Source organism: Leucoraja erinacea, chromosome 10 (assembly GCF_028641065.1).
Source record: "Leucoraja erinacea ecotype New England chromosome 10, Leri_hhj_1, whole genome shotgun sequence".
Classification (NCBI taxonomy): domain Eukaryota; kingdom Metazoa; phylum Chordata; class Chondrichthyes; order Rajiformes; family Rajidae; genus Leucoraja; species Leucoraja erinaceus.
Window position 1 is genome coordinate 42,520,112 of NC_073386.1, and position 251,639 is coordinate 42,771,750.

At 44.1% G+C, this 251,639-nt stretch overlaps 4 protein-coding genes across 5 annotated transcripts; 3 read left to right on the top strand and 1 right to left on the bottom strand.

Annotated features, from left to right (window-relative positions):
- Positions 1 to 44,100: 44,100 nt before the first annotated feature.
- Positions 44,101 to 56,988, bottom strand: LOC129701084 (uncharacterized protein KIAA0040). 2 transcript variants are annotated; one of them, XM_055642047.1, is made up of 2 exons: positions 56,313 to 56,988; positions 44,101 to 45,775 (listed from the first exon to the last, which is right to left on the bottom strand). In XM_055642047.1, the coding sequence occupies exon 2, from the start codon at positions 45,436 to 45,438 to the stop codon at positions 45,148 to 45,150; it is 291 nt and encodes a 96-aa protein (XP_055498022.1). In that variant the 5' UTR covers positions 45,439 to 45,775; positions 56,313 to 56,988; the 3' UTR covers positions 44,101 to 45,147. The 2 variants fall into 2 exon arrangements, with proteins under 2 accessions (XP_055498022.1, XP_055498023.1); XM_055642048.1 differs by lacking the exon at positions 56,313 to 56,988 and adding an exon at positions 55,810 to 56,004.
- A 22,727-nt stretch (positions 56,989 to 79,715) lies between these two features.
- Positions 79,716 to 91,657, top strand: LOC129701085 (vesicle-trafficking protein SEC22b). Its single transcript, XM_055642049.1, has 5 exons — positions 79,716 to 80,013; positions 84,992 to 85,101; positions 86,836 to 86,996; positions 89,021 to 89,167; positions 91,012 to 91,657. Exons 1-5 carry the CDS (start codon positions 79,939 to 79,941, stop codon positions 91,164 to 91,166), a joined length of 648 nt encoding a protein of 215 aa, XP_055498024.1. The 5' UTR covers positions 79,716 to 79,938; the 3' UTR covers positions 91,167 to 91,657.
- Positions 91,658 to 106,070: 14,413 nt separating this feature from the next.
- Positions 106,071 to 160,088, top strand: cop1 (COP1 E3 ubiquitin ligase). Its single transcript, XM_055642050.1, has 20 exons — positions 106,071 to 106,304; positions 110,411 to 110,470; positions 119,194 to 119,291; positions 121,149 to 121,213; positions 121,900 to 122,019; positions 124,182 to 124,250; positions 125,322 to 125,381; positions 127,147 to 127,259; positions 129,218 to 129,275; positions 131,693 to 131,804; positions 134,978 to 135,113; positions 135,431 to 135,574; positions 137,429 to 137,537; positions 142,111 to 142,192; positions 147,234 to 147,350; positions 149,168 to 149,285; positions 152,915 to 153,039; positions 154,580 to 154,740; positions 157,716 to 157,760; positions 158,831 to 160,088. The coding sequence occupies exons 1-20, from the start codon at positions 106,111 to 106,113 to the stop codon at positions 158,846 to 158,848; spliced, it is 2,004 nt and encodes a 667-aa protein (XP_055498025.1). The 5' UTR covers positions 106,071 to 106,110; the 3' UTR covers positions 158,849 to 160,088.
- Positions 160,089 to 171,730: 11,642 nt separating this feature from the next.
- On the top strand, positions 171,731 to 233,609 carry tnr (tenascin R (restrictin, janusin)). The gene is made up of 20 exons (XM_055642051.1): positions 171,731 to 172,577; positions 180,456 to 180,988; positions 185,320 to 185,796; positions 187,312 to 187,575; positions 191,380 to 191,495; positions 191,858 to 192,008; positions 196,555 to 196,824; positions 198,097 to 198,282; positions 201,448 to 201,537; positions 202,786 to 202,914; positions 203,617 to 203,760; positions 204,779 to 204,898; positions 206,927 to 207,070; positions 212,517 to 212,647; positions 213,346 to 213,478; positions 216,551 to 216,702; positions 219,402 to 219,498; positions 224,253 to 224,414; positions 230,671 to 230,834; positions 231,095 to 233,609. The coding sequence occupies exons 2-20, from the start codon at positions 180,523 to 180,525 to the stop codon at positions 231,182 to 231,184; spliced, it is 3,486 nt and encodes a 1,161-aa protein (XP_055498026.1). The 5' UTR covers positions 171,731 to 172,577; positions 180,456 to 180,522; the 3' UTR covers positions 231,185 to 233,609.
- The last annotated feature ends 18,030 nt before the right edge of the window (positions 233,610 to 251,639 follow it).

Sequence of the window (251,639 nt, forward strand, 5' to 3'; positions counted from 1 at the left end):
CGTTTTTTGGTGATTGATATTTGGAATGTGCTACCAAAGGATGTGGTGGAATCCGATATAATTACTGCAGTTAAGAAGTAAGGCACAGAGGATGTGGTCCTAATGCGGATAAATGGGGTAAGCGTAGATGGGCTAAAAGGTTGGCATAGACGTGATGGGCTGAAGGGCCTGTTTCTGTGTTGTATGGATCTATGACTGTCTCCAATGTGAGCAGATCCAGCAGAAAATAAGGAATCTAAAGTGTAGCCACTGCACACTGTGGTATCATTAATGCCTTGAAGAGTTGTGCAAGGACCCAGCATTTTTCTATCCATTCCTTTTGCATTAAAGGCCAATATTCCATTCACCAGCCTCATTACCTCCTATGCCAGCATTCACAATCAGTGTGCCGTCCCACCCCAGTCATTCCTTCCGGCAGAAGGTACAGAAGTTTGAAAACATGCATCACCAGACTCGGGAACATTTTCTTCCCTTTCTGTCATCAGGCTTCTGAACAGTTCTTCCTTAAGAAAGGGTACTGTCTGATTCACCTCTACCCCCATTGTGGACATTGGACTTTGTGTATGGAACTGATCTACTGAAATTGATTTGATTCAATTTTATTGTCATTGTCATCAAGCAAGAGACAACGAAATGCTATTTCCCATACAGACATACGAATAAAAAAAACAAAAGCACAGAACACGGTAGTTCACAACAAAAACATCCCCACAACGGCACCAAAGTTCCCCACTGTGAGGGAAGGCACCAAAGTCCCGTAAACTTCCTCGCTGATGTTCTCCGATGTTCACCGTGGTCGTGGCCTCCCGAGCCCCCGCAGTCGCCGCCACGAGCGGCCCGATGTTCAGGCCCTCTCACCGGGAACAATGGAACCCCGACGTCGAACGGAAGAACATCCTCAGCGGCCTGGACCTCTGAATCGGCCACCTCCCACCGGAGTCTGCGGCTCCTGAAGTCCACAGGCCGAGCTAGGTGGAGATTCAATGCTGGCAGCCCCCGGCAAAGGGTCCCAGGACTCCGCGATGTTGGTCAGCGTCGCCCGCGTTGAGAGCTCCGTGAACCACAGCTCCGTGATGTCGGTGCAGCAGGTCCAACATTCCGGAGCCTCAATCGGCGATCCCAGGTGAGACATCACCTGCTCCAGGATGCTTCCAGCGCTGTGCCGCCGCTGCTGAAGCTCTGGTCCGGTCCCGGCAAGAAAGGCCGCGCCAATCCAGTTGGTAGGCCGCGAGGAGGGGGGCGAGGGCGCGACTCGGATTATAATGGCATCCTCGCCAGGAAGTGACTGAAGGATTACCCTAGTCCCTTACCCTACCCCCCTCCCCTACATAGAAATACTAAAAAAAAAAAAACATACTTAAAACATACTAAAGATAAAAAAGATAAAAAGACAAACAGACTGCAGGTGGAGGCAGCCATCAACAACACCACTGGTTGTCCCTTTGGGGACATACCTTGCCCTTTACTCTATCTATTATACTTGTGTTTGACGATTGTATTTACGTATAGTTTATTTGATCTGTTTGGATAGCATGCGAAACAAAGCGTTTCACTCTTCCTCGGTACAGGCGACAATAAGAAGCCTAAACCTAAAAATGCTTCCTCAGTTGGGAGCGTTGCTCAGAGGTAAGAGGTCCAGCAAAACAACATGGAACGCTGTCACATTAGGGAAGTGAACGGTTAACAATTATAATTGTTAACTCTGTTAACTGTAATTTGCGCTGATTTCAGTTGTCACGCATTTATGTTCATTAAATATTTTATCATTGCAGACGGCTGGCATTTGGTTTCACTGGCACTGGCTCGGGAGAGTGGAACAGCATTTCTACAACTGCGTGTATCATCTTCAGCCTATATTCAATGTATACATACCACCTTGGTGGTAACATAGATGCGGGCTTGCTGTGATTATTTGTCAGTCAACATAATGCTTGACATCATTCACCTGGCAGGCTCCTCTGTGTGGAAGGAAAATATTCTTAACTTGCTGCTTCACCTAGGTGCAGGCACGCAGGTTTAACATCCAAAGGAATCACATTGTGGCGGCATTAGCATCACTGGGAGTGCAGCCACAGTTTACCTTGCACAGAGGTAGTCGCTTATTCTGTATGTGTTGCAGTGCGTTCTGCAGTATGGCAGCACTTAGTTCCACATTGGAGAAGGGATTGGTTCTGATCTGCTCATCAATATTCTTGAAAGCATTTATGTGACATAATTAGCAGCATTCTGTAGTTGATGGACGCAAGGCAGCGCAATCCATTAGCGCAGGTCAAACGTGTAGCAGATCTTCTCAGAATGACATTCACAATTGCCAGCTCCCAGGGAAACAACCTATTCAATCCCGTTCCCCACCCATTATTTCCTTTGTAGCTCTGCAACTTGTTCGCTCTCATTCCTATCAACTCTCCCTGGTTTATTTTTGCCGTTTATCTTCACCTGGGGTAATTTAAAACGGCCAACTACCCTGGAAGCAAAACAAAGATAAACTGCGAGAGGAGCTCAAGTTCAAGCAGCGTCTGTGGGGCCAGGACTTATCACCACATAAATTCAAACCACAATATTCACATCCGAGCCCTCCAACACTGCTGGAAATCAACTAAAGAAAATGCTGATAAACCTCAGCAGGTCAGGCAGCATCTTCAGAGAGCAAAACTGAGGTAATGTTCAGATCCGAGCCCTACACAGTGCTGGGTAGAAACATAGACATAGAAACATAGAAAATAGGTGCAGGAGTAGGCCATTCGGCACTTCGAGCCTGCACTGCCATTCGATATGATCATGGCTGATCATCCAACTCAGTATCCCATCCCTGCCTTCTCTCCATACCCCCTGATCCCTTTAGCCACAAGGGCCACATCTAACTCCCTCTTAAATATAGCCAATGAACTGGCTTCAACTACCTTCTATGGCAGAGAATTCCACAGATTCACCACTCTTTGTAAAAAATGATTTTCTCATCTCAGTCCTAAAGGAATTCCCTCTTATCCTTAAACTGTGACCCCTAGTTCTGGACTTCCCCAACATCGGGAATAATCTTCCTGCATCTAGCCTGTCCAACCCCTTAAGAATTTTGTAAGTTTCTATAAGATCCCCCCTCAATCTTCTGAATTCTAGCGTGTACAAGCCGAGTCTATCCAGTCTTTCTTCATATGAAAGTCCTGCCATCCCATCAGTCTGGTGAACCTTCTCTGCACTCCCTCTATGGCAATAATGTCTTTCCTCAGATTGGGAGACCAAAACTGTACGCAATACTCCAGGTATGGTCTCACCAAGACCCTGTACAACTGCAGTAGAACCTCCCTGCTCTTATACTCAAATCCCTTTGCTATGAATGCTAACATACCATTTGCTTTCTTCACTGCCTGCTGCACCTGCATTCCTACTTTCAATGACTGGTGTACCATGACACCCAGGTCTCGTTGCATCTCCCCTTTTCCTAATCGGCCACCATTCAGATAATAGTCTACTTTCCTGTTTTTGCCACCAAAGTGGATAACCTCACATTTATCCACATTATACTGCATCTGCTATGCATTTGCCCACTCACCCAACCTATCCAAGTCACCTTGAGGCCTCCTAGCATCCTCCTCACAGCTAACACTGCCCCCCCAGCTTCATGTCATCCGCAAACTTGGATGAGCAAACTCTACATGGACAGCAGTTGGGGTCACAACAGTTTAGTTTAGTTTATTGCATGTGTACAGAGGTATAGTGAAAAGCTTTTGTTGAGTGTTAAACAGCAGAAAGACTGTACATGATTACAATCGAGCCATCCACAGCACCCTAGTTGCTGATGGGATGGTTTAGTTGCCTCATTAATGCTGGGAAGAAACTGTCCCTGAATCTAGACGTGTGTGTTTACATACATCTGTACGCTTTGCCTTATGGGAGAGAGGAGAAGAGGCAGTGACCAGGTTGAGACTCATCCTTAATTATGCTGGTGGCCTTGCCGAGGGTACGCGAGGTGTAGATGGAGTCAGTGGAAGGGAGGTTGGTTCCTGTGATGGTCTGAGCTGCGTCTACAACCTCCGCAACAGATCTCAGATATCTGGAGATGCGAGGCAGCCGGCATCTTATTCACCAAGACATTTGCTGTAGTAACAAAGGCACGTTCTTGAGGAGCGGTGACTCACTGCAGATCAACAATGGTTCTGCTGCTTCCCTTTGGTACATTCCCATGAATGTTATGCTTGACCAATAGCTCATCCAGATTGCTGCATGCGATAAATACTGGAGAAGTACCTCATAGCTCCAGTAACCTCTGACCAATCCTGACCTTGGTTTCTGTCTGTCTGGAGTTTGCATGCACTGTCTTCGACTGTGTGGGTTTCCTCTGGCTGCTTTGGTTGCCTCTTGAGTGCAGAAGTTGGGAGGTCATGTTGCAGCTGTATAAGATGTTGGTGAGACCGCATATTGTGTTCAGTTCAGGGCATCATGTTATAGGAAAGCTATTGGCAAGCTTGAAAGGGTTCAGAGAAGATTTACGAGGATGTTGCCAGGGCTAGAGGGTGTGAGCTATAGGGAGAGGTTGAGTAGGCTGGGTCTCTAATCCTTGTAGCGCAGGAGGATGAGGGGATCTTATAGAGGTGTATAAAATCATGAGAGGAATAGATCGGGTAGATGCACAGAGTCTTTTGCCCAGAGTAGGGAATCGAGGACCAGAGGACATAGGTTCAAGGTGAAGGGGAAAAAATTTAATAGGAATCTAAGGGGTAACATTTTCACACAAAGGGCGGTGGGTGTATGGAACAAGCTGCCAGAGGAGGTAGTTGAGGCTGGGACTATCCCAACGTTTAAAAAACAGTAAGACAGGTACATGGATAGTGCAATTTTGGAGGGATATGGACCAAGCGCAGGCAGGGTGGGACTAGTGTCGCTGGGACATGGAGTTTGAAGGAGAATTGCAAAGCAAGTTTTTTTACATTGGAAATGGAAGCTGCCCGGAACACATGACTACGGCTTCACATTTATGTCACATGCACTATTAAGGTCAGTGCAATTGCCATGCGGCCATCATTGACCAAGAACACGATCTTCTGGTGAAATCAACATTCTTCACTGACAATCTTCCTCCTTGTTCACCCGTGGTCGGGGCCATGAACCCACCGTAGTCGCCGTTATGGACGGCCCAATGTACAAGCCCACTCGTCGGGAATGCTCGAAACTCCGACGTCGGGATGGACGGAACACACAGAGTTCCCGAATCGGCCACTTACTTACTGCGGCTTCACGATGTTATTGGTCGCAGGCCGGCGGTCGGACCACTTCTTCTGGCGATCCCCGGCAAGGGATCGCCCCACTCCACGATACTGCTGAAGCTCTGGGCCGGTCTCCGAGAAAGGCCGCACCAAACCAGTTGTTAGGCCGCGAGGGGGGTGAAGATGCGACAAAGAGGTATGACCGAAAACGGTTTACCTTATTCCCCCACACCATCACCCCCCCCCCCACACACTGAAACATACATTTGGACATACTAAAAAACAAAAAAAGTCGAAAGGACGAACACCCGATGTCGAGGGGGCTAACATTGCATGGTTATTGCTCCCTGCCTTGGTGTGATTCCTGGGGTGCTCAAGGGATGCTATAGGCCCTGGGATCGCAATCAGGGTGGGCTCCACCATCACCTCCTGCCACTCCGTAGATGCTCCATGTCATCTGTGCCTCTGCTGCCTCTGGAGGTCTCGGGCCAGGGATCAAACCCTTCTAATGTCCAGGTCCTGCACCGGAAAACAGGCGTGTGATTGCTCAGTGTGCTGTTCGACGAAGTGCAGCTTGAGACGGACTTAAAGTTTATTGGGAATAAACCAGAGTGAATTATTTAAAGTTTTTGAAAATCTGCAAGATCGAGGACCTAGTACAGTATTTAGTTTTCACTAGACAACCATCTGACTGAATATTCAAGCTGCAATCTCACCATGACCCTATATAATTGGAGCGAGGCAGCTCTATTCTTGCACTCAAATCCTCTGGCTTTATTGATTTGTGAACATGGTAAATGCATCCACTGCACTGCTTTCATCAATCCTCTCGAGACCTGCATCATTTGAAAGGACGGTCAGGTTGGTCAAACATGTTAACCGACCCTCCTTTAACTTAAACCTGCAGATATTTTCATTGCTTGTCTCTGTTTTTGAAGGTTTCTCCATTGTCGATCTTGAACTGACAAGCCTGTGGTTTCCTGTCTCTTTCACCATTTTCCAAACCTCCTGAATCTGTTGTGTCTCTAGGGAGGATTGGAAGATTATGAAGATCTCCCACAACTTCCACTCTAGATCTCTCACTCAACCTGCGATGTATCAAATCTCAGCCAGGTGACTTGTTCACATTTCTGTATCTCCTCTGTTGTAATTCTGACACTAAATGCAAACATGGATCAGATACTAATAGAATAAAAATAACAATATGATATAGTATTATAATAATCATCACATCATACAGAAGGTGGGATAACGTAGAACTAGTGTGAATGGGTGATCGATGGTTGTTGTGAGTTCAGCGGACCAAAGGCCTATTTCTATGCCTCATCATTCACTCAATCAAAAACCTTCCACTGAACTCTTAGGGTTGTTTTTTAAATGTTAAATGCCATCCTAAGATCTTCTCTATCCCATTCCACGTTCCATCGCTGTTTTTCAAAATTAGCCACATTTTCACGTGAGTTATTCAACAAACCTCATCACATATCGGGCCCCGCAGCGATGCAGCTGGTAGAGCTGGTAGAGAAGGTGCCAGAGACCTGGGTTTGATCCTGACCTCAGGTGCTGTCTTTGTGACGTTTGCACCTTCTCCCTGCGACCGTGTGTGTGTGGGTTTCCTGTAGGTGTTGTAGGTTAATTAGCCTCTGTAAACACATATCCTTTAGACTTTAGTCCTCAGAGATACAGCATGGAAAAAGGCCCTTCGGCCCACTGTCTCCGTGTTGACCAGCAATCAACCTGTACATTAGCTCTATCCTACACACTCGGGATAATTTACAGGGGGACAATTAACCTACAAACCCGCGCGTCTTTGGAGTGTGGGAGGAAACCAGAGCACCCGGGGAAAACCCACGCAGTCACAGGGAGAATATGCAAACTCCGTACAGATAGCACAAGGATCTCTTTCGCTGTGAGGCAGCAGCTCTACCACTGTGCCACTGTATCTAAAAAAAATCTCCGTGAAGGTCACCCAATTTTCTTCACATTTTTTATTCTGTCACCTCCCAATGTTTGGTTCTGTTTGAATCTGATTGCTTGCCAAAGCAATTGAAGTGAGCCTTCATCCAGTTTCCAAAAGTTTTATCTCATACTGGCCTGTACCTCTGTAACGATCACTGCTCCCCAAGTGTACTCACACATACAAGCCCAGCTCATGTCCCAGCACCAGATATAGTCCTGTCTTCTACAACAGGCTACCACATTGTGATCAAGGAAGGTCTCATGGACAACCTTTAGGGGAGCATCTCATTCTTTACTCTTTGCTCAAAAATAATCTCAATCAATACTGAGTGAACTGAAATCTCTCAACATCACCAGGCTGCAGTTTATCCACAATTCCCACTTCCCATTTGCTTTCCCAGTTCCCACTCAGTATTTGATTATCTCCAGTGATGTGCTAGATCCTTTCCAGTTTCCCAACTTTAGAATATTAGAATTGAGAGATTCCATGTGGAAACCGGCCCTTTGGACCACCGAGTCCGCGCCGACACAAACGATCACCGCGTACACTAGCACTAGCACTAGCACCATCCCACGCACTAGGGACAATTTAGCCAAAGCCAATCAACCTACAAACCTGCACGTCTTTGGAGTGTGTGAGGAAAGCGGATAAAACCCGGAGAAAACCCATGTGGTCACAGGGAGAACGTACAAACGCTGTATAAACAGCAACGGTAGTCAAGGTCGAACCCGGGTCTCTGGCGCTGTGACATGCAATTGGATGTTACACTTGACCTCTCAAGAATACAATCACTCACCAGCTCTGTAACACTGTCCTAAATGAATTACTTGACTCCTTATTCCCACCCCGACCTTGTTTCAATCCTTTGCATCTGAAATATTAAGTGCCCGGTTGCTATCCATTTCTGAGCCATGTAACCGTTATTACAACTACATTACATAAACCCTTTTGAATGTTTGTGCATCCTGCCCACCAGCCTTACTCACCACACTTTGTACGGTACATTTGACAATTGCCTTTGTACTTCTTCATTTGCGTCTATTAAATACTGTTTCTTTCTTCAGCTTTAACACTCTCACTGATTTATATCCATTATTCCTCCTTCAGTAGCAGGTTCAGGGAGGATTTAAAACCCTCAGCCACATGAATGAATCTTCCCAGAACCACATCGGCCAGTTCTCCAGGTGTAATGAGTTTGTTCTCCACCAGAAATAGCCAAGTTCCCAGGAATCTAGCACCTCCGCTTTAGTCATGCATCTCAGCTTCCTTGTCCCGCTCTCAATAATGCACAGTGCTGAGGATGATGCAAAGAGTGCTTGTGAACCTTTCCTGCATCCTTACTTTAATAACATCATCAGTCATTACTCTGAACTGAAGAAGATAATGATCCATTTCTGCTAATCATCCATCCCTTGTAAGACATCCCTGCCATCCAGGAATCAGTCTGATGAACACTGAAAATTCCCCTTTTTAAATGCTCCTTATCCTGTAGCTGTGTTTCCTCATTTGTAATCCCCCTGTCCCACTTAGGAAACCTGGATGGAAACCTCTGGAGACTTTGCGCCCCACCCAAGGTTTCCGTGCGGTTTCCGTGCGGTTCCCGGAGGTTTTTGTCAGTCTCCCTAATGGTCGAAAGTGGTTTCCGCTTCTTCTATGTTCCAGCGATTATTTCAAAAAATTCAAAACCGGCTGCGACTAAAAATAGGTTGCCGTTTTAAAAATCGGTAATTTTTTAGTTGAAGCCGGTTGCGATGCTAGTTGAAGGTGGTTGCCGGAGGTTGCAGGTGGTGGAAGGTCTCCACTACCTGCAACCTCTGGCAACCACCTGCAACCGCACAGAAACCTTGGGTGGGGCGCAAAGTCTCCAGAGGTTTCCGTTCAAGTTTCCTAAGTGGGACAGGGGCATTACTCTCCCACTTGTGAAAACATCTTGACGTCTACCCTGTCAAGTCCCCTCGGGATTTTATATCTCTCAATAAGATCATCCCCAATTCTTCTAAACTCCAAAAACTGCAGGTCCAAGCTGTCTGCCCTCAATCTGCTTTGGATTTCCTCCACTGCTACCCCAGCCTGTATTAGGTAATGTGACCAAAACTGTGTGCAATATTGCAGGTGTGGCCTCACCAACACTCTGTACAATTGTGACAAAACATCTACATTTTCAAACTCCACACCTTTTGTAATCAAGGCAAAAATGCCCTTGGTCTTCACTACCTGTTGGACCTGCGTGCTAACTTATTAGTGATTCATGCACAAGAACACTTGTATCCCCGTTGAACTGCGTTTGTGTTGATTTGAATCAATTGTTCAGTCGATCTGTATGCCTTGCAGGGTCACAATAACTTATCATGACATGCCCTTCCACCTATTTCTGTGTTAGCCTGGTTGATTGAAAATGTAGCTCTATAGTGGCACATTTTGAGACTGAAAATGAAGAACCAACTGAGAGAGTCGGTGTTCGGGGAAAAGGTCTGAAAGCAAAGTGTGGCTGAGGCAGTGGATGTGTGAGGCAGCCAAGAGTGGAGGTGGAGTGGCCTGGCGATGTTGGCCTGGATGTCATAGAGTGTGGGGAAGAAGGGAGTGGTGTCATGGGAAGGGATTGGAGGCTAGAGGCTGATAGGACCAATCCATGGCAGGATTTATGGACTAGGATAGGATTATAAATGTGATCATCTGAATCAGAGATTGACCGATTCATGATTAGTACGGGTATCACGGGTAATGGGGTTGAGAGGGAAAGATAGATCAGCCATGATTGAATGGCAGAGTAGACTTGGTGGGCCGAATGGCCTAATTCTGTTCCTGTAATTTATGAATTTATTAGAATAGTGATTTCAGTGCTCACAGGAGCTGAGGCAGGGAAAGGCTGGCCTGTTGGAGGTTTGTTGTGAAATGCCTGGTGTTGCTGCAGAAACATAAAATACTCACAGTTATTTTGAACTGAGGTTAATACAGTGTTTCAAATGAGTAATTAATTTCTGCATAATTCTGTACTTTTCTGTGTGTAACTCCTGCTGCCTTGGTGATGAAGTCTGATACGTCTGATCTACTCTGCAGAAAGGGATGTCTCAAGCTTTGCTTAGTGAGATTCTCGAACCTTGTCATCTGACAGGCGTTTTTTTTTTCACACTGTGTACAGTCTGCAAGGTGTGAGCATCTCTCAGTCACGTTGCAAAAAGATGCCACAGATTCATCCAGATCGCTCATGCCTTTCTTTGAATTCCCCTAAATCCTGGGAGCAACTTGGATAGTGGATTTCTGTTTTGCTTTGATGCTGTAAGGTTGCTTTCACCCAGTTGACCTCGCAGTGGGCCAGCAAATGAAACATGGCTCAATAGCCCTTTAAATAGCGCAGTTGCAATAAATAAAGTGATGGGAAATGCGGCTTCTATTTGCATGGTCCACAATGTTTCTTTATCAAGACATGTTTCATATGGGTGCCGGCAGCAAATTGACTGACAGCACATGCCCAGAACACATGGCACAAAGAGGCACACACCACACACTATGTAGAACATAGAACAGTACAGCACGGGAACAGGCCCTTCAGCCCACAATGTTTGTGCCGAACATGTTGGCAAGTTACACAGATCTCAGCTGCCTGTACATGATCCATATCCCTCCATTCCCTGCACTTCCATGCGCCTATCTAAAATCTTCTAAAATGCCACTATCATATCTGCGTCCACCACCACCCCTGGCAATATGGTGTTGGATATTTACATCCCGGGAAAAGGGTTCTGACTGCCTACCTATCTATGCTTCTCATAATTTCATACTCTTCAAGTCTACCCAACCTCTGTAGCTGAACCCATCTAATCCATGCAGCATTCTGGTAAACCTCTTCTTCAGCCTCTTCAAAGTCTCTACATCTTTCTTGTAATGGGGCAACCAGAACTGCATGCAACACTCCAAATGCAGCTTAACCAGTCCTATAGAGCGGCAGCATGAGTGCCTGGCACATTTTGGTGCTGCAGGTTTCCTGCATGTAACATGGGTTGCCCAGACAGCCATTGGTTTGTCCATGGTTCCACCGCAGCTCAAAGAGCAAATGCAGTACAACAGGTTGGAAGAAGTGCGTGCAAATTACTGTCTCATCCAGAAGGACAGTTCAGGTTTCTAGGCAGTGAGATGGGAGAAAATTAACGCCGATGTGTTGTATCTACTGGAGGTGTGAGGGGAGTGGATGGTGGAAATGGAAGAGTCACGCAGTCAAAGAGTCATACAGCATGGAAACATGCCCTTCGGCCCAATTTGTCCATGCCAACCAACATGCCCTTGGCAACCAACATGCCCATCCCAGGAAGCATGGACACGGGAGTTGCTAAGGGGCTGTTCCATTCAAGAATCTGAAAGGGAAGAGGAGGGGAGGGTATATATAGTGGTGGAATTTCTCTGTAGATGGTAAAGATTATAGAGAGGATCTGTTGAATGTGGAAGCTGGTGGGTGTGAGGTGAGGACAAGGGGAACTCTACCTTTCTCTAGCTGGCAGGGGATAGTTAGAGAGAAATGGGACAGGTACAGTTGTGATTATTAGCAACTATGATAGAGAGATAACCACGGTCAAGAAAAAAAACATTAGTGTAGACATTTTCTTCACCAGAACAGGTGCAATGGAGATGGAAAACCAGAGAGAGTGGAGTATCGTGCCTCCAGGATGTAGGGTAAAAGGACATGTAGTCAAGAGAGTGGTGGGAGTTGGTGGGCTTGCATTGGATGTTGAGGACTATCTTACCCTCTGAGAAAGAAAGAAGATATCAAGAGAGGGAGAAGAAGACAAAATGTGCAGGAAGAAACTGCAGATGATGGTTTAAACCAAAGATAGACACAAAAAGCTGGAGTAACTCAATAGGTGACTTTTCGGGTTGCAACCCTTCTTCAGAGTGAAGGATCTGAAAAAGGGCCTTGACCCGAAATGTCACCTATTCCCTTTCTCCACAGATGCTGCCTGACCCGCTGAGTTACTCCAGCTTTTTGCGTCCATCGAGGGGAAAGGAGAGTCAGATATGGATCTTGTGAAAATGAGAACCAGTGGAAATTGGCAGCAAAAGTGATGAAATCTTTGAGTCTGTACACAAGCAGGAAGAAGGGCCAATGGCGTCATGAGTGTAATGGATACATGGATGTGCTGAACGGCTGTGGAACTTGTATCTCAAGGAATGAGTCCTCCACCATTGTTACAAAACCCAATGTCAGCTCAAGGAACAGCATCTCATCTTCTGATAGGATTGTCACAGCCCTCAGGACAATGATAACTTTAGCAATTTAAGATAACCAGCCTTTCCAGTTTGTACCAAACTTGCCAGATCTGCTGTAAGGTCATTTCACTTGTAATATTAACTCAGGGTTATTCTCTTCAAAGTTACTCTCCTCTATTTAAGATATCCATGAAGGGCGGTTCCAACAACATTTTATATTCCTGTCTCCTCGAACCTTGTGTATCTCCCTCAACACCAAGCAGCTGTGATAAACAAGGCTTCACCTCAGCTGTCACCAATACAATTTATATCAGTCTCTGGTCTCTTCCCTACCACGGACATTCCCTTTGTTCTCCCACTCCTCTCCCTCTGAAACTTAAAACGGGTTTGATTTCTAGCTTTTCTCAGAGCTGAAACATTGATCCTCCCTCCGCAGATGCTGCCTGTCCTGCTGAGTATATATATGATGCTGTGTTTTTATCGTTATGAGGGGTAATGTGTATGGGTCCTGAGTTCCAGTGAAGTCTGGGTGTATGTGTTTGAGTTTATGTTTGAGTTTAGTTTATTGTTAAGTGTACCAAGGTACAGTGAAAAGGTTTTGTTGCGTGCTAACCAGGAGAGGAAAGACAATACATGATTACAATCGAGCGATCCACAGTCTACAGATACATGATGAAGGGAATAACATGAATAACGTTTAGTGCAAGACAAAGTCCAGTAAAGTTTGATCAAAGATAGTCCGAGGATCTCCAATAATGTAGATAGTTCGATACGATACAATACGATACGATAGATCTTTATTTATGCCAGGAGGGAAATTGATCTGCCAACAGTCATAAAACACAAAATACATTAAACATGAAATTAAAGTGATGAGTGGAGAGGATTGGGCAAGTGCAAAGATGGGAGGGGAATCACTCAGTCTACCCCACGACAGAAGGGGGAGGAGTTGTACAGTTTGATAGCCACAGGGAAGAAGGATCTCCTGTGGTGTTCTGTGCTGCATCTTGTGCAACCAGTTTGTTGCTGAAGGTACTCCTCAGGTTGACCAGTGTGTCATGGAGGGGGTGAGCTGTATTGCCCAGGATGCTCCGCAGTTTGATGAGCATCCTCCCCTCCAAGATCACCTCCCATGAATCCAACTCCACCCCCAGGACAGAGTCAGCCTTCCTGATGAGTTTGTTGATCCTATTGGTGTCCGCAGCCTTCACCCTGTTGCCCCAACACATGACAGTGAAGAAGATGGCACTGGCTATCACCGATTGGTTGAACATCTGCAGCATCTCACTGCAGATGTTGAAGGAGCGGAGCCATCTCAAAAAGTACAGGCGGCTCTGTCCCTTCTTGTACATGGCCTCAGCGTTCCTGGACCAGTCCAGTTTACTGTCCAGGTACACTCCAAGGTATTTGTACTCCTTGGTAAACTGCACATCCACACCCTTGATGGAGACAGGGGACAGAGGTGCGCATTTTCACACCTCTGTACCTTTTGCCCGATGGGAGAGAGGAGAATAGGGAGTGGCCGAGGTATGATCCATCCGTAATTATGCTGCTGGACTTGCCGAGGCAGCGTGAAGTGTAAATGGAGTCTGTGAGTATGAGTCCTGAGCCCCAGTGAGGCCCAGTGTCGCTGCAACAGGAGCACACTGAGTCCCCTCGTGAAGTTGGAACCCTTGCGCACTGAGAGAGGGTGTACACCAGTAACCCACGGGTCACTAGTGTTGGTGACATTTGTGCTCTTGCGAATATCTTCATATAAGTTATAGGAGCAGAATTAGGCCATTCGGACTCACCAAGTCTACTTTGCCATTTAATCATGGCTGATCTATCTTTCCCTCTTAACCCATTCTCCTGCCTTCACCCGTAACCCTCGACACCCTTATTAATCTAGAATCTGTCAATATCTGCCTTAAAATACCCAATAACTTTGCATCCTCAGCCGTCAATGAATTCCACAGATTCACCATCCTCTTACACCAGAAATTCCTCCATCTCCTTTCTAAAGGTACGTCCTTTTATTCTGAGGCTGTGCCCTCTGGTCCTAGACTCTCCCACTAGTGGAAACATCCTCTCCACTTTCTGTGCATCTGAGTAAATGTACCCCAGTGAGGGTCAGTCAGTGTTGAACTGGAACCCAGTGAGATTCCATGCCTGTGGAACTACCAGTGTGAGAATCGGTGTCCAGAAACCTATCCCAGTGCACAGATCTGCCTAGGACGGTATCCCAGCGAGAATTGGTGTGCACGGCATCAAGAAGTAGCTCCAGATCCCAGAGAGAGAGAGACAGAGAGTGGTCACTGTCTCTCTGGCTGCTGCCCAAGCTGCCACTAATACCTTTGCTTTGTTTCAGCAGGGCTGAAATTTTGGCAACAGCTACTCATCCCAAAGTTGGATGCGTACCCTGAGCTTTGCCTGTTGTGTGCATACACCCAGATCTTTGTCACTTGCTCTCTCACACATCTGCTGGTTAATTTGCTCTGAGCAGATTCAATGCAAGACCCACTCAGAAGGCAATTTATTCATTGGAGTATAATTCAGTCAGACACGAGCCAAAACATGCCTTCAAAGGCTTCCAGCCTGTTGAATGTTCGGAAAGAAATGACTGAATCAGTGAAGCGTCCTTTTCAGTTGAACATGCTCACTGAATGTTTGTCAGCAGCAAACAGACAACGGCAGGAGCAGGCAGCAGGCTTCATAGCCTTAAAGATCGCCTTTGTGCGAAGGCTTCTGCCGATGTGTGTGAGAAAACCAGCTGGCAAAGTGAATCCTGGCTACTCACTTACACAGTCCCAAGCTATAAAATGCAACAGGCACTTACCTGAGCTGTGTGTGCTTCATGTGTCAGCTTCGAGAGCTCGGAAAAGTAAGCTTCCTTGAAGAGGTAGAGAGAGAGAGTGACAGAGAATGTAAGAATGAGTGAGGGACTTGCTCACAGTCACTAGCAGAACAGTGCCAGAGGGGGCAGTGAACAATAGCTCCAGCATCTCCACACATCAAGTTCACTGCATCGATCCCCACTCCCTTGCCTCTTCTGTCCCTCACTCACATGTGCACACATATGCACACGGAAGATCACATATGTACAAACACAGTGGGACACAGATATGTGCTTCCACACTTATGTCTGCACGCACACTCAATCACTAACGCATGCTTGTAACACACTAAACCTCACATAGACACGCAGACAACACAGCACCATTCATATAGCATCTTAACATATCAAAATTTGCCATGCTGTTTTGCAAGGGAGTCAGCAAGCAGAGCTGGAAGCAGAGATATTTGAGTTAGACAGGTGAGCAAAAGTTGCTGAGGTTTGGAGAAACGGTATAGTTTGGAGGGGGTGAAGGGTGGGAGTGATAAGCTGAAATAGAGGTTGAGACTGGAAACATCAGGCTGCTGAGGCCAAGGGCAAATGTGGAGTGTTGAGGGGCTGTGAGGGTAGGAGAGGTTACAGGCTGAGAGCCAAAGGCGATTTGGAAATTTGAAGAACAGACATTGATGGACGGGGGTCTGGTGTCTGCCAGGAAGCACAGTTCAGTTTAGTTTAGTTTATTGTCTCGTGTACTGCGGTACAGTGAAAAGCAGTAGTTGCGTGCTAACCAGCCAGCAGAAAGACAATACATGATTACAATCGAGCCATTCGCAGTGTACAGAAAAATGTGGAGCGATTGTAATATGTGATTGTGGATCCACTTCTGTGGCCCGCACGCAAATAGTTGCCTGGGTTGGGCGCCATCTTGGAAGCAAGGAAAAACAGTGGTATTGGGGGAACGGACACGGAGCAGGGAGTGCAGTTGGCAGGAAAGTGTGGATAAGTCCTGCTTATGAAAGGAGGGGGTTGGAGGTGGCCAGGCATGTGTGTTATGTCCCAATGTAACATAGGCAGGATCGTTGCACCAAGAGAGCTGAGACAGGACTAGAGTCAGGCCATAGCTGGAATGTTTTGATGACTCATCGTCTAAAGGTCATCTCAGTATCTAACATACACCAAGGCTATGACATTCTGGTACAGTTCCAATGAGCTGAGAGGAGTTTGGTTGGAAATTGAGGTGAGCTTTGATGGAGGAAGTGGCACAGCTGGTGGAGTTGCTGCCTCACGAAACCAGGGAGCCTGGGTTTGATCCTGACCTCAGGTGATGGCTGTGTGGAGTTTGCATGTTTTAACTGTGACCAGCTGGGTTGCCTTCGGGTGCTCCGGATTCCTCCCACATCGCAAAGACATGCGGGGTTGGTAGGTTTATTGCCCTCTGTAAAATTGCCCCGAGTGTGTGGGGAGTGGGTGGTAAGGTGAGGTCTATAGAACCTCTGTGCATGGGTGATCAATGGTCAGCATAGATTCAGTGGGCCGAAGGGCATGTTTCCAATCCGTAGTTTTAAACTTTTAAACTAAAAGATATCAGAGAAACTGTCGGCCAAATCCAAATGCTGCATGTGGTTATTTGTAAATATGTGCCATGTTTTTGAACATCACCACCGAGGGACAGCATGCTGAGGAGGAACCAGAGTGGCCCAAGCATAGGCCCTAGAGAGGTGGCATGAGCAATGTGTGCCCCTTGAGGAGCAAGTGATACATTGGCCATCACCAAAGAGATGTAGAGTCTGTGGTCCCAGGGCTGAATCCAGGAGCTCCAGGAAAGAGGACAAGGGGTCAAGGAGGCAGCTGCATGGCATAAGCATGGCCATAGCTTGTTCCACCCTCACCTCTCTTTTCCAGCATTCTCTCCCCCCCCCATCTCCCCACCCCCAATCAGTCTGAAGAAGAACCCTGATCCAAAATGTACCCTGTCAATTCCCTCCGCAGAAGTTGCCTGACCCGCTGAGTACCTCCAGTACTTTGTGTTTTACTCAAAATGTCAACATCGGCAGTTCCTTGTGTCTCCCAGTAAGAGCAAGTGTGGGCCATCCAGGCCCCTTCAGCCTTCTGCAAATAATTGCATTTCCGGTCGATGACCTTTCATTAAAAATGAGAGGTTTGAAATGAATCATGTTCCAGGTTACAGAAAACAGGGAGAGAAACTGTGGAACTTGAGCAACACCACCTTACAACCCTCACGTCTTACTCCAATGCTTTCAGAAAACCACCCTTTCAAGTTAAAACACAATGCTAAAACATCACTTCTACTTATTTTCCTACAGATACTGCCTGACCCGCTGAGTGTATCCAGCATTTTCCGTGTTTCATTCTGATTTCTGGAAACTGGGTCCATGGGTCATTGACCTTTGTTTACTTATTTGTCCGATCCCTTATTTTGTGATTCTTTTTGCCTTCAACAACCTGATCAATCTCACAACGTGCTGGAGGAACTCAATTGGGTCGGGCAGCATCTGAATAAGGAATGGACGGGTGACGTTTTGGGATGGGGTACTTTTTGAATCAGGAGAAGGGTCCCTACCCAAAAAGTAAATTTCCCATGTCCTTCAGACACTGCTTGATCCGCTGCATTACTCCAGCACTTGCCGTTCTACATAAGATTCCAGCATCTGCATTTCCTTGTGTCTCCCGACCCACAATGTCGTTTGTCCATTCCCTCCCCAGATGCTACCTGACACGTGGCGCTCCTCAAGCAACATTCCGCAACGTTTAAGAAACATCTAGGTACATGGATATGGTAGGTTTAGAGGGATATGGGCCTAAGGATGTAAGCAGGCAAATTGAGTTGAAGGGCATGTTTCTACGCTGTATAACTTAATGACACAGTTACTTTGCTCAAAATGCCAGCATCTACAGATTCATGTGTCTTCTGATTAAGCTCAACCTTGAATGCATTTGATGACTGAATCTCCTCAACCCCTGTGGGTGAATGTTCCAGAACCCAGAAGCATTTTGAGGCTATTTCTCAATTTTGTAGCAAAATGCTGATTCCTATTCCAGGGATTATGGTCCTGACTCACCTCTACAATTAGAGGGAGTAACCCCTTCACATCTAGCTTGCCACTCCTGCAGCCAAATCTTCCGTGTTCCTGTTAGATCACCTCGTATTCCTCGAATTTCCTGAATAACGAACCTTCCTCCACATCTTTCTTCATCAAACAGTTCCTCATGCCAGGAATCAGTTAAGTAAACATGTGTTCCACAGGTACCTGTGTATCCTGCCTTTGCATGGAGGTCACTATCTTTCTGGTACAGAGGTTTCTACAGAACCCAACTTCATTTCAGCAAGGTATCTATTTCCCTTCATGTCACTCCCTGTATTTGAGGTATCCAACAATTCACTCCCACCGCACACCACCATTTACAAGTTTCTCTCCATTTAAAAAAAAGTATTTGTCTCTAATGACTAATCTCACTTCCCCGCGCTGGGCTGCATGCTTAATTAACCTGCTGCATTCCTTTTCAGGCTCTGCATCCTCCTCACAACCCACTGCCCTGCCCTGCTTTGTATCATCATCAAACAGGAATAAATTGCATTCTCTTCTTCCATCCGTAAATACAATATACATTGTAATCAGCCAAGAGCCAGCACAAGTAACCGATACATAACTGAAAATGACCCGTTTATTCCCACTCTCTTTACTGCCTTTTAACCACTATTTTCTCCCCAATCCCAGGTATGCTACTGTCTGCAGGGCAGTATTTTGCCACACATTATTAGGTGTATTTTCATTTGGTGGATTTAGATTTGCCATATTCCTTCACCTCATCCCTCTTTCCCAAGCATATTAGATTTTTCATAGCACAGTGTTAACTCCGTCTAGTTAAGTGATGACATTTTGCCACTTCTGCTTCCACGCCCTCATTAGATTGCATTATTTTCACAAGTGATGATGTTTGGCCGCAGTTCCCTATTTTACAGCACGGTTTGGGAACAGCGCCGCAAGAAACAGCAGAGAATAGCGAACACAGCCCAGACCATCACACAAACCAATCTCCCTTCCATTGATGTGTTCAAGAAGGAACTGCAGATGCTGGAAAATTGAAGGTACACAAAAATGCTGGAGAAACTCAGCGGGTGCAGCAGCATCTATGGAGCGAAGGAAATAGGTAACGTTTCGGACCGAAACCCTTCTTCAGACTGCTGCCTTTCCTTTCCATTGACCTCTTTCATAGCTCATGCTGCCTCGGCTAGTTTCAGTCAAAAATCACTGAGTCAAAGCACTTGCGCATCTAGACTTTATTTTGACAAAACACAATTACAGTTCCACCACTTTACCTAACCGCCGCGGGTTTGATCCTCGTATCTGCCTGATCAAGCCCTCTTGGCCTCGCTCAAACAGAGACACTCCAGAAGGTCACGCAGTCCTAAGCGTTCTCCCAGAAGATCGACACAGGACCTCATGTGAGCGGCCTTTTATAGGTCCCCGAACCTTGAGGGACCAAACCACATAGGGGTGGTCTCTTTACAGTCCAATAACAGATATCGATTAACACAGTACATGATACACACTTCCCTAACCCAATAATACAGTGACTAATACAATGTATTATACTGTATTTATACTCTCTAGAATTTAGGAGATTGAGAGGGGATCTTATAGAAACTTACAAAATTCTTAAGGGGTTGGACAGGCTAGATGCAGAAAGATTGTTCCCGATGTTGGGGAAGTCCAGGACAAGGGGTCACAGCTTAAGGATAAGGGGGAAATCCTTTAAAACCGAGATGAGGAGAACTTTTTTCACACAGAGAGTGGTGAATCTCTGGAACTCTCTGCCACAGAGGGTAGTTGAGGCCAGTTCATTGGCTATATTTAAGAGGGAGTTAGATGTGGCCCTTGTGGCCAAGGGGATCAGAGGGTATGGAGAGAAGGCAGGTACGGGATACTGAGTTGGATGATCAGCCATGATCATATTAAATGGCGGTGCAGGCTCGAAGGGCCGAATGGCCTACTCCTGCACATAATTTCTATGTTTCTATGTTTCTATGTATTCAAACGGTGCTCCTGAAAGGAAGCAAACATCGCAACATGTGCCTTGATATTCAAGAAAACCATACAAAGCTCAATACTTAATCCAATCAACATCTTATAAATTGTAAAGCTTTGCAACATTATATACAATGTGTATGTCTGGTTTCCATTCATCCAATCCATTCCATGCAATTTGCCCCTAATTGCCAGGATCTGCAGATGTTTCATTCTCTTCCTGCAGCTCTTATCTCGGTTCTAGTCAAACTGGCACCATTTTACAGCTTGTCTTATTTCTGCAGAAGGCACATTTAAATTGACCAAATGGCTTAGCAGTCTTTACTCAATTTTAGTGTCCTGGCCTCTCGAATTTGGCCAGAATTAACAATGGAACGGTGTCAGATGCACCACAGATCTCTGTCCTCCAGTTCCTGTGGACTTCCACCGCTGGAAGTATAGGATTTTGGTGTGTGTGCTTTATCATCATTCCTTACAATGCTATGTACGACAGTAATCGCAACTTCTACTGAAGTGTGGATGGCCGTTGGCTCGCTAGCAGCTCATCCGCCCTTTGACAGGTCTTGTTTTTGGTCCTGCTGGGGGTCCACAGCCCCCTCCTCACCTGGCAAACCAGATGGTGGGAGATGGTTTAGTTGCCGACTATCTGGCCATGGAGCAGGTAGCACGGGATTACATGGTACCCTTGGCGGGGGAACTCCCCCTGACCTGACCTCATGCTGATTTTTAAGGGCACCTATACTTTCCCTCACCACCCTTTTACCTTTAATGTATCTGTTGATCTTTAAAAAAAAAATCTTGTTTATAACACTCCTTTTACATAGACACATAGAAACATAAAAAATAGGTGCAGGAGTAGGCCATTCGGCCCTTCGAGCCAGCACCGCCATTCAACATGATCATGGCTGATCATCCAGAATCAGTACCCCCTTCCTGCTTTCTCCCCATATCCTTTGATTCTGTGAGCCCTAAGAGCTATATCTAACCCTCTCTTAAATACATTCAGTGAATTGGCCTCCACTGCCTTCGGTGGCAGAGAATTCCACAGATTCACAACTCTCTGGCTGAAAAAGTCTTTCCTCATCTCAGTCCTAAATGGCCTACCCCTTATTCTTAAACTGTACCTCCTGGTTCTGGATTCCCCAGACATCGGGAACATTTTTTCCCGCATCTAGCCTGTCCAATCCCTTAAGATCCTCTCATCCTTCTAAATTCCAGCAAATATAACGTATCACCTCACAGCTATCAGGATTGGATTCTATCGACCACTGCCCTGCCCATCCCAGCAATATCATTCTTAAGCCTCAGTTTATGCTGCCCACTGTCAACACTAGTAATTTTTGTTTTGTAATGGTCTGACTGACAAATTTCTATCTCTTCCCACCCGTGTTGCTGGTAAAGAGCAACATGTGGATAAATGTGAGGTTATCCATTTTGGTGGCAAAAACAGGAAAGTAGACTATTATCTAAATGGTGGCCGATTGGGAAAGGGGGAGATGTAGCGAGACCTGGGTGTCATGGTACACCAGTCATTGAAGGTAGGCATGCAGGTGCAGCAGGCAGTAAAGAAAGCGAATGGTATGTTAGCTTTCATTGCTAAAGGATTTGAGTATAGGAGCAGAGAGGTTCTACTGCAGTTGTACAGGGTCTTGGTGAGACCACACCTGGAGTATTGCGTACAGTTTTGGTCTCCAAATCTGAGGAAGGACATTATTGCCATAGAGGGAGTGCAGAGACGGTTCACCAGACTGATTCCTGGGATGTCAGGACTGTCTTATGAAGAAAGACTGGATAGACTTGGTTTATACTCTCTAGAATTTAGAAGATTGAGAGGGGATCTTATAGAAACTTACAAAATTCTTAAGGGGTTGGACAGGCTAGATGCAGGAAGATTGTTCCCGATGTTAGGGAAGTCCAGGACAAGGGGTCACAGCTTAAGGATAAAGGGGAAATCCTTTAAAAACCGAGATGAGAAGAACGTTTTTCACGCAGAGAGTGGTGAATCTCTGGAACTCTCTGCCACAGAGGGTAGTTGAGGCCAGTTCATTGGCTATATTTAAGAGGGAGTTAGATGTGGCCCTTGTGGCTAAGGGGATCAGGGGGTATGGAGAGAAGGCAAGTACGGGATACTGAGTTGGATGATCAGCCATGGTCATATTGAATGGCGGTGCAGGCTCGAAGGGCCGAATGGCCTACCCCTGCCCCTGCACCTAATTTCTATGTTTCTATGTTTCTAACATGGTCAGGGTTAAGATGGAGATTTGTCAATCAGACCATTACAAATCAAAAATTGCTAGTGTTGAGAGTGTGGAATAATCTGAGGCTATAGATTGCATGGCATGTGCCAAACACGATGTATCACATAGGTGATCACAGTGTAGGCATGCACATGCAGTAGAAGCAAGGATCTGCTGATGCTGGTTTATACCAAAGATAGACACAAAGTGCTGGAGTAACTCAGCCGGTCAGGCAGCATCTGTGGAGAAAATAAATCGGTGGGTGATGTTTCGGGACAGAACCCTTCTGTATACTGGCTGGCTCACCTGCATACCTGTATACTGTGTACCATATACGATCACCATCACCATGTACCATCACAGTGCGATCAAGTGTTCAGGCATGTATTTTAAATGGTTACTTAATGGTAGCAAGGTTTGGGGGAGAAATGAGGGAAAGGAAAAATGTTGACCATTGAGTTCTTTAGTTTAGCTTAGAGGGACCGCGCAGAAACAGGCCCTTCTGCCCGTCGCGCCCGCGATGACCAGCGATCCTTGCACATTAACACTCTCCTACACACACTAGGGCCAATTTTTGCTTTTACCAAGCCAATTTCCCTACATACCTGTGTGACTTTGGAGTGTGGGAGGAAACCGAAGATCTGGGATAAAACCCAGGCAGGTCACAGAGAGAACGCACAAATTCCGTACAGACAGCACCTTAGGTCGGGAGCTAACTCGGGTCTCCGGCGATACAAGCGCTGTTAGGCAGCAGCTCTACCGCTGCGTCACCGTGCCGCCCCAATCGTCTCTATTCTCTTGTCGTATAAACATTTAATTAATTAATTATTTCAAGTGAACCACACCTGACCCTACATTGTGTTCATTTAGTCAGACCCACTCGATTTTAAAAAACAAATAACGAATCAGCTCTTAGTAATCTATTAGTCTTGCTTGTTGCTAATTGAACTTGTTGAGAACTATATTCTGCTCTCTGCTATCTTCCTCTTCCCTCTACCTTTTGTGCTTGTGTTTGGCTCTATTGTGTTCATGTACAGTACTATCTGATCGGATCGGATCGGATAGCATGCAAACAAAAGCTTTTCTCTGTGCCTCGGTACACATGACAATAATAAACCCGCATCTAAAGGTAATTTTAATTACATGCTTCTTGCTGCGCATTGCAACTTAACCCACAGCCTGACCTCAGCGGAGAGGAAACAGCCAGAAGCACTCCAGCCGTCCTGTGTTGTCATCCTGTGATTTGACTTTCAGTAACTGCCCCCACACTCCTTCCTTTCCTGATTACTCACAGATCCACCCCCACTGCCAGCTCCAGGTAGCTCCAATCTGCAGTTAGCTCTCAGGTTCCTCTGTATTCTGTTCAAGCAGGTCTCCATCTGAGCTGTACAGTCCAACTGCTCACACACAAAACACATAGATTTATGTGGATTGGAGGGAGGGGAGCAGAGTGGTGCAGTGGGACAGTGCCTCATAACCCCAGTGACCCCCCGGTTCAATCCTGACCTTGGGTGCTGGCTCCATAGAGTTTGAACGTTCTCCTGGTGAACGTGCATGTTTCCCGTGGGACCTCAAAGTGCCAGAGACCCGGGTTCGATCCTGACTACGGGTGCCATCTGTGCAGAGTTTGCGCTTTCTCCCTGTAACCGCGTGGGTTTCCTACAGGTGCTCTGGTTTCCTCCCACTTCCCAAAGACATGCAGGTTAGTAGGTTGATTGACTTCTGCACATTGTCCCTAGTTTGTAGCATGATTAGCTTCTGTATATTGTCCCTAGAAAATGGGATAACATAGAACTAGTGTACAGGTGATCGGTGATCAGCGTGGGTTCAGTGAGCCAAAGAGCCTGTTTCCATGCTGTATCTAAAACTAAACTAAACTAAACTGATCAGAGGCTTCCAATCTCTAAAACACCCCTCCACCATCACCTTCTGCGTGCAATCAGGAAGCCAATTTTGGATCCCAATTTTATGGATTCATTCTTGAATCTTAAAACAATTATGCAGGCATGAGGATTAAGTTGACTAAGGTGGACTTATAAAAAAATAAATGAAGTAATGTGTAATGATAAATATTTAAATAGATAATTCATAACTCAGAATGAATTCCCTTCTGGAATAAAAAAGAGACGGTTCCATCCGTAACTCCCTGGTCAATTCGTCCCTTCCCACCCAAACCACCCCATCACCTGGTACTTTCCCTTTGAACCGCAGGAAATGCTACACTTGTCGCTTTACCTCCCCCCTCGACTCCATCCAAGGACCTAAGCAGCCTTTCCAGGTGTCAACTGCTCTACATCAGTGAGACCAAGCGCAGGCTTGGCGATTGCTTCGCCCAACACCTCCGCTCAGTTTGCAATAACCAACTTGATCTCTCGGTGGCTCAGCACTTCAACTCCCCATCCATTCCGAATCCAACCTTTCTGTCCTGGGACTCCTCCATGGCCAGAGTGAGTCCCACCGCAAATTGGAAGAGCAGCACCTCATATTTCACTTGGGTAGTTTACACCCCAGCGGTATGAACATTGACTTCTCCAATTTCAGGTAGTCCTTGCTTTCTCCCTCCTTCCCCTCCCCTTTGCAGCTCTCCTACAGCCTACTGTCCCCACCTCTTCCTTTCTTCCCCCCCACATCAGTCTGAAGAAGGGTCTTGACCTGAAACATCGCCTATTCCTTTGCTCCATAGATGCTGCCTCACCCGCTGAGTCTCTCCAGTATTTTTGTTTACCTTCAAATTTTCCAGCATCTGCAGTTCTTTCTTAAACATGGTCTCTTTTGAAAAAACTTCTAAGATACTCTGCCGGTTTGATTAATGTAGAAATGCCATCTCCTCTTTATGTTCTCGGTCCCTAATGAGCCTGGAGGTTGTGGATTCTATGTCCTGGAGGGTTACGTTGACAACCCTGCCCTTCTTTGAACCATGTTAACAACAATATCATATTCCCAAGCGCTAATCAGCATGGTAAGTTCATCTGTTTTACTAATCAGACCTCTTGTGTTAAAATAGATGCAATTTAGCCTAGCGTTCCTCCCATGTACCTTATTAAGTCTATGTCCTGCCCACTGGACTTAGCTTTCCTTTCTGCATGTGGGTGTTAGAGAGTCATAGGGTCATACAGCGTGGAAACAGGCTCTTCGGCCCAACTTGCCCACTCTGACCAACATGTCCCATCTACACTAGTCCCATCTGCCTGCATTTGGCCCATATCCCTCTAAACCTGTCCTATCCATGTGCCTGTCTAAATGTTTCTTAAGCATGGCGATAGTGTGCAAAAAACGTACCCTTCAGGTTCCTATTAAACCTTTCCCCCTCACCTTAAACCTATGTCCTCTGGTTCTCGATGTTCTCATATTCAGTGTCATATGCTCACAAATTAGTAAAAAAATATCCCTTCACCTCAAGCAAGCATCACCGCAAGGATATTTGTCTCCTTTCAGTTCAGCTGCAACCCATCCTGCTTGTACCCACTGATCCACTATGTGAAATTATACCATCTCTTCAGCCGTATGTCTGATCCTCCTATTCCTAAATTCAAGGGAAAGCAGCAAGGAGGTGATTCAGAGATGACAATCTTAGAGGTTCTGCTCTATCATCTATGACCAAGCTTCCTAAATTCATGGAGGAACTAAGAACTGTGGATGCTGGTTTACAAAAAAAGACACAAAGTGCTGGAGTAACTCAGCGGGTCAGGCAGCATCTCTGGAGAACATGGATAGGTGATGTTTTGGGGTTGGGACCTCCCATCCCTCCCCTCAATGAAGCCCACACTCTGAATGCCACATGCTTCAACAATGGTCTGCCTCCCTTGTTAAACACCCAAACTCCACTCAGCTGACTACACCTGAGTTCAGTTGGAAGGATTTCTTTCACAGGAGGCTCCCCATTACAACAGGGCTCATTTCACGTAGCTTGTTCCCCTGAGTATTTGGGTCCCGACCTGAAATATAATTTTTCCGTGTTCTCCAGAAATGCTGACTGACCCGCTGAGTTACTCCAGCACTTTGCATCTTCCTAAATTCATGTTGCAAAAACTCATATTTTTTACCCATAATATTAGAACCAAGGTGAGCTGCAACCTCCGTCTGTTCACCCTCCCTCATTAAAGTGCCCTGCAACCATTGTGAGACATCCATGACCTTGCCAGCAGGAAGAGTCGTTTTGCAGTGCGATGTACACTGTTTTCCTGCCTAGCTACCCATACCCTGCCCAGTCACTCATTGCCTCTCTGATTGTATTTCCTCAAGATTTCAGGGTGATCTCATCTTAAAAACGTGTTTGTCACCCAAGCTTAGTATAGTTTAATTTATTATTGTCACATGTACCGAAATACAGTGAAAACTTTTTTGTTGCGTGCTATCCAGTCAGCAAAGAAACTATATGTGATTACAATCAGTGTACAGATACAGGATAAAGGGAATAAAGGTGTGGATTTTCACATTTTTGTACCTCTTGCCCGATGGGAGAGGGGAGAAGAGGGAGTGACCAGAGTGAGACTGGTCCTTGATTTATGCTGGTGAACTTGCAGTGGGACAGCCCCAGTCACAAGGGGTCACAGTTTAAGGATAAGGGGGAAATCTTTTAGGACCGAGATGAGAAAAACATTTTTCACACAGAGAGTGGTGAATCTCTGGAATTCACTGCCACAGAAGGTAGTTGAGGCCAGTTCATTGGCTATGTTTAAGAGGGAGTTAGATGTGGTCCTTGTGGCTAAAGGGATCAGGGGGTATGGAGAGAAGGCAGGTACAGGATACTGAGTTGGATGATCAGCCATGATCATATTGAATGGCGGTGCAGGCTCGAAGGGCCGAATGGCCTACTCCTGCACCTATTTTCTATATTTCTATGTTTCTATGTCACATCTCGACAGGGGTGGAAAACCCGGGGGGGCCAGAGGGGTTTTGAGAGGTGGGGGACATCCCCCCAAGTTTTTGTGATCCCGATTTTTAAATCTCCGCTTTCCGCAAGGTAGTGGGGATGGGACTGAAGATAGTGCGCGGTGATTGGAGGAGTGAGATGTGGCACAGACTTGCGCCTCATCCACAGCCAGGATCGATCCCGGCCGGGTCTCCGGCACTGTCCCGTCCCCTCCCGAGTGCCCCTCCCCCCACAGGTGGCCAAAGACGTCGGCAGTCAGACGCGAGCTGTACCCCCAGGCCCACAGCCTGTGCAGAGAAACAGCCCTAAACCCAGCTCAACTCTGCCTGTCCCGCCAGGTTAACCTCCATGGGCTTGCGGGAAATATGGCCAGCGCGGAGAAGCAGCGCTGGTGTCCCGTCAGTCCAGACAGGGCTGTAGTTAACCCGGTGAGACAGGCAGAGTTGAGATTGAGCCTCCAAAGCCTCGCGCGTGTGTGTCTGTGTGCGCATGCGCGCGCGGCCGGCAAAAAATTGTGTCCCGTCCCCTCCATGTTTTGATAGCGAGTTCCGCTCTTGCATCTCGAGGTCTGAAACCTGCTGGTCGGTGCGGGCTCAGTGTGTCGAAAGGCTTCTTTCTGTGCTGTGTCTCTCTTAAGTCACTCTAAATCACTAGGCCCTATCTCCAGCGATACCAGTGGTTCACCATCAGTCCTGGTTTACCATCCCCCCGGCTTATGTCTCTTTATAAAAAGAGATCCTGGGTGATTTTTACCCTGCATTCCGTGCCAGCTACGTAAATATTGCAATAACTTCCTCAGTTGCATAGTGCTTTCAGACACCTTGAGCGTTCCTGCGACACTGCGATGCTGCCTGACCTGCTGAGTTACGCCAGCACCTTGTGCTTTATTTTCTCCCTCAGGAATGTTCCTGTGATAAGGAGCACTCCCCTCAACATTGCATTGGTGAGAAAGAAGAGCCTCCTCAGTTTTGAACTGGGGTGACTGAAGCTGGATAATATAAATAGCAAGGCGACAAGACAGCATGGGGAGCTGTGTGTGTCTGCACTCTCCCTCTTTCAATTCCCACCGTATCCATGGGAAACACCTTGGGCCAACGTTGGACTGCGGCAGTGTGTTCTCTGGCCTCGCGACTCCCTCATTGTTTTGCCTCCTTTATTGTGCAGCACAAAGACACAAGGTGACAGAGTTCACGTTCGCACTGCAAGGCTTTCTGCCATTCGCTGCCTTCTCTCGTGCTCTGTGGCAACACTTGGCTGCCATGGCAATGGAATGCCACTTCCCGACATGTGCCGAGCTTACGTGAGCCCCCGCTGGGTTTGCATCAGTCGCCGCAGACACTGCAGCCTTGACAGTGCAGCCCCTCCATGAAGGTAATGCTGGAAATCATCAGAAAATCTGGGCACGTTTATAATATGGAAGAGCTTTACAGACTGGGAAAGCGTGCTGGGAAATGAGGCCAAACATAACCAACATATCTTAAAGGTCATATCAGAAGAGGCGCCAATTGGATTGGATCATCATTAAAGAATATTATGACAATAGTGACAGAGAAATGCCTCCTTCACTGAGTTAAAGGCTTAGACATAGAAATTAGGTGCAGGAGTAGGCCATTCGGCCCTTCAAGCCTGCGCCGCCATTCAATATGATCATGGCTGATCATCCAACTCAGTATCCCGTACCTGCCTTCTCTCCATACCATCTGATCCCCTTAGCCACAAGGGCCACATCTAACTCCCTCTTAAATATAACCAATGAACTGGCCTCGACTACCCTCTGTGGCAGAGAGTTCCAGAGATTCACCACTCTCTGTGTGAAAAAAGTTCTTCTCACCTCATTTTAAAGGATTTTCCCCTTATCCTTAAGCTGTGACCCCTTGTCCTGGACTTCCCCAACATCGGGAGCAATCTTGGTGGTAGGGTGGAAAGGGTGTGATTGTACTCAAGGCCATGGTGAAGAACAGACAAGAAAAGGACAAATTGCAGCAGAATAAGGAATGCGAGAACCCATGTGAGAGCACAATGGCAGCATGTGTCACCTAGAGTCCTGCCAGTGGACAGAGATGACATTGACAGGGAAGTTCAGAGGGGGAATTATAATGGGAATTATGTGCTACAGAGAATGATCCCAGGAATGAGTGGGTTAACATATGACGAGCATTTGATGGCACTGGGCCTGTACTAGCCGGAGTTTAGACGAATGAGGGGGTACCTCATTGAAATGAAATAGTGAATAGTGAAAGGCCTGTATTGAGTGGAGGTGGAGAGGATGTTTCCTCTAGTGGGAGAGTCTAGGACCAGAGGTCATAGCCGCAGGATTAATGAAAATTCCTGTAGGAAGTAGAGGAGGAATCTCTCTAAAAGCTGCAGAGGCACTGGCGATTACAAATATCTGCCTGCCTTAAAGAGTAATGATGGCAATCAGGCGCTTTGGGATTAGATAGCAGGGTTAAAAGAAGCTCACAGACTAACCAATGATGACCTTCACTCGAAAGTGCCATCTGCGGAATAGACATCTCCACCATCCCGTTACCAAGATGGAACATGGGTCATGCGAAAGGGCCTACTAATGACCAAAAGTTGAATCATTTTAAGAGAGTTCTAAAAATATAAACTCGATGGAGAAAAGGAGGTCACTTTCGGCTGGCTTGAGGAAAAGTCAAATCCCTTAACCTTTGTGGAGAAAGTATATTCGATGTGTTCCAGGTAGAAATCAGAAGAGAGCCTCAGAGGTCCAGTGGCATCTCCAACAAAGTGGTAGCAAGGACTGGAGGAAGATCCAGAACCTCACCTGAAAGGACTGTGCATGTACTGTATTACAGTGCAACTTATGGACAGAGCAGCAGGGACAGCTGAATGGGGATAGTCCTAGGAATTGGTTGAGAACTGCCATCACTCACGCTAATTCCACTATTCAGATGGTTGAAATAGTGTATGATTCAGAGGACAATAACCATGGGGAGGCAAGTGTGGTGAGGAGAATAATAAGAGTCTGCGGGAAAGAGACATAGGTGTAGGTGTCAGCAGAGGTGTAGCAAAATGAGGGAACTGTGCAGCAATAGGAACTATATGAACTATTCCTAGGGGGTATGTGTTTTAATTGTGGGATTATTTGCCAGGGAAAGTAAATCATCTGACACCAATCAAGGAAAGGACTACAATGTCTCACCAATATTAACTGCTGGTGGGAATTGGAAGTTGCCAGAGTTTTGATTGATGATGTGGAGATGTTAAATATGTTTCAGCTTTCACATTTGTCTTCCAGCATTCCTGCCAATCAAAAGCCTTAAGGGTTTGAATAATTTCCTTGAGATGTGTGTGGTTGTGTTTTACTCTCCGTTTGGATTTTTGAGTGAAGACTTTGTGTTTGAAATGTGTGAATGGTTCGTAAGTTTTAAAATGTTGCAATTTATGATTTCCACTTGAGTGAATGAATGTGAAAAACTATTATTTGTTTGTTAAATCAGTGTTGGAAGATATTTTAATATTTACCCCGCGCTCAACAAGAATAAGATGTGACTAAATGTACGATTTTACTGCTTTATATGAAACAGATTTACAGGACCTCGTGTCTTAGGAGGCAGTATCACTTCAAGAAGTTGTGTGTGTTGTCCGTTGTGTGTGAGGAATCACCCATTCTTTTTTTCTTCTTTGGATTATGTGTTAGAAGTTTTCACTGTGGAAATCTGTTTATTCTTAGTTTAATCAGTTATTTTTGTATTTCCTATAGAATTCATTTTATAGGTTCAACATTGGTAAGTGGAATCCAAGTGGAATCCAATAACATAGAACATTGAGCAGTACAGCACAGGAAGAGGTCCTTTGGCTCACAATATCTGTTTCGAATATGATGCTACATTAGGCTAATCTTTAGGCATTATTATTATTATTATTATTATTATTATTATTATTATTATTAGACATAAGCATATGTGAAAATTGAGATTGCAACATTTCAGAAAGAAATTGGCGTTTGGGGAAATTGTTGCTCCATGTATATTGGGAAACATTTACATATTTATATTGGGAATTTGAAATTGGTATTTTTGGAGATATAAATTGGAACAATTGGGGAGTAAACTTAAAGTTTTTTTTCTTAATAAAACTATATTTCCAAATGATTAAAAGATGTGCAAGAATGACTAATTTTATGTTTTTGAGTTATTTAGGGAAAGCTTGCTTTGATTGATCAGTGTGTGTATTGGTGTAGGGAGGTAGATTGCCCTTCATGGGCGACTATTGCATACTTTGGCCAGGTATGAAAGCAAATAATTTCACTGTGACTTGCCACATGTGACAATAAAGTAATTAAGTTAAAAAAAACTAACGGTATTAACATGCAATACCCAAATTTTAATATAACACCCAACCATTGTATTTCTCTCTTCCTCCCTCCCAACTCCCCTCTCTTTCCTGTGACTACTCCCCCCTCATCCCATAAGCACCCATTCTCACTTCCTCCCACCCTCTCCCCCTCCCCCATGCTCTCCCATCTACATCGCTCCCTCTACTTTTGCATTTTATTCCTCTTCTCTCCATATCTGACACTCTTTGGTCTCTTATTACTCCTTTTCGCCTCCTTTTGTCCCCCCTTGACACCCTTTTGTCTCCCTTTCATCTCAGTCCACCCATCTGCCAATCCACCTATCACTCAAAAATGCGTAGCTGTCCAAATGTACCTGTCCATATGATTTTGAAACATTGTGATAGTACCTGCCTCAACTACCGCCTCTAGCAGCTTGTTCCATTTACCCACCACCTTTTGTGTAAAAAAGTTACCCTTGTTAAATCTTTTAAAATCTCGGTAAATCCCCACCCCCCCTCACAAATATCTGTCCTCTGGTTTTTCATTCCCCTACTTTGGGTAAAAGATTGTTTTTCCAATCCAATCCCTGGATGGTTGGCTAAGATTCTGGATTTTCCACAATTTTAAAGACGTCTGATCACTTCTCAGGCTTTTATCCTCTAGAAAAGAATAAGCCCAGACCTTTAAATCTGGACATCGCCTCTTTCCCGCACTCTCCGATGGGTCTACTGTGAGGAGTGGCTGCCAGGTTGAGGTGCAGTTCAACAGTTGCATGTCCAGGTGCAGCTCGACAACTGCAGTTGCAGCAGAAGCGCTGCATGTCCAGCTGCAGCAGGACAGCCACAGGTTCAGGCGCAGCTCAACAACTGCAGGTGCAGCTGCAGCCCACAGCTGCATTACCCACAAGGGTGAGAGGTGTCAGCAGCAGCCATGTTGCAATTTTCCCCACAGCTGGCAGAGAAGCGTGAACAATACCCGGAAGATGATGTGTTCGTGCATGTATTTCCAGCTGGGGAATTTGCTCCGTCAATGTGACTTGCCAACATCCCGATACCACACACACAGCAACGGTTCAAGCCTTAGACTGCACAGAGCACGTTCAGCGTGGGCCATGAACTCTGGTCCTGCCAGTTACTCCCACACACACAGGGCCACATAGGGGGATTTGAGAGAGAAAAGCAAATCATAATGTTACACCAGCCAGCCTGCGGGGAGAGGAACAGAACTCCAGGTCCATGAATGTTTATCAGAATGAATTGCAACATGCCAGGTCAAAGAGGATAAAGACCCCAGTGGGAGGGGCTGCACTGAGTGAGGGCCGCACTGTGGGAGGGGCTGTAGAGGGATTCCATTTCTATATGTTTTTTTAACAGAGGTCCTCAGAGTGCTGGTGATGGTGAGTGAGGGGTTACTCAACACATGCCTTTGGTGGATGGTGTATCAGTCAGTCAGATTGGTAGTTGACCATGTGATGTAGGAGTAGAGTTAGGCCATTCAGCTCATCAAGTCTACTTCACCATTCGATCATGGCTGACCTTTTTTCTACATCAATCCCATTCTCCTGCTTTCTCCCTGAAACCTTCAAAGCCATTACTAACCAAGACTCAGCTTTAAAAATACCCAATGACTTAGCCTCGTCTGCTATCTGTAGCAATTAATTCTACAGATTCACCACCCCTTAGTAAAGCAATCCTTCCTCACCTCCACTTTAAAGGTATGTCCTTTTATTCAGAAGCTGTGCCTACAACTGAAACATCCTTTCCACATCTACTCTATCTCGACCTTTCATTATTAGGTAGGTTTCAATGCAATCCCCCTCATCCTTCTAAACCCCAGCCAGTACAGCCCCAGAGACTTCAAATACTTCTCATACATTAATCCAATCATCCCCGGGATCATTTTCGTAAATCTCCTCTGGACCATCTCCAAAGCCAGCACATCCTCCCCAGATATGGGGCCCAAAACTGCTCACAATACTCGAAACGTGGCCTCACAAGCGCCTGTTAAAGCCTCAGCTTTACATCCTTTAAGTTGGTAAGTATTTCCGATCTTCACAATCCTGGAACAGAGATTAGGTTTTATTTTGAAGGCTTTCCTAAATGGAAAATATGGCTTTAGTGTGTGAGACAGTTTGCAGTACATGGGACACCACCGGGCTTGCACTATGTGGGTGACCAGCCGGCAGGGAATGGGAAGCAGGCAGGCAGTTCCACACACCTCACTGCTGGTTGGGTCCCACCTGGATTGGAGCTGGTCCAACATCCTGGCTGGGGTGTTCGCTGTGGGAGTGAGATTCAGAGTAGAACTACAGGGGAGTGAGATTCAGAGTAGATGTACAGTCGGGGAAAGGTGGGGAGAAGGGGTTTCAGTCAAATATAGTAGGGATACTAGTCAAGTGGTGAGAACAGCCATGGATAGAAAGCACACAGGGAGAATGTAGGGTTAACCTGCATTTATTTTAATACAAGGAGACTGACTGGTAAGGCAGATGAACTGAGAGCATTGATCAGCAGGTGGGATTATGATATTGTTGCTGTCAGAAAGTCATGGTTGAAAGAACTGCAGGACTGGCATCTGAACATTTCCCAGGTGTGAAGTCTCCAGCTGAGAGAGGAGGGGGTTATGAAAGAGGAAGAGGTATTGCTGTATGGATTTAGGAGTCCTTTACTGCAACACTGAGGGAGGATATTTTTAGAAAGCTCCTCAAATGAGGGTGAAGCTTGCGAACATAAAGGAGGGGCAGAGCTAACTTTTTTGGCAATATATTGCAGTCCCCCTTATAGTCAGTAGGAGGTATAGGAGCAGATATGTGGACAAATTATAGTGAGGTGTAAGAACAGCAAGATTTTGGCCGTAGGGGGTTTCAACTTCCCCAATATTCACTGGAGTCTGCTTAAGGTGAAAAGAAAAGAGGACATTGATTTTGTTCAATTAATTAGGAAAAGGTTTGTGTGTCAGTATAAAGATAGCCTGTCTGGATAAGGGGCAGCTTTGGATGCAATCTTGGGTAACATAGGAGGAGCAAAAGATTGAGGTGTCAACATTTTGGTGATAGTGACTGAGAATCTGTAGGTTTCCCAGTAGTTATGGAAGGGGAGAAGTCAGAACTTCTGGCGGAACTCAGCAAGTTAAGTAGCAGTTTAATTTAGTTTGGTTTAGTTTAGAAATACAGCGCGGAAACAGGCCCTTCGGCCTTCTGTGTCCATGCTGACCATGACCCCCGTACACCAGCACAATCCTATATACTAGGCACAACTGAAGCTAATTAACCTACAAACCTGTACGTCTTCGGAGTGTGGAAGGAAACTGGAGTACCTGGAGAAAATCCACGCAGTTACAGGGAGAACGTACAAACTCTGTACAGACAGCACCTGTAGTCAAGATCGAACCCGGGTCTCTGGCACTGTAAGGCAGCAACTCTACCCATGTGCCACTGACCTGTAGGGTCAGTGGTTAGTGGGTGGTGGGGAGGGAAGGATAGACTCTCTGTGTAAAGCTGATGGTGTATTATATCATTTAAAACTGTGTACCCTGTGTGTGAGCTGAAGACCACTGCTTTGAACCGAGGAGGTGTTTCCGAGGCGCCCTCTGGTGAGTAATGCTGGAACTGCCCCTGCTGCATCTCAAGGGCACAAAGCCCACGATCGTTGGGTTGAAGATGTTCTGGTTGGGCTGCTCCAAGGCCTGGCCAATCTGGCCATCTGCGAGTGGCGGAGCCAGGTGGAAGAGGGCTCTACCCGAGCCGGCTGCCTGCCCTTTTTCCGGTTACGTCCGTGCCTGGGTGTGTTTGGAAAGGGACTGCGTGCTGTCCATGGGCGCCCTGGGGGATTTCCAGGACCGCTGGACGCCGCGGGGGGTGGAATGTATCCTTGACAAGGATTGTCTCCTAGTTGTTTAATAATGAGTATATTTGATATTTAAAATTATTTGTTTTGCTTTGTACTATGGTGGTGGGTTGTTGGTATTGTTTTGTATTGAACATATTATTCTTGTAAATAATTGATTAAAATAAAAAATAAAAATGTCCACTAATACGCTGCAGAAACACCCCTATTTTCTTCTGTTAAATCCACCCAAAACTGTTCCCAGTTTTCCAGACATTTCTCCCTTTTTCTAACACAACCTATGTCCGGAGTTGCTCCAAGTCCTGTTCACCAGCATAGATTCCTGTGGAAATCCTAATGCAGTTTTCAAATTATAATCCTTGGTTTCACATCCTACCCCTCCCCCCATACCTTGTCATATGTGGCACGGGGTCAAATGTACAGTCGTAGCACCTTAGAATGAGATACATAGGTGCCTCGCAAAAGAGTTCATTGTTGTTGCTACACTCGAGCTAATTGAAGCCCCTGGGGCAAAAAAGGGAGCAGCCAACATTATTCCCGAGTTTAAATGTCAATAATAAGCTTGATCGGAACCACCCTGCCTGAGGGCATCTGTTGTCGGCCCTGTTTTGTCCTGGTCTTTTCTTGCTTCCAGGCTCTCCCTCCCCCCACAATCAGTCTGTTCCCAACCCGGAACATCACCTGTTCATTTTCTCCAGAGATGCAGCCTGACCCACTGAGTTACTCCAGCATTTTGTGTCTAACTCCAGAGGTCAATCCTGGCTGTGGGTGCCTTTATTTGTATCTTCCAACATCTCACATATGGAAAAGATCGCATGGGTTCTAGAACAGTCTATAAATTCTAGACCAGTCCTCAGCAAATCCCGAGGGTAGCCCCAACAGGTTCCAGATGCTAGGTTTTAGAATGGTTCCGATAGGTTCAAGATCAGCTCCTCGTGGACTTGGGAACAGTCCCCATAGACATCAGGGCAGGCCCCCATCGGTTCTAGAACAGCTCACGGCAGCACCTGATTCTACAACAGTCCCAACAAAATCTAGAGCAGTTCCGTGCTTTCTTGGTCATTCTTGTGGATTTCAACAGATTCATTGCCCAGGAAGTAGTCCTTATAGATTAGAGAACAGCTGCCACAGATTCTAGAAGAGACCTCGTTAATTCCAGAACCATCCCCATGGATTCCACAACAGTTCTTCTGGATTCAAAGAGATTCTGGAACGACTCCCAGGAACTCCAGATCTGTTCCCATGGATTCCAGAACAGTTCCTATGGATCATAGAACAGTTTCCATAGATACCAGGTTAGCTGCTGTAAATTCTAGAGCAGATCGCAAAGATTAGGAGGTAACAAATATAAGCCGTTGTTTAAGAAAGGAGGGAGATACAACACATGGATCACGAGATGGGGGAGCAGGGAAATGCTGGAATTTATCACTTGGTGTTCATAATCTTTCAGACAGTTGCGAGTAAATAAGACAGCACTGCAGGTGAAAGTGCTGCAATAGGGGAAGGTAAAGGGCCTGTCCCCCTTGGGCGTCATTTGCGTGTCACGCAGATTTTGTACATCCTAAAATCCTGGGGCGCCGCGCGTGACTGCGCGTCACTGCCTATGTACACCAGCTGCACAGCGGCTCAGAGGAAAGCGCGCCAGAGGGCCATTAACAACGCCCAGAGGATTGTCGGCTGCCCTCTCCTTACCTTGGAGGACTTACACAGTTCCCGCTGCACCAAAAAATCCCAGAGCATCATAAAGGACATTTCCCACCCCGGACACTCCCTGTTTGAACTGTTGCCGTCAGGCAGACAGTACAGATATACAAGGACAACGACGAACAGATTAAAAAACAGTTTTTACCCCACTGCTATAAAAGCACTAAATGTAGCCGCCAAGGAACGCAGGGGCGATACAGACTAAGGGACTGTGGTAACTGTGGAATCGACAGAAGGATGGAGGGTTGGGTGTTTATGCGTGCTATTTTCGTGATATTTATTTAGTTGTTTATCTTTTAATATTTTACCTTGTATGTATCGTTAGCTTTTAGAAATGTTTGAATGGTGCACTGACTGGCTGACATTTTTAAATTTCATTGTACATGGTTCATGTTACAATGACAATAAAGAAACTATATTCTATTCTATTCACTCACTATGCACGCGTAATGCACACCATCACGTGCGTGGCACAACATGCGCGTCATGCGTTGTGACGTGTAAATGATGTCACATAAATGACGTGCAAATGACGCCCAAGTGGGACAAACCCTTAAGTTACAACTGTGTTAGGCAGGAACTGGGCAAAGTATATTGGGAGAAACTGTTTGAGCGTATATCCACATCTGACATGTGGAAGTATTTTCCTGTTGAACAGAGTTCAGGACCAGCATGTTCCCACGATGATGAAAGATAAGGACAGCAAGGCTCAGGGAACTTGGGTGAAAAAAGATGTCGTATGTTTGAATAAAAATAAAGTATATCAAAAGCAGAAATCAGCCGAGGATATCGAGGAATATATAGGAAGCAGGAAAGTACTTGAATACATATAGGAGGCTAAATGGGCAGGAAATGGCCTCGCCAAATAGGATTAACGAGAATGCCAAGCCATTTTAGTGATATATTAGGAGCAAGAGTGAAAGCAAAGATCCACTCAAGGAGCAAGGAGGGAATCGATGCCTGGAGCTGGAGGAAGTTGGTGAGGTTTTCATGAATACTGCATCAGTACTCACCTAGGAGAATGACATGGATAATGGGAGCTAAGGGAAGGGTATGTTGATATTCTAAAACATGTCAGTTTTAAGAAGGAGGAGGTGCTATGCCTCTGGAAAAACATTAAGATGGATATATCCCCAGGTGCTGATGGGGTCTGTGGGTGGCCAGCCATGAGATTGTTGGGGCTATAATCTTCCCCAAGTTCCCTCTACTTCATATGTTTCTCCGCGGTAAAACCATGAGAAATATTAATCGAGGACCTTGCCCATCTCCTGTGGGTCCACACATAGGTGACCACTTTGCTTTTTCAGGAGCCCTATTTTTGCTGCAGTTACCTTTTTTCCTTTAATTCATCCTTCCTGCTTCCAGCCTGTCAGGTATTCTAAGAACTACTTATGCTTCATGAAATGCCCTCCGTTCCTTAAAACCATTGTAAATACAGGCTTAGACAACCCAACCTTTCCTCATCTTTCTCGCCATACCAGGAATTGGTCATGGGAACCATCAGGACACTTCCTCTGGGATGGGATAAATTGGAAATGGTGGGATAGAAGAATGGATCCAAACATGGGTGAGCTCTTTATTGGACACTCCGTGCAGCCAGCAGTGGTGGCTCTGAATGTGCACTCAGTTACCTTTGAATTCCCCATCCTACTCCCACCTGCTCTCTGTCTTCAACCTCTGACTTTGCTTCAATGAAACTCAGTGTGGGTTTGAGGAAAAGAGCCTGATTGATCTGGTTACCAACAACCCTTGGCACCTTAAATTGAAGACGTACAGGTTTGTAGGTTAATTGGCTTGATATAAGTGTAAATTGTCCATAGTGTGTAGGATAGTGTGTGTGCATGGGGATCGCTGGTCGCTGTGGATTCTGTGCGCCGAAGGGCCTGTTTCCACGCTGTATCTCTAAACTTGATATTGAATGAACTATTTTTTTCTCCTTTCAAAGACGTCTTTCTCTTTTATATTATTTCTATGTTTGTTTTCGGTCTTCAAAGGCAGGTTTCTAAGTAATTATTACTCTGACTTTGGTCACCACCGTATCACGGACATTCCCACTGTTCTCTCTATCCTTACCCCTCTCTGCAGCTTCTAATATACTCCTTTCTTTACTTTTCTGGTTCTGATATATAGCCATTGACTTGCAATATTAACTCCATTTCACCTCCCCATGAATGCCGACTGACCTGACCTGACATGTGCTTCCAGCATTCTGCTTTTATTTCAGTGGAAGTATTTTGGGAATAAGAAGATTTCAAACCTCCTGAGAAGCCCATAGCTTCAGTCAGAATCATTGCTTCAATATTGCTGAGTGATCCTGGATTACCTGTGTATATCCCTTTATGATTAAAATCAGAATAAATGCATAATTAGACAACCCACACTGTAGCGTGTAGATCCATGCTAGACAGGGTGAGGAGATCAACACACAGGGAACTGCAGATGTTGGAATCTCGAGTAAAGATGCTGGAGTAAGTCAGCAGGTCAGGCAGCATTTATGGAGAGAATGGATGGGCGACAATTCAAGTCAGGATTTTTCTCCCGACTCACTAAGAAGATGTAACTTGTTGAAACTACAAACTATGCACGTGAAGTAGTGCGACTGAATGCTATAGATGGGGAGGTGTGGTCAGAGGTTGTGACTGTTAAGATGATGTCGCAGAACATCAAAAAATAATCTAAAATGCAGAATAATATTACACAAGATTACAAGAATCGGTTATATTGTGTAATCTGAGGGCAATATATTAATCAGCACTATTCATCAGACCTCGGGGCTGAGAAGAGCTTTGGTCATAAGGCCACACTGTAGGGAAGGCTGTGATGTCTTCGCTGGCCCTATTAATTAGCATATAGGTCAAGTCAGATGGAAAGACGTACCTTCAGATTTGGCAGGGAACTAGAGCACCCGGAGAGGGAGACCCACATCGTCACAGTGAGAATGTGTAAACTCCACATGGACAGTGTCCAAGGTCAGAATTGAACACAGGTTTAAGGAAAATAATTTGCAGGTATTTGTTTGCGACTCTAGACTCACTACTGCGGTTGGCTCTTTACCCAGTCTCCTGGGTTCGGGGTAATTAATGGTTTAAAACATTTGCTGTCATCACAGCAGCTGTGACATCTACAGAAAGAGTCAATTAAAAGAATCTACTGTTCTCCCATCACATCATATCTCAGTTTAAAACATTCTCTCAGTCAGGAACACATTCCCCTTCCTATTTCTCCACCCCCAGCCGTCTGCCATGTGCATGCAGTGAGATGCTGACAATGAATCACGCCACATACCATTACTCAACATGCTCAGCATCCTTTATGACTGTGTCACTGGCTTCATTGCTGAGAGGGTTGATGTTGTATTTCATAAGTATTGTGAAATATAGGGTGAGTGGTTTAATGTATTTATAAATGGATAAATCCTCAAGCCAAGATGAAGATGGATGCCGACTCGAAAAGTCACCTGTTCCTCGCTCCAGAGATGCTGCCTGACCCGCTGAGTTGTTCCAGCATTTTGTGGCTGGATGGGATGAAAGTTGTCCCAAGCTGTGAACAAAACCATGTACCTGTAGGAAGTTCTGGAGAGTAGAAACAAGGAACTGCAGATGTTGGCGAACACACAAAAAGACACAAAATTGTTGGAGTAACTCAATAGGACAGGAGAACATGCATAGGTGACATTTTGGGTCGAGACCCTTCTCCAGATGTTGGGATTGTTGCTGAGTGGGAGGGAGGATTATGTGTTGAGAGAGGGTGAGATTGGAGTGCGTGATGGGGTGTAGAGAAGTCGTCAGTTGATCTCACGCTGGCAGTTGGAAATGAAAAGGTCCAGGGAGTGTAAAAGGCCGGCAAGGAGGGGGGTCCAAGATGAGGAGGAATATTGTAGATGGGAGAAGGGGGTCATCACTGGGAGGTCTCCTTCCCATAGTAAAATACACAGAGGTAGAGGCAACGGAAGAAGAGAAAAAGGGCCCCAAACTCATTGAGGTGTGGGCAGAGGTACAATGGTAAGGCCTCTGTGGAGGACTGACCATTCTGCATCTGAAAGAGGGAGGTCAGGGTGGATGGAGAAAATAAGAGAGCGCCGGTGGATGGGATCAGGAAGTTCTGGAGTCTTTGACTAGTCTTCCAATCCACCCTACAACAGAGCTGCTGGAGGACTGGCGACATTCTATCGTTGTTTAGAGAGGGTGGAAGGGGTGAACTGTGCGGTTACAGGTCAGTGAACTTCACTGATGTACAAATGATCAGAATCCATTCCAACGATCATCATTTTTCATTCAGAAAGGCCCAGATCAAGCAGAGACAGTCATCTTGGATTTGTTCAGTGAAGGTTGTGTCTGATTAAGTTGATTGAAGAGATAATGAAGGATGTCTTTAAACTGGAATGGGTTCAAAAAAGATTTACCAGGTTATTACTGGGACCGGAGGTTTGATTGATGAGGAAAGACTGGGTAGGCTTGTGTCCCTGGTGCATCAAGAGGTGGAGTTGTGACTATGAAGTGGTTTACTAAATGATAAGGGGCATAGATGAGGTGAATAGCCCCAGAATTGGGAAGTCTAAAACTCGAGGTTTAAGATGAGGGGGAAGAAAGAGACCTGAGGCGCATGTTTATCACAGAGGGGTTATGCATATGAAACGCGCTGCCAAAGGAAGTGGCAGCCAAGAGTACAATGATGACATTTTAAAGACTTTTGGACAGGTGTATGGATAGGCATGTTGGAGGGATATGAGCCAGGCACCGTCAAGTGGGTCTACCCCAGGTGTGCAGCTTGGCCTGGATGGAAGAGTTGGACGGCAGGGCCTACCTCTGTGCTGTATAGGTCCATAACTCAATAATGCCATGACTCTATAACGAAGGGGAGGCTAAACTGGATTCAGCCAGGACAACACAAAAGAGATACTGACCGACTTCAGGAAGCGAAGCGGTCGGTACACATACCCCAGTTTGCATTGATGGTGCCAAAGTAGAGATGGTTAAAACGTCAAATTCCTCGGAGTCAATATCACCAACAACATCATATTCCGTTTGGGGAGTCTGCACCCCGGGGGCATGAACATCGAATTCTCCCAATTTTGTTAGTCCTTGCTGTCTCCTCCCCTTCCTCAGCCCCCCTGCTGTCTCCTCCCATCCCCCAGCCTTCTGGCTACTCCTCCTTTTCCCTTTCTTGTCCCCACCCACCCCCGCCCCCGATCAGTCTGAAGAAGGGTTTCGGCCCGAAACGTTGCCTATTTCCTTCGCTCCATAGATGCTGCTGCACCCGCTGAGTTTCTCCAGCTTTTTTGTGTAATCACCAACAACTTCTCCTGGACCAGCCATATTGAAGCAACGAACAAGAAAGCACACCAATGTCTCTACTTCCTCAGAAGGCTTAGGAAGTTTGGCATGATTCCTACAACTCTCACCAATGTCTACAGATCCAACATAGACAGCATTTAATCAGGATGCATTTGGTTTGGGAACAGCTCCATCCAAGACTGCAGGAAATTGCAGCAAATTGTAGATGCAGCCCAGACCATCGCACAAACCAACCTCCCTTCTATTGACTTCCATACCTCACGCTGCCTCGGCAAGGCCAGCAGCATAATCAAGGACAAGTCCCTGGCTCTCTGGCCACTCCCTCTGCTCATCTCTCCCATAGGCAAAAGGTACAGTATAAAAGTGTTAAAATGCACACCACCAAATTCGGGGACAGTTTCTTCCCAGCTGTTATCAGGCAACTAAATCATCCTACCATGACCAGAGAGCAGTGCTGAACTACTATCTAGCTCTTTGATGACCCTCAAAATATTCTTGAACGGACTTTGCTGGCTTTACCTTGCACTAAACGTTATTTCCTTATCATGTATCTACACACTGTAAATGGCTTGATTGTAATCATGTAATATCTATTACTGACTGGTTAGCACGCAACACAAGCTTTTCACTGTTCTTCGGTACACGTGACAATAAACTAAACACAACTGAACTAAACTAAACTGGATTTAATCTCAGCTAACTGACTGGAAACAAAGTGTTGTGGATGGATTTGAGTTGTTACCAGTGGAGTTCCCATAACTCATCATTCAGTCCTTGCTTTTAATCAAAACTACAAATGATTTAGATCTACTGTAAATGTGGGGGCATGATAAAGAAGCTTGCAGGTAGAGTCTTAGAGTTGTATAGCATTGGAACAGGCCCTTTGGCCCAACTTGCCCACACTGACTAACATGTCCCATCTATACTTGCCTGCATTTGGCCCATATCCCTCTAAACCCATTCTATCCATGTACTCACATACTGTGATGTGACTGGCTAGCACACAAACATAGTTATTCACTGCATTGTGACAATAATAATCTAATACGGCAGCACGGTGGCGCAGCGATAGAGTTGCTACCTCACAGCACCAGGTTCAATCCTGACTACCGGTGCTGTCTGAACAGAGTTTGTACGTTCTCCCTGTGACCGTGAGGGGTTTCCCCAGGTGCTCTAATTTCCTTCCTCATTCCAAAGACATACAAGTTTGTAGGTTAATTGGCTTTGATAAAAAATAGTAAATTGTCCCTAGTGTGTAGGATAGTCCTTGTGTACGGGGATCGCTGGTCGGCACGAACTTGGTGGGCTGAAGAATCTGTTCACTTGCTAAACTGAACTAAAACTAAATACCAATATTGATATTCAGAATCCCAAACCACACAGATTAAATCCCAGCCATTGTCTGAAGAATGTCACTGCATTGTTGTAGATTTAGTCACTGTGTGGGTTAAATTGTTGCTGGTTGGTCAGGCAGTATTGACGTAACAGGCCCAAATAGTTTATGAAAAAACATTTTTGTACCAACTGCATTTCTGCTGTTGAGCTGCAGCTGAATGCAAGGGGTTTTATCACTTTTGTTCCAAAATGTATACTTTTCACGCAATCAATATGGATCTAAAAAAAATAGAATAATTTTTATTTACACAAAAGTAACATTGCTCTTCACTGTGTAATGTGGGGATATTGGCACAGGGTGAATTGAGCCTAAAACTCTCCTCCTCCGACTGAAAATGGATGACTAGTCCTTTAGATTTAGACTAGTCCTTGACAAGGGGGTGAAAGACCTGCATGGTCTCACCACTCTGACCCATGGTGGGTGCAGCATCCAGCGTTTCCAAGTGCAGACGGTTTCAATGTTAGCTGGGCAGAACAAACTATTTCCAATAGGCATTCGACTACAAGCTTCAAACATACAATTAATACATCCATTAAAATAAAGGGAAAAAAATGTTAAAAATTGGGGGGAAACCTGAAAAGCAATGAGTGCAGATACAGGCCCAGTGCTGCCAGTCTGTCGACAAACTTGCCCCAATTGTCTCAAAGTCAATCAGTGAACACTTCAGGCATTAACCAGCCAGTGGGGTTTTGTGGGTAGTTGGCCTGGTGGTTCTCACAAGCTTTCAAAGGATCAAAGGCACATTTTCCCAAAAGAAAAGTGTGGTCCAGTTAAACCCACAACAGAGTTGTGGGATTGTTTGGACACCAGTCTGTCTCCACCATGGGCCTGGGAGAGTACAACCAACTCGTTGTGCTGCAGTCATCTTGTAACAGACGGGCGTGTACAATTGTAAACTCTGTGCAACAATATTAAATAAATCATCTTTCAGTAACTGTGGAGGTCACAGAATCTTGCTTTCAAGCGGTGTGGAGAGATGGGGTGTGGTGCAGAGCCCAGTAGGGTGTCTCACCTCCATCCCTGCCCCGTGAGGTGCCAATGTGAAGGTGCTGGTGAGAAGGGGCTGGAGCTCCTGATGGTCCTGGACTGGCCAACCTGGAACAGCCGCCTGGATTACTGGGAAGAGGTTCAGCAGCAGAGTGGAGGCGAACCCTCCATTGGGTGTCAGTCATCATGTTTGGTGCGGTCCGTGAGTATGTTGGGCTGCAGGGAAGGCATGGTCCTGCTGTCCGAAGCGGAAGGGGTGCCTGGAGGTGGCCGGAGCCCGGGGCCGTGTCACACCGACAAGGTGAGGCTTTCCATCATGATGGGCTGCGGCTGGCTGGAAATCCAGAGGTCGTCGTGTTTCTTCCTGCGGGCTCTGTTGTGCTGTTGGCGGCGGCAACTGGAGCAGCAGCAGGTGCGGCCGCAGCAGCCCTGGCAGCAGAGGCACACGGACAGGAGCAGCAGCAGCAGCGGCAGCACCAGCAGCACCGCCAGGCAAACAGAGTTGTACAGCCCTTCAGAGTGCTTGCTGACCAGCAGCTCCCACATCGAATGCACAAACAACGACACTTGTTCCAGCATGGCGGCTCTCTGCCTGTCCTCAACTCAGCCCAAGTCCACACTCACACAAGGAACTGCTCACACTCACTCTCGCCCCTGGTCACAAACTGGCACACTGCTCACACAGCACACAAACCGGGGCACTGCTCACACTTACTTACACACACGCAACACTCCAACTGGGACACTGCTCACACTCACATGCATCCAACCAAAGTGCATGCAGACAAAACCCTCACACTCTCACACATGCACACCTGCTATCAGCTGAAGCGAGTCCAGGCAAAAGCTGCTGGCCCAACAAGGTCATCTGGAGCAAGATCGAATAGCAGATTCCACTTCAGGGCTCAGGTGAATCCTGCAGAAAGAAAGTGACAAATCCGGATCAGACACTGAAAACCAAGTGTCCACTAACCGATCCCCTTCCACGCCAATACCCCGCTCCCCCCTGAACCCCCTCCCCACTGTACCCCACCCCAGGAACCCCCTCCCCACTGTACCCCACTCCCCCTGTACCCCCTCCCCACTACCCCACCCCAGGAACCCCCTCCCCACTGTACCCCACCCTAGGAACCCCCTCCCCACTGTCCCCAATCTCAGAAACCACAACTCACTACATCCCAAAGCCTTAGAATCCTTATGTCACTGTACCCCTAACCCAGGCAACTCTCTACTCATCACGACCTAAGCCTGGGGATACCCTCTCACTATATCCCTAACCCCACATACCCACGGGCTTACGATGTGGAGAATACACACTGCAAGCAAGGCTCCAGGTTCACCTTTAAGCTGTCTTTGACAGCCAAGGGCACAGCATAAGGTCAATGGAGAAAACTCATAGGAAGGCAACAAATGCTCAGTTTTGGGAGGCAGGGGACTGAGATATGTAAAATGGCAAAAGCGGTGGCACCACAGTAGAGTTGCTGCCTTACAGTGCTTGCAGCACCGGAGATTCAGGTTCGATCCTGACTACGGGTGGTCTGTACAGAGTTTGTCATTCTCATGTGACCGTCTGGGTTTTCTCTGACATCTTTGGTTTCCTACCACACTCCAAAGGCGTACAGGTGTTTAGATAAATTGGCTTGGTATAAGTGTAAATTGTCCATAGTGTATGTAGCATAGTGTTAATGTGCGGGGTTGGTGAGGACTCGATGGGCCAAAGGGCCTGTTTCCACGTTGTATTTCTAAACTAAACTAAAAAACGAAGCCATATGAATGAAACACATAAATAACTCTTGTTTTATTATTAAATTGTAGGAAATTGGACATTCAAGGATAACATGAGTACTTTGAAACCCATGGGGATAATACAGGTTAAAATTAGAATGCAGCAAATCTATTTAATGATTTTTATGATTATTTTGTGCCAATCTGTGTTGTGGGGGAATGTATATGTCATTGCAAAATAATTAGTTATGCAAGAACAATTGCAATGGCTTTGGTTGGTATAAAGAAATCAAAATAGACAAGGTAAGGGTGGGGAGACAAGGACAAACAAATCTCCAGCTTGAGATGGCCTCCACCTCAGAGTTTTAGAGGAGGTGAAAGAGGAATGAGTTACTGCTGTTGCCTCTAGAGTTGGAGGTTGTCCTTTTACAGTTGCTCTACATCCTATGCCCCAACCAATGAACGCAAGTATGACCCATACGATTCCACACATATCAGAATTGACTTCCATCAGCTATTGCCCTAACCATTTTACACGATGATCTCTAAGAAGACCTTCCTCACTGTCATACTTCATACATTCATATACAAAATATATGGTAAGCAATGAGGAACTCAACACTGGAGATAAAAGGGTCTGCAGATGTTGGAATCTTGAGTAAAAAACAAACTGCTAGAGGAACTCAACAGCTTAGTGTGAAGATTGGGGATAGACACAAAAAGCCGGAATAACTCAGCGGGACAGTCAGTATCTCTGGAGAGAGGGAATGGGTGACATTTTGGGTCAAGACCCTTCTTCAGACTGGTTTTAAACCAGTATCTGCTGTTCCTTCTTACGTATTTAATCTGAACATTGGTCTTGACCTGAAACGGTGTCTGTCCATTTCCCCCCACAGGTGCTGCCTGAGCTGCTGAGTTCCTCCACCAGTTTGTTTCTTCACTTGGATCCCACCACTGATCCCTGTTGTACAGCACACTGTGGCACAGCTGGAAGAGCTGCTGCTCACAACGCCAGAGATCCAGATTCGATCCTGACCTCGGTTGCTGTCTGTGTGGACTTTGCATGTTCTCCCAGTGACTACATGGGTTTCCTCCGAGTGCTCCAGTTTCCACCCACATCTTACAGACATGCAATTTTAGTCGATCAATTGGGCTCTGTAAATTGCCCCTGGTGTGTAATGAGTGGATGATAATATGGGATAACATAGACAAGTGTGAACGGTTGCTTGATGATGGTCAGTGTGGGCTCAGTGGGCCGAAGAGCCTGTTTCCATGCTGGACCTCTAAAATATAACTAAACTAATCCGAGGCTTCCAATCCCAGAGCAACTCTCTACCCGATGCTATCTGTAAGTCAATTTTAAATTCCAGATTCATGGATTCATTCGTAAATCTGAACAAAAAGAATTATACAGACATGAAGATTGAGTTGACTAAGGTGGACTTAAAAAAAGTAAATTGAGTAATATACAATGATAAATATTTAAATAAGTAGTTCATAATTCATAATGAATTCCCTTCTGGAATAAAAATTGGAATAGTGACACAAAAATGGTGAACAAGGGAAATTAAAGATTCGATGTAAATGAAAAACTGATAATGTTGCCAAATGCCTGAAGATAGAAAGAATTGAACAATTCTGTAAATTATTGTCAAGAGCTTAATTTAGAAATAGAAAAGAATGTGGAAGTCAACTTGCAAGAAACAGAAAGAGCAAGTTTTGAGTGGAATGTCAATGTGTATGTAAATTCTCTGGTAGCACATGCAGGATAAATTATATCCATTCAGGATTTGTAGTAGAGGCGTGAATATGTCTGCTTTCATAGTAACAGGTGCAAAACACATTTTAAAGATCATTAGGAGGAAGAGGGTTAAGGCCCTGTCCCACTTTCCCGAGTTACTCACGAACTCTCCCGAATTTTCCCCTTGATTCGAACTCGGGGAATGTCGGGGAATATCGGTAGTGAGCTCGTAGGAGCCCGTAGGAGTCCGTAGATGTTTCTTAGCGGCTCGTAATGCCAGCTGTAGGAACTCGGGGCATCAGGTAAGTCGGGACGTTTTTTCACATGTTGAAAAATGTCCACGAGTTAAAAAAGTAGCCCCGAGTACCTACGAACGGCTATTACTGTAATTCTCCGAGTTCGAATCAAGGGGAAACTTCGGGAGAGTTCGTGAGCAACTCGGGAAAGTGGGACAGGGCCTTAAGTGAGAATGCAGAATTTGAAGTCCGTTATATTAAAGAGAACTGGAAGAATCGTCCGTAGGGGGCGCTGCTCTGGCAGCAGCCATGTCAGCAGCGCGTCAGTTTTTTCAACCTTTTTTTATTTTTTAGTATGTTTTAAAATATGTGCTTAATGTTCCTTTGTGTGTTTTGTGTGGGGGGTGGTGTGGGGGGGTAAGGGGGAAACCGCTTCGGTCGCCTCCTCCACGGAGAGGCGACTTTTTCCAGGTCGCCTCCCCCGTGGCCTAACAACAAGGATCGGCGCGGCCTTTCCCGGAGACGCGCCCGGGGCTTCAGCAGCAGGCGCAGCGTGGACTCTCAGCGTGGAGCGGGTGAGCCCTCGCTGGGGCTCGCTGGAGGGGAGCGCTCCGTTTCGCTGGCCCAGGGCAGCCGGCAGCCTGAAGTCGCAGCCTGAAGCAGTCTGCAGAGCTTCAGCTGGTGCGGCGTCTACAGCCCGGGATCCCTCGTGGGGGACCCGGGGTAAGAAGAAGCCATCACCGCCGGCCCGCGGCCAACTTCTACCGCGGGGCCGGCATGGACTTACCATCACCCCTGGAGGGGAGCTTCGACCGCCGGCCCTGTGGTCTGCGGTGCTTCTGGCTGCGGCGGGGACTTTAAATCTTGACCGCCGGCCTGCGGCCTACACCAACCTAAAGCCGCGGCCTCTGGTGAGGAAGAGCCGATCCTGGACTGATTCTGGACTCTGGTCCTGTCCACGGGGGGAAATGGAGGAGGACTGGCCAAATTTTGTGCCTTCCACCACAGTGATGAATGCTGTGGTGGATGTTTGTGTTACAGTTTTATTGTGGTTATGTGTTCTTTATTATTGCACTGCTGCTGACAACCCAAATTTCCACCGACCCTGGTTGTGTGGCAATAAATTATATCTAATCTAATTATATCTAATATCTAATTATGCAATTTAAACCTGACCACTCCCTGGAGCTGAGGGCCTGATTCTAGACATCTAAAAGTGGATGCATTGAATTTGATCCTTCAGAATTCACGGTATTTTAGAACCTTTCTCTGCACATGCCAAACGTAACCCTGATGTTCATGAAATAAGGAAGAATGAATTCACAGTAATGGGCCAGTCAGCTTGATCTCAGGAGAGGCTGCACCAATGTCTAACACTACAGATATGGTAACTGAGAACTTACTGTAGAGCATCAAAATGGATTGGGAAGAGTCAAGATGTGTTCGTTAATAGGTCCAAAACAAGTCGGTAACTTGGATCTAAAGTTGGTTTGGCAATTGGAGACAGAGGATAATGTGGAAGGTGATTTTTGGAATTGGAAGACTTTGAGCAATGGTGTAACATCATGATCGTTGTGGGAATCTTCACTGTTTACATTGATAGTGTGATGGAGGGGGTATGAGTAATTGGTTTGTAGATGATAAACAAATTAGTTGATAGTGAAGAGAGTTGTGTTAAGCCTAAGAACCATATTGACCAGTTGCTAAGATAGAACAAAGCCAGATGGGATTTAATCACCAGTGTGAGGTGGTACATTTTGGGAGGTGTAAAAAAAGATGAGGACATAACCAAGAATGATGGGTCCTAGGAGACATTGTGGAAGACTTTCATTGTATCTGTACCTCACTGTACCTGTGCAGAAGACAATACACTTGAGAAAAAAGGAACTGCAGATGCTGAAATCTTAAGCAAAATTCTGGAGAACTCAGTAGCTCAAGCAGCATCAGATGAGTGAAACCCACACAATCATAAGGAGAATATACAAATTCCACACAGACTGTGCTGGAGGTCAGGATTTAACCGAGATTGCTGACACTGTGAAGCCCTGCTCTATTAGCTGTGCTAGTGTACTATCCTGCAAGTAGCTGGATGGGCACTTAAAGCATCAAGGCGTAGAATGCTGGAAACTGGGATTAGGATTGATGAATATTGAATTCTCCCAAGCATGAACATTGGATTCTCCCAATTGTGTTCCCCTTCCTATCTCTCCCTCAGCCCTCGGGCTCCTCCTCCTCCTTTTTCCTTTCTTCTCCCCCCCCACCCACCATCAGTCTGAAGAAGGGTTTCGGCCCGAAACATTGCATATTTCCTTCGCTCCATAAATGCTGCTGCACCCGCTGAGTTTCTCCGGCATTTTTGTCTACCGATGAATATTGGATGGTCAGCAGAGACATAGTAGGCTGAAGGGCCAGTTTCTGTGCTGTATAACTTTATGAAAATTGTGTTTGATGAATCTATGACAAAATCATTTGTGGTTGTGACTGATAGTGTCACAGGCAATGTTAAGCCTGACCGAGTCATGGAATTGTATGAGGGATACACTGAGGATTGATTCTTGACATAAAAAGAGCAGCTTGGAAGGAAATGGTCAGTGGAGACCCTGCATCAGGCAAAATGTTTTTAGCAGTGCTCTTTTTGTGGGCAAAAGAATGCTAGCACACACCTTTAATAAATTTATGTGCCACGTGGCCATAAAAGGAAATAATGATGTTTAACTTTTTTGTTTATAGATACAGCTGTTGGAAACAGTCCCTTTGGCTCACCGTGTCTGCGCTGGCCAGCGATCACCCTTACACTAGTTCTACACTAGGGACAATTTCCAGGAGCCAATTAACCTACAAACCTGCACGTCTTTGGAATGTGGGAGGAAACCGGAGCACCCGGAGAAAACCCACGCAGGTCACAGGGAGAAATTACAAACTCTGCACAGACAGCACCTGGGTTCCTGGCGTTGTAAGGCAACAGCCTGCTGATGCGCCTCCCTGCTGCCCTTTAGAGGTACTGCTGCACCATACCAGCATGTACTGTCATGAAAAAATATCACTGGCCTATAGGCCTTAACATTATAGATGGTGAGAAAAAGAGAGTGGCTCTCAGTTCCCACGAAGGAATCTGGAAATGCTTTCTAACTATTCACTCTTTTTCGAAGACCACCTCTGTTGCAATGGAGGAAAAGGGGGAGTCAGTCTACATTCTGAAGAAGGATGGGGGCCTACATAGGTGGGCAACACGGAGGCGTCTGGAGAGGACCGGGCTGCGTTAGTGGAGAGGTCACGTGGACGGACGAGGCTGGACCATGTGGAAGTGAAGACACCGCTGCCAAGGGAAGGAACAAAGTAGGACGTGGCGTGGGGGGATCCGCAGTAGTAGGGGGACCCGGAAGGGGGGGTGACATCGTGAGGGAGGGGGAGGGGGGGAAACGAAGAGGGAACTGACTTGGGGGGAATCTGTAACTTTGTAAGCTCCCTTTATGGGCGTCTATTCGATAGTCGCAAAGAATTTCACTGGGACTTGTATTTTATTTTATTCCATATCTCAGCCAGTGCTCTCTAGTTTCCCACAGTGTCCTCAGATATATCTGATCAGGCCTGGGAGATTTGTCTACTTCATATGCATCAGGACCTTCAGCATATCTTCGACCGTAATATGGACTGCTCTCAAGACACTTCCATTGAATGCCCCAACTTCCCTAATCCCAGAGCGGCCAACTCTCACGCATTGAGCGTGAGAATCACTCATTTCACAAATTCTCACACTCTCACACTGATCACAAATTTCTCACGCTCTGTCATGAGAAATTTTATGATCAACGCAAATTTCAAAACTAATATCAACTGCATGGGCCGCGGGTGTTGGCGAGCCAGGGCGGAGGGAGGGATGGAGCGGCTGGGGCAGATGCGGAAGGGGAGTCGGGGTTGGCGAGTGTTTGCTGGGCTGACGAGTCGCTCGCTGCAGCTCCGGCCATGGAGCAGCCTCAGTGCAAGAGTCCCCGGCCATCTGAGGCGTCGGAAGCGTTGCTCCGCTGCCGTGAGAGTCTCTGTGCCAAATTCACCCTGGTGACTGGCATGGACCAGGCTGTGGCTCGGTGCATCCTGGAGGACAACCAATGGCTGCTGGAAGTAGGTACCAAGCACTGGGTAGAAGCGGTGGAAGATAGTGGCCTTCAAATGGGGGTGGTTGGAGAAAGCATCCTGCTTACCTGCTAGATTTTCACTTACTGTAATTGTAGGAAAAATGTTCCTGATGTTGGGGAAGTTCAACAGTGAACAGCCATGATCATATCGAATGGCAGTGCTGGCTTGAAGGGTCGAATGACCTATTCCTGCACCTATTTTCTATGTTTCTATGCTTGAGTATGTGGCAATAAATCTCGACCACGATTTTGAAGCATTCATGCATGGTGGAGGTATCATGTAGTCATAGAGTGATACAGTGTGAAAAAAGGCCCTTCGACCCAACTTGCCCACACCCGCCATCATGTCCCAGCTACACTACCTGCTATTGGTCCATATCCCTCCAAACTTGTTCTATCCATGTATCAGTCTAACTGTTTCTCAAATGTTGGGATAGTCCCTGCCTCAACTACCTCCTCTGGCAGCTTGTTCCATACACCCACCACCCTTTGTGTGGAAAAAGTTACCCCTTAAAAAGTTACCTCTTAAAAATACTTCAAACAAAAAACATTGAAATCATACTTCTACAATGCACTAAAACATGATTTTAATGTATCAAATTTAAAAAGTCCCTACCATGGGAGGGGAGGACCCCCTCTCCCCACTCGGTCACGCCTCTCCCTCGCCAGGTATCCCCAAAGCCAGTGATCAGTGATCGCTCAGCCTCCCCACTTTCAAAAATGCTCCACGGCCCCTGGTTCAGACAGAGAGCACTGCCATATATGAGCGAACTGATATACAGCTGAGGCCAGTTGTCCGTAATGTCTGGATCACAATGCTCAGCACTTCGTGTTTCAGAGTTGGCTAATGTTATTGAATTGTAATTAGCCTGATTTGTAATTAGTTGACAAAACCTTAATTTATTAATCCGGAATATCCAGGGGGATGGGATAAGTGTAATATTAAAATTACATGCAAGGTGTCAGGCTGTCTGTCACAACATACAGCCCCGATAACCCATTATTTCCTTCAGTTAAATATTGGGAAGGTAGCACTATCGTCATTTGCCACTCAACTGTTATGTTTGTTTACCTCACTGACTATTTCTAAACCTTGCCCATCTCCTGTGGCACCACACAGAGTTGACCGCTTTGATTCCTGAGGGGTCCCATTCTCTCTCTGGTTACCCTTTTTCCCCTTATGTACTTATAAAATCTCTTGGGATTATCCTTAATGTTATCTGCCAGAGCTACAGTATTCCCTGGCACTTTTTTGCCCTCCTGCTATCTGTTTTAGCTTGCTCCTTAGTTCCTGAAACTCATCCAGGGGTACACTTGATCTCATTTGCATATATCTTCCCCATGCCTCCTTCTTACTCTTGACCAGAGCTTCTGTCATCCAAGCTTCCTCTCGCTTACCTGCCTTCCCCTTCTCTATGACAGGAACGTGCATGTCCTGAACTCATGTCGGAACACTTTAAAAAAAATTCCCACTTTCCTAATGTTCCTTTTCCTTTAAATAACCCACTCCAGTCAACGAGCAAGATCCTGTCTCACAAAGTTGGCCCTGTCCCAATTTAGTGTTTTAACACGGAGCTCACATGTTACATTTTGTGTTGCCTGAGATCTATCTTCAAGATAAAGATCGAGGACAGCACTTTGTGTCGTAGTTCTGTTATACTATTACAGTGTTCACAGAGGGGCCACTCTGTCCCTATCCAGAACTATCTTAAACCTGATAGAACAATGGTCACTTGTCCCAAAAGGCTCCTCCATGAACACTTCATCCACCTGCTCTCCCAATTTCCCAAGGATAGATTAGTAATTACCAGCTTCCATTTTGGGCCCTCTACATATTATCAGCAGAAATTCTCCTGAACACATTTAACAAATTTGACCCCGTCCAAACCATTCGCACCAGTCAATATTGGGAAAATTAAAATCCCCTACCACGACAACCTTATTAGGCCTACAGCTGCCTGCAATCCTCCGGCATATTTACTCTCCTAATTCTCTTTGACTGTTTGGGGGCCTGTAATACACTCCCAACAAGGTGATGATCCCTTTCTTGTTCATCAGCTCCACCCATATAGTCTCACTAGACGAACTGTCCGTAATATCACCTCTGACCACTGCCGCTACATGTTCCTTATCCAATAACATAACCCCCTCCCCTCTTTTCTCCCACCTCTGTCTCTCCTGAAGCACCTGTACCCTGCAACATTGAGCTGCCAGTCTCTCTTAACCAGGTTTCCGTAATGGCCATTGAGTCCCAGTCGCACATACCTATCCATGCCCTAAGCTCATTTGCCATACTGTCAGGCCTCTTGCATTATAATACGTGCAGTTTAAACCAACATTCCTTCCTCTCTCCCTGCCTTACTCCTGCCGATTCTGTCCACTAACCTTTGTCTAATCACCCTCCATACCAACTTCTAACCTCTCACCTGCCTCGACCTTGTGTAGGATCCTACCCTCACCTCCTGCCAATCTAGATTAAACCCATCCGTGTAGCGAACCTGTCTGCCAGGATATTGGTCCACCTTCAGTTAAGGTGCAACCCATCCCTCTGGTGCAGGTCACCTCTGCCCCAGAAGAGATCCCAATGATCCAGAGATCTCAATCCCTGCCCCCTGCACCAACCCCTCAGCCACACATTCACCTCCCCTATCTTCCTGTTCGTACCCTCACTAGTATTTGGCACTGGAAACAAATCCAAGATCATGACCGTGGAGATCCTGCTTTTAGCCTTTGACCTAACTCCCAATATTCAGACTGCAGAACCTCCTTCTGCTTCTTACCGTTATCAGTTGTGCTGACGACTTTACTCCCACATTTAAAGGTTTCCTTCCACATTCCAAAGATGTGCAGGTTTTTAGGTTAATTGGCTTCTGTAAAATTGTCCCTCGTGTGTCGGATAAAGCTAGTGTACGGGTGATCATTGGTCGGCGCAGACTCAGTGGGCCGAAGGGCCTGTTTTCACACTATCTCTCAATTTAAATCGAAACCACATTGGTTCTAGACCACAGCTCATCTCGAGAGCAAAGAGGGGGCTTTACAATGATGCTTAAAGCCGAGAAACGAACAACGACGAGAGCAGAGGGAAACAGCGAGGAATCAGACGTTGCCTACCCACCTTCTCACAAACCTCGAAACACGAGTAGGCAGCAGTCCCGGATCAGAGCAATTAGTTCCTCTTAATCAGAGTGTCTCTACGTGTCGAGCTGCTGACTCCAAGTCTGACACAGAGTCACAGGCACACACTCCACATATAGGACCAGATAGGATTGAACTCTTCGCTCATTTAGCTGTATGCTGCACATTGACAGAGGCTGACACTGAGGCCACACCTGGCCAGTGCAGTCTAAGTCACAGCCTTTTTACCACGTTAACAGGAACTGGCACTGAGACACCCCTGGGGCATTCAACGCCACAGAGGGGCAGCTCCCACATATAAAAGATGATGTACGTTCTGTACTTGACTGGGTGAAGCAGCAGAGGCAGCGATAACGATTCCTAGTTCAGTCATTCACCGCACCCTTTATGGAACAGGCCTGGACTCACCTGAGCGGGCCCAGTCTCAACTTGTCACACAACTCAGTCTCAGCTCCAACTCCCCACTGCTTAATTAAGACTCACCTCAATGGTTCAGCTTCTACGGCAGACTGACGATATTTTCAGGGCTGGTCTGGCTGTTCGGGTTGCATTCTGATCCCTCAGTCTGTCCCGGAGTTGCAGGTAATGTCAGTGAGTCGTGGCTGTGATGGCAGGCTTGACAGCTCACTCCTGTTCCCCTCCTTCTCTCTCTCTCTCTCTCACGCGTCTCCGAGCTCACTCTGTGCTCCTCACCCTAGCTGCCTGTGGTCAGCAACGTTAAAAGCTTTCACATCTGACGTCAAAGCTCCCATTTTGAGTAAAACTTCCTGTTTATTTCGCTGACTGCACAGTGAACTGTGGGCTTGTTCTACGATAACTTTATGCACCCTGCCACGGACAGAAACTGTTTAAACTTCACTTGCAGCCTCTGACTATAATACACTAAATTTAGCTGCTGCGTGCTAACTTTAGATTGTAAGAGCTCTGACCCTAACCCACAAAGTATTCTCAAGAGACTTTCAGCATTTTTTTACAAGGTTCGTTACGAGAGAGCTGGTTTAGTGACTGCAGTATTATGGAATCTAGCTCCTGACAGGAAAGGGCTAAAGCTGGATGTGTAAATAAAAGGTTCCAATCAAATACTACAGACTCAGTCAACCCTTGGCCAACATCCAGACTAAGTTAACAATTCCTTCTTTCACAACCTGGTTGGATGATGCACGAGTGAGGAAGGAGGGGGCTGGGGAGGGGAGGGGAGGAATGGAAGGGTCAGGTGTGGCCCTGGTTGGAGTCAGCTAGAGCTCGGAAAAGAAAATACAGAAAGAGAGAGCGAGAGATTTTTAAAAAGAGAGAGAGATAGAGGGAGAGAGGAACACCAGAGGGGCGGGAACAGCAGAGGGAGTGACTAGAGAATGCACACAATGCAGTCTGCAGGTTCCCCTAACACCTTCCTGACGGAAATATATCGCCTTCTCCTCGGTATCCAAGAATATCCGCCCTCACTTCACTGTGGGGCACATTCAATACCAATAAAAGGGGAGGGCGATAAAAAGCTGGATCCCCTACACCCAAAAGAAGGTGAAAGGACATGTAAAAGAAGTCTAAAGAAGACCAGCAGACATCCCCAGTTGAGTTAATTGGCTTGTCTGGGGTAAGTAACAAAATAATCAAAAAGGAGGTGAGAGGAGCTTGATGGGCCGAATGGCCTACTCCTGCGCCTATTCTCTATGTTTCTATGTTTCTATGAGCATGAGAGAGAGTGGCAGAACTACAGGGAAATAAGGAAAAGGAAAGCAGGACTGATGGAATTTCTCACTTTGAGCTGGCTAGTGCCAAATGGCCACTTTCTGCGTTCTAATAATCATACGAATGGCTATAAAAGCAGCAGCAGGGAGAAACTGGAAGGTAATACGAATAAATCTGGAAAGTCACAGCAGTGAGAATCCAGTGTAGTAACTGATCCGATCCTCCACATTGACCATTCATTCACACCACCAGCAGCGCACAGTGCCTGCATTGTGTGCTATCAGCAAAGTCCTCTGCAGTTATTCCAGTGGCACTTGCCAAACCTACAGCCACTATTGCCAGAAGACCAAACACAGCGGGAGTATGGGAACATCACCCACTACTGAGCTTCACTGGTAGTCACACACACCATCCTGACTTTGAATTGTGTCGCTGGTCCTTTATCATCCATCGTTGAGTCTAAATTTTGGAAGACCCGACCCAATGTCATGTGAAAGCACTTTCACCTGAAGGACCACAGAGGCTCAACACCTTCTACTCAAGCATTTGGAGATTGTATATGAATGCTGGCCTTGCTGTTGCTGCTTGCATCGTTAAAAGTGAATCAATAAACCAAAGATCACCTCTGCAATGTGTAGAGCTAGGTGGTTCATAAGATTTGAAAGGAGTAATGGTCCTGGCACCAATCACCACCGATGATCAGTGTCCAAGCAGAACGCATTCTTGCACAGCGATTGCTGGTTCCCAGTCTGCAGGCAGCTCCAAACCCAACCCGGTGCTAACGCGTGTAGAAAGGAACGGCAGCTGCTGCGTTTTGGCTCCGTTTGACCGAGTGCCAATAGACTCAGTTCATAAAATGTCTGCAGGGCGTTATGGCTCACGGCTCCATTTATCTAGTGAATGGCTCAGCTCCAGGTAGAATCTACCTTTGGAATCAAGCGGGGTGCACCCAAAATGCCCTCTTCCATGCTCTCCTCTCAGTCCCAGAGTTAGGATCTTCACAAAGTGGGGGTACACATGACTGTTTGTTACAGGATCACAGTCAGAAAATTAGGGACCAGGGTTGGGATTTAAATCTGGACTCAATGAGATTGTTGAACTTGGTTTATGATTCTCAATCTTCCTTGCATTAAATTAGACATTCACAGCAGGAGCTGGGAAAATGAACATCAATAGGTTTAGACTATCATTGAGCAGCTTGCAACTTCCTGAGCAGTTGGCAGACCACGGTACATCTTGGGGAAGGAGGAAACTTGAAGCATGTTCTTGTCTTTCAGCACATGTTCATTTGCTATCTCTATCACTCTTCCTTCCTCATTGCTCCACCTTTCTCTATATCTCCGTCTTTCATTATCTTTCTCTCTCATCTTTGTCGGTCTCTCTGCCAGCCTGCCTCTCTCTCTTTCTGTCCCTTTGTTCCTTTCTCTCAGTCTGTCTGTGGGAGATTGCAACCTTCACGTGGTCCGCCCTGTTTCAACAAAAGCAATCAAACGGGGTGCACAATCAAATAAGATCAAATAGAACAAGTTGTCCTACAACTTTAGGCTGTGCACGCCATATGCAAGAAGAAGTCTGTCTATCTGTCTGTCTGTCTCTGCCTCCTCTCTCTCACTCTCTCTCTCTCTCTCTCTGTCTCTCAGTCTCACTCTCACTGTCTGTCTTTGTCTCTTTCTCTATGTCTCTTTCTGTCTGTCTTCCTCTGAATTTCTCATTCCCTCTCTCTCTGTTTCTCTCTGCCTCAGTATCTCTTCACTCTTGGTCTTTGTTTTTCTCTCTCAATATCTCTCTATTTGTCTCTCTGAATCTTTTTCTCCAGCTCTATTACTATTTCTCTCTGACTCTCTCTCTCTGCCTCTGGATCTATATCTCAATATGCCTCAGTTGATATGTCTCTCTCCCACTGTGTCAGTGCCTCTCCCGTTGCCTGACCTCTCATTCCCACACCACCTTTCTCTCTCTGCATCTCTCTCTCCCTTTTATTCGTTCTTTCACATATACACTCTGCTTGTATCTGTCCATCTCTCTCTTTCACTGTGTATCCTCCTGTCTCTCTCTATCCCTCTGTGACTCTTCCTCTTTCATTTCCTCTCTCTCTCATCTTTGGCGCCATCTCTGCCTGTGTCCTCTCTTTCTCTGCACCTCTCTCTTTCCTTCCCTCTCTCATCATTTCATGCTCCCTCACTCCCTCTCTCTCTCTTTCTTCCTCTCCCTCTCTTTCTCTTCCTTCCTCTCACTCCCCCCCCCCCCTCTTTCGGTTTCTTCATGCTTTCTGTCTCCATCTTCCTGTCTCTGTCTATCTCTCGCTGTTTGTCTCTGAAACTGAAAAGCCAGTTGAGTAATTGTGGTTCAGTGTAGACCTGGTGGAAAGCAAGAGTCAGTCTGCTTGCTCCTTCACCACATTAGGCAGTGAGCTTCCATTGGAGGGCTGATAGCCAGCAAAGATCTCGGAATGGTTTTGCCTTTTATCACAAGTATTTGCCGTAGAGGAGCTGCAACGAGTCAGCACTCAGGAATGTGCTGGATAAATGCTACAAATATGGGCGACTCACAGAGAACTCAGTTCTAGAAACACTCCTCTTGGCTGCCTTATCCTACTGTCTATAACTAGGCGGCATAGGTTTAAGGCGAGAGAGGGGAAGATTTAAAAGAGTCCTGAGGTGTATGTTTTCCACACAGATGGCGGTCAGTTAATGGAACGAACTGCCAGGGTAAGTGGCTGAGGCAGGTACAATTACACCATTTAAAAGACATTTAAATGGATACATGAATATGAAAAGTTTAGAGGGATATGGGCCAGATGTAGGCAGGTGGAACTAGCTCAAGTTGGCACATTGATTGGCATGGATGAGTTGGGCCAAATGTTCTGCTGTGTGCTGTCTGACTCTTTGAGGTGTAAATCACCTCTGTAAATTGCCCCTAGTGTGTAGGGAATGAAGGTGCAAGTGGGGAAAAAACAGAACCAGTGGTGAATGAGTGGTTAAGAAGGAACTGCAGATGCTGGAGAATCGAAGGTTACATAAAAAAGCTGGAGAAACTCAGCGGGTGCAGCAGCATCTATGGAGCGAAGGAAATAGGCAACGTTTCGGGCCGAAACCCTTCTTCAGACTCGTGAATGAGTGGTTGTTGGTCGGTGTGGACCTAGTGGGGTGAAGGGCCTGGTTCCATTCTGTATCTCTAAACTAAACAATCCAGCTTGAGGCTGCGAAAGAAGACGAGAGCCCATGGTATTAGAGGGGAGATACTAGCGTGGATAGCAGGTTGGCTGGATGGCAGAAGGCAAAGAGTGGAAATAAAGGGGGCTTCTTCTGGTTGGCTGCCAATGGCAGGTGGTGTTCCACATGGGTTTGAGCTGGGGCCGCATCTCATCACGTTGTTTATCTAGGTGACTGCATGTGATTGGACATTTTATAGTCCACATACACAGACCAGTGAAAGGCAACGGGTGCAGTAAGTAACCCAAGAGAGTAAATGGAGTGTTTACCATTACTCCACCCCCTGTAAATATAGGGATGTAAGTTATAATATGACTCAGAAAATACTTTGGAGCAAAGGGGCTAGTGTTAAGCTCAGAGCCAGAATTGAATATGGAGTTCAGAGCTAAACTGAGACAGGGAAGATCAACCGCAGTTTAAATAAGAGGAACATCAGGCCTCGAGGGCTGAATTCCCACGATATTGTCTGCATTTGACGTGGAAATGAAAGACATGATGCCCAGAAACCTGAGAGAAGAATAGAATACTGTAGCAATTCTACGGTCGCTGAGGAACTATTGATTGGAGCTTAAATCCCAAAAATAAAAACAAAATGCTGGAAATACGCAGCAGGTCGGGTGGCATCTGTGATGGAGAAACAGAGTCAACTTTTCAAGTCAAACACGTTTTGCTACAATTGGGAAAGAGGAAGCAAGTTGGTTTTTATTACAGAAAGGGTGGGGGACGGAAGAATAAGACAAGGAAAATATCTTCAAAATTGAAGGTAAAATTGCCCAGGTGTTCCAAATGTTTATGGAGTTGTCTGGTGAGTTTATATATATTTGGATGAACTGGTAAGGTTCTGATACAAACTGAGAATTCATTTTAGGTTATAAGGTCATAAGATCATAAGTGATAGGAGCAGAATTAGGCCATTCAGCCCATCAATACTCCACCATTCAATCATGGCTGATCTATCTCTCCTAACGCCATTCTCCTGCCTTCTACCCACAACCCCTGTCACCCGTACTAATCAAGAATCTATCTATCTCTGCCCTGACGTCCTCCACAGCCTTCTGTGGCAAAGCATTCCACAGATTCATCGCTGAGTGAAGAAATTCCTCCTCATCTCCTTCCTAAAGGAACGTCCTGTAATTCTGAGGCTATGATATCTAGTCCTAGACTCTCCCACTAGTGGAAACATCCCCTCCACACCCACTCTATCCAAGGCTTTCACTATTCAATACATTTCATTGAGGTACTCCCTCATTCTTCTAAACTCCTGCCTAAACAGGCCGAGTGCCATCAAACGTTAATTGAAATTGTTGAATTTGATCGACTCCTGAGGGCAGTAAGATGCCCAGACGAGAGATGAGGTGCGGTTCTTTGAACTTTTTCTTGGGCCTCATTGGAACAGAACAGAAGGTCACAGACAAGCCTAAAAATGTATTGAATGGAGAATAAAGTAACAGGCAACTGGAACCTCAGAGCCATTCCCATGGACTGAGCAGAGGTGTTATATAAAGTGATCACCCAATCTGCGTTTGGTGTCTCCAATGTAGAGGAGATCAAGTCGTTAACTCAGTACAGTACACAGGATTGGTAAAAGAACAGGTGAAATCACTGCTTCACTGAAAGGACTGTTTGAGTCACTGGATGGTGGGAGGGATGAAGTGAGATAGTGGTTTCAGTTGAAGTTGCATGGGAGTGTTGGTAGGGATGGAAGAGCACACCAGGGAGTTGTGGTGGGACCTGACCTCACTATCCTGGAAGAGGAGTGGAGGAGAAGATGTATCTGGCGGTAGAAACTCATTGAAGTTGACAGATATGGCCACAAGGGTGATCTGTTAAGTGCAAAGGCCAGTAGGGTTGAAGACCAGAGAAACTCTATCCTTGTTCTAGATGGGAGAAGAGGACACGAGAGTGGAGATCGCAAAAATAAAGGAGGTACAATCGAGGAATCGGTCATCTATGAAAGACGGGAAGCCAGGAAGATAGAAGCCAACACAAAGACAACTATGTGCAAAGCTTAAAGAAGGAACTGCAGATGCTGGAAAATCGAAGGTACACAAAATTGCTGGAGAAACTCAGCGGGTGCAGCAGCATCTATGGAGCGATGGAAATAGGCGACGTTTCGGGCCGAAACCCTTCTTAACCCTCTAGCTGTCTCTCCTCCCCTTCCTTAACCCTCTAGCTGTTCTCCTCCCCTTCCTTAACCCTCTAGCTGTCTCCTCCCACCCTCCTATCCGCCCGCCCTCGGGCTCCTCCTCCTCCCCTTTTCCTTCCTTCTCCCCCCCCCCCCCCCATCAGTCTGAAGAAGGATTTGGGCCTGAAACGTCGCTGATTTCCTTCGCTCCATAGATGCTGCTGCACCCGCTGAGTTTCTCCAGCAATTTTGTGTATGTGCAAAGCTTTATCATCAACTGATACACTGGAAATGGAGGAACTGGGAGAATGGAGTGGAATTCCAGCAGGAGGCAAATTGTGAGGAAGTATAGTCAAGTATAGTCAATATAGAAACTGTGAGCTTGTAATGATTTTAGTCGCTATATACTGTACCTCCCAGCCTGCCTCCAGCCCGGTTAGAGCCTATTGTCTATCGATAATGGTTTTTCTCTCGCACAGCCACTTGTCTGATCCACTGGGCATTGGCTCCTTTAGGTTTCAGCAGCAGCTCTGCCCTACATTTCATAGCTTTACCATTTTCCATTGGTATTGGTATATTATTCTCATGTGTACTGAGATACATTGAAAAGTTTTCTTTGCATGCTATCTAGTCAAATTATAACATACATGAGTTACAGTTATGCCATACACAAGTACAACAGGTGATGCAAAGTGAAAAATAACCAGGGTGCAGAGTATGGTGTTACAGCTACTGAGAAAATGCAGATAAAAATAAGTGCAGGAGGCACAAGAAGGTAAATCGGGAGTTTGGGATTTCATCCTTGGCTTATGAGAGTTCAAGAGTTCAAGAGGAAGAAGCTGTTCCTGAATCTGGTAGTGTGCGCTTTCAAGTTTTTGTATCTTCTGCCCAACGGAAGAGGGGAGAAGTGGGAAAGACCATAGAGTAAGTTGTACTTGGTCGTGTGGCTGCTTTCCTTAGGTAGCATGGTGTAGGTGGATTCAATAGGGAGAGGTTAGTTTGCATGATGATCTGGACGGTATTCACATCTCTCTGCAAATATTGTTTTCTGTGAAAGTCTGCCTTCATTAACTGATTAACCCAACAACTCAAAAACAAGAGAATCACTAAGGCAACCCTGGCCACACCTCATTAGAGATATTCCCCACCCTCTCTGCAGTTTAAAACAAACCTGTTTTCTCTCTTGACCTGAAACGCCAACGGTTTCTCTCTCCATAAATGCTGCCCGAGTGATTCTAGAATTATCTGGGTTTTCTTTTCGATTTCCAACATAGTTATTTTGCTCGTGCTTTTGGGGGAGAGTTTAAACTATGTTGGCTGAGGCACAGGAACCTCCTAGAAAGAAGAAACCAAATGGAAACGGACCTAGAAGTTTATGAAGGAAGTTAAGAGATTGTGTGTATAGATTAGTGGAAAAAAATTCATTCAAGTTCTTTAAAAGGTAGATAGAAAGGAAAAGTCTTTTCTCCAGAGATGCTGCCTGACCCGCTGAGTTACTCTAGTGTTTTGTGTCTATCTAGGGAAATGTCTGATAGATGAATGTAGCATCCACATAGGCACCGGATAATTTTTGAGTTTGCATTAGTTTATTGGCAAAGAAATCTAGTGCGGAGACGGAAGCCGGTAACGGAAACATCCCCGTAAAAATAAAAGTTCTTTGGTAAAAATCTTCTCCTCATTTTCAGAATTAAAATTTATTAACACAAACTGTTCCCACGCAATGTTGATTACACTGCGAGTCGGTTTGGGTTGGGTTACTGAAATGGATGAAAAATATGCCCACGTTCCACTCCATTGCGTACTACACGTCAGCCCATTGCATTTAGAAGGAGTGGTCTATCTTGCTCCTCTATAGGATCTTTGGTCAAGAGTGCTTTATTGTCATATGTCCTGAAATGGAACAATGACATTCTTATTGTAGCAACAACTACAACAGATATGTAAGCGTAGTCCAGCATAGTACATGAGGGTTCTCCCACAGCGCTGTTGGGCACGGAGCAGTCAGAGGGAGAACGTGCAAACTCCACACACGCACACACACACACGCACACACGCACACACACACACACACACACACAGTGCCCGAGGTCAGGATCGAACCAGAGACTCTGGCATGTGAACAGCCCCGAGGTGCCGCTGCCTCACAGCACCAGGGATACAGCTTTGATCCTGACCTTCAGTGCTGTCTGTGTAGAGTTTCCACATTCTCCCCGTGACTGCGTGCCTTTTCTCCGGGTGCTCTGGTTTCCTCCCCATCACAAAGGTGCAAGGGTGGGCAGGTTAATTGGCAGCTACTAATTGCCCCAGGTATGTATGCCAGTGGTAGAATCTTGTGTGGGGAAGAGTGGGGGTGATAGAATGTGAAAAATAAAAGTGGAATAATGTCAGATTATAGTATAAATGGGTTGTTGATGGTCAGTGTGGACTTGGTGGGCTAAAAGGCATGCTTCATGCTTTATGCCTTCGTGACAGGGGTTGAAGGCAGGAGAATGGGGTTGAGAGAGAAAGATAGATCAGCCATTATTGAATGGTGGACTCGATGGGCCGAATGGCCTAATTCTGCTGCTAGAACTTATGAATTCACCAATAAAAGGCATTGATTTATTTCCAAGTCAGGATAGTGTGTGACATGGAAGGGAACCTGCAGACGTGATTGTGTAGGAAGAAACTGCAGATGCTGGTTTACGTCGAAGATAGACACAAAATGCTGGAGTAACTCTGCGGGACATGCCAAATCCTGTTTTCAGACCCGAAACGTCACCCATTCCTTCTGTCCAGTAATGCTGCCTGTCCTGCTGAGTTACTCCAGCATTTTGTATCTATCTGCAGGTTATAGTCCCCCTGTGCCGGCTGCCCCCCCACCCCCCCTTTGCTGTTGATGGTGGAGGTTGTGGTATAGAAGGTGAAGTCACCGTAAGCTATGTGAGTGTATTTTGTAGCTGGTAACATTACAGCCACTGTGTGACAGAGCTACAAGGAATTAATGTTTAAAGTGATTGTTCAGAAGACAGTCAAGTGGGCTGCTTTGTCAATGTTTTCAAGTATTTTGAGAGGTGTTGGAGGTGCACTCATCCAGCAGGTGGTGAGTATTCCCTCACACTCCTGACTTGTTCCCTAGAGATGGGGGAAAGACCTTGAGGTATCAGGAACTGAATTATCCATCTCAGAATATCCATCATCTGATATTTTCTTGAAGACACAGTATTAATGTGGCATGTCCAGCTGAGTTTCTAGTCTGTGGTGACCCCAGGATGTAGATGGTGTGGATTTGGTGATAGGAATCCTAATGTATATCAAGGGTTGGTGGTCAGCCTTTATTGTTAGTAATTTAAGTTGTTGGCACTTAAGTGGTGCAAATGTTACTTGTCATTCAACCAGCTCATGCCTGAATGCTGTCTAGATCTTGGTGACAACAGATACATGAGCTGCTCTCTTAGCCGTGGAGTTGTGAATGCAATTGAACATTGAGCAAACTTCAAAAATGTCTTCACTTCTGACCTTCTGATGAATGGAAGGTCATCGGTGAATCAGCTGAAGCTGTTTGGGTCTTGGACTCTGTCATGAGGAACTCTTGCTATGATATGCTGGGACTGGAATGCATGACCTCCAATAACCACACCATCTTCTGTTATGTGTAGGAGGGAACTGCATTTGCAGGTTTACACTGAAGATAGACAGAAAATGCTGGAGTAACTCAGCGGGCCAGGCAGCATCTTTGGATAGAAGGAATGGGTGACCTTTCGGGTCTGAAGAAAGGTCGCGACCTGAAATGTCGCCCATTCCTTCTATCCAGAGTTGCTGCCTTTCCCGCTGAGTTACTCCAGCATTTTGTGTTTACCATCTTCTGTTATGTAAGGCGTGACTCCAATCACTGCATTGATCTTTCATCAGACTAGTCTAGGCCTGCGTTCTGCGGAGTTCAGTAGAATGATTGGATATCTAATCACAGCGCACAAAGTTGGAAACCTACAAAGGGCACAGTTGGAGAATGAGGGTAGAGTCATTGAGTCATACAGCACAGAAACAGGCCATTCGGCCCAACTCCTTCATGCTGGTCAGGTTTTATAGCTGAGCGAGTTCCATTTGCCGGCATTGGCCATATCCTTCTAAAGCTTTTCCATCCATGGACAGTATTTATCCAAATGTCTATTAAATGTCATCAATGCACCCACCTCCACAGCTTTCTCTAGCAGCTCATTCAATATACAGTGCATTCAGAAAGTATTCAGACCCTTTCACTTTTTCCCCCATTTTGTTACGTTATAGCCTTATTCTAAAATGGATTAAATTCATTTTGTTTATCATCAATCTACACACAATACCCCATAATAAAAAAGCAAAAATAAGTGTTTAGAAATTTTTGCAAAGTAATTAAAAATAAATAACTGGAATATCACATTTACATAAGTATTCAGACCCTTTACTCAGTACTTTGTTGAGGCACCTTTGGCAGCGATTACAGCCTCAAGTCTTGGGTATGACGCTACAAGCTTGGCACACCTGTATTTGGGTAATTTCTCCCATTCTTCTCTGCAGATCCTCTCAAGCTCTGTCAGGTTGGATGGGGGAGTCGATGCACAGCTATTTTCAGGTCCCTCCAGAGATGTTCAATCGAGTTCAAGTCCGGGCTCTGGCTGGGCCACTCAAGGATATTCACAGACTTGTCACGAAGCCACTCCTGCGCTGTCTTGGCTGTGTACTTAGGATCGTTGGAAGGTGAACCCCGCCTCAATCTGAGGTCCTGAATGCCCTGGAGCAGGTTTTCATCAAGGATCTCTCTGCACTTTGCTCCGTTCATCTTTCCCTCAATCCTGTCTAGTCTCCCAGTTCCTGCCGCTGAAAAACATCCCCACATCATAATGCTGCCACCACCATGCTTCACCGTAGGTATGGTATTGACCAGGTGATGAGCGGTGCCTGGTTTCCTCCAGACGTGACGCTTAGCATTCAGGCCAAAGAGTTCAATCCTGGTTTCATCTGACCAGCAAATCTTGTTTCTCATGGTCTGAGAGTCCTTTAGGTGCCTTTTGGCAAACTCCAAGTGGGCTGTCATGTGCCTTTTACTGTGGAGTAGTTTCCGTCTAACCACTCTACCATAAAGGCCTGATTGGTGGAGTGCCGCAGAATTAATTGTCCTTCTGAAAATTTTGCCCAGCTCCATATAGGAACTCTGGAGCTCTGTCAGAGTGACTAACGGGTTCTTGGTCACCTCCCTGACCAAGGCCCTTCTCCCCCGATTGCTCAGTTTGGCCGGGCGGCCAGCTCGGTCCAGGTGGTCCCAAAGTTCTTCCATTTAAGAATGACAGAGGCCACTGTGCTCTTCGGGACCTGCAATGCTGCAGAAATTGTTTTATACCTTTCCCCAGATCTGTGTCTCGACACAAGCCTGTCTCGGAGGTCTATGGACAATTCCTTCTTCTTCATGGCTTGGTTTTTGCTCTAACATTCACTGTCAACTGTGGGACCTTATATAGACAGGTGTGCACCTTTTCAAATCACATCCAATCAATTTAATTTACCACTGGTGGACTCCAATCAAGTTGTAGAAACATCTGAAGGATAACTAATGAAAACAGGATGCACCGAAGCTCAATTTTGAGTGTCACAGCAAAGGGTCTGAATACTTATGTAAATGCGATATTTCAGTTATTTCTTTCACATTACTTTGGAAAATTTTCTAAAGACCTGTTTTTGCTTTTTATTCTGGGATATTGTGTGTAGATTGATGATAGATAGAAAATTGATGATAGATGATAAATAAAAAGAATTTAATCGATTTTATAATAAGGCTGTAACGTAACAAAATGTGGAAAAAGTGAAGGGGTCTGAATACTTTCTGAATGCACTGTACCTACCAGGCTACCACCCTTTGCATGAAGAAATTGCTCCCCTCAGGACCTTTTAAATATTTTTTCACTCACCTTAAACCTATGCCCTATAGTTCTGGACTCTCCTAACGTGGAAAAAAAACCTGTTACCACTCGCTTTATCAATGCCCCTCATTTTTTTTATGAATAAGATCACCACTCAGCCTCCTATGTGTTGCTGCTGCTGCTGCTGCTGTGGCCCGACCGGAGAGTCGGAGGCTTCAACTGCAGGTCTGTGGACGGCGGCACCGGGAGCCCGCGGGTCCCTGGAGGGAGACCGCTTTTTCAGGGCTCCTGCAACGGCGACTTCCACCGCCCAGCGCGGCTTGGAATGGCCGCGGGACTCTGCGAGCGCACGCCGGGGGCTCTAACACCAAGACCCGGTGTGCGACCTCGCACCACCCGGCGTGGCTTTAATGGCCGCGGGACAATCGCCATCGCCAGCCGGGGGCTTTGACTTTGACTCTGACATCGGGGGGGGGGAGAGTGCTGTGGAGAGATAAGTTTATTTGGCCTTCCATCACAGCAATGTGATGGTTGTTTATGTAAATTATGTGTGTCTTGGGTCTATTTGTTTGTAATGTATGGCTGCAGAAACGGCATTTCGTTTGGACCTCAAGGGGTCCAAATGACAATTAAATGTACCTTGTATCTTGTATCTTGTATCTCTATAAGGTCATCCCTTAACTCCTATGAATAGGAAAAAAAGTCCCTGTTTATTCAGCCTCCCCTTATAACTCAAGCACTCTAGTCCCAGTAGCATCCTTGTGAATCTGAACTGAACGTTTTCCAGCTTAATGACATTCTTTCTATAGCTGGGTGACTCGAACTGCATGCAATACTTCAAGTGTGGTCGCACCGATGTCTTGTGCATTCATAATGCGATGTGTCCCAACTCCTGTACACAAACCAATGTAAACAATGATTCAATTCAGTGATACTTTATTGTCACATGTACCTCGTTACAGTGAAATCCTTTGTTTTTGCATACAATACACAAAGTACACAAAGAGCTGCCACGTTTCTGGTGCCGACAAAGTTACAAAAGTACTCATTATGTAGACATAAATGCTGGAGAAACTCAGCGGGTGTAGCAGCATCTATGGAGTGGATGAAATAGGCGACGTTTCGGGTCGAGACCTTTCTTCCGACTGGTGTGAGGGTGGGGGGGAGGGGGGCGGGAAGAATTTAATCCATTTTAAAATAAGGCTGTAACGTAACAAAACGTTACCTTCTTCCCCCCCACCCTCACATAATTCTGAATAGGGTCTCGACCTGAAACGTCACCTATTTCCTTCGCTCCATAGATGCTGCCCCACCCACTGAGTTTCTCCAGCATTTTTGTCTACCTTCGATTTTCCAGGATCTGCAGTTCCTTCTTAAACAAAGTGCTCATTAGAGTCATTTTGGTCCCTCGTCATTCTCGGCAAGCAAGTGTGCCAAGACCTTCTTCATCATCCATGATTAAATCATCCTCTGATGAACCTTTGTAATTCTCAGCCTCAATGGCAGACATTGAGTTCATTCAGAACTGAAATCGATAGATTTCTGGATATTACCGGAGTCATGGGATATGAACAAGTAAATGTTGCTGAATTGGAAGACCAGCCATGATCCTGATCAATGGTGGAACCGGTTTGCCGGCCAGATACCTACTCTTATTTCATACATTTGTGTTCTGAAATACTAAAACAATTCTTACTGTTGTTTCATGCCTCAGAAAGTGTCACTAAGCAGCATCTCCCAGGGGCTGTACACCACCCAAATGTTCCATTCAGTACAGGCTCAGTTACTAATCTCACCTTTCTCTTCTCAGAACCCTTTATTAACTTCCTAAATTCAAAACAGGTGCCGCTGTGCGAAGGGGAAGAGCAATGAGCCATGGGGTTCTGGCCCACTGCACCAGATAACAGAAAATCCCCTGTTGAGTTCCCCATCACAGTGCAGTCACTCCAAACGCAATACATATAGAACAACACTAGTGTGTTTCTTACCAGTGAAGAAAACTAAGGCACAAGACGTGGACTTAGCTTATAGACTCATACCCAGATGGATCCTGACCTTAGAATCCTCTGAAGCTGACCCCAACCCCTGATCTTTAATCCCATTGACTGCCAGACTTTCAGACCCTCAGGCCAGGTTAATTCCTAGTCCCACCACCATGTGCACCGTGCCATCGGGAAATATATTAGGAATTCCCCTTGGAATTCTTTGAGGAAGTGAATCCTGTTGTAATTCTTTGCGGAAGTAAATAGCAGGATAGACAAAGGAGAGTCAGTGGATGCTGTTTACCTGGAGTTTGATAATGTGTTGACAATGTGCCGCATGTGAGGCTGCTAAAGAAGATGAGAACCAATGAGGGAAGATACTAGCATGGATAGCAGGTTGGCTGGATCGCAGAAGACAAAGACTGCAATAAAAGGGGCCTTTTCTGGTTGATGGAAGTCCGTGCTGGGACCGCTATTACCAAATGTGCAGATGATACGAAGATACGTGGAGGCACAGGTAGTGTAGAGCAAGTAGGGACTCTGCCGAAGGACTTGGACAGGTTGGGAGAGTGGGCAAAAAAGTGGCAGATGGAATATAGCGTAGCAAGGTGTGGAGTCATGCATTTTGGTAGTAGGAATAAAGGTGTAGACTATTTTCTAAATGGGGAGAGAATTTAGAAATCGGAGATGCAAAGGGACTAGGGAGTGTTGGTACAGGATTCCCAAAAGGTTAATTTGCAAGTCAAATCGGTAGTAAGGAAGGCAAATGCAATGCTACCATTTATTTCAAGAGGACTAAAATATAACAACAGGGGTGTAAAGCTGAGGCTTTATAAAGTACTGGTCTGACTGCATTTGTAGTATTGTGAGCAGTTTTGGGCCTCATATCTGAGGAAGAATGTACTGGCGTTGGAGAGGGTCCAGAGGAGGTTTATGAGAATGATCCCGGGGATGACTGGGTTAATGTATGATGAACATATTATGGCACTGGGCCTGTACTTGCTGGAGTTTAGAAGGATGAGGGGAGACCTCATTGAAACTTACCAAATAGGGAAAGGCCTGGATAGAGTGGCCATGGAGAGGATGTTTCCACAAGTGGGAGAAACTTGGACCAGAGGCCATAACCTCAGAATAAAAGGAAGTACCTTTAGAAAGATGAGGAATTTCTTCTGCCAGAGGGTGTTGAATCTGTGGAATTCATTGCCACAGTCGGCTGTGGAGGCCAAGACAATGGATATTTCCATTCAGTGAAATCTCCTTTTATTCTTATAAACTCTGGAGAATAGAGGCACAGTCGCCAAAGGCAAACTGCTGCATGAACTCAGCATGTCAAGCACCATCTGTGGAAGGAGATGGACAGACGTATCGACAGTTGGGACCCTTCTTCAGATAGATGAGGGAATAGCTGGTAGACAGGACGTATCAGAGGAGGCCTACCAGCTACATGCTACTAGTTATCTACCCACTACTCCATCAGTCTGAATAAAGGTCCCAGCCCAAAACTTCACCTTCCATTACACTCCACAGTTGCTGCCTGACACACTGAGTTCTTCCATAAGTTTGTTTATTGCTCAGGATTCCAGCATCTGTACGGGTGTCAGGGGTTATGGGGAGAAGGCAGGAGAATGGGGTTAGAAGGGAGAGATAGATCAGCCATCATTGAATGGCTGAGTAAACTTGATGGGCTGAATGGCCTAATTCTGCTCCTATCACTTATGACCTTATGATCTGTAGAAACCTCACTTCACTCTATCCATGGGAAATAATTTCCCTCGTGAGTAAAGAGACTAAAATTGAGGACGATCCTCCAGGTGTGGTCTCACCACGGAACTGTGTAATTCTATGAAGACAGGCGACCATTGTAGTGGTGCAGCTGCTGCCTCAGAGCTATAGATAGACTTAAAATGCTGGAGTAACTCAGCGGGACAGGCAGCATTTACGGAGAAAAGGATTGGGTTTAACATGGGTTTAATATTGATTTCTAGAGCTTTCTGTGTGGAGTTCGCAAGCCCCCCCCCCGACCCAAGGCTTCTTGTGGGTGCTGCCACATTCGAAGGTAGTAGGTTGATTAGCTGCGAGTGTCGTTGGCAGGCGGGAGTGTTGATGGGGAGTTAATAGGCATGTGAGAAAGAATGGGTTACTGGAGAATAAGTAGGGGAATGGGATAGACTTGAACTGAATAACCTTGTTCTTTATTTTAAGAAACAACATGAGCTTCATGCTGAGTACATCGGAAGCTGCCAGACTCAACACTGAATTTAATCCCTTCAGGCCTATTCTTTGCATTTCCACCATTCAGTACTTTTCTCTCATCTCTTGGTGTATCGGATTTCGTGCTATTCATAATTCCCCGAGAAACATTTGGTTATTGAGTTTAGTTTATTGTCACGAGTACCGAAGTACAGTGAGAAGCTTTTGTTGCATGCGAAGCAGTCAGCGGAAAGACAATCTGTCTAAACATAACTAAACTCTGATCTTGTTATCTTCCGGTTTGGCGGTCATTCTATCTGCTCAAAAGCGATTGGCGATAACGCTATAATTTTTCGCCAGTTCACTCGCTGTTCTCCTGTGCTGCGAGTCCAAGTTTCGTTCCAATCGGTTGAATGTCGTAAAAATTAGCGAGGTTTAAAAATCCTAAAAAACGCGTGTGCGCAGATCGATCTCTTCTCCTGCCAGTCAGCGCTGCGCGGATTAGTCTCTCCCCCTGTCACTCCCCGGGATGGTCTGCCCTTCCTGCGCCATCGCGTCTTTACTGGAGCTGAGGATGGCCGGTGGAGGTTTGCAACCGGACTTTCGGAGGGACCCGAAGCAGCCCCGCCCTGCCCTGCCCAAGCAGCAACCTTGCCCCAAGCAGTAGCCCAGCCACAAGCAGCAGCCCAGCCCCAAGCAGCAACCCAGCGTCGGATACCCGACCCAGCCCAGCCCAGTATGGGAGACCCAGCCCAGCCCAGCGTCGGAGATGTTGCCAAACGGAAAACGGAGACTCTAATCCCGGCGGAGGAGAACTACCAGCGACCAGCGCCCGCTGTGAGTCCCCATCACACCGCTAATTCCAGCCACTACCCCTCTGGTCCCCTTCACTGGCTCCTCCCCCCTTCCCCCTCCCCCGTGATGCCCCGTTCTCACCCATGGCTCTTCCCCCCCGCCCACACAATCCTCTCCCCCACAAGTCCCCCTTGCAAACACAACCCTCTCCCCCACACAACAGCCCCCTGCCCACACCCCTCCCCCTCGCCCACACACACACCCACCCCCCCCACACACATCCGCAACCCACACCCACACCACCACCCCCCCCCCCCCACAACCCCCTGCCCCCAGAACCTCGCCCCTGGCCCTCAACATCAGCAAAACCAAGGAACTGATTGTGGACTTTGGAAGGAGTAGGAGGGGGACCCACAGCCCCATTTATGGCTGAAAGGGTCAAGAGCTTCAAATTCCTGGGCGTGCACATCTCTGAAGATCTTTCCTGGTCCGAGAACACTAATGCAATTATCAAGAAAGCTCATCAGCGCCTCTACTTCCTGAGAAGATTACGGAGAGTCGGTTTGTCAAGGAAGACTCTCTCTAACTTCTACAGGTGCACAGTCGAAAGCATGCTGACCGGTTGCATCGTGGCTTGGTTCGGCAATTTGAGCGCCCTGGAAAGGAAAAGACTACAAAAAGTAGTAAACACTGCCCAGTCCATCATCGGCTCTGACCTTCCTTCCATCGAGGGGATTTATCGCAGTCGCTGCCTCAAAAAGGCTGGCAGTATCATCAAAGACCCACACCATCCTGGCCACACACTCATCTCCCCGCTTCCTTCAGGTAGAAGGTACAGGAGACTGAAGACTGCAACAAACAGGTTCAGGAATAGCTACTTCCCCACAGCCATCAGGCTATTAAATCTGGCTCGGACAACACTCTGATTATTAATAAACACTTTCTGTTATTTGCACTTTATCAGTTTATTTATTCATGTGTGTATATATTTATATAATGGTCTATGGACACACTGATCTGTTTTGTAGTAAATGCCTACTATGTTCTGTGTACTTAAGCAAAGCAAGAATGTCATTGTCCTATACAGGGACACATGACAATAAACTCACTTGAACTTGGAGTCAATGGAAGGGAGGTGGGTTTGTGTGATGGTCTGGGCTGCATCCACAATTCGCTGCAATTTCTTGCGGTCTTTAATGTAGCTGTTCTGAAACCGTACTGTGATATACCCCGATAAAATGCTTTCTACGGCGCATCTGTAGAAGTTGGTGTGAGTCGTTGGGGAGATGCTGTACCTCCTAGGCCTTCTAAGGTAGTAGAGGCGTTGATGTGCTTTCTTGGCCATTGCTTCAATATGGGTGGTCCAGGAGATGCTGTTGGTGATATTTACTCCTAGGAATTTGAAGCTTTCAACCCTCTATTTCAGCACCTTCAATGCAAACCGGGGTATGGGTACCGCTTCGCTTCCTGAAGTCGATCACTATCTCTTTTGTCTTGCTGACATTAAGAGAAAGGTTGTTGTCTCAAAACCAGGTCACGAGGCTCTCAAGCTCCTTCCTGTACTCTGTCTCATCATTATTTGATATCCGGCTCTCAACGGTGGTGCCATCTGCAAATTTGTAAATTGAATTGGATTTGTACATGGCTGCATCACCATCCTTCACTGCATTATAATTTGGCACTCGTTTGCATCATTCTCTCTCTCCTGATCACATCATCGCAGATCTCTTCTTAAATTATCTTGTCCCTTCCCACTTTCTCTGCAATGTGAAGGTTTATTTTCCCAGTTCTTATGAAAACTCCTTAACCTGAGACGTATACTCCTTTGTTTCCAGCATTTATGTTTTTATTATATAAGATGTCATAGGCTGTTTAACCTCACCTGGAGCATATCACAATGTAAGATAACATTCATTTAATACATGATAATAAACTAAAACCCCCATAAAAAAGCCAATGAAGAATATAATGGAAAGACACAAAATGCTGGCGAAACTCAGTGGGTCATGCAGCATCTCTGGAGAACATGGATACATGAGGTTTGTGATCTTCCTAGATACCATGAGGGGATGTTGCAGTGGAGCAGTGAAAATGAGAAACAAGGAACTGTAGATATTGGTTTACAAAAGACAGAAAATGCTGGAGTAACTCAGCAGGTCGGGCAGCTTCTCCGAGCACAAAATGATGGATTGCTGGAGGAAGAAAGGTCCCAGCCGGAAACGCCACCTATCCATACTTTCCAGAGATGCTGCATGAACCACTGAGTTACTCCAGCATTTTGTGCCTTTCCTTGGTAAACCAACATCTGCAGTTCCTTGTTTTATCAAGGATAAAATGGAGATATTTAAACCATCACACAATTTATAGGGCAGCATTGAATGCCACTGGCATACTTCAATCTGTGATTAACATTGAACAAATGAAGTAGAACAGCAGCTGGAGAAGAAAAAAACGGTGCACACTCTGAGGCAGAGAGTTCATAAGTTAATACTTCCTGTAAACAACCAACTTTAGATGTAACCAGCGCTATCTCACTGCCACAATGAACAGTTCAGAGGTTGCAGGTGTTGCATTCTGCAGAGTGTGTCGGTGTCAAGGCCTGCCTCAGAAACAGGGCCAGCACCACAGCTCATGACAGCGAGCCTGAGGATAATGTGCTGATGCAACACACAGCCATCACCACAGTATAGTGACACTGAAATCTGCCACACACCAGCACTGTGAATTCCTATTTTGACCTGCACTGCAGCAATACGTGTTGAGAGGCCAACTGTGCCAAAGCAACGGATATGAGTACAAGTCAGTGGTTATTGAGCCACGTCATCTTGCTCTTCCTGGGCACCAGTTTATGGTGGCTCAGCACTTCAACACTTCAACACTGAGCCACCGGTGGCTCAGCACTTCAACTCCCCCTCCCATTCCGTATCCGACCTCTCTGTCCTGGGTCTCCTCCATGGCCAGAGCGAGCAGCACCGAAAATTGGAGGAGCAGCACCTCATATTCCGCTTGGGGAGTCTGCATCCTGGGGGCATGAACATTGAATTCTCCCAATTTTGTTGGCCCTTGCTGTCTCCTCTCCTTCCTATCTCTCCCTCAGCTCTCGGGCTCCTCCTCCTCATTTTTCCTTTCTTCTCCCCCCCCCCCCCCCCCCCCCCCCATCAGTCTGAAGAAGGGTTTCGGCCCGAAACATTGTCTATTTCCTTCGCTCCATAGATGCTGCTGCTCCCGCAGAGTTTCTCCAGCATTTTTGTGTACCATCGGTTTATGGATGTCCTTTTAAAGCAGGTTAGGACCTTGGATCGTAGTAATGAGTGGTTACAAATGTCCTTGAATACTCCAATGAGTTGTTCTGTGCAGGTTTTGACATTATGACCAAATACAGCATCAAATACAGGATCTTCCGATGTCGGCCTCAGAGACTGAGATGACAGAATTACCGGGGGGGGGCTGTGGGGGTCCGTGAAGGTGAATCATAATTCTCTCTTTCGAAGTGAGCATTGAAAGCACTGGGCTCGTCCAGGAATGATACATTGCAGTCATTTGATCTACTCGGTCTCACCTTGCAGGAAGTGATAGCATGTAAGTCATACCACAATTGCAAAGAACCTCCAATTAAATCCAGAAGTGCCACTTTGTGTTCTCGATAGAACAAAGGAGAGTAGGTGACACTAGGGGAGATGGAGACAGTGAGAGATGGTGTGAACTGGGTTTAAAGAAGTCTCTCGCATGTTTCAAGATGACCATTTTTTAGACTCTTGTTATCTTCATTTAGGACAAAATACTTGTGTTGATGTATTGGCTAGTGTTTAGATTTTATGACTGAAATTCTCAATCTCTGAAACACAGAAATTAGAATTTAAAATTAATTTGATGGGAAACCCAAACTGAAATGGAACCCCTTCACACGACAAGGGATATGAAATTACTGAATTCATTGATGTGCTTCTTCTTGTTTACTTTGGGCTTTGATGAAACAGTGAAGATCAGAACAGAGGAATTAGAGTGGGAATGGGCAGATAATTTGAGTGAGAAGATTTGCAAACAGAACCGAGGTGTTCTTCGAAATAATCTGGGTTTGGTTTCCCCAAGGTCCAGAGGACCACATTGTGAATGCTGGATGAAGTACGTGAGATTGAAATAAGTGCAGATGAATTTCTGCTTCATCTGGATACCAGAAAAAGAGGAGGTAAAAGGGATAACGACTCACCAAGACTGTAATGGGCTTGTCTATGTCTATGTAATGGGCTTTGAATGTTGTCTATAAAATAATTTTAGGACATAATTTGGGATATTATGATTCATACCCATTGATACAAAGTAGATATGTAGGATAGTACTTTACAACACACTGGCACATTGCATCCAATACTATTCACTGAACTTAGAAAGGGTATAAAGCAAAGATCCTATAGCGGAGCAAGATAGACCACTCCTGCTAAATGCAATGGGCTGACGTGTAGTACGCAACGGAGCGGAACGTGGGCCTTTTTGTCATCCATTTCTGTAACCCGACCCGACTCGCAGCGTAATCAACGTTGCGTGGGAACAGTTTGTGTTAATAAATTAGAATTCTGAAAATGAGAAGATTTTTACCAAAGAACTTTTATTTTTACGAGGATGTTTTCATAACCAGCTTCTTCTCCGCACTAGTACCTTTGCTCCGCTATGGGATCTTTGTTGTGGAGACAGAAGCCGGTTACGGAAAAGGGGCCGAAAATTACCTATGAATCTGCCCATGACCATACTACGTCTTTTTCGTCGAGTGATCTATCTTGCTTGCTATAGGATCTTTGGTATAATCATTTAAGAACCAAATTGTTGTGGGAAGGTAGATGTTCCTGGAGCTTATTTAGTTTTATTATTGTCATGTGTACCGAGGTGCAGTGAAAAGTTTGTTTTCATGCTATTCTATAAGATCAGATAACACTATACATAAGTGACATTCACGTCAAATTCAAGTCTAATAGCTGGAAGTTGGAGAAGGTACTTGGGAAGCGAAAAGCTGAGGTGGACCTCAGATGGACTGCACCCTAGGGATTCCTAAGAGGTGGCTTCAGAGATTGTGTAGCTGATCTCTGAAGCCTCCCGTATTGATTATTGTGACTCTCTCCTCTCTGGTTTACCCCACAAGTCCATCCATAAACTCCAATTGCTCCAGAACTCAGCTGCCCGCATTACCACCAGAACCCCATCCACCGAACACATCACTCCCATCCTCAAATAACTGCACCGGCTCTCTGTCCAATACCGCATTGATTTTAAGATTCTCCTCCTCACTTTCAAAGCCCTTCACAATCTCGCTCCCCTATACCTCTCTGAACACCTCCAGCCTTACACTTCATCCCGACTCTCCGATCCTCTTGGGTTACACAAATCCTCTTCTTCCTCCCTGCTCTCCACTCCATCTGCCCGCCTGTCCACGATGGGGTTCAGAGCCTTCAGCCGTTCTGCCCCTAGCCTCTGGAACTCTCTCCCTCTATCCATAACTCTCTCCCTCTATCCATCTGTACCAAAGAGTCTCTCCCCACCTTTAAAACCTTCCTCAAAACTCACCTATTCAGACTGGCCTATCCCACGTAACTCCACTTTCTATCAAATTCATGGATATGTTCTTTATGTTTCATTTTATTTATACATTTGTAATTTGCTTGTTTTAAATGTAATGTGTCCTTGAGTGTTCTGAAAGGCGTCCATAAATAAAATGCATTATTATTATTATTATTATTAACAGTGGATCCCAGCATATCTCCCTCGAGGATACGGCTGATCTAACCCCGGGTTTCAGTCTAATGTTACCCCGAGATCCTGGATGATTTTACCCCGGGATTCGGTCTAATGTTATCCAGGGATTCAGTGTAATGTAACCCCGGGATCCTGGATGCTTTTACCCCGGGATTCGGTCTAATCTAACGCCGGGATCCTGGATACTTTTACCCCGGGATCCAGTCTAATCTAACCCCGGGATCCTGGATGCTTCGCCCCCCCGGCTGAGCTGATACTCCGCCCCGTCGCCGCCATCCCGCCGCCGGCCGGGAGTCGGAGCTCGAGTCCGGGGTCAGTCGGCGGACGCGGGTTACTCCGCCCGGTCCCGCCCCGCAACCACAACTTCAGCCGGCGACGGGAGCAACGCCTGAGCGAGCACAGGCTGAGCCCAGGACAGGCCGAGGCCCCGGTGGAGGACAGGCCGAGCCCGAGGGCAGGAGAGGCCGAGGCTGCGGCCCACACGGTCGGTCGGCCGGCCTGAGGATGGTGCTGCTGACGATGATCGCACGGGTGGCCGACGGTCTCCCACTCGCCGCCTCCATGCAAGAGGACGAGCAGGTGAGAGCTGGCGCCGGTGGGGAGGGGCCCGGGACCTGGGGGCGGCGGCGGCGGGAGCCCGGGGCCCGGGCCTGAGCCTAGACCCACCGCCCTCCCTCCCCCCGGGAGCAGCTGGGTCGCCCCGCAGACACCCGGGCCCCGCAACTCCGCCGGAGAAAACCACGGGGGCCGGCGATAAGATGGTGGTCATGGACTCTGCCCCAGGATAGGGGAGTCTAAAACTCATGGGCATAGGTTGAAAATGTATTTTACATGGGGGGGATATATGGAACGAGTTGCCAGAGTAGGTGGTAGAAGTGGGTTCATCAATCGGGTAGGTTTGGAGTGATATGGGCTAAACGCAGGGACTAGTATTGGTGGTCGTCTGAGATAAATCGGCCTGTTTACAGGGTGTGCAACTCAATATCTCTGCCACAGAAAAAATACTCGGCTTCAATCCAATCTGGATCATTCGTGTCTTTCTACTGGGGGAAGTGGCTCCTCCAGCCCCCAGTTCTCCTCAATCAATACCCCATCAAGATCACCACCTCATTTGTGCAAATAACCTGGTCTCTGTTAATCTCCACCTGTCATCCTCCAGTCCTGTCAACATCCTTGTACATTTCCTTGCACCCTGCCAGATTCTGTCACTTCCTGGTGCGTTGCAACCTGAGATTCGTCACCCTGCTCTGTGAACTCTGTCTTTTCCACGTGTACATTTACCTGCAGTGATTTCTTAGGTGTTTTACCATTTTTTGTCCAATACCATACCATATCTATTCGCCTCGCACTTCTCCAGGCTGAGTTACAGTTTGAGTCATCGAGTGGTGATACAGTGTGGAAACAGATCCCTCGGCCCAACTTGCCCACACCGGCCAACAATGTCCCAGCTACACTAATCCCACTTGCCTGCGCTTGGTCCATATCCCTCCATGCCTGTCCTATCCATGTACCTGTCTAACTGTTTCTTAAACGGTGGGATAGTCCTAGCTTCAACTACCTCCTCTAGCAACTTGTTCCATACACCCATCACCCAGTTTGTGTGGAAAAAGTTTCCCCTTGGATTCTTATTAAATCTTTTCCCCCTCACCTTGAAATTATGTCTTCTGGTCCTCGATTCCCCTACTTTGTACAAGAGATTCTGTGCTTCTACCTGATCTATTCCTCTCATGATTTTGTACACCTCTATAAGATCATCCCCCCCCATCCCCCCATCCTCTTGCGATCCATGGAATAGAGACCCAGCCTACTCAACCTCTCCCTATAGCTCGCACCCTCTAGTCCTGGCAACATCCTCGTAAATCTTTTCTGAACCCTTTCAAGCATGACAATATCTTTCCTATAACATGGTGCCCAGAACTGAACACAATATTCTAGATGCGGTCTCACCAACGTCTTATACAACTGCAACATGGCCTCCCAATTTCTATACTCAATACTCTGACTGATGAAAGCCAAAGTGCAAAAGCTTTTTTGACCACCTTATCTACATGCGACTCGACTTTCAAGGAACCATGCACCTGTACTCCTAGATCCCTCTGCTCTACAACACTACCCAGAGGCCTACCATTTACTGTGTAGGTTCTGCCCTTGATCGACATCCCAAAATTCCACACCTCACACTTCTCTGTATTAAATTCCATCAACTATTCCTCTGCCCACTTGGCCAATTCATCTAGTTCTTTCTGCAATCTTTCAGCCCAAATAGCCTCACTAGACGAACCGCCCGTAATGTCACCTCTGATCACAGCCTTGACATCCTCCTTAACCAACAATGCAACCCTCCCTCCTCTTTTTTCCCTCACCCCTGTCTCTCGTGAAGCTCCTGTACCCTGGAACATTGAGCTGCAGTCCTGCCCCTCCCTTAACCAGGTTTTAGTTTTTAGTCATGGGTACAGAGTCCCAGTCACTGCCTTACCCGTCAGGCTCCTTGCACTAAAATACGTGCAGTTTAAACCAACCCTCCTTCCTCACTCTCTGCCTTTCACCTGCCTGTTCTGTCCACTAACCTTTCCCACACCATCGTCCATACCAACCTCTAGCCTTGCAAGTGCCTCTGTCCTGTACGAGATCCCACCCCACCTGCCAATTTAGTTTAAACCCTCCAGTGTAGCATTAGCAAACCTGCCCTCTAGGGTGTTCGTCCCCCTCCAGTTTAGGTGCAACCCATCCCTTTGTACAGCCCCCCCAATGAGCCAGAAATCTAAATCTCTGCCCCCTGCACCAACTCCTCAGCCACTCATTCATTTCCCCCTATCTTCCTATTCTTACGTTCACTAGCACGAGCTACTGGAAGCAATCCTGAGATCACTAGCCTGCAGGTCCGGCTTTTCAGTCTTTTACCCAATTCTGTAAACTCGTGTTGCAGAACTTCCTTCCTCTGCCTACCTATATTGTTTATGCCAACATGCACAACAACCTCCAGCTGCTCCCCATCACTCTTGAGGATGCCGTTATTAACAATTGTTCTATTATTGTTACGAGTACTAAAATACAGTGGTACTTTGTACAGTACTATGTTCCCTGCAATCCAGTCATATCATACTATACATAAGTGTAATCTAACCATACACGTCCAATAGGTAGTGCAAGGGGTAAAATACAAGAATGCAGAATATAATGTTACAGCTTTATAGTGTTAAAGTCTATGTATCTGTATGTCTATGTATGAGTCTGAAGAAGGGTCTTGGCCCAATACGTCACCCATTCCTTCTCTCCAGAGATGCTGCCTGTTACTCCAAAATTTTGTCTATCTGGATTAAACCAGCATCTGCAGTTCCTTCCTACTCGTTTAACCTGAAAATGTCTAAGTGACAGGAAGCAGGGGTGATGCTGGCCAGGTGTTTCTGTGATTGAAAGACTGTGAAAGGAGGAGCTACACTGTTTTACACAATTCTTTCCCTTGTTTTTTTTAATTTAGGCTTTAATACAGAGTGCATGAAAAAGTTTTTGCAGATGATACAAATATATGTATATTTTGCCCCCAAATCCAATTTGCCCCCATTAGGTCATATAACTTATTCCAATGCAGCTTTAAATGTCGCTTAAATGCAGTGATTGGGATGAGATCCAGCACCTGACCACCTGGTGTGCCAACAATAACCTCGTCCTCAACTCCAAAAAGACGAAGGAGATTATTGTTGACTTCAGGCAGACCAGAGGAGGCAGTCATACCGCCATCCATATAAACGGGACTGAGGTGGAGCGCGTCTCCAGCTATAAATTCCTCGGAGTACATATCTCGGAGGACTTGTCCTGGTCCCTCAACACCTCCAAGCTGATCAAAAAGGCACAGCAGCGCCTTTACTTCCTTAGGAGGCTCAAGAAAGCCCACCTGTCCCCCCAGATCCTGACCAACTTTTACCGCTGTACCATAGAGAGTATCCTGACCACCTGCTTCACGGTATGGTACAGCAGCTGCACTGCTGCGGACAGGAAGGCACTGCAACGGGTGGTGAAAACCGCGCAGCACATCATCGGTGCCCCGCTCCCTGCCATGGATGCCCTCCACCGAAAACGGTGTCTGAGACGGGCTGGGAAGATCATCAAGGACCCCTCACACCCCAACCATGGACTGTTTGCCCTCCTCCCATCAGGGAGGCGGTACAGGAGCCTCAGGTCACGTACTAGTAGGATGAGGAAAAGCTTCTACAACAACACAATCACACTGCTGAACTCGGAGTCCCGACGATAGATTTCTCTGGTCCCTCCGTCCCCTTTGTTTAATCATTCTGTATTTCCTGATTATTCTGTATCTTCCCTCTTTCTATTTTTTTTTGTTTTTTCTTTATGTACAACTACTACGGACTGACGCAAAACTGCATTTCGTTGTACTGATACTTGTATTTGTGCGATGACATTAAAGTTGAATTGAATTGAATTATACCTGATCCCACCACTACTTATGACAGCAAGTTTGCGACATCAACCACCCTGTGTAAAAAAAAAACCCGTTCTTCTCAGATCCCCTTGAATGTCTTCCCCTATCTGTGTTTACAAAATGTATCACCTTGCACATCATGATCAGGATAAAGTTGTCCATCTGCCAACACTCTACCCAACTTTCTACATGTCTATATCCTGCTACAGCCTTAGACAAACATTTTGGCTGACCACATCTTTTGTGTCATCCTCAGACTTATTAACCGTACCCCCCACACTCGTATCCAAATCATTAACCCTTATATAACTATAAAACTCTGATCTTTGAGATGTGTGTTTATGTATTTATTTGTTTGTGTGTGATCATATCTACTCAAAGAAATGACGCGCTACATATTCCGGTAGAGATTTACCCCCTGGAGTCCAAAATCGGCTTACTTGAAAATTTCCTGCTTTATTTCTTGAGTTATTATAATTCAAAACGCCTGTTTTTTTCACTGATGACGTGACAAAGGATCTGCCTGCCTGCCGTGCCGTCTGCTCGCACTGCGACTGACGTCACCTCCCACCCCTCCCTTCTCCTGTTGTTCGAAAGTCGCCCCGTCAACTGAACACCGAAGATCATCGGTGAATACTGCGGCACGCGCTGCGAGTGAAGAACGGGCAAGTCGGGCCCTGTAATAGAGCTCTCAGGTCCGTCTCGGCCGAAAAACATTTGAAAAAAACCCAGCTGTCCAAAGATCATAGAGCTTTGTCTTCTTGCTCGCGCTGCGAGTGACGTCACCACCCCCCCCCGTTCTCGGGCCCTGCCTGCAGCCTGGAACCGGGAGCGAGATTCCCCTCTGACGACGCTCCCCCCCCCCTCCCCTGTGTCCCTCTCTGTGGATCTGTCCCTCTCTCTGAGAGACTTTAGTAAATATCATTAGTATGAAGACTGGTTAATGATAAAAAAAATATGCCATAGGTGCAGGGAGTGAATCATTTGCGAACATCTGCAAAACGCGAGTGGGAGGAACGTTAAGGTGGTGCTGCCACCATATGGAGTTGGTATTGGTACAGTTTGAATTAATTCTTCCTTATCCCGCCTTTGCTCAATACATTATTTCATTTCTTTCAGTCTGGACGAGATCTGCAACTCTATCAGAACCAGGCCAAGCAGTTGTTCCGCAAGCTTAATGAACAGTCACCCACTCGATGCACATTGCAAGCGGGATCCATGTCCTTCCAGTAAGTGCTACACTTGCAGAATCTCCAGTCCGTTTTGACCCCTCTTTCTAACATGGCTCAAAGATTCATTGAGTCATACAACACCAAACAAGCCCTTTGCTATTGGGTACGAGAAATGCGCGATATGGAATATGGAGAGATGTGCAATGAGTAGATGGAGGTGGTGGAGGAGAGGAAAGGAACTGGGAGAGATGCAGGCAGGTGGAATAGAAAGAAAAATATGCATGGAGGATGGTGGAGGCAAAGCTGGGTATATCACAGGTGTATTCACCTGAAGTTGGAGAACTGAATGTTCATGTCATAGTGTTGTAGGCCACGGAGCAGAATGTGAGGTTTTGTTCTTCCAGTTTGCGTGCGGCCTCACCCTGGCAGGAGGCCGAGGACAGACAAGTTGGTATAGGCATTGGAAGGGAGATTTAAAATGGCCAGCTGGCCCTGGTGAATAGAGCACATGTCCAACAAAGCAGTCGCTTACACTACTCTTGGTCTCACTGATGTACAGGAGGGCACTGAATGCATTAGAACGAGGTTGGTTGGAGGAGGTCATGGAGACATAGAGTTATACAGCATGGAAACAGACATAGAAACATAGAAAATAGGTGCAGGAGTAGGCATTCGGCCCTTCGAGCCTGCAGCGCCATTCAATATGATCATGGCTGATCATCCAACTCAGTATCCTGTACCTGCTTTCTCTCCATACCCCCTGATACCTTTAGCCACAAGGGCCACATCTAACTCCCTCTTAAATATAGCTTTTCTTACCCATGTAAGAGAGTGATACAATGTGGAAACAGGCCCTTCGGCCCAACTGCCCACACCGGCCCACTTGCCCACACCATGTACTTGTCCAAATGTATTTTAAATGTTTTTATAGTACCTGCCTAATTTATTTGTGTCTTTTAAGTGTTTTAAAGTACCGACCAAATGTAAAAGACTCTACTATTACCATATCTATTCTCTTCATGATCTTATATACATATCTACAAGATCCTCCTCATCGTCCTGTAAAGAGGCCTGCTCAAACTCTCCCTATAGCTCAGGCCCTCGAATCCCGGCAACGTCCTCAGAAATCTTCCCCGCACCCTTTCCAGCTTAACAACATCTTTCCTATAACAGGGTGACCAAAACTGAACACGGTACTCCAAATGTGGCCTCACCAATGTCCCGACGACAATTCAGAAATACGAACAGAATATGGTGGAAGTAACCATTAGGGCAAACCACCATGGAAAAAGGCAGAATTAACATTTTCAGGTTCATCAGGAGAATGTGGAATTTCCAATTAAATATTTGCCACATTGTATACATAAATTAAAAAACACATTACATTGTTTATTATTTTCAGGAGCAGGATTAGGCCATTCGGCCCATGAAGTCTACTCTGCCATTCAATCATGGCTGATCTATCTTCCCCTCTCAACCCCATTCTTCTGCCTTCTCCCCATAACTCCTGACGCCGTATGAAGAGGGGTCCCGATCTGAAATGTCACCGATCCATGTCCTCCAGAGATGCTTCCTGATCCACTGAGTTACCGCAGCATTTTGTGTTTTACATAAGATTCCAGCATTCACGCCTACTCTCTAATCTGGATACCTTTATCTTCTGGTTCAAGTCCGATTGGTGATTGGACAGTTCCATCAGGGAAAGAAAGTGGCAGGTCTACTACCTTTTGCGAGCAGGGAACTATTGCATAAACAAGTTATTCTTATAACACAATGTCTTCTTTTTTACAGTTATGTGATAGAGAAAGGGGTCTGCTATCTGGTTTTATGTGAGGCAGCATATTCCAAAAAATTGGCATTTTCATATCTTGAAGACCTACAGGCAGAATTTGATGAGCATCATGGAAAGAAGGTCCCAACAGTCTCTCGCCCTTACTCCTTCATTGAATTTGGTGAGTAATAGATTCTCTGATCTCGTCTTTGTTTGTAATTGCCCCTCGCATCCAGTTGCCTTCCAATATTAAGACCGTGTACATGACGATCTAAGATAGGTCTGCAGAGTGTGTACTTAAACACAGGAAATGTGTTTAAGATTGTCAGGCCGCAGATGCATTGAATAAGCAGAGATTTTTAGCAGGGAATTCCAGAACTTAAGATGTTGACGTCCCAGCAATATTAGTGCCATTTAACGTAATGACTAGGTGGTTAGACATTGAAGTTAATCATTGCCTGGCACTTGTGCAGTGGGAATTTTTGACTGATGCCTGCAAGATGTCCCGCAGTATACAGGGGGACTTGATCATTGGTTAATTTTCTGTAGAGTTGCCAATAGAATTGAACATTGTGTAAGCATCAGCAAGCTTCCCCACTCCTGACCCTCCGTTGCAACATTATACATTTTAAGATAGTTACAAATAAGGAAAAATCTGGATCTTTTGGGAAATCTAAATTGGGGTAAGGCAGATTGTAACATTATTTGCTAGGAGCTGGAGTGTAAATTGAGAACAGCTGTTGTTGGGTAGGTCCACATCAGACACGTCACCCATGGGTGGAAATCGCTTTTAAAACATGGGGGGGGTGACACAATGAGGCCTAACATCTAGGACAGGAGTTGGCAACCACAGGCTGGATCCGGCCCTTAACCCAAAATCATCCGGCCCGCAGGTGTATTTTTTTTCAATTAGTTTTCGCAACCTGGGCTCTACAGCCAGTCCCGGGGCACGCAGGCAACCTGGGAACTGCAGCCAGTCCCGGGGCATGCAGGCAACCTGGGCGCTACAGCCAGTCCCAGGGCAGGCGAGCTGACCTGGGCTTCCCGGGCGGTTTTGCTGCAACTTGTTTCACAAAACATGGAGGGGATTGCCCCCCACCCCCAAGATTTCCGCCCATGTTGACACGTGCCTGTTGTTTCAAGACCAGCTGATTAGAGTTTAGGACCAGCGTGTTGCAGTAAGGAGGAGAGATAAGGATGGCAAGGTAAGGGATCCTTAGACGCCCAAAAAAGAAAAAGGAAACATACGTCAGGTTGAGGAAGATGAAGGGCCTTTTAGGGATATAATAATAAAGCAAACAAGAAAGAAGTCAACCAGGCAATTAGAAGAGCACAAAGGTGCAATAAAATGTCTTTAGCAAGTTGGGTTCAATAAAATCCCATGGGATTTTACATGTACATTAAAACAAGGTTTCTTGTATTTGTGGCTCCACACAAAGACTGTTATGTTGAACCTCAAGGGGATCTATTCTTTCTCTAGCCACCATTTACTCTTAATATACCTGTAGAATCTCTTAGGATATTTCTTAACCTTACCTGCCACCATCATTTCAAGGTTCAATTTGCCTTCCTGATCGTCTTCTGAAGCGCCCTCTTACAGATGGATTTGCTTGATCTGACTGCCTAAATCTGACATATGAAGGGAATGGATGGATGTGGATCACTTGCAGACAAATTAATTTTAATTTGGTATCATGTTCGGCACAGGCATTATGGCACAAAGGCTCTGTTCTTGTTCCATACTGTTCTATGTTCTCTGTTCTATTACTGATGAAGTAGCTGGAGGTAGTTGCATCTAGGACGCTGACCTGAGAATCTCCTGCAGTGATATCCTGGGGCTGGGATGATTGACCTCTGATGACTGCAATCTTGTGCCAGTTACAATTCCAACCCAGTGAAGTATTTTCTTCTTGATGTTCATTTACTTCTGATTTACCAGGGTTTTTAAGGTTTCAATCAGTTAATGCTGTAATGATTTCATGGACAGGGAGACTTGCATCAGCCCACATGTACTGTTAAGCTGAGAGGTTCTGTTAGACCCAAGCTGAGCATTATTGAGAGGGTTACTAGAGCTTTAGTGCCCCAGGACACCATCCATTGCTCTGCTGACAATTAAGAGAAGGCTGGGCTGGGTGGTAAATATCTAGATTATATAGAGTGGTGACTATGAGGTGTAACCAAGTTTGTGTTTGCTTTCTCTTCCAGACACATACATTCAAAAAACAAAGAAATCTTACATCGATAGTAGAGCACGGAGAAACCTTGGCTCCATAAACACGGAACTGCAGGATGTGCAGAGAATAATGGTGGCGAATATTGAAGAGGTGTTACAGCGTGGAGAAGCGCTCTCAGGTAAAGTTTCTGTGCCTGAGCAACAGCAATTTAAGATTATAGTTATGGTTTATTTTATTATGTGTACTGAGGAACAGTGAAAAGCTATTGTGCTATACAGTCAAAGAAAAAAGTATACATCATTACATTCAGCCATCCACAGTGTATATATAAAGCGTACACCATTTAGTGCAAGATAAAGTCAAAATAAGGATAGTTCAAAGGTCTCCTTTGAGGTAGATGAGAAGTTAGGGCCGCACTCTAGTTGGTGAGAGGGCTGTTTTTGCCTGATAACAACTGGGGAAAACTATCCCTGAATCTGGTCATATGCATTGTGATGTGAGAGGGGAGAAGAGGGAGTGACTGGTGTGAGACTGGTCCTTGATTATGCTGGTGACCTTGCTGAGGCAGCGTGAAGTGTAGATGGAGTGAGTGGAAGGGAGATTGGTTTGCATGATGGTCTGGGCTATGTCCACAACTTTGTGCAATTTCTTGCAGTCTGGATTGGAGCTGTTCTCAAACCATGCTGTGATGCATGGCGATAAAATGCTTTCTATGGAGCATCTATAGAAGTTGGTGAGAGTTGTTGGGGGATGCAAAATTCCCAAACTTTCTATAAGGAAGTAGAGGCATTGATGTTCTTTCTTGGCCATAGCCTTGCTGTGGCTGGTCCATGACAAATTGATGGTGATATTCATTCCTAAGTTTCCACTGTTCGAGATACATATCCCTTTATCCAGCCTGTTGAGCCTTGTAAGAATACAAGTAGAGTCTGTTGTGATTGTCTTTCTCTGGAGCATTGGAGGCTGTGAGGAAAGATACAGATAGCGTAGTCTGCTCATCCTTTTTTTCCAGAATTGAAATGTCAAAGACTAGAGGGCATAGCTTTAAGATTAGAGGGAGAAAGTTTAAAGGTGATGTGTTGGCAAGTTTTCTTTTACACAGAGGGTGGTGAGTGCCTGGAACTGAGGTAGTGGTAGAAGCAGATATGTGGTATTTAAGAGATTTTTGGATAGGCATATGGATATGTAGTGAATGGAGGAATATGGATCATATGAAGACTGATAAGATTTTTTTAACTTGCCAACATGCCCGAAACATTCATTGTGGGCCAAAGTGCTAGTTCCTGTGCTGTACTGTTTTGTGTTACTTCTGTTGAAAGCAGATGTAAATCTGAAATAAAAACACTCAACAGATCAGGTCAGGCAGGTTTGGAAACAGACTGTAAATTACTGCACTCTTCCCTGTTTTATTTTGAAACTGTCATGCTGCTTTTTCACAGTGGGGGCATGTTGATAAAGATAAATATATGGCTCGAAATAAAGAATGAATTACACATCATCTCGACAAAACTTAACCGACATGTAGAGTTACCAGTGATTACTGGGACCAAGGAGATGTTAACAGATGTAACTGTACCTGCTTAGTTCCTCCAGCAGTTAGTTTTCTAGTCTGAGATATTAACAGTACTAAGTCACTTGGCACTTTAATATTTGAGATTTTGCAGGAATTGCAGAGAATTCATGGAGCTTTTGGTGGCATTATTAAATAGTTGGGTATAATGTATGTGGACTGTAATAGGAGATTAAATGAGAGCCTGCATACTATTGTGTGAGATTAAATTTCAGGGTAAAGTCAATGAAATAATACATAGTGCTTGACAACATTGGATTGGCCATGAGATCTGAGTGGCTGAAGCCTAGTGTTGTATTTAGCAGTATTGGTGGTTCATATGTCTGCTTTTCCTTAGTCCACTGTTCCCAGATTGCTACATTCCGACTGAAATGTTTGGAATAATTCTCATTCTTTGTCATTCTAATTCATTCTCATTCAAAGAATTCAATAATTCTCACTCTTTCTTATAGCTTTGGACAGCAAGGCCAGTGGTCTCTCCAGCCTGTCGAAGAAGTACCGACAAGATGCCAAGTACTTGAACATGCGTTCGACATATGCCAAGCTGGCAGCCGTTGCCGTCTTTGCAGTCATGCTGATCGTTTACGTACGGTTCTGGTGGCTCTGAAGCTGGCTGAACGTAGTGTGTGGCGTGTTGATTCATGTTCCTTGCACACGGATTCTGTCAGTTCCTGGTGTGCTATATCCATGAATACCCACAATTTTACTGAAGATATAGCTCCTTCCCATTTCTGTTGTAGTCAATGTGGTCTGATGGGCCTTTAGTATACAGCACTATTAAACTACATTTACCAATTAATGTTGAATTGAATAAACCATCTTTTCACTCCTTTAGAATGTGCATTCTAACATCTCAAACTCTAAAAAAATAATAATAAATGTTAATTTTATTTTCGGAATTGCTATGAAGAGTGGAAGTATTGAAACATGCTGTTGCAAAATCCACTGAAGAGCAAATGACCTCTGTGACCTGTCTGTCCATTTTGTTTGTTTGTGTGGACCTGGGCAATACAGCTGAGTGAAAGATAACATGCTTTGATGTAACTGTAGAAATTGATCTCACTTGTACATTGATTGAATAAAATCACGTAATCATAAGAGTGGCTTTTATCAGTCTCAGGGATATGCACTGCTTTTCATCATTTCTTGGTTGCTGGTACAGGGAGATCAAGTTTCCCTGCGTTCTAGTCATGGAACGGGGATCATCACTATCTTCTGCATCGGTATCTCTTTATACGGTAGGCATGCCCACGAGTTGCTAAAAGAATATCTGCAAACATCTGTGTCAGGGGTTATGGGGAGAAGGCAGGAGAATGGGGTTAGGAGGGAGAGATAGATTAGCCATGATTGAATGGCGGAGTAGATGATGGATCGAATAGCCTGATTCTGCTCATCACTTTAAAAAAAATAATAATTTTATTAGAAGCAATTGTACAGGGATAAGACGATCGACATAAGTTATATAATTATTGTACAGCTTCATTTTTAACATTGTAACCTAAATCAAAAAAAAGGGGAAAAAAGAGAGAAAAAAGAAGAGAATGAAGGAAAAGCAAAGTAAGAGAGCAAGAAAAAAATCGCTAAGCTACTAAAGAAGTGCAAGAGAAAAAAGAAATAAGAAAAGACAAGATGGAAATATACCTCCCCCCCCCCCCCCCCACCCATCCCTGGCATCGGGTTTAAATTTGTTTTTAACCATTCTGTTGTTGTATAAATTCAGTAAAAGGCAACCATGTCTTAAGAAATTGATCTGCTTTTTCCGCCAAGACAAGCCTAATGTTTTCCAAAAGTAGTATCTCCGACATATCCGTAATCCAAATATCTGTTTCCAAAATTTGAGTATTAATTTTTTTTGCCGTTATTAGGCTGTAATTGAGGAAATGCCTTTGAAATATCGTTAGCTTAGAGCAGGCCTCTGACATACCTAATGTGATCAGTTTTATATCTAGTTCCAATTTCATTTAAGTATTTTGGAGAAGATATCAAATATTCCCCTCCAGAAGTATTGTAACTTTATACAGGAAGCGAAGGAATGGGATATAGTCGCCTCTTGGAGGAGGCATTTATCACAAATAGGAGAGACGTTTGGGAAGATCTTGTTCAATTTGGTCTTCGAATAATAGAGTATGCATTGAGAGAGCAGTGGTGTATGTATAGAAGGCTTTCCTCCCAGTTATCCTTTGAAATTAATAAACCCAATTCGTATTCCCATGCTCGCCTATGCATCTCAAAAGATGGGATTTGTACAATTAAAAGAGTATTGTAAATGTAGGATATTAACTTGCTTGCATCAGCCTGTCTATTCATGCATTCATCTAGTATGTCTGGACCCATAAAGTGACGGTCTTGTGTATATGTTTTCACATAGTCTCGGATTTGAAGACTGCTCATCACTTATAACCTTATTTAAACACACAAGACAACGATAGTTTCAAGAATTAATTGTGTTTTTTTTCATTGGTCATCAGAGGAAATAGCTGACTATTTCCATGATGATGATTCACACAATTTTCATTCAGCAAATGTGTTCCCTGTCATATTTTTCAGTTGAGTGAAACCGAGAGACCCTAAGGAGTCCCTAGGATCATTGGGACCTGGGTGCACCTGTCCAAGGATTCCTGAAGGTGGCATCGCAGGATAGATTCAGCTCTCAAGCAGTCATTAGCTCAGCATACAATATAAGAGCAGGGTAGATACAAAAAACTGGAGTAACTCAGCGGATCAGGCAGCATCTCTGGAGAAAAGGAAAAGGTGATGTTTCGGGTTGAGACCTTTAGGGGACGGGGTTCCACTCTTCTACCATGGATGAGGCCCTCATCGTGTCTCCTCAGTACCCCACAGCTCTGCTCTTGTTCCCCCGCCACTCAGTCGCAACAGAGACAGAGTCCGCCTAGTCCTCACCTTCCACCCCATCAGCCGTCACATACAACACAAAATCCTCCGATATTTTCGCGACCTCCCACGACTGGTCACATCTTCCCATCTCCACCACTTTCCGCAGTTCCCTTTGCAACTCCCTGGTCAACTCATCCCTTCCCACCCAAACTATCCTGTAATGGCAATTTCAAACTTTTCCAATGTTCAACTTTTTATTGCCTTTACTACACAGGCAGGGAGGAGTAGAACTTATGTAGACAATAACAAAAAAAATCCTCCAGTCATTCTTTCCAGTTTATTTGATTCTTTATTGGATTAGATGTACAGACAAAGAAGTAAACATGCCAGATCCTCTTTATTCTTATACAAATTGTAGCTTTCCGTTCTTACTGTCAGATCTGGTAAACACTGTATTGTTTCCCCCGTGCCTGCTCCAGTCTGATCTGACCACTCCCTGTGACTACGCTATATGTAACGTTCACCTACGTATCAAAAGCCCACCTCCAAGCGTTCAAAATACTACTACTAGAAATATCTAGACAAAACAATAAAATATGTTAACAGTAACTAGCCTAAGCATGAATGGCTCTTACACACCGGCCCTTAATTGTTCTATGTATATAATGAGCCAATTACCAATAACATTAAAAGGAGCTATAAAAGCTTAACATATTATCAAAAGCAAAAGCTATGCACTATGTGTTGGCATTCAAACTTATTTAGTGTTTCATCAATCTTCTTTGTTGGCTTCTTGGAGCAGACATATCTTAGTTATCGGTCTTACCAAGATGTTGTTCTTAGTTTGAAGTTTTACTGTAGCCACAAGACTTTGTGCATCTGGTATGATCTCCAATATTCTGCCCATTAGCCAGGAGCCTCGTGGTGCAGTTGAATCAACCACCAAAACGATGTCACCTGGAATAAAGCTGCTTCTTACCTTTGACCATTGTTGTTCTTGGATTAGAGGTAAGTACTCTTGTGTCCACCGTTTTTGAAAAAGGTCTGCCTTATATTGTACCTGTCTCCATCTGTGTTTAATGTACAATTCTTCCTTCACAAAGAGTCCAGGTGGTAGTATTGGTTTGGTCTTCAACAGAAGATGGTTTGGTGCAAGTGCTTCCAGGTCCCCTGGATCATCAGAACTCTTGGTAATGGGTTGATCATTTAAAATTGCTTCAATTTCACAAAATAAAGTTTGCAATCCTTCATCGTCCAGAACTTATTGTTTAAGAACAGAGCGCAGCACATTATGAGCCATGAAAATCAATCGTTCCCAAACACCGCCATGATGGGATCCTGCTGGGGGATTAAAGTTCCACCTTATCCCTTGCTGAAGCATAGCATTCTGGATCTTATTCTGATTTAAACCATCCAGTGCTTCTCTCAATTCTCTTTCCGCTCTGATAAAATTTGTGCCATTGTCTGATCTTAAAGATGAAACGTGACCTTGTCGACAGATGAATCTTCGTAAAGCATAAATGCAGGAGTCTGTGTCAAGTGTAAATGCAACTTCAAGATGTACTGCCCTGCTTGCCATGCAGGTGAAGATTACACCATATCTTTTAACTAGACTTTGTCCTCTCTTGATCACTACCGGACCGAAGTAGTCTACTCCTACATCTGTAAATGGAGGCTTGTCAGGTAAAATCCTCTCCAGGGGAAAGTCAGCCATTTTTTGTGCTCCAACTGTACACCGCTGTCATCTACACACAACACAGTCTGTTATAACCTTCCTTGCAGCATATAATTTCTTCCTCCATGTCCGAGCTGTTCATGGATATGTTGTAACAGTAGTGTTGATATGTGAAGGTCCTTCGAGAGAATAATAGGATGTTTAGCCTCTTTAGGCATCGCTCGTCTATTCAGGCGACCACCCACTATCAGAAGTCCATTCTCCAGCAACGGATCTAGCTTGTACAAATGACTGCTTCTTTTGACACCATGTTTACCAGCTTCTCTTTATCAACCTTTTCCTTTAGTTTGCCAGGATCTTTTTCATATCTACCTATAGCAATCTCCTTTCTTTATCGAGTCTGCTGCAAGAGTATTGTCCTTACTTTAAGAAACCAAGATTCCGCAGTCTTCAGCTTACTCCATGATGAGAAATAGGTTATTAAATAATTTGTTGAGTCCAATGGATCCTTGACAATGAGGTTCACTGTGATGCCTTGCTTGATTTCCGGATCATTAGCAGAGATTGCAGTATCCAGGTTAAGGGCCTGTCCCACTTAGGCGACTTTTCAGCGGACTGCCTGCGACCTTCACTGGCCTGAAAAACCGCGAACTGGACCGGCTGGACCTGTTCAAGTGGCAGTGTTTTTTCTAAAATCAATAAACAGAACAACAGGAAGTGGTCAATAAGTGGTACGGCAAGTCCTTTAAAAGAGAGGGGGGGGGGGGGGGGGGGGGGGGGGTGAGAGAAGGAGTGGAGACACTTTTAAGAAGCCAGACAACTTTTAATAAGCCAGAGATACATTGCTGTGAAGTTTAGCGGGCATTTAACATTACCGGTCGGTTTTCCTTGGTTCTGAAAAAACTCGTGCTTACGTTTTTTTCCCCCCAATGAGCCAATGAAAATGCCCCGTCAACACAGGAGATTAACTAAAACTACCTCGACTACCTACAACGACATTGCGACCCCACTACCACTGCACCTACAACTACAGGATTATCGATTTTCTCCAAGGCGACCAAATTTTCAACATGTTGAAAAATTTGCTGCGACCATACTAAGGCCGCGACTAGTTCCCAGAATGCGGGAACTCCTCGCGACCATGAAGGATACTCACCAGAGACCACCAGCGAACATGTGGCAACCATGTGGCGATCATGAGACGAGCGCAGAGTCTCCTGCACTCGCCTAAAAAGTCGCCTAAGTGGGACAGGCCCTTTAAGCTTTGGCCACTCTCTGTGTGACTTGCATAGAAACTGTGGTCCCTTGATCCATTTCTTACTGCTTAAGAAGCAGTCTGCTATTAGTCCTCTAGAGCAGTGCTTCTTATACTATTTCAGTGTCATTCACCCTTGAGTCTTTATCACAAAATTTCATGCACCCTTGACTAGATTTTCTTGTTTTTGGTAATTTTCATCTTATTCTCCCTTCATAAATAACTTAATATATAATTTACTTTGTCACATGAGCAAAAAACATAAATTAACTCATTTCTTAAGTGTTTATTTTATTCAACTTTTTGAACATCCTAAAAATATTTGAAGAAAACTAGGAGTGAAAAGAAAAAGTTTAATTACCATTGGAGTTGGAAAATCATTCTATTAGTTTGATAAAAAAAACATTCCAATGTCTAAACACGGGGCTTCTGCATCCTGCCTTTTCGGGCTTTGATTACTGCAGTTTTGTCTTGGAAAACTAGCTAAAAAAACACGGAGTATGTGATTTAATATATTCGTATCCAACTAATATCTATATTACTAAAAGTCTGATATTGACCACTTCCTGTTATTCTGTTTATTGATTTTAGAAAAAAACACTGCCACTTACAGCTGTGATTTTTGGCCATCTTACTGTGAGTGGTTTTACTGACCTCTCAGTGCCCTTCATGTGGTTTGGAAATATGGTTTGGAAATGCTAAAGCTGTGTTGCCTGTGGTTTGGAAATGCTAAAGCTGTGTTGCCTGTGGTTTGGAAATGCTAAAGCTGTGTTGCCTTTGGTTTGGAAATGCTAAAGCTGTGTTGCCTTTGGTTTGGAAATGCTAAAGTTGCCTTGCCTAATTAAAGTTGCCTTGCATAATTAAAGTTGCCTTGCCTAATTAAAGTTGCCTTGCCTAATTAAAGTCGACTTGCCTAATTAAAGTCATCTTGCCTAATTAAAGTTTCCTTGCCTTCTATATAATTAATAGTCTAATCTTGACCACTTCCTGTTTGTGCTGTATATTGATTTTAGCAGAAACGTTACCACGTATGGCTGTGATTTTTGGCCATCTTACTCAGAGTCCGCCTCATCAGGCACCGAGGATTTTTCCCATCGATGAAAAATAAGAGTTATTAGTGTTGAAAAAATGGTGAGATTCTCTCTCTTGTCAATCATGACATGAAGGCCACCTTCTGGTGGGAGGGACTATAAAACCCAGAAGTGTGAGCGTGGCTCAGTCTCTGCAAGATGGAGGAGGGAGAGGTCACGACTCGCTGTCTTTAGTGGCCTTGCACCCTGCATGAAATGGTATGAAACTACACTTGAATTTGGTGGCCTTGCACCCTGCTTGAAGTGGTAAGAAACTGCACTTGAATTTGGTGGCCTTGCACCCTGCTTGAAATGGAATTTCAAGGAATAACCGTGTCAACTGCCAGCCCACCAGCCGTGAGTAAGTGAGCTGCCAGCACAACAGGCTTGAGTGACTGAGCCGCCAGCCCAAGAATCTATTCGGCCCACAATGTCCATACTAACCCCCTTGAAACCAGTCCCTTCAGCCCACAACACCCATACTAGCACTCCAGAAAGCTCCCCCACCCCACTGGCCACCAATATTGGAATTGGTGGAGAGGTGGAATATTGTGTTGGGGGACCAGCCCTCCCGTGTGATGCTGGGGCCCAGCGGGTCCAACTTAGTCTAGTAACTTTCTATAACTCTCCCCAACGAAAGTTCCCAATACCACCAAATATCAACTTTGGTAGCTGAAGTTACAGTTCAACATTTGCCTACGGCGATCCTCCAGTGTTGCCATTTATACATTTATGATCCCACCAGCTTGTCTGTTCTTCCCTAAAAGTTTATATTACAGTAAATTTGGGAAATATCCTGCTACTTTTAAATTAGAAAACCATAGGTAGAGAGAAAAAAACATATCAAATTTCCAGCTCCATTGCTATTAAAGCTAATAAGAGCTTACTAACGACTTTAATGGTAATGCCTTTTTTAAGTATAGAAACAAGTATATAAATATCTGAATAAATTAAGTCATTCACCTTTCATTCACCCCTCTTGTTTCATTCACCTCAAAATAATTTCATTCGCCCTTGGGTGAACCATTCACCAGTTTAAGAAACACTGCTCTAGAGGCTTCATCTGCAGGATTTTCCTTTGTGCCAACATGTCTCCACTGTGATATATAAGTAGCATCCCGTACCAGGGAGATCCTGTTTGCCACAAATGTTTGAAAGCATTTGTTTTTGTTGTTGATGTACTTAAGCACTGTTGTGCTATCGGTCCAGAGATGGATTTGTCCATTAGAAGCTGTAATTCCTTTTGCAGCATTATGTCAACTCTGACAGCTAGAACTGCAGCTGTAAGCTCTATTCTGGGAATCATCATTTGCTCCGATGTTGCCACTCTGGCTTTTCCCATTATGAATGCAACATGCACTTCTTTGTTATCATCTTCCAGTCTTAGATATGAAACAATACCGTAGCCACTTTCGCTTGCGTCTGAAAAGTGGTGCAACTGTGCCAATCTGATTTGACCAGTTAGCGGGCTTCGTGCGCCGACCGACTTTAAATTACAACATATTGAAATCTGCTAACCATCCTGTCCATCGCTGAGAGAAGATTTATGTTACGTTCTCATCCCATCTATGTCTTTCCTTACAGAGCTCCTGCATAATCAGCTTGGCTGGCAGAGTAAATGGTGCAGGAAATCCTAAAGTATCGTATATAGAGCCAACGACGGATAAGATGCCCCGTCGGTTATATGGTCGTTCCTGTACAGCAATTCTGAATTTAAACACATCTGCCTCAACGCACCAGTGTAATCCCAGTGCCCTTTCCATAGGCAAATTGCCTTTGTCCAAGTCCAACTCCCTGGTCTCCTTGGCTCTGTTTTCTTGTGGAATGGATACCGATACAGCACTGCTGTTGCTGATCCACTTTGTCGGCATGAATCCTTCCATTTGGCAGAGGGAAGTCAGGTGTGCTGCCATTTGAATTGCTGCCTGTTCCGAAGGCATGGACTTTAAACAATCATCTACATAGAAGTTGTTTTTTACTATGTTTGTCGCCTCTGCTGGGAAATAAGTTTTGTTGGCCTCAGCAGTCTTCCTTAATGCAATTTTGCACAACTTGGTGACGACACTGCTCCAAAAAGATGTACCTTCATCCGGTATTCAACAAGATTTGCTGTGCATCACCCTCAGGCCACCACAGGAATTGCAAATAATCATTATGCTTTTCTGATATCTTGGCTTGATGAAACATTGCTTTGATATCAGCCATCAAAGCAACCTGTTCTTGTCTGAATCCAATGAGTGAATTTGTAAGGTCTGGACCCTGCAGCAGTTGGTAGTTGTGATGTTCCTTTGAAGACTGCCCCACAGTCAAAAACCACCCTCAAAGTCCCTTTCCTTGAGTGATACACCCCATGGTGTGGGATATACCAGAGCTCTCCATCACTTCGATTCAGCTGGTCCAATGGTACCATTTCAGCATAACCATTATCAATCATTTCTGCGAGGAAAGATGTATATTCATCATGAAATTTCCCATTCTTGCCAAACCAGTGTTTTAGGCTCCAGATGTGCTGCTCTGCACTCTTATTCAGCAAACTCACGCTTTCTTGTTTGAAAGGTAAGTCTAGACAATAGTGTCCATCTATCATCTTTTCTGAGTGATTCATAATATTCAAGAACTATACCACTCCTCTGGACATTTCTTCTGCTTCCTTGCTGGTTCTTTCACTGAAGTCGTGATTGTATTGCTTGACCAGTAATTTACAGTGGATATTTGATTCACCGCAGCAGCAGCAGGGGAGCCATTTTCACCCCTGCTTTCGTTGTCTCAGTAGGGCCCTCATGGCGAATGGTCCTTCCCCTTGGCTTTTGACCAGCTCCCAAGGTTCCAATGCCTTTGAAGCATTTGTTCCAGTTAGTAGGTCGATACCAGAGTTTTTTGGATACTTGATATCCTTCAAGTAAGGCCATTGTTTTAGGTCTTCCTGACTGGGAATGTTTAAATGAGAAACAGGTGTGGTCTTATGTGTGAACACATCAGATAGTTGTATAAAATCGTCTTTGTCCAGACTAGATATTTCCAAACCTGAGATATGACGACTGAACACAGGCTTCTCTTCATTCATGGTATGTAAGAGAATCTCAGTCTTTTGCCCTGTAATGCTCAGCCGTCAAGCTTTCTGTGCAAAATGTAGTTGAACTTCCATGATCCAAAAAGCGTATGTTTGCTACACCGTGTCCTCCTTGTGGCTCTTTACCTGTACTGGTAAAATGGAGAAGATACAGGTTTCTTCACCGGCCCCAATATGCGCACACATCTTAGAAGAGGAAACAACATCACTCACAGTTGGCTTCTCATTCTGTTCTGTATGCTCCAGCTTCTTCTCTGTGTTCTTCTGTTCAGTGTGAAGTATTTCAGGATGATCTAGTTTGCACACGTCACGAGTCATACGATTCTTGCAGTCCTTGGCCATGTGTCCTTTCTTCAAACTTACAAAGCAGACACCCTTCTCCTTTAAGAAGTCTGTTTTATCTGAGCCCCTTGGTCCCCATCTGTTGTCTCCATCCCAATGTGCACTGAATTCTTCTTGATATCTTGGCCTCAAGTATACTGATCCATGCATTGACTGCTGCCAGGTCCATCTCTAGTTCCTGCTGTTCCATCTCTCTTTTCAATTGCTCTTTTTGTCTTTTCAATTGTTCTTGTGCCTCATTCAAGCTTTTTGTTCTTGGCGGCAGCCCATTCCAAGATAGTAGCCACTTCTGTCAGAACTTATCATATGAGCAGAGCTCATTGAAGATGCACATGATGAAGAACTAGATTTGTGGCTTGATCTTCTTTTTGAGACATTTGAAACGCTATCTTCAAGTCCAATTTCTTCTGTGGCTACAACACTTTGTTGTATAATAATAATACATTTTATTTTCGGGCGCCTTTCAAATCTCAAGGACACCTTACAAAGATTAACAGAAGAGAAAAAAACATATAGTCGGAGAAAAATAAATAATAAGGACATCATCAATATACAAATTAAAGATAGAAATCGCTCCAAAGACACAAAATCAAAAAACACAATGTGAAGAGAGAGCAGCGGCAGCTAAAGCGCGCCAGCGTCCACTCTCCCTTCCATCTTGGACACAGACTAACATAGTAACTACATACAAAAAAATCATCCCCCCACAGTGGTTACCACTGGGGGAAGGCACAGAGTCCAGTCCCCAACCCCAGTTCTCCCAAAAGTCAGGCCTATTGAGGCCACCGCTGTTGCCTCTACGGAGGCCCGATGTTCCTGGCCGTTCTGGCCGGGTGGAGTTGCCCCAGGTGTCGGGAGAGTCCTCACAGTGGCTGGGCCACCTGGAACGGCCGCTTCCTAGCAGGGGATTGTCGGCTTCCGAAGCCGACAGGGGCGCACCGGGTTGGAGCTCCCAGGCTCCCGATGTTAAAGTCGGCGCCCTCCGCTCCGCAGACCCGCAGCCCGGAGGTGTTGAACACGGCGGTCACCTTGTCCAATTGATGGCGCCAGGCAAATCCTTTGTTCCAGGTTTCCAAGCTTCAGTTTCGCTCATAGAGAACAGTATTTACTTTACTGTTATGGCAATTTCAAACTTTTCCAATGTCCAACTTTTTATTGCCATTACCACACAGGCATGGAGGAGTAGAACTTATGCAGACAATAACAAAAACAAATCCTCCGGTCATTCTTTGCAGTTTAGTTGATTCTTTATTGAAGTAGTTGTACAGACAAAGAAGTAAACATACCAGATCCTCTTTATTCTTATACAAATTGTATCTTTCCGTTCTTATTATCTGATCCGGTATAAACGGTATTCTTTCCCCCATGGCCACTCCCTGTGACTACGCTATATGTAACGTTCATCCACGTATCAAAAACCCACCTCCAAGCATTCAAAATAATACTACTAGAAATATCTAGACAAAACAATAAAAAATGGTAACAGTAACTAGTAACTAGCCGAAGCATGAATGGCTCCTACACACCCCCTCCACAGGTACCTTCCCCTGCAAGCGCAGGAGATGCAACACCTATCCCTATACCTCTTTCATTGACCTTATCCAGGGACCCAACAATCCTTTCAGTTGAGCCAGTGATTCACTTGCACCTCCAACCTCATCGACTGTATCTGTTGTTCCAGATGTGGACTCCCATATATTGGTGAGGCCAAGCGTAGACAGAACAATCGTTTCACTGAACACCTTCGATCAGTCTGCCTTGGCCTATGCAATATCTCGGTTACCACACACTTTAACCCCCCTTCCCATTCCTACACTGACCTTTTTGCCCTGGGCCTCCTCCATTGTCAGAGTGAGGCCAAATGCAAATTGGAGGAACAGCACATATTTTGCTTGGGCAGCTCACAACGCAGTTATGAATATTGATTTCTCTAACCAAGTAACCCTTGCACCCATTTCCTCTCCCCATGCCATAGTACTAGTTTTACTGTTGTCTTGATGAGTTGAACACTCTCGGCGGCCATGCCGCTGCATGGGTGCAGACCTGCGTCTCGTCCCTAACCATCCACCGCTGGGCCGTCCCCGTCACCGCCCCAGATGTCCTCGGCCGACTCTGGACGGGAGCAGCGGAGCGCACTGGGGGGGCACCAACTCCAGCTCAACTCAGCCCGTCGCGGCGGTGGCCCAGGCCAGCAGGCAGTGCAGAAAAGAAGCACCAACTCCACCTCAATCCCGCCCATCCCACCGGAGTCGAGCTGGGGTCGGTGCCTCCCCTCCGCTCTGGCTGCGGGCCTGGGCCGACACTTGGCCTGGCCTCCGGATAGAAGACCCTCCTTCAGACATCCTTCACGTTAGACTTTTGCTCCTAGGTTATCTAGACAAAACAATAAAAAATGGTTGGGATGGGCTCCTACACACCCCCTCCACAGGTACCTTCCCCTGCAAGCGCAGGAGATGCAACACCTATCCCTATACGGGCGCAAGGAACAAATGACCTAAAGTTTGCGTTGAGTGAACTGAGTGTTCTTAATGTCCTTGTCGTACACCGGCGCTTTGTGAGAGTGGTTGGATACCATTTTCAGCTCAGCCAACTTCGCTCACAATATCCAGACAGGCGGCGGGGTTCAGGAGCTGATGTGAAGCATCGGCAATGCTCTGGAATCCTAGTCGATCGCCGCCGAGCAGCGGGGTCGAGGAGGCAACGCCCGACCCGGGTAATCGAGGTATCAGTTCTTCCAGTGGCTTACGGAGAGGCACCAGCTACTGCGGGCCACTCACCTGTCGGGTGCTGACTCCGTCAATCCCGTTGCTCGGCGGCGCAGCATGGGTGCAGACTAGTCTTCCAGAGCATCGCCGATGGGCCTCATATCAGCTGGACGGGAGCGGCGGAGCGACTGGGGGGGCACCAGCTCCAGCTCAACTCAGCCCGTCGCGGCGGCGGCCCAGGCCAGCAGGTGGTGCAGAAAAGAAGCGCCTGTCCCACCGGATCGAATGTGACCGACATTGGCCCTGGCTGAAAGAAGGGATCCAACCACTCCCACAAAAAGACTTTTGCTCCATGGTTGGGATGGATGGGAGCGGGGATTTCCGCGGGCGCAAGGAACAAATGACCTAAAGTTTGCGTTGAGTGAACTGGGTGTTCTTAACGTCCTTGTCGTACACCGGCGCTTTGTGAGAGTGGTTGGATACCATTTTCAGCTCAGCCAACTTCGCTCACAATATCCAGACAGGCGGCGGGGTTCAGGAGCTGATGTGAAGCATCGGCAATGCTCTGGAATCCTAGTCGAGACGCCGGCGTTCTGAAGTTGCAACGCCCGACCTCAATTGAGGATCAGTTTTTCTCAGACCTTCCTAGAAGTAACTACTGCGGGCTTTACCTGATTGGCTGCTCTAACTGAAACCTCTCTCTTATCTCCCCACGCATGACTTTCACGCCGATGCCTCCCTCTGATCTCTCCCGGATAATGTGACCGACATTGGCTGGTCTGAAAATGGGATCCAACTACTCCCACAAAACGCTGATGTATGACGAGAACGATAAGAACTCACAGTTCACTCAATGCAAACTTTAGGTCATTTGTTCCTTGCACCCGCGGAAATCTCCAGCACGGTCGAGACGAGGGCGTTCTGAAGTTGCATCTCTCAATTGAGGATATTTTCTCGACTCTCCTAGAAGTAACGAGCCATGGCTTTACCAGTGATTGTCTGTCTAACTGAAACCTCTCTTGTCTCCCCACGCATGACTTTCACCCCTCTTCTCTCCCCCCCACCTCTCACCATTTCTCTGCCGGTCCAGTCTCTCCCCCTGTCTCGAATGATCTTTGACAAATCCCATGATTCCTTGCGTTTTTCGGAATACCGAACTCGCTTATTGTCTATAACTCGTTATTACCTGGCCCACAGCCAACACGGACCATCTCGAGTACGAGCAGCTATTAATTTCATTGTACATGTATAGTGACAATAAATGGCATATCTATCTATCAATATCTATATCTATTTCCTTGATCATCATTACTTGTTTGCATCTTTTATTCATTTATTCCCTATATCACCGTCTATATCTCTTGTTTCCTTTCTCCTGACGCTCAGTCTGAAGGAGTAGGTATGTTGCAAAACCTACCTTAAGCGTCGCTGAAGATCTGTCCCAGCCCGTGTGTGTGATTATGGCACCGTTTAGAGGGGGCAGGGTTTAAAACGCGATTTTCCCTAGGCTGTTCAAATCGAGCTTGTTCAGCCTACTAAGTTGCTGACGAAAAATCGCTTCGAGTTTCGCTCACTGGAGCTATTTTCACATTTTACGGGTTTATTTAATTATTATAGTAAGTTAAAAATTAACCTCTAAACCCGCGACCGCCGACAACGGGCCGGATCTCATACTGCGGACAACGGTAGGTTGTTTATTTTTACATTAAAAAGGGCTTCTTAAGATCCCTTTATACAAAGTTTTATGTTGCGAGTAGCTAATTTGGGGCCCCATTAAATCCCGCAGTATTTTTCTGGGCATTTGGGGCACAAATCTACCGCAATGTGAACGTTCTAAATCAGCGCGTTCCACAGGACCAAGTAAGATTGTTTTATATTTGTTTCAGAATGCTTCAATCTATGATAACTGAAAATTTCATTCAGTTCTCTTAATTTTTAAGAAAGTTATGGGCTTTTGACTGTCCACGATCACAGCTTTTTTGTTATGTCCATAGAAAATCAATAGGGAACAAGATGCTAATTTCCGAGTATGAAAATGGCCATAACATTTTTTAATACTTGAGATATGAAAGTGAATTAGGTGTCAAATTAAACTTTTTTTATGCTTTATCTGATGGGATAAATTGCAGACTTGATTTTAAAAATCTCAAAATTTTGTAACATTGCTAGAAGGAGGGTCTCGACCACAAACGTCACCTATTTCTTTTCTCTTGAGATGCTGCCTGACCAGTTGAGTTACTCCAGCTTTTTGTGTTTATCTTCGGCGTAAAACATCCAGCGTCTGCAGTTTCTTCCAACACATTATAGTGAAGATTGTGACTCTGTCTGAATGAGTTCCTCCAGCAGTTTGCTCAAAATTACATAATATGCGGTCTCCTTTAGTCCCAAAGTCCTGAGACGAGACCAGCCGTGTTGAGGTCCCTCACGACCCACCTGCTCTGCCCCCAGCTCCCTTCCCTTCGCGTCCGCTGCTCTGCTCCTGGTCCTGGTCCTGGTCCGGTCCACTTCCGCACTCCTACTGGACTACGACTCCCAGGATGCGGCGGGGCTGCCCTTCCGGCGGTTGACGGCGCTGCGCGAGCTGTTGCCGAGGCCGAACATGGCGAGTAACCGCCACAGCTCGAGCCCGCAGCCTGGGCCTGCGAGCGGCGCCCCGTCCTCCGCCCCGGGCGGCAGCGGCAGTAGCAGCAGTAGCCGCGGGCCCGGCAAAGCTCCCGTCAGCGGCAACAAGAAGCGCCCGCTTCTCAATGGCCTGGTCAATTCGTACGAGGACAAGAGTAGCGACTTCGTGTGGTGAGTGAGGCCGGCAGAACGAGGCGGGGTCCGGCCCCGCTCCCTGACAACAACTCGCTGCTCTCCCGGCAGCCGACCCCTGGCACCCCGCCGCTCGGCCTGGGACGCCGGCCTCACGCCCACAGTTGCGCCGGGAAGCCCGGCGGCCCAGGTCTGATCCCTGGCGTAATCGCCACCCGGAGAGCCGATGGATGGAGGTGCTGGCCCCGACCTCGGTGTCGCGCATGCCGCTGTCACCGAGCGGTGTGGAGACGGCGGCGGCCGGCCTTTGGTGCAGATTGTCGCCGCGGTGGAGGGGGTTTGTGTGGATCAGCGGCGGGGTTGCGTACAGAGAACGGCCCGGGCGCTGTCCAAGTGTAGACAGTGGCCTGGACGCTGTCTGGCTGCAGACATGGGAACTAAACCGGCTCTGCGCTCAGGCTGGGACGACAGCAACAAGGGGGGTTGGCAAGGATATTTAGGAAAAAATGGGGAAACGTGGCCCTGAGAGGGGGCACCTTTGAGATGGGCCAGTGAATTTTCCAAGGCATGTTGAGCCGTTGGGTCTGTCACTATGTTGTACACCTGCAAACTGGTAAATGAAGATGGATCTCTTCTCCCTTGCTCCTCTGTGGAGAAAGTGACCAGTGACACTGAGCCTAGGGTAGTGGACAAAGGTCACGGTTCTTAAAGTTCCTTTTGCTCAGCTCATGCATAGTAATACTGACAGTTTCCTTGCAGCAGTACTTTTTACATTGAAAGACACAAAGTGCTGGAGTAACTCAGTGGGTCAGGCAGCATCCCTGGTGAACATGGACAGATGACGGTCGCTACAGTGGGCATTGGCGATGACCCCTTCTTGGCTGTGTTGTGAACATTGTTCAGTGAATGTCACGACATCTGTGTAGATGTGTTTACACAATGGTCAGTGCTGCCATCTGTTTCGTGTCCTGATAGTGAAAGAGTGACAGTACTGATTATTTAAGGCACTGTAACACTCAACATAATGAAGGGCAATTTATACCCTTAGGAACATTGATGTACCAATGGAGCTTGGGGTGCAAGTCCATAAGCTATCTGAAAGTTGCAATGCAAGTGGATAGGGTGGAAATGAAGGTGTATGGAATTCTTCCTTTTGTTGATTGAGGGATTGAGTATAAATGCTGCTAAATTATGTTGTAGTTGTAGACAACTTTTGATAGGCCTCATTTGGAGTATTGTGTGCCGTTTTGGTCAACACATTGTACCAAGGATGTGGAGGCTTTGATTAAGGTGCAGGAGAATTTCATTAGTATGTTGCATGTTTTCTCAGGAGATTTGGATTGTCTAATATTACAGGACATAATTTTAAGATGAGAAGTGGTAAAGTTTAAAGGGGAATTGTGAGGCACGTTTCTTTTTCTTAAGGTAATTGCCTGGAATAAAATACTACTTTAAATGGCAACACTTAAGCGTTTTACCAGACACGTGAATGGGCAGGCGATGGAGGGATATAGGCCATGTGCAGACAGATTGGATTAGATTAGATTGCCATCATGGTTGTTGCAGATATTGTGGTCCAAATGGCCTGTTCCTGCGCTGTGCGCTATGTTCTAGTCCACCAATCAAGTACATTTCAATAATAAACTTACTTGATCTGTAGTCTTTTAGGCCTTGGTGATTCAAGTTTGTCCAGATATTTTTAAAGGTTGTGTTCGGATAGTTTACAGTCTTGCTTTAGAATGGTCCTATGCTTAGTAAAGACTCTTCCTTTAGAATGGTCCTATGCTTAGTAAAGACTCTTCCTTTAGAATGGTCCTATGCTGAGACGGTGGGCAGTAAAACTTTTTCTCATAACCCTGGAGTCATATAGTGAATGGCGCCCAATAGATTTATTATTGATCCAAATAAGATAGTAGATTGTGAGCTGGACCTCTTCCTGAGAGCCCATTTTAATAGCAAGGGTCTTGACCAGAAACATCACCCATTTCTTCTCTCCCGCGATGCTGCCTGTCCCACTGAGTTATTCCAGCATTGTGTCTACACTGTAATTTGTGATTTGTTCAGTATTACCTTGTAACAGTTATAACTGATTGTTTTCTTATGGCGCGGTTGTGAATTGATGGTGAACAATGACTTTTACCTCAGCCATTTTTATGTTCTTGTAAAATATTGGAATCGTACAGGTCAGGAATGGTCCCTATCACACCATCCCATCCATTGCCAACTGTAATGCCTATCTACTATAATCCCACATACCCACATGAGGCAAAATATAATAGGGTGATTGAAATTCTGATTGAATGGTGCCTGAACATCAATCTTACTCTCAACATCAGCAAGACCAATGAGCTACTGTATGACTATAGAAGGGTAAATCCAGGGATCCACGCACCTATCTTCATCGACAGGTTGGCAATGTCAGCGAGAGAGTCAGCAACTTCCTAGGCACGCATTTCTGTGTAGAACTTTCCTGGGCCGAGCTGTCTGATACATCCATTAAAAAAAGCCCATCAAAGCTTTTACTGAGAAGATTTAGTACTTTGTTGAATATTCACGGTGTATGGTAGAGAGAATATTAATTGGTTGCATCACAGCATGGTTTGACAACCCTAACACCCAGAAACTAAGGAGATTATAGAGAATGGTAGCCTCAGCCACGACCAGCACAAGTACTGACCTTTGTTCCATCGAAAGGATCTATAGGAGGTGTTGCCTCAAAAAGGTAGCCAATATCAACAAAGACCCAAATCATATCTTCAGGATGTAGGCATGGGTATCTGAAAACCGTGACCACCAGGTTCAAGAATTGCTTCTTCCCAATAACCATTAGCCTCTTGAACATGCTGCACTTACCTTAACTATGAGCTTCTATGCACTTTTAGTTGCACTAAGGGCAAAGGTTTTTCTTCTTGCACGAGTATTCTTATTAATTTATTACATTTTTGTCTATTATTTGATATCTACGTGACCTGTGTTTCCAGGCCTATTATGCTGCTGTAAGTAAGAGTTTTGTTGTTCCATTGTCAGTATATATGATGATTAAACACTCAACTCTTGAGCTATTTCTCAAAAGGATCACTCGCTGGTACCTATGTAGAAGGTGGCTGACCCTTGTGTGCTGGTCATTATCACTTGCCACTTTGCTCATGTTGTAGGTTACTGGGCTAGAATTCAATAGGAAGCTGGTAAGGAGACATCCTGGTATGATTTGTCTTGTTTGGTTTTTAGTTCAATTTCAAGTTCAAGTGAGTTTATTGTCATGTGTCCCTGATAGGACAATGAAATTCTTGCTTTGCTTAAGTACACAGAACATAGTAGGCATTTACAACAAAACAGATCAGTGTGTCCATATACCATTATATAAATATATACACACATGAATAGATAAACTGATAAAGTGCAAACAACAGATAATGGGTTATTAATGATCAGAGTTTTGTCCGAGCCAGGTTTAATAGCCTGATGGCTGTGGGGAAGTAGCTATTCCTGAACCTGGTCGTTGCAGTCTTCAGTCTCCTGTACCTTCTACCTGAAGGAAGTGGGGAGATGAGTGTGTGGCCAGGATGGTGTGGGTCTATAATGATACTGCCAGCCATTTTGAGGCAGCGACTGCGATAAATCCCCTCGATGGAAGGAAGGTCAGAGCCGATGATGGACTGGGCATTGTTTACTACTTTTTGTAGTCTTTTCCTCTCCAGGGCGCTCAAGTTGCCGAACCAAGCCATGATGCAACCGGTCAGCATGCTCGCTACTGTGCACCTGTAGAAGTTAGAGAGAGTCTTCCTTAATAAACCGGCTCTCCGTAATCTTCTCAGGAAGTAGAGGCGCTGATGTTTCTGCTTATATGCTAGTCATTCAGTGTTGCATTTAAGCATCATAGATTTAAGAATCAGAGAGTGTTTCCATGTAAGCTTGCACTGTTAATAGTGGACAGTGACCATTGGTGCTGTGTGGAGAAGCTTGACAATGACAAAATAACCAGCAATGATACTTGCCATTTCATCCCTTGCCTATATTTAGAGAATGGGTTGTACCACTAACCATTATTTGGGTCTCGCTTCTCGTAGTGAATAATTACATAAACTGTCAGCCCATGGTCTTGTTGTGATAATGGATGTTCACAGATTCCATTTGGTCTTTTACAGTCCTATCTGTTTTGAGATGATTGAAGAGGCACACATGACAAAATGTGGTCACAGCTTTTGGTAAGTATTTTTCAAAACATGTTGTGGATAATCATCTTTTATCATTTTTTAAAACGTAGATATGAAATGAAGTAGGAAATTCATTGGAAGAAAAAAACCCTCTAAATCTGTTGCAGTTGGAGTTAATAAATTCAAAGGAATTACCAAGAAGCGAAATAACTCTTTGCAGCTATTGAGATATCACGAGCATGACATTTATGTGTTTAACAGCAAATATGCAGGGGCTTGAATTTATTATTGTTGCTGTCAAATGATAAACGGTTCGTTATGCTATGCAAAATGTGTTCTATTAAAACGGGACTGAATTGTGCATGAACCAACTTTTGACAACACATATTCTTTAAAAGCTAAACAATATTTTTACTTTGCATATTGTTCAATCTCTCTATATGAATCTAGCATTTCTGATTTACCACAGTGATTTGAATGTAAAGGTCCATGTATCGTTGCATGCAGAATTTGCCCCTTTTGAACCAATTGAACATCATGTCTAGAGATATGCTTGTTGATTCAAAGGGATGATGTACATAGACAATAATTCTATTTCCAGTCTTGCCAATGGGAAGGCAACAGTTAGAAACTGGAAAATTAGCAAATTCCTTTTGCTCAAGTTCCAGGAACTTATGGGACTTCACTGAAATGGGGTCTCAAGTATCAAATCACCTCCATGACTTGGCTGAAGCTGCTCATTCGACTGTTTTATCAATTACTTATCAAAAGGTTAGAAGTAGAGTTGATTGCTGATAATTAAATGATATTCAACTATATTTGAAATTGTTCAGAAAATGAAGCAGTATACCTGTGTGCAACAAGATTTAGACAGTGTAGCAAGATTTGCGCAATAAGTGACAAGTAGAATTAACATCACATGAGAGATTCTAACCAACTGTCTTTGACATTCAATAGCATGACGATCTGAGATCAATATTGATAATGACAAAATAACCAGCAATGATACTTGCCAGTATTGTAGGGGTCGCCGTTGACCAGAATCTCAGTTGGATTACCCACATAATGGCAAAAAGAGAAGGTCAGAGGCTGAGTATCGTATGGTGATTCACTCTCCACCCGATTGCCCAAAACTTTCCATGAGCCACGCTTAAGAAGTTTGCTATCATCACATTCAAGCAGCCCTGTTGATTGGCACCCCATCCATTCTGAACATTCATTCCCTACACTAACACCAATGGCTTTTGTGTATATTATCTGCAAAATGCACCGCAGTTCTAGGTTGCTCTTAGTATTTTCCAAGTCCACAGCCTCTATTAGGCAAGGATGGCAAGCTTAGGGATTCACCACCATCTGCAGATTAGCAATTTATATACCATTCTAAACTAGAGATGTATTATCATTCCTTCTTTACCTCTGTTTAAATCTTGGAAATGGCTATTCAATAGCACTATGGAAGCATCTTCACCAGATGTAACTGTAGCAATTCAAGCGGAGAACTTACCACCACCTTCTCAAGGACTATTAGGGATGAACAATAAATGGTGGTCTTCTCATCAAAGCCCCTTTAAAATCTAGCATTTTGGTGGATCTTTTAAAGGAGTGAAGAAACACTATAGCAAGTGTGTTTAATAATAATTATATGCTACTGTCCTCTACAAGAGCAGCAATTTCAACTGTTTTTTCATTCTGTCTCATGCCAACCCAATTTGACATGCTCAGAATTGAAGTGGACCCCACAAGCGAATAATCCATCATTATCTCCCTTCCCACTTCCTTAATATTTTTGTTCACATGAACAAATCTCTTTATATCCATATTGTGGCTAATTGCATCAATGTTATGTCCTGACATAAACCTAGATAATGTTTGAAAATGGCTTCCCTTTAAAAGAAACTTGCGCCTTTTGTATATCCCACCACTTTCCCCACCACATTGTCCTGGTTGTGATGAGACTTGTAGCAATCAATTATATGGTTTCTTCCCCTACTCTTATGATACTTCTTCCTCCTCATTTAAAATTCAAGTTATTGAACACCTGCTAAAGCATCATAATTGTCTCAATGAGATGCTTTCACTGGTCTTTGCAGCAGATTACTTCTCATTTTCAGTAATAGAAAACCTCATCTCAGTTTATTTTGCCATCTTTTGGGAGATAATGTTGCAGTTATATAAGACGATGGTGAGGCTGTATTTAGAATATTGTTCAGTTCTGGGCACTATGTTATAGGAGAAATGTTGTCAAGCTGGAGAGGATACAGAGAAGATTTATAAGGATGTTGCCAGGGCTGGAGGGTCTAAGCTACAGGGAGAGGTTAAGCAGGCTGGGACTCTATTTTTCTTGGAGCACAAGAGGATGAGGGGTGATCTTATAGATGTGTATACAATCATGAGAGGAATAGATTGGGTAGATGCACAGTCTCTTGCCCAGAGTAGGTGAATCGAGGACCAGAGGACATGGGTTCAGGGTGAAGGGGAAAAGATTTAATAGGAATCTGAGAGGTTACTTTTTCACACAAAGGGTGGCGGGTGTATGGAATGAGGTAGAGGAGGTAATTGAGGCAGCGACTATCGCAACTTTAAGAAACAGATAGGTACATGGATAGGACAGGTTTGGAGGGATGTGGCCAAAGGCAGGCAGGTGTGACTAATGTAGCTGGGACACGTTGGCTGGTGTGGGCAAGTTGAACCAAAGTGCCTGTTTCCACGCTGTATCACTCTGACTATTTTTAATTTTATGCTCTCGGCTTCCTGAAACCATATTCTTGGCTGTTTACTGGATATTTGTGTTCCCATTGCATCTGTCACAGACAATGAATCCACTGATCACTGTCTTGCATTGTTCTCAACCAATACTTTCCTTCATCGCAATGTTCCTTCTGTATATATCTCGGAAAATGTTCTCTATTCTCTCACAAGAGAAATGCCAACATTTTTACCTTTGCGACTCTTTTTAAGCTACCCATGTGCTGAATTCCTCTCTATACTCATCCTTGTATTCCCTTTACCTTTTTAAGATCATTACAGTCTCTTATTTTGGAATTTCTCCGTCAAGGCCCTTACTCCCAATTTCCTTGCATCTGACAAAGTACACAAGCTTGACCTCTAAAGATAGACGAATGGTTCAGCCATTCAGTGGCCAATCTGAGCATTTACTGCCAGAACTGATCATTATTGTGGGAATATCCTGGAGTAAACATAGAAACATAGAAAATAGGTGCAGGAGTAGGCCATTTGGCCCTTCGAGGTGATCATCCTGAGCTGATCATCCAACTCAGTATCCCATCCCTGCCCTCTCTCCATACCCCCTGATCCCTTTAGCCACAAGGGGCCACATCTAACTCCCTCTTAAATATAGCCGATGAACTGGCCTCAACTACCTTCTGTGGCAGAGAATTCCACAGATTCACCACTCTCTGTGTAAAAAATGATTTTCTCATCTCGGTCCTCAAAGACTTACCTCTTATCCTTAAACTATGACCCCTAGTTCTGGATTTCCCCAACATCGGGAATAATCTTCTTGCATCTAGCCTGTCCAACCCCTTAAGGAGTACAAGCATAACTCCTAGGCTCGTTTCCTTAGGTAAATAATTTTCTAAAAACCCTTATGTGATGAACTCAAGGATCACACTGTCAAAAGGATTACCATCTTAGATGTTTCCCCTTCTGCAAGCTCATTAGCCCAATCTTCATTCGTTTCCTCCTCGTCCTAGTCCAGAATTTGTTGGTTTCTCTTAAATAAAGAAAGCCCATCAATGTCTTACTTCCTTAGTAGATTGAAGAGATTCAGTATGTTACTGAATACTCTCTTGAACTTCTACAGGTATACGGTAGAGGCAATATTAGCTGGTTGCATCACCGCCTGGTTCAGCAACTTGAAAGCTCGGAACAAAAGAGATTACAAAAAGTGGTGAACACTGCCCAGTCCATTACAGGCACTGACCTCCCTACCATTGCAAGGATCTACAGGAGGTGCTGCCTCAAAAAGGCAACCCGCACCATCAAGGACCCACACCACCCTAGCCACACTCTCATTTTACTTTTGTCATCCGGAAGAGGGTATAGGAACCTGAAAACTGACATCTAGATTCAGAAACAACTTCTTCTCAACAATCGTCAGGTTATTGAATGCCAGGCCCGTCAATCAAGTCCCTCCATGGCTTCACATCCACACCCTACTGTAATCTCTTCCATTGCTGCAGCCCTCATGTTGCATCTTCTAATTCCGACCTTTTTAATATTCTGCAGTGAACTTATCCATTGGCTGTGCTAGCTGCGAAGACTGAAATTTGCCCCAAAACCATTCAATCTTAACATCTCTTCCTTTTCTCCCTTAAGATGCTCAAATTCTGATCCGTTTACTTTTTATAGCCAATCCTAGATATGTTGTGACTGGTGACCACGTTTTATTTGCTGAGTATTTCCAGGATTTTCTGTTTTTTATTTTAAATTAGCAGCTTTTGTGGTTTTCTTGATATTTGTTTATTTGCAAGCCATCCAATGAAGTGCTTTGAGACACTTAACTTTCAACATGCTCTTTTTAATACAGTGTTTTGTCATTGGAGAGAGGTAAAACAATAGGTTGAATGTATTTAAATTTTTTTTTTACCTTTCACGATACGGGCATCGCTTGGCAAGGCTGGTATTGCCAATTGGCCTTGAGGAAATGGAGGTGAACCACTCTCGTGCTCCTTCAATCCTCCTGAAGAAGTTCTATTGAGTAGAGTTCCAGAATATTCTGTATTTTCCACAACATAAAGTTGTGGGGGGGGGGGGGGGGGGTGTATTAAGACCATAGAGTTCTGTTGGCATTAATCTGATTCCTCAAATTATTTCCCAGTAACCTGTTCTCTCTCACATGCTGTTCAAGAAGGAACTGCAGATGCTGGAAGATCGAAGGTACACAAAAATGCTGGAGAAACTCAGTGGGTGCAGCAGCATCTATGGAGCGAAGGAAATAGGCGACGTTTCAAGTCCCTCCGAAACGTTGCCTATTTCCTTCGCTCCATAGATGCTGCTGCACCCGCTGAGTTTCTCCAGCATTTTTGTGTACCCTCTCTCACATGCTTCCTGATTTCCCCTGATTTGCCTGCCACCCACCGAAACTAGAAGACATTTATTAAAGTAGTCCATTAGAGTTTCTTTGGCATGTGAGATGAAACCAGACAGAGCCCATGGGGGGCAACCTGTGGCCACGGAGAAAATCATGCAAATACCACAGCACCTGACAGCCCCTGAGGTCAGGATTGAACCAGGAGCCCTGGATCTGTGAGGCAGCATTGCTAACTATTGCACTACACAGGAGTGTAAGTGCACTGTATTTTATTGTCACTATATGGGGCAGTCACTGTTCACTAGAGGTGATTAGAATGAATGTTTCAAGTGGTAGGTGGGGGGTGGGTGCTCAATTAGACAGTTGTTTTCTCCCATATTGGGGCTTCAGGGCTCCCATGTTAAATGGTTAATGCACTGGAGATTAATCTCCATACATAGCAATAGAAGGTGGTGAGGGGTCAAATAAGGAATAAGCTGAGAGACTACTGTCATTTGGGATAATTATTTGGATAATAGTAACAATTTAATGAATGATTTAGATTTGAATACAAAATAATTTCTAACTTCACAAATGACATAGTCATACACCATGGAAATGGGCCCTTTGACCCACTTTGTTCATACCAACCATCTAGGTTTTTACCAATCCCAATCACCAGCCCTTGATACATAGTCTTCTATGCCTTGATGATACGTGCCCTTCTACAGTGCCCTTCATAATGTTTGGGACAAAGACCCATCATTTATGTACTTTCCTCCGTACTCCACGATTTGAGATTTGTAATTTAAAAAAAAATCACAACGCAGTATGTTTGGGATCATTGTCTTGCTGTAGAATGAACCGAAGGCCAATGAGTTTTGAGGCATTTGTTTGAACTTGAACTGATAGGATGTGTTTATACACTTCAGAATTCATTATTCCACTACCATCAGCAGTTGTATCATCAATGAAGATAAGTGAGCCAGTACCTTCAGCAGCCATGCATGCCCAGACCATAACACAGTGTTTCACGGATGATGTGGTATGCTTTGGATCTTGGGCAGTTTCTCCATACTTTGCTCTTGCCATCTCTCTGATATAAGTTAATCTTCGTCTCATCTGTCCACAAGACCTTTTTCCAGAACTGTGGTTGCTCTTTTAAATACTTCTTGGCTAACTGTAACCTGTCATCCTATTTTTGCGACTAACCAGTGGTTTGCATCTTGCAGTGTAGCCTCTGTATTTCTGTTCATGAAGTCTTCTGCAGACAGTGGTCAGTGACAAATCCACACCTGACTCCTGAAGAGTGTTTCTGATCTGTCGGACAGGTGTTTGGGGTTTTTTCTTTATTATAGAGAGAATTCTTCTGTCATCAGCTGTGGGTGTCTTCCTTGGCCTGCCAGTCCCTTTGCGATTAGTAAGCTCACCAGTGCTCTCTTTCTTCTTAATGATGTTCCATGCAGTTGATTTTGGTAAGCCTAAGATTTGGCTGATGTCTCTAACAGCTTTATTCTTGTTTCTCAGTCTCATTATGGCTTTTTTGACTTTCATTGGCACAACTTTGGTCCTCATGTTGATAAACAGCAATAAAAGTTTCCAAAGGTGATGGAAAGACTGGACGAAAGACTAGGTGCCGAGAACTCTTATACCTGCAATTAGGAGGCAATTAAATACAGCTGAGTAGTTACAAACACCCGTGAAGCCATGTGTCCCAAACATTATGGTGCCCTGAAATGGGGGCGTGGTGAAACCAAATTGTATAAAAATACCCTTTAATAAAATCTGACAATGTGCACTTTAACCACATGTTTTGTTTTCTATTACAAATCTCAAATTGTAGAGTATAGAGGCAAATAAATAAATGAATGATGGGTCTGTCCCAAACATTATGGAGGGCACTGTAGATGCTACTTAAATGTTGTGGCAGTACCTACCTCTTCCACCAACTTGGATAATGTATTTCAGATTCTAGCTAATCTGTGGGTGAAAAGATTCCCCCTCAACCTCATCTGCTCAGATGAAAACACGCCCACCTGATCCAGTGCTTACACCTGAAACTCTTCAGTAATGCCAACATCCTGGTGAATCTCCCTTGAATCGTCTTATGTCCAACCACATCCTTCTTATAGTGTGTCACATTGAATGGTACCCCAGCTGTGACCTTGCTAATGTTTTTCAGCATTGCAGCATAACCTCACTGCTCTTGTATTCTTTGCGCAGCTATTCAAAGCAAATATCCCCGATATCTTAACACCTTATCCACCTGCATTGCCATCTTGGATGTTCAGGTTTTTCAGTCCTTCACTATTCCCTAAGGCCCAGTCATTCGTGATGTATGTCCAACCCTTATTAGTCCTCCCAAAATGCATGACTTCAATTAGTAGGGTTAGATTCCATCTGCCATTTGCTCATTTTATCAACTGGTCATTATTATCCTACAGCCGACGTGTCCTCACTTTCAAAAATACCATTGATTTTTCATGTCAACCGCAATTTACAGATTATACCTCTTATTTTGTATCGAAATTATGAATGTATATAACCAAAATATTTTGTTACCGCTCTGAAATGTTCAATGAGATTGCTCAAATGGGATCTGCCTCTACAAAACAATTCTGATTTAGCTCTGTGTTTCCAAGTGTACTAATCCTATGGCTCAGGATTTTTACCAATAACTTCCCTACCACTGATGTTAGACTCACATTTCTGTAATTACCTGGCTTATCCCAGCTGCTCTTTTTAGATGATGGTACCACATTTACTGTCTTCTAGTCATTGATAAGTCACTTGCAGGTAGTGATGATTTAAAAATCTCTTTTGGGGCCTATTTTGCCTTTGTCCCTTCCTTGCCTTCCATAGCTACCTGGGATATATTTCATTGGACTCTGAAGATTTGTCCACCTTTATTCAATTCCTCCTCTATAATGATAGTAAGTACCAGAATTTCACTCCTGGAATTATCCATGCACAATGCTCTTCTCCTTAGCGAATATAGATGGAAGTGTTTCTTTAAGACCTGACATGTATTTGTGGCTTCATTCACAACTTTTAGTTCCTAGAGAATCCTACTTTTCCTGGTTCCCCTTCAAATATTTTTAATTGCTTTGGCATTTTCCTTACTCTTGCCTGCTAGTGTAATTTCAGTCCCCTCTTTGCCATGCTAATTTTCTTAAGTGCCAACTCCTCTGCTTTTTATGTTCCTGAATGACCTCTGATTTTAGTTCCCTAAACTTGTCCCATGTTTCCTTTTGCCCAGACTCCTAAATCCCTTGTCATCTCGAGTTCCTTGGACTTTGCACCTTTCGCCCTTGTCAGAACATATTTTTCCTAGAGGTCTCATTACTTTACTTTAGAATAAAACTACTTTTCAGATGCAGATCTGTCTGCTCCAAACCTACATTTTCCGGCCTTACAATGGATTTTAAGTTCTCTTTCTGGACCATCCATGTCAGTCTCCTTACCCACCTTGAAGTTTAGGGTTATGTTCACTAGCCAAAAAGACTCCCCCTTGATACTTCAATCATTTACCCAACTACATTTCTTAAATTAGGTCCATTACTGTCCCTTCTACAGTAGGACAATCTAGGTCCTGTTTGGAGGAATAGTCAGATTAGATGATGTGCTTAATAACAAACAAAATAGCACTTCAGTGAATGTTTAATAATAAATGGAGTAAGTTGAAATATGCTTATTTAGGTGAAGAATAAATATTCTAACTTGCTGCCTGGTCTTTCCACAGCTATAAATGTATTCGACAGAGCCTTGAAGTCAGTAACCGATGCCCAAAGTGTAACTATGTGATTGATAATATTGATCAGCTATACCCTAACTTTCTAGGTAAGTTCCCAGTTAAAATTGGTATAGTATCATTGAAGCTGATCCTTCTGGTCAATAAAATGATATTTGTTTATCATCCAAGCACAGTATACAGGGAATGCAGACACTCCTCGATTTACGTAAGGGTTGCGTTTCGTAAACCCTTGTGCAAGTGAGATTTACGCAAGTTGGAATCACCTTAAAATTGGGTAGAGACAAAGAACTGTAGATGCCGACTAATACACAAAACAACTGAATCTGTCTAAAGAAGGGTCCCGATCCGAAAGGTCGCATCCATGTTCTCCAAAGATGCCGCCTGACCTACTGAGTTACTCCAGCAATTTGTGTAATTTCACCTTAAAACTAGGCGCCAATGGCGCTGGTCTGCACCAGTGAACCGTTCCTCACCCACCAGTTGCTGCACCGTCAGGCAGATGTGGCTGTTTTTACGGGGAGTTGCTCACCACCATTGCCCTTGCTCTCTGTTGCCTTCCTGGTGTCACATTGACAATGGCTGAAAACTGGAAGGGCGGCCTGCCTGGGCAACGCTTTTATATCTATGAAGTTAGCGGGAGCCCCTCGCCATCCTCCTGTTTGCAATTATGTAAACAATTCACAATGAATGGTCCTGTTTCGTGAATTATTGTGAATTGTTTACGTAATGGCGAGTTTACGTAAGTCACCTATTACGAACGTCAGGGAGTGCCTGTATTGTAGGTACTAGGCATCTTGGAAAGATTTGGCCAACATGAGTTGGCTGCAAGGATTCTTCATCAAATTGATTCTGAATAATTGTAGAAGCCAAGGTGTAATGGCATTCAAAATCTGTGGGATACATTTGACAATCCTGGTGGTTGATGGTGGAACCAGATAAGGGAAGGATGATGAACAGATAGAACCTGGTGGGGAGGTAGGAAAGGTAAATAAAGAGAAAAGAAACCCTGATATACAGGTGTGTGTGTGATGGGCAGGTGCTGTTTAAATATGATGGTGTTTCTATCTCCACTATGTATTCAGGCAGTGAGTTCAATTCCCCACCACCTCTAGGAAACTTGCCTCATCTGCTCTCTAATCGTTCTTCCAATTAGTTTAAATCCATAGCCTCGGCTCTGCTGAAGGGCATAGGTGATATATGTTTAAATAAAACTGCAGTTGTTTGAAATGTTAAATAAAAATAAAAAATGCTGGAAGCACTTAGCAGGTCAGGCAGCATCTACGAAAAATAGGATGGAGTTAATGTTTTGGGTCAGAGACACGTTTTCAGAACTCTTCCTTCCAGTTAATTCTATCTTGGCCCCTTATAATATACTCAGCCTTAGTTCAAAGGAAAACAGTTATATCTTCTCCATTTACAAAGGACTTTTGTCTGGTGTTAAAGATTGCAACCAGTCTTTTCAGGAGTGAAATTACAAAATTCTGCATGAAAAGAATGGTGATATTTGGCAAACTTTCACGAACTAAAATCAACATGTGATTATTTAGTTAATAGTGATTTTTGTTAATTGATGAATTTGGGGCAATAGTGGTATCAAGCAGCCAAATTCTCGCGGAATGGCAGAACAGGTTGGAGGAGCTAAATGGGCTACTCTTATTTCTGTGTTCCAATTGTGATACAGTGGATAGGCAGGAGAAATGGAGTAACGCCAAGGGATGTTTTCTTCTTTCCTGGTGGATTTGTATACTGGCGTACTAAGAAAAGTATGGAGCACAGGATTCCTGAATCATGTGAGGAGCTGTGCTACATTGCTGAAAACTATAAAAAATCATTAAGCTGTCCATTGACCAGCTCACCAATTGTAAGGTGAAGTTAGAGCAATGAATTTTCTTTGTTAATAATATTTAATTATTGCTTGGGTAATTATTTCCCTCCACTTATAGTTAATGAACTAATCCTGAAACAGAAGCAAAGGTTTGAAGAAAAGCGATTAAAACTGGAACATCCAGTAAGTACTGATGGATATTACAACTAGTGCCTGAGCTATGCCGAGTGTGCTGCAAACTGTCTAGTGTGACCTTATTTAATGATTAAAATGCAACGTTAACATTTCATGCCGATGGGTAGAGCGGGTATAGATTGATTGGGTGGCAGAATTGTTTGAAAGATGTCTACAAAAACTAAAATCAGAGTGGATACATCAAAGGATGTTGATCATTCAGATTCCCAGATTTTGTGAAGTGGCATTCCTAGTAATCTTGTGAAAGGAATTGCTGTTTACCTGGAATCCGAGCTTGGAAAATGATGGGACATACTCAAGTGGTGGAGACATTTCTAGATTGCAATGGCATGCACTGGGAGGATGAGATAGGGCGATAATGCTGCACTGTGTTATATGCTGGAGTAGGAATTGAAATGAGAATGTATTGTTAGGAGCGCAGAGTCACTTGGTCTTCGGGGATTAGTGATGTGGGGCAGTATGATGAAGGTGGAGGAGCACGATTAGATGACAGTGGGGATGGGGTGCTGGAATAGGAAAGCAATAATATGTATGGGGTGATGCAGCAGTGGCTTAGGTGGGGCAGGGACAGATGAAGGGTGGTTATGTGGCTGATGGAATTTGTTTTGGGGGGTTCTAAATGCGGGCTAGAGAGAGAATATTGATGTATTTTTGTTACTTGTTTTCCTTTTTAGAATGGTCACAGGTGGCAGGCGATACAAGATGTTTTAATCACAGACCAGGACAATTTGGATCTTGCTAATGTGAACCTCATGCTGGAGCTTATAATACAGAAGAAACAGCAGCTGGAAGCTGTGAGTATTCTACGTTCTGCCCAAGGATAACACGATTGAGAGTTGGTTGATCATGATTGTGGCAGGGGAGGGAGGAGAGACCAGGGCAAGCGTCAATAGCAAAAAGAGGGGTAGATATAAAGCTGATGGTTTTGAGATGATTTGGGCTTAATGGTCTCTCTTCAGTCTGATACTGGCACGGTCAAATTCATTTGCAGTAAAAAAAAATCATGGAATTTTAGTTCCCTCTTTCCCCTCTCACCTAATATTTTGACATGTGTGTGAGGAAAAACTCAATTTTTACAGCTACAGTGCATTCAGACCCCTTCACTTTTTCCACATTTTGTTACGTTAGTCTTATTCCAAAATGGATTAATTTTTTTAATGATCAATCTACACACAACCCATAATAAAAAAGCGAAACGGGTGTAATTAAAAAAATAACTGAAATATCACATTTACACAAGTATTCAGACCATTTACTCCGTACTTTGTTAAGACACCTTTGGCAGCGATTACAGCCTCAAGTCTTCTTGGGTATGACGCTACAAGCTTGGCACTCCTGTATTTGAGTAATTTCTCCCGTTCTTCTCTACAGATCCTTCAAGCTCTGTCAGGTTGGATGGGGATCTTCAATGCACAGCTATTTTCAGGTCCCTCGAGATGTTCGATCGGGTTCATGTCCGGGCTCTTGCTGGGCCACTTAAGGACATTCACATACTTGTTACAAAGCCACTCCTGCATTGTCTTGGCTGTGTGCTTATTGTCTTGGCTGTGTGCTTAGGGGCATTGTCCTGTTGGAAGGTGAACCTCCACCTCAGTCTGAGGTCCAGAACGCTTGGAGCAGGCTTTCATCAAGGATCTCTCTGTACTTTGCTCCGTTCATCTTTCCCTGGCTAGCCTCCCAGTTCCTGCCGGTGAAAAACATCCCCAGAGCATGATGCTGACACCACCATGCTTCACCCTGGTATGGTATTGGCCAGGTGAGCGATGGGATGCCTGGTTTCCTCCAGACGTGACACTTGGCATTCAGGCCAGAGTTCAATCTTGGTTTCATCAGACCAGAGAATCTTGTTTCTCATGCCTTTTGGCAAACTCCAAGCGGGCTGTCATATGCCTTTTACTGAGGAGTGGCTTCTGTCTGGCCACTCTACCATAAGGCCTGATAGGTGGAGTGCTGCAGATATAGTTGTCCTTCTGGTAGGTTCTTCCATCTCCACAGAGGAACTATGGAGCTCCCTCAGAGTGACCTTCGGGGAGAAGGCAGGCACAGGTTATTGATTGGGGACGATCAGCCATGATCACAATGAATGGCGGTGCTGGTTCAAAGGGCTGAATGGCCTCCTCCTGCACCTATTTTCTATGTTTCTATGTTTCTTGGTCACCTCCCTGACCAAGGCCTTTCTCCTCCGATTGCTCAGTTTGGTCAGGCAGCCAGCTCTATGAAGAGTCCTGGTGGTTCCAAAGTTTTTCCATTTAATGAATGAATGCTCTTTGGGACCTGCAATGTTGCAGGTTGTTTTATACCCTTCCCCAGATCTGTGTTGACAATCCTGTCTCGGAGGTCGACGGACAATTCCTTCGTCTTCATGGCTTGGTTTTTGCTCTGAGATATACTGTCAACTGTGGGACCTTATATAGACAGGTGTGCGCCTTTCCAGATCATGTTCAATCAATTTAATTCACCACTGGTGGACTCCAATCAAACATCTCAAGGATAACCAATGCAAACAGGATGAACCTAAGCTCAATTTTGAGTGTCATAGCAAAGGGTCTGAATGCTTATGTAAATGTGATATTTCACTTATTTATCTTGAATTACCTTGCAAAAATTTCTAAACACCTGTTTTCGCTTCTTCATGATGATAAAAAAAGAAAAGAATTTAATCCATTTTAAAAAAAGAGCTGAAACGTAACACAATGAGGAAAAAATGAAGGGGTCTGAATACTTTCTGAATGCTTCCACTCTAATCCCTCTCCTAACTTTCAATATTATTAATGATGTGATAGGGCAGCACAGTCTTCAGAGGCTTTTTGATCCACTATTGTTCCTATTGCTGTATCAAGAAGCCTTTCATTGACCAGTCAGCATTATAATCTCTCTCAGCTCATGCATTGACAGAGCCAAGATTATATGTGAGGTGGTGTTTTACCTTTATAATCATGACCACTTTTTTGCACAGGAGTCACAGGCAGCTCAGCTGCATATCCTCATGGAGTTTCTTCAGGAGGCAAAAAGGAATAAGAAGGAGGTTAGTTTGCCTTTTACTTTGTTGTATGTTTTCCCATTAGCTTTCTTGGTTGAAAGTCACGTTGAGTTAATCTGGAAACCGTATTGCTGTACATAACACCTGTTTTGTTTTGTGTGGGAAAGATAGCCTTGAAGTGCATGCAACTCGAATGCCACACCAATAGTGCTTCATTGCCTTTCCTGAAATTAACATGTGGAGGTGGTGTTGTACGACTGACCAGGGAGACCATTATGGCAGTACTCAAGATGGAGGGACTGTATGGGTAGAATTTAAGAAAAAGGGACGGTCTCTTTAATGGGGTTATAATATAGGCCTCCCAGTAGTCAGCAAAAATTAGAACAGAAATGTAGGCAATTTTCCAAAGTATAAAATGCAGCAAGGTTGTAGTAATGAGGGGATTTTAATTTTCAAATAGTGACTGGATTGCCTTAATGTAAAAAGCTTGGATAAGGAAGAATTTGTAACGTGCATCCAAGAGGGTTTTCTGAAGCAGCATGTAGGGAGTTCCACTGGACAGGGGCCTGTACCTGACTTGGAAATTAGAGAGTTGAGGGAGGGACACACTGATATTATGAGTATTTTTGTAGGAAGGAACTGCAGATGCTGGTTTAAACCGAAGATAGACACAAAACGCTGGAGTAACTCAGCAGGACAGGCAGCATCTCTGGATAGAAGGAATGGATGATGTTTCGGGTCAAGACCATTCTTCAGCAGTATGTCAGTGTTGGGAAGAAGGAAGTGCTGGAAAAATTAGTCCTGACCAATATTTGTTTTTTAACACTTTGGGCTTTGTAGGTTCTTGCTGTACTTTGTAGGCGCTTGATGCATTTGTAGGTACTTTGTCTCTAATGTGCTTTAAGGTGTGCTGAAATCAGGAAAGGTGTAAAAGTGCTATTTTCAATTCAGTGTGTGACCATATGAGAAAAGTGTAGCTGTAGGGTGTAGAAGTGACTGCAGCTTGTGTGGTGGGAAGATTTCCCCTCTTATTAGGTGGTGGGTTGGATTAGATTTATGACAGAATTTGTATCCTCTGTTTTCTGGTAAAGTTAACTCTCAGATTTCCCTCCACAGCAATTGGAACAGTTACAGAAGGAGCTGAATGTTCTTGAGGAGGACATCAAACGAGTAGAGGTTTGTAAAATTATATTATTTACAATATTGTTTCACCTCTGTTAAGTTTATTTTTGACAAAGTAACAGGGAAATTTAGCCATGCTTCTGAAGCCCCAGAAGAGATGATCTGAAAACTAAACATAGTTCTATAGCAATTGGCCAATAAACCCAGATGTTAGGTATTGTTTGTTATAAATCTAGGTATTACACATCTGTGTTTGCCTCGAGGTCCAGCAGTTGCCCAAGCATGGCAGTCTGTGGACTGCTCTTAATTATGCTTGCAATAGAAGTCAGCTGGGATGTTCATACTCAAACTTTGAAGCTCATGTGGCAAATGACATCGCTGCAGGTCATCATGATAATAAGAATTACATCCCATTTTTCTGGTGGTGGTCATCCCATGGTTTTGAATGTGTAGGCAGAGAATGGATGGTTGGCTGCTGGATGAACAATGAGGACCAGGGCAAGTAGCACACTGTGCAATTCACTGTGAAGTACAGCCAGTGCCAAATCCACACCACTGTGGGAATTCAATTTTACAGGGATTGATGGTTTGGTAGAGATGTGCGGGACAATTTTTTTTGTGATGGGTGCCTGCCAGGGGTGATGGTGGTCCAGATATGGTGGTGGCATTTAAGAGGCTTTAAGGTAGGCTCATTAATATGCAGGAAATTGAGAGATATAGATCACAGTCAGGTAGAGATTAATTTAACTTTCCATCATGTTTGGCATAGATATTGTGGACTGAAAGATCTGTGCTGTTTTCTGTTCTGTGTGTGCTAAATCTGAGACATTCTCTCCTCCCTAGGGTCCTTTATTGCAGAATTAACATTGAAATATAGTCACTGGTAAAAGTAGAAGTCAATAGCTGCAGTCTTCACCCTTTTTTTTCTTTTGAAGAAGTGTATGACATTTGCAATCCTTTGGGTGTATTTGCTCAATAATTAAGTTACTTGATTTTTATCCAAGAGCCTGATGGCAGCTGCTGACTGCCTGTTAGTAACTAGGTCCACAAAATGAGTTTGGCCATTAAATTCCATCTGAAGTGGCTCAAATGGATTTTTAAGTCAGAGTTGTACTGCAAAGAAACGGCCCTTCCACCTACCTCTGTCGACACTAACCCAATTTTGGGTCTATACTAACCCAATTTTTCAGCGTTAATCCACTTCTCTATGTTCTGCTCCTTCCTGTCCAGATGCCTCTAAAATGTTGCTGCTGTTCCTGTCTGTATCACCTCTTCTGGAAACTCATTCCTGATATCAAGGATTTGTTGTGTGAAAAATGTACTCTTCAAATCCCATTTAAACCTCGCTCTTATCTTCAACCTATACCCTCTAGTTTAGACACTGCTTCTTTTGGGGGTGGATATGTGGGCATTGGAGACAAATACGTTTGGCCAATAAATGTTTGCCTTACTAATGAAGTCCACAATGATTATAATTTACCTGGAGAGTTAAACTAACTCATTGAAACAACATCCCTTTTACATCAGCACTTAAACATTTCAGTTTTCCTGACCTTCAAATATAACCAGACTAAACTTAGTTCCATTTGGATGATCTTGCCTAAAGACAGCATAAGAAATAGAATCCTATGGATAGATGCCTGAGGGCCTCAAAGGACAACCTATGCTATTATTATTATCGTTGCTATCACAATGTTTGAAGCAGAAGCTTTTTGGTTGTGGAAGGATTTTGAGGTATGGCATGGAGGAAGAAAGATGAGGGGGCAACATTATCAACTTTAATGAGAATGATACACACTAATGCAAGGATTTCTTTCAGGGGCTGATATTTAATGAGCCAACGGGTCTGTATTCTCCTATGAATGAATTGACTCGAGTGCCAAACCTGGATAGCACAGTTCCGCAGTTTGAAGCACCATCCCCGTCACACAGGTATTTGTTACCATTTTCAGTTTGTATTTGTAAGTATTTTTTTTAAATGTGCATTCAATTTAATTAAGAAATAAGAAAGCATTGATTTTCTAATAACAACATCCACGTTTTAAATCTCAGAATTATCCAATCCTTGCAAGCAATGGGGTCCCACAAGGCTGCTCATCTGCAGAATTCTCACTATTCCTTGCGAGCATCAAACAATCCAGAGGCATTCCAGACTTGCAGGTTTAAGTTCCATCATGGCAATTAGGATATTTAAATTCAAATAATTAAATAATTCAGTAATAATCATTATGAAATTACTAGACTGACTTAAAATCACATTTGGTTTATTAATATACTTTGGGGAACAAATCTAGCTTTATTCATCTGGCCTATCTGGGCTGCAGCAGCATGGTAGTGTCCTTACCAGGAATGTTCACGAGCTGTGAATTAAAATAAAATCTTCCGATATACCTCCGCTGACCTTTTCTAATAGAGTTCCCTCTATTCATCTAAAGTAATCTACCACCCACTCAGCTAGCAGGATCCTTGTTATAATTGTCATCTTCACTGCTTTAAATTTAACAGAATTAGTGCCAGAAATGCTCCATACTAAGATAACCTAAATTGTCCTACGATCACTTCCGTAACACTTCCTAAATTTCTGTGTACATTTGCTCCTCTGGCCTTTCCCACAGAATAAAATATAACTGCAGTTGAACCCTGTTTTTTGTAGAATTTTATCCGTACAGATTTATCCCTTTTCATCTACGATCCCCAGCACCATACTATTTTGCTTTATCAATACTGTTGTTTTCTTTCCTTTTCGTTCTAATTCCTTTGTACATAGAAATATTCAGTGCCATATCCTGATATTTTTTTAGCCAATTTTTAATTATTACTATCCCATAGAGAAGGCGGCATACTGGCACAGCGATAGAGTTGCTGCCTTAGAGTGCCATCGACCCAGGTTCAATCCTGATTATGGGTGCTGTCAGTACAGAGTTTGTATGTTCTCCCTGTGACCGCATGGGTTATCTCCTCCAGTTTCCTCCCACATTCCAAAGACATGCAGTTCTGTGTTAATTGGCTTCTATAAATTGCCCCTAGTGTGTAGGATAGATCTAGTGTATGGGTGATTGTTTGTCAGTGTGGACTCGGTGGGCCGAAGGGCATGTTTCCATGCCTCTAAACTAAACGTAAAATGTGGTTATTTGTGCATGTACACTGTAAAACCTTTTTGGAGGTATAGACCTTTGCCTTGGTCAGATCTCACTGATAGTTTACTTTTTCTTGCATAAATATCTATATTTTCTCATTGTTTCTCCACCATCTTCCCACTGCTGCATCTCCATATCATTCCCCTCTACCAAATTAATTAAAAGATGACAGATTTCTGTGGAATTTAGGTTATCCATTTAAGAAGAATATATTTTAGTAGTGTGACAGTCTCTTTGGGTGTAAAAAGTATTTACCCTATGTAGCTGATACTGAGTTATTTAGTACATTTAAGTTTTTTGGATTTTGGAGAGTGAATGGGAACATCAGATCAGAGATTAAATCATATCAGATGAATGGTGAGCTGGCTTAAAGGGCAGTATGCCTTACCCCTGACATCTCCTATCGTGTTGAATTCTGAAGAAAAAATATATTATTTTGGAGCTTGTTTTAATCATACAAGCTTTGTCTCATTGTGGTTACAAGTTGTAGATCTGCCATGGTGGTTCTTAACTTCTCCAAATATATTTCATTTATAATGATAACTAATATGATCCCAGCCATGTTATAAATAGAGGACATTGGATAAACACATGGAAATTGCAAGGTTGTGAAGGAGGTACAGTGTGGATCTGGTGAATTGCGTCAGTACAGAGCCCAGCACGGGTTTAATGGGCTGATTGGGAGCCTCCTATACTGTAACTATTCTGTAATAACATTCCTAATTGTTGTTCTTGTTCTTGTATCATTTTCAGTAGTATTATGGATTCTCCTGAATATTCCCAGCATCCAGGTTTCAGTGGAAGTTCACAGGTGAGATAATGTTTTATTTACAACCATTGTCAATATGTATTTAGATGCATAGCATAGAGATTCTTTATTGTTTGGTTTTCAACCCTAGAGTCTATTTTTAATGGAATATTTTGGCTTGTCCAGGGTTTGGATTCACTGGAGCCATTGTTACTCATTTAGAAATGTGGTTTCATTGGGCTTATGATGCACTCCAGGAATTAGAACTATTGGACCCATGGTAATACTTCAAGCTTTTATTCACCTGCCCAGTTGTTCTGGCCCACAGATTGCATCCAAAAGGCAGGATAGATTGGGAGTTTGATTTATTGATCTTATGGTTGAAGCATGGGATATTATTTTGTTTGTACTGTCCCAAATCTTCCTTTATGACGATGCTCAACTCAGTTTGTTGCTCCTCTGAAGCATCTTGTGATATTGTACTATGTTTAATGTGGAGTAAAAATTTAAATTATTTATCCAGGCATATCAAAAATGAGTTAAGGGCCTGTCCCACTTGGGCGACTGCGAAGTGTCATTGACTGAAGCCCGTAAAACCGTCAAGTTGCACAACATTCACGCTGACATATACTGTCATGCGGGTGACGCCAGGTTAGGGTTGAGGCTGTAAAATATTCTTCCTTCAATGCATGGATTTTAAACATTATTATATTTAAATTAATACAATAAAATCAATTGTGCAAATGAAAAGATGTCTAAGTCGTACAGTTTTTATAAATGTATTGGTCCGCTTCCAGATTCGATCACCGTCTCTAAAGGGATGGATTCAGTGAGTGTAGACTGAACTCCCCTCCCCCCCCCCCCCCCCCCCCCCCCCCCCCCCCCCCCCCCCCCCCCCCCCCCCCCCCCCATCCCTCCTTTTACCTCCCCTCTACCCTTCTCCCTTCCCCCCTCCTCCTCCCTTCTCCCCGCTCCACTCTTCTCCCTCTTATCCACTACCCCCCCTGCCCTCACATCCCCTTCTCTCCCTCTCCCTCCCTTCTCCCATTCTTCACCCCTCCCCTCACTTTCCCCGACGCCACCCCCTTTGTGAATCCAGCCTGCGACCAGCGATCCCCCGCACACTATCCCCCACACGCAGGGGACAATTTATACAAACCTGTGCGCCTTTGGAGTGCAGGAGGAAACCCTAGCCCTAACCGTAACCCTAACCCTAACCCTATCTCTAGGTTGATGGGCTTGGTATAAGTATAAATTGTCCCTAGCGTGCGGGGATCGCTGGTCGGTGCGGACTCGGTGGGCTGAAGGGCACTGTATTTCTGAACTAAATGTAACACAGGGACCCCAGGAGTTGGACTCAAACCCCCAATGTTCTGCCTGCTCCTCATGGGAACTAAACTGTTGGCCACAAGAGGGCGGGGGGGGGGGGGGCGGGGGGGGGGGGGGGGGGGGTGGGGGACATTATCCCATAGTCAATGTTACTAAAACAGATGATGTGGCCTTTGTACAGTAGTGGATAAGGGGGAGTAGAGTGGAGAAAACCTGTGACAGCTAGATCCCACTAACAACTCATGGCCAACAGTTTAGTTCCCATGAGGAGCGGGCAGAAGATAGAGTTAGGGCTAGGGTTAGGGTTTGGGTTTGGGCTTCCTCCCGCACTGCAAAGGCGCGCAGGTTTGTGTAAATTGTCCCTAGCGTGTGTAGGATAATGTGCGGGGGATCGCTGGTCGCAGGCTGGGTCCACAAATGGGGGGGGACGTTGGGAAAAGTGAGAGGGGGGGAGAGGGAGAATGGGAGAAGGGAGGGAAAGGGATGTGAGTGAAGGGGGTAGTGGATAAGGGGGAGAAGAGTGGAGCGGGGAGAAGGGTGGAAGAGAGGTGAAGGGGGAGACGTGAGAGGAGAAGTGAGGAGGGGAGGGGAGAAGGAGGGATGGGGGAAAAGGGCAGAGGTGAGTTCAGTCTACAGTCACTGAATCCATCCCTTTACAGACGGTGATCGGATCTTGAAGCGGACCAATACGTCTATAAATAAAACTTAATGACTCACATCTTTTCATTTGCACAATTGATTTTATTGTATTCATTTTAATATATTAATGTTTAAAATCCATGCATTGAAGGAAGAATATTTTACAGCCCATCTGTGGTCCCTAACCCCAACCCTAACCCTAATCGGGCATCACCCGCAGGACAGCATACGTCAGCGTGTGACAGGGCGCACGACATGATGAGACACCCAGGGAAGCACTGCGCGTCACTGCATGCGTCACCATGCCTCACCGCGTGTCTCGCCCGCGTCACAACGCGATAACCTCTTTTTAGGCTGTCGCTGAAATGTCGCCCAAGCGGGACAGGCCCTTTAGGAGAGCTGCGGTTGAGGCAGTTTCAAGATTGTTCAAAAGCTAGATAATCAAATAACTGTTAAATCTGTTGTATTTTTCCAACGTAAGGTCTTTGACAGATTCTTCATTGTGTCCGCAGGGAAAGCGACAAACGTACAACAACACATTGGCCTCTCGGCGCAAGCGATTAACTGCTCATTTTGAGGATCTCGAGCAGTGTTACTTCTCGACCAGGTTATCACGTTTATCAGGTAAAATTCTTTCTTGTCTAGAATTAAACAACATAGAAACAGGCCATTGGGCCCACCTTGTCCATTCCAGCCTTTTTTGACCATCTACACTAATCCCATTTGCCCTCATTAAGGATAGTATCTTGGACAATGATTTTGTTTAATAGGCTCTTTGGCCCACGATGTTGGTGTTGACCACAGTGCCAAATTAAATGAATGTCATCTGCCTGCATGGGAACTATATTCCTCCATTCCATGCCTGTTTGTTTGCCAATCTATATGATTATTAAACATTGCTTTCATATCTGTTTCCATGCATCTGTGCATTAACGTACCTACGCCACTCTGTGCTTTGAAAAAAAGCTTCATCAATCTACTTTAAATTTTCTCTCTCTTGCCTTAAACCTTTGCCCTTTAGTATTTACTATTTCAACCCAGGGCAAAGGACTCTGATTACCTATCCTATCTATGCCTCTCATAATTCTATATACGTCTCCAATGCTACAACCCCCCCCATGTTCTGTAATCTGGATCTCCGTTTTACGCGAGATAGTTGGGGTGGGACTGTTGATCGAGGGTGCCGATTGGATGAGAGAGACATCGATCAGCAGGCAATGGGGGACGACGACCATGATGATTCAGCGAGATGATTAGAGGAGGTTGGTGTCGGTCAGAGGCGGAAGTAGGGTGGTGGGACTGAGGAGAGGGCGTGGTGATTGGGGGAGGGAGACGTCCTGGTAGAGCAAAGATCATAGAGCGGAGCTTGAATCGGCGCGTTCGTGGGGCCTGTAATTGTCCGGCGCGGCTTGAAATCGGCCGCGGGATCTTCCACCGCCCTGCGGTCAAATTGCTGTGTTGAGGCGATCAAGGCTCCCGATGTTGTAGCCGCCGCCGGGCGATGAAAGGCCCCGCGAACAGGCTGATTGAAGCCCCACGAATCGAGGTGGACAAAGGTGCTGTTGCTGGAGTTCGGAGTTGGTCACCAACCAGGTCAGCTCCCGATGTTACCGTCCACAGGGCCCCCGGCCGAAGCCTTCAAAGCCTCGCGCGCATGTGTGTGTGTGTCGTGCACATGCGCGTGTGGTACTAAGATATTGTGTGTCCCCCCCCATGTTTTGATAGCGATTTCCACCCTTGGTAATATGACTTCTCAGCTTTTATACTCAGTGCCCCAACCAATAAATGTAAGCATACCCCACGCCCTCTTTATCCTTTGGAGGTGCCACTGTCAGCGAACTATAAACTTGCACTTCAAGATCCTTTTGTACATCAATGCTCTATAGACTGATCTATCTCCTTTCTGTATCCTTTAACAGCGTTTGTTACTATCCCCAACTCTGTCAATCTTTTAGTTATCTGCCAACTTTCTAATAAGCCCACCTACACTTTAAAAGAGACCAACTTTTTCATGCAGAGTAGTCATATTTGGAATGAGCTGCCAGAAGCTACAGAAGCAGATTCAAGTACAACTTCCAAAAAACATTGCTGACACTGCACCTGGGAGTATTATGTTTAGTTTTGTTTTGGTCACTACTATTAGAAAGATGCCGTTAAGCTGGAAAGATCGCACAAAGGATTTATAAGGATTTGCTAGTACCTAAGGGGCTGAGCTATAAGGAAAGATAGAGCATGCTAGGACTTGGAGCACAGGAGGCTGAGGGATGATCTGATAGAGTTGTATAAAAGCATGAGAATGGATCTGACGAATGCACATGAGGGATAGAGAAATCAAGACCTAGAGGACAGATATTAGATGAGAGGGGAAAGATTTAATAGGAAATCCAGGATGGTGAGTATATGGAACGAAGTGCCTGGGAAAGTAGTTGAGGCAGGTACTTGAGAAAGATATTTAAATAGATATATCAATGGGAAAGGTTTAGAGGGATGTCCCAAACGCAGGTAAATGAGTCTAGCTTAGATGGGGATCTTGGTCAGCATGAACGTGTTGGGCCGAAAAGCCTTTGTCCTTACTGTACAGCTCTATGACTCTCGGACTACTGAGTGCAGAAGCTTCGATGGGCAGAATTTCAGGATAAGTCTGAAGACATGGATAAGTCTGGACTTGGAGAGAGGAGGTGGTGTTGGGGGCGGGAGGCCGATGGGCGAGGTGAGAATTTGGAGAATGCTATGTAGGTTCCCTCTGAATGCTCCGGTTTCCTCCCACAGCCCAAAGACACGTGGATTTGTAGGTTAAGCAACTGCTAAAATTGCCCCTAATGTGTAGGGAGTGGAAAAGAAAGTGGGATAACATTAAACTGCCATGGACCCGGTATGCCAAAATAGCCTGTTTTCACCCCCCCCCCCCCCCCCCCCCCCCATCCTCCCCCAACAATATCCAGTCAAATACATGTTTGTGAGGGGTACATCCACAGGAGACTGTACTTTCTGCCTGCCCTCTGGTAGTCACCCATCTATCTGGAAAGATAGGGTCTCTAATCTTGTCATCTTTGCCCATCCTTACTGGAACATGCTGACCCTGAGCTCTTGCTAACTTTTATAAGATTCACACTTGTCAGATGCTGTTTTACTTGCAAGTATCTGCTTCGCATGTTGTGTTTTGCACTATTGAAATCAGCCTTCCCCCATTTTAAGATCTTACCTTGAGGACCAACCTTATCCCTTTCCGTCACTATCTTAAACCTACAGAATTGTGGTTACGGTTTCTGAAGCATTCCCGCACCAATATTTCCACGATTGATCAGCCTGGTTTCATTTCCAAAGATGAGCTGAAGCAAATCCCTTCTCTGGGAGGATATCTACATATTATCTCAAAGTCATCTTGGGCATGCTTAACAAATTTCACCATCATCCCCTTGACAATGTAAATTTAAGTTGAATATGTGTTGTATCCCTCAGATTCTGTTTAAATGTTCCATCCTGACGGCAGTTGAAATTGCCTTGCAGGTTAACTTGCTGGTGTTTGTTGGTGGTCATATGGGATTTTCATCTGCTTTCAATGCTTTGCAGTACCAAACTGTTCCTTTCAATATCATCTCATTCATTTTCAAATTGCTTTCTTGATGTGCTATGCAAAGATTAACAATTTATTTGTTGCATTGTGATTTTTCAGAAGCTGGGGGTCAGCTCACTGTCTGAGTTCACCTGTCCCAATATTGTACAGATTCATTGAGATTACAGGTATGAAACATATCCGAAATAGTGGTAGGATTGACTCTTTCTATTACACACTACAGATGAAACCAGATCGGTAAATCAGCTGGAAGAATTTCAGGAGTGTCTTTCAAAGTTTACGCGGTACAGCTCGGTAAGGCCCCTTGCCACCCTCTCCTATGCCAACGACTTGTACAATGGCTCAAGTATTGTTTCTAGGTGAGTTGTGCGAATAGATTGTATCTGGATTGGGCCTGAAAAGTGGGGAGCACGGGTGGAGTTGGTGGGAGAGATTGTAACCAGTTAGGATCTGCGGAAGAGAAATAGTACATTGGTTGGGGCCTATGACATAGAAACATGACAAAGCATCTTAGTAGGGATTGTTGGTTATGGGAAATGTGACATACTTAACTCCCTCATGATATCTGGCTATCATTTTCAATGCCTGTTTCAGGCAGAATATGGTCACTAATCTCTGCTATCCTTTCACTTCATCTCTAACAATTTCTTTGAAATTCATGCTTTCTGCCTTGTAGCATTGAATTTGATCGAGACTGTGATTTTTTTGCCATTGCTGGTGTGACAAAGCGGATCAAGGTGTTTGAATATGGCACAGTGATCCAGGATGCTGTTGACATTCATTATCCAGTCAATGAAATGACCTGCAATTCTAAAATCAGGTAAGCACTCTTATTGCAATCACTGGAATCTGTGTTCATGTTCAGCAGAATTAATTTCCAGTGTTGAAGAGCTCCCTCTATATTGCCCTTTCAGACATTGCCAAGTACATACAGTGTAATGTAATTTTCATAATACACTGTCCAAACAAAACAGACGTGGAAGACTGGCAAAAAAAATTGTGAGGATCTGCCAAAGCTGATCATATAATAATTGGCAAAGCTATGCTTATTATCTCTAATAGAGATGGGTAAAGTTATTCAGATTCAGATTCAGATTCAATTTTAATTGTCATTGTCAGTGTACAGTACAGAGACAACGAAATGCATTTAGCATCTCCCTGGAAGAGCGACATAGCAAACAATTTGAATAAATAATAATAAGTGTCCGGGGGGGGGGTGGTGATTGGCAGTCACCGAGGTACGTTGTTGAGTAGAGTGACAGCCGCCGGAAAGAAGCTGTTCCTCGACCTACTGGTTCGGCAACAGAGAGACCTGTAGCGCCTCCCGGATGGTAGGAGGGTAAACAGTCCATGGTTGGGGTGAGAGTAGTCCTTGGCGATGCTGAGCGCCCTCCGCAGACAGCGCTTGCTTTGGACAGACTCAATGGGACCGTGTTATAACGGATTCAAAATGATGAAGATGATTGATTTAGTAAATGACTGTCCTTGCACCAAGATTCCTTTGGCAGAAGCCCATTGACCGTTGCACTCAAAGCATTTTGCCCTTAATTCCAATGGGGGGTAATTGAATGTATTCATGAAAAGTCTTGTGTTTAAGGTTTATGGTACAAATTTGATAGCATTTTCAAATAATTATGAACAACCATATGACCTACGTTTGGGTTTCATCGTTATTTGATTTGAAATCTGAATTTGGGGAAATGCTTAGTTTCCATGAGGGAGAAGAAAACACTTGGACAGGTACAGATTTTTTAAATAAATTATTGAAATGGTGGTCTTGATCATGATGACTGGATTGTAAACTGCTGTAGAGTGTGCATCAACAGTTCACAGTAGTATGGAGTCTTGGCCAGTTCTCCTCTGTAGATATATTCTATCGTAAACAACACACCTGAGGTGGGATTTGTTAGATTTACAAGACTCACTAGAGCATGACATCATTTGGAAAGTATTTGATTTTGTTTTATTCCTTCAAGTTCCAAAGATTTACGGGGATATAATTTAAATGTAGAAATAATTACAGGAGCTACCGAGAAAGGTTGCAGGGTCCAGAACAAGAGTGGATAATTAACATGTGTGCTATCAGATTCAGATTCAGATTCAACTTTAATTGTCATTGTCAGTGTACAGTACAGAGACAACGAAATGCAGTATCCCCTTCATGGGTGTGAGCAGGAATCAAGGAAATCTGGAAATGAATACTCCAAGAGCTGTTGAAGTTGCACGCTTTCAATGCGATGCTTTTAATTGAGCAAGGATAACGAGTGTGGTAAACCCTTGTTTTAACAGACCGTGTTATAACGGATTTTGTTTATAATGGTTATAGTTTTGTTTATAGTATATAATCCAGCATTTTGTGTCCTTTTGGGTATTAACAAGCAGTTGTTTGTTACTACTACTTATACAATAATAATACCGCACTCGGTTATAGCGAACAATCAGCAATAATGGACACCATTTCCCCCCACCCCATGGTCCATTGTAACACAGGCTTGCTGTACATGTAGTAAAGGCAGAAAAGGAGATTAACTGTTATCTGAATGACAGAATGGGTCAAGTGGCTGAATGGCCTCCTTTTGGTTGATTGTAGCTGTATGTTGTTAATCTGCAGAAACATTCTGAGCAGTTGTTATACTTGAGGTGTTTAATGAATGTTTTGCTGATTTGATTGCAGCTGTATCAGCTGGAGCAGTTATCACAAGAATTTGTTAGCAAGCAGTGACTATGAAGGGACAGTGATTCTGTGGGATGGATTCACGGGGCAGAGATCAAAGGTCTACCAGGTATAGTAACAACTATCATGTATTAATAAGATTTTCCCTCTGCCATTTCTTTCCTGCTGAGCTGCAAACTATGGTTACATTTCAGAACTTTGGGTTTTGCTCATCAATATTGTTTTAACGTTATGTATAGTCTTTCATCAAGAGGGGTATATTAGATGCCATAATGGCCTCCTTTTGGTTGATTGTAGCTGTATGCGGTTAGTCTGGTGCACAATAACTAGTACGAACCAGCCTATTCTTTACGGTTGACCAACTACCATTTCTAATGAATTATGCAATGGAAGAGATGGTTAAATTACTTGGCGAAACACTGAAAGGAGGAGTAAGTCGTACGAGCTCTTGAGCCTGCTGCACTCATTAATGAGCAAATGGCTGTATTTTGAACATCTCCTTAACCTGCGCGTATCCAAATCCCTTAATATTCAGATAAATCTTAGATATAAAATGTCCATTTATAGAAAAGTTTAAAACTTCTCTCCCGAATGACCTGGCTCTGATTTTGAGACAATGCCCCTAAATCCCAGAATTGAAAGTCAGGGGAAGTAGTTGCCACATATGCAACCTGTTCCCCTTCAAGACCTGGATGATTTTGAACGAAGCACCCCATACCTTTGAAATTCCAGGAAATACAAAATTTAGTTTGTGCAGCTATCTTCATAACTTAACCCTTGGAGTTCGGGTATCATCTATTTTTTACTTTTAGGACTCGCCTTTAGGCTTAGTTCACGCTTGTTGCCCATAATCTTTTTCTGATTGTTCCTTCACCCTCAATGTACTTAGAAAATGTCTTTGCAATTACTTTAATCTTGTCCATTATTGTTATTTTGTGATCCCTCTTTGCCTTCCTGATTTTCCTTCTACACTCTTCCCTATGTTTTTTTGTACTCTTTAAAGGGCCTTCTCTGTGTTTAGTTCTCATCAATATCGTTTGAACGTTAGTATTTGGGGTAGGGTACTTACATGGATAGAAAATTGGTTGGCAGGCAGGAAACAAAGAGTAGGGATAAACAGGTCCCTTTCAGAATGAAAGGCTCGGTGCTGGGACTGCAGCTATTTACAATATACATTAATGATTTAGATGACGAGATTAAAAGTAACATGAGCAAATTTGCAGATGACACAAAGCTGGGTGGCAGTGTGCACTGTGAGGAGGATGCTATGAGGATGCAGGGTGACTTGGACAGGTTGGGTGAGTGGGCCGATGCATGGTAGATGCAGTTTAATGTGGATAAATGTGAGGTTATCCACTTTGGTGGCAAAAACAGGAAGGCAGATTATTATCTGAATGGTGTCGTTGGGAAAAGGGAAAGTACAATGAGTTCTGGGGGTCCTTGTTCATAATTCACTGAAAGTAAGCATGTAGGTGCAGCAGGCAGTGAAGAAAGCAAATGGCATGTTGACCTTCATAACAAGAGGAGTTGAGTAAAGGAGCAAAAAGGTCCTTCTGCAGCTGTGCAGGGTGCTAGTGAGACTACCCTGGAGTATTGTGTACAGTTTTGGTCTCCAAATTTGAGGAAGGACATTCTTGCTTTTGAGGGAGTGCAGCATAGTTTCACAAGGTTAATTCCTAGGATGACAGGACTGTCATATGTTGATAGAATGGAGCGGCTGGGCTTTGTATACTCTGGAATTTAGATGGATGAGACGGGATCTTATTGAAATGTATACGATTATTAAGGGTTTGGACACGCTAGAGGCAGGAAACATATTTCCGATGTTGGGGGAGTCAAGAACCAGGGGGTCACAGTTTAAGAATAAGGGGTAAGCCATTTAGAATGGAGATGAGAAAAAACATTTTCACACAGAGGGATGTGAATCTGTGGAATTCTCTGCCTCAGAAGGTAGTGGAGGCCAATTCTCTGGATGCTTTCAAGAGAGAGTTAGATAGAGCTCTTAAAGATAGCGGGGTCAGGTGATATAGCGAGAAGGGAGGAACGGGGTACTGATTGTGGATGATCAGCCATGATGATATTGAATGGTAGTGCTGGCTCGAAGGGCTGAATGGCCTACTCCTGCACCTATTGTCTATTGTCTATACCTGTCACATGCTTCCTTTTGTCTGTTTATTCAACCCTATATCCTTCGACATCTGGGATTTCCTGTATTTATTACCATTGGCTTTCAGTCCCACAGGAACATGTTGACCCTGAACTCTTGTCATTTTTTATGAATATTTCCCACTGTGCAATTGTATCTGCAGATGCTCCCAGTCAACCTTTGCTGTCTCCTGTCTTATTTTAATGATATTTAGTGGCTTCCTGCATTTGAAGACCTTATACTCCTGTCCCTTCCCTATCTTTTTCAATAATAAAAATGGAAAATGCAGCCTATCCCAATGGGTATTTCTATTATTTTCTAATTTATTTCAGATTTCCAGCATTTGTAGAATAGAATAGTTTCTTTATTGTCATTGTAACATGAACCATGTACAACGAAATTTAAAAATGTCAGCCAGTCAGTGCACCATTCAAACATTTCTAAATGTTGAGAAAGTTTCTAGTTTCTTTTGATAGTGCACCTACCTTTTTCTCATAACTCTGAAAAATACAGTGATATGGTCGTTATCTTCAAAACACTCCTCCACTGATTCATGCAATTCACTGGCTATATTCCCCAAGATGAGATCCAGTGATATTCCGTCTCTTGTTCGTCTAACCTGACACTTTGATAAAAAAGTTCTTCTAGACACCTCAAGAATGTTGGTCCTTCTGAGCCTTTTATGCAAAGAAATTCATGATTAATATTTAGGAAAGATAAATCCCTAACTATGATAACTCTATTTTTATTATGTGTGCCGGCTGTTGGCATACTTTTCTGTTTTTCTCTCTCCTTTTGACTGCCCAAATATCTTCTTAGACGAGTACATGAGAAGTTTGAGAAGCTATCCAGGATCCCTCGGTGCCGGAATAATGCATTCATGGCTAACAGTGCATTGCAGCCGCCTCTTTAACACTCTCTTTGTCTTGCCCGAAAAAACTATACCTCAGGATACTGAGTTGCCTGTCTTGCCCATTTTTCAACTTTTGTCTCAGAGATGCTAACATTAACATTATCCCAGGTATTAATTAAAGCTTTAATTTTGTTAACCTACTAGTTGGATTCCTTATTTTTAAATAATTTATCTTTGATTTCATTAACCTACATGCCTTGCCAACTAGACTTATTAATTTGTTTTCCTCTGTGTGACTGTATCTTCCTATTTGAGCATCTATTACATTTCCACAGATACCATCTTCCTCAGAAATGGTTCTTAACGATCCAGGCACCTAAAACTCAACACCCTGCCCCATCCCTTCAGTCGAGCATTCATCGATCTGTCCTATTCTTACACTTACGCTCATTGCACTGGAAGCAATCCAGAGGTTACAACCTAGGAGGTCCTGCTCTTTAAACAACTACCTCAATTCCTCAATTTCCTGTGGGTCTCATCCCTTCTACCTGTATCATCAGTACCAATATGTGCCATGACTACTGGTTATATCTTCTCCTTGCATCTGCTCCAAGACTTCCTTGACCCTAGCATTAGGGAGTTAATAAACCCTTCTGCAGTTTTGCTTATGGCCACAGAAAAGCCTATCTGCCCAACTTACAATAGAATCCCCTTACAATAGAATCCCCTAATCCTGTTCTGTACAGCAAAGCCTTCCATTGTACCATGAACAGGGAAGTTGCTGCTTCAGGCCCTCCCAAACAATATCCTACACAATATCCAACACAGTAGACATGTTTGAAAGCTGAATGACTGAAAGGGAGTCCTGCATGATCTACATGCTCTTATTATCCTTCCGAAGAGAAGGAATGGGTGACATTTCGGGTCGAGACCCTTCTTCAGAATGAAGAAGAGCCTCGATCTGAAACGTCACCCATCCTCTCCAGAGATGCTGCCTGTCCAGCTGAATTACTCCAGCATATTGTGTCTACCTTTGATTTAACCAGCATCGGCAGTTCTTTCCCACACCCGCTGTCCTTCCTATTGGCTTCCCATGTACTCATCTGTACCTGCCTCATGACCATCTAGCTAAACATATCATTTTCCATATTTTCCAAATCCCAGATCCAATCTCTCTATGTGATCTGACGGGATTCGAAGTTCCAATCTCTCTATGTGATAGTCACTAGTGATGATGAAAAGTGTTAGCATATTATTTTAAAATAATGCACAAAGTGTAGGAGTGCTGCCTAACTCTGTGGGTCAGGCAGCATCTAGGGAGGACATAAATAGGTAACATGTCGGATCTGGATCCTTGTCCCTTTTCCGCCCATCTGCCAATTAAAAACTTTCCTCACCAAGATCCATCTGTCACTTGCCAAGCTTTGTCCTGCCCTCGCCTTTTATCTAGCTACTCCCCTCCCCACCCATCATCCCCCACCCCCTCACTGCAATCAGGCTGAAGAAGGGTCCCGGCCAAAAGCGACACCTATCCATGTTCTTGTGAATTGCTGCCTGACACTCTGAGTTGTTCCAGCACTTTGTGTTGTATTTTGTATAGGAGTTTCTGCAATTCCTTGTTTCTCCTGTTTTATTCTGAAATTGAACTTATTTTTACTTGGCTGTTGTGCATTTCCATCACAGGAACATGAAAAGCGATGTTGGAGTGTGGATTTTAATCTAATGGATCCCAAGCTCCTTGCTTCAGGTTCCGATGATGCTAAAGGTAATCTCCCATGCTCAGTGAGCCCACACTCAACCACAGTATCTCCTGTACTTCACATATTTGCATACAGCTAACTTTCAACTTAATCCTATCTAAATTATGTTCCAATCAACCTGCCCAGTAAATCAGCAATACACATTGTGATAAACTATTAGTTGTATTTGGCCATTTGGCTGCTTACACCAATTTAATTGTTGAATGAGATCATGACCTTTTACCCCAGCATCACTACTCTTCAGTAATCCATGTCCATTGGGAAGAGAATTCCAAAAATTCAGCACACATGTGGCTTGAGGCACTGACCCAGGGAAACACCTCCACTGCATCCATCCTGTTAAGAATGTTGTGCATTTTGATGAGGAGCATAGGACGAATTCTGCATATTTTCATTACTTGAAATCATTGTTATTTGTACTACAAAAACATTGTTCAGCAAATTATAGATCTCAAAATAAACACAAAGCCACAGATAATTGCAGTGCCTGATGACATGCAGACCACCCTAAAGGGATAGGGTAATGGATCAAAAGCACTGATCTACATTATTGCACTGCGGGAGTGAGCTCCACCAGGTAGAGGTGAGGGAACTGATGAAGAGCATAGTTTTCAAAATTCATAATCACAGGATTACATCAACAACTAGCAAGTACAAAAGGGAAAGGTAGACCAAATTAACCTGTGGCTTGAGAGAGTGTGCGGGTGGGTGGGCTTTAGTTGACAAGACATTGGGCAGCACAGTGGCACACCTGATGGTGTTATTTGACTTGCAGCTTCAGCAACCCGGGTTCAATCGAGATTTTTGGTGCTGCATTTATGCATAGGATATGGGCTCTTTGGCCCAACTCATCTTTGCCAATCAAGAAACTCCATCGAAGCTCTCCCATTTGTCTACATTTGGTGCATATTCTTCTAAATTTCATGATATTATAGTCTGTAAGGTCATCCCTCAACCGCCACTCCAGGGAAAACAAATCCTGCCTCTGTCTCCCATGCTCCAAGAAATAAAGTCTTAGCCTGCCCAACATCTCCCTACAATGTAGGCCCTCCAGTCCTGGCAACAACGTATATCTTCTCTGCACTCTTTTCACATTAATTGCATCTTTGCTATGACAAGAAGTCCAAAACTGAAGACAATCCAAGGGCACCCTCACCAACATCTTGCACAACTGTAACATAATGTCTCAACTTCAAAACAAGTTCCCTGATGAAGGCCAGTGTGCTAAAAACTGCCTTTACCACATGTGAGCCAGTGCAAAATAGGACTTGTAAGGAAGGATCTTGGTTCAATGAATCATGGCATTGAATTCAAATGAGTTTGAACGTAGTTGAAAAGCAGCCAGAAGCATAAGACATTGGTAGTATTTGTTCTAGATCTCCACATAGTGGTTGTGATGTAACAAATCTCACCAATGTATAAAAGTGGAAATTATATAAATTACATATAGGGAGAAATTAGGGGTGCATGTAACAAATAAAAGCCAGTAATCTAAGTAGCACTGACAAAGTGGTGGATAGAATTTTGTAATGTATTCAAGCTGGATTTCCACATCTATACTAGAAGCTATACAAGTTATCAGTGGACCACATTTAAAGTAGTATATGGAATTTTGATCGAATAGCTATAGGTCAGAGGGTGTCATTAGGTTGGAAAGGGTGCAGAGAGAATTACCAGTATATCACCTGGGCTTCTGGCAACCATTTTCATTCAGTGCATAGTCTGTATCTGAAATGAGCTGCCTGAGGAATCTATATAAGATAGAGTTATGACTTTCAAAAGACATTTGGATAGGTGAATTGACAGGATGGGTTTGGAGGACTATGGGCCAAATGCAGGCAAATGGTATTGGGCAACTTGGTTGGCATGGTCAAGGTAGGTTGAAGGGTCTGTTACTGTGCTGCACAGCTCTGACTATCAGTATATTGAGGAATCAATTAGGAAACAGGCTGTTTTAGATCGTATTATGCAAACTGAAGGGGTTAATTCATGTTGTTGCAAAGAGCCCCTGAGGAAATCATAAAATGAAGGAATTTTAGATCAAGTTTTAAAGTGATGCAATTCAATTCAAACAGAAAATTATGGCAGAATGAGGAATTAATTAACTATAGTTGTAATTGCATTAGAGTGTATGGCAGACATGATGAGTGAGGTTGGAAATTGGAAATGTTATTATCAAAGCCGCCATGGTATTCTTGTACAAGTAATTGAAAGCAAAATTCAGATGCAGCAGGCAATTAAGATTGCCTTTAATACAAGAGTAAAGATGTTTTATTGTTATTATGTAGGGTCTTAACTAGACATCATCTGGTGTATTGTGCACAATACACACTTGGTCTGCTTGCCTAATAAAAAATGTACTTGTTTTTGAGGAGTGCAGTGAAAATTAACCAGTTGCGTTCCTGGGAGGGCAGGCCCATTATATGAAGAGAGATGAGTAGACAAGGCCTCTAGAATTTAAAAGAATGAGAGATGATCCTCATGGAAACATGCAATGTTCTTGATGGGCTCAACCAGGGGGTTGGATGGGTGGTGGGGAAGCAATAAGGAATGCTCTCCCTTTCTGAGGTGTTCTAAAAATAAAGCACGCAGTCTTAGGACTAAAATGGGGGGGGGGAGGGGGGGGGGGTGGATTGTTGGAATTCTCTGCCCCGGAGTATGGTGGAGGCTGAGTCATTGATTTCATTCAAAGTTGAGGTGGATTTTTGTATATTAGAAAATCAAAGGAAAAAGGGGGATAAGGCAAGAAAATGGTGTTGAAGTGGAATGTCAGCCATGACTATATTGAATGGCAAGTCATGCTCTTCAGTTCATTGAGTTCTTGCATCTAGATAAGTTGCTGTTTATAAAGTAAAATATCACTTGAAAGAGGGGAAATGCCTGATTCTGCCAGCATGTCTTGCATATATTTTCAAATCCATACATCATAGTATGGTGGTTTTATTACTATTAATCTCGATGCCTGGATTAATGTCTCATTAATGATATCTGAAATTTTCAGACTGTTCAAAAACATTTGATTCACTAAACAATAGCATCCTTATCAGGTACCCATATGAGACTATTGATCCTTTTGAAACTTGTTAAGGAATGCTGTTGACTTTTAATTGCCCTTTAAATGATTTAGCAAATCGATTAATACAAGGCCAATTAGAACAGATAATAAAATTGATTGAAGTCCTCAATGTTACATTGAATAGACTTTTCAGTTCTTTGAGGCTACTCCGTTCAACAGTTTTCCTGTCTGTCCTTTTGAATGCTTTATTACCCTACTATACAAAAATCAATCTTGCTGAACTTGAATGTATTCCATTTGCCCTCCATGTCTCTCCGGGCAGAGTATTCCAAAGATTTACCTGTGTAATGAGTTGAGTCAAGCACATATCAAGATACAACACATGTTTATTAAATCTACTTACAGCATCGATCTGCAGGACATTACAGTTCCTAGCAACTACTCGTACTGGGGTACACATAAAAGCTGAAGAAACTCAGCGGGTGCAGCAGCATCTATGGAGTGAAGGAAATAGGCAACGTTTTGGCCCGAAACGTTGCCTATTTTCTTCGCTCCATAGATGCTGCTGCACCCGCTGAGTTTCTCCAGCTTTTTTGTGTACCTTCGATTTTCCAGCATCTGCAGTTCCTTCTTAAAAGCTACTCATACTGAATGGCATAGGCAAGCTCTTGTTTATATAGACTTGGTGTGAGAAGATGTTATCTCCGCAATCCGACAAGCGTGCTCTGCTTGATTAAGGGTTAGATCAGTGTTACAAAGCAGTTCATCCCTTAACTTGCTATATCAAGCATACCTCCATCAATCTTGTCACGGATGAGTTCATCGCACAGATCACGAAACTGGCAGCGTGCAGCCATGTGTTTCAAGCCGCTGATAAAACTTTCAATCGGTTTATCAATCTGTTGCATCAGAGCATAAAACTTGGTTCGTTCAATAATGTGGTTCGAGGGCAGGTCACACACAACTGTCTGAACTTTACAAGCAAGGAGGCAGGGTCAGCAATCATCTCTGCAGGCACGAGGACCTGTCCATTAGCATCCTAAACGGCAGGCTCAAATGTGAAATTGTCGGCACTATTCATTGCCTCTGGGGCCCACAAAGTTGAGTAATACAGAAGCACGCACATCAAGGAGGTCGTGGCGATGAACGATGCGAACATAATGAGTGTAGTCATGCTCGAAAAGACGCCAGCGTTCAGCAATATCAGAGTAAAAAATCAGAGGACTAAGACGTCGAGACGAGCTTGCCATGATAGAGATAACTGGCACATAAACTAATTAAAAAAACAATACCCGATAAACGTGAACGGAGTAGGTAAGACTCGCTCTCTGACACCATGTAATGAGTTGAGTCAAACACATATCAGGATACAACACATGTTTATTAAATCTACTTACAACACATTTCTTTTTTCTTTTTTTATTTCTTTCTTTTTTTTAAAATGTTTTTTTTCTTTTCAGGGTCCCCCACCCACCCCCCAAACTCCCTGCCCGGGTCCCCGACCCTCCCCCACCTCTTACAACACATTTCAGTCCTATTTTTACATTGATCAATGCAGTCAGCCTTCTCAGAACGGCCTCCAATGCAATTATATCCCTCTTTAGTGAGATTTCTATCTAATAGTGCACCTGTGAGCTGTGGATGGACAAAATCCTTAGGGCATTCATATAAATATAACTGATTGAGTTGGGACTGTCAGAACACCCGTTCTAAAGAAGTAAGGGTGTTTACAGACCTCCAAACTTTTGCAGAAGATATCAGATTTTAGAGAGGATCAAAGTAGAATTAAAGAGATGAAATCTCCAAAATGACGTGGGAAGACAAGTGGATCCTTTGTTATTGAAGCTGTCCTGATCTGTCAAAGCTAGCAGGCAGCAAATAGACTATTGCATTTAGGGAAGCTAAATATCCCCGCTAGTCAAGACTGGGACGTTTGTGTCATCATAATTTTCCTATTGGCAAATATCCTTATTAATATATAGTTGACTGACGTGATGATTGTTTTATTGATTCCTTTTGTTTAATTTCAGTGAAATTGTGGTCCACGAACTTGGATAACTCTGTGGCAAGCATTGAGGCAAAGGCGAATGTTTGTTGCGTTAAGTTCAGCCCAACCTCCAGGTACCACTTGGCTTTCGGATGTGCAGGTAACATCCTCTGAAATATGTTGATCTGTCCATTACTAGATCATTTGTGTTCTCTTGTACAGATTTTTGGAATTCTCTTGGTTTATGAAGTGCCAATTGTAAAACATGCAAAAAGATCCACAGAAAGTGCTGAAAGGAGTCACTTCAATTTTCATGCTGCAGAGATGGGGATCATTGTGGTTGCCACAGCAATATCTATTCCACCTTTTATGTTGTGACAAGTGAACTTGAGCTGAAAAAAAATCAAAATCACAATTGAGGGACATTGTTGCCTTTGCCATTTGGTGCTTCCACACTAGCTGTCTGGAGAGCAGTCTAGTCAGTCCCTCTCTCCTGCTCCACATATCCACAGGCAGCAAGTTCTGGGTTTTTATTACTATATATTTTTTTAATAGTTTTTTCTCCCACCCTCTTCTGAGAATCTTAACCTTGCCTCAATTATTGTGCCTTCAGCTAGTGGGAATAACTTTTCTTTATCTGCTCTTATCTTAACCTATTGATTGAAATGCCTCTATTTAATTCCCCTCAGATTCATTTTGAACCAAGAACAATCCCAGCATCTTTCATTTTATTTTACTGCTGCAATCCCTCAATCCTGGAATCACTCTCCTCTGCATCCTGTCAGACCTTCCCATCATTCCTATAGTATGCCAATAGAAGTGGACACATTATGCTAGCAAAAACTAAACCAGAGCCTAATTCAGTGCAATTTCATGAGCTTGAAGCCACACAGCATAACATGGGCTAGGTTCAGGGCTACAACATAAAAGGGGACCCAAGAAACTGCAGATGCCTGAATCTTGAACAAAAACAAACTATTGAAGAAACACAAATTATTGAAGAAACACAGGAATCATCTGTAGAGAGAATGAACAGACGATGTTAAAGGTCAGGACAATTTATCAGACTGATGGAATAGGGGGAGAAAAGCTGGAAGAGAGAAGTGGGATGAGTCAAAGCCTGTCAAGGTGGATATACAGATGAGTGGGTGATTGGCAGATGAGTGGAGTAAATAACAAAAGAGAAAAACGGTTTCAGATTGAGGAGAAGTGAAATGTAAAGCCTGAGAGAGAGGTGGGTGAGAAGGGAAAGAGGGAAGATTAAAGGGAAATATGAGATTCTAGGATGGGAGATGAGCGAATGGAGGAGGCAAAAGGACCAGGATGACAACAGTGGTAGGTGAAATATGTACTCTAGGGTGGGGGCAGGGAAGGGGATAGGGGGGTTCTTCCTGTGCACCCTTGAACTGAATAGAGCCCCGCTCCTCCCTGGAACTGATTCGGGCCCTGCTCCGCCCCAGAGCTGATTCAGGCCCCACTTCCCCCCTGGAACTGACTCGATTCCAGACCCCCCCCCCGGAACTGACTCGGGTCCAGGCTCCCCCCCCCCCCCGAAATGACTCGGGTCCAGGCTCCCCCCCGGAACTGACTCGGGTCCAGACTCCCTCCTGGAACCGACTCGGGTCCAGACTCCCCCCCTAGAAAGTGGTCAGCATGGATATGTTGGGCTGAAGGGTCTATTTCTGAGCTGTGATCCTCGGGCACAGATCAATTGTTTTTTTGTCAAATTCAGAGATATGAAATAGTGAGGGAAGTTGGTCTTGCGTGAGATGATGAAGATTATTGGAAGGTCCAGATTATTTACAGATTACTTACAGATTACTTCCTTCAGTTTGTATGTGTGTTTATAGACCTCTTGCTTTACATATTGATGTGGGTTACTCTTTCTCTACAAGTACTTGCACTTGGTCTAGTAGATATTAAAACAGTACTGTTGACTGGATCTTGCAAAATGTGTCAAATATTTTGTTTTCACAGATCATTGTGTCCACTATTATGATTTGCGGAATACAAAACAGCCTATCATGGTCTTTAAAGGACATCGCAAGGCAGTATCATACGCCAAGTTTGTAATAGGAGAAGAAATAGTTTCAGCGTAAGTTCTGTTTTGATTCATGAGCTTTTTGTCTCCTATGCAAATTTAAGAATGTCCTGTTGTGACATGTGTGGGTCAGTTGCACAATCCAATCACTTTTTATGGAGGATGCATTTGGAGCAGGGATGTCTGTGGTTCACATACGTCTTCGGTATCACATATTTCAAATCTCAAACAGCAGGGTAAGGAGAACTGAGGGATTTTGTTATTAGTCTAATTCAAAAAGTGATAAATGGAAACAGAACCTAAAAATGGCTGGATGTACAATGGAATGTATAAATTGACAGAAACATGGCCATTTTCATTCCTTTAAAACATATTTTTTCCTGCAATGTCACAACTGCTGGCTCTTTTGAACTATCCCTCAAGCGACATTATCTTGATTGCCAATTAGCAGACTGTCCTCCCATATGGGACTGCTGCCACTTTTATGACCACTTTCATCCCTGTTTTTACAGTTTCTCCCTAATCTCCCATGGAGTTAGAGTTTTACAACACAGAAACAGAACCTTCAGCAAACTGATGAAAACTTTTTGCCCACTAATACTATTTGCCTGCATTTGGTCTATGTCCTTCAGTGCCTTTTTATTTGGGTGTCGTATTTGACTCTCTTAAATGTAGTATCTGTATTTTATTCTACCACCATCTCTTCTGGTAACATATTCCAGATATCTACTCTGTAAGATACTTATCCCTCAGATCTGCTTTAAAATTCCTTCCCCATACCTTATACCTATGACCTCTTGATTTTGTTCCCCATGTTATGAGCAAAATATTCTAACTATTTGTCCTATCTGCACGTCTTAAATTTCCTCCTCCTTTGATTATTGATACTCCTAGCTTAAAAGATAGAACATTGTTAGTTGTTCAAGACATTAGTGAGACTGCGCTTGAAGCATTGTATTTAGTTTTAGTCACCCTTCCATCGGAGAGATGCCATGAGGCTGGACAGAGTGCAAAGATATACAGTGCCCTCCATAATATTTGGGACAAAGACCCATCATTTATTTATTTGCCTTTGTACTCCACAATTTGAGATTTGTAATAGAAAAAAAATCACATGTGGTTAAAGTGCACAAATAAAAGTCAGATTTTATTAAAGGTCATTTTTAAACATTTTGGTTTTGCCATGTAGAAATTACAACTGTGTTTATACATAGTCTACTCATTTCAGGACACCATAATGTTTGGGACACATGGCTTCACAGGTGTTTGTAATAGCTCAGGTGTGTTTAATTGCATCCTTAATACAGGTATAAGATAATCCTCAGTACCTAGTCTTTCCTCCAGTCTTTCCATCACCTTTAGAAACTTTTATTGCTGTTTATCAACACGAGGACCAAAGTTGTGCCAAGGAAAGTCAAAGAAGCCATTATGAGACTGAGAAACAAGAATAAAACTGTTAGAGACATCAGCCAAACCTTAGGCTTACCAAAATCAACCATTTGGAACATCATTAAGAAGAAAGAGCACTGGTGAGCTTACTAATCGCAAAGGGACTGGCAGGCCAAGGAAGACCTCCACAGCTGATGACAGAAGAATTTGCTCTATAATAAAGAAAAATCCCCAAACACCTGTCCGACAGATCATAAACACTCTTTAGGAGTCGGGTGTGGATATGTCAATGACCACTGTCCGCAGAAGACTTCATGAATAGAGGCTACACTGCAAGATGCAAACCACTGTTTAGCCACAAAAATAGGATGGCCAGATTACAGTTTGCCAAGAAGTACTTAAAAGAGCAACCACAGTTCTGGAAAAGGGTTTTGTGGACAGATGAGACAAAGATTAACATATCGGAGTGATGGCAAAAGCAAAGTGTGGAGGAGTGAAGGAACTTCCCAAGATCCAAAGCATACTACCTAATCTATGAAACACGGTGGTGGGGGTGTTATGGCCTGAGTATGTATGACTGCTGAAGGTACTAGCTCACCTATCTTCATTGATCATACAACTGCTGATGGTAGTAGCATAATGAATTCTGAAGTGCATAGACACATCTTATCTGCTCAAGTTCAAACAAATACCTCAAAACTCATTAGCTGGCAGTTCATTCTACAGCAAGATAATGATACCAAACATACTGCTAAAGCAACAAATGAGTTTTTCAAAGCTACAAAATTGTAGATTTTTGAGTGGCCAAGTCAATCACCCGATCTGAACCCAATTGAGCACGCGTTTTATATGCTGAAGAGAAAACCGAATGAGCTAGCCCCCAAAACAAGCCTAAGCTAAATATGGCTGCAATACAGGCCTGGCAGAGCATCACCAGAGAAGACACCTAGCAACTGGTGATGTCCATGAATCGCAGACTTCAAGCAGTCATTGCATGCAAAGTATATGCAACAAAATACTAAACATGACTACTTTCATTCACAAGACATTGCTGTGTCCCAAACATTATGGTGCCCTGAAATGGGGGTGGGGACGATGACGACTAAGTATAAACACTGCTGTAATTTCTACATGGTGAAACCAAATGTGTAAAAATGGCCTTTATTAAAATCTAACAATGTGCACTTTAACCACATGTGATTTTTTCTATTACAAATCTCAAATTGTGGAGTACAGAGGCAAATAAATAAATGATGGGTCTTTGTCCCAAACATTATGTAGGGCACTGTATGAGTATGTTACCAGGACTCTGGGCCTGAACTACAGGGAGAGAAGGCAGGCAACGGCTTTATTCCTTGGAGCACAGGAGGCTGATGGGTGATCTTTTATAGTTGCATAAAATGTAGAAGTGTATAGAAATCTTGAGCGGAATAGACAGGGTGAATTAATTATTTTTAGAACTAGAAGACATAGGTTTAAGGGGAAAGAGTTATAAGAACCTGAGGAGCAACTTTCTCATGTTGGGTGTGTGAAATGAGCTCTCCAGTGGAAGTGGTAGAGGCAGGTAAAATAACAAAATTAAAAAAAAACATTTGGACAGTTACATGGATAAGAAAGCTTTAGCGAGAATGGATCCAATACCAAATACGAGCAAATGGGATTAGGTTAGATGAGGCATCTTAGTCACCATAGTTGGGCAGAAAGGCCTGTTTCCACACTGTGACTCCATGACTCTTAATGTGTGATTGATGGTCATCACAGACTTGGTGGGACAAAGACATTCTGTGTGTTGTATGTCTCTATGACTCCAATGAGAAGGTATCTTAGTGAAATTACAGACTAGATGCAGGAAACGTGTTCCTAAAGTGCAGAAGTCCTCGCCTTTGAGTTGTACCGTAAATGTGTAGAATAAACATTTTTGGACTGAGGTAAGTTCACAATGCATAGTGAACCAGTGTGATTCTCTTCTACTGAAGGCCGTTGAGACAAAATCAATAAATATATATAGTAGTAGTTTAATACAGTTGTTATGGTTAAAGAGATCAAGGGATAAGGAAAGAAACCTAGAACTAGGGACTGAGAATTTTGATCATCACCTTTGATTGCATGAAGTGATGGACAGGCTCCGAGCTAGTTGGCCTGCTTCTTTTTTTCTGTTTTGTTTCCCTTCCTCCCCATCCCACTTTTTTGTTTCGAATGTACAGGTCAATTCACAGTAGGTGGGACCCATCGTGATCCTTGCAAGATGATCGTACTCTCTTACACTGTGGTATTGACATGGAGTTTGTTTACAGGTCGACAGATAGTCAATTGAAGCTGTGGAATGTGAACAGACCACACTGCCTGCGATCCTTTAAAGGGCACATCAATGAAAAGAACTTTGTGGGGTTAGCATCTAATGGAGATTATATCGCCTGTGGTGAGTGACTGACTTTAGTACCGAGTGTAGAGGTCTGAGTTGGAATAACTTGCATCAGTTCTCAGTGAGAGAGATTGTTTTGTATGAGTGAGCCCTCAACACCAGTTCTCCGCAGAAAACAGCATTGATGCAAGCAAAGTGGCAGCTGCAGCAAGTAAATTGCTGTTGTGACTATTTTTCTTGTAAATATCAAGATTTCATGTCATGTATTTTAATCATCATTGGGGCAGATCATAATTTATTGATCATCTTAAACATCAACAAAATGTTTCTATTGAAGGAAATCGTAGAATTGACCGCAGCAACTGAAGTTGAATCTAATAAGTTGAATCTGTCTGAAGTTGAAAAAAATAGTTGAGAAAAAATTATTGCAGGGGCAAATGTGGGTGAGGATTATACCAAAGAGACGGTGCGTCCTTCATTGACCAAATCACGGTGTAAAGTTCTCTAATTAGGATGAAAAGTTAGTATACATTGGTGAAAATATCCTGAGGTAATCCACTGAAGCAAAGTATGATTTTAAAATTGATACCAAGCAAGGGAGGAGGTTAAAAGAAAAGAGATTTGCCTGAGGCTGATTTTTAAGGATCATTTTCAAGGCTGAGATTAAGTGAGAGAATTCCAGAACTTTTATGAGGAATGTCAGTGTCGTATTCATACACCAGTTAGTGCTACCTTCAGGGACCTGGATTCAAACCTGATCCTGTCAGTATGGAATCTGCATGTTCCTCCTTGTGGCCATGTAAGTCTCCCCACTGACTGTCGGCAAGTGGCAAAAGAATGAAAGGAGAGTTATGTATCTGTGAGAAAGAGACCAATTAAAGGGTTACTGGCAATTGAGAAATGTGGAATAGAACTGATGGAAGTGCTCTCCTTCGAGTTGGCCAGTGGGCTAATTCATAAATTCCTACAGCATTGAAACAGGCCTTTCGGCCCTACTAGCCCAGGCCGACCAACCTGCCTCAATGACCTTCTCTGGCAGCTCATTCCATATACCTACCGCCCTTTGTGTGTAAAAAAAAAAAAGTTGACCCTTGGGTTCTTATTAATTCTTCTCTCCCCCCCCCCCCCCCCCCCCCCCCCCCCCCCCCCCCCCCCTCACCTTAAACCTATATCATCTGGTTCTGCTCCCTGCTCTGGGTAAAATACTTTTGCATTTGCCCTATCTATTCCTTTCATGATCTAATACATCTCTATAAGATCACTCCTCATCTTCCTGCACTCCAAGGAATAAAGTCCTAGCCTGCTCAACCTCTCCCTATAACACGGGCCCTCGTAGTCCAGGCTACATCCTTGTAAATCCTTTGTGCCATAATAAATAATATGCTGCACCATATATACTCTCTGCCTTGCACTCATTACCATCTTATCACGTTGAGCAATCTTACCACTTTTTATGCAAGATGTCATACTCTTTACACTATTATTTCTGGTCTGCTGTGAATTTGTTCCCATTGTGAAATCTGGAGAGATGTTAATGATATACTGAGTTAAATAATGAATTTTGTGAGTGTGGCTTTAATTCCATTTCTCATTCCAGGAAGTGAAAACAATTCTCTCTACCTCTACTATAAGGGGCTCTCAAAAACACTGCTCACGTTTAAATTTGACACAGTTAAAAGTGTTTTGGACAAAGACAAAAAGGAGGATGACACCAATGAATTTGTCAGTGCTGTGTGTTGGAGAGCATTACCAGATGGGGTAAGTGATGGTGTATTCAGTGTGTTAGTAAAATAACACAGCCAGCATAATGGGTGTAAATCTGTGTGTGTGTGTGACATATATCAACAATACCATCTTTCAACACACTATATATATATATATATATACTTTAATATATAGGGAGGAGAGGGGGAGAGAGATATTAATATATGTATAATATATATATGAGAATAATATATATATATATCGTATACACACACTGTATATATCTATTATATATATATATATATATATATATATATATATATAAAAAAAAAGAATAATGCAGATGATGCAAATCAGCATGTCTGACCCAAATTATTGTCTGCTTATCAACAATAACATATGTATATAGATAGATAGAGAGTGTTAAAATATGTTATTGTTGCCTTGATTGGCCCAATATGTCTCTTAGTATCCACTTTTGGTTACATGTATATTGAAGAACTTTGGTTCCCATTTATGGCAACTGTTTTTTATTATGTGTGATAATCAAAAGTAATTGTGATTGTGGGACATCTAAAGTAGAAACAGAAAATGCTGGAAATACACACCCCATCAGGCCACATCTGTGGGAAAAGAAATGGGTAACATTTCAAGTTTAAGATCCTGTGTCAATTTCAGTGTCTCTTCCCAAAGATGCAGAGTAATTACAACATTTCTGCTTTTATTTCATTCAATGTATTTTATTCACTTTTTCTATTTTACTTTCCCTCTGAACTTTTTTGTTGTTCTCTAGAATTATTTGAGTTGTACTCCCTTAAGTTTCAAGGTTGTTATGGAACAGAATAAAGTTGATGTTCTAGTACAGGTCCTAAGTTGGCAGAATTAGTGATTTCCACTAGAGAGAGAGAGTGAGGACCCTGCAAAGGTGGATTGAGAGTAGATCAATATCTGACAAGTGGGAGTCTTTTAGAAGAGAATTAGCAATAGTTTAGGTCCTGGCACATTCTGGTAAGTGTAAAAGGAAAATATGACAAGATTAGGGAACAGATGTCAAAGAATATTAAAAGTTTTAATCAGAAAAACAAGGATGCATATGATTAGTGCAGGAAGAATACGAAAGAAGGAAATTAGGACAAAAAGACTGTAAAATATAACACAAGATAAAAGTGAATCGTAAATTATTCTAAAAATATATCAGGATCAAGAGGGTAGCTAGGAAAAGAGGGGGTCCTCTCTGGGACCAAAAGGATAGTCTATATGTTGAACCAGGGGATGTGTGAGATGCTAAATTAATATTATTCATCTGTATTCACCAAAGAGAAGGGCGTGGAAGATCGAGTGTTCATGAAGGATATGTTAATTGTCTGGAACATAAGTATGAAGATGATGGTAATGTTAGATGATTTGGAACACAAGCGTGGATAAATTCCCACTGTAGGGGCATCAAAAACAAACTAGCTTGCGGATGATACAAAGCTGGGTGGCAGTGTGAGCTGCGATGAGGATGCAGGGTGACTTGGATAGGTTGGGTGAGTGGGCAGATGCAGTATAATGTTGATAAATGTGAGTTTATCCATTTTGGTGGCAAGAACAGGAAGGCAGATTATTATCTGAATGGTGTCAGATTAGGAAAAGTAGAGGTGCAACGAGATCTGGGTGTGCTTGTACATCAGTCACTGAAAGTAAGCATGCAGGTACAGCAGGCAGTGAAGAAAGCTAATGGCATGTTGGCCTTCATTGCGAGAGGATTTGAGTTTAGGAGCAAGGAGGTCCTATTGCAGTTGTAGAGGGCCCATGTGAGACCGCACCTGTATATTGTGTGCAATTTTGGTCTCCTAATTTGAGGAAGAACATTATTGCTATCGAGTGAGTGTAGCGTAGGTTCACCAGGATAGCGGGACTGATATATGATGAAAGAATGGGTCGACTGGGCTTGTATTCACTGGAATTTAAAAGCATGAGAGGGGATCTTATAGAAACATATAAACTTCTTAGAGGATTGCACAGGCTAGATGCAGGAAAAATGTTCCCGATGTTGGGGGAGAATACTAAGTGAGAATACAGTTAGTTAATATTGGAAACATATCACCCAATCTTCTGTTCATGTTGCCTACCTTTGAATCATGGAAAAGTGTAGCACAGAAACGGGCCTTTCAGACCATCTCATCCCTCTCAACTGTAGTGCCTATCCACACTAATTCTATGTGATAAAATTAGGCCTACACGTCTCTGAGGGCCTTTCCTATCCAATAAATTTTCCAAAGCCTTTTTAAATGTTGTAATTTTATCTGCCACATTCTATGGCGAGGCGTTCCAGATATTCACCGTCCTGTACGAAAAGCTTATCCTTCTGATCTCCAACGTAGCCCTTGTTTGTGCTTTATCCTGGACATCAATTCTCACTCCTTTGAATTTATTCCTCCTTCAGTTAAAAAATTCTACTTCAGCTCATCTTGCCCTTTTCTATAAATGATCTAAACCGTACAATAGAATGATTGTTGTTGCCCAGTGTTCTCCCATTGACACTTTGTTCACTTAGTCCAACTCATTCCCCAACTCAAGATCCAGCAAACTTATCCTGAGCTGTTTCAGTTACGTCCACTGCATCATATTACCATATCACTTTTTTTTTTAACCTACAACACATCATATAAACATCCAAGTGCATGGAGCATATGCATTCTGAACGTATCTGTTTTTTGTAGCCTGCTTCCTTTTACTCTATTCGCAACATTTGTTTTCGAACTCGCGGAATTGGCTTTGGCTAAGGGAAAATCATATTTGATTCATTCATTTTTTCTCAATCCCTGGGTTTTGTTACCAGTCAGATAGCGAGGCTGCATATATTTCTGCATTTAGAATAGAGTCCTCGATGCACTAAGAGGATATTCTGTGAGCTCAACTATTGCAATGAATGTGCAGCTTGGAATTTTGTCAGAGCACTGTTATGTTTTGTGATTATATGTAGATTCAGATTCCTTACAATATTCTTTGTTTCTGTTGTTGAAGCATTTTTTTTTTATCACCAGGAATCAAATGTCTTAATAGCTGCTAACAGCCAAGGCACAATAAAGGTGAGCAAAGAATGATAAGTGTAAAAATAACGTCAAACTTGCAGTTATTTAAAACGGACAACCCATGGTGCTTTCCTCACAATTAAGTCCACTTAGAACAAGACATTGCATTTGAAAGTAGTAATGTATTATTGCTGAGGACTGCAGTTATAGTGAATTAGGTGGGATTATCTCTCATTTTAGTTGAGGATGCGAGGTCTTTAAACTTTAGAGATACAGCGCGGAAACAGGCCCTTCGGCCCACTGAGTCCACGCTGACAAGTTAACTCCCATACATTAGTTCTATCCTACACACTAGGGACCCAATTTACAATTTTACTGAAGCCAATTAACCTACAAGCCTGTATGTCTTTGGAGTGTGGGAGGAAACCGTAGTACCCGGATAAAACGCACAGGGAGAACGTACAAACTCTGCACAGACAGCGCCCGTAATCAGGATCGAACTCTGGTGTCTAGCGCGTTAAGGTAGCAACTCTACCACTGTGTCACCTCTCTTTCTTGGAGGTTATTGTATCTTGTGCTTATCAAAGAGCTTAATAAACGCCACTATTGTATCTACCTGACAGTACGATCCTGGCACCTTCAGACGCCCTGCATATCTCCTTTAAATTTTGGAATACTGTATGCAATTTGTAGGTTAACATTTCTTCTCTGTTATTTTTGATGAAAAGATTTCTGATTTTGAGATCTCAATATTTGTTTCAGATTTCAAAGGACACATGGTGCTCACCCCCATAGGTTATATAATGTACCATTTTGATGAATAGAATAAGCATACATCTCAATGTAGCATGTACTGAATACTTATTTTAGTGGCAGATGAAAATTAGCTCGGCAGTTCAGCACCAACTATTTATTGGTTAGTTACTAAATCACCATTATTTAATCACCAATTCGTTATTTAGTATGGGGAACGGGATGCTTTTCTCATGATTAAAACCACAAGGTAGTTATGACTGGGTTTATTACTGAGGATTGCAGTTATGGTGAATGTGGTGGGATTATCTCTCATTTTAGTCCAGGTTGTGAGTGGATACAGTCATGCAGTGACCCTATAACATTGTTTTCAGGTGTTGGAACTGGTATGAATGGAGATGGCATTGGTGGTATCTTCCCAATCAGTTGTTGCCATGAAGTCAAGTTCCTTGGGATTGATGAAAACCTTTGGCGGACAACCCAGCATCCTTTTCATGATTCTTCACCACCAGCAACAGTTGCAAGTGCCAGGACTGTGTAACTGTAAATGCTCCTCATTGGTCAGAAGAATGTGATGTGAGGTTGAAGTAATCCTGACCAATATTTTCATAAACCGAAATCTCTGAAGAATAAGGGACACGTACTTTCAATGGACTTGTGGTCCACATGTAACTGCAATGATTTAAATTCTGTCTTGTGTTTCACAGAGATTATTACATAAACAGAGTACAGTTGGCTTACCAAGAGCAGGACTAGAGAGAAGAAACTAGGCCATTCTTTTTCAGTTTATATAAACTCTACTGAGGTAACCTTACTCAATTTTTGTCTGGGGTCTCCAAACTGGGGTAAATGGGTTTAAAGGCATTATTTTTAACCTGATGTAATTTTGCCTTGGGCAGTTATCAAACAGTGCTTTCTTTAAATTGACTAAGCTTTCTTGTGTTGGATGAATCCATTCGTACCGATATGAGCTATAATGAGGGAGAAAAGGAAGGTATTGCAAGAGATTATGATTTTGGGGACACCCATCACGTGTCTCTTCGAGTGCTTTATATGACCGAGTTACAATCAGAATATTATAAAGATTGCTCTATTCTGTGCCAGGATGGCCACGCATTAAATTCATGGAGCCAAGATTGGTAGGGAGCTGTTTGTGCAGCATTAGGGAGTGGGGGAGAGGTGGAGAGATGCAACTGGGGACATTTTTACAGGGAGCGGCGATTGGATGGTGGCATAAAATTTACTCTTAGAGTTATGGACAGCATTTAGATTGCGTTGATCTGTGACTTGTAAGTTACCATTTTAACTAGTAATTGTTACCTCATTCAGGGTACGGATTGGCCTGGTATTCAGGCTTAATTGATATTCAGGTTAAAATATTGACCTTTTTGAACCATTATCAAGTTTACCTACACTTGCGCACAAATGTTGTCACAGTCCGTTGTTTGATTTTTTAATTCTCCTTTGAGTTTCAGTTCATACTTATCAAACAGTAGTTGTCTGTGATGGAGTATTGAGGATATTTTCATCTTCTATCAATTCAAACACTATAATTCAATCACAACCCTTTTGTACATTTTCCACTCGTATTTGGTTTCTAATCATCTAACCATCATTAAAAGATTTTTTGAAGTTGTGTTGTTTGGAAGTTGGATTTCTCGTTCTGATTTTAAACTAGAACTGCACTTGAAGCAAGTGCTGACGCACAGCCTTGTAAGAACCAAGCTTACTTTCTGATGAATTTGTGTTGTTTGAATCTATCACAAACAAACTCATATTTCACTCTCCAAATAACATCTAAACACTAACACTTCCTTTCCAGCTTGGTATTTTCAGTAATGTTCTGGTGTCCGCTCTAAGTAAGTATTGGCGTATTCATCCCTACCCATGAATGGAAGGTATCATAATTGAATCTAATTCTGACTTGGAACTGCAACCCTGCTTATTGCTTTCTCACCCGGTGGCCTTGAATTGGTTGGCATCCACATTATTTGACAGCCCACTCGGCTTTTAGCCGCTTGAGCCTTTTCCACCATGGAATTAGATTGTGGTAAATCTGTATCTCAACTGTATGGCGGAACTGTAAAGCTATAATCCATTTCCTCATTTCTCATCCATATTTGAAATTCACTGTGCAGCCCTTTTGAAATTCACTGTGCAGTCTGTTGGTTTACGATATGTATAGCAAAAACATGATTACGTGTGGCAAAGCTTTCCCACAAAACATTATTTAGTCATTAATATCTCAAAGGGTCAAGAAAGTTCATCAAATCAACAAGGATTGTATTACTGTGAACATGAATTGAAGACATTGCTGAGACATTTACCTTATGGGCCTGTCCCACTTACGATTTCAGCGTACTGCTGGCAACAGTCAAGTTATCAAACATTGGGCAATTATCAAACAGTGCTTTCTTTAAATTGACTAAGCTTTCTTACGTTGGATGAATCCATTCGTACTGATATGAGCTGTAATGAGGGAGAAAAGGAAAGTATATATGAACAGGAAGGTTAAAACAGTTAGCACTGTGTACAGATGGGGGGGGGGGGGGGGGGGGGGAGAAGGGGGGAGTGGAGACAACTTTTAAGAAGCCGGACAACTTTTAAGAAGCCAGAGGTGTACAGCTGTGAAGTTCGGCGGACATTTAACATTACCATGACATTTAACAAAACTACTTACGTGTTTTTACCCAATGAGCCAATGAAAATTACTGGTCAGCAAAGGCGATTAATTAAAACTACCTACGACTACCTCGACTATCTACAACTACATGGCGACCCCATTACAACTGCACCTACAACTACAGGATTATCGTTTATCCCCATGGCGACCAATTTTTGGTCGCAGAAATATTTTCAACATGTTGAAAAATTTGCGGCAACCATACTGAGGCCGCGACTAGTTCCCAGAATGCAGGAACTCCTCGCGACTCTCCAGAGACCACCAGCGAACATGTGGCGACCATGTGGCGAGCGCGGAGTCTCCTACACTCACTTAAAAAGTCACCTAAGTGGGTCAGGCCCATAAGTGTGCAGGGATCCAGGGAGTGCAATTTGAAGAAATGTGATAAAAACTGACCATGAAACTAAATGAACATGCTTTAAAAAGCTATTTCTGCAAAGCTTATAGGATAATCTTTCAGAGCAGTTGATTTCAATTAAATGTGAAAATAGTGGTGAGAGGAGTAGAGTTGGGTTGTAAATGTGTAGAGGTGGACAAATCAAGATTGAGAAGTTAATTTGCCATAATCCAAAATATTATACGGAGGGATAAATCTTCAAATGATGAAAATGGAGCAGAAACTGACATGTGGAAAATGTATTCTTTAATTTTAAACAATTTGGCATCATCTTTATTTGATACTAGACTAAGTGCAGATGGGTCTGCTCCCCAACGCAATATTCCACCACTCACCCATAGCCCCCAACTGCGCAGACCCGGCTCGTTTCCTCTCATCTCCTAGCACCCCCTCCTCTTCACCCTCCCTCTTTCCCCTCCCCAATGCCTCCCTCACCTCTCCCTCTCCTTTCCCTTACCTTCAGTCACTCCCACCGTAACTCCTCTCCACTCCCTACTGCCCTTCTATTTCCCCCCCCCACTCCTTACCTCCCCTCCTCTCCCTCTATTCCCCCTCCCCCACTCTCCCATCTCACCCCCCCCTCCTTCCCTACCCCCTCTCCCTCAACCCCCCACTCTCCCTCCTCACCTCCCCAGGATCTTTCACTCTTCCTCCTCTCCCCAACCCCTCCCTCACCTCACCCTCCTCCTTTCCCCTACCCTCAGTCACTACCTCCTTCCATAACTCCTCTGCCCACCCTATCCCCCTCCTATCCCTCTCTCCCTCCTCACCATGTCCACTGCCCTCCACCTCTATTTCCCCCTCTTCTTCCACTCCCTCCTCCCCCCCGCCCATTTTCCCTCCCTACCCCTTCCTCTTCCTCAATCCCTCCACTCTCCTTCCTCACCTCCCCAGGATCTCGAGGGTGCCGCTCCTTTCCCTGCTAACGTGCCCAGAGGCAGCAGCGCTGCCGTCTTCAGAGACGGGCTCAGTGCCCAGGCCTAGGATCCTCGGCGTGGCTTCAGCTTCCCTCCCACTGATGTGAGACTCACTGGCCTATAATTCCATGGATTATTTCAACGTCCCTTCTTAAATAAAGGAACAACATAAGCTACTCTCCAGCATTCCGAAACCTTGCCTGTGGTTAACCAAGATGCAAAATCTTCGATAATCCCATGATAACTCCTCTCTCTTGCCTTTCTCTAACGTGAGATTGATCCTCTCGGGCTCTGGGGATTTATTTACCTGATTGCTGTTCAAGAGTCCTTACACCACTTCCTCCTTAATCTCAAAATGCTCTTGCATATTACTATTCTCCATACTGATCTCACTGTCATTCATTTTCTTCTACTTGGTGCAAACAGATGCAAAGTACACCTCCATTTCCTGACTCTGATTAATTAATGTACGGTAGATATAAATGTGGGATTTTCATTAATCCAACTCGCCAAAGTCATTTTTGGACCTTTGTTGAGCCCTCTAATCACCCGCTTGAGTTTGTTCCTGCTTGCTGTATATTCTTCAACACCCCTGTCTGATTTCATTTTTTTTTCTTTTTGGCCAAATTTACAACACCTTTGGTCATTCAAAGTTCCTTTACTTTGCCATCCCTATCCCTCCCACTTACTGGAACATGCTAGTCCTGCACTTTGATCAACATTGCTTTGCTTCGAATATCACTAAAATGTTCATGTCCAATCCCTCAGATTCCTTTAGTATCCAGAAATCTATTAATTTTTGTTCTGAATGCTGGGTAGAGAATTCCAGACTTGGTACCCTCTGAATAGAGAAATTTCTCATTCTCACTCTATAAGGTCTGGCCCTTTAGGCTGTGAGCTCTAATTATGTAGGAGTAATCAGGGGATTCGCTCCATAACTATTTTGCCAAGCCCTCTAAACTTGTGAATGTTTCAATGAAGTCACTCTAAATTCTTCTAAATTTAGGCTCAACCTCTCCTACAACAAATCCTGAGGACCAATCTGATGAATCTTCATTGTGTTCTCTCGATAACAAATACATCCTTAAGTAAAGATCAAACTTGTAAATATGATTTTAGATCTGGTCTCAAGTCCCTGAATAATTGTAGTAAGACATCCTTGTACTCAAATCCTAGTATAAGCAACAAATTACAATTTGCTTCCTAATTACCTGCTGCACCAGCATGTGAACTTTCCGTGAATTATGTACAAGCTATCTATGTGTCTTGAGTCGCATTTTCCAATCTATAATATAAAAAAGGTAGGACTGGTGAAATGTGATAACCAGAACATTGGGTTATATGATGGAATGAAGGGAAGAATCAACCCTTGCCACTCTGAAACCTTTTCATTGTCATTGACCCAATTGGAAAATGTCAAAGATCCAGTTTCAATTGTGCTCCAGACACAGATGGAACTGTGTAGACGATTGGTAATGATTCAAAAGGAACATCTTGAGATTATTTTCTCCTATTAGTCATCAAAGCGCTGAAGAAACCAATGAAAACTGCTGGCTTCCCATTTACCATTCCTGAATATTCTGATTCATATTTGAGAGATTTTCCTTCCTTAATTTTAAATCTCTCTCTTATTAAAGAAAATTTAATCTGACTGATGGAGAATAGTCTTGGGTCCAAAATGTATATGGAATGCAAGGTAGGTTGCACCATACTGGATCCAAAATCAGGAGAGAATGTTTTGATGGAGGATTGCTTTTTTGAGTGGGAGACTAGAATTAAGTGGTGTGCCACAGGAGTCTGTACTGGAACCCAACTTTTTTTATACACATATCACTAAGTTGTGAATGTAGGAGGTATGATTGGTAAGTTTTCAGATTATGGCAAACTGCTGTTGATGGTGAGAAAGATAGTCACAGGCTACAGAATGTTATTGATCAGCTGGTTAAATTGGGCAGATGATGGCAAATGGAAACCATGATTGATGGAGTCAAAACCTGGGTGGTTCTCTTGAATTGTTTGATTAAAACATGGTCCAATCAACAGTCTTCTGTTGTTCTCAAGGTTTATGAGTCCTGATGCTGCTGTTCATACTTGTGGATCTGTTGTAAAATTTCTGTGTATCTCTGCCTTAAAAATATTCAGATTCTGTTTTCATAGTTCTGTGAGAAAAAGGACCAAGGGCATTGATCCTTTGAGAAGAAAAGTGTTTGCGTCATCTGTCTTGACTGGAAAGCCCCTTATAGTAATCTAGTGCCCCCTAGTTATGGCTTCTTTCACAAGAGGAAATATCCACTCCACATTCGCTCTATCAATTTAATAATCTCTTGAGTGGTATCTTATTGAAAGCCTGATGAAAATCCAAATGTAATACCTTAATTGTTTTCCTCTTTTCTGCTCATTACAAACTCAAAAGATGAACTGATTTGTCATTTGTGTAACTATGCTGACTATGTTCCTATTATTATTATTTTCTAAGTGCCCTGCTTATCATTTCCTTAATAGTAAGTTCCAGCATTGTCACAACTACTCGTCATTCTGACTGGTCTATGTCTGTATACTGATGCTGGGTTTCAACCTGAAATGTTGACTTTGTTTATGATTAATCTTTTGAGCTTTTAATTCTATGTAGAATTGCTATTCCCATTGATCTGGATCTTTTCATGAAGACATGCACACAATGTACATTTCAGATTCAGATTAAATTATTGTCATATATACCAGCATGCAATGACATTTCTTGTATGCATGAAGGTCACAGAATAAAGAGTATATATACAGTAATGATAATTGACATGGCCAAAATAGCTCATCGATCGTGGACCGAGGAATGAGGACCTGCCCAGCTCACCCGCTAGAGACCGGGGACTCTTCTGCTGTGGCAGAGGACCCACTCGGTAGGCCTGACTCGCTCTCCGGAGATCAAGAACCAACCTGGAAGGACTGGTTCGCCCGCCCAGAGTGGAAGGAGTCAGATGGAGGTCTGGTAAGCAGACCGGCTGCGGGAGGCCTTGCAACAGCATAGGGCTAGACTGGACTGGGCGTCGCTCCGAGGCCGAGCACATGGACCTGACCCTGGCGGAGGATACCAACAGCCACGCTTGGCCAGACTGACCTTGCAATGCCCACAGGGCAATGGGCCTTCATGGTTAGGTCAAGAACCCCGCACTTATAACAACTGGGACTTGAAAATGGCGCCAAACTGGCGATGTTGTACACTTGTCTGTGCGCTGCTGCTATACACTTTTACTGAAGATTGTAGTTCAATCACACATATTGCAAAATAATGAAAGTTAAAAAAATGAAAAATCAATGAGGTAGAGTTAAGAGTGAGTTTACGTGGCAGCACCTCCAGGTATGGGGGCTTGAAAGAGGTGATTGTTTCGGCAGTTTGATAACAGTCTTAAATCTGGATGGCTAAGCTTTTCAGCTCCTTTATCGTCACCAAGAAGAGGGAAATAAATTACCAGGGTGGCAGATCTCCTTGATGAAAGAAGCCATAACTACCAACCACTGGTTTACTATAAGGGGCAGTCCTGTTGAGTTACTCCAGTGGGTCTTTTTTTGTTGTTGTTTAATCCTTTCTTAATACCCTATCTAAGATAGCCACTTTCCAGTTAGACAATAGGTGCAGTAGTAGGCCATTTGGCCCTTTGATCCAGCACCACCATCCATTGTGATCATGGCTGATCATCCACATTCAGCCTTCTTCACCATATCCCCTGACTCTGTTATCTTTAAGAGCTCTATCTAACTCTCTTGAAAGCATCCAGAGAATTGGCCTCCACTGCCAATGGCAGAGAATTCCACAGTTTCACAACTCTGGGTGAAAATGTTTTCCCTCGTCTCCGTTCTAAATAGTTGGTTTCTCAACAAAAAAAAGCATCACAAATGCACTACATAAATTCCTCCCTTCAAGCTAACATGGAGGTACAAGAGACTGCAGATGTTTAAATTCTTGAGCATAATATAAACTGCTGGAGGAACCAGGGTCCTTGCATCTCTCTCTTTCTAATAGCAAAACAGTATTCCTAGACACACAAGAGGCTGCAGACACTGAACTCTTGAGCAAAAAACAAAGTGCTGGAGGAACAGTGGGCCAGGCAGCATCTGTGGAGGGAAATGGATAAAGGGCATTTTGGCTTGGCTGCCTGACTCATTGAATTCTCCCAAATGACTCATGCTAATTTGGTTTACCCAATCACTGTCTAGATTAAGTGTTCACTTTGGTAAAAATGTGTAAATTGTCCCTAGTGTGTAGGCTAAAACTAGTGTATGGAGATCACTGGTTGGCATAGACTTGGTGGGCTAAAGGGTCTGTTTATACTCTAAACTAAACTAAATATACTTGTCTTCATTGGTGAGGGATTGAGTACGAGTCAAAAGGTCATGTTGCAGCTTTAATAAAATTTTGAGTTGGCCATAATTGGAGGATGATGTGCAATGCCAGTCACTTCATTGCAGGAAACATGTGCCGGGTTTGGAGATTATGCAGAATGGGGTTTAGCAGAATGCTGCCTGGATTAGAGGGCATTAGACAAACTTGGAGAGGCTAGACAAATTGGATTGTTTTCACTGGAACATCAGAAGTCGAGCGGAGACCTGATAGAAATAAACATAATTATGAGAAGCATAGATATAGTAGACAGTCAATACCTTTTCCCCAGGGCGGAAATATCATAGACTGGAGGGCATAGGTTTAAGTTCTGATGGGAGACGTTTGTGGGCAAGCTTTTTTATGAAGAGTGGTGGGTGCCTGGAACGTACTGGCAAGGGTGTTGTTGGAAGCAGATACTATATTGGCACTTGTGGCTTTTTGATAGGCACATGGATACTGCAAATGGAGCTAATATCCTTCCTCATTATTGATTTGATTGCCACATAGCCTCCTTGCTACATTGGTCTGGCATCTTGGATTACCGGACCTTGATTTAATCTTATGACTGCAAGCAGTGGCGGACTGGCCAGGGTGTCAGCTTGCCCGATGGCAAGTGGGCCCCTGATGAAGTGATGGTAAGTGGGCCCCTGTTAAATGATAGCATTGTGGTTGTGGGTGGGCCCCCTTTGTCTCCTGGCAACCACTATTTTTAGACCCAGTGCGCCACAGACTGCAAGATTCCACAGTAATATTGCTACCACAGGAACATGGATTGGTGCTGAGTAATTAAGCAGAATTGTCAAAACGCAAGACGGAACGATCAATCCTTCCACATGGGTGCTTTACAGACTAAGCAAATTTAAGAAATGGAAAGTCAGAGCTGGCAATTTAGCCCTTAATACTTGCCCTGGTGATCTTTTAGCTCTGTTGCTTTTCTGCATTCCTTAATTGTGTTAATTTGGGGCATTAAGGGACTCAGTGATGTGTAAGTACATAAACTGTTGGCAGAATAATTTGCCTCCTAATTTTGAGAATTATCTGACAGGAAAATAATTATTTTAGAATAACACAAATTCAATAATTAGCAAAAGTGAGATCCACTGACAAAATAACATCTGCATTCTAATCAAATAGGCTGCAATCAGTAACACTGGCACTGAAGAGGAGATGATCAATGAATACTCAACGAACTGTCAGTTTTCCACTGAATTTAATTTGTAAATTAATTGAATGTGGGAATTAAATGCTCTGGGCCATTGCTTTGAATGGATGCTATCTTGATTGTAATCAATTTGGAATGAAGCTTACTATTTCTGTCACATTTTATCATCAATTTGAGTTCCCTTGACCCAGCATGATGAAAGCTCAATAGGATGTAGATGTCAGTACCAGGAATGGGGCTTTCCACCCACTAATACCATCTATGTCTTTCTAGTGCTGTACATCTGACACATTTAAATCTTCAAATTGTCACTCTGTTTCCACTTCTTAATTCTCAAGTCTTTTACCTTGCCGCCAACATCTCTCCTGAAGCCACTGCCTACATTTTATGTGTAGGATGACCATCCACAGTCAAGAGTCTATCAGTTTTAAGGTCATAGAGGATAGAAGTAGAATTAGGCTATTCAGCCCATCAAGTCTACTCTGCCAATCGATCTATCACTCCCTACTGACCCCATTCTCCTGCCTTCTCCCCATAACCTGTACTAATCAAGAATCTATCTATATCTGCCTTAAAAATATCCACTGACAGTCCCCACAGCCTTCTGTGGCAAATAATTCCACAGATTCACCACCCTCTGACTAAAGAAATTTCTCCTCATCTTCCTAAAAGAATGTCCTTTAATTCTGAGGCTATGACCTCTAGTCCTAGACTCTCCCACTAGTGGAAACATCCTCTCCACACCCACTCTATCCAAGCCTTTCACTATTCTGTATGTTTCAATGAGGTCCCCCCTCATTCTTTTAAACTCCAATGAGTACAGGCCCAGTGCCGACAAACTCTCATCATAGGTTAACCTGCTCATTCCTAAGGTCATTCTTGTAAACCTCCTCTGGACCATCTCCAGAGCCAGCACATCCTTCCTCAGATATGATGCCCAAAATTGCTCACAATATTCCAAATGTGGCCTATGGAGCCTCAACATTACACCCCTGTTAAAGCCCCAGACCCTCCACCTCAGCCCAAGTAAGTGTAGTCAACATTATGCCTCTATTATCTCCCTCTCCAACAAGTCTATCCATCTCCAACTTCAAAACCCAACAGTTAGTTGTCCACAGATTGCCCCACAGGCCACAGAGGACTGGAGAGTGGCCAGCATTTGTTCCTTTGTTTAAGAAGGGAAGTAGAGAGCATCAGATAGGCTGTTGAGCCTCACGTCAGTGGTAGGGAAGCTATTGGAGAATAATTCTTTGAGATAGGGTTCACTCCCATTTGGAAGAATGGACAAATTAGCGACAGCCAGCACAGCTTTGTACGCAGCAGGTCGTGTCTTGCTAACTTGATTGCGTTTTTTGAGGAGGTGATGAAGGAGATTGATGAAGGTAGGGTGGTGGATTTTGTATACACGGACGGTTTTTGATTAAGAACTTTATGGTAGTCTAATCCAGAAGATTAAGATTCATGGTGACTTGGTCGTATGGATTCAGAGGTGGTTTATTCATAGAAGACAAGGTTGTGGTGGAAAGCAGATATTCTGGCTGGAGGTCTGTGACCATTCCAGTTTCTTAGGGATCTGTGCTGGAACCTTTGCTGCTTGTGATATATATATATATATATATAAATGATTTGGATGTAAATGAAAATGGGTTGGTGAGTAAGTTTGCAAACAACTTCAAAATTGGAGGAGTTGCAAACAATGATAAGGCTGACAGAAGATACAGCAGGATATGTTAATTAGCTGCAGAAATGGGTGGAGATGTCAGATGGAGTTATATCTGAGCGCGTGTGAGGTGTTGTACTTTGGGTGGTTGAATGTTAAGGGAGAGTACACAGTTAATGGTGAGACCCTTAACAGCATTGATGTGCAGAAAGATCTTGGGTCCAGGTTCATAGCTCACTGAAGGTGGCAGCATAAGTAGATAGTGGGTAAAGAATGTGTATGGTATGCTTGGCCTCATTGCTAGTGGCATTGAATATAAGAGTCAGGAAGTCATAATGCAGTTCTGTACAACTTTGGTTAGGCTGCATTTGGAGTATTGCATGTAGTTCTGGTCGCCACATTACAGGAAGGATGTGGGGGCTTTGGAGTAGATTGGAGAGGAGGCTTACCAGAATGCTGCCTGTATTAAAGGGTTTCAGCTACAAGGAGAGGTTCGACAAAAAATTGGATTATTTTTCTAGAACGTCAGAGGTTGAGGGGGAGACTTGATTAAAGTATATAAAATTATAGATAGGATTGACATCCCTTCCCACCGAACCCTTCCCAATGACCTTCCCTTGCCACCACAGTAGAATTAATAACTGTCAAACACTTTCTTGATCACTTCAATCCAGGGACCCCTGTATCCCTTCCCCATGTGATAGAAGTTCACATGCACCTCGTTCAACTCATCTCTTGCATTTGCTGCTTATGATGCGGCCACATTCGTGAAACCAAGCGTAGACAAGGTGACCGTTTCGATGAACACGTGCTTTGACTTGCTGGAGTTTCTGGTTGCTAACTATTTTAACTCCTCTTCCGTCTCTCATACCAACTTCTTTATCCTGGAACTCCTCCATTTCCAGAGTGAGGCCACGTGCATACTAGAGGAACAGCACCTTATATTCCGCTTGGTAGCTTAGTCCAAACGGTTTGAACATTGAATTCTCCAATTTCAAGTAATACCTCCCTGCCCCACTCTATTCCCCCTGCCCCACCCAAGTGGCCATATATTTGTCCCATCTCCCGCCATCCCAATCACCCTGATTCTTTCCCCTGCTCCGTAAGCCCCGAGATCCATATTTCTTTAACCCCCTTCTTTCCCAGCCCTGTTGCCCCCTTCCACCTATGTTTCCCTCTCTCCATCTTTACATTTCACTCCTCTTCTTTCCTCAGACATCCTTTTGTGTCCTTTTCAACTTGAGCCTTTGTCACTCACTCCACCCATCTGCTAATCGCTCTACCTCACCTGTATCTATTTATCACTTGCCAGGCTTTCCATTGCCCCCTCACACTCATTTCCGGCTTTCTCCCTCCTACTCCATCAGACTAAGGTTCTGATCAAAAAATATTATCAGTCCATTCCCTGCACGGATACTGGCTGACCCGCTGAGTTCCTCAAGCACTTTATTTTTTGCTCAAGATTCCAGCATCTACAGTTTCTTGTGTCTGGAGATCTTGAGTTATTAGGAGGGACTAGATAGGCTGGGACTGATTTCCCTGGACTGAAGGCAGGTGAGGAATGACCTCAAACAGATATATAAAATCATGAGGTGCGGAGGTAAGTGAATGGTCACTGTCTTTTTCTAGTCTAAAACTAGAGGGCACAGGTTTAAGGTGAGAGGAACAGGGTCTTCCTCTGCTGTGTGACTCTGACTCCATAACTACTTATTCTGAAACCAGGCCCCCTAATTTGAGATTCCTACACAAGAGAAACATCTTCATATCCTCTAACTTGTTAATATCTCCATTCCCTCTTGCTTCATTCAATAAGATCACATCTCAATCATCTAAATGGGGGGGGGGGCATAGGCCCAACCAGCTCAGTGGTTCCTCATAAGAGAGCCCTTCACCAGAACACGGCATTGAATGCAATTGCAGAACCCCTGAAATTCGGTGGTCAAAACCCTGCAGAGTAATCTTGGGTGATGTCACCAATATGCAACAGCAAAACCAGTTGCTCTTATACTGCCCTCGCCTTGCATTGTTTCTTGCTGGCAGGAGAAGTCCTCTAGCTCCGTGCTGCTCCACACAACTTGATTATTCACCTATCTATATGTTGTCAGCCCAGCACCAAATCAATTACAGTTTTCCCACCTGAAGTTGAGGCAGCCTTCTCATCAGTTTCTGTTTTGTTCTCTTGTCGAGGAGAATGTGCTGCGAACTGTGATGTGCGCAGTAATCTTTTGTGTGGCACTTCACAGAGTGCCTTTTGGAAATTCAGTTGCTGTACAGGATTAGCCACAACCCTCTTGAATGGCAGAGCAACTCAAGATTAATATCGTCCATTTCTTTTGGTTTGAAGAATGAGTACTTGGACCTGTCTGCAGTATACGGTGCCATGTACAGCGAGGTAGATCCTTCTGCCGTGAACCAGGATAGACTTTAAAAGTTGCAATCCATGCCCTTTATGCCCCTTTGCAATCAACAAAGTGCAGGATTGGATAATGAATACATATTGAACATGAGAGAAACATTTTTTGGGGATTTTTAATAAAATGAGAAGACTGAGAATTTTTGGTCCAGAGATTGAGTTACTGTGATTGATTTTTCGATCTGCTGCTTTGGCATAAAACATGAATGTTGTTTATGTAAATAGATCAATGAAATACGTGGAGAGGTTGCTGGAAAGAGGCCACAGATTCTGGAGCCGAGCAAATGTGAGGATTGCAGATGTGAGGCTGAATGTGAATAGAGTGAAGCCATCTATCGCAGGGCATTGGGCATGGCATTTGAATTGCTCAGTCCGACCAACGCTGTGCTTCGTTTCAGTGAGGGGAAGGGCCGAGCAGGCAGCTGAGAGGACAGAGGAGGAGAGAGAGGTGATCATAGCTGAAGGACTCGCGCTGAACGAGCCTCACTCAGTAGGGTATCAGCTACTGAATAAGGTAAGCACACAGCACTTTCTTCATTCAGCCCGTGTCGCTCTGTGTGTGTGGAAACTGTGGCTGCCAAATCTAAGCAGGCCATATTTCAGTACTACTGCAGTGAGCATGAGCTGCTGACATTGTGCTATATTGCTCCGTGTAAATAGCTCGAAGCAATGAGATCTGTATTTAAACTAAGCGGCAGCACTATCTGTGCACACATTCACCTACAGCTTCAACTACCTACCGCTTCCTCCAAATGCGCGCCTCTCCCCCGTTCCATGTAGACTCTCACTCACTCTCATGCTCCCACAGACTCACCCTCCTGCGGTATCTTTCTCACACCTTCACTTCCAGGTAGCTTCATCCATATACCCCTCCCCCCTACCACACCTTTCCCTTACTCCCCTTTCAGCCCCTCCTCTTTCTCGAACTACACCTTAATTTTCTACCATCTGTCTAATAGCCCTCTTTTTCTTTCTGCAGTTTCCACTACTCTCTCCTCTCATTTTCTCACGATTCATTCCCTATCCCCACTCCACCGCTTTCTACATAATCTTCCCCCCTCACCCACCCACTTGTGTTTTTGATTCATTCTTTCTTCTCTTTACTATTTGAGCTTTCTCTGTCTATCCTACCGCATTCTCTCTTGACTCATGCTTTCTTTCCATCCCCTTCCCGTTCTATTCTTTTCTTCTTCCTTCTATTTTTACTCCAGTTCACTCTCTGCTCCTTCTCTATATCACTCCATTCTACCCTGCCTATCCTTCCTCATTCGTTCTCTGGTATCTTTCTGACCCTTTCACCCCTCCTCCTTACCTATTTCAACACAAACAGAGGCAATGAAGTTGGTTCCCAGCAGAACAATCCCATTAGACCCACTCCTCCTCTTGTTAAGAATAAGGGGGCTGCCATTTAGGACTCAGATGAGGAAAAACTTTTTCATCCAGAGAGTTGTGAATCTGTGGAATTCTCTGCCACAGAAGGCAGTGGAGGCTAATTCACTGGATGTATTCAAGAGTGAGTTAGATATAGCTCTTAGGGCTAAAGGAATCAAGGGATATGGGGAGAGAGCAGGAACGGGGTACTGATTTAGGATGATCAGCCATGATCATATTGAATGGCGGTGCTGGCTCGAATGGCCTACCCCTGCACCTATTGTCTATGTTTCTATCCCCCTGCAGCTTATCTTCTCATTCACCTGTATCAATCTCTCTTTTGCCGCCTGCCTCAAGTAGGGTTACCTTACTGCAACCACCTAATCTGTCAACCTGCACTTCTTTAGGATGTAGCAGGAAACTGGAATTCCTGGAGGGAACCTACACAGTCAGAGGGCTACCTTGCAAACTCCACCACAGCAGCACCGGAGTTCAGGATTGTACCTCTGTCCATGTCACCTTGAGGCAGCATTACCCATTGGGGCGTACTTCTAGAAACAGAAAATAATACAAGGAGGTCATTTGGCACTTCGAGCTTGCTCCACCATTCAATTTCTCGATTTCCACACCACGTTCCAGATCTCTCCCCATACTCCTAGATGCCTTTTGTATCTAGAAATCAATCTGCTTCCCTACTTAAATAAACTCAGTGGCATTGTCTCTGCAGCCCTCTGTGGGGGAGAATTCCATGGGTTCACCAGACTCAGGCCAAATAAATTATCCTCACCTCAGTCATAAATACCTCACCTCATATCCTGAGTGAGAGTTCTGGTACTAGATTCGCCTCATCTCCTCTGTTACCATTTTATCCTTATTAGAACCTTGTATATTTTGATAAGCCCCTCCTCTCACTTTTCATATCTCTGGAGAATATGGACCTAGTTGATCCCAATCTCCCAATCTCTCCACATCCCCCCCCCCCCCCCCCCCCCCCCCCCCCCCCCCCCCCCCTCTTCTGTACACAGACAGAACCCAAGATCAGGATTGAGTCCAAGTTATTGGAACTGTGTGGCATTACCTGCTGTACCAATGCTTTGTCCTTTATCCTGTTTCTAAGTGTTCAGTTATCAAATAATAGTATGTAATATCATAGTATTTTCCCTGCTACTGATGTTAGGCCAGTTGACATTCCTGTTTTCCTCTCTCGTTTCCTAAATAGTGAGGTTAAATTTGTTACCCTCCAATCTGAAGGAGGTTTCCCCTCATCTAATCTATAGAATTATGAAACCAGTTATGACAACCAAAGCAATTACTATCTCCATGGCTCCCTCATTTAGCACACAGGTTAGGTTAGCAGGTTATCAAGCCTAGGATTTATTGGTCCTATTAATTTCCTTTAATTTCTACTTTTTATTGGACCCTTTGTTCCCCAGGAGTTTTCTTTTAAACTCTCCATGAAAGTATTTAACAGCCAAAGTATTTAATTTAATCTTCATCCATTATTTTGCTCCACTATAAAGCGTCCTATTTCTGACTCTGAGGTAGCTTTTTTTACTCACATTTTTCAATTTATATAATTGGAGATTTTGATGTTCTCTTTATGTTCTTGAATGTTTATTCTCAAACTCTATTTTAACTCTTGCTTCTTATTTGCTTAATTCTATTAAATTGCTCTGAATCTTCAGGTTTGCAACTTTCTTGGTCACTTTATGTGCATCTTCTTGGTGTCTGATTGTCCGTAACTATTGTTGTCTATGGTTGAGTCATTTTTCCTTCAACATTTTCTATGTCAGGAAGTTGTCTATATCCTGCTGTTCCTACTTTTTGCTGTGACTGTGAATGAGTCACATGGAGACCGGAGCTGTAACGTAACAGCCATTATTCATCACAAGCAGGAGGACACTTGGTGGAAGATTCTCCCTTGGGATTCTCCCCTGGAAGAATCTCTCCAAATTGAAAATACATTGAGTTTTTATACTCGTTAAAAAAAATAACAGCAGGTAATTGAATACAATATCAAGCATTGCAATTACATAGGATGCATATATTATCAATTTAGCATATTGCATTTAGCATCTCAACGAGATGCTAAATGCATTTCGTTGTCTCTGTACTGTACACTGACAATGACAATTAAAATTGAATCTGAATCTTGAATCTGAATCAGACAAATCATTCCATCTTGTTGGATGTTTCCAATGCGAGCACATCTTGAATGGCAAGACTGTCAAATATCTTTGTTGGGACAGAATAAGGAGGAGAGAAATCCCAGGCTCAAAAATAGTGGTGCCCCCGGGGGTTGACTCTCCGAGTTCCCAAATATCTTTATAAAATTATGAGAAGCATAGATAGGCGAGACAATCAGACCCTTTTTTCAAGGAACGAAATGCCAAATACTAGAGGGAATAGTTTTAACATAAAAGGGGCAATTTGTAAAGTAGAGTTTCTTCTTTGCACAGAGTTGTAGGTAGATGTAACACACTTCATAAGTGGTAGGAACAGAAATAGGCCATTTGGCACATCAAGTCTTTGTCACCCCTCCTGTGGAAGGTCCAGAGAACCTGTCCTCTACGTCATCTATCATGTGGAAGGGCCAGAGATGTCATCCTCTATATCACCCCTATTGTGGAAGGGCCAGATACAACTCCCACTATGATTTCTGCACCTGGTACTATCTGCCTCCACCTGGACTGATGACTTGACTTCTGAGCCAGCAACATTCTCTGCTTTTCATACCTAATGGCCAATGACGTCCCATCTCCTTCTTCTCAACTATCGAATATCCTTGCATTTTCAACTCCAAGTGTTGGGTCACCCTGAAGCCATGATTCTGTGATAACAATTATATCTATCTGTTTGCATCCATATGTAAACAGATTCACTGACTTGATTATAGATGCCTCACAGTTTCATATTCCTCCTCCAGATTTGTCTTTCAATAGTTATTAACATCTTAGTACTTTTTGAACACCTCTCTCTTCCTTCCTGTCCCCCCTTTCCTGCATTGTAAATTACTGACATTCTCATTTCATTTTGTATTCATTGTATTCATACATCCCAGGTTCATCATAGTTGCCCCATCCTGCTCTTTTCATCTGTAACCCATCTCACATTCTCCTCCTGTTCCTTGATCCAACCGTTCCTCCGCTTCCCAATCCACCTTCTCTTATTCCCCAGAAGTGTTATTGATTTCAGCGGCTGCTTCGTGTCACTTTTTTCATTCCTTCTCGTATATCTTCACCAGAGGAGGATATTGGCCCATTGAGTGCAAACACTCACCAATTCAAATGTTGCAGGGTCCAAATTTCTTCTGCTGTGGTGACACGTGTCCACACACAACTAATTTATCTTCCAGAGCTATTGTGAAACATTTACTTAATGTCACATAGTTTATTTTTCTGTCTTCCATTTTTGATTTAATGTAGAACAACTTTATGCTTTTAATCTAATTGATGCCAATGGATTTGCAATTCAATGCAGTCGTCATTCATAATTAACCTTTAGTAGAGTCGAACAGCAGAGAAACAGACCCTGAGGCACACTAAGTCTGTGCCAATCATTAAACACTCCCACCCCACTCATTTAGCCCTGTGCTAATCTCATTTTATACTTGCCGCATTCCCATCAACTATTATTTTTTATCCCCCAGATTTTATTACTACCCTACACACTAATACAATTTACAGCAGCCAATTAAGCTACTGACCCCACGCATCGTCAGGCCATAGGAGGAAACCAGAGCACCCAGGGGAAACCCACATAGTCACAGGGAGAGCGTGCAAACACTAACCAGACAGCATAAGGGGTTAGGATTAGACCGGATCTCTGGAGCTGTGAGGCAGCGGCACTATCAGCTGTGCCACCACACGTACTGATCTATGACACATAACTCATTGAACAAGGCTCACACGTGTTGGATGAGACTTGCACACTCAGGTGGCCGGGTGCTGTGTTGGTGGATTGCTGAGATTATGTTTTACACACTGAAGCACTCATGTGCTGTGCACTCCCAGACAGAGTGTATTGTTCTCTTTCACCCTCTGTGTATTGTACATGAGCATGAGCTGACATTGTGATATCAACCAGCTACTTGGTACCAGACTGGGTGCATTGCTCCTTTGTATCTGTTGTGCACTGAGACACATATGACTGCACCATGCCAGACATGAGTAAGTTGTTCCCTTTAACCCTCTGTGCACCAGATACAAGAACGAAGAGCAGAAGTCATCCATTAACCCTTTCACCCCTTTTGCCAGTCATTAAGTTTGTGACAGATCCATTGTCTCCGCTTCACCAAAGGTAAACAGACACAAAAGCTGGAGTGGGTCAGACAGCATCTCTGGAGAAAAGGACCAGGTGATGTTTCGGGTTGAGACCCTTCTTCAGACTGAGAGTCAGGGGAAAGGGGAACAAAAGAAATTCACCAAAGGAAGAACTTTTTCACCCAGAACATGAAATCTGGAACGTGCTGCCTGTGTGGGTGATGGGGGTGGGGACTTAAACACCTGGTAAATGGATTTAGTACAGATGGGCATAATGGTCAGCATGGATACAGTGAGCCAAAGGGCCTGTTCCTATGCTGTATGAATTACAATTAGAGGAAATATAGCATAGTCTATTGAATGTGTCCTCATGACATAATCTCTGCATCTCAGGAATTAGTAACCTTTACCAGCTGGCTTCTTGGGCATAGATATTTAAACTCTGCACAGTGCTCTAACGCCAAGGCCCTATATAAATGTAATAGGTTCTCTTTAAAACTCTGATCCTTCAGTAATAAAAGTTAATGTGCCATTTCTATCCTTAAAGTATAGGTTCAGTAAACAGATGTATTTCTGCAATAGGAAAGCAAAGTGCTGAAATTGTTAGAAATACTATATGGGAGCAAAATGCTGGAGTTGCTCACTGGTCAGGCAGCTAACAGTCGACATTTCAGGTCTGAAAGTTACCAACTGAAATGCTGTCTGTTCACTTCCTTCCACAGATGCTGCCTGACTACTGAGTTCCTCCAGCAATTTGCTTTTGACTCTGCATTCCATGCTAATGACTTTTTTATCAAACAAATTGACTGTCATTTGTGTGTGGCACCATATCTACTCTTCTGTACCGACAGCATCTTTTCATTTAAACACATTGTCCTTCATATTCTACCAGTCAAAATGGACCATTTCATTTTTCGATGTCAAGTTTTTTTCCCAGTTACTTTTATCCCTGTTTGACAGCTTCCTTCCTCTTAGTACGTGGAGTGAATTGTTCCCCCAACCTATACCTTGGTTAGGTTCTACATCTGACACTAATCACTGTTCACATGACAACACCATGTCCATTTTATTTCAACTTGTTTGTTAACAAGTTGTCTGTTTTGTTCCATTTCTTAGGGGGGGTTATTTTTTTCAGTGTTGTAGATGTGCTGGATTTGATTTTGAACCTGTGCAGGGTGTTTGTTCACTCAATATTGAAGTGTGGATCTGGGAATGTGAGGCGCAAGGGTCTGTGTGATTTGTTGCCTGCTGGTGATTTCAGTGCCAGTTCTCTCACAGTGGGCTTAGAATGGGTGCAGTATTACTGGGTCAGAGCAGATGCTGGAGAATGAATCAGGCAGGCATCCAACTTCCGGGAATGCTAAGGCTGGTGTCTCCATCCAGCTCTGCCCAATGATTCTTTGCACATCGTCTGCTTTCAAAGATGTTTTCAATTCTCTTGCAGTTTTGTTGCTGAAGAAATAGGATTGCAGCATTACAGGAGTGTTTAAATAAAGTCTTCCCTAATGGACTGCAGGAAGCCCCACTAAGGAAGCAGAGGAAATGTAATGCAGCAAAATGGTGGCTGGCTTGCATTATCTATCAGAAAGGAAGCATTCAGCAACTTCCAATAATCTGAATGCTGGTATCACGGAGCCGTTTGGAACAGTCTGAATAGCTTGACAGTGATGTCACACTGTGATTTGAACTCTCTCACAAAAGAGGATCTCTGACAACCTCAGCCTCTGCTTTCTCTCCTTTCCAAAAAGCAATTTGTATTTATGTAGGAACACGAATATACAAATGTCCCGAGTGACTTCATCGTGATATCAATCAACAAAACCTGGTATTGAGTCAGCTGGGAAAAGACAGCGAAAGCTAAAAATAGACACAGAATGCTAAAAGTTTGGTGTCAAAGAGCATCTTAAAAAGGAAGTAGAGAAACTGGGAGGTGTGGAGAATTAATTCTAGAGGTGAAGGCCTTTGTATTATAGGACATGGGTGCAAGTGTCTTGGTTCTGGATGCCAATATGGACCGGTGTGGCTCATGGAGCAGATTATAGTGCTGGGGAGCTCACAAAGATGGGAGTGGAAAGCCGTGAAGAGTTTAAAAAACAATGAGGAAAATTTGAAAATCAAGGCATGGTTTAATTGATCAACAAGCAAAGAACAGTGGGTGGAAGGGACGATACCAATTAAGATACCGACCGATTAAGATACCAATACCGACCAAGCAGAGGCTGGGCGATTGTTTCGCCGAACACCTCCGCTCGGTCCGCAATAACCAACCTGACCTCCCGGTGGCTCAGCACTTCAACTCCCCCTCCCATTACCCATCCGACCTCTCTGTCCTGGGTCTCCTCCATGGCCAGAGCGAGCAACACCGGAAATTGGAGGAACAGCACCTCATATTCCGCTTGGGGAGTCTGCATCCTGCGGGCATGAACATTGAATTCTCCCAATTTTGTTAGCCCTTGCTGTCTCCTCCGCTTCCTCAGCCCTCGGGCTCCTCCTCCTCCTTTTTCCTTTTTTCTCCCCGCCCCCCCCCATCAGTCTGAAGAAGGGTTTCGGCCCGAAACGTTGCCTATTTCCTTCGCTTCATCGATGCTGCTGCACCCGCTGAGTTTCTCCAGCATTTTTGTGTAATACCGATTAAGATGTGGTGTTTGGATGATCTGTTGTTTATTGTGGTCAGAGGCCACTGAGGAGTGATTTGAAAATGAAGTTTCAGCAGGAGTCTTCAAATGTTGGCTTGAACCTTTGAACTGTTTGTTTTGCAGCTCCCTTTTCAAGATTAATTCATCCTTTGGGTCAGGCGACACCGACTCCGAGTAACCATAAGGTGAAATGATGCTACTGTTCAATATCCTGGCTGTTTGCCTGAGCATATTCATGGATCGTGGTGAGCATCAAGTGTTGGTCAATGCACAACGGCAGAAGGGCGATGGGACCTCGGCCAGTGTTCATCAGATTAACCACACTGTGCTGCTTCAACAGCAGTCAATTATCTTCAATCACATCTACAACATCAACGTGCCACTTGTGTCGCTCTGTTCAGTGAGGGCAGAGAGTGCCCTGGGACGGGCTGAACCTTCCCCGCAGGAATACGCTGCTGAATACTTTGAACAAGCCCAGACCATGGAGAGCCAGGTGGGCTTCACCCACAACATCAACATTCCCCAACAGGCCTGTGGTTGCCTGAGGAGCTCGCTGCTCAAGAATCTCATGGACCGCATCGAGCTGCTGGAGAGAGAGGTCTCCATGCTCAGACAAGAGTGCACGAGTGGATACTCAGCAGCGAGCTTGGCAGCAGGTAGGGAGCTTTCTCAGAACCCTAACCCCTGCACCAACCTCCAACCCCATCAACAACCCCCCTTGGCCAATTACATTTGCACCACACAGACCACCTCGCCTCCCCACTATGTCACACCACCATTGGATATCTTGCAGACCTCTTGTTAATCCAATAGACTGCAGCCTCCATTCTTATATTGTTCACCACTACTCCACTGCAGAACGAACACCACTTCCCCATGACAGATCAATTGAGCACAACAGACCACCCTATCTGGTCAAATCATACTATGCTTAAGTACAATAAAGCCATCCACAAGCATAACAGGTTGTGCACAGAAACACATACCAGAGTGCCGAATATAGTGTTACATCATTATAATGTTACAGCTATAGAGAAAGTGCAGATTTAAAAAAGTGTAAGGGCCACAATGAGGTAGGTTGGAAGATTGAGGCTGCACACTCAGATTAGATTTGATTGCTTTGATTAGAGTACGTCCTATATGCAAGAATCTTCTCCAATAATCACCCTACCGATTATGTAAGGCTCGCTATAATTACCTAGATTGTCTCCATTGCCCTTCTGAAACACAGGATCAGCAGTGGCTATTCTCCAGTTCTGTGGCTGAAGAGGATATAAAGATCTCTGTCACGCCCCCAACAAAGTTCGCTCTTGCCTCTGTCAATAACGGGTTTGATCCCATCAGGTCCTGGAGGCTTATCCACTTTAATATTTTTCTAACAGCACCTCCTTCTTGGAAGATACCTTATTGGTATCAATAAGGCCGAGAATATCAGCACACCCCTCTCTCATCTTATTCCCTCCTGCATGATGCATACCAATGCAAATTATTCATGTAATACATCACTCATTACCTACGGCTCCTGGTATCAATTCCCTCACTTGTCCTCGAATGGTCCTACCCTCTCCCTAGCTACCCTCTTGTTTTTAATGTTTTGTATGAAATGCCTTTGGATTCTCCATTTTAATGAGTACAGATATTGTGATGTGATGTTACAGTTGTACAAGATCAAAATTCCCAATTCCCTGTTCCTTTGCTGTTTCCTTTATATTTCTCAAAGGTGCAGTCTGATTTTACCTTCCTTATCCTTACATATACTTTCTTCGGCTAAATTATTTATTTTGTTATCCAAATTCTTAAACCTTACTATCCTTGCCTTTCCTCCTCACAGAAATATATTTGTCTTGAATTCTACCAGTTGGCCTTTAAATGACTCCCACAAATCAGATGTGCACTTACCCAGTAATATCTGTTCCTAGTCTACTCTCCACAGCGTTCGCCTAATACCAGCTTTCCCCTAATTTAGCACTTTCAACTGAGGTCCACCCTGATCTTTATCCATCAGTTATGGATCACTATTCCCAAAATGCTCTCCGTTTGAAACTCCGATCACCTGGCCATGTGTATTTCCTAATACAAAGTCTGGTATAGCTCATTCCCTGGATGAACTGGCTACAGGAAACCCGCTTGGATGCACCTGAAGTATTTTGGTCCATCTAAACCTCTGGCACTGTAAGAGTAGCATGCAATTTTGGGGTAGTTGCATCACTCACTACAACTACCTGATTGGTTTTGCATCTTCCCATTACCTGACAACACATCTGTTCCTCCTGCTGAATCTTGGAGGCCCATAGTATAACCCCACCATAGACATTGTAGCTTTCTTACTCCTGAACGCTGGCCACAGTGCCTCACTGGATGTGCCCTCCTGGGTGTCCTCTCTAAATGCCACTGTGACATTCTCTTGATCTTCCCTCTTTATCACAGTTGAAGTTTCTGAACCCCAGAACATTGAGATGCCAGTCCTGCTCTTTTCCAAACCAGTTTCATTCCGCACAGTGTAAATGTCATTAATAGATCACACTGACAGCTTGGATCGATGCTGTCTGAGGGAGGAACCTCACCGCTCCTCAGGGCTGACCTACGTCATGCAGCTAAAGCCAGACAGCAGTGAGAGGCAGCAATGGAACTAGCAGGCAGGAGGGCAGCCTTTCCAGGGCTACAATTTATCTGCAACATTATAGGTGATGCTTGACTGGAGGATGGGTAACAACTATGAAAAAGACTATGTGCATCCACCTTATATCTGTCTCATGATTTTATACACTTCTGTGATATCACCCTTTAGTCGCTTATGCTCCATGGAATAAAGATCTAGCCTCCTCAATCTCTCCCTTTTACTCAATCCCACGAGTCTGGCAAAAGCCTCATATACCTTCACTGCACTGTTTCCAGCTTAATAATATTTTTCCTACAGCAGGATGACAAGAACTGCATACAATATTCCAAGTGACACCTCATCACATCATGACATCTATACACAATTTCTTGATGGATTGACACTATGACACTACTTTCAGGGAATTATATACTTGTGGTCCTAGATCCCTCTGCTCAAGAGTTGTGATGTCATGTTACAACCTTACAAGACATTGGTGGGGAAAAAATGGCAGATGGAGTTTAACTCGAGCAAGTGTGAGGTGTTGCACTTTGGGAGGTTGAATGTAAGGGAAAAATACATAGTTAATGGCAAGACCCTTAACAGCATTGATGTACAGAGGGATCTTGGAGTCCCAGTTCATAGCTCACTGAAGGTGGCAGCACAAGTAGATAGGGTGGTAAAGAAGGTGTGTGGTAAGCTTACCTTCATTGCTAGAGGCGTTGAGCATAAGAGTCAGGAAGTCATGATGCAGCTCCATAGGACTTAGGTTAGGCTGCATTTACAGTTTTGCGTGCAGTTGTGGTCGCCCTTGTGCAGGAAGTATGCGGAGGCTTGGAAGAGGGTGCAGAGGAGGTTTGCTGCCCAGATTGCAGGGTTTCTGCTGCAGGAAGAGGTTGGATAGACTTGGATTGCTTTCTGCGGAACGTCAGAGGTTGAGGGGGGGGGGCATGATAGAAATATATTAAGTTATGAGAAGCATAGACTTGTTGACTTGTCACAACCTGCTCCCTTGGGTAGGAATGTCCAACACTAGGGGGCGTAGCTATATCCAGAAGAAAGACTGGATAGACTTGGTTTATACTCTCTAGAATTTAGAAGATTGAGAGGGGATCTTATAGAAACTTACAAAATTCTTAAGGGGTTGGACAGGCTAGATGCAGGAAGATTGTTCCCGATGTTAGGGAAGTCCAGGACAAGGGGTCACAGCTTAAGGATAAAGGGGAAATCCTTTAAAACCGAGATGAGAAGAACTTTTTCACACAGAGAGTGGTGAATCTCTGGAACTCTCTGCCACAGAGGGTAGTTGAGGCCAGTTCATTGGCTATATTTAAGAGGGAGTTAGATGTGGCCCTTGTGGCTAAGGGGATCAGGGGGTATGGAGAGAAGGCAGGTACAGGATACTGAGTGGATGATCAGCCATGATCATATTGAATGGCGGTGCAGGCTCGAAGGGCCGAATGGCCTACTCCTGCACCTAATTTCTATGTTTCTATATAATGTAAACTTTATTGGAGATGTGCGGGGCAAGTTTTTTATGCAGCAGTGGTGGGGGCCAGGGATGGTGGTGGAGACAGATATGATAGTAGCACAAGAGGCATTTAGATAGGCACATGGAAGTGCAGGGAATAGAGGGATGTGGATCATCTACAGGCACCTGACACAGTCTAATTTGGCATCATGTTCAGCACAAACATTAATTGGGCCATTTGTGTGCTGTATTGTTCTGTTCTATAATTAAAGACTATTGCAGTTCTGGTCACCCTGCTATATGAAGGTTGTGATTTAGCAAGGGAGGGTATTGAAAAGTTAAGCATGGATGTGTTGGGCCAAAGTACCTGTTTCCGTGTTACAATCCACCATGACTCCAGGACGTCCCGTGCGTGCTTTAGATGTTAATGGAGTGACAGGCACATGACATTTTTGCTGGGCTGCTGGTGCTGCCACTTCCCAGTTGTTACCTTCTCCACTTTCCCTGCAGGGGACAGTCCCAGTTGCAGCAGCTGTCTGGTCTTCAGGAAGATTGTTCCCGACGTTGGGGAAGTCCAGGACAAGGGGTCACAGCTTAAGGATAAGGGGGAAATCCTTTAGGACCGAGATGAGAAAAACATTTTTCACACAGAGAGTGGTGAATCTCTGTAACTCTCTGCCACAGAAGGTAGTTGAGGCCAGTTCATTGGCTATATTTAAGAGGGAGTTAGATGTAGCCCTTGTGGCTAAAGGGATCAGGGGGTATGGAGAGAAGGCAGGTACGGGACTCAGAGTTGGATGATCAGCCATGATCATATTGAATGGCGGTGCAGGCTCGAAGGGCCGAATGGCCTACTCCTGCACCTATTTTCTATGTTTCTATGTTTCTCTAACTCTGCTCCCTCACTCTCACTCCAGGGCAAGTTGATTATGCTCCCATGTGCAGTGGGCATGGGAACTTCAGCATGGAGACTTGTGATTGCAGCTGTGACCTCGGCTGGACAGGCAAGGGATGCTCAGAGCTGCTTTGCTCGTCCAACTGCTCTGGGCACGGCACGTGTATCAATGGGCAGTGCGTCTGTGACCCAGGCTACCTGGGGCAGGACTGCAATGACACGGGATGTCCAAATGACTGCAGTGGACACGGCCGATGTGTACAGGAGGAATGTGTCTGTGAGGAAACCTACAAAGGAGAGGACTGTAACCAGCTGAAGTGCCCCAATGCATGCTCGGGAAATGGGCAGTGTGTTAATGACTCCTGCCTGTGCTCGACGGCTTACACCGGAGAGGACTGCAACCAGTTGAGGTGCCTGAACAACTGCAGCGACAATGGTCAATGCAACGGCGGCGCCTGCTCCTGTCTGGATGGCTACACTGGACAGGACTGTGCAACAGGTAAAGGTTGTAAGATGCCACCAGGTTAAGGGTGGGGTGGAGAGAGAACGGGGAGCAACACTCGACAGGCAGGTGAAATGGAATCATCACACATTTACAGCAGCAGAAGGACATTCAGTCTCTCATGGCTGTATTGTTTTTTAAAAGCTGCCTAGGTTGGTAGCACCCCTAGGTTTGTAGCCCTACAGATAACAAGTCTTCAAGGCCACCTGTAAATATGATGAGGGTTTGCAATGTGATGGGAACGTAACTCTCTCACCCTTTCACCCTAATCTGAGGAAAGACATTCTTGCCATAGATGGAGTACAGAGAAGGTTCACCAGACTGATTCCTGGGATGGCAGGACTTTCTTATGAAGAAAGACTGGATAGACTCGGCTTGTACACGCTAGAATTTAGAAGATTGAGGGGGGATCTTATAGAAACTTACAAAATTCTTAAGGGGTTGGACAGGCTAGATGCAGGAAGATTGTTCCCGATGTTGGGGAAGTCCAGAACAAGGGGTCGCAGTTTAAGGATAAGGGGAAAATCTTTTAGGAACAAGATGAGAAAATTATTTTTTACACAGAGAGGGGTGAATCTGTGGAATTCTCTGCCACAGAAGGTAGTTGAGGCCAGTTCATTGGCTATATTTAAGAGGAAGTTAGATGTGGCCTTTGTGGCTAAAGGGATCAGGGGGTATGGAGAGAAGGCAGGTACAGGATACTGAGTTGGATGATCAGCCATGATCATATTGAATGGCGGTGCAGGCTCGAAGGGCCGAATGGCCTACTCCTGCACCTATTTTCTATGTTTTCTATGTTTTAGCACGTTCCATTCCTCATCACCCTCGCCTTCCTTTACTCGTTCTTCTAATTATCATAAAGTTACACCCTATGGTATTTGACTTTGGAAGCTTAGACTTTGAATATTTTTAGGACAGGGAAGGTTAGACTCTTGATAACCAAAGATTGCAAGAGAGCATGAGTGCATTATTGATGTTACAGTCAGATCAGCCAAGTATTATTAAATGGCAGAACATATGCAAGACTGTGCCAACTCTACTCCACAGAACATTCATCTGCTTGCCAGAATAAGTACAACACCAAGATGGTTAAGCAGGCACTATCTGCTTCCTGTTCATGGATATTTATCCTCTGCTCTTGCTACTTGGTACAGTCATGATCTGGGGTGGGAGGGAATCTATTAGTCTCGAGGGAGGGTTTGCCCAATGCCCATGACATTGAGGAGATGCTGTTCCATGGCAAGATAGCAGATATTTCCTGGATGAGGCAGTGGAGAATGGGTTCTGAGAGGGGAGTTTGCTCTCCTTTCAGCACATCCCTGTAAGGATGTTGCCATTCACAAACACACCTGGGCGGCAGTGTTGGAGGTGGTGCTCCTCTTGTGTGGGCTATACCCATGAGAGAGTCAGTGTTGGAGGAGAGGGTGGATTGATGGTCAGAGTGGCTGTCTGCGGGTGCATTCAAATGGGGAAAGATGTGGAGCTGAACTCTGTGGTCTTTGCCTCTCCCAGTTGCTCCACCGAAGTATCTCCAGACCACCGATGTAACTGATCGCACAGTTGATCTACAGTGGGAGGGTTCCTCAGAAGTCGCTGAGTATTTCATCACCTACCACCCGATTAGCCCGGACTGGGTGCAAAGAGAGCTACATGTTCCGGTGAATCGGACAACAGCCACCATCCAAGGATTGGAGCCAGGCCTTGAATACGTCATTAATGTCCACGCTGTGAAGGATCAGCAGCTAAGTGAGCCCATCAGCTCCCACCTCACCACCCGTGAGTATGGCAGCATTCACACCTGACCCATACCAGTATTACGCCACATTGCCAGTGGATCCTTTGCACATTTACATGTTTACACCACTGTGCTATGTTGTTGTTTCGTGTGATTGCACTGCTGTTGGCGTTGACATGTGTGTGCACTTGCACGTTTCTGTATAGTTGGGTGATTTTGGTGCTGCATTCCGAACCCTTACCTATCCTGGTTTTAAATCAAATCCCATTTTTCCCCCTTCAAATTAGCACTTGAAATGGTCCAGGAAATTATTGGGTATTCTTTGACGTATAGAGGATGTTTACCTAGCAGTCATCTCAGATCCAATTGCAGATGAGCTAAAAATTGATGGTGTGTTTGATAGTGATTAAGATAGTCTGAAACTACAGGCAGATATTGATCAGTTTTTCCAATGTGCAGAACCATGGCAGATGGAAATTAATCCCGGAATGAAATTTAAAGTGTTGTTGCACTTTGGGAGGTCAGTTGGAAACAAACCTGGACAGTTACTGGTATTTCAGTGGAAGAGCTTTTTAGGAACAATGATCACAACTCTATAAGTTTTAAGATTGTTCTGAATTCTGAATTCCGATCCTTATTGCTGGGGTAAGGTAGATCACAGCATTATTTGGCATAAGAATGAATTGGGAGCAGTTGTTATTGGGTAAATCCACATCTGACATGTGGGAGTCTTTTAAAAGCCAACAGATCAGAGTTCAGGTCCAGCATGTTCCAATAAGGAGGAAGGATAAGGATGGCAAGTAAGGTTGACAAAAGAGGTTGTAAATTTGATCAAAATCCTTTTAGATGTATATGTAAGGTTTAGAAAGATGAAATCAGAAAGTCCTTTGAGGAATATAAAGTAACCGGAAAAAAGCTGAAGCAGACAATTAGAAGGTTCAAAAGAAGCTATAAAATATCATTGGCAAGTAGGATTGAAGAAAATCCCAGGGCTTTTTATATCTATCTATCTATATACATTACTAAAACTCTCATCTTGTTTGTTTCTATGCGAGTGTGTGTGTGTGCGCGCATGTCTGCCCAAAGCGGTACACGATAGTGCTACAATTTTTGGATCTCCTTACTCACAATTGTCCTGTGGTCTGGCGTATCGTTTTGTTTAGATTTATGTTATATTTTACAACTTTACAAAACCCCACTTTGAGAAAAATGACTTGAAGTTGCAGTGGCAGTTACAGCTATGATGTCATAATGGGATCTCATTTACATAAACTGCCCCTCAATTGGTGGCCCTGCCCACTACGATGTTGCAAATCCCAGTCCTGGCAGCAAGTGCAATTGGATTTTTTTTCCTGCCAGCAAGTGCAATTTCATTTTTTTTTAAGTTTAAAAAGAGGGAGGGTGAATAAGGGGAAATGAGCTGCCCTTGCGCAATTTGGGGCTTTGTGTGTGGTGGAATATGGTGTTGGGGGAACAGGTTGTGTTGGGAAAATAGGTGAGTGGTAGAATATTGCTTTGGGAAACGGGTTGCGTTGGGGGACCAGGCTTCCCGTGGGGGCTATGAGTGAGTGGTTGAATGTTGCGTTGGGAGAATGGGTTGCGTTGGGGGACCAGGCCTCCCATGTGACAGGGACCCAACGGATCCCACTTGGTCTAGTATATTACTAAAACTCTCATCTTGTTTATTTCTATGTTTGTGTGTGTGTGTGTGTGTGTGTGTGTGTGTGTGTGTGTGTGTGTGTGTGTGTGTGTGTGTGTCTGCCCATCTGCCCATGTGATCCCGGAACTACGCAAAAAGGGTACACAATAGCACTACAATTTTTGGACCACCTTACTCACAATTGTCTTGTGGTCTGCTGTGTCAAATTTCGTACAGATTGGTGTTATATGTTACAAGTTATTCACATTTTCAACTTTACAAAACACCACTTTGAGAAAAAAGATGAAGTTGCAGTGGCAGTTACAGCTATGATGTCACAATGGGATCTCATTTATATAAACTACCCGGCAGCAGTGCTCCACTGTTACAATGTTAACAAAGACACAACTGCCAGTGCAATGAGAGATGTGTTACATTGTTACAAGGAGAGGGAGGGAGTGAGGGAAGGGACGAGGAGTGGATTGTTGTTTAATGTTATTTAAACAGATAGAGGGAGGGGAGGAGGGTAGGGAGGGGAGAGGGGTTGTGGAAGGAGGGAGGAAATGACAGGGTAGGGGAAAGGAGAGGGAGAGATGAGGGAGGGAGGGGAGGAGGAGAGGAGGAAGAAGAGGGAGGGTGAAGAGGAGGGGGACGGAGTGCTGGGGGATGAGGGCAAATGAGGCATGTCTGTGCAGTTGGGGGCTATGGGTGAGTGGTGGAATATTGCGTTGGGGGAACGGATTGCATTGAGGGACCAGGCCTCTGGTGTGACAGGGACCCAACGAGTCTCACTGGAATCCAGGGATAAGGTATAAAGAAGGCCATTTATGCATGGAGTCAGGACAGTGGTGTAGACAGAGAAAGGATGTCAAAGTATACAGTAGGATATACATCAGCTACAGAAATGGGCAGAGAAATAGCAGATGGAGTTTAATCAAAGCAAGTGTGAGGTTTTACTCTTTGGAAGATAGAATGTTAGGGAGAAATATTCTATTAATTACAAGAACCTGAACAGTATTGATGTGCAGAGAAGTCTTGGCATCCAAGTCCATTGTTCACTGAAAGTAGCAAGCGAAGTAGATAGAGTGGTAAATAAAGATAAAGTATGCCTTCCTTCATATGTTAATCGATCAATCAATCAATCAGTTTTATTCATTACATTGCACATAAAGTGCAAGTGAAATGAATTTGTCAGCAGCGGTACAATGAAGGCATTGAGTATAAGAGTCAATAAGTCATGTTGCTGCTTTATAGAATTTTGGTTAGGCTGCATTGTGTGCGGTTCTGGTTGCCCCATTTCAGGAATGATGTGGAGGTTTTGGAGAAGGTGCAGAACAGGTTTACCAGAATGCTCCCATGATTATGGGGTATTAGTTAAAAGGTGAGGTTGGACAAATTTGGACTGTTTTCTCTGGAACGTCAGAGAAAGAGGGAAGGCATGATAGTTATGTCCAAAATTATGAGAGAAATAGGTAGGCTTTACAGCTAGAGTGGGGATGTCCCAGAGTGGAAATGTCAAAGACTGGAGGGCATAGCTTTGAGGTCAGCGAGTGAAAGTTTAAAGATGTGCCTTGGTGCACCAATCCAAACATTCCTGAAGGTGGCAGTGCAGGTAGATATTGTGAAGAAAGCATACAAGATATTAAATACAAAACACGGCAGAAAAATTCAGCAGGGTGGGCAGGAGAACAGAAACGGTCAGTTTTTCGGGTTAGTGGCCCTTTGTCAGAATTAAGAAAGAGATAAATTTAGTTATTAGTAGCCATTATCTATTTTGTTAAAATCATGTGGCGTGAGACTTTTTTATTGTACTTGTTAAGTCTGGTCTGCCAGACACGTTAGCACTTGTCCCAGAACCTTAGCATTAATGATTCATTACACAGACTACGAAACTTCATATGCTGATGTGCCCTTTTGATTCATCCCATTAATCCCATCAATTAGGGGTTAGCAATAATGTTGGCATTGCCAGTGTCATCCATATCTCTTGAATGATCAAACTACTCTTCCGACCTCGATATTGTTAACCATCACAACGCTGACACAAGAGATGAACCAGAAAGTACTCGGGGATATAAAAGGTGTAAGCCTTTCTAATGTGTGGTGGAGGAAAGGTTAAAATAACTTGAAAATTGTCATTAATTGGAATGTGACTCTGAAAGATGTGGTGCTTGTGAGCTCAGATTTAATCTGTTATCTCTCCAAGATTTGTCAACTCCTCAAGGACTTCGCTTTCAGTCTGTCACAGAGTCAGTGGTGGAGGTGCAGTGGGATCCTTTCCAGTTTGCATTTGATGCTTGGGAGATCAGTTTCATTGCAAAGGTAAGTCATCCTCAACTACTTCACTCATTCACTCAGTCACTCTCACACACGCCAGACCTGTGCCTGAGCCCCACGATCAACTCCTGTCATTATCCCTCACATCCTCATCTCTTGTTTCTATGAATAGGATGCAGCAGTTCGATGATGACACCCAGTCCAGCCTACATTGGTTGGTGGATGAGGATCTTCACTTTAGATCACAGATAGCCAAGGGGAGGCTGAAAAGACATGGATAAACTATTTCCATGTGCAGGAGTTGTAAGCAAATGGTTGTACATGCTTGATCATCTCTGTCCTCTCCTTCCCTCCCCACGCCTCAATCGTTCTCTCTGACCCAGTGTGATATTGCATCTATGTTTCAGAGTAACGAAGGCGGAATGATAGTGCAGCTTCCTACGATGGTAACGTGCTTTAATCAGACGGGGTTGAGACCTGGTGAAGATTACACAGTCAACCTGGTTGCACTCAAGGAGCAGATGAGGAGCTTACCGGCAACAGCAACTGTTTCCACCTGTGAGTTAACGTTTCATTCACGCAGAATAGCAGAGGCATAGAGTGAAACAACACAAGGTCCGTCATGCCGACCGTGATTTGTAACTGAGCAACTCACATTTGCCTGCATTTGGCTCATATCTGTCCAAACCATTCCAATCCATGTACCTGTCTAAATGCATTTTAAATGCCACAATTGTACCCACCTGCACCACTCCTTCTGGTACTTCGTCGAACAGCTTGTTTCATATATGCACCAGCAAGATCTCTTTTAAATCTTTCCCTTCTCAACTTAAACCTGTGCCCTGTAGTTCTGAACTGCTCTGCCCTGAGAAAAATATTGCGTACCATTTAACTTTTCTATGCCCCTCTGGTTTTGCATATAAAATCACCTCAGTCTCCTATGCTCATGGAAAACGTCCCAGCCTACCCAGCCTGTCCTTGTATCTCAAGCCCTTGAGTCCTGATAACAATGTGGTGAATCTTTTCTGCATAATTTCCAGCTTAATGACATCCTTTCTATAGCACGGTAACTAGAATTGTACACAATACTTCAAATGTGGTCTCACCAACATCTTGAAGCATGGGCGGAAATCCTGGGGGTAACGGTGGGTAATTCCCCCGTGCTTTTAGAGGTGGGGGACAATCCCCCCCATGTTTTGTAATCCGGACTTTATCAGACGCTTTCTGAGGGCTGAATCGGCCCGTTCGCGTGGCCTTTCAGTGCCCCGCACGGCCTAAAATCAAACTGCTGCATCGAGGCCATCGAGGCTCCCGATGTTGAAGCCCCCGCCGGCCGATTAAAGGCCCCACGAACGGGCCGATTGAAGCCCCACGATTCGGGGCGGACGAAGCTGCTGTTGCTGGAGTTTGGAGTTGGTCACCAACCAGGTCAGCTCCTGATGTTACCGTCTACAGGACCCACAGCCGAAGCCTTGTGTGTGTGCGCATGCGCCTGTGCATATGTGTGTGTGTGCATGCGTGCGTGCGCGTGGCCACCAAAAAATGGTGTCTCCCCCATGTTTTGATAGCAATATCTGTGGCTGTGTTGAAGAGCTGTAGCACAACGTCCCAACTGCTGCACTCAATACTTTTACTAATGAAGGCAAGCATGCCAAATCCATCTTCTTGTCAGTTCATGTTCATGGCATATTTATTCCTATTTTTCATACTTATCTTTTCCTTGTCCCATTCACCAAGCTTTCTAGTTCTGTGAGGGATGCCTCCAGATCAAATTCCTCCTCTGTATCTTGGAAAATTAATTTTATTTTGATCTAATATTGCATGTGTTATGGATCCCAAGGGTCCCCATTTGAATTCAGCACTTTTCATGTCACGAGGCATCGTCAGTACGTGTGCCCTAATGATATGTTTTATTATATTATACCATATTCAGGTTTCTCCATGTACAAGCTGCCCAGGTATCTTATTTCACTGTGTCTTACGTTTCCACGTCAGTGCCTGCTTCTTGCTTTTCCACGTCAGTAGCTGATGCGTTAACTCTGTGCATCAGTACTTGACAACTTGCTGCTCACACCAATCTTGCCAAGCAAAGACACCACACCTTTTTCCTCCAATTCATTCGTTTAGTATTGCAACTTACAGTCGGCTGACAATAATATGGGATCTAGTCCTCAAATTATAGGGGATTAAAACTTACTCACCCATTAAGGAGCCACATTGTTGATTGTTGTCCTGTGCAGTACCCTACTTAAAGTGGCATTGTTGGAGGGATTTGTGCATTAAAACTGTATTCTAAAGCCGGATAAGGGCCCATTGCAAACAAATAAGATTAGCATAGATCCAAGTTCAAGTTCAAGTGAGTTTATTGTCATGTGTCCCTGTATAGGACAATGAAATTCTTGCTTTGCTTCAGCACACAGAACATAGTAGGCATATTACTACAAAACAGATCAGTGTGTCCATATACCATAATATAAATATATACACACATGAATAAATAAACTGATAAAGTGCAAATAACAGAAAATGGGTTATTAATAATCGGAGTTTTGTCCGAGCCAGGCTTAATAGCCTGATGGCTGTGGGGAAGTAGCTATTCCTGAATCTGGTTGTTGCAGTCTTCAGGCTCCTGTACCTTCTACCTGAAGGTAGCAGGAAGATGAGTGTGTGGCCAGGATGGTGTGGGTCTTTGATGATATTGCCAGCCTTTTTGAGGCAGCGACTGCGATAAATCCCCTCGATGGAAGGAAGGTCAGAGTCGATGATGGACTGGGCAGTGTTTACTACTTTTTGTAGTCTTTTTCTCTCCAGGGCACTCAAATTGCCGAACCAAGCCACGATGCAACCGGTCAGCATGCTCTCTACTGTGCACCTGTAGAAGTTAGAGAGAGTTAGATAGACATCACTGTCAGCCTGAACGAGATGAGCCAAAATCACTTGTTCTTTACTTAAACGATTCTTTGAAAAACAGAAATAGAATTTAGAACTTAACAATAGAATTGCAAGGAAATTAAAGCCTTTTAATTGTTCACCAATTTATGATCTGCAATGTTTTCCTTTAGAGCTGTTAGAATAAGATTCAGTAGAAACTTAGAAAATTAATTTGTAAACTAAAAAGTAGAGATGGTATGCCTCAGTTTGCTATTAAATTTTTCCTATCTGATCTTAAAGCTATGCTGTCTAGCTGTTGATTCTCCTACCCTGCGGAAAAAGACTCTAAACATTCAGCGAATCAATCATGATTTCATACAATTCTATAAGATCACCCCTTTCCTACACTCCAAGGAATAAAGTCCTAGCCTGTACAACCTTTCCCTCTAACTTAGGCCCTCGAGTCCTGGCATAATTCCTGTCATTCTTACCTGCACTCTTTCCAGGTTAATGAATTCTTTCCCAAGGCAGTGTGACAAAAACTGAACAGAGTACTTCAAGTGCAGCTTCATCAATGTCTTGTATAATTGTAACATAATATCCTAACCTTTACACTAAGATCCCTGACTGATGAGGTTGCTATAAGTCTTGTATTAACCGGGACATCCGTATATTGGGCTAAATTGGTTTGTCCCATACCGGACCGCCCTTGTCCTGTATTTGACTGCTACTACTCGGGTTGAGGGGATGTCGGGTCGGAGCGCCGTGTCCGGCCCAGCCTCACCCGTCCAGATGTAGTGCAGCCCGTGGAGTGCAGCAGGAGAGCCTCGCTCGTGGCCCCGTCGGTCAGCAGCCCAGCCAGCTGTCCTGATCCCTGATACCACATCCTCAATATATATGCCATGAACATTTTCATTGAAACCATTGATACCGAAGACAAACAACAAAGGCTCAATGGCAATCCCTGAGATAGACCACTCATTACAGGTTTCCAATTTGAATGACAACCTTCCACCACTATCCTCTGATTCCTACCATTAAGCTAATTCTCTTTCCAGTTAGCTAGCTCTCCCTGGATCACATGCGATCTAACTTCCCAGAGCAGCCTATTATTCAGAACCTTATCAAAGGCCTCTAAAATTCATATAAACCATGTCTATGGCCCTGCCCTCATCAGCCTTCTTGGTTACTTTGTCAAAAAACTCAATCAAAGTTGTGAGACACGATCTCCCATGCACAAAATCATGATAACTATCCCTAATCAATCCCCGTCTTTCCAAATGTATCTATATCATATCCCTCAATATCCTCCCTTTTTGCACATTCTTCTGTAATTTTCCACAATATCCTTTGATGTAATTGATCAGGTAAAGGAGATTTATCTACCTTCATACATTTTAGTACAGATTACTGGGCTGCAGCAGATGCTGAAGGTGTGCTCTCAGTATGGCCTTGATTATGACATAAAGTATAACGCTAAGAAAAGCCGCATAATGGTAGTTAGAAGCGCTGAGGACAGGGAATCAACTTTTCCGACCTTTTATTTGTCAGACAGTCCTCTTGCAGTGTGTGAGGAAATTAAATACTTAGGTCATGTCATATCTGATGACTGGAAGGATGACAAAGACCTCTACCGACAGCGCTGTAAAATTTATCTTCAAGCCAACATGCTTATAAGGAAGTTTTATATGTGCTCTGACCATGTGAAGTGTTCCCTGTTCAGAACCTACATCACACCGTTATATACTGCTCAATTGTGGTCTAAGTATAAGAAAAAGTGTATGCAGAGGCTCAAGGTAGCATACAATGATGCAATGAGGTTGCTACTTCGTGTCCCTAAGTGGCATAGTGCCAGTCAATTGTTTGTGTCCACTGGAGTGCCAACCTGTGAGGCACTCTTAAGACAGCTGATGTTTAGTTTTATGTGTCGCCTGGACAAGTCGGAGAACCACATAATTGAAGCCCTAGTCAGCCCTCTGAAAAGCTGCTATAGATTCACTTCTAGGCTAAGACGACATTGGTGCAATAGCTTATATATATTTTAGGCTAATATGCTATTTCTTAATGTATCTTTGTAATTCTTTGTACTGTTTGATGTGTATATGGACCTGTGTCTGAAATAAAGCTTTACTAATTAAGGTTACGAGGTCTCCACTTGAACCTGGCCTTGATATTTGTGGTTGCCACAACATATTAAATCATGCTGAATGCAGCTCCCCATTTTATCTTTCAGTAATTGATGGTCCAACTCGCATCACCATCAGGGAGGTCGCTGATACCTTTGCTTTTGTGGAATGGATGCCTCCCAAAGCCTATATCGACCATATCCTCCTGTCATATGGGCTGACCAGTGGAACACATAACATGTCGATGCTGAGACTGCAGCCCACACTGACCCAATACTCCCTACAGAACCTGAGACCTGGCACACAATACCAGGTGTCAGTAACTGGTGTTCAGGAACACAGACAAAGCCAGCCTGCGATCGCTGTTTTTACCACAGGTAAAGGAGATTATTTGTCCCCTGTCTGTGTGCGTGCGTGCATCTAAAGGACGAAGGACACTTCTGTTAGCTTCGTCTCTGACTGAAGCCATGCCTTATTTAGTGTCTGAATCATAAGGCATCTTTGTAACTGTAGTTCTTAGTATCTGAATTAGGAAACGTCATTCCTTTCATGGATATCCATACCTTTCGGCTAGGTTTATTATTGTCACATATGCTAAGGTACAATGAAAAGCTTTGTTTTGCATGCTATTCAGTCAACGGGAGTGAGGAGCAGAAAGAATGAAGGGGTGGAACAAGTCTTTGGCTATTTTGGCTGCTTTTCCAAGGCAGGGTGAGGTGCAGATGAGGCCGATCTGTGCTACATCCAAAACTCAGCAATTTCTTGCGGTCTTTTTATTCCTCAGTCTTTGGGGATTTAATTTCTGTGGTATTAACTGGGATTGTTTTAGTGTTAAAGGATTAGAGAGGATGGAATTTTTAAAGAGCATCTAGGGGAGCTTTTTGTGCCAGTATGTAGATAGTGCTACCAGGAATGGGCCTATGCTAAGCCTAATCCTAGAAGATGAAGCTGACAAGTGAGAGAAATGTCGGCAGAGGACCCATAACTGGATGAGTTTCAAAGGACCTATGGAAAGGGATAGGATATTTGGGAAATCGTGAAAGCAGGAAGGAAATCAGAAAAAGAGCAAGGGACATTGTGGACCAAAAAAGCACTCTGTGCATGGAGCGAGAACATGTGCACAAGGTCTTAAATGAGTTATCAACTGTATTTGCTGAGGACAGAAAAAGTTGAGAACATATTCAGATTAACAAAATGAGATATGAAATATGAAAAGGAGATAGAAATGTCTTAAATGTTAATGAATTTCCCAGGGCATGATGAGATGTATACCAGTCTGCTGTAGGAAGCAAGTGTGAGGCGTTACACTTTGGGAGATCAAATGTAAGGGGAAAGTACAACATTATTGGCAGAGCCCTTAGCAGCATTGGTGCACAGAGTGATTTTGGGCTCCAAATCCATAGTTCCCTGACAGTAGCAACATAAGTAGCTGGAATGGTAAAGAGGTATATGATATGCTTGGCTTCATTGGTCAAGGCATTAACAAGCAAGGCAATGCCTCAAAGTTGTACACTTGGACCTAGAGCTGAGGTTGATTGCCCATTGCATTAGACCTTGCCATTGGCCAGAGTGTGGAAGAAGTCAATGGTCCAGTGCCGTCTGCCTTGGTTCTTTGTGCAAATAATCATGCTTTGTGCTTTATTCCATAGAGATTGATGCTCCCAAAAACCTGCGTGTTGTGGCTCAAGGATTCAGCAAGCTGGATTTGGAATGGGATACCAGTCAAGCTGACATTGATAAATACAGAGTGGTCTACAGCACGCTGGCAGGAGGACAGTACCATGAAATGATCGTGCCCAAAAGTACAGGGCCATCAAGCAAGATCACACTGACTGGTAAGTTGCAGAACTTCTGACATGCACCATGACATCAGATCAGATTTCCCATCCTTTAACGTTTTAATTATCAAAATGGCTGCTGTCTAGAGCTCGAAGGAAAGAGCCGCAATCAGAGGTACACATAGTGCTACAGATAATCAACCATGTATGGATCATGATCATGGTATTAATAATGAATGTAGCTGCCAATGAGCATGGTATCAATGGTTCAGGTGGTGATGCCAGGATTCCAGGATGCTGGTGGTACAAAATATGTTGCCAATGAATGGAACAGTTTTGAAGATTCTGACATGGGCGTGGTTCTTGCTGTTGCTGATGAAGTAATACAGTAAATGTGGAATAGGGTCAAACAGTTTTAGTTGCAAGAGAAACAGAGTTTATGATTCGAGCTGATGACTTTCTTAAGCTATGAAGTTGTTAAGATATTGGTGCCTGTGACAAAGACATTGGTACCAATAGTAATAACGAATCTAGCAACAGAGGAGGCCTAGGACAGATAGGTCAATGTAGGCATGAGAAGGTTGACATGCAATAAGAAGCTTGAGATGGCGATTGAGGACAGAGTACAGAGCAAAACGACCGCCTGGTCTGCACTTGGTTTGTACAATGTAGAGGATGCCACATCAGGAGCACAGAATACAGTGAACAGGTTGGAAGAGGCGCAATTGAATCTCTACCTCGTCTGGAAGGGCTGTATTGGGTCCCTGGATGCGGGTGAGAGAGATGTAGAGATGGGTGTTGCACTTCCTATGGTTACAGCTGAAAGTGCCAAGGGAGGAGGAAGCAAGGAAATCATTGTGAAAATAATCCCTGTGAAAATCAGAAAGGATTGAGCAGGGAAGATGGAACCGGTGATGGGATCACTTTGGAATTCTATGGAGATGATAGAGGATGCTCAGTTGGACACTGGTGGAGCTAAAGATGAGGACTAGGGGAGCTCTATTTATGTTCTGATTGGGAGTGTGGGGGTGAGAGCAGAATGCAGCGAATGGAGGAAATGTGTGTCTGGAATCCATCAACTATGGCAGAAAGAGCCACGATTCATGAAGATGGAGGATATTTTAAAAGCTCTAGAAAAGAAGGGCTCAAATTGAGAAAATGGCAGAGGCAGAAAAACTGAGAGAAATGGAGAGCATCCTCACGGGAGGCAAGGTGGGAGAAGAATAGACATAGCTGTGGGAGTTGGCACGCTTATAGATGTCAGTAGTGTGTGTGTCCCTGAGATGGAGACAGAGAGATCCAGAAAAGGGAGAGGGGAAAGGGATGGTCCAAGTATTGGAACATTTTTTCAGGCAATACTAAATTGTAGAACAATACATAGAAACTTATGTAGAACAATACAGCCCATAATATTGGTTCCAAACATGATCTCCTTTGCCTGCACGAGATCCAACTCAGAGTTATCCCCCTCATTCCCTGAATTCCATGCTTTTTTTAACTCAACCTACATATGTGCTTCCATCACCACCCCTAGCAGCACATTCCAAGCACCCATCACTCTTTGTGTTAGAAGAATTTTCCCGCACATCACTTTTAAACTTCCCCTCTCTCACCTTAAAGCTATGTCCTCTAGTCTTTGATATTTCCACCCTGGGAAAAAGGTTCTGACTGACTAACCGATCTATGCCTCTATTAATTTTATATACTTCTGTCAGGTTGTCCCTCAACCTGATACTCTTTGCAGCTAATCCCTACCAATAAAGGGGGAATTTTTGGAAACCTCTTCTGTCCTTTATATATTCTGTATAAAGGACCGAATAAAATTGACTTTGACTTTACTCTCTCTAAAGCCTCAAGATCCTTCTTGTAAAAATCTCACACAATACTCAGTGCAGCTTTACCAGTTTTATAAAACTGCGCCACATTTCCTAGCTCATCTCAATGCCTCAATTGATGAAGGCAACCCGTACCACACACTTTCTTTACCACTCTATCAACATGTGTTGCAACTTTCCGTGAGCTGTCGATGTCGATCCTAAGATCCCTTTGTACTTTAATGCTGTTGAAGATCTAGCTATTAACCGTACATTTTTCTCTTGCATTTGAACATCTCAAAGTGGAACATCTCACTATTGCTCAGATTACACTCGATTTGCCATTTCTCCGCACATTTCTGCAATTGATCTATCTTCCACTACATATTTTGACAGCCTACCTCACTTTACAGAATACTACCAATTTTTGTGTCATCTGCAAACTTACTAACCAACCCATCCATTTATCGCAGTTGTTTATATACAGTGAAGACACTGTACATACAGTGAAGACACTGTACATACAGTATATCCACATACAGTATACCTCATACATACAGTATATCTCCATACAGTATATCTCAATCTACATACAGTATATCTCGAACAACAGTGGTCCCAGCACAGATTCCTGCAGAACACAACTGGTCACAAACCTCTAGCTAAAATACCATCTTTCCATCACTAGCCTCTATTGGTAAGTCAGCTCTGATTCAAGCTATCAAGTCACTGCATGTTAATCTACTGGATGATCTTTCCATGAGGGATTTATCACATGGCTTGCTAAATCCATGTAGACAGCATCCACTACGCTACCCTTATCAATCACCTTCGTTGCCCCCCTAAAAAAACACTCGCACGTTAAGGGACGACCTGCCCCGGGCAAAGCCATACTGACTGTTCCAAATTAACCCATTCTCTTCCAAAAGTGAGTAAATCCTTTCCTGATGAATGCACTCCAGTAGTTTCCCTTACCAGTGAAGTGAAGCTCACAAGTGTATAATTTCCTGGATTATCTCGACATCCCTTCTCAAACAAAGAAACAAAATTGGCTCGTCAGGACCTCCCCTGCAGCTATAGAGAATACACAGATCTTTGTCAAAGTCCATGCAATCTCTTCTCTTCCTTTCTCAATAACCTGCAGTAGAGCCCATCACGCCCTGTGGATTTATCCACCATGATTTTCAGGTAACCCAAGACTACCTTCACCTTGATCTCAAACTACCCTTGAATATCAGAATACCAGCACCCATCTCACTATCATCCATGTCCTTCACCTTGGCCAATACAAATGCAAAATACTGGTTGAATATCTCACCCACATCCACTGTCAGCATGTTGACATTGTTAGCAGTGTTGATTTATTTTCATGGTGTCACCTTGTATTGTCTCTCTATTTTGTCTGCAGATCTACTGCCCAGTACTGAATATGGTATCGGAATATCAGCTGTAAAGGAGACGAAACAAAGCGTTCCAATCACCATGAATACAAGGACAGGTAGATTCCCAACTACCCCCTTATGTGTTCCAACTCTAGGCTATCACAAACACAGAAAATTCTGAAAGTCAAACGCAGCAGGTCATCCATTTAAATCATTAATTTCAGTTCAGAGGCCTTCGAGACAAATGCTGCCTGGTATGCTGAGTGTTTTCAGCATTTTCTGTTTCTATTTCAGATTTTCAGTATGTGCAATGTTTTTCAAATTTCCCCAGTAAACTATTTAATGTTCACTTTCAATCACATTAAATATTGGTTATACAATTCAGCAGTTGGGGTTTTGGGAACAGTTCATGGTAATGATTTGAGGTGAAGACCTTTCCTCAGATCTAAGAAAGAGAACGCAAGTTGGTCTAAGTGGTGAAGAATGATGTCGCCATTGAATGAACATTTGAGCTTGATTTTCTAAAGTGATGCTAATGTTGTGACGTTTGGGTCATGTCGTACAGCCCTAATGGATGTCCTGAGCAGGTCAGGATATACAAATGAAAGAAATAAAAGGCAGGAGGTGGGGGGAGTGAGCTGGGGAAGTGGAGCAAAGGAGAGCACAAATGGCCAATTCTGGTAGCATCAGAACGAAAGTGCAAGTTCATTAAAGTTGGAGAATTTATAATTGAGTCTGACAGGTTGTGATGTGCCCAGATGTAAATTAAGGCTGGTAGGTGATGGGTTGGATCAGATGTGGTAGGGGTTAATGGGCAGATGGATAAGGTGGGGAATGGGGATTGCTGAGATAGAGGTCAGTGGGTGATAGGTGGAAACAAATAGGAGAAAAAATACATGAGGCATATGGAACAAGGTGGGGATGAGGAGGGGAGGAGAGGGATAGAGACAGAGTGTGGTAGGTGATGGGTGGAACCAGACGAGGAAAGGATGATGGGCATGTGGAACCAGGTGGGAGAAGGGGATAGAAAAGTGACCCAAGTAAGAAGAAACTCAGCTAGATAAATATATGGGTGATGATAGATGTAGCCAAACTGGAGAAGGATGATGGGCCTGGGTAATGAGGGGAGAGAGGTGGTAAAGGTGAACAAAGGGACAGCGACCTGGGTAGACTGCTGGAAGTGAGAACGGAACACATGGAAGGGGTTACCTGAGGTCGGAAAATACAGTGTTCATACCGTCGGGATGCAGGCTGAGGTAAATGAGGTGTTGTTCCTCATTCAGATCTCTCTGTTGCCTTCATGCGTGTTGGATCTGCAGACCTGTCTGATTTTCTGATCCCCATTTGTACCTTTTGTTTTGCAGCCTTGGATCCACCACAGGACATCTCCTTCAGCAACATCTCTCCAGATTCGGTGACCATAACCTGGCGCAAGCCCAGCGCTGCCTTTGATCATTACCAGATGTTCTACCATCCAGTCTCAGACCACTGGGGTAATCAATGGCCTCTACATTTCTTCTAGAGAATCAAAGTGTTGTGCAATGTAGAAACTGACTCCTTGGCCCTCCATATCCATGCTGACAGTTACGCCAATCTCTGTTAATCCCACTTGCCTGTATTAGGGACTAACTCTACAGAACGTTTTTCCTTCCATTATTTATTATGTAAAAGAATATGTGTGTTATGATTGTGTTTATAATTTGTTTGGTTGTTTTGTTGTTTGTCTTTTGCACAAAAGTCCGCGAGCATTGCCACTTTCATTTCACTGCACATCTCGTATGTGTATGTGACAAATAAACTTGACTTGACTTGACTTGACTTAAATCCATATCCTTCCTTGCCTTGCTCATTTAATACCTATCCATGAAATCTTTCATTTCCACTTGGGAGAGCAAACTAAACCTCTGTCTTGGCTTGGGTTTGCTTCATTTCCTTTGTGCTCCGGTTCCTGGACAATACCTTGACCTTACAAACCTCTGGATCACAGGTCAGTGGACTGCCACTGCACCCATGGTGAATACTAACCGAGAGACTGCCGATGCAGAGCAGACTGGCTGTGTTTGGGTTGCTGCAGGGTGGGAATGACGATGAGATCAGGTGTTGTGTGTGCAAGGAGGGGGTGTTTCTCTCACAGGGCCAAGATGTTGATGATGTTGATTCTCACTGACTGGTCCTCTTTCTGCTCTGGATTTCAGATGGCATGGAGAGCGTGAACATTTCGTCACTCCAGAATGAGTACACCCTGAACAAGCTGCTGCCTGCAACTGAGTACGCGGTAAAACTGAGCACAGTTCAGGGGCTTGCCGAGAGTCCGCTCACATCATCCACCGTGCAGACAGGTCAGCAGCTTAACATAGGGAGCAAACTCTGCAATCACTGAATATAGTCATAGTGTGGTGGTACATCATAGAAACAGGTCTTTCCACCTGCTAAATCCAAATCAATTGCTTTGCCCATTGCACTAACCCAGTTTGCCTGGATTATGATTAATATCTACTGTGCCTTGCCTGTTTGTATTCTTACTGTACATTGATATCCCTATACTCTAGCCCATTTACTATAAACCTATTAGAAAACTTCACCTCACACTTTCCAGGTGAAACCTTGGCTGTCTTTTCATCATCCACATTTTCAACCCACTCTATATTCTGCTGTATCCTTTGACATCTCCCTCACCATTCACAACTCCATTAATTGTTATGTTATCTGCAAACTTACTAAACAGAATACCTACATTTTCATCCATATCATTAATATGTTCCACAAACCCCTTCATCATTGCTCTCTGTCTTCTATGTTGGATCCAATTTAGCAACTCTCCTTGGATGTCATGTGACGTAATCTGTGGGATCAGCCTACCATGTGGAACTTTATTGATGGTTTTACTAAAGTCCATACAGACAACACCTACTGCTTTACCCGCATCAATCATCTTTGTTACTTCCTCAAATAAATGTAGCCTATTTATGAGCCTCTCCCACACAGTGCCATGCAGACTATCCCTAATTTGTCCCTGCTTTTCCGAATATAATCCACCCATTTATCAATCCTGCCCCTCAGAACATTTCCAACAAATTCTCAACCACTGACCTTCAGACCAAGTGGCTTATTCTTGCTTTCCATCTTGAATAAATGTATCACCATTGCTGTCTTAGAGTCATCTGCCATCAACCTTAGGCTGGCAGAGATTTACCCATCTCTGTCAGTGGAGGCCTCAGGTTGTATGCCCAGTGCAGATAACATGACAAAAGTCAGCACTGCATGAAATGTGTTGGTAGGTGAACAGAGCTGTACACTGTCATTAATGAGGGATATAATGATGTTGATAATGACCTATTCCTCCGCATATCTTCATAGCAATGGACAGCCCGTTCGATGTGCAAGTTGCCAACGTGACTCCAACTGAGGTTCAGCTGATGTGGGCTGCACCTCAGGCCGCGGTGCAGAACTATGTTATTATTGTGTCACGCAGCCAGGGTAAGTATTTCTTTTAACTTGAACAGTCCTTGCATTGCCTGCTCCGTTAAATACCCAGCAAATCCCCGCTTCTTTATCCCTGCCCCATCCCAGTCCCAGTGTGCACCATAAAGCACATGGTTCATTTCCCCTTTTCCCACCCTCTTCCTTCACCCCCCTAATTTGTTCCGCTTATGTAGTGTTTTCTTTGTCAATGTATTCCTACAGCCTACACCCCCCCACCCCCCTTCTCTCCCTTTTCTCTCAAAAAACATGGACAATAAGAGTAGGCGGAGGCTCTTGAGACCTACTTTGCCATTCAACAAATCAAAGTAGATCATTCTCTTCAGATCCCGGATACCCACCTTCTGCTCATTATCCAAAATTCCCTTTGCCATTAACAAATATATTTACCTCCCCCTTGAATGCATAAAATGCCTTGGTCTCAAGTGCTTTCTAATATACTCATTGGAAGTCTTGCTGGTGCTTTTCGGGAAAGGGTTTAAACTAAGTTGACAGGGAATGGGACACGAAAAGGACAAACATTCAGGGAAAACTAAGAAAACTCACTACAGGCCTAAACACCAGCAGTGGATAGAGGAATATCTATGTAGGCAAATAATAGAGAGGTGATTAAAATATGCTTGTGGTACTGCAAATTTCAGATTCATGAATATTAACTGGCATTGCCTGAATGTAAAAGGCTTAGCAGGGTAGAATTCTTTGAGGCATGATTGGAACTCATCTAAGGGAAAATAGCTGATCAGTGAGTGTGGGGGACCATTTTGTGTGGAAATGTGTGTGGGACCATTTTGGAGATTGTATACACAACTGGGCATTTCCAGGAAGGAACTGCAGATGCTAGTTTAAACCAAAGATAGACACAAAAAGCTAGAGTAACTCAATTGGTCAGACAGCATCTCTGGAAAGCAGGAATAAGTGATGTTTCAGGGTGAGACCATTCTTCAGACTGAGAGTTGGGGGGAAAAGGAAACAAGAGATATAGACGGTGATATAGAGAGATATAGAACAAATGAATTAAAAGATACGCAAAAAAGTAACGATGATAAAGGAAACAGGTAATTGTTAGCTAAGGTCTAGGTGAAACAAGTTACAGACAACGAGACACAACAGCCGACCTTGAAGCTAGTAGGATGACATGTGTGGGAGAGGGATAGAGCGAGAGGGGATGCAAAGGTTAGTTGAAGTTAGATAAATCAATTTTCATACCGCAAGACTGTGAGTTGCCCAAGTGATATATGGGGGGCTGTTCCTCCAATTTGCATTTGGCCTCACTCTGACACTCTGACAGTGGAGGAGGCCCAGGCCAGAAAGGTCAGTATGGGGATGGGAAGGGAAATTGGTGTTTGGCAAACAGGAGATCATGTAGGCCCAGGTAGACGGAGCAAAGGTGTTCAGCGAAATGATCACTTCGTCTACGTTTGGTCTCGCCGATCTATAAGAGTCCGCACCTTGAACAACGGATACAGTACATGAGGTTGGAGGAGGTGCAAGTGAACCTCTGCCTTAGCTGAAAGGACTGTTGAGGTCCCTGGACAGAGTCGAGGGAGGAGGTATAGGGACAGGTGTTGCATCTCCTGCAGTTGCAGTGGAAGGTACCTGGAGAGGAGGTGATTTGGGTGGGAAGGGATGAGTTAACCGGGGAGTTGCGGAGGGAATGGTCTCTCTGGAAGGCGGAAAGAGATAGAGATGGGATGATGTGACTAGTGGAGGCGGCAAAAATGTTGGAGGATTATATGTTGTATGCGATGGCTGGAAGGAAGTAGGATGAGAGTTTTTATCCCAAGAGCCAGCTGGCGCTGGTAGTCTGAATGTTTTCTTTTAGTTAATATAATCTATCATTCTGAAAGGAAGACCTCTTTTTACAATGCTGATTTCCCGCTGCACCCTGTTCTCATGTCACCACACCCAAACCACCCCCCCCCCCACCACATCTCCCCCTACCCACTACCCCCCCAGCTGTTTAGTCCACCTGTCATGCTTATTCACCTGTTGCTCAATGCCAGCAGTTCTCTTGTTTTTGTGCAGATGTTGCAGACAAGATTCTTATCGATGGGTCTGTGACACAGCATCGACTGATCAATCTCCAACCATTCACCAATTACTCGGTCACCGTCTATGCCACCAGGGGGTCCATGACCAGTTCTTCTGTCTCCCTTCGCTTCTTCACCCGTATGTACTTTTTTGTGGACTTGATCATGAACTAATCTATTTCTGCATTCACTTAAGGCTGCACTATCTGTGCAACAGTAAGTGCCATCAGTAACCAAGGATGGACACAAAAGTGCTGGAGTAAATCTGCGGGAGTAACTTCAGACCTCGAGGTCTTCAGGTCTCGACCCGAAATATCAACCATTCCTTCCCTCCAGAGATGTTGCCTGTCCCGTTGAGTTACTCCAACATTTTGTGGACATTGAATGACATTGGCCTATATTTACTGAGTGAAGATGTGTGAAATCTGGAGTAATATTTGCTTGTAGACATTGTGAAAGATGTGGAGAGTATTAGCATCAGGGATGCAGTTAGCCTGTCAGTGTCAGTACAGGGGGAGTGTTACCATGATGTGTGAGGGAGGTGATTTGGCAGCATGGGGTGACTATCAAACTGATTGTGTGCGACAAGATGATTAACATCTGTAGAAATACAGTCAACAGTGCTATGATGGGTTACTGAGTAACAGTGTGAAAGGATGATATTAAAATCAATTCATGACGGTAACACAGGAATTAGATAAAATAGACACAAAATGCTGGAGAGAAGGAATTGGTGATGATTTGGGTCGAGACCCTTCTTCAGACATTGGGGCTGAAACCCAATTTGGGGCCAAAATGATCATAGAATCATAGAATTGTACAGCACATAAATGATCATTTTTAACCCATCTTGTCCCTGCTGATTGTGACGCTGATCTAGACTAATTACATTTTCCTGTACAAGGCTTGTATTTCCTTACTCCTTTCCCATCCAAGTGCCTGTCCAAATGCATTTTTACATTTTAACTGTATCTGCTTCCACTATCTCCTCTGGCAGCTCCTTCTAAATAACCATTATCCTCTGTTGGAGCAACTCACTCCTCAGATATCCTTAAATATTTTCCTTCTCTTCCTTAACATTTGCCCTCAGTTCTAGGCTCGTTCAAGACTCCCCTGTGCTAAGAAATAAATGTAGACTATCTTTTCTATGTAGGCCTGTCATCATTTTATTAACATCTCTCATATCACCCCTCAGCCTCCAAATTTCCAGTGAGAATAAACCTACTTTCTATCCACTTTCTCCTTAAAACTACAGCCTTCCATCCCAAGCATCTTGGGCACTCTCCCAATTGATACCACATGCTTCCTATAATGTAGTGACCAGATCTGTACTCTATACTTCAAGTGCGGATTGACCAATATTAGTACAGCAGCAACATGACATCCCAACTCTTATATCAAATGCCTCGGCAGGTGAAGGTAAACATACTAAATGCTTTTTAACTACCCTATTTACCCACCTTCAAAGAGTTATAGACTTGTACCCCAAGGCCCCTCTGTCCATCAACGTTCCCAAGGTCCTTGCCATTTACTCCATACATGTGCACCAATACTTTCCAAAATGCATGACTTCACACTTTAGTGCAGGTTAGTTGAGATGCAGCACGGAAACACCGAGTCCATGTCGACCAGCGATCGCTGCACATTAACAACATCCTATACACACTAGGAACAATTTACAATTATACCAAACTAATTAACCTACAGACCTGTACATCATTGGAATATTGGGGGATTCCGGAGAAAACCCACGCGGGTCACGGGGAGAACATACGAACTCCGTTCACACAGCACCCGTAGTTAGGATTGAACCCGGGTCTCTGGTGCTGTAAGGCAGCAACTCTTTCGCTGAGTTGTGCCAAATAGTGGGGTGAGAAAAGCCGAGCGAATGTTATGGGTTGGTAACTTTCCATCAGAGTTGGTCACTAAGGAGATCTGATGCTGGTTTAATCTTGGATTTTGTTGGAGGCTAAGGAATGGGAGAATTAAAATGACAGAAATCTGAAAACTCAGGATCACTACTGCAGATGAAGGCGATGTGTTCTGCAAAGCAGTCATGCAATATGTGTAGGGATTCTATAGTGAGTGTTGACAGTACTCAGGGCTGCCAACTCTCACGCTTTGAGTGTGAGACTCACGCCCTCAAGCAAACTCTCACGCCCTCACGCTCATCAGAAATTTCTCACGCTCAGTGGTGAGAAATGTGGTGATCAACGAAAATTTAAAAACTCGGATAAGCTGCATGGTCCGCGGGTGTAGGAGAGCCGGGGCTGCGGGAGGGATGGGAGCAGAACCAGCGGCCGGAACAGATGCGGGTAGCCGGGACGGACGAGTGTTTGCCAGGGCCGGCGTGTCACTCGCTGCAGCTCTGGCCATGGAGCAGCTCTGGACCGTGCAGGTGTCCCGGGCGTCGGAAACGTTGCACCGCTGCCGCGAGTCTCTGTGCCGGAGGGACCGACTCTCAAAGGGAGGTGGAGAGAGAGAGAGGGGAAGGAGACAGGGGAGAGAGAGAGGGAGAGAGGGGGGAGAGAGGGGGGAGAGAGGAGAGAGAGGGGAGAGAGAGGGGGGGTGAGAGTGGAGAGAGAGAAGCGGGGGGAGAGAGGGGGGAGAGGGGGGGGAGGGAGAGGGGGGAGAGGGGGGAGGGGGGGGTTGTGAGAGGGCGTGAGAGGGAGGGGGGGCAGAGTGTCTGAGAGGGGAGAGGAGGAGAGAGGAAGAGAGAGGGGCTGGAGAGGGAGGAGAGAGGTTAGGAGAGAAGGGGAGGGAGGTGGGAGAGAGAGGGAGAAGAGAGAGGGGTGGTAAAAGAGAGAGGGGGAAAAGGGGGAAAGAGAGAACCAGGGGAAAGAGAGAGATAGGGGGCAAAGAAAAATAGATAGAGACAGAGGAGAAAGAGAGGGGGGGGGGGGCAAGGGGAAGAGTGAGGTAGGAGGGAGAAAATGGGGAAGAGAGGAGGAGAGAGGGGGGACGAGAGAGAGGTGAGAGGAAAGACAGAGAGAGAGAGGGGAAAGAGAGGGGGGAAGTGTGAGGAGAGGGAGAGAGAGAGGGGGAGATAGAGAGGGAGGGAGAAAGAGGTTGGGGGAAGCGAGGGGGAGAGAGAGGGGGGAGAGAGAAGAAAGAGAGAGAGAGAGGGGAGAAAGAGGTAGGGGAAAGAGAGGGGAGAGAGATTGAGGGTAAAGAGAGGGGAGGGAGAGAGGAGAGAGGGGACACGAGAGGGGGAAGAGTAAGGTGGGAGGGAGAGAGGGGGGACAGAGAGGTGGAAGAGGGGGGAAGAGGGGGGGGAGAGAGAGAGGGGGAAGGAAGAGAGGGAAGGGGAGGGGGGAGAGAGGAGAGACAGAGAGGGAGAGAGAGAGAGAGAGAGGGGGAGGGGAGAGATAGAGGGGGAGAGAGAGAGAGAGAGAGAGGGGGGTTCGAGAGGAGAGAGAGCAGAAGAGAGGGGGGGGAGAGAGAGAGAGTCTCTGTGCCGCATTTGCCCAGGTGACCGGCATGGATCAGGCTGCGGCTCGGTGCATCCTGGAGGACAACCAGTGGCTGCTGGAAGTAAGTACCAAGCACTGGGTAGAAACGGTGGAAGCTAGTGGACATCAAATGGGGGTGGTTGGAGAAAGCATCCTGCTTGCCTGCTAGATTTTCACTTATTGTAACTGCAGGAAAAATGTTCCCAATGTTGGGGGCGTTCAGAACCATGGGTCACAATTTAAGAATAAAGTGGACAGGAGGGGCGGGGGGGGGGGGGGCAGTTAGGACTGAGATGAGGACAAACTTTCTTCACGTAGAGAGATGTGAATCTGTGGAATTTTCTGCCACAGAAGGCAGTGCAGGCCAATTCACTGGATGTTTTCAAGAGAGAGTTACATTTAGTTCTTGGGGCTAACGACATCAAGGGATATGGGGAAATAACAGGAAAGAGGTACTGATTTTAGATGAATAGCCATGATCATATTGAATGGCAGTGCTGGCTCGAAGGGCCGAATGGCCTATTCCTGCACCCATTTTCTATGTTTCTATGCTTGAGTATATGGCAATTAAACTCGATCACTTGATTTTGAATCATTCATGCATGGTGGAGGTATAATGTAGTCGTAGAGTGATACAGTGTGAAAACAGGCCCTTCGGCGCAACTTGCCCACACCCGCCAACATGTCCCAGCTACGCCACCTGCTTTTGGTCCATATCCCTCCGAACCTGTCCTATCCATGTATCAGTCTAACTTTTTCTTAAATTTTGGGATGGTCCCTGCCTCAACTACCTCCTCTGGCAGCTTGTTCCATACACCCATCTCCCTTTGTGTGGATAAAATTACCCCTTAAAAAGTTACCTCTTAAAAATACTTCATACAAAAAACATTGAAATCATACTTCTACAATGCACTAAAACATGATTTTAATACATCAAATTTCAAAACGTTCCTACCCTTCTTCCACACCCTCTCCCCACTCGGTTGCTCCACTCCCTCACCGGGTACCACCAAGGCCAGTGATCCGTGATTGCACAGCCTCCCCCCTTTCAAAAACGCTCCAATCCAATTTAAAGCATATATATTGCATTCAAGTGTAAGTTATAAGACTCGCTACAGTATGCACCATATTGTACAATTTCAAGCTGAAAAATGCAAATGTTCCGTACCAATGGGACGGGGCACCCCTCCTCCCACCCTCCTCCCACCCTCCTCCCCCCCCCCCCCCCCCCCCCCCCCCCCCCCCCCCCCCCCCCCCCCCCCCGGTCGCAATGCTCCCTCGGGCTTGGTCTCTCGCAAATTTCTCACTCCCAACTCTCACCCAACGTTGGTAGCCCTGGTACTACACTTAATTATAAATTATAAAGGAGATTAAACAACAAAGCATGAGTCTGATGAAGGGTCCCAACCCGAAACGCCACCTACACTGTATCTCTAGATATGCTGCCTGATCTGCTGAGTTACTCCAGCACTTTATATCCTTTTTTTAATGCATGGGTTTAAATTTATTCAATGACCTTAGATACTGAGGTGGGTAATTCAGGGAGTTACATTAATACTGGAAGAAATTAACTTGCATACAGAGAGGGATTAACATGGCATGGATCACAGTGAGTAAAAGCCCCTATGATGGAGGCACTAGGTGGCATATAATGACACCAGTGATAGGGTTGGATACATACTGTGGAAGGCTGTGAAGCTCTCGGCTGCTGCTTTCTGCTCTGTGGTCTGAGTAGTCAGTTATTAACATAGAAACATAGAAATAAGGTGCAGGAGTAGGCCATTCGGCCCTTCGAGCCTGCACTGCCATTCAATATGATCATGGCTGATCATCCAACTCAGTATCCCGTACCTGCCTTCTCTCCATACCCCCCTGATCCCCTTAGCCACAAGGGCCACATCTAACTCCCTCTTAAATATAGCCAATGAACTGGCCTCAACTACCTTCTGTGGCAGAGAATTCCAGAGATTCACCACTCTCTGTGTGAAAAATGTTTTTCTCATCTCGGTCCTAAAAGACTTCCCCCTTATCCTTAAACTGTGACCCCTTGTTCTGGACTTCCCCAACATCGGGAACAATCTTCCTGCATCTAGCCTGTCCAACCCCTTAAGAATGCAATGTTCTCTGTTGCAGCTCTGGACTCGCCGAAGTACTTGACAGCCAGTGAAGTGAGTCAGAAGAGTGCAAGGATTTCCTGGCAAGCTCCTCTGGCTGAGATTGAGAAGTATGTGCTGTTGTACAAGGACAGCATTGGGCAACAGAAGGTAGGCGTGCAGGACACCACATGCTCAGAAGCAACTGTCTCAACATGGCAACAGTTTTATATTCACTTCCAAACAGCTATTTTTCCCATTCTTCTACAACTCCGTGTTAGGTGACTTGGAAGGCACTCCATGCAGCAGGAGAGTGCACAACCAAGTTTTTAAAGAGGAGTACATGCAGCTCTTCTGAGGCAAGAAACCAATGGCAGTGAATGGATGAGGGCAGCAAGGGAAGAGAACGCTATTGTATCTTGTGCTGTGGCTGGAGGTCCAACAATCTTCCAAAAATGTCCAGTCACCTGGTGGGAAACTCATCAAGGTTTTGTGGTACAGGGTAATGTGTTTGCATTTCTGTTGTGCTGCTGCAAGTAAGAATTTCATTGTTCCATTTCAGGACATATGACAATAAAATCACTCAACTTTTGATATGTATGGGTTAGTGGCTGAAGACAATATTTTGGGATGTGTAATACTGCTGATTTGATGTCTTGGGTAAATGATTGGGTAAATGTATCCACTTCCTTCACCTTTGGGAAGAAGTATTTCATTTTGCCATTCCTGAATACCTTGGCCTCGATAATGCTGTGTTCTGCAAATATCTAATACAGACGTTGAGCCTCGTGTGCAGTGGGACCGAACAAAGTTGGGGACAGAAGTGCCAACTGATGAATCATTGCAACTTTCTAAATTCACTCTTGTAGGAGCTGATCCTGGAAGCAGAGGATACGTGGATACAACTGGAGAGCTTGTCAGAAGCAACTGAGTACACACTGAGGCTGCAGTCTGCACATGACACCGTAAAGAGTTTACCAGTGGAGATTGTGTTCACCACAGGTATGAACAATCTTACAGCACTGGTTTCCACCCACCAATGAGGCAACAAATGTTACGACCACTGGGAAATCTGAAACAACATCAGCTACTATTTCAGAGATGTGGTTGCGAAGTGACCAAGGCTGGATAAATAAATATTTCAGGTTACAGACCCTCCCAGGGTTATGAACCCCTCTGTATGGACGAGCTCCCACAATATTATTAAAATATAAAATCTGGCATATCAACGTATGTTTATTCCTAAAAATGGCAGAACTGGTTTCCACTCTCCACTTTTAGTAATTGATCATATCATCGTAACATGCTTTAGATGCCATCCATTACAATAATTAATGTCAAATGACTTTGGTGTATTTTCCAACTTATGGACAAAATCACTTCATGTGTGCCAGTAAAAACACAAACCATTTGCTATTCAGGGATGGTTGTGTATTTAATTTTTAGAAAGGATGGGCAAAAGCGGAAACGTAATAGATTCCTGATAACAAGGAATGGATGGAGAGGGGGCCTCAGCTTTGAAAATGAAGAAATGGAACCTGTTTGGGTAGAGCTGAAAAAAGCGAGGGGCAAATGTCATTGGTGGGAGTTGTCCTTGGGCTACACATAGTCGTGGGTAACATGGAGCATGTTACTCCAAGCCCAAACTCCAAGCCCAAACTCCAAGCCCAAACTCCAAGCCCAAACTCCTAGCCCAAACTCCTAGCCCAAACTCCAAGCCCAAACTCCTAAGCCCAAACTCCTAGCCCAAACTCCAAGCCCAAACCCCTAGCCCAAACCCCTAGCCCAAACTCCAAGCCCAAACCCCTAGCCCAAACCCCTAGCCCAAACCCCTAGCCCAAACCCCTAGCCCAAACCCCTAGCCCAAACTCCAAGCCCAAACTCCAAGCCCAAACTCCTAGCCCAAACTCCAAGCCCAAACTCCAAGCCCAAACTCCAAGCCCAAACCCCTAGCCCAAACCCCAAGCCCAAACTCCAAGCCCAAACTCCAAGCCCAAACTCCAGGGAAATTAATGGCATATATAACATTGACAATGTTGTAGCCGTGGCAAACTATAATCTACATGAAGTCTGGCAAAACAGGTGAGCAGTAATTCTCAGGGTACACATTTACAGGATATATGTACAGGGGTGCTTTTATAAATCGGAGTGTGAAAGAACAAGAGTGAACAGGCTAGTTTAGATGTAAATGTGATAAAGGGTCTTTGCCCAGAAACATCAACTTGGTTTCTCTCTCCATAGATGCTGTCCGACCTGAAGAATGTTTCCAGCAGTCTCTGTTTTTGTTTCAGATTTCCAGAATCTCTTATATTTTTGATTTTCATTTCATATCTAGTGCTATAAGGATAAATAAGGTGTAATTCATGACATGGCAGTTAAGGGTTTTTTTAGGCATTGGTAATCATGGCACTAAAGTGTTGTGGTAAATTATAGTCTAAGCTGCAACCAGGGTCTTACTTCTGAATATGATCATAGAAACATAGGTTCAGGAGGAGGCCATTTGGCCCTTTGAGCCTGCACTGTGACCATGACTGATCATCCACAATCAATAACCCGTGCCTGCCTTCTCCCCATATCCCTTGATTCCGCCAGCCCCTAGAGCTCTATCTAACTCGCTTTTAAATTCATCCAGTGAATTTCTGTGGCAGTACAGGAGCATGAGGATCAGGTTGGCTCTGGTAGATTGGGAAACTATTTGACGTTGTAGTATATTAGCAATGGCTACCATTTTAAGAATTTTGAAGTACTCCCTGTCTGTGCACTGGGACCGCAGTCCCTGTTTTCCCTTTTCCTCTGACTGGGGCTAGATCCCTGCTGCACACACTGTGGCTAGGTCCCTATTCTCCCTTTTCCCTCTCCCAGGGTCCCCAGTTCCTGTGCTCTCCGTTTACGCACTAGGACCAAATCCCTGTATCGTTGGTCCACTCACTGAGGTCCCTGTTCACTCACGAGGTCCCTGGTCCCTATGTCCCTTGTCTCTGTTTAGTTTAGTACAGAGATACAGTTCTTAGGAGTTTTAGAGTCTGAAGAAGATTACCGATTCCTTTTCTCCAGAGATGCTGTCTGACCCGCTGAGTTACTCCAGCTTTTTGTGTCTGTCTACAGATTTTAGGAAACAGGCCCTTCAGCCCACTGAGTCCATGCTGACCAATGATCACCCATGCATTAGTTATCCCAGTTTGCATCTTACACACTAAGGCCAATTAACAGAAGCCAATTAACTTACAAACCTGTGATTGGAACTTCCAGTGCAGCCTACCATGCGGAACCTTGTCAAATTCCTTGCTGAAATCTCTATACAGAACCTCTAGAGCTCTGCCCTCATAAACCTTTCTGGTTACATCTTCAAAAAGCTCAATCAGATTCATGAGTAATCTCCCATGTACAAATCTGTGTTGACTATCCTCAATCAGCCCTTGTCCATCTAAATGCATGTATATCTTATCCGTCCGTATACACTCTACAAATAACTTGGGCACCTGCAAAAGATCATGGATTCAATTAATATTTCATGGATATGCCAATCTGTCTGAAACCCCCCTTGTAAAGTTAAATACATTTGTATACGATTTAAGTGCCAATATCAATAAACTCTAAAACCGTTGCTTCTCAACTTTTATTGAATCCCAAACTAATCCAATAAAAAATTCACCCTAACATCACCATGATCACAGTGGCAAGAATCAGCTCGTCATCATTATAAAATGTAATTAAATAAAATTACATTCTTGTATCACCTTGATAAAATCGAACAAACTAATCATTACCCATTGACACACGATATTTTATTGATCCCCAATGTAAACAATATATAACTGAATCAAATAAATCTCTCCTTTGAGAGAAAATAAGAAAGCAATTTCAAGATTAGGGTTATTCTGTGAGAATGAATGCAAATTTACAGGTTAACAATTTGTTCGTGTAGTACTTCTTGGAGTCAGATGTGAGTTTGAATTTCAGCGTGGGTTGTTGAATAAATAAAATTGAGAATCATCACTGGAGGTTTAAAATCTGAGTGAGTATGAGTTAAGCCTGGAGACCAGGTTGTTTTTAACCATTTATTTTGTATTTTAGCAAGCAGTCTTTATCCATATCCATGGGACTGCACTCAACACCTACTTAATGGAGACACAATCAGTGGCATCTATACGATCTACACCAACGGAAGGCCACATCTAGCTGTGCAAGTGTTCTGCGACATGGTGACTGACAACGGGGGATGGACTGTGAGTAACACTTCACACATTCTATGTCGTTATTTCATTATATCATAAGTGATAGGAGTAGAATTAGGCTATTCGGCCCATCAAGTCTACTCCGCCATTCAATCACTATCGTTCCCTCCTAACCAAAGATACTAGAGGAGAAAGATAGACCACTCCTACAAAATCCAATGGACTGACGTGTAGTACGCAACATTTTGGGAATAAGACCCCGACCTCCGTAGTTCGGTGTAGGAGATCTTGTCGACGAGTAATCGACAACATCTAAAATTACAGTAAAATATCATATAGAATTAACATAAGAACAAAATTGATTATAACTACATCCCTGCAGAATGGATGATATGTCACTTAAATGCAGTTGTTTTCAGGGGTGGGGAGAGACATGTACCCTGTATATTGAAGTTGCATTTTTCCTCCAATAGGAAATTATCTTAAATGTAGACGAGCTTACACTAGCATGCATGCCTTACAACAAGAACAAAACCAAAAATGTACAGCAGTGTAAAATTTGATATGTTTATTATTTTTTAAGAAGGAGCTGCAGATGCTGGAAAATCGATGGAAGACAAAAGTGTTGGAGAAATTCTCCAACATTTTTGTCTACCTTTGTTATTGTGGTAAGTCTAGATCTATAAAAGAAGACTTTCGAATAACTTGCTCATGTACCAAAAAAACATCTTATATAATATAATTGCTCATGTACCAAAAAAACACTAGTGGGATCATAAGAATAGAATTTGTATTTGTGACAGTCATCATACATTGGAAGGGAAATTAAGGCTTTAATGTGTGCTCCACGTGGCATGTCGTTGTTCCCTATGACACCATTTATCATGTATTATAAACACCATTGATCCGTGTACATTGTGTACATTTAACTAACACCATTTATCCTGCATTTTAAACACCATTTCAAAGCGGCTTAAACACACGCCGATTCGGAACACTCCGCGGCTTGGAGGTCCCGAATCTGCTGCTTCCTACCGGAGACCTGGGCTTCACGATATTATAGGCCACGGGGCGGCAGTCGCAGCTCTTCTCCGGCAGGGGATCCCAGACTCCGCGATGGAAAGCCCACGCTGCGCCCGCGACTAGAAGCTCCACAGACCGTGGCTTCAGGATGTTATAGTCCGCGGGCCAGCGATCGGAACACATCTTCTGGCAACCCCCGGCTCCACGATCTGAGCTGTAGGAAAGAATCGGGCAGGCTACACGGCAGAAAGTAATAATTTTTTTCTTACCTTTCGTCTTTAGTGGGCAACCTGAAGAAAGACGGGTCAGGTGGCTTACATTGGCGATTTGAGCAATTTATAGCAGAACAGCACGCTACGTTTGTAGATGTGGACGCCATGACTGAAGCCGATTTAAAAAAAAAACCCTCATATATTTGATTCCCAAAATGGCGCGAAAAAATTACCCATATGCCGTTTTCGCCTAGTGATTTATCTTGCTCCTCTAGTATCTTTGCTCCTAACCCCATTTTCCTGCCTTCTCCCCATAACCCCTGACATCCATACTAATCAATAATCTATGTATCTCTGCAGTAAATATTTCCACTGACTTGAATTCCACAGATTCACGACCCTCTGACTAAAGACATTTCACCTCAACCTCTTCCTAAAAGAACTTCCTAAAATTCCATGACCTCTAGTCCCAGACGCCCCCACTAGTGGAAACATCTTCTCCACATCCACTCTGCACTTTGTGCAGTGATGTTGTGAGGGGCCAGAAACGAACTACACAGCTTACTCACTGTTATACGATCCACCGCTGCATGAGATGAAGCATTGTACCGCACATTCGGGATCTGAGCAGCACATTTAAGAAGGAAATCAGGAGGTCAAAAAGGTGTCATGAAATAGGTAGATAAGATTAAGAAAAATCCAAAGAGATTTTATTAGTACATTAAGGGAAAAATAAAGTATAGAGCCCCACAGAAACAAAGCGGTCATCTCTGCGTGGAGCCACAGGAGACGGGAAAGGTCCTCAATGAGTATTTCTCCTCTGTTTTTACCATGGAGAAGCACATGAAGACAGTCTTCCTGACTGAGATATCTGAACCATCATCTTTCTCCCTCTCGCTTTTATCTCCCTTCTCTCCTCTCCCCCTCTCCCACTCCCTCGCTCTTCCTTGCTCTCACTCTCTCTCTCTTACTCTTCACCGCTTTCCCTCTCTCACCCTTTCTCTTTCTCTCCCCCTCTCATTCCCCCCTTCCCTCTCTCTATCTCCCTTGTTCTCTCCTCTCCCTCCATCTTTCTCTCCTTCTCCCTGCTCCCTTACCTTCTACTTTCTCTTCCTCTCTCCTTTCCCTTTGCTTGCCCCCTTCTTTCACTCACCCTCTCCTGTCTCTTCTATCTTTCCCTCTCCATGTTCTTGACAATTGTTTGCTCTGAAGTTCCTCTATGGAAGAGCAGCAAACAAATCAAACCTGCCCTCGTTGGTTCAGCATGGGCCAGATAAATTGTACCTCATTCTTTTGCCTCCCCCCCCCCCCCCCCCCCCTCCACCACTGCTCCAGGGTATGTGCAGAATATACTGGGCATGGAGTAATCTAGTCTCCCCTGATTACTGGGGAGATAGGAGATGTAGCTGACAACATGTTGATTCAGCTGATTCACCTGTTATGAGCATAATTTCACAGAATGAGTATCCCATGCTGAATATGAGTGAACAGTGCACTGCCCTTTCTCCAATGCAGGTGTTTCAGAGACGACGGAATGGACTGACCGATTTTTCACGGACATGGGCAGAATACCGCATGGGCTTTGGAAACCTTGAAGATGAATTCTGGCTGGGTAAATAAAGAAATCGCAATGGCTCGAGTTGATGCAACCATTTCTGAACAAGATTCCCATTCACCATCAATTCTGTTGTTTGATCAGATGCAATTTCTCAAGATCTCCCCTTAGAAACATAGAAATTAGGTGCAGGAGTAGGCCATTCGGCCCTTCGAGCCTGCACCGCCATTCAATAGGATCATGGCTGATCATCCAACTCAGTATCCCGTACCTGCCTTCTCTCCATACCCCCTGATCCCCTTAGCCACAAGGGCCACATCTAACTCCCTCTTAAATATAGCCAATGAACTGGCCTCAACTACCCTCTGTGGCAGAGAGTTCCAGAGATTCACCACTCTCTGTGTAAAAAAAGTTCTTCTCATCTCGGTTTTAAAGGATTTCCCCCTTATCCTTAAGCTGTGACCCCTTGTCCTGGACTTCCCTAACATCGGGAACAATCTTCCTGCATCTAGCCTGTCCAACCCCTTAAGAATTTTGTAAGTTGTAAGCTGAAGATAGACCCAAAAACTCAACGGGTCAGGCAGAACAAGGAATAGGTGATGTTTTGGGTTAAGACTCTTCTTCAGACTAAGAGTCAGGCGAAAGGGAAACAAGAGATATAGACAGTGATATAGAGATATGGAACAAATGAATGAAATTCCCTTTGGCTGCTGTTCATGCTGGATAATTGGGTAATAACAATCGTACTATCAGCTAAGTTCCCGACATATCAGAACTGGGATAGATGGCATCGTCAGTTACCCAACAAGTCACAACTTTTCACGTCCACTTCCACTTCCATGCAGCGTTCCAAAGTGAGGATATTTTCTATCTCCCTGGTCCTTTTTGGCTGCAATGTTTGAACCTATAGCACCCTCTGGAGGTGAAACAAAATTATTGTCTTCCCTCTCATCCATACCACATAACCAGCCATCTACACAAACAGACTCACTCTCTACACACTCTGTTCCCCCAGTTTTACTCTCAAACACACTATTCCCTTGGTCTCACTGTCTAAAAACCATGTGCCCAATCACACACTATTGAACCCCCATTCTTGCTCTCCTGTTTTCCCAGTGTCACGGTCTATATACACACACACACACACTACTCCCAGCCTCACTCTCTACACATTTACTGTTCCCCTGGTCTTACCTTCCACCCATACATGCATATATTCACGCGTATACACACACTTCCCCTTTGTCACACTCTGTAAGCACCCATCTCACTATCTCATCCTCTACAGAAACACTGTTTCCTGTCCCATTCACATTGACAGAATTGTCCCCACCGGTATTGTGCAAACACCATTGTTGTGCATTGTCAGAGCCATCACCAACAGCACTATAGAGTCATATTCATAGTTTTACAGCAGCTAAGTCGTCTAAGCTGACCATGCTGCCTCCTAAACTAATCCCATTTGCCTGCATTTGGCCCACATTCATTGAAACCTTTCCTATCCATGTACCAGCCCAAATGCCTTTTAAATGTTGTAAATCTATCCAGTTCCCTGAAACTTCCTCTCACAGGTTGTTCCATTTACTCACCTGCTCCTCAGGTCCCTGTGTGAAAACCTGCCCCTCAGGTCCCTCCTATATTTTTCCCCTCTCAACATTGCCCTCTAATTTAAGCATTCCTTACTTATTCTGAACAATATTACTTCATCGCCTTAAATTCTATTGTTTGTCCGGATGCAATTTCCTTTCTGCTGGTATTGTACATCACGGTGTTGTAAGCTCTGAACCCACAGCACCCTCTAGAGGAGAAACAAAATCCTTATCTTCCCTCTTCCCACAACCAACCATGTGCTCACACTGTTCTCTTGGCCCCACTCTCTACACACATTATTCCCCTTCTCTATACATTATGTTCCCCGAGTTGCACAGTCTGGCCCAATGGTCTCATGTTGTACACATACTGTCACAAAATGCTGGAGTAACTCAGCAGGCCAGGCAGCATCTCTGCAGAGAAGGAATGGGTAACATTTCGGGTCAAGACCCTTCTTCAGACTGAGAGTCAGGGTAAAGGCAGATGTAGAGATATGGAAGGGTAAGGTGTGAAAACACAGATCAAAAGGGACGATGATTAAGGAAAAGGTAGAATGGTTCATTGTTAGCTGAGGGCTAGGTGGGAAAACGATATAAATTTAAAGATTACTAGACTAAGTGGGACCTGTTGAGTCTCAGTCACACATGAGGCCTGGTCCCCCAACGCAACCCATTCCCCAACACAATATTCCACCACTCACCTGTTTCCCCCAACGCAACCCGTTCCCCCAAAGCAATATTCCACCATTCAGGGGAGGGGGTGTGGGGGAGGGGGGGCTGTGGGGGAGGGGTGGGTGTGGGGAAGGGGATGTGAGGGAGGGGAGTGTTGGGGAGGGGGAGGGTTTGGGGGTGGGGTGTGTGTGTGTGGGGGGGGGGTTGTGAGGGAGGTGTGTGTGGGGGAGGGAGGAGGTGGTGGGGAGGAAGAGGTGGGGGTGGGGAGGGGGGGTGTGTTGGGAAAAGGGGGTGTGTGGGGGAGAGGGGGGGGGAATGGGGGGCGTGGGGGTGTCGCAGCAGACGCAGTTCGCACTCTGCTCACCCCGCACCTTCAGCTTTCGGCCTCACGCAGCAGGTCCCTGTCCCGCAGCAGGTCCCTGTCCCTAGCTTCACGCAGAGGCTTCCGGTTCAACTCAACAGCTTCCGGCTGGTCGTGCTGGTCTCCGCAGAAGCAGTCCACGGGCTGCGCTCTCCCTGTGACGTGCGCCCTCTGCGCGGGCTGCTCAACACACTCCGTCCCTTCAGCTTTTTATTCTCCTCGCTGCGTTATTGATAGTGGGTTCCAGAAGTGGCGGTTTTTACGATTTTTAAACCTTCATAACTTTTGTACTATTTCACCGATTGGAACAAAACTCATTTGACTTGCAGCAGAGGAGAATGTTGAGTAAGGTGGCAAAAAATCGTAGCGCTATTGGGGATCGTTTTTGCTCAAATTTAATTACAACACAGTGGTCAAGATGAGAGATTTAGTAACAAGATAGATAGATAGATAGATAGATAGATAGATAGACAGACAGATAGATAGATAGATGTAGACATATTTTCCAGCTTATAATTGCAAATGTATCAAGTAGATTTCTATGAAAGAAAGCTAATCCTATCTCTGTTGCAGACCAAATGATGATCGCTTTGCAAAGGAAAGTTTCATTATAATTGTTGGACATTGGTGGATGTTAGCATTTGCTTCCTATGATATGTGACTAGAAGTAACAGTTGCTGGCCTTGGATAGCTGAAACATATTTCCCATGAATAGCCCTCAGTCATGATCTTGCTTGTCAGTCTGGTCTTGCCATAAAAATAAATAGTTATTTGTGGCTCACCTTTTAGGAATTCCGGATCATCATCTGAGGAGGAGAAGAAATTTCACCAGAAGCTTGTGAATCTTGTTAGTTGAGTGTTCCAGGTAGCTGTAGATGATCAGTAATTAAACTGCCAGTGGGAGTGATGGAGGCAGATACAGTGCGTAAGAGACATTTGGATAGTTACTTGGGTGGGAAAGGCATAGGGAGAGATACAGGCTTAATGAGGGTAAATAGGATGAGTGTAGGAAAGGATCGCAGTCGGCATGCATAAGTTGGGCCGAATGGCCCGTTTCTGTGCTGTATAATCTATGACTGTAAAAATTCAAGGCTAGGGTTAAGTGATTTAAACTGTCAGATTATTTGCCGGTGTGTCTGTGAAAATCTTAGACACGATTAGCTGGTTCTTAAACTCACCACCACTCAGCTCCATATGGAATCCAAAAGCAGTGCCCACATTGCTGAGATACCTCATTATTTACACTGGAGAAATCATCTCAGATTCTGCACCAGAGAACATTTGGTGTTTAATGGAGCTTGAGGGATATGGTTTATAGATCAGACGAATAAGCATCTGTGTTCTAATTATTTTGGTTTGCTTAATGTTTGTAATTATTAATAATTTTACTTGCTGTTTTGGATTGTAAAATATTTTAATGATTGGTAAATGCCTCATTGTCAATTATTAAATAATTCTTACAGCTGTGAAACCCAACAAAGGGAACAGTTTGTACCTCTACATGATAGCTTCGGAGACCCAGGTTTGATGCTGACCGCAGGTTCTGTCTGTGTGGTGTTTGCACGTTCTCCCTGTATTTCCCCCAGATGCTCCAGCTTCCTCCCACATCCCAAAGACATGTGGGTTGGTAGTTTAATTTGTCACTGTAAATTGCCCCTGGTTAAAACTGAGTGGTAGATAGAATTAAAGATCACTCGGTGGCATGCAAGAGCGAAAATTAGTTGCAGGAAATAAAAGGATGAATGAGTCTGATGGGAATGTTTCCCTTGGAATAGCTTCTTTTGAACTACTCTCCCAATCTACTCCATCAGTCTGAAGAAAAGCCCCGACCCAGAACATCAGCTGTCCATTCCCTCCACAGAAGCTGCCTTACTTCCTTCCTTCAGTATTTTGTTTTTTGCTCCTACTAAGTCGTGACAGTTAAGCAAAGGTGGAGGACAGAGATTTGCCAGCTGTCAAAGCCTCCAGTTATGGAGGCAAGCGCTGTGATGACCCAGATCATGCCAGTGAATCCTGAGATGCTTGAGCTTGGTAAGTTTGGGTGTAGGTAGAGTTCAGGCTAGGATTCCAGATGGGTTACACCAGCAAGCCCTACTGCAGCATAACTATCCCCCGCAATCTCTGAATGCAAGGCTAGTCTGGTCCACAGCTGTCTTACATCTGCAGGTGATCTTGTGCTATTATTTTAGGACTGGATAATATCCACAAGATTTCAGCGCAAGCCAGATATGATCTCCGGATTGACCTGCGTGATGGCCGTGAGTCAGTGTACGCAGTCTATGATCGATTTTACCTCAGTGATGCCAGGAATCTCTATAAACTAAGGATCGGAGATTACAGAGGGACTGCTGGTGAGTTTTTCTTTATATTATTGGGTAACGCTTTAAATATAATGAGGGTTATTCAAGAAAGACAGTGCAATAGACTTCTTGTGAACTATGTAAATGACAGATAGGTGGGCAAGCAAACCTGATATTTATGACCCTTCTCCACTTCAAATATTTCAGCCACAATGTGCAGATTCCTATCCCATTTTACAAATACATGGCAATGAGTTCTTTGCATGCTTCAGTAAACTCCTAATCCCCTGGACTCCATTGATCGCAGTTTGTCAAGAGTCTTTAATTGTCATATCTACGGACAGAAAATCAATGAAATTCCCACTTTACTCCCAGGCCCATCCACAAAACATAAATATTAGCATTTGCATGGTGCCTTTTGCAAACTCAAGACATCGCAAACACTTTATTACCAGCGAAGTGCTTTTTAACATGCAGTTCCAATTGTGGAAGAGAGAAGGTGAAATCACAGCACTCTCTCACAAAGATCAATGGGAAAGCCAACAGATAAAATGTTATCTGATGTTCGTCAAAGGTTACATATTTGGCCAGATTACAGAGGAGAGTTCTCGTGCCATTTGTCGAATCCTTGCCATGGGAATTGAGCTGAGTCTAGGTTTAACATTTTAATCGAGAAATCCCACATCCAACATCGCCGCAGAAATAAATTAGTCCAAATTATGCGCTCAAGTCATTGCAATGTAACCCCAGGGAGATGGACAGCAATGCTGAGAAAAATACTCCAGGTAGAACAATGTACAACTCTGGGAACAAATCATTTACGTTGAGATGAAAAACACTTTGGCTCAGCATTCACTATTCCCCAAGTAGCAGAAATACCACTCTCTACTCCATCCATGGAGCAAGAGGGTGTGCTTGGAGCAAACCTGCTTCATTAGCTCGTCAAACCTGTTCTGTCATTTCACCGAGTTGAAGTCCAATAATCTTTGTCCTATCTTTAATACAGTATCTTTGGATAACAAATATTCATCATTCATGCAATCAAATAAACCACTTGTCATTTTCAGAAGCAAAGTTCCCAACTTCTCACATTCTCTCCATGTAGAAGTCTTTCAAATTTATGCCCTGAAGGGACCGCAGGTTTAATTTTCAGGTTAAGTTCCTTACTCTGGAGACATCAATCAGCAAAATGTTTTTCATTATTTACCTCTCTATTCCCTTTAATATCTTGAAATGCTCATCCCTTAACCTTCAAAATTTCTTCTGAAATCTCTCCCAATTTCATTCATGATGTTTGAGACATTCTGTCTTAAAACATGAAAACAAGTCCTTTGGCCCAGCCCATCCCATCCATGCCGACTAAGATGCCTATGTAAACTAATACAATTTGGCTGCTTTTGGCTCATGTCCTCCTAAACCTTTCCTATCCAGGTACCATCCACATGTCTATTAAACATTGCAATTGCACCTGCCTCTGCAGTTTCCCCTGGCAACTGGCTCCATATATGCACTGCCCTCCGTGAAAAGCTCGCCCTTGGTGTCCCTTTTAAATCTTTCCCCTCTCATCTTCAAGGGGATAACTACCCTGGGATAAAGACTATGACCATCCACCTTATCTTTGCCTCTTTTATATATCTCTAAAATTCAAACCTCCCAGTTCCTTATAAATCTACTCTGCTCTCTTTCCAGCTAAATTACATCCTTCCTATAGCTGGGTGACCAGAACCGACGACACTATTCAAAGTGCGGTCTCACCAATGACTTGCATACTTGCAATGTAAAGGGCCTGTCCCACGTTCTCAACCTAATTCACCACTTCTGCCGAGTTTGCCCTTGACTCATAGTCGCAGCATGGTCGTCACGAGGTCATAGGTAGGTCGTAGCAGGCCGTGATGCTAGCCGTAGGTACTCGTGGCATCAAGTAGGTCGGGGCGTTTTTTTTCTAGCATGATAAAAAATGTCCACGAGTAAAAAAGGTCGTGAATTAGGTTGTGAAAGTGGGACAGGCCCTTAACATTGCAACTCCTGTGCTCAATACCCTGACCAATGAAGGCAAGCTTGCCACATTGTCTACTTGTGTCACCACGTTCAGGATAGACACAAAAAGCTGGAGTAACTCTCCAGAGACAGCATCTCTGGAGAGGAATGGGTGATGTTTTGGGTCAAGACTTCCAGAGATGCTGCCTGTCCTGCTGAGTTACTCCAGCTTTTTATGTCTATCTTTGGGCTAAACCAGCATCGGCAGTTCCTCCCTACATTATCTCAGGTCTTTCTGTTCTACAACATATTTTGGGCCCTCCCATTTACTGAGTAAGTACTGCCCTGGTTTAACTTACCAAATTGCAACACCTCACATGTTGTGGGAGTTAAATCCCATCTACCATTCCTTGCCCCACTTCATTAGGATCTTGTTGTAATCAGGTAAGGAAATGGGAGGTAAAGAAGGAAATAGTGGCAAAGAAAGAATATGACAAGGGATTTGCATTTAATGTGAAATGAAATCCATATGTTTTCAATAAACACTAATGGGCCCTGTCCCACTTAGGCGACTCTTTAGCCAGGGACCTAGAGGCAACCTACGACAACGTATATGACAACTTACAACAGCAAAAATTGTTTTCACTGTCACCGAAAAAATTGTCAACATGTTGTAAATTTTGCGGCAGTCACCTGCGGTCGCCAAAAAAATCACCTAAGTGGGACAGGCCCATAACGGTGACTGGGTAGCTAGATGAAGAGCAGAACCATTGAATATTGAAACCAGTTTGTGGAGGTGGACTCACTAGTCTATGTTGGTATCTTTGCCAAGGAATATGTCACTTGATCACAGAGAAGGTAAAGGCTTCACACTCACCTATCCCAGCATACATCTGACAGACAAACATAGTCCGACACTAGGTTACACAAAAAAGCTGGAGAAACTCAGCGGGTGCAGCAGCATCTATGGAGCGAAGGAAATAGGCAACGTTTCGGGCCGAAACCCTTCTTCAGACTGATCGGGGGCGGGGGTGGGTGGGGACAAGAAAGGGAAAAGGAGGAGGAGCCCGAAGGCTGGGGGATGGGAGGAGACAGCAGGGGGGCTGAGGAAGGGGAGGAGACAGCAAGGACTAACAAAATTGGGAGAATTCGATGTTCATGCCCCCGGGGTGCAGACTCCCCAAACGGAATATGAGCTGCTGTTCCTCCAATTTCCGGTGCTGCTCGCTGTGGCCATGGAGGAGACCCAGGACAGAGAGGTCGGAGATGGAGTGGGAGTAGTCCGACACTATCCTTCCTTCAGAGAATTTAGAAGATAGATCTCAGGGAATTCACTGAAGTCAATGGGATACTGTGCTTCCTATATTTACTGTTTTTGTACATACTGTATGTGGCCAAGTTATGATGAACCTTCTTAAGCTTCAGGTGAGGCCTGAACCAAAACACTGCATCCAGATCTGGTTATGTCACTTCAAAAAAATGTGAAGATCCTGTAGAGGGTGCCAAATAAACTTACCACAATGCTTCTATACTTGAGGAGTTTCAGCCATAAGGTTAGGTTGGAGAAACTTGGGTTGTTCTCCTTGGAGCAGTGGTTGAGGGGAGATTTGATAAAATGGACAAATTTGTGACGGACACAGATAAAATAAATACAGACGTTAACTGATGGCACAGACTTGAGGCTATTGTGGGCAGTTGTCTCCTACACCTCTCCCATTGTGCAGCCCAATACAAAAGCATTTCTCTCACCATCTCCTGCCACCCCAATCGCCCTATGCCTTTCACTTCCTTCATACACACATCTCCCATCCCCGTCCCAGAGTTTCATTTTATCCCCCTTCTTTCCCATCCTCCCTGTTGCCTTCCACCCATATCCCTCCCTCCTCTTCTTTCCTTATCTGACCCTTTCTACTTCTAGCCTTTGACATCTACTCAACTCATTTGCCAATCGACCACCTCATCTATATCCACCTAACAGTTTCCAGGCTTTGTTCCATAGGCACCTCTTCCTGTTTCATCCCCCTACTTCAATCAGTCTAAAGAAGTGTCACGGCCATGAAACATTGCTGTGCATTCCCTCCACAGATTCTGCCTGACTCACTGAGTTCCTCCAGCATATTGATTTTTTTCCTTAAGATTCTAGCACCTGCTGTTTCTTGTGTCTTTTGCTTTGCCCTGAACACATGCGAGCAAAGAACGAGTCGAGGACACAGGGGTTAGTGAGATTTGCAACAAGCATACTGATACTCTAGTGTGTGTTGGTATCAAGCAGGAGATGGTGTTGTGTCTTTTCAAGAAAATTGAGGCAGGTAAGCCCCAGGCCTAATGGGATTTATCCCAGGTTATTAAGAGAGGAGTTTGCTGGGGCTCTACCAGACTTTTCTTTCCTTTCTAGCCATAGATGAGGGGTCCCAGATGACTGGAGAATAGCCAACATTATTCCTTTGTTAAAGGGCAATAGGAATCATTCCGGAAATTATAGGTTGGTGAGCCTTATACAGTATCAATGGTAGAAAAATCAGTGGAGAAAATTCTTGGGGAAAGGATTTGCATGGAGAAGTTGGCTTTTTGTTTGTGCAGGAGGCAGGGATGTGGAGGCATTAGAAAGGGTAAGGAAGAGGTTCACCTGGATGTTGCTTGGTTTGGAAACCAGCATTCTGGAAAGATGGCGAATTAGTTTTAGTGTCGTGACAATTCTGAAGACTGCCATGTTTGAAGCTCGCTGGCGTCAGAACCAGGTTTAACAAAGCCATCTGTTATGTGCAAATACACAGTGGAGTGTTTGTTTGTGCTTGTATAAACAGCTTATTTAAGAACTGATCTCAACGCTCAGTCTGTCTGTGTTGTGTAGCACAGTGCAGTGATTCCTAAAAAGAACAGAATGTCCTGTCATTTTTTTAAGTGCACGTTGATTTACGAATAATTATTAGTGCACAGGCTTAAGACTCACTCCGCACATGCAGTACAATTGCTGAAGACTGATTGGGATTTTGGGGTGGAGAGATAGGGGTGGGAGAAAACACAGTCACACGGTGAGGATCGGAAAGTTCCCGTCTGTGAGGGGGTGCAATGATCAGTGATTTCCAGTGGATCCTCACTTGCAGAGGCTACGGCAATGAGATCAGCAGGATTACACTGTATGCACATAATTGTATGGAATTTATGGCAAATGATGGGATGAACCAATCCCCCCCCCCCATTAACATAGAACAGGGAACATAGAACAGTACAGCACAGAACAGGCCCTTCGGTCATTGACATCTGTGCTCCGCTGCCTGCACGTGATCTGCCCCCCTCCATCCCTGCATATCCATGTGTCTATCTGAAAGATTCGTAAATGCCACTATCTTTACTGCTTTTACCACCACCCCCGGCATCATGTTCCAAGCACCGACCAATCTCTGTGAAAATAAATTTGCCCCGCGCATCTCTTTTATTCTCTATCCCCCCTGAGTTTAAAATTATGCCATCTGGTCTGACATTTACAAAAAAGGTTCTGACTGTCTACCCTATTTATGCTTCTCATAATTTTATATACTGCTATCAGGTCTTCACTCAACCTGCAACTCTCCAGTGAAAACAATACAAGTTTGTCCAACATCCATCATATGTAATACCCTATAATCCAGGCAGCGTTCTGATGAACTTCGGCACCATTTGAAAGCTTCCAATCCTTCCTGTAATGTGGCAACAGAACTGCACACAATACTTTAAATAATCAATCTTTGGCCTAACCAAAGTGTTATAAAACTGCACCATGACTTCCTGACTCTTATACTCAACGCCCCAAGCAATGAAGGCAAGCATACCCTTTCAAGAGACCCAACACCACCTCCTTGACCTTAGACTACACTGGCATATTAGTACATTCTGCACTGATCTCACCATCCACCATGTTCTCCTTGCTGAATAGAAATGGAAAGTACTTTGACTTCAAGCATGCATTCCCTCCTTTATCCTTGAGTGGTCCTACCTGCTCCCTTGTCAACCTTGTGTTTTTAATCTATGTGTTAAAACGTCATGGGATTTACTGTAATTCTTTAACATTACTGTTGTCCAATGGCTTCCGCTTCAAAGCAGTTCAGCTGGAGCCTCCACTAAGCTCCTGCAGGCAATAGTTGTCCTTGGGATGGACATTGACCAGACCATCTCCCTTCCCTTTCCACAGTGGGACTCCTCTCTCTTGCTCATGACAATGTTAAACCTTGCTCGGATACAGTTCAATGGGCTCGTCTTAACTCCAGCTCCTTCTACCCTGTCTCTAATCTGCTCTGTTCCACTTGGCTTGGCACCGTTCATCCATTGATGACGTGTGATTTTGATTACGCAGGTGACTCCCTCTCCTATCATCAGGGCCGCCCTTTCTCCACAAAAGATCGGGATAATGATGTTGCCATCACAAACTGTGCCCTGTCATACAAAGGGGCCTGGTGGTACAAGAACTGTCATCGTGCCAATCTGAATGGAAAGTATGGAGAGAATCGACACAGCCAGGTAAGGAACCGTCACACTGTGGCAAATGTTTGGAATGATTGTGGCTCTGTGGGATCCTTGTTTGATGTTTGAGCTTGCCAGCTACACTGGTCAGCACACTATTTTGCTTTTTTGCTGGATTAATGGGTGGTTGAAGGTGTTGAGATGCTGGTCGATGGCAGATTTCACATAAGTTCTATGACAGGGTAAAAGCATGTTTCAATGTCTTGTCTGAATTTATTTTTGATCTACTGATTGATTTTCCACTTTTGACTTCACAGGGTATAAATTGGTACCACTGGAAAGGCCATGAAATCTCTATACCATTCATTGAGATGAAGATCCGACCTCACAGTTTTGAAGTAATCTAGTGGAGAAGCAGGCAGCTATTGTTTTTTATTATGAGCTTAACTTGATCTTCAATGCTTCTTAGTCGTGGCGTTTAATTAATGAACCAGTGATTGTCGCTCAGGCTTCATCCTAACATATGTTAATTGCACCCCTGTCAATGTCCTCGGCACTTTCTCCAAGAGCAAAGATATTTTGATGATCTGCTCGTGCTTCTTGGTGAATTGAACCAGTTCTAGTGCAAATCTCCCCATGAGGCGTCAGTTTGTGTTGTAATGTGGATGTTCCTGCAGGAGCCACACTCCCTGCACATCTTAATCTTGTGGTCCACATTGAGCGAGTGAAAATGGACACTCTCTGGACATTCTCCAGAGAGGACATTCTCTTTTTCTGTATCAATCGACTTTCAATTAATTAAATCAAACAAAAAGGTAGCTGTTGGATTTACAAGTGTCAAGGGGTCAGAGATGCTGATGAGAACCATGGAGCGATTAAATCAATCAGTACAAAAACAAGCCATGGTCCACCATGTCCATGCTGACTATCAAATACTCATCTGCACAAATCCTATTTACCACCACTTGGTCTGTAGCCTACCAGGCCTTGGTGATTCAAGTACTCATCCAAATAATTTGTAGATGTGAGAGTCTCCCTCAGGCAGCATGTTCCAACCACCCTCTAGGTTAGATAGTTCTTCCTCAGCTCCCCAGTAAGCCTCTTATCCTAAACCTGTATCATCTAGTTTGTGAGATAGAGTTATACAGCAGGTAACAGGCTATTTGACCAAACTATTCCACATCGACTAAGGTGCCTACCTGAGCTAGTCCTATTTGCCTGCATTTTGGCTCGTATCGCTCTAAACCTTTCCTATCCATATACCTGTTCACTTCCTCTGGCAGCTCATTCCATGCACCCTTCACACTCTGTGAAAACTTCCCCCTCAGGTCCCTTTAAATAATTCCCCTCTAACCTTAAACCTCTGCCTTTTGACTGCCATACTATTAGAGAAAGACTGTTCACCTTATTTATAGCCCTCATTATTTCACAGCCCTCCATTAAGTGACCCCTCAGCCTCCTTCATTCTAGAGAAACCAAATCCAGCCTATCTAACCTCACCTCATAACTCAAGGTTCAAGTCCCACCAATACCATTGTGAATCTTTTATACACCTTTGTAGCTTAATCACATCCTCCCTATAGGATGGTGACCAGAACTGCATGCAATATTCTAAGTGTGGTCTCACCTATGTCTTGTGCAGCTGTAACATGGCATCCCAATTCCTGTTCTGAATGGCCCAACCCATGATGACAAGTATCCCATAAGCCTTCTTGAACACATCCCATAAGCCTTTCTCTGTCTACGTTTACCTTGGTGTCATGTTTGGCACAGACATTGTGGGCTGAAGGGCCTGTTCCTGTGTTACATGTTCTTCCTCAAGGAAACACGTTGGTCCTCAATTTTGACAAGCTGGCCAATAACCAATTCTTACTTGTCAGGACAAAATGTGTAAGAAGAACCTGCAGATGCTGGTTTAAACCGAAGATAGACACAAAAAGCTGGAGTAACTCAGCGGGTCAGGCAGCATCTCTTGAGAAAAGTCAGATGTGGACTCGCTCACTAACAGCTGGTCCCAATCGATTCTCTCTATCACCGTTGTTATTGGCCATTCTCCAATTTAGCACTTTACACACACAATTTAGCACTTCTTACCCATAACTATCTCAAAACTAGCGATTTGACCACTGTTCCCAAATGCTTTTCCACTGTAACCCCGATTACCTGGCCAGTCACACTTCCCAATATAGTTCAAGAATGGCCCCTTCCCAAATTGGACCATCTCTCCTTGTTTCAAGAGGTATTCATGAATGTACCTAACAGATTCTGCTTCATTTATGCCCCTGCCACTAAGGAAGTCCCAGCCAACATTGGGGAAGTTAGAGTCATCCACTTATCTGTAGCCGTTGGCCAGCAAAGGTTTAATGTCACTCTCCTAGCAATAGCAATCTCCTCCCTTAACTCCCACACCAGGCTGGGATACATCTCATCAGACCTTGGGGATTCGTCTAACTTTCAGTTCAACAAGATATGTAATACCTCCTCCTTTACAATGAAAACATTCTTTAGAATTTCACAATCCCCTCTCTGAATTCGTCATATACAATGTCCTCCTCCTTACTGTATGTAGATGAGTAGTAGTTATGCAAGAAGTAGTCATCCCATCCTCTGTATCTATGTTTATAGATTGCTATTTTGGTCCATTGTGGACAGTAGTTTTTCTCTGTTTCCCTTTTCCTCTTAAGATGCTGAAAAAATGATGGTGTATTTTCCTGAAACTTGTCCCCCAGTGATATTTCACATCATCTTGTTGCCCTTCTGATGTATTTAAGTACTCTGCTATGCTATGTATACCACTGATGTATTATGTTCTCTTTTCATACACCAGAAGGCATATGAGGGCATATAACACCAGAATGGGGTTAGGAGAGAGAGATAGATCAGCCACGATTGAATGGCGGAGCAGACTTGATGGGCCGAATGGCCTAATTCTGCTCCTATTACATGACCATTTGATCTTATGACCATGCTATCTTTATTTGTGTATCTAGCCCTCAATATCCCTTAACACCCAGGATCCCGTGGACTTGCCTTTATTTCCATTTAACAAAGCTGCCTCGTCGCACTGAACTGACTTACAAATCCAACACTTAATTAAGGAGACGGTTCAAAATGCAAGAATGCAGACTGTTGGAAAATACAAAAGAAACAGGAGCAGGTGACTTGGCCCTTTGGCACTGTGGGAGCACTTTTGCATCATAACAGCTTTGAACTAAGGAGAGTTAAGTCTTACAATAAGATAAATAAAGTTTCCATTAAAATAAGTCATTTACAATTTTATACAATTGTTGATTTTAGTTAATGAAAGTTAATGCAAACATCACAATTTAACATTGCAAACCACTGCAGAAAACTAAGTTAGATGCCTTTGACAAAGATAGAATACTTCATACCACAGTGGTTTCAAACTAAAGAGAGTTAGATTTCACATAAGATAAACATTTCAAAGTCCTTCAGAATATCTGTTTATCTAAAGTGAAGCAGTTTCCAGCCATTTACACAACAGTCGACTCAGAACGTAAAAGTAAATTCAGACATTATAATTGATGGCGCAGCAGATCCTGCTTCATAGCTCCAGAGACCCAGATTCATTTCTGACCTCTGGTGGTGTCTGTGTAGGTTTGCACTTTCTTCCTGGGACCAAATGGGTTTCCTCTGAGTGCCAGAAGTCATACAATCATACAGCACAGAGGTAGGCCCCTTGGCACAATTCATCCATGCTGACCGTGATGCCTATCTATGCCAATGCCATTTCACTACCTTAGGCCCATATCCCTCTACACCTTTCCATACCTATCCAAATACCTGTCTAAATGCTTTTTAAACATTTTAGTTACAATTGCCTCCACCACCACCTCTGACATGTAATCACCACCTCCATTGTGTGAAAAACCTAACACTCAGATCTTCCTTACATTTCTTCCCTTTCCCTTTAAAGCTGTGCCCTATAGTTTTAGATTTCTTAACCCTGGGCAAAAGACTCTTGACAATCTATCCTATCTGTGACCCACACCATTCAATACATTTCCATTACATTACCCCTCGGCCTCCTATGTTCCAGTCAGAATAACCTAAATCTATCTAATCTCTCCTTATGATTATATTCTTTCATTCCAGAGGCCAGCCTGGTGAATCTCTTCTGCACTCTCTCTATTACTACCACACCATCCTGCAGAGTGGAATGTACACAATATTGTAAGTGGAGTCTTGCTCTAGTTCTGTACGACTGCATCACGATGTCCAACACTATCGTTCCCCTGAGGTTGTCCAGCTGCAGCTCCAGTTTATCACACGGTCGGGCAGGAGCTGCAGTTGGTCACATTTCCCACAGGTGTAGTCCCCGGAGACACTGGACGTTTCCCTGACCTCCCGCTTCCTGCAGGAGGAGCATGCCGGTGCCATTACTGCCACCTCTGCTGCACCGAGACCAAGGCAGGGTTACAGAACAGATCTTACCTTACTTACCCTGTTGTCACTCTCCATTCAGTCTCCTCACTAAAGTCTCACGAACCCAAGCTTCAGCACTTACCCTCAACCAGACACTTCACCTCAACACATAAACCACTCCCAATAAGCTGCTCCACTAGTGCCTGCTGCTTCCCTTTTGTACAACACTAGGAGATTCAACCCAAACATTAACGGCTGATTTTTTAAATCTCCGGCGCTGATGATCCTTTCAGCTGCTCATTCACAAGTGAAACGGACCTGGCCGCACACTAATGGCTGCTTTTAAAATCTCCCATGCTATACTCAGCTGCTCACTCGCAAGGAGTTTCTGTGCTAATGATTCTCTGATTGCAGGATCCAGCACTGTGTTCCACAAAGGCTCCTTACAAAAGAGAGTAAGTCTAACAATGTTAGAAAATCTCAAGTGATTCACAATTGTTTACATGAAGCAGTTTTCCTCCATGTGCAACAGTTAAAATTAGTAAATGGTCAAATTGCATCTGACCATTAGAAACACCACTGAACTCCAAGTTCTATGCCATTAAATAGAGTATCTGAGATACAATGACTTTTGAATGAAGAGAGTTAATCTTACAAAGAGATAAATATTTCTAAGATAAATCCTACAATGAAATTAGGTATTCCAAGGGGGCTTAGGATTGATCTTTGTGCAAAGTTGTTCACAACCATGTTTCCATCAGCTGAATTTAGTTAATGGCAGTAAATTCAATCTTTGCAACTCCACCTTGTAAGCACGGCTGAACACAAAGCTAGATGCCTTTCTAAATAAAGAGGCTTATGTCTTACAATGAAATAAACATTTCCAAGTGCTTTAGAATTTCTCTTTATATAAATTAAAGTAATTTACAAGCATTTTACAACATTTTAATTTAGATAATGGAAGTTAATTCAAACATTGTCACTAAACGCTGCCCACAGTTAGATAGCTTTGAACAAGATGCGGTGGGTTCCAATTAAAGATAGTTACAATCAGACCAAACATTCTGAAAAATATTTTCATGTCTCTCTCTAACTTCTGATTAATTGTCATTTTGCATTTTTCTCTGTCACTAACTTGGTTTCCACTCGATGCTGCAGGTGGTTTCCATTAATTCTTTACCTTACAGTTGAATAGCAGATTATTGGAGCTTTATTGCACGTGAAATACTCAGTGAATCCTATAGCAACTCAAAATAAAGTACGTTTTCAATTGTTTTGTGGCTTTGTTTACCAGAAGAGCAATCCATTGGCTGTTTTCCACCACGTGCCCTGACTAGGAGAATGGAGCTTTTAGAAAATCAGAATCAATGCATTCACTCTCTCTGCAGATATTTTCTTTTAAGATCCATGAGGTCCTGGGGATTGAGTTTCAGTGGCATTAATTTTCCAAATACTTTTTCCACTGGTGATGGTGATATTATTAAATTACTCTCTCCTTTACCACCTCTAATGTTCTACCTCTACTGAAATATGTGTTTTCTACATTTCAATGACTACAAATTACTTGTACATCAATTTCACAATTTTCTTTGCTCCCAGCCACATTCGGTAAGAGACAAATAATTACTCTTACTCACCATGACCTTTTACTGTCTGCTTTTACATATATGTTTGTGCTATTTACTCTCATAATTCAGCATAATCCATTTTTGTTATCTTTTGCTGTTTTTTGAGCATTTTATTTTCTTATGGCTGACCAGTAATAGAAACATAGAAACTAGGTGCAGGAGGAGGCCATTCGGCCCTTCGAGCCAGCACCGCCATTCAGTGCGATCATGGCTGATCGTCCCCTATCAATAACCCGTGTCTGCCTTCTCCCCATATCCCTTGACTCCAATAGCCCCTAGAGCTCTATCTAACTCTCTCTTAAATCCATCCAGTGATTTGGCCTCCAATGCCCTCTGTGGCAGGGAATTCCATAAATTTTTAATCTAGACAATATCTTATACCTTTTATTTCACTTCAATACCTCGGGCACTAAGATGGCTCATCCTTCTCGCAGTGACTTTATTTCTTAATGGAATGTATCCTTATTGAGAATGGTGTCATATTTTCTTAAGTGTGTCACTACTTTCTCGTTGTCCAGCTGGATTAGAGAGTATTAGTTAAAGAGATCCAGGGCAAACCTGTTTCCTTTGGAGTGTTGGAGGCTGAAGTGAAACTTGACAAAGTATAGAACATTATGAGACACATGAATAGGGTAGACAACCAGTCTTTTTCCCAGGGTGGAAATGTCAAATATTATAGGGCATTGATTTGTGCTGTTGCCAGGGGTTATGGGGAGAAGGCAGGAGACGGGTTAAGAGGGAAAGATAGATCAGCCATGATTGAATGGCGGAGTAGACTTGAAAGGGCGAATAGCTTAAATCTGCTCATATCACTTATGAACTTATGAATACCTGATAAGGGGAAAGTTTAAAGGAGATTTAGGAGGCGTTTATAACACAGATGGTGATAGGTGCCAGGAGTATGCTGCCAGAGGAGATGGTGGAAGCAGATATGATTGCAGTTTGAGGCGTTTAGATAGACACACAAACATGCAGGGGATGGAGAGATTTGCACCATGCGCAGGCAGACGGATTAGTTTAATTTGGCATAATGGGCCAAAGGGCCTGTTCCTGTGCTGTACTGTGTTATGATCAATGCTTTAACCTACCTTCCTAGCTCATTATAGCCAAGTCTTCCTTCCTATTTTCTAACTGATGTTATTTATGTTTGAACCACAGCCTCACACACCGAGTTTGCAACTCAATAACTGCATGTGAGATTCCACCATGTTCAGAAACTGTTCCCTAACTCCTTTGTTGTGAGATTATTAATCCAATCTCATTACAGATCTATATTGAGATGGTTCCACAACAAATTGGTCAGAGAAATTGTGTCAAAAGAATTCTATTTAGTACATAAGTGGCAATAAAGTGAATATATAAAATGAAGAATGCGAATTTAGGAGCTGTGATAACTAATTCTGCAGACAGCACGGATATTGGATGAGTAATAGATATTGGGGAGGGCTGCCTAAGGACTCAGGAGGACAGAGATCAGATGAAAAGTTGGGAAGAATGGTGACAGATGAAATTTAATCCAGACAAGTGTGAGGTAGTGTATTTTGGGAGGTAAAATTCTGGTAGAGTATTAGAGAGTAAATGGCAGAGACCTCAAGAGCCTTGATGTACACAGAGATCTATACATCAAATCCATAGAAAGATAAGGATACAATTGAGTTATTCCTGATTATGGGAAACAAAAGAAACTACAAGAGATGGTCAACTGGTTACCCACAACATTATTAAATAAAATAATGATGTCAATAAAAAGTACATTCGGCTGAATTACTTTCCTTGATTTTCTCTCACAACTCACCATTCCCAATGTCCAGAACTCTGCCCACAATTCTCAAACGTAAGAATTCTCAAAATGTATTGACTTTACTACATTTTGTATTCATTTTGCAGAAGTAATATACTTGTCACAGATGTCCAATGGTTCAAAAAGGAACAGGAATCACAGCATATTTCTGTTTACTGCAGCCCACAGTGAGAAAGGTGAATACTTGGCCTGAATGCTCAGGATTGGTTGCTGTGGAGAATCGAGTGATGAGATAGAGGAGCTGGGGTGAGACTTTGCTCTTGTGGATCAGTGGGTGGAAGGTCTAACATTGGTGACTCCAGGAATTGGCAGCATTTGTATTGTCACAAGGTCTCATCAACAGGGTGGACAAATGTTAAAGGACAAACAATTCAATGTTGTTCAGATTTCAAAATTACAGGATAGCTCTGGTCAATGACCATGTGGATGACTAGAAGGATATAAAGAAGGGTCCTGACCTGAAACATTGTCTGCCCATTTGCATTCACAGATGCTGCCTCCAACCCACACAGTTTCTCTAGCACATCGTTTTCTTAATGTTCCAGCATCTGAAGCTTCTTGTTTCTCAACATTAGAAACATAGAAACATAAAAATTAGGTGCAGGAGTAGGCCATTCGGCCCTTCGAGCCTGCACCGCCATTCAATATGATCATGGCTGGTCATCCAACTCAGTATCCTGTACCTGCCTTCTCTCCATACACCCTGATCCCTTTAGCCACAAGGGCCACATCTAACTCTCTCTTAAATATAGCCAATGAACTGGCCTCAACTACCTTCTGTGGTAGAGAATTCCACAGATTCACCACTCTCTGTGTGAAAAATGTTTTTCTCATCTTAGTCCTAAAAGACTTCCCCCTTATCCTTAAACTGTGACCCCGTGTTCTGGACTTCCCCAACATCGGGAACAATCTTCTTGCATCTAGCCTGTCCAACCTCTTAAGAATTTTGTAAGTTTCTATAAGATCCCCCCTCTTCTAAATTCTAGCGAGTACAAGCCAAGTCTATCTAGTCTTTCTTCATATGAAAGTCCTGCCATCCCAGGAATCAGTCTGGTGAACCTTTGATTAGCCAATACTGTAAATAGACACAAAATGCTGGAGTAACTCAACGGGACAGGCAGCATCTCCGGATATTCTCTGGGTGACTTTTCAGGTCGAGACCATTGGCTCCCCCCCCCCCCCCCCCCCCCACCCTTAAGGATAAGGGGGAAAGGGTTTAAAACCGAGATGAGAAGGGAACTTTTTTGGACACAGAGAGTGGTGAATCTCTGGAACTCTCTGGGCACAGAGGGTACTTGAGGCCAGTTCATGTGGCTATATTTAAGAGGAGTTAGATGTGGCCCTTGTGGGCAAGAGGATCAGAGGGTATGGAGAGAAGGCAGGTACGGGATACTGAGTTGGATGATCAGCCATGATCATATTGAATGGCGGTGCAGGCTCGAAGGGCCGAATGGCCTACTCCTGCACCTAATTTCTATGTCTATGTCTATGTTTTCAGGCTGTTCAGTGACCACTTTCCAAATCAAACTTAGTTTTGAACTTCACCGTGGGAATGTGACTTGTGAGCCATCACTTATCTTGCAAACATCTGATGCTTCACAAAGTCATTGAAGCAGTTGACAGGCCACATTTTATTTTTGCACATGATTGGAACATTAGCTCAGTTTCACAATGTGAACAGTGTTATTCCCCAGGGTTTCGTTTGGATGCCATTGCTTTCACTGAACTCTCTTCGTGGCCTAGACTTAGAGAGTCTAGACGTAGACTTGCAAACTGCAATTTTCACATTTGGAGATGACACAAATCTTGACAGTGCCGTGAACCGTGAAGAGAATGGTGATCAATTGCAGGAGGACAGAAACAGGCTGACACATTGGGCAGGCACACAGTGGATGATTTTTAATGCAGAAAATGTAAGATAATGCACGATCGAAAAATGGGGAAAGGCAACATACAGAGTGGTAGCTCATTATGTTGACCAGGGTACATGTGCACAAATTATTGGAAGTCAGAGGGCAGGTGGAACAAAATGAATGCTAGTGCAGATATAATTCAGGAATTTATCAGTGGAGGCCATGATGTGAGTGAGGTGATGATGAACCTTTAGAAAACACTGATCCGGCCAAAGATGGAGTTCACTTCTGATCAACATATCACATGAAGGATGTGAAGTTTTTAGAGAGGGTCGAGGAAAAATTGAGGAAGACACCCGAGATGAGGGAGGAAGAAAAGACGGACGGATGGGGGGCGGGTTACAGATTGACAGAGGGAGGTAAAGTGGGAGGAGGAAGAGAGAGGGGTGCATATCAGCTGAGGGAGAAACAGATGGAAAGCCAAAGGGAGGGGGGTGTTACATATCGGGGAGATGAGGGAACAGCTGTGAGGATAATGGAGTGGAAGGAGGTTGGCTGCAGATTGAGGGAAGGAGGAATGGGTGGGAGGACATGAGGCTTCATGGTTACAGACCAGGGATGGGGAGTAACAAGTGAGAAGGAGGGGGGGCTGTAGGCTAAGTAATGGAAGAATAACTGGAAGGACAAGGGTGTGCATGTTACAGCTCGCGGGAGGGAGGGGTTACAGGTCGGAGGACAAAGGGCGGGCTGTGTTTCAGACTGACGGAGGGAACAGCTGGGAGGATGGAAAGGGTTACAGATGGGGGATGGACAGAACATGTGGGAAGGTACAAGTAGGGAGGATTACAGAGCAAAGGATGGGGGGCCTGTGGGAGGAGGGAGATGGAGATGGGAGGGGGGGGGGGGGGGGACAGATGATGGATGGTGAAGACCAGGTGGTAGGGGGGTGACCAATCGTGAGATGAGCAGGTGGGAGGAAATGGGGGGGGGTTGGCTGCAGATTGAGGGAAGGGGAGGGGTGGGGAAATACAGGGTATTTACTGAGCAGGGGAGGCGGGTAAGAGGTGGGTGAAGAGGGGGGGCTGTGGTACTGATTGGGAGAGGAGGACTAGATGGATGGGTGGGGGGGGGGGTTACAGTGATGGAGGTGGTGGACAGTGTGTGAGGAGGGTGGGGGTGACAGATAGAGATCAGGGGAATCCAAAGGTCAGGTGGTGCGAGGGGTTTAAAAACCAGAGAGGGGGTAAGAGATGGGAGGTAGAGGAAGGGGTTTACAGACTAATGGAGTGAACAGATGGATTTCCCCACGGGTGTGGCGTTACGGATTGAGGGAGGGCGTGAACAAGTGGGAGGATATTACAGACTGGGGCAGGGCAATGATCAGGTGGGAGGATGAGGCGAGGGTGGGGTTACAATCCAAGAGGGGAGGAAGAGGTGTGAGGATGGGGGATAACAGTACACTTTTTATAATAGGCAAGCATAATACAGGCAGATGTGAATACTGTGGGCAAGAAGAGACAATAGAGCATGTCATTGTACATTGTGAGAGGTATGAGGAGGAGAGAGAACGGATGAGTGAGCAGTTCAGAAAAGAAAGAGCACAATTTGATTTGGTAGATATTTTGCAAGGGAGTTCATATAAGTGCTATCAAATCCTGTTGCTTTTTCTTAGGGTAACCAATTTGTTCGGAATGATATAGGTTATTAGTATATGTAATGGTGTTGTTTGATCCACACTCCATGCCAGTTGGTGGCGGTAATGCACCAAAAAAGTTGGTTGCCAACCGCCAAAAAACACTTCATAGAAGAAGAAGAAGAAGAGGATGGGGGATTAGTAACGATCGGGAGTGGAGCAGCACACAGGGCAGGATAGTCCACTCCTGCACTTGTTTCCTATTCCTCTTGTTCAAAATGCTCCACAGGTTTGAATCTCTGGCTTTCCCGATGCCCAGACTAAGCAAAACACACCACATGGAATAAAACAGAAGCCGATGACATATCCAGGTGACATCTCTTGAAAATGCACACAGTTCTTCAAGAGCTCCATATGGAGTCTGACTGCAAATAACGTTCTGTCCATTGTACACCAGGACTTTTTAATTGAATTATTTTACTTCCCCTGCTGCATTCCCCTGTCACTCCATCGCTTTATGAGTTTCTGCATTTATCTGCACGACTGGAGCAACAGTGACACAGCTCCAACAGCCCAGTTCAGTCCTGACCTTGGATACTCTTGGACATTCACCAACCTGAGAGATCAGATACAGTCCCTGTGGTCATACTGCATGGACAAGGGCCCTTCAGCATAAATTATCCATGCTAAGTTGGCCTGAGCTGGTCCCAGTTGCCTGTATTTGGTTCATGTTCCTCTGAACATTTCCTATCCTGAACCTGTCCAAACGTCTTTTACATGATGTGGTACCTGTACTGATTTTGGATGATCAGCCACGATCATATTGAATGGCAGTGCTGGCTCGAAGGGCCAAATTGCCTACTGCAGCTATTTTCAAATTTTCTATAAACATTGTAATTGTACTTGCCTCTACTATGTCCTCTGGCAGCCCATTCCACATAGGCACCACCCTCCATGTGGAAAAACATTCCACTTAAATCTTTCTTCTCTCACCTTGGATCAATGGCCTGTATTTTTAGACACCTCTATCCTGGCAAAAATACTGATCAATTGTTTAGCATTGCAACAGGTCCATGGCAGATACCGTCTCCCTGGCTCTACCTTCTTCATTTGGAACAATAGGATATCAAAGACACCTACGTTAGACTCCAACTTACTTACTATAGTTCTGCCTTCGACACAATAATCCCAACCCAACTCATCTCCGTACTCCTGGATCTAGGCACCAGCACTCCCTCTGAAACTGGATCCTCGACTTCCTGACCCATAGTCCGCAATCAATATTGAGGAACCACTTTCTGCCATAATTAATGCTAAGCGCTATTGATTAGCAATTCATCATCCATTGTTCACACTGAGCCCACCATATCATACTATCGGTGTATTGATCTCTGCATTGAATCAATTTGCCATACCTGCATTGGTGCCTTTGGTTTTATTTGTCTTTTGAGAGGTGGTCTTGAGACGGCTCCTTTATTATAGGCCAGACATTCTTTACAATTTGTTACAAACAACCAATCAATCAACATATAGAGCCAAGTATGACATAGCTAATTCCACACAAATTACTCATCTGCTGCAGTGATTGGGTTTAAATGCTTAGTGGGTCGTAGATAGCGAAGATGGTTATTACCAGTGCAGGATCTTGGCCAGTTGGACAAGTGAATTGATGAATGGCTAATCAAGCTTAATGCAGATAAGTGTGAGGTGTTGCATTTTGCAAATTCAAACCAGGGCAGGTCCTTCACAGTGAATGAAAGTGTTCCGGGGAGTGCAGTAGAGCAGAAGGATCGAGAGGTACAGGTACCTAGTTTCTTGAAAGCAGCATCAAAGGTAGATATGGTGGTCAAGAAGGCTTTCAGTACATTCTTCTTCATCAGTCAGATTATTGAGTATAGAAGTCGGTATGTTATGTTACAGTTGTACAAGACATTGGTGAGGCTGCATTTGGAGTAATGAGTTCATTGTTGGTCACCCTGCTATAGGAAGGATGTTGTTAAGCTGGAAAGATTCACAAGGATATTGTGAGGACTTGAGAGCCTGTGCTGTCGGAAGAGACTGGGCAGTCAGTCTAGGATTTTATTTCTTGGAGTGCCGGGAGCTAAGTAGTGATCTTATAGATGTGTGTGAGATCATGTGGAGAATAGATGGTGAATGCACAATCTTTTACCCAGGGTAGGGGAATCAAAAACAAGAGGACATATGTTTGAGGTGAGAGGGGCAAGATGTAATGTAGGCCTGAGGGGCATCTTTTTTCTCAGACAGACAGTGGTGGGTAAATGGAATGGATAGTTGAGGCAGATACGATCATAGCATTTAAAAAACCGCTAGAACAGGTACATGGATAGGAAAGGTTTAGAAGAATGTGGGCCAAACATAGGCAGGTGTAACTAGTGGGGCCTTGCAACTACAAGGGCCTGTCACAGGATGGATAAAGGGCCTGTTTCCCTGCTATATGACTATGACAGGTAAGCATTGTGAGTCATTATTTCCAGGACCATATTTCCATTGAATTGATTGAAAGATAGAACATGGAAAGAGACACTTCAGCTCACTGAGTCCACGCTGATCATCGATCACCCATTCATACTATTTCTATGTTATCCCACTTTCGCATCCACTCCCAACACAACAGGGGCAATTTACAGAGGCCAATTAACCTACAAATACACATGTCTTTGGGATGTGAGAGGAAAACTGAGAGGAATCCTATGCAGTCACAAGGATAGCGTGCAAGCTCCACATAGACAGTGCCCAGGGCAGGCCTCTGGTGCTGTGATATAGCAGCTGCACCAACCAGCCGCACCATTGTAAAGTCTCATCTTGTGCTATTTTTCATTTCTAAGTGAGGTGGCTCTCGATTCATTCCCTAGTAAGTTATCATTATTTTTCAGAGATGCAAAATGTATTTGTATGAAAATAGGTTTGTCGCCCAGCTGTGGTCCCACTGCAATTAGTGCATGGAATACATCGAGACACAGTGAGACACCATTCTATGGCAGCAATTCACTTCTGTTGGGGTGAAATTGTATGAGATATAGTGCACTACAGACAGACACAGATCAGCAGAAGAAGAATCCATGTCCTCCAGAGATGCCGCAGGTCAGGACATTTATCATTACCGGACAGTTATCCTTGGTTCTGAAAGTTGCTTACCTTTTTCTTTTCCAATGAGCAAATGAAATTCACTGGTCAGCACCGGCTACAACCTACGAGAACCTCCGAGAACCTTCGACCTCCTGGCTACCCATTAGGGCCTCCTGGCGACCCACGTACGGCACGTGAATTCTCGCTACTCTCCATGGCGGCTTCATTCTAGTCACCACTAATTTTTCAACATGTTGAAGAATTCACGGCGACCATAATAAGGCCGCGACTAGTTCCCAGAATGCATGAACACCTTGCAACCATGAAGGCGACTCCCCGGCAACTACCTGCGAACATGTGGCGACTGCATAGTCTCCTGCACTTGCCTGAAAAATTGCCTAAGTGGGACAGGCCCATTCGATTGTTTTTAGCAAGTTGGATTCATTGTGATGCACTTTGCAATAACTTTTCAGAGCAACTTTATACAATCAAATAAGCATTTTCATTACTGCAATGGTTTCAGAAGCATAAACTATATGGAATAAAGTTGTTTGCAACAAGTTGTTTCAAAGTATTTTAATTTAAAGGCATTTGATTGAAACATAACTACTCTGCATGGGTAAAACCGAATTAGACTATTTGCAGCAAGTGGAGTTCCTGTTGATACATGCTGCAATGACAATTCAGGGTAAAGCTTTACAACTCAATAAACATTTGCAATGCCTTCAGGAGAATGAAGTGCATAAAATAAAGTTTACAAGTTATTTCAAAGTTCTTTTTACTTAAAGAATGCAATGTAAGCATTAAAACACCAAGTACACGGCCTCCAGCAATTAGGATGATATTTAATACACTTTGCAATAACATTTCATCTCCAAGTTCACTTTAGTTAAAGGCAGTTGCATAAAATATATCTGCTCTGCATTGGAAATCCTAAACATGAGTGTTTGCAGCAAATGGGATTCTTTATAATAGACTTTGCAACAACTTGTCAGGGTAATGTTTTATAATCAAATAACTTTTCCAATGGGTTTGGGAGTATGAATTAAATAGCATGAACTGGTTTACAACATGTAATTTCAAAGCTCTTCTCATGTAATGGCAGTTGAATGAAAGGTATCTATTCTACACTGGAAATATCAATTTAGGTTGTTTGCAAGGATACACTTTGCAATACATTTTCAGATTTAAGTATTATTATTAAATAAATGATTCTCATAGCTCTGGAGCATGAATTATATAAAATAAATTTGTTTGCCACAAGTTACTTCAAAGTTATTTTTAGTTAATGGCAATTGCTGAAAACTCAATGTATAATAAGCTTAATGCATTGGGAACCAAATTAGACTGTTTGCTGCAATTAGGATTCACTCTGGTACTCTGCAATAACTTATCCGGGTAGAGTGTTGTAGACAAATAAACATTAAAATTGGCTTCAGAGGCATGAATTACATATAATGAAAATGTTTACAATAGGTTACTCCAAAGTTATTTTTAGCTACTAATAGCTGAATGATACATAACTACTCAGTAATGGAAATTCCAAATACGACATTTGCAGCATTACTTTTGACACACTTTTCAATGGCTTTCCAGGTTTAAATCTTACAACCCAACAAATACTTCCAGTGTCTTCACGACCATAATTTACATAAAATAAAGTATTTTAATAATTATTTCAAAGTTCTTTTTAGTTCATGGTAATTGAATGAAACATACCTCCTCTGTTTTGGAAATCCTAAATTAGTCTTCTTTTAATACACTTTGTAATAACTTTTCAGGATAAAGTCTTACAATTAAACAAATGTTTCCATGGCCTGAAGCGCATGAATTACACAAAATAATGACCAATTAGGCTGGTTTTAGAGGTGAAAGATTGGGCAAGAACATAGTGGGCGTGAGGTAGGAATACCTTAGAAATTAGAGCCTGACCTTTTTAGAGAGCAGCTAGGAAGAAATTCAACATGGTGGGATGGTGGAAGTTATGACCTTCTCTACAAATGGCAATTAATGCTTGGTAAGACATAATTTAGTTTAGATTATTGTCAGATGTACTGAGGTACAGTGAATAGATGTTGCTGCATGCTAACCAGACTATGCACGATTACAATCAAGCCATCCACAGTGTACAGATACATGATAAAGGGAATAATGGTTAGTGCAAGATAAAGTCCGATTAAAGATAGTCCAAGAGTCTCCAGTGAGGTAGATAGTAGCTCAGGACCGCTCTCTAGTTAATATATTAATATTAATTTGAAAGGCTCTTATCAAGCAAATGTAATAACAATTATGGGGCAAAGCCAGGTGCATGGAATTAGGTATAAATGTGTAACGGGGCTGTCCCACTGCGGTGACCTAGTTGGTGAGTTTAGAAGAGTTGTAGAGTGACTGGACATCCATATTAAAGATGAGGGAGTGGGGGCCTGAAAAACGGAAGTCATTGAGGAAACGAAGAGCGTGTGAGGTGTCTTGGACATAGGCAGGGAGGGATTGGACCAGGGCGGATAGGATGGAGTCGAGGTATGTGGATATTAAATCGGTGGGACATGAACAAGCAGAAACAATGTGTCTGCCAGGACAGTTCTGTTTATGGATTTTGGGGAGAAGATAAAATCGGGCCATGCGGGGCTGGGGAACGATAAGGTTGGGGGCTTTAGAGGGCAGAGAACCGGAAGTGAAGAAATCAGTAATGGTGGTTGTGTAAAGTCGTAACTTACCTGATCTCCCGGTGGCTCAGCACTTCAACTCCCTCTTACATTTCCAATCTGACCTTTCTGTCCTGGGCCTCCTCCATTGTCAGAGTAAGGCCCAGTGCAAATTGAAGGAACAGCCCCTCATATTTCACTTGGGTACTTTACAATCCAGCGATATGAACATTGACTTCTCTAACTTCAGATAGCCCTTGCTTTCCCTCTCTATCCCCTCCCCCTTCCCAGTTCTCCCACCAGTCTTACTGTCTCCGACTACATTCTATCTTTGTCCCGCCCCCACCCCATGACATCAGCCTGAAGAAAGGTCTTGACCCGAAACGTCACCCATTCTTTTTCTCCAGAGATGCTGCCTGTCCCGCTGAGTTATTCCAGCATTTTGTGCCTACCTTCGCATGGAATTAGGTCCCAGATCTCTATGATCCATGTGAATTGATAATACAGGACTGGGTATTCCCTTTGCTGGCTGAAATATTTGACTTGTCTCTGGGGCCCCTGTGATTTATAGACTACTCATCCATGAATACTTTCTGGAAGTCTGTTATCATCACCGTGCTGCTACTTTCATTGTGTGGGTATAAGGACAGATCTCTAATGAGTAAATTGGACACAATAGTGCCACAGTCATAGTGAATGCCTCAATGTGTTGTAAAATACTGATCATTTATTTTTATTCGAATTCGGCACGAGCATATATTTTACAGTATATTTCAGAGATGTACGATTAGGAAATGTTGCATTGGAGTTAAGCAGTATATTCATATCTTATTTTGCTATCAAAAAAACAACTTTAATGAGCAGACAGTATCACATAATTTGTTCCTTTCAATTCTGGGTCTATTTATGATGGGGAAGCAAATAGAATATCGTTGCCATAGCAGTGCACCATATCTGTGCAGTCGGGATAAAGTCACTCCCATTTACTGCGACACGTAATCCATCACATGATTCATCCCAGTTTAATAAAGTTAAATATATTTCTACAAACTATGGAGATTGCTTTTTGCAGATGGTTCTGTGTGGGGTTTAAAGCCTGTGCCAATTTATTAAGTGACAAGTGAGTGCCAATGAGGTATTATTTTTAGCACCATCTGCCCACACTGGATTGTGTGAAATTTACTGTGAGCTTCAGAATAGCACAATGGCATTTTTTTCATTGCCAACCGACAGTGCCTCCTCCAATATAAATATAAACACTAAAGGATTAAAATCTGGAGCAGAAAAAAAATATTGTAGACAGCAGAAATTAAAACATTTATGGACATTGGACAGCTGGACATTTTTATTCATGCAATTGTAAAGTGTAAGAAATTAAGGTTTCTTTCTTGGATGCTAATAAAATAATTAAAAAATGCAAATTATTCCACCAAAGGCACAATGAGGTCAGTTTAGAGAAACAGCGCGGAAACAGGTCCTTCGGCCCACCGAGTCCACGCCGACCAGTGATCCCCGCACAATAAGAATCTCTGACACACATTAAGGCCAATTTACACTTACACCAAGCCAATGAACGTACAAACCTGTATGTCTTTGAAGTGTGGGAGGAAAACAAAGATCTCGGAGAAATGTACAAACTCCGTACAGACAGCACCCGTGGTCGGGATCAAACGCGGGTCACTGGCGCTGCAAGCGCTGTAAAATCACACTGACTATCTTTGATTAATCCAAATTATTTTGGGTATGGAGTATCTAAAATAATTTTAATAACACAAAATGGGCAGGACATTAACAGCTAATTATAGAAGAAAATGAAAAGCTAAAATATACTTTTTATTTTGTAGAATTCACTTCCATCCCCACCCTTCCTACCTCAAACAGCGTAATAAGGTAATGAGCCGATGAGAGGCAATGTATAGTGTACCAGGTGCAACTAATGGCTTCCCAAAGCCTTTCACGGATTTAGATGGCACGATGCCAATGAGTGGCAGAACAGCCATTGCTTGCCAATGTATGTGAAACTCCAAACAACCCGCAAGAAATGAAGCACTCCTCAGGACAATGTATCCAAATTCAACTAGCACATCACCCACGTCTGTCTACTCCATCACCAGATCAGGCCATATAACCTCCAAAAGGCACCACCAATAACAGCACCTGCTGAACATAGGAGCTGTAACATCGGAAGGACAGGGACAGTAACTATGCAGGAATAACAGGGTAGATCACACCATCCTGACAGAGAAACAAACTACCCTTCCTCCTGTGTTACTGGCTCAGTCACAGAATTCCTTCCCATAAAACCACTGATTCTGTGCAGGACTGCAGTGGCTCCACCAAGTTCTCCTAGTTTGTCAGCGGGCAATCAATGTTGACTTTGCAGTAATGCCTATATCCCAAGAGTAAAAATCAGCACCATCCCTGATCGCATGAAGATTTGGTTTCAGTTCTAAAGCTGTATGTTATTGTTTTTTCAGGAAACTTCACATTGTTGGGTTCCCGAATGACCAGCAGACCTAAATGGTAAATCGTCATTTTCATCTTCCCCTTTGGGGGATTAAAAACTGCAATAAACTTATACTAATAAATTCCATTCCTTTCTGTCAAAGAGATGATAAATTGATGCCATTGCTGCATTTCAGAAATCAGTGACTTTATTGTACATTAATTAATAACATTCTACTGAGTCAACATTTAGGAGAAAGAGGCAACATCAGGCATGTTGCATGTAATGATATGAATAGTGCAGAAGACTCTTTTTCTCCGTAGATCAGATTGCATAAATACAATCCTGTTCAGACTTGTAATCCCCAGCATGAATGTCAGATCATTCAAACCCTGCTGTCCATATCTTGGATATGTCATATACAGCTTTCCTTCTGAATAGCTCTGGTGAAAAATTGTTACCTGACAGCAATATTCCTTCCAACCTTCTCCACCACTGTATCACAGCTGCCTCACAGTGCCAGAGACCTGGGTTCAATCCTGAGTTTGAGTTCTTATGTATGGAATTTGCATGTTCTCCATGTGAATGTGTGGGTTTCCTCCAGGTGCACTGTTTTCTTCCCAAGGAGTAATTAGCCTCTCTTACCATTGGATGCAACAATAGACAATATGTGCTGGAGTAGGCCATTCGGCCCTTCGAGCCAGCACCGCCATTCAATGTGATCATAGCAGATCATCCCCAATCAATACTCCGTTCCTGCCTTCTCCCTAAATCCCCTGACACCGTTATCTTTAAGAGCCCTATCTAGCTCTCTCTTGAAAGTATCCAGAGAACCAGGCTCCACCGCCCTCTGAGGGTGTGAAACTCTCTGTATGAAAAAGTGTTTTCTCTTCTCCATTCTATATGGCTTACACCTTAATCTTAAACTGTGGCCACTGTTTCTGGACTTCCCCCAACATCAGGAACATGTTTCCTGCCTCTAGCGTGTCCAAACCATTAACAATCTTATATGTTTCCATAAGATAGCCTCTCATCCTTCTAAATTCCAGAGTATACAAGCCCAGCTGCTCCATTCTCTCAGCATATGACAGTCCCACCATCCCGGGAATTAAACTTGTGAACAGTGGGATAACATAGAACTAGTGTGAATAGGTGATGAATAGTCGGTGTGGACTCGTTAGGCTGAAGGGCCTGTTTCTATTCTGTATCTCTAAATATTTCCCCTCCTTAATTGTCTCCTTAATACCATCTCTTTGACCAACACCGCTCTTTACAGCTTTGCCATGTTTATCATTTATTTTTGATTAAACTACATTCAGAATTGCATTGATATATCTATATTATTAAAACTCTTCTTGTATGTATATGCGTATATGTGTGTCA

Bases quoted from the DNA above. Each gene is read 5' to 3' on its own strand.
- LOC129701084 (XM_055642047.1), bottom strand. From the start codon at position 45,438: ATGCTGGAACAAGTGTCGTTGTTTGTGCATTCGATGTGGGAGCTGCTG.
- LOC129701085 (XM_055642049.1), top strand. From the start codon at position 79,939: ATGGTGCTGCTGACGATGATCGCACGGGTGGCCGACGGTCTCCCACTC. The intron at 86,997-89,020 runs GTGAGTAATAGA...TTTCTCTTCCAG, and splicing joins TTACTCCTTCATTGAATTTG to ACACATACATTCAAAAAACA. The intron at 89,168-91,011 runs GTAAAGTTTCTG...TCTTTCTTATAG, and splicing joins GCGTGGAGAAGCGCTCTCAG to CTTTGGACAGCAAGGCCAGT.
- cop1 (XM_055642050.1), top strand. From the start codon at position 106,111: ATGGCGAGTAACCGCCACAGCTCGAGCCCGCAGCCTGGGCCTGCGAGC. The intron at 122,020-124,181 runs GTGAGTATTCTA...TTTTTTGCACAG, and splicing joins AGAAACAGCAGCTGGAAGCT to GAGTCACAGGCAGCTCAGCT. The intron at 147,351-149,167 runs GTAACATCCTCT...TTGTTTTCACAG, and splicing joins CTTGGCTTTCGGATGTGCAG to ATCATTGTGTCCACTATTAT.
- tnr (XM_055642051.1), top strand. From the start codon at position 180,523: ATGATGCTACTGTTCAATATCCTGGCTGTTTGCCTGAGCATATTCATG. The intron at 191,496-191,857 runs GTAAGTCATCCT...TCTATGTTTCAG, and splicing joins AGATCAGTTTCATTGCAAAG to AGTAACGAAGGCGGAATGAT. The intron at 198,283-201,447 runs GTAAGTTGCAGA...TTTTGTCTGCAG, and splicing joins AAGCAAGATCACACTGACTG to ATCTACTGCCCAGTACTGAA.